Raw genomic sequence first — 240,096 nt, 5'->3', positions numbered from 1 at the left:
CCCCTAACCTCCCCCCACAGACCTCTGTGACCCCCCCAGAAACCTCCCCCCACAGGTCTGTGTGCCCCCCAACCTCCCCCCAGAGACCTCCCCCCACAGGTGTCTGTACCCCCCCGTCCCACTTCCAGAGACCTCCCCCCACAGGTCTGTGTGTCCGCCCCCCACACCTCCGGAGACCTCCCCCCACAGACCTCCGTGCCCCCCCCACCCCTCCAGAGACCTCCCCCACAGATCTGTGTGCCCCCCCCTCCAGAGACCTCCCCCCACAGACCTCTGTGACCCCCCTCCAGAAACCTCCCCCCACAGGTCTGTGTGTCTGCCCCCCACCCCTCCGGAGACCTCCCCCCACAGACCTCCGTGCCTCCCCACCACCCCTCCAGAGACCTCCCCCACAGATCTGTGTGCCAACCCCCCACCCCTCAAGATACCTCCCCCACAGGTCTCTATGCCCCCCTCCACCTCTCCAGAGACCTCCCCACAGGTCTCTGTGCCCCTCTCCACCCCTCCAGAGACCTCCCCACAGGTCTCTGTGCCCCCCGCAACCGATCCAGAGACCTCCCCCCACAGATCTCTGTGCCCCCTCGCCACCTCTCCAGAGACCTCCCTGCACATGTCTCTGTACCCCCCTCCAGACACCTCCCCCTACAGGTCTCTGTGCCACCCCTCCAGAGACCTCCCCACACAGGTCAGTGTGCCCCCCCCAACACCCCTCCAGAGACCTCCCCCACAGATCCATGTGCCTGTCCATCCCTCCAGAGGACCTCCCCACAGGTCTCTGTGCCCGCCCACCACCCCTCCAGAGACCTCCCCACAGGTCTCTGTGCCCCCCGCAACCAATCCAGAGACCTCCCCCCACAGATCTCTGTGCCCCCTCGCCACCTCTCCAGAGACCTCCCCGCACATGTCTCTGTACCCCCCTCCAGACACCTCCCCCTACAGGTCTCTGTGCCACCTCTCCAGAGACCTCCCCGCACAGGTCAGTGTGCCCCCCCCAACACCCCTCCAGAGACCTCCCCCACAGATCCGAGTGCCTGTCAATCCCTCCAGAGGACCTCCCCACAGGTCTCTGTGCCCGCCCACCACCCCTTCAGAGACCCTCCCACAGGTCTGTGTGCCCACCACTCCACCGACCTCCCCCCCCCAGATCTCTGTGCCCCTGCTCCACCCATCCAGAGACCTCCCCCACAGACCTCTGTGCCCCCCGCAACCCCTCCAGAGCCCTGCCCCACAGACCTCTGTGCCCCCCGCCACCCCTCCAGAGACCTCCTCCCACAGGTCTCTGTGCCCCCCTCCGCCACCCCTCCAGAGACCTCCCCCCACAGGTCTCTGTACCCCCCCGCCATCCCTCCAGAGACCTCCCCTGGTGGCCTCCCACCAGAACGGTGCAGCACCCTGCACACCGCACCACTTGCCCCCCACCCAGAGACCTCCTCACTGCCCACCACCCTCCTCACAGTCCCCCCATCACAGCTGCACAGCGCCCCATCGTCTTGGGGGGACTCTGCACCAAAAATTAAACGTTCTGTGCACATTTTAAAATTCTGCCAATTTTATTTGTCAATAAATCGATGTGGAGGCTCCAGCCTGGCAGTGAGGAGCAGAGGCCACTGGTTGCATGGAGGTGGGAGATCACCCTACAGCCTCCCCACCTCGCCCCGGGACAGGGACTGGACAGTGAGGCTGCACCCGACCCTGACACAGCGAAAGGGCCAGGCCTGCCCCAGAAACATCCTGGAGCCCTGCCCCTCTGCGCCAGGCGCACCGGGGTGGGTGAGCAGGCTCAGCCCAGCAGCAGGATCCGAGTGCAGAGGGACTTAGCGGGGGGGGATGGATCCAGGTGGGGGTAAGAGAGTTCACTGTGGGGCAATCTGGGTGCGGGCAGCTCAGTGGGGGATCTGGATGCACAGAAGCTCATTGGGGGTTCCAGATGCAGGGGATCCGGGTGAAGGTGTTTGGGGCTCAGCGGGGGGGGGGGTCTAGGTGCAGGTGTTTGGGGCTCAGTGGGGACAGTGTCTGGGAGGGCACTTCAGGGTGGTACAGATGCAGGGGAGGTGGGCTTGTCAGGGTGAGGGTTCAATGGGCCTGCTTAACAGGGGAGCCCCAGCTTCTGCCAAGGGGATGCCGCAGGCTGGGCTCCAGCTTCCCCTTCTCTTCCCCATCCCATGTCCGTTCCCCACCTTTCCATCTCCTCACCAGCCTTCCCCACTGCCTCTTTCGACTGGCCCCACTTCCCCACCCCCTTCTCTTCCCCGTCTCGTACCCCTTCCCCACCGCTCCATCCTCTCCCCATCCCACCCCCTTCCTTCCCCCCTGCTCCATCCTCTCCCCATCCCACCCCCTTCCTTCCCCCCTACCCTTGCTTCCCCCCACCCCTGCCTCTCCTGCCCCCTTCTCTTCCCCTTCTCGTGCCCCTTCCCTACCTCTCCATCTCCTCCCCAACCATCCCCACCCCCTTCCTCCCCACTGCCTCTTTCTCCCAGCCCTGCCCCCGCTTTCCCTGCCCCCTTTTCTTCCCCATCCCATGCTCCTTCCCCACTGCTCCATCTCCTCCCCATCCCACCCCCTTCCTTCCCCCTGCCTCTTTCCCCCTACCCTTGCTTCCCCCCACCCCCACCTCCCCTGCCCCCTTCTCTTCCCCATCCCATGCCCCTTCCCCACTGTTCCATCTCCTCCCCAGACTTGGGGGGCAGAGGAGACACCGCCCCCCCCAGCACTCACCGGCAGAGCGGAGCTGGTTGGGGCCGGGTTGCTGCCCAGTGATTGCAGAGTGGACCCGACCCCACAATCACGGGGCAGCGGGAAGTGGAGCGACCCAGCCCCAGCCCACTCCACTCTGCCCCCCCCTTTGGGGGAGGGGGAAACCACCCCCCGCCCAGCCGCCACCGAGGGGGCAGACGGGCCCTTGGCCAGAGACCAGCACAGCCGAGCGCCATGAGTTCCTGGAGAGAACCGAGCAGCGGGACAGCTTGCTACTGGCTCCTCTTTCTGGGTTACACCGAGAACTGGGAGCAGGCACTCACCCTCAGGGCAGACTCCCGCCACCACCCTGAGAAGATGGACCCTCCTAGGGAAGAAGCAAGAGGGCTGCCCAGCCAAACCTTAGCCACCTGCTACCAGGGGCCCTGGGCTAGAATCCAGGGTAGAGAGAGGCACTGAGTTCACCTCCATGGGGTTGCCAACTTTCTAATGGCACAAAACGGAACACCATTGCCCCTGCCCTTGTTTGAGGCCCCACCCCTGCTTGCTCCATCCCCCCTCCCTCTGTCCCTCGCTCTCCCCTCACCATCACTCACTTTCACTGGGCAGCAGTGTGGGAGAGGGGTGAGGGCTCTGGGGTGGTCCAGGGTGCAGGATGTTGGAGTGCAGGGGGGGGTGAGGACTGCGGGTGCAGGTTCCGGGTGGGGCCAGAGATGAGGGGTTTGTGATGTAGGAGGGGGCTAGAAGCTGGGGCCAAGGAGTTTGGAGTGCAGGAGGTAACATTAATACCAAAAATTTTACCTCAGATGGGTGTTTACAAGTATCTTTATGATACCCTGCCCTGTGTGCTGGGATATCTGAAGGTGGCAGCTTGGAAGTGCTGCTCGACTCAGTCTGCTGAGCCCAGGGGCATCTAAGGGGTCAGCTTGGGAGTGCTGATTAACCCCGTCCTCTCAGACGCGCTCTGTTAATGTGCGTGTGTGTTCGTCTGACTCTGGGCTGGAGGAACCCAGCCCTGGGGAACCTAGGTCCTGCAGGAAGCTCCATTGGGAGGGGACTTGCAGAAGGGAGAAGCAGAACTCCATATGAGAACACAAGTGACACAAGCAGGACCCCCCCCCCCAGAAGAGTAACCCTAGTAAATGAGCGAACCCCAAAGTAACGGACAAATCTGGTAACACTCCCAGACACTTCTTCTCCACCCACTCTCAGCCTTCCAGCTCTCCAGCCCTCACCTCTCTTGGGCAGAGACGCGCGTCTCTCTCCCTCCTGAGCAGAGTATTTCCAGGCTGCACAGTTCTCGCCCGACACTGTATTTCCCAGCAAGTTAGGCTGCCTAAGCAGGCCTTCTTTGCCCTCTCGAAGGATATAAAGAACGAAATTGGCACAGTTAAACTACCACACAGCTCTTTCTAAGCAAGCACATTTATTCCTAAGGTAAAAATGTCAGAGAGAACATTTATTAACAGCACGCTTACTGGAGAGCACACCCCAACCACAGTAAAGAGTCAGGCAGGCGAACAGTCCTTCAAAACCCACCCAGGGTCCTTCCGTGGTGACGGATTCTTCATAGCACCTTTTCCTCAGAACAAGAACCCCCAGGAATCTGAATGATTCCTTTATACAGGTTTGTGGTCTTTGATCTTGTTCTAAACTTGTTTGCATCTAATAAGCAGCACACATATTTAAGCTTAAGTGCTGGTTTTAAGCAGAGAGAATAGGAGAAATCTTTCAGTGTCACCCAAACAACAAAGAGAAAGTTCTTCAGCCATGGCCCAGAATTCCTTGCTGACTGGGTGAAGACACAGGCAGTGAAGAACCAGTCAGGCTGAAGAGATTTTGTACTGCACCGACTGCCCTTCCGGGCTCTCTCCCCTGCCTCTTTCTGCTCCTTGGGGAGGATGACAGCACGAACCTCACTCTGGAAGCTTTGCTGCTTTAACTAGGCCAGCAGCAAAACCACCCCTAGCAGGGGCGTAGGTTTATCAGTATAAAAGTGCTTATTGTTACTTCTGATTCTGGTGCAGGGAAGTGAAATGAGCTAGAACAGGGGTTCTCACAACAAATTTTTCGGTGGCTGCACCAACACTTTCCTAAAATACTTTTAACAGCTTTAGGAAAAATAAATATGCACATATAGACATCCAAACCGTTGTAATTTAGTTATGAAGGTTTATTTGTTTTTTTTTTTTGCATGCTCAATAATAAAAATAATGCTGTGAAAAGGGATATTTGCTTGTTTGCTAATATAACTTTTCCCAGCAAGCCCCAGGACAAATTAAGCCCTGGATAGTGGGGTTGGAGGGGAAATCAGTGGGGGCCAGGGGCAATGGGGGGCTGGATGCAGGGCTGGGGCAGGTAGCAGGGACGAGAAGCGATGTGGGTGGATAGTGAGTTCTGCGACCAGAGCCAGGGATCGGTAGCTGTGTGGCTGGGAATCAGTGCCCGCACCCAGAGCCCGGGGCAGGTGCTGCTCAGCAGGAGCCGGGAACTGTGGCTTGACATCTAGGGCCAGCACCTACTGCTGCATGGCCAAGGCTGGGGATTGGCACCCGGGGCCAGCACGCCCCGGAGCCTGGGTCAGCACCCACAGCCAGGCCTGGGGTGCTGGCACCTGGTACCAGCAGTCACTGCAGCATGGCTGAAGCTAGGGGTCGGAGCCCACAACCATACAGCAAGGGGTCGGAACCCATCACCAGGGATCTGCACCAGGGGCTGGTGCCCGCTGGAGTCTGGGTTTGGCAGCCAGGGCCAAAGCCTGTAGTCAGCAGCCAGGGCCATAGATCCACAGCTGAGGCCGGTGCCAGGGGTCAGCGGCCACTGCTGGGGATTGGCGCCCAGGACCAGTACCTGCGGAAGCTCAGGGTGGCACCCAATGCCACACAGCCAGGGCAAGGGGTTGGTGTTCAGGGTTAGTGTCTTGGGTCAGTGGCTAGGGTTGGAACTTGTGGCCAGGGGTTAGCATTGCACAGCCAGAGCCAGGGATCAGAGCCTGCTTCCGCGCGGCCACGTGTTGGAGCCTGAAGCCCCAAGGGCCTGGCCGCAGGCTGGGGCTGCCCGGTCAGAGCTGGGGGTCAGTACCTGAAACATCGCAGCTGGAGCCAGGAGTTGGTGCCCGAAGCCCCATAGCTGGAGCCCTGGTCTGCGCAGCCATGCTCCCCAAGTCCTGCCACCTGAGCCCGCTGCCCAGCCACCCCGGCGTGGAAGCCTGAGCCCCACTGTGCACCCTACAGTAGGCCAAGAACTCACCTTGCTCCTTCAGCGCTGTGCCCCACCTGTCTCCAGAGGAGGTGCAGGGTAGCACATGCAGAAGCAAGAGGAAGGAAGGGAGCGGGACTGATACTTCCCCCTCATCCCAGTCACCACCCAGGTGATCTGTGGCCATATGAAAAGCCCCTGGTGGCCGCATTTGAGAAACACTGAGCTAGAGGAGTAAAACTGCATCCGCCCTAGGGCTCTTCCCAGCATAACTGTTGGTTAAAAAAAATAATCACACCCCTAACAGACATAGCTCTGCTGGTAAAACAAGCTCTGCCAGCCTATGGCTCAGTCTTCAGGCCTCAGACACCAAACCTGGGCAGGTAGAGTCAGGCTCACTTGTGTTTGAGGTGGACTGCAGGGCTTCCTCCATCATGTTTGGAATGGCCAGGCAAGCTGGGTTCCCCACCCAGCTGGCTGCTAGGTGGTGTGGGCCCAAGCCAGCTGGCAGTGACTTGCCTCAGAGTTCCTGTGCTAAGAATCCAGCTTTGGACAGGACACTCTGGGCAGTACGAGAAAGGAGAGGATTCCCTGCAGCTCACATCTGGTGTTCCCATTTTTCCTGAGGGAGCCAGATTCAGGTCTGGATCAGGAGAGCCTAGTGGGCCTCCCCCTGCTCTCCCCATGAAGGGGCCAGGGGCTGATCCTGTGCCCCCTTAAAAGCTTCCCAAATGAGTTTTTCCTCCACAGCTTCCCACTTCTCCTCCTTCCCCTTTAGAATCCACCCCTCACAAGGAGTAGAAGCATCTAGTTCAGTCTCTGCTTTTCTTGCCTCATTCAGACAAGTGCTTGTATTGTGGAGACTCCCCATGGTGATTTGCTACTCGCCACAAGAGAAAGAACCTGCAGTGTAGCGTAGACAGTAACATTGCTCCTTCAAGGGTTTTGCAGACAGTTGGGGTTCCTAATGGCTGAGACCATGCAGTCTGTCTCATCCTGCGTGGCTTCTAAGGAGTGATTTATGGCAGAGAGGTGGCAAGTTTGAAGGAATTGATTTTAATTGACTCTAAGATAGCAGTCCCTGAGTAGGCACTCATTACTCATCTAGTCTTTATGCGTGCAGATAAAGCCATTAATTTCAATCAGGACACAGGATCAGCCCCCTAGTAATTCAGTGTGCACTGCTTATTTATATTAGTATACTTTGTTTTAGTAAATCATGTTAGTATTTGGGATTTCAGAGTTGATGGTTAGAATTCTGCCCTTGGATGGGAACTGCACAAGTGCAGAAATTAGCCTTTGGGGAACAGACTAGAGTTTCAGAACTAACTTGCCCTGCTCCTTCCTGTGTTTCACCTGTTCTATGGACAGATGGCTTTAGGTTCCAGGGCTGTCAATCCCATTCCTATCACACCCTTGGCTTCAACACTTCAAGAGAGTCAGAACAGCACAGTATTACACAGGAGGCTTTTTGGTTTAGAACTTATTTTAAAATAGCCATTTAAAAATGCCCAAATCTGTTAAGTTACCGTGACTACAGTTAAGTGTCTGACTCTCAAGAGGGTAGACAGGATCCTCATGGATGTTTTTGCAGCATCAAGAGAAAAGAAAAAGGGGCTAACAAACCGAAAAATGTCCAGACATACTGCTGGAGAACTAGAAGACAGAAGTCTGTGGGGCGAGTGTCAGTACTCCCAGGCTGTATACATAGTGTATAGCACACGCAGCATGAACAGCCAGTGTCCTGCATTCTCATTTGGTTCACTGGAATGTAACAGACGAATTGGTCTGGGAATTTGGCTTCCCTACTTAGTGCACTGACTGCCAGTTCAAACGTGCTGGGACTCATATCATAGGAGAACACGGACTGCCTGATATGCCTTGAGTTGACAACCAACACTTTTCCGAACTATCAGTTTTAGCAAACCTGCTCCACCCCTTGTTTATAGCTTGGGTCTGTATAAATTAACTCTATTTAGCCACAAAAAGTTACATATTCCAGTTTACCAAGAGAAGGAGGCGGGTGGTGGTGGTCACGGACTCTCTCCTCAGGGGGACTGAGTCATCTATCTGCCGCCCCGACCAGGAAAACCGAGAAGTCTGCTGCTTGCCAGGAGCTAAGATTCACGATGTGACGGAGAGACTGCCGAGACTCATCAAGCCATTGGATCACTACCCCTTCCTGCTTCTCCACGTGGGCACCAATGATACTGCCAAGAATGACCTTGAGCGGATCACTGCAGACTACGTGGTTCTGGGAAGAAGGATAAAGGAGTTTGAGGCGCAAGTGGTGTTCTCGTCCATCCTCCCCGTGGAAGGAAAAGGCCGGGGTAGAGACCATCGAATTGTGGAAGTCAACGAATGGCTACGCAGGTGGTGTCGAAGAGAAGGCTTTGGATTCTTTGACCATGGGATGGTGTTCCAAGAAGGAGGAGTGCTAGGAAGAGATGGACTCCACCTAACGAAGAGAGGGAAGAGCATCTTCGCAAGCTGGCTGGCTAACCTAGTGAGGAGGGCTTTAAACTAGGTTCACCAGGGGAAGGAGACCAAAGCCCTGAAGTAAGTGGGGAAGTGGGATACCAGGAGGAAGCACGAGCAGGAGCGCGTGAGAGGGGAGGGCTCCTGCCTCATACTGAGAAAGAGGAGCGATCAGCGGGTTATCTCAAGTGCCTATCCACAAATGCACAAAGCCTGGGAAACAAGCAGGGAGAACTGGAAGTCCTGGCACAGTCAGGGAATTATGATGTGATTGGAATAACAGAGACTTGGTGGGATAACTCACATGACTGGAGTACTGTCATGGATGGATATAAGCTGTTCAGGAAGGACAGGCAGGGCAGAAAAGGTGGGGGAGTTGCACTGTATGTAAGAGAGCAGTATGACTGCTCAGAGCTCAAGTATGAAACTGCAGAAAAACCTGAGAGTCTCGGGATTAAGTTAGGAAGCGTGAGCAACAAGGGTGATGTCGTGGTGGGAGTCTACTATAGACCACCGGACCAGGGGGATGAGGTGGACGAGGCTTTCTTCCGGCAACTCGCAGAAGTTACTAGATCGCAGGCCCTGGTTCTCATGGGAGACTTCAATCACCCTGATATCTGCTGGGAGAGCAATACAGCGGTGCACAGACAATCCAGGAAATTTTTGGAAAATGTAGGGGACAATTTCCTGGTGCAAGTGCTGGAGGAACCAACTAGGGCCAGAGCTCTTCTTGACCTGCTGCTCACAAACCGGGAAGAATTAGTAGGGGAAGCAAAAGTGGATGGGAACCTGGGAGGCAGTGACCATGGGATGGTCGAGTTCAGGATCCTGACACAAGGAAGAAAGGAAAGCAGCAGAATATGGACCCTGGACTTTAGAAAAGCAGACTTTGACTCCCTCAGGGAACTGATGGGCAAGATCCCCTGGGAGAATAACATGAGGGGGAAAGGAGTCCAGGAGAGCTGGCTGTATTTTAAAGAATCCTTATTGAGGTTACAGGGACAAACCATCCTGATGTGTCGAAAGAATAGTAAATATGGCAGGTGACCAGCTTGGCTTAATGGTGAAATCCTTGCTGATCTTAAACACAGAAAAGAAGCTTACAAGAAGTGGAAAATTGGACAGATGACCAGGGATGAGTATAAAAATATTGCTCGGGCATGCAGGAGTGAAATCAGGAAGGCCAAATCACACCTGGAGTTGCAGCTAGCAAGAGAGGTTAAGAGTAACAAGAAGGGTTTCTTCAGGTACGTTAGCAACAAGAAGAAAGTCAAGGAAAGTGTGGGCCCCTTACTGAATGAAGGAGGCAACCCAGTGACAGAGGATGTGGAAAAAGCTAATGTACTCAATGCTTTTTTTGCCTCTGTCTTCAGGAACAAGGTCAGCTCCCAGACTACTGCACTGGGTAGCAAGCATGGGGAGGAGGTGACCAGCCCTCTGTGGAGAAAGAAGTGGTTCGGGACTATTTAGAAAAGCAGGATGTGCACAAGTCCATGGGGCCAGATGCATTGCATCCGAGAGTGCTAAAGGAGTTGGCGGCTGTGATTGCAGAGCCATTGGCCATTATCTTTGAAAACTCATGGCAATCGGGGGTGGTCCTGGAAGACTGGAAAAAGGCTAATGTAGTGCCCATCTTTCAAAAAGGGAAGAAGGCGTTATCTGGGGAACTACAGGCCAGTCAGCCTCACCTCAGTCCCTGGAAAAATCATGGAGCAGTTCCTCAAAGAATCAATTCTGAAGCACTTAAAGGAGAGGAAAGTGATCAGGAACAGTCAGCATGGATTCACCAAGGGCAAGTCATGCCTGACTAATCTAATTGCTTTCTATGACGAGATAACTGGTTCTGTGGATGAAGGGAAAGCGGTGGACGTGTTGTTCCTTGACTTTAGCAAAGCTTTTGACACAGTCTCCCACAGTATTCCTGCCAGCAAGTTAAAGAAGTATGGGCTGGATGAATGGACTATAAGGTGGATAGAAAGTTGGCTAGATTGTCGGGCTCAACGGGTAGTGATCAATGGCTCCATATCTAGTTGGCAGCTGGTATCAAGTGGAATGCCCCAAGGGTCAGTCCTGGGACCGGTTTTGTTCAATATCTTCATAAATGGAGGATGGTGTGGATTGCACTCTCAGCAAGTTTGCAGATGACACTAAAGTGGGAGGAGTGGTAGATACGCTGGAGGGCAGGGATAGGATGCAGAGGGACCTAGACAAATTGGAGGATTGGGCCAAAAGAAATCTGATGAGGTTTAACAAGGACAAGTGCAGAGTCCTGCACTTAGGACGGAAGAATCCAATGCACCGCTACAGACTAGGGACCGAATGGCTCGGCAGCAGTTCTGCAGAAAAGGACCTAGGGGTTACAGTGGACGAGAAGCTGGATATGAGTCAACAGTGTGTTCTTGTTGCCAAGAAGGCCAATGACATTTTGGGATGTATAAGTAGGGGCATTGTCAGCAGATCGAGGGACGTGATCGTTCCCCCTCTATTCAACATTGGTGAGGCCTCATCTGGAGTAGTTTGTCCAGTTTTGGGCCCCACACTACAAGAAGGATGTGGAAAAATTGGAAAGAGTCCAGCGGAGGGCAACAAAAATGATGAGGGGACTGGAACACATGACTTATGAGGAGAGGCTGAGGGAACTGGGGATGTTTAGTCTACTGAAGAGAAGAATGAGGGGGGATTTGATAGCTCCTTTCAACTACCTGAAAGGGGGTTCCATAAAGGACGGCTCTAGACTATTCTCAGTGGTAGCAGATGACAGAACGAGGAATAATGGTCTCAAGTTGCAGTGGGGGAGATTTAGGTTGGATATTAGGAAAAACTTTTTGACCAGGAGGCTGGTGAAACACTGGAATGCATTACCTAGGGAGGTGGGGGAATCTCCTTCCTTAGAAGTTTTTAAGGTCAGGCTTGACAAAGCCCTGGCTGGGATGATTTAATTGGGGATTGGTCCTGCTTTGAGCAGGGGGTTGGACTAGATGACCTCCTGAGGTCCCTTCCCACCCTGATATTCTATGATTGGTTCCATTGAGACATGCTGCACTTGGTGAGGTTCGCATGAGCATAACATCCCCAAACCAAACTCAGCTTAAGTGTGTGCTCACAGCATGTGGCTTTCTATGGCCCTTCAATGCGCAATTAAGTCATCACTTATGGCATTCAGAGCTGTAGCAATTTTTGGATACCAACAGAGGGTAGAGGGTTTGGGGATGATGTGCATAGTCCACTCTTAAACTAACTGAGGAGCTGATTAGTGTTCTTGTAAGCACAGATAGTGGAGTTGAAATAGGAGAATCAAACGGGCATGCATTTGATCTATTGGGAGGAGCACTTTGAAAATATCTGTAAAAAAAAATCAGCAGTCTTTAAAGAGAATCCCCTGAAGTGTAACAGGCAGGAGATTAGTAATGGGCTAGGAAGCCTTTCATCTCTAGGATACCACTTGAAATCTGGCCTAGGGCAGTCCGGTCAGAATTTTTAAAAATAAGTGGCCAAATTCTGTTTGGTCTCTCTTGGTAGTTGTTTGGTATGGAACTCTGTTGGATAGTCAGTAAAACAATTAAAAGAAATCAAACCATCAGGCTCAGCTTCAGAAAGCTCCACTCTGGAAAAGCTGTGGGTGAATCTCTTTTAATTCACAATCAACAAAGATCAAACAAGTAAAAACCTGCAGACTCATTTTTTATTAAATTCTCCCATTTCATCTGTACAGAAAAAAAGCACATTATGTCCAGAATCTCAGTAACATCTCAAAATTACACAGAATGAACATGTAAAAAACAAGAAACTGCCAGGATTTTATACACAGAAAGGAAAACAATTTACAAAGAGTCTTGTTAATGTTACGTTAAAAAAAGGACTAAGTTCGAACAGTTTTTGCTGTACAGTCTATGATTTCTTGCTTGGGTCTGTTTTGTACATTGTACTTGGGGAGGCTCACAATATTATCCCTGCATACTATTTAGAGACCCTTCCCTGTGCCTGTGTTAACATGTCTCCCCTTATACAAACATCCAATCTCTTTGCACTCCGGCATTTCAGTGACCTACCCTAGAACACAGATCTTTTGCTTTCAATCAATTACAAAATCAAAATAAACAGTTTGTTATTGGAAACGGTTGTCACACAGGCTGCTTCAATCCAGTAAAGAAGGCAGAATACTGCTCCCCCGCCCTTACAGACAGGTTCTGCAGGCCCAACAGTGCAAGAGAAAAGCAGCTGTACCAATTTACCAGATTTAGATCTTGGCTGTACCAGTTAGTACTCTCCTCTCCCACTCAGACGAGCCTTTGCTGTGAATTAGAGCACACACTGTGAACGGCACCCAACACAGCGGCTCTTTATTAGGCTGAAAACCTAGGCTGGCCCCTCTCCTTACCCTCAGAAGCTGGAAAGCAACAGTACATGGTTGGGAGCTGCGCTTCTCTCCATGACCCTGTTGTAAAAAACCTCATTGGTTTAGTCAAATCACGAACAGTTTATAGATCTACTCCCAAGTATTTTAATAGGGGGAAAAAGCTAGTTGACCTGCTCTGATCTCACACTGAACTCAAAATTAACTTTGAAAACCAAAAGCTGGCAAAAAAAGAGTCAGACAACTACATTCTTTCTGAACTAAACAGTCTGCATTCACAGAAATTATCCAAGTTAAGCACATTCACCTGAATGTGATAAACCAGAGCTTACCGCCTCTGGCACCGAGTTTGCACATCACATTTTCTTCCAGCTTCTCCCCATTCATCCACTGCAAAGAAAAGCAACTTCTTTGCTAACAGTAACTGCATGTTAACTGCATGCTGCCCTACTCAGCCCTCCCCAGTATATAGTGCATCTTCACAGAGCATGCTCACAAGAGTCTCACTCAGGGCCAAGATCACCATGTTTGCATGGATCACACGTGCCAGACTCTGGAAGGAATCCTCACATGTGGAACTTGCAGAGTATTATTCTAACTTCAGTAGGGTCTTTCAGCCTTTCTGCCCTTTCTGCGGCAGCAGAGGAGGAAGGACACAAGTTTTGCGTGAAGCATGAGAAGGAATGCTGCTCCTGGCCTCATCCTTATTGCAGCCACCTGCATATGAAAAGTGATTTTTCTGGGAGGCATGAAAACTCAGGGACAGAGCTAACCAAAAGGCAACAAAAAAGAAAAAATCGAAAGACTTGGATTTGACCCATTAGTAAACAATGAATAAGGCTATTTTGTTACAAGAACACGCAAGCAACCACCACCTGGCTAGCCAGAGTGAAGTACTGAGATGCACGTGCATGGGACGCACAATCCTTCCCATGTTATTCGGACACATGATCTTGACTGGTGAGAATAAGCTCTGAATGTACCATTAGGCATCTGAGCAGAAGAGGAAGGCAGGGTGTACAGAAGCACCATTCCTTACTAGGAGTTATTTCCCCTCTTGGATATTCCAGTCAAGCCATTCCCAGGAGCATGAGCTCTACAATATCTAGAACAAGCCCCCAAGAAGGAATGCTTAGCCATAGGAAGGACATACATTTTCAGTATACGCCATGAAATAGATAGCAGGCTCCCTGAACTGAGGGGAGACAGTTAAGTCAATGCTGGAGGGGAATGATGAACATTAGGGCTAAGAGTAGGGAAGTGGCAAGGAAGCCTCAGATCTGTCCCCTTTGAAATGGTTGATTCCCAAGTATTTCTAATGTTCTCATTAAATCAAAATAAAAAGTTTCCCTAAATTCAAGAAGGCAGTAGTGCATTTTACAACTATGTATTTCCCTCTCCCTTCCTGCTATAGGGAATGACCACCCGCTATGGGCATTTACTGGCACACAGTGAGCAAGTGTTTGCATTAGAGATCCAAGGGGCAGGTGCTCAGCAATCAGGATATATTTAGAACAATATTGGTTACTTTGTTGTGTTTTTTCTAGAGGCCTTCTCTAGATGCACAGGTCCTTACATGCTATGATGGCTAGGATGGCATTTTTAACACACTGCACTGGAATATTTCTAGTCTCCCTAAAAAGATGCTCCTATGCCAGAATTATTGTGTTTAGCATGCAATATGTTAGGGGGTCCCATCTGGAAGGCGGTGAATTGGGTGTAAATCTTAATGATTATGAAATGGCTAAAACTGTGGCAGCCAGTGACAAAGTTCTCTTTGCCCAGGCCTAACCATGTCAGTTCCCTGCAAGAAATGGGTCTCTCTTGATTTTATTTTATTCCCTTTTGTAATTGCAACAGGACCCCTGGGCCTGTGCGTTATTGCACTTCTGACCACGCCATTACAGAAGGCGACCACACAGAAACATACATCATGTCACACCTTCCTGCTTCATTAAACCCCTTCCCCCGCTCCCCCATTGACAGCAGCTTCATTGTCCACTGACATCTGAAACTACGTCCCAGGATGAAATTTTGAAGGCCACCACCAGGGAGACTGCAGATGCTCAATGCAATACCCAGAAAGTGCGCTTGCTGCTTGGAGTTTGCTTCGTGAAGGCTTCACACCAATGGAACAATCAGGTAGCAATAGACGCACCTGGATAAGAGGAAGGTCTCAGCACTACGCAGGAGCAGGGATGACGACTGCAGCTGGTTAAAGCAATGAGACAATACTGCATTCAAGTTGAACACACACACATACAGAGATTGGCTAGAAGAGGACTCAGGAAGAGACCCTGCATTCCACAGAACAATGTCTTCTTTACCATCTAGGGCTCTGTTCTTACCCTCTACACTACACAGCTGACTAGTCTTTTGCCTTTAGCATTCCTTACGTCTACTGCAATGGAAAATGCAGGAAATCAAGTCTTCCCATGTTCTACCCTACTCCAATACAAAACTTAAGTTGGAAAGCAAAACAGCATTTCCCTTCTTCCCTCACCAAGATACACAGCCAGAACCATGGCTGACAAAACATCTACAGTATTTCACTATAATTAAACTTGGGGTTCACCAGCAGATGCTAGTCAATGCATTTTACACCTCCTCAGTTAGGTTCTTCAAGTTAAACAGGTAGCTAATGCTCCCTCACAAATATGAAGTCTCTGGACACCAATTCAATTTTGCCGTAGCAAAACATAGGCAGCACTAGGATTGCCAAACAAGCAAGACTGCATTGGGGAGAAGGTACAATCGTGTTCCCCCTCCTCCTGCACTTTGAATCCATTCCATCTGTCTGACCTGCAGCCTTGACAGTTAGAAAGTGTTGCAACGACACTTGCTTCGAGTGAGAGGTGAAACCATGTGATTTTGCAACTGCCACGCGCACACTTGTGTGTCACCCACACCCTTTTATGCTTCAAGCAAGTGATGTGATCTGCCATCGCCTTCTTGGCCCTCAGCTCCATTCACTCATGCAGAATCAGGGAAACCACACAAGTAGCATTGGGCAATGAAGGTGGGGGAAGTAATTTAGGCTCCATTTCTGTTCCAAGGATGACTTACATGTTATCCGCTTGGAAACCTACAGCACATCAAGCAAGATGACAGATCTCTTCTATGGAACCTGCTCCACTGCTCAGGTTCTCCCATCATTCCCTGTCCAGTCTTTATAGTCCCTTGGCTCTCATGGTTCGACTCCAGACACCAACAACAATTGTCTTTCACATGAGCTTTTCTAGTATCTCATCACCATACTACTAAGACTGGGTCTCAAAATAGTTTATTTTCTAACTTCAAAGTGGCATGGTGAAGATAACTTTGCACCCCTCTCTAGCATTTTGCAAAAGCAATCACAGTATTTTTAGAGATCAGTGTGTTTACATAGCATAATTAGAATCAGCTGCTCCACATTCAGAAATGCCCCATCTTGTATCAGATCAATACATAACACTGGAAATTTCAGAAATTACTTAGCAATGCAACAACAGGGAGCAGGAAAAGAAAGTTATGGATCAAGCATTAGCCTAGTTGGACAGTGTTAGGCACATGATTTATATTCCAGCACGCATAGGAGAACACATCTAACAGGCTAATAAAATATATATCTATATATATCTTACTGTACATGCTGACTCTTGTGCAGCACTGCCATATTTGAACCACGCACTCAACCTGTGTATCGCAGGTCCCAACCACAGAGAGAGGCCTAGAGGAGGCTCTACTCCCTCCACTCTTTGTGTAACAAAGAAGATGGTAAGCAGTTACCACAGCTAAAGGTGTTTCTACAAAACACCTCCCTTGAGCTGGGCAATGGGGCTGGGAACCAAGTTCTGGAAATGTGACTAGAGCTTATGTGCACACATCAGTGGGTGACAACAAAGCTTCCCCTTAAAGATCAACATGTCTGTCCTTCACCTCACACTATCAGAATTCTCTCCTGCTTGGCATTTAGAGCCAGCACTTCTGACCTACATCACTAGATGCCAAATTCCATCTATATAAACCAGTGTTTTAGAGGTTTGAAAGTTTTACTGTATTTTTAATGCTGTAACTCAAGCAATTAAGACTCAGAGAGGCCAATGATGAATCACTGCACTAACCCATAAATGATCCTTCTATTGAAACAGACATTAGTATCTCAATCCCATTCAATATCACTGGGCAACATGGAGCGTTGTTAATGTATCAACCCGACCATCTTTGAATAGTTCATTCGAGGGGGCAGGGTGTCTTCGCTTGGCAACAGAAGGGAGAAATAAAGGACTGACAAAATTCAACTGCATTGCCTTTGATGAATGAAGGTTAATAGGCTAGTTAATCAGGGTATGTACAGTGCAGCTGTCAATGCATTACACTGACTGGCTCTTCTATGCATAACTTCCACACCCTTTCCCTAGCCTAATCAAATATATGCTATATGGCTCAAATGGCATATCAGACCACTGGAGTTTTTGATCCTGGCCAGTATTTTATTTTATCCTGTGAGTGGCAGAGGAAAACGGGAATTGGAGGGCATCATCTTCCCAAACAAAAAACCCACAGTAACAAAAACAGGACATTCGGAGGATGACTCCACTGACTGACATTCTTAGCACTCTGAAACTATGCCCTGAAGATGCTTGGAATAGGATGAGCAAGATGTCCGAAACAAGGCCAACTGCGGTGAGTGATGCAATTTACCTTCTAATTTCCTACCTCAATTTTACCCAGCTGCCGAGCATGAATACGTCCCAGTAAGAAACTGCCTAACTCATAGGATTGGTACTTATATATTTTTCTTCCTTTAAAAATTTACTTAAAAACTGCTTGAGCTGCAGGTCATATCAGTCTGATTTGGTGACGGCAGGTCCAACAATACAATAAAGAGACTCATCTACAGGCGGGTAACAGGAGTCCGCTAACAAAGGGGTAACAAAAGCTGCTGGCTACGCCGACTCTTTCTTAAGGTGGTGAAGATGCCATGGATGAGATCCAAGATGGGAAAACTGAGCCGACACCTGCTGCTGTTCCAATTCTTTTTTATTCTCCTCTCCCAAGAGGGGGCGGGTGGGCAGACTATACAGAGAAGGGCTGTACAAATTGGGTACTGGGCAGGCATTTCTTCAGCAGGCAACCCAGGCTCTACCTGTCCTTGAGCTCTCGTGTCACCCGCTTGGTGATGCGTCCACACAGGAGGCCAATCAGGAAGAGTACACAGATGCCGACTGTGATAACAGACAGGATATAGTTCTTGGACGGAGAAGTCATCACTTGCATAGCAAGGTCAGAAAAGCCTTCTGCTGGGGCAACCTAGGGGGCAAGGCAAAAAACATAATTAACCGGACTTCAGTTTCCACATCAGTCTTTGCAGAGAAACTAACGACATGTAGAACGATGTTATTTTACGAGCTGGATAAGGACACTTGTAAATTCCCCATTTGCCTCCTGTAAGCATCCAGCATGTTCTCTTTTTATAACTGAACTTTCCCTGGTACACAATTATGTAACACGCATGAGCTGGGACATACAAATAGGCCTGTAGGAGATGGACTTCATCAACTGGGACACAAAGCTCTAAAGCTCCTAAATGCCCAAAAGACATCCCAGCTCCTCCTCTAGCTCTCTCCAGCACCCTGCCTTTCCATTCACATCACCCCTCCCACTGTCATAGCTCTTCCTCTGTTGGCACCTTTTGCCCTGCTTGTGAACTAGTCCCGAGGGGCACTGAGAGCCGTTTGATTTCAGTGTTATTAGGCAAGTAATCCAGATGCTGAGAAAGGGGTTGTATAAATAACTTAAGGGTCCTTGTGATAGGGTGGACTAGGCCCAGAGGCCTCCTGCTGGAGGCCTCAGGGCCCTGCCACTCTCATACCAGATAAGGAGCAATGAAGAAGTCCTCCAAGCAGGCTAGAGTGGTTGCAAGGGAAGCAGCCAATCAGGGCCCAGGAGGGCAGTATAAAAAGGAGCTAGAGAGCCAGACCAGAGAGTGCAGTTCTTCGCTAGAGCTAGAGGAGCATGAATGGTGTGGCTGGCTGAAGGAATTGCAGCACAATGGACAGCCCAGAGCTAGTCAGGACTAGGGAGCATGGAAGAGCTACTGGGTTTGAGCTTAGAGGAGCCTTGAGCTAAGGGCAGGATATCAGTGACAGCTGGGCCCTGAGTAGTGGGTGGGCCCAGATTTCCCCCCAGAGGCCACTGGGGAAGAGCCTACAATTGGACATCAGTAAACCCTCAGAAGGGGACTGAACTTTCAGGAGCCCAGCTGAAGACTGGGGCCAACACAGACTAAGAGGGCAAAACCACTGCCTCCAGGGTAGAAGGCCTGGGGTTAGGGTCTGATGGCAGCGCTGGGACTGGTTTAAAGACTGTGAACACATCCAACCATTACAGTCCTTTCCATTTTACTGAATTAAGGTCAAAACTTTGTTCTTTACTTGGCTTGGTGTGCATGGGACTCTGAATTCAGCCTGACATATACAATACATGCTGCAGTACCTAGGCACAGCAAGATCAGAATGGAACAAAGCAGAAGCCTGAACTCTACATTACTACCTCATTTATTAAGTGAACCCTATTTTGTATTTGTTAAACCATTTGATCTGCAGAAAGACTGTCCTTTCCCACTGTTCTGCTTGACAGAGGCATAACAGTTGATTGCATTCACTCAGTCACTTCACAGGACTGAGGCACATCTGTTCTTTAGCCTTCCCATGGTTGAAAGCACAATCCCCACCTTGCCCTCCTGCCAGTTCCTTCACAAGACACTAACGGTCTGAATCACAAGAACCATGTCTCAGTCTCCGAACATGGGTTCCCAAACTGTGGACTGTGAAACAGCCCCGGGTGGTCCGCCAGCGCGACTGCATTCTCTACTCAAGCTCTTAGTAAATCTTTAACGTCATGTGACTCATGTAATCTAAGTAAAAACTATATGAGTGTAACGTGTTGAGCTGTATATGTTGGAGAGAGAGTATAGGGAAAAACTATTTTTAAAAAAGCAAGCTGCAATATGTCAAGTTTAATTCTCGTGAGTACAACATTGTGTTTCACTGCAACGTACATACAGTCTGCAATTTACAACTGTAAAAAACGGCAAGCAGTATTTCAATCTGACATGGATTGATATATTTTTTGAAAACAAGAAGGGTGCACTGATGGAGAAGATAATGAAAGCTCCAGACCACCTACAACTACGCAAAATGAGCCAGCCAAAAAAATAAATTAAGTGGTAGGAAAATATGATGACACACACGAAGTCTGGATTCTCCTTTACTGGATCAGAGGAGTAGCCATTGCTTCAGCGTGTTATAATATAACTGTTATTTTATATTTTTATTTACAATATTTTATTCTTTTCTAATTAGCAGAGAGGAGAATTGGGTCTTTCACACTGAAAAATTGAAAACACAATATAGTGTTCAAAGTTGCACAATTATTTTGTTTTAAAAACAAACACAATGTGTTTAAGAATTTTGTTAACATTATGGTGTTGCTTCTTGTTCAGTTTTCCACACTGCACGTGTCCAGTGTGTTTCCCTCTTTGAACACAACACTTTGCTCTCAACATTTTTTAATGTGTTTTTAAATTGTAGTTTTACTAAAATGCTTGGTTTCAAAGACCCTGAAGCATTTCTTTGAGTGCATATTGCTAGGAATTTCTATCGTTACAATTAATTTACATTAAAAGAAAACATGTACATTTTTTATTTCCAGTGTTATAGTTTATATGTATGTGTAATAATTAAAATAAATATATTTTCCTCAAAAAGCATTAATAGTGGGTCACAGTGCCTATTGCAGTGGCACAAGTGGGCTTCGGGGAAAAGTTTGGGGGGAACCAAAAGCCAGGTGGCGTTTAGAGCCCATCCTGCATCCTCACCTTCGCAGCATAGCTCCACATTTCAATCCGATCATTAAGGCGTTTCTTACATTCGGGTTGTAACCTCACACGCTTGTCTTCCAAAGCTTCCATTAGGCAAGACATCTCTGCAAAATGGAGAACATAGTATCACAACACACACAAACTGGCCCCAGGGAAAGGTCACAATACAGAGTGCTTGGGAGGTGCATTCCAATTCCTCCGAACATTGGTTGGCTGTTTACAAAGTTGTACAGCCAAGCCATCCATCAAACTTCCTCTGAATCAGTGTTGGGAAATTTAACCCAAGACTGGTTTGGAAGGAAACCTCTGTTTAACCCTCAGAGCTAGCAGCCCAGCTAAGGTCTCACTTCAGATATTTAAGTGGCAAGGAACGCTGACCTATGGAGGGGGATTAAAGGATTAACTTTAGGTATCCAAGGCTTAAGCTCAGCTGAACTGACAGGACATTTAGGATTCACAGAGCAGCTCACTAAAATTATTTTAAGAATGCTAAATTCTGTGTGTCTTCTCCAAGAACTTAGAGGAAGTTCAACACAAAACAAGGATCTGCCTGGGGTCTGTGCAGACTGTGGCCTTGTCTACACTACAGGGGAATGCCATAAGAACGGCCATACTGGGTCAGACCAAAGGTCCATCCAGCCCAGTATCCTGTCTGTCGACAGTGGCCAATGCCAGGTGCCCCAGAGGTAGAGAACCTAACAGGTAATGATCAAGTGATCTCTCTCTCCTGCTATCCATCTCCACCCTCTGACAAACAGAGGCTAGGGACACCATTCCTTACCCATCCTGGCTAACAGCCATTAATGGACTTAGCCTCCATGAATTTATCCAGTTCTCTTTTAAACCCTGTTATAGTCTTAGCCTTCACAACCTCCTCAGGCAAGGAATTCCACAGGTTGACTGTGCGCTGTGTGAAGAAGAACTTCCTTTTATTTGTTTTAAACCTACTTCCCATTAATTTCATTTGGTGGCCCCTCGTTCTTATATTATGGGAACAAGTAAATAACTTTTCCTTATTCACTTTCTCCAGACCACTCATGATTTTATAGACCTCTATCACATCCCCCTTTAGTCTCCTTTTTTCCAAGCTGAAAAGTCCTAGCCTCTCTTTAATCTCTCCTCATATGGGACCCATTCCAAACCCCTAATCATTTTAGTTGCCCTTTTCTGAACCTTTTCCAATGCCAGTATATCTTTTTTGATCTAAGTCAATCTAAGCTACGCAATTTGAATTACATGAATAGCATAACCCAAGTTGACGTAGCTTATATCTACTTACCGCGGGGTACACACTATATGATGTCGATGGGGGATGCTCTCTCGTCGACTCCCCTTACTCTTCTCGTTCTGATGGAGTACAGGAGTCAACGGGAGAGCGATCTGCGGTCGATCTAGCGGGTCTTCACTAGACCCATTAAATCAACTGCCAATGTGTCAATCCCCTGGGTAAGTGTAGACAAGCCCTGTGTCAGGTGTCCCATCTGCACTAGACAGAGTGACATATATTTAGAAAAGTGGTTTACTTCAAGCACTATCAGGTCCATCCTTTGTTGAGGAGAAATGTGAAGGAACATCAAAGATACCTGGTACCAAGGAGGGTATGCGGCAGTACGTTTTTAACCTATTTCTCATTCTGTAGCAGAAATTAACATTATTCCAAGAAAAATAGTATGTTAATTTCAAACTGCATTAGAAAGAACAGAACTAGCTTAACGTTTACCAGGCCATGTAAGGAAAGATTTCCAAGCTAAGAAGCCAAGCACAGAGAGGAAGGACACCCATATACTATACAAGTGGCAGTATTCCTCGTTCACCAGCCATGACAACTGGAAGCAATATCTACTGTTTAAGAGGACCTCAAGTCATTCAAGAAAGATCCCAGTTTTAGGTCACTCCAGGAGCTGGGAGATCTCACACAGTCTGACATGCCAACACTTACGACGTCCTCTTCCGGGTGGGATGGCTGCACAGTGGTGTTTGATGTCTAGGGCACAGGCTGTGTGAAGCACTGGATCAACGAATATGTCTGCTTTGCTCTCCTTCAGCATGTTGAGCACCTCCTGTGGAGGGAAGGTTATTACACTGCTACTCTGAAACCTACACATTACAGGTACACATTAAAAGAGGGAAAAGAAAGCAACACAAACCATACTGGTTAATAGTTCCTAGAGCTACCTAACCTTCTTAAATAGATCACAGAGTACAATGCTGCTGCTGGATAAGTGAACTGAAGCTGTTCCAGGGTGGATCAGCAGTCCTGCTTTATGGATCAGCATAATTCCATTAATTAAATAGATACACACACTATTCTATAACACTAAGTCAAATAATTTGGCATGACTAACAGGTCAGGACTAAGGTGAGGTGATAGATCTATGGGCGTAGTTTACAAAGCTCCTTGCCAGATCCAGTGCCAATCTGTGCCCAAGAGGCCCAGGGTTGAAGTAAGAGTGGGAGGCAGCTCAGCACTGAGGTACCCTGGGAGTGTGTGAGGAGGGAATCCAGGACTGGAATAGTAAGGCATACTTCTTACTGGGATTACTGTTCCCTGGCAGGGAGGGATATCTCAGAGCCAGGACTGAAATGGTCGAGGATGCTGCAGGTCAGGATGAGGTGCACTGGCTCAGCTGTGCACAGAAGTGTACATAGCTCTGGCTTCACACTGTTCCTAGTCTGTGCCTTGTAACGAATCATGTTTGTTCATCTGACACTTGAGGAGTAATTGTCCTTTAAGGCCCATTTGGTTTGGGAGACGCACCATTTCCTTTTTTTTTTTACCTTTTTACACATCTCAGGTTTAATTTTGAGCAGGTTAACTTTCAGGCACTCCTCCACCTGCCCCGTTTGTTCCTGGGCTGCTGCTTCTTCTGCACACAACCTGGAGATCTGTTTGGGGGGAAAATCCCGATTTCAACATGAATGAAATAAAGTAGGAACCAGATTTGTTTTTCAAGGCATTTGCATGCTGCCATGTTAGTGCAGGATTACATACAATGGCTGGGGGGCAAGCCTTGAGCTGTGTTATCATCCATCCCTCACTTGGAGCCCTGAATTTCTGAAGTAAAAAAAGCTGCACACAGACAAATACAGCTACTATTTTAAAACTATTTATTTAGCGATTAACAGATTTACCAATCCTTGCCATGGAAATATCAGAAACAAAACAGTGATCTTTACAACGGAGAGTTTTTGTTTGAAGAGACACACAGGAACACAGTCACCAGCTCTCTCTGTTTAACAGGCGTCCCCCTATTACAGCGTGAGCAGTGTTATAACATCCATACACATTTTTCCTAGGAACTGAGCGAATCTCAGATTACACACATTTAACAGACCAGGTGTGTCAAATGTTCATATTAAAAAAATATTGGACAGGTGTGCTGGTTTGTTTGGCAGGTGAAAGTACTCTGAGTACTGAATATCTAAGTATTTGTCCTCTGTCTACTTTGCTGGGTTTATAATTGGTGTGTTCATTTTTCCATAACAACCACTTCCCTTTTTTTTTTTGGAACCATTTCTCTATAGTTGGGCTATTTTTCTCTCAGTAGCCCAGCATCTACAAGCAGATAAGAAATTAATTCTTCATTTCCTCTTGTGTGACCGTTTCAGCTGGGAAGCCCCAGGAGGATTACCAAAGGATCATTTGGTAATAAATATCCAACCATTTTGTGATATTTGGTTACGAACTGCACCCCAATAATCTCTGACTGGACATGTCCTCTGCATATGGATAAAATCTCCTCTATCACCACAACATTTCCAACATCCATTCCCATGCAATCTCTCTATTTTTTAACCTGACAGGTGTGAAGCACCATCTCAGAAATCTTCTCTATCATGCTACACGCTAATGCTGCTGATCCTTTTCCAGATCAAAGTTCATTCCTCAGGGTAATTTGTCTACCCAGATTCTTTTCTCAGCATGTCATATATGGCCCTTTTTTTGTCGTCTGCAAAAATTGATAATTTAGTAATCCTTTTTTTGTTTCCTAATTCATCAGACACCATCACTTCTATTAAAGTTAGCTTTCTATAGAAAAAGCTTTTCTAGGAAGTTGAGAAACGATGCCTAACTTGAAAGTACTAGTGCCATCGGAGAGTGGACCGATCAAAGTTAGTTTTGATTTCTAAATAAGTTAGAAACATTTCTTCAGTGAATAACTGGCCAACTGTAGGCATTCCACGGTTCTCCCAACTGTTAAAGCCCTTTGGTTTGTAATTTGAATTCAGATCTGGATAATTTGCAATGGGTGTCACTGGTGAGGGGAAAAAACAAAAGAACACTTTATCTGCAGTTTTATCCCAAACCCACAGAGTAGCCTTTGCTAAAGGATGTGTATACGTGATTGGAGAGCATGATATTTCTTAACACCTTATGGTAGCCTAACAGTGTTTACACAGCCACAATTTTCTTGTTTGTTCAAGACCTAGTAATACAGCTGCATTTAAGGGCAAACCCTGTGGTCAGATTTTGCTGGACCTGCTGGAGAAGGCAGAGAGAAATATTTGCAGTGTGCCCTGAAACAGAACTTTTGGTTAATTCATTCTTGTTTAAAGAAACCAACAAAGATGTATCGTCTCAAAAATATGCTTGCTAGGTTTGCAATCCATAAGAGAAATGGACTTTGATTTTGGGGTATACTAAGAAACGAGTGCTGTTGTCCAAATGTATCGTACACAGAAAACTTCACAAAAAACAAAGTTATTCCCCTGTACAGTAATGCTTTGAGATGTGTTATCGTTCTGTGTAATTTCACCATATGCTCCATGTGCTTGAGACCAGAAGATTTTTTGTTAGCAGTATCCATTGGTCTGTGCCCTGCCCCTACTCATGGTCTCAGCCAAGGGCATCAGGGGAGATGCAGACCGACCGTCTCTTCAGTTACTCCTCTACAGTGACTACCCTTAAGATAAGAATCAAAAGCAGAGGGGAAGGAGGCTGGGTGGTGGACTACAGAGAGGGACCACACACCTTGAAGAACTCCAGTTACAGAGCCAGAAGAGTACCCAGAAGTCACATACTACAGGACAGGCCCAACAAAGAAAATAACAGAACGCCACTAGCCATCACCTTCAGCCCCCAACTAAAACCTCTCCAACGCATCATAAAGGATCTACAACCTATCCTGAAGGACGACCCATCACTCATGGGAGACAGGCCAGTCCTTGCTTACAGGTGGCTGTGTTGGTGAGTATCTGAGTGTTTGTTTGTTTGTTGTGAGTATCTGAGTGTTTGTTTGTTGTGAGTATCTGAGTGTTTGTTGTGAGGACAGTTTGACTGTGTGCTTGATTGGTTGTTTGAAAAGGGTGGGAACTGGGAGTGCTTTGTTCCAGGTGAACCTTAAGTGGACCTGACTGTATAAAAAGCCAGTCAGCTGAGAACCAGCTGAGCAGCTAAGAGAAGGAGTTTGCCTGGGAGTTCACCTGGGGAGAGCCCACTGAGGCTTACATCTTGCCGGATTCTCTGAGTAATTCTCTGTAGATCACGAAAGCTTATGCTCAAATAAATTGGTTAGTATCTAAGGTGCCACAAGTACTCCTTTTCTTTTTGAGTAATTACTACAACTCCTAACGAAGCTCACAGAAGGAAGGTAATATGGATGGGGGGTGTTCAGCTGTTGTGACCTGCACTGGATGTGCTATGTTTGTCTTTCTTCCACAGGACAGAAGCGACTTTGTCTGTACAAAGTACAAGCTGGTCTCCATATTGGAAGAGAAGGTTCAAGGTCTGGAGCAACAGGTATCGACCCTGCGTTGCATAAGAGAAACTGAAGATTTCCTGGACAGAAGTCAGGATATGCTTCTACGGGCACAAGGTTCTGAAGAGTCAGAGCAGGCTGCACATCGGGGACAGGAGGATGGTGAAGAAATTTGGCATCATGTGACCTCCAGAAAAAAAAAGGGGAATGTCCATGTATCAGCAACGCAGATACAGGTAAGTAACCGTTTTCATGTTCTCTCCACAGGTACTAATGCGGAGAGTGGACCAGATGATACGTCAGAGGGAAGGGAGCAGAAGGAGGATCCGCTGACTGGAAGGCATGAGATGCACTGTCCTAGGGTTGGGGGTTCCACGACCACCACTCCCAAGAGAAAGAGGCGGGTGGTGGTGGTCGGGGACTCTCTCCTCAGGGGGACTGAGTCATTTATCTGCCGCCCCGACCGGGAAAACCGAGAAGTCTGCTGCTTGCCAGGAGCTAAGATTCGCGATGTGATGGAGAGACTGCCAAGACTCATCAAGCCCCCGATCGCTACCCCTTCCTGCTTCTTCACGTGGGCACCAATGATATTGCCAAGAATGACCTTGAGCGGATCACTGCGGACTACGTGGCTCTGGGAAGAAGGATAAAGGAGTTTGAGGCGCAAGTGATGTTCTCGTCCATCCTCCCCGTGGAAGGAAAAGGCCGGGGTAGAGATCATCGAATCGTGGAAGTCGACGAATGGCTACGCAGGTGGTGTCGGAGAGAAGGCTTTGGATTCTTTGACCATGGGATGGTGTTCCAAGAAGGAGTGCTAGGCAGAGACGGGCTCCACCTAACGAAGAGAGGGAAAAGCATCTTCGCAAGCCGGCTGGCTAACCTAGTGAGGAGGGCTTTAAACTAGGTTCACCGGGGGAAAGGAGACCAAAGCCCTGAGGTAAGTGGGGAAGTGGGATACTGGGAGGAAGCACGAGCAGGAGCGTGTGAGAGGGGAGGGCTCCTGCCTCATATTGAGAAAGAGGGGCGATCAGCGAGTTACCTCAAGTGCCTGTACACAAATGCACGAAGCCTGGGAAACAAGCAGTGAGAACTGGAAGTCCTGGCAAAGTTAAGAAATTATGATGTGATTGGAATAACAGACTTGGTGGGATAACTCACATGACTGGAGTACTGTCATGGATGGATATAAGCTGTTCAGGAAGGACAGGCAGGGCAGAAAAGGTGGGGGAGTTGCACTGTATGTAAGAGAGCAGTATGACTGCTCAGAGCTCAAGTATGAAACTGCAGAAAAACCTGAGAGTCTTGGGATTAAGTGTGAGCAACAAGGGTGATGTCGTGGTGGGAGTCTACTATAAACCATCGGACCAGAGGATGAGGTGGACGAGGCTTTCTTCCGGCAACTCGCAGAAGTTACTAGATCGCAGGCCCTGGTTCTCATGGGAGACTTCAATCACCCTGATATCTACTGGGAGAGCAATACAGCGGAGCACAGACAATCCAGGACGTTTTTTGGAAAATGTAGGGGACAATTTCCTGGTGCAAGTGCTGGAGGAACCAATGAGGGCTAGAGCTCTTCTTGTTCTGCTGCTCACAAACCGGGAAGAATTAGTAGGGGAAGCAGAAATGGATGGGAACCTGGGAGGCAGTGACCATGAGATGGTCGAGTTCAGGATCCTGACACAAGGAAGAAAGGAAAGCAGCAGAATACGGACCCTGGACTTTAGAAAAGCAGACTTTGACTCCCTCAGGGAACTAATGGGCAAGATCCCCTGGGAGAATAACATGAGGGGGAAAGGAGTCCAGGAGAGCTGGCTGTATTTTAAAGAATCCTTATTGAGGTTACAGGGACAAACCATCCTGATGTGTCGAAAGAATAGTAAATATGGCAGGCGACCAGCTTGGCTTAACAGTGAAATCCTTGCTGATCTTAAACACAAAAAAGAAGCTTACAAGAAGTGGAAGATTGGACAGATGACCAGGGATGAGTATGAAAATATTGCTCGGGCATGCAGGAGTGAAATCAGGAAGGCCAAATCACACCTGGAGTTGCAGCTAGCAAGAGAGGTTAAGAGTGACAAAAAGGGTTTCTTCAGGTACGTTAGCAACAAAAAGAAAGTCAAGGAATGTGTGGGCCCCTTACTGAATGAGGGAGGCAAACTAGTGACAGAGGATGTGGAAAAAGCTAATGTACTCAATGCTTTTTTTGCCTCTGTTTTCACTAACAAGGTCAGCTCCCAGACTGCTACGCTGGGCATCACAAAATGGGGAAGAGATGGACAGCCCTCTGTGGAGATAGAGGTGGTTAGGGACTATTTAGAAAAGCTGGACGTGCACAAGTCCATGGGGCCGGACAAGTTGCATCCGAGAGTGCTGAAGGAACTGGCGGCTGTGATTGCAGAGCCATTGGCCATTATCTTTGAAAACTCGTGGCGAACCGGGGAAGTCCCGGATGACTGGAAAAAGGCTAATGTAGTGCCAATCTTTAAAAAAGGGAAGAAGGAGGATCCTGGGAACTACAGGTCAGTCAGCCTCACTTCAGTCCCTGGAAAAATCATGGAGCAGGTCCTCAAAGAATCAATCCTGAAGCACTTGCATGAGAGGAAAGTGATCAGGAACAGCCAGCATGGATTCACCAAGGGAAGGTCATGCCTGACTAATCTAATCGCCTTCTATGATGAGATTACTGGTTCTGTGGATGAAGGGAAAGCAGTGGATGTATTGTTTCTTGACTTTAGCAAAGCTTTTGACACGGTCTCCCACAGTATTCTTGTCAGCAAGTTAAGGAACTCTCGGATGCAACTCGTCCGGCCCCATGGACTTGTGCACGTCCAGCTTTTCTAAATAGTCCCTAACCACCTCTATCTCCACAGAGGGCTGTCCATCTCTTCCCTATTTTGTGATGCCCAGCGTAGCAGTCTGGGAGCTGACCTTGTTAGTGAAAACAGAGGCAAAAAAAGCATTGAGTACATTAGCTTTTTCCACATCCTCTGTCACTAGTTTGCCTCCCTCATTCAGTAAGGGGCCCACACATTCCTTGGCTTTCTTCTTGTTGCCAACATACCTGAAGAAACCCTTCTTGTTACTCTTGACATCTCTGGCTAGCTGCAGCTCCAGGTGCGATTTGGCCCTCCTGATAACATTCCTACATGCCCGAGCAATATTTTTATACTCTTCCCTGGTCATATGTCCAACCTTCCACTTCTTGTAAGCTTCTTTTTTATGTTTAAGATCCGCTAAGATTTCACCATTAAGCCAAGCTGGTCGCCTGCCATATTTACTATTCTTTCGACTCATTGGGATGGTTTGTCCCTGTGACCTCAACAGGGATTCCTTGAAATACAGCCAGCTCTCCTGGACTCCTTTCCCCTTCAAGTTAAGGAAGTATGGGCTGGATGAATGCACTACAAGGTGGGTAGAAAGCTGGCTAGATTGTCGGGCTCAACGGGTAGTTATCAATGGCTCCATGTCTAGTTGGCAGCTGGTATCAAGTGGAGTGCCAAAGGGTCGGTCCTGGGGCCGGTTTTGTTCAATATCTTCATAAATGATCTGGAGGATGGTGTGGATTGCACTCTCAGCAAATTTGCGGATGATACTAAACTGGGAGGAGTGGTAGATACGCTGGAGGGGAGGGATAGGATACAGAAGGACCTAGACAAATTGGAGGATTGGGCCAAAAGAAATCTGATGAGGTTCAATAAGGATAAGTGCAGGGTCCTGCACTTAGGACGGAAGAACCCAATGCACAGCTACAGACTAGGGACCGAATGGCTAGGCAGCAGTTCTGCGGAAAAGGACCTAGGGGTGACAGTGGACGAGAAGCTGGATATGAGTCAGCAGTGTGCCCTTGTTGCCAAGAAGGCCAATGGCATTTTGGGATGTATAAGTAGGGGCATAGCGAGCAGATCGAGGGACGTGATCGTTCCCCTCTATTCGACATTGGTGAGGCCTCATCTGGAGTACTGTGTCCAGTTTTGGGCCCCACACTTCAAGAAGGATGTGGATAAATTGGAGAGAGTCCAGCGAAGGGCAACAAAAATGATTAGGGGTCTGGAACACATGACTTATGAGGAGAGGCTGAGGGAGCTGGGATTGTTTAGCCTGCAGAAGAGAAGAATGAGGGGGGATTTGATAGCTGCTTTCAACTACCTGAAAGGGGGTTCCAAAGAGGATGGCTCTAGACTGTTCTCAACGGTATCAGATGACAGAACGAGGAGTAATGGTCTCAAGCTGCAGTGGGGGAGGTTTAGATTGGATATTAGGAAAAACTTTTTCACTAAGAGGGTGGTGAAACACTGGAATGCGTTACCTAGGGAGGTGGTAGAATCTCCTTCCTTAGAGGTTTTTAAGGTCAGGCTTGACAAAGCCCTGGCTGGGATGATTTAACTGGGAATTGGTCCTGCTTCGAGCAGGGGGTTGGACTAGATGACCTTCTGGGGTCCCTTCCAACCCTTATATTCTATGATTCTAGGGGAGGAGGTGACCAGCCCTCTGTGGAGAAAGAAGTGGTTTGGGACTATTTAGAAAAGCAGGATGTGCACAAGTCCATGGGGCCAGATGCGTTGCATCCGAGAGTGCTAAAGGAGTTGGCAGATGTGATTGCAGAGCCATTGGCCATTATCTTTGAAAACTCATGGCAATCGGGGGTGGTCCTGGAAGACTGGAAAAAGGCTAATGTAGTGCCCATCTTTCAAAAAGGGAAGAAGGCGTTATCTGGGGAACTACAGGCCAGTCAGCCTCACCTCAGTCCCTGGAAAAATCATGGAGCAGTTCCTCAAAGAATCAATTCTGAAGCACTTAGAGGAGAGGAAAGTGATCAGGAACAGTCAGCATGCATTCACCAAGGGCATTCACCTGACTAATCTAATTGCCTTCTATGACGAGGTAACTGGTTCTGTGGATGAAGGGAAAGCGGTGGACGTGTTGTTCCTTGACTTTAGCAAAGCTTTTGACACGGTCTCCCACAGTATTCTTGCCAGAAAGTTAAAGAAGTATGGGCTGGATGAATGGACTATAAGGTGGATAGAAAGTTGGCTAGATTGTCGGGCTCAACGGGTAGTGATCAATGGCTCCATATCTAGTTGGCAGCTGGTATCAAGTGGAATGCCCCAAGGGTCAGTCCTGGGGCCGGTTTTGTTCAATATCTTCATAAATGGAGGATGGTGTGGATTGCACCCTCAGCAAGTTTGCAGATGACACTAAAGTGGGAGGAGTGGTAGATACGCTGGAGGGTAGGGATAGGATACAGAGGGCCCTAGACAAATTGGAGGACTGGGCCAAAAGAAATCTGATGAGGTTCAACAAGGACAAGTGCAGAGTCCTGCACTTAGGACGGAAGAATCCCATGCACCGCTACAGACTAGGGAATCATAGAATCATAGAATATCAGGGTTGGAAGGGACCCCTGAAGGTCATCTAGTCCAACCCCCTGCTCGAAGCAGGACCAATTCCCAGTTAAATCATCCCAGCCAGGGCTTTGTCAAGCCTGACCTGAAAAACCTCTAAGGAAGGAGATTCCACCACCTCCCTAGGTAACGCATTCCAGTGTTTCACCACCCTCTTAGTGAAAAAGTTTTTCCTAATATCCAATCTAAACCTCCCCCACTGCAACTTGAGACCATTACTCCTTGTTCTGACCGAATGGCTCGGCAGCAGTTCTGCAGAAAAGGACCTGGGGTTACAGTGGACGAGAAGCTGGATATGAGTCAACAGTGTGCCCTTGTTGCCAAGAAGGCCAATGGCATTTTGGGATGTATAAGTAGGGGCATTGCCAGCAGATCGAGGGACGTGATCGTTCCCCTCTATTCGACACTGGTGAGGCCTCCCCTGGAGTACTGTGTCCAGTTTTGGGCCCCACACTATAAGAAGGAAGTGGAAAAACTGGAAAGAGTCCAGCGGAGGGCAACAAAAATGATTAGGGGACTGGAACACATGAGTTATGAGGAGAGGCTGAGGGAACTGGGGATATTTAGTTTGCGGAAGAGAAGAATGAGGGGGGACTTGATAGCTGCTTTCAACTACCTGAAAGGGGGTTCCAAAGAGGATGGCTCTAGACTGTTCTCAGTGGTAGCTGATGACAGAACAAGGAGTAATGGTCTCAAGTTGCAGTGGGGGAGATTTAGGTTGGATATTAGGAAAAACTTTTTCACTGGGAGGGTGGTGAAACACTGGAATACGTTACCTAGGGAGGTGGTGGAATCTCCTTCCTTAGAAGTTTTTAAGGTCAGGCTTGACAAAGCCCTGGCTGGGATGATTTAATTGGGGATCGGTCCTGCTTTGAGCAGCGGGTTGGACTAGATGGCCTCCTGTGGTCCCTTCCAACCCTGATATTCTATGATTCTATGATACAGACAGCCCTCGAACCTGAAGCAAATACTCACCAGCAACCACACACCAGAACCACTAACCCAGGAACCTATCCTTGCAACAAAGCCCGTTGCCAGCTGTGTCCACGTATCTGTTCAGGGGACACCATCATTGGGCCTAGTCACATCAGCCACACTATCAGAGGCTCGTTCACCTGCACATCTACCAACGTGATATATGCCATCATGTGCCAGCAATGCCCCTCTGCCATGTACATTGGTCAAACTGGACAGTCTCTACGTAAAAGAATAAATGGACACAAATCAGGCATCAAGAATTATAACATTCAAAAACCAGTTGGAGAACACTTCAATCTCTCTGGTCACTCGATTACAGACCTAAAAGTGTCAATTCTTCAACAAAAAAAACCTTCAAAAACAGACTCCAACGAGAGACTGCTGAATTGGAATTAATTTGCAAACTGGATACAATTAACTTAGGCTTGAATAGAGACTGGGAGTGGATGGGTCATTACAGAAAGTAAAACTATTTCCCCATGTTTATTCCCCCCCTACTGTTCCTCAGACGTTCTTGTCAACTGCCCGAAATGGCCCACCTTGATTATCACTATAAAAGGTTTTTTCCCCCCAAGCTCTCCTGCTGGTAATAGCTCACCTTACCTGATCACTCTCATTACAGTGTGTATGAGAACACCCATTGTTTCATGTTCTCTATGTATATAAATCTTCCCACTGTATTTTCCACTGCATGCATCCGATGAAGTGAGCTGTAGCTTACGAAAGTTTACGCTCAAATAAATTTGCTAGTCTCTAAGGTGCCACAAGTCCTCCTTTTCTTTTTGCGAATACAGACTAACACGGCTGCTACTCTGAAACCAGTTACTGTACGGGATAAGTAAACTTTTTCTTCAAGTGATGATTCCTTTGTGTATTCCACTCGAGGTGAGTCACAAGCAATATGCACAGAGGTGGTGGGTACAAGGACCCCTACCATACGACTGACTGAAGGACACCTTTACTAAAGGAAACATCCATTGTTGAAGTCTGCACCAGGGCATAATCTTGCAAACTTTCAAGAGGGCCTCCATGTTGCTGCCCTACTTATCTAAAGATGACAGAGGTCTTGTCTTGCAGGGAAGCTACAGAGGTTACCTGACCTAGCTGAGTGTATCCTAACCCCTTGCCTGGCATGGGTTTCAATCAATTCATAGCAAAGCAGAATGCAGCCCAAAATCCATTTAGAAAGTCTCTGCGAGGAGACGGCTTTTCCTCTCATTTCTCCAGTGAAGGAGACAAAGTTTAGGGGAATGAAATTATGGCCAAAGTCTCCTTGTGACTGCACCCTATGGAAGACTGTGTAGGGAGAGACTCTGCCATAAGGGCTGCCTGTTCTCCCACTCCTTGCCAAGGTGATGGCAACAAGGGCAACTTGCATGGATAAATGACTGAAGAACATGAGGCTACAGGCTCAATTGGGGATTCAGATAGGACTAAACTGAGGTCTCAGGCCAGGGATGGTTTCAGCACCAGAGAAACACCTCATACTGGGACCGGATGGGCAAAGATGGTATAGTTGTACATCCAGGGGTGTCAGGCACTATCATCGGGGGGGAGGGATAGCTCAGTGGTTTGAGCATTGGCCTGCTAAACCCAGGGTTGTGAGTTCAATTCTTGAGGGGGCCATTTAGGGATCGGGGCAAAAATTGGGGATTGGTCCTGCTTTGAGCAGGGGCTTGGACTAGATGACCTCCAGAGGTCCCTTCCGACCCTGATATTCTATGATTCTATGATCTGCCAGCTGTACCCTTAAGGAGCTGGCGATAATCCTGATATCCTCAGGGAGGGGAAACAGCCCAATAAAAGGGGGATCCGGGAACTTTCCAGGGATACCTGATGACATTGGCACCATCTGGAAAATCTCTTCCATTTTGCTGTGTAGCACTTCCTTGAGAGTCTATCTGAAGTTCCTAGCATGATTTCCGTGAGGACAACCAGCCATCCAAGTAGGGGAACAATGACTTGCCCTGACGACAGATGTGCCACCACAACCAATAATACCTTCATGAACCTCCTTCACACTCCCAAGGGACTGAATGAGAACAGCACTTAGTACCGGTCTAGACCAACAGTAAACCTTAAGAACCTCCTTTGTGCAGGGATGCTACACTTGGAGGGGATAGGAGCATCCCGAGGCAATACAAGCAGGTGTTATGGCTGTTGCTGACTGGGAAGGCCCAGAGACACACCACACATTTCTTAAAACCTGGGGCCCTGGGCATAGTATAAAGGGGGTGGGAGAGAACCCCAAAAGTTCTTTAAAGAGCTTATCTAAAACTAACTTAGTAAAGAAAAACTATTTACAGCTAAGAAAAGGAAATGCTAGGTAACCTGCGGACATTAGAGGGGTTCTGTCTCAGAGCACAGGGTGATAGAACGGAACTGAAAAGCGCTGGGGCGGGCTGCCTTATCTCCTTGGAAGGGAACACAGGAAGGTGTAGGACACAAGAACGGACCTCCGGACCCTGCTAAAAAATATCATCCAGCCTCAAGCAGATGCACATCTCAAGTGGATTACACATAGGGGCCTCACTAGGAGACAATCATCCAAGAAAAACTATTTCTACAGTAAGAGGCTATAGAGAGAAAGAATGACAGATAATCTGAATGTGCACCGCAAAACTTTCAACACAAGGCGGGCCCAAATTTGGAAAACTCATAATCTTATAAAAACATTGTCTTCATTTGAAGACAACTGTGGCAATCACAGCTTACTTGCTTACTCTTTACAGAGAGAAAATACCCTTCTAGTAACTATGTCTCAAAGAGCCTGGCAGTTCCAATAATTCTTTTAATCTCGCTCACTAAGGCAGGCTTACCTTATGAGTTGTTACAAAGGTGGCCTGCTTGGAATGTACTCAACACGTCCTATGCAGCAAGAGAAGGTCAGTGAACGGATTAAGAATGACCTCTACATGTGTGCTATTAGGGTTGCCAACTTCCTAATCGCACAAAACTGAACACCCTAGCCCTGCCCCTTCCCCGAGGCCCTGCCCCCTGCTCACTACATTCCCCCTCCCTTGGTGGCTCGCTCTCCCCCACCCTCACTCACATTCACTGGGCTGGGGGACAGAAGGGGGTTAGGGCTCTGGGGTGGGGCCGGGGATGAGGGGTTCAGGGTGCAAGAGGGGGCTGCGGGTTGAGGCAGAGGGGTTCAGGGTGTGGGAGGTGGCTCTGGGCTGGGATGCAGGAGGAGGTGAGGACTCCGTCTGGAAGTGCAGGCTCTGGGGTGCAGGGTGGGGGGCGCTCAGGGCTGGGGCAGGGGCGCAGGCTTACCTTGGGTGGCTCCTGGTCAGCGGCACAGTGGGGCTAAGGCAGACCTTGCCTGTCCTGACTCTGCGCGGAAGTGGCCAGCAGGTCTGGCTCCAAGGCAGAGGTGTGGAAGGCAGTACTGCACGCTGCTCTCGCCCATAGGCACTGCCCCCGCAACTCCCATTGGCCATGATTCCTGGCCAACAGGAGTTCGAAGCTGGTGCTTGGGCAGCACACGGAGCTCCGTGGGCGCCCCCATGTAAGAGCCGGACCTGCTGGCCGCTTCTGGGGTGCAGTGTGGAGCCATGACAGGTAGGGACTAGCCTGCCTTAGCTCCTCTGACTGGACTTTTAACGGCCCAGTCGACGGTGCTGACTGGAGCCACCAGGGTCCCTTTTCGACCGGGTGCTGTACAATTTAACCCTAAAATCTCCACGGACCCGTATATTCATCCTTTAAGACATCTAAGGACTAGCTCACTCACAGTTCCCGTCTCTCCTCCTCTCCCTCCACCTTGCCAGCAGTGCCACCTCCCAGTTTTAGAGACATTCCTATTTCTCTCCAATGGCGCAAGGGCTCCTCTTATGCTCCTCAGCCAGCCAGCCTGTTCAAAACGACAACCCTACTGACCCCAATGCCTACTACTGCTGCTCTGAGATGCCCATGTCAAAGAGGCATGAGCCGGGGAAGAAAAATGGCACAATCACAGCTCTAGCATGAAACATGTCATTCATGAGCCATTGCTTAAGCTGACATGGAAACTACAAAGCAGATTTCAGCTACTCTGGTTCACTTATGATTGATGGGAAACTCAAAAGGATACATTAACTTGTCTGCTTTGCACAAGTGATGATGATGATTTGTACTTCTAGAGTATATCAGTGTCAATATGCATACCAGAGGCAAAGCTTGACTTAGAAATACTGATTGTGCAGAAGAATACAAATCTTTTGTTCTAGGCACAAGTTGCAGACAGAGAGCCTGGAACTAGCTCTGAGTAGTTAAGCTGCCTTGTCAAAAGGGTTCATTTTGTTAGAAAGGGGTGAAACTGAGTGTGAAGGTGCTGAGGAGAGCTTTCAACTGAACTAAGGGGCACAGTGGTCACATCTCCTACCTCATCAGAACAGTGCATCTGCAGCTGGGGATCTAGCCGGTAATCAAGAGCAGATTCCTGGATTATTACTCGGATCTGATCCTCGCAGTCTGGAGACAGACGCTATCAAGAGGAGAAAGATAGCAATTAGCCAACCAAATACTGAGCTTGAGTTTTGCAAGTCAGATGTCTTGGCACCTTTAATAAGAGGGTTAAATGCATTTAAGATGTTTATTCTATAGTGAAGGCGAAGAGGTAATGAAGGTTAAATTGTGAGTGCAAAGCACTTGGACTCTTCTTCGTAAGTAGCCCAAGATTACACCCATATACACTGCAAGGGAGTCTAATTTACTAGGATGGAGGGTTAATCAGAGTTGCTGAGCATGTTTCTATGCGGATCATATTTACACATTTACCTTCCTCACTCACCTGGTCTGCATATTTCAACTTGAGGCAGGAGACAACCTGCCCCTCCAACTCTGCATCATCCTTAGCTGTACTCAGAATATTTTGGCAAAATTTGGGGATGTCTTGTTTGCAGGCCTTTCTGAGCACTGGATTCAGGCGGTAATCTAACCAAGAGAGGAAAGATGGAAAGGAACTGCATTAGAATTTACACACTACTGGAAAAAAAGATGTGTCAACAAGGTGACAGAGCTCCAAAGAGAATCTGTAGGAGGAATTCCTTCTGGGTGACACTGTCTTCCAGCAGTTTAAAAGAGTTAAATTGTGATTTCTTACTTTGAAGAAATTGACCACATAGTAACAAGCCTGGGGAGTAAGTGAAACCAATAATCACATGACACTCAGTAACTAGGGTGGAGAGACTGTTTGTTCTTAGATTCTGGGTGAAGGGGAATTAAATGAAGGGAAGCTGTCTGCCAGATCACTTCTCAGCCCAGGCAGGGAACTAGCTTCTTCCCCTGGATAAAAAAGTGAAGTGGAGGCCATGGTACCTGTGTTCTGGGTGATCTGTCGCTTGGTGATCATTTGTTTACATTTAGGGTCCATCACCTCACTGTTCTTATTCTGTTTCAGACACTGCAACATGTTCTTCGAATCTGCTTCAGAGCAAAACCTCTGCAAAGGGAAAGCCAGGTTTTATAGCATATGAAACGTCAAGCATTCACAAGGGAGACTAAATATCTGTCTGCCCAAGCCAAAGAGGGACCATGACTGACTCTCCCTCCCAATACCCACCACCAACAGCAATTCCTCTCACCCTCTGCTTTGCCAGGGGAGAGAAAGGAGGGGAACATCATTTTATGCAGCACTGTCTGAATAGCTCCTAGCAACCGAGAATCATAGAAAATCAGGGTTGGAAGGGACCTCAGGAGGTCATCTAGTCCAACGCCCTGCTCAAAGCAGGATCAACCCCCAATTAAATCATCCCAGCCAGGGCTTTGTCAAGCCTGACTTTAAAAATATCTCACGAAGGAGATTCCACCACCTCCCTAGATAACGCATTCCAGTGCTTCACCACCTCCTAGTGAAAAAGTTTTTCCTAATATCCAACCTAAAAAATATGGAGAGCTAGAAGGGACCTTGAAAGGTCATCCAGTCCAGTCCCCTGCCTTCACAGCAGGACCAAGTACCGTCTCTTATTTTTGCCCCAGATCCCTAAATGGCCCCCTCAAGGATTGAACTCACAACCCTGGGTTTAGCAGGTCAATGCTCAAACTACTGAGCTATCCCTCCTCCGAGGTCCCAGGCTGCAGCTTGCTGCTCTATGTCAGTACCACCAAGCAAAGCCAGACGCCCCTTTACTTCCCCATTCACAGTATTCTCATTCCACATTTTGGTGCAAAACTTCCATTATGTTTTTCTGGGTCTCATATACATCTTTTTCCTTTCTCCCTATTTGCTCCAGAAACAGGAATAAATGGAATCTGGTGATCGTACCTACAAGTCACTGCCCTGTGCCACAGGTGTGGTGCAGAACACCAGAACACTGAGGCAGTGCTCAGTGCAATTTATGGAGCACTGGAGAGCTGCATGTAGTGCACAGTGATAAAATTGTCCATCTAGATCAATGGATTGACAAACACTCTGCAGACTAATCACTGCTCTGCTGGATCCTGCTCTTACAGGGAGGGTCTCTAGTTCTAGGAGCTTCTGTGGTGTGGTAACCTTCCGCTAGCCTTGATTATGCTACAGATTTTTTTTAAAAGCCTGGGTCCATTACCAGCTCTACAGTCAGACATTGAGCCTCAGCCATAAATGGAGCCAGGTTACTTTTTTTTATTAACTCTCCATGTTAACTCAGTGCCCTGGGGCTCCTCCAGCTATCCAGCAAAGTGTTTATTAGTGTTTAATGTTGTCTCCTGACTACAAGGTGTCAGCATTCTGATCTTGAGGGTGGTTTAATCTTGCATGCGGCCAGAACAGCTATATGATTTTGCCTTATCTGTCACTTGATAAAAGTCTGTATTAGCGGTGAACTGAAAGAGTTACATCAATCTGTGTTCTTGACAACTTCTTGTCCTTTGACAGAAACGGATCCAGTGCAGAAGCAGGACAGACGAGATCCAAGTTCTATCAAAAACTCCAGCACATCAACCCCCTTTCTCCTCCAACACCAGCTGATACTCCAGGCAAAAGATTTGCTTGTACCCCAGCCTGGCATTTGGAGGCAGGGAGTGCATTTGAAAGAGGAGATCCCTGAAAGAACACTCATGCTGATTCAAGGTGATAAGTAAAAAAAAAGACCCAGTTATGTTGTGTAAAAAAAAAGCAGCACGGTCCGAAGCAGCCATTTTGGAAATAAGTCGTTGTAGAGAATGCGGAACTTGGGTTTTATTTTATTTTAAATAAAACCAACCCTTTCCTCCCCAGCCTTGTGTCAAGTATGAATATGCTGAGAGTTCTAGGTGAATTAACGTTCCTTGTGGTCTCAAATCCATCCTCTCACTGGTCAGCCTGCTACTGTTACCTTGATCATTTGTTTGCAGACCCTCATGAGTGTGTAGTCTAGTTCTGGATCCATCATCTCATTCTCCTGCAGTTTAAACACTTTCTGGTGACAGCGGTTGCTCAGACGCTTCTTGTTTTCCTTCAAACACTCAATAATCTGCAGCAAGACAGTGTGACAACAGTTGAGAAAGGCACACCGCTTGTAAAAATCCTCCCCTCATACTTGGTCAAGAAATACTTTTGGTGTTCCCCTGTGGGCTCATTTTCAAGCATCTGTACTTGTTAAATCCTAGGCATCAGAGGCTGGAATCCTCCCCCCCCCCCCCGACATACACACACAAAAAATCATTAATGTTGTACTGTAGACCAGATTGTATTCAGCTAGCCACTTGTTAGTTTTAGTCAGATGGTCATGACACCTTCCTACTCAACTAGATTTACAAAATCCCTCACTTTGCCACGGTACAAAGGGATAAACCAATTGTCACATTGTGCTCTGATGTTAGGCAGAAAAAGCTGGACACTGAAATGCTCTAATCCTCACAAAAGTTGGAAAATACTCCAAAATGCAAGTCTAATGCTGTGTGTTAGTGAGACAAGGATGTTTTTCAAAAACAGGCTGTGTGCAGTGAAAACTGACATGTAAATAGTTAAAAGAAAAGGAGTACTTGCGGCACCTTAGAGACGAACAAATTTATTTGAGCATAAGCTTTCATGAGCTACAGTTCACTTCATCAGATGCATGCAGTAGAAAATACATTGGGGAGATTTTATATACACAGAGAACATGAAACAATGGGTGTTACCATACACACTGTAACAAGAGTGATCAGGTAAGGTGAGCTATTGCCAGCAGGAGAGCGCCGGGGGGGGGACGGGGACGGACACACCTTTTGTAGTGATAATCAAGATGGGTTATTTCCAGCAGTTGACAAGAACGGAACGATAGGGGGGGAAAATAAACATGGGGAAATAGCTTTACTTTGTGTAATGACACATCCACTCCCAGTCTTTATTCAAGCCTGGGTTAATGGTGTCCAGTTTGCAAATTAATTCCAATTCAGCAGTCTCTCATTGGAGTCTGTTTTTGAAGGTTTTTTTGTTGAAGAATTGCCACTTTTAGGTCTGTAATCGAGTGATCAGAGAGACTGAAGTGTTCTCCGACTGGTTTTTGAATATTATAATTCTCGACGTCTGATTTGTGTCCATTTATTCTTTTACGTAGAGACTGTCCAGTTTGGCCAATGTACATGGCAGAGGGGCATTGCTGGCACATGATGGCATATATCACATTGATAGATGTGCCGGTGAACGAACCTCTGATAGTGTGGGGTCGTCCTTCAGGATAGGTTGTAGATCCTTGATGATGCGTTGGCACCCTGACAGCAGGATTGTTTGGCTATAAAGACTCCCTCCTCAGGCCCTACGCTACCAGCACTCCCAGCTATCTTCGAGACACCTCTGACTTCCTGAGGAAACTACAGTCCATCAGTGATCTTCCTGAAAACACCATCCTGGCCACTACGGATGTAGAAGCCCTCTACACCAACATTCCACACAAAGATGGACTACAAGCCGTCAGGAACAGTATCCCCGATAATGTCACAGCTAACCTGATGGCTGAACTCTGTGACTTTGTCCTCACCCACAACTATTTCACATTTGGGGACAATGTATACCTTCAAATCAGAGGCACTGCTATGGCTACCCACATGGCCCCACAGTATGCCAACATTTTTACGGCTGACTTAGAACAACGCTTCCTCGGCTCTCGTCCCCTAACGCCCCTACTCTACTTGCGCTACATTGATGACATCTTCATCATCTGGACCCATGGAAAAGAAGCCATTGAGGAATTCCACCATGATTTCAACAATTTCCATCCCACCATCAACCTCAGCCTGGACCAGTCCACACAAGAGATCCACTTCCTGGATACTACAATGCTAATAAGCAATGGTCACATAACCACCACCCTATACTGGAAACCTACTGACCACCATCCCTACCTACATGCCTCCAGCTTTCACCCAGACCACACCACTTGATCCATTGTCTACAGCCAAGCTCTACGATACAACCGCATTTGCTCCAACCCCTCAGACAGAGACAAACACCTACAAGATCTCTATGATTCTAAGATCTCTATCAAGGGTTCTTACAACTACAATATCCACCTGCTGAAGTGAAGAAACAGATTGACAGAGCCAGAAGAGTACCCAGAAGTCACCTACTACAGGACAGGCCCAACAAAGAAAATAACAGAACGCCACTAGCCGTCACCTTCAGCCCCAACTAAAACCTCTCCAACACATCATCAAGGATCTACAACCTATCTTGAAGGACGACCCATCACTCTCACAGATCGTGGGAGACAGGCCATTCCTTGCTTACAGACAGCCCCCCAACCTGAAGCAAATACTCACCAGCAACCACACAACACACAACAGAACCACTAACCCAGGAACCTATCCTTGCAACAAAGCCCGTTGCCAACTGTGTCCACATATATATTGAGGGGACACCATCATAGGACCTAATCACATTAGCCACACTATCAGAAGCTCGTTCACCTGCACATTTACCAATGTGATATATGCCATCATGTGCCAGCAATGCCCCTTTGCCATGTACATTGGCCAAACTGGACAGTATCTACGTAAAAGAATAAATGGACACAAATCAGATGTCAAGAATTATAACATTCAAAAACCAGTCGGAGATCACTTCAATGTTTCTGATCACTCGATTACAGACCTAAAAGTGGCAATTCTTCAACAAAAAAACCTTCAAAAACAGACTCCAGTGAGAGACTGCTGAATTGGAATTAATTTGCAAACTGGACACCATTAACTTAGGCTTGAATAAAGACTGGGAGTGGATGTGTCATTACACAAAGTAAAACTATTTCCCCATGTTTATTTCCCCGCTCCCTACTGTTCCTCACATGTTCTTGTCAACTGCTGGAAATGGCCCACCTTGATTATCACTATAAAAGGGTCCCCCCACGCTGGTAATAGCTCACCTTACCTGATCACTCTCGTTACAGTGTGTATGGTAACACCCATTGTTTCATGTTCTCTGTGTATTGTGACAAAGTTCCTGCTCTACCTTGCATCCGATGAAGTGAGCTGTAGCTCACGAAAGCTCATGCTCAAATAAATTGGTTAGTCTCTAAGGTGCCACAAGTTCTCCTTTTCTTTTTGCTCTACCTTGGTGGGTCTTGTGCCTATTGGCAGATTTGCTCGCCTTGGAGCTTCACGGTAGCCCTCAGCTTGGCCGTTTTTCTGAACCCACAGTCCAGGTCGACTCCTCCTGTGTCTGACCAGGAGTTGGGAGGATTTGGGGGGAATCTGGGTTCCAGCCCAGGGCCCTGTGCAATGCAGCTGTCTAGAGTGCCTCCTGGAACAGCTGTGTGACAGCTACAACTCCATGGGCTACTTCCCCCGGCCTCCTCCCAACACCTTCTTTATCCTCACCATAGGAACTTCCTCCTGGTGTCTGATAATGCTTGTTCTCCTCAGTCCACGTTCTCACTCTCAGCTCCTAGTGCCTCTTACTCCCAGCTCCTCACACGCACACCACAAACTGAAGTGAGCTCCTTTTAAAAATCCAGGTGCCCTGATTAGCCTGCCTTAATTGATTCTAGCAGCTTCTTGATTGGCTGCAGGTGTTCTAATCAGCCTGTCTTAATGGTCTCCAGAAGGTTCCTGATTGTTCTGGAACCTTCCCTGTTACCTTACACAGGGAAAAGGGACCTACTTAGCCTGGGGCTAATATATCTACTTTCTATTACTCTCCTATAGCCATCTGGCCCGACCATGTCACTGTATACAAAATCTTCCCACTTAATTTTCCACAGCATGCATCCGATGAAGTGAGCTGTAGCTCACGAAAACTTATGCTCAAATAAAGTTGCTAGTCTTTAAGATGCCACAAGTACTCCTTTTCTTTTTGCGGATACAGACTAACACGGCTGCTACTCTGAAACCTGTAAATAGTTAAGAAGCTCATCACCTGTGCATTGCCATAGGGCACATTCGGGCAATTGTTCTTGATATCACTCTTACAAGCTTCATACAGCTCTGGTTCAAGTCGAATATCCTCAGTCTGTAAGATAAGTAGACCCAGGAAAACAAGCAGTTAGCTAACTCAATCAGAAAGTCAATTTGTGTTTTATCCAGGGACTACAGCATATTCACAACAGCAGACAAAGGAGGCACTGGAGTATCACAAAAGAGAAGTCTTCAGTGCTTAGAAGTTAATGATCTAGTGAGTAAGAATGATCAGTGCTGAAAAAGTCACTGAGTTGTCACATGTCTAGGTACTATCTTGAATGCATATCCCACTCTGGGTACTTTTCACTGGCTACCTTTCCTTGCAGGACTGACAATATCTGGCTCCCTTGTCCCACTCACAGTCGTCTGTCACTTATGTATATTCACCAGCTTCATTTTCCACACTTACCTGATTGTGTGTTTGAATGATCCTGGTCAGGGCAAGTGGTGAAAGCCAGTGAATAATCAGTTTTGCAAATCCATGCAGCAGATCAAGATACGGTCACATCTTACAGCTGGCTGTGGGTTTTAGGGTATGTCTACAACTGCCCACGTGACAGCACGGCCATGGCAACGCTGTGACGTGGGCAGCGTAGTCATGCTTTATTGCCAGGGGAGAGCTCTCTATACCGGTGCTGTCTATACCGGTGCTTTTCAGCGCTAAAACTTCTCCCTTGGGGGGTGGGGCGGTGTTTTTTCACAGCCCTGAACGAATAAAGGTTTAACACTGAAAGTGCCAGTGTAGACACAACCTTAGAGTGAAATTCTATTTTACACCGCTTTACTAAAGCAACTGTTTTGCATTTAATCTGAGGTCACATAGAATACTAACAATGAGTGGGGTTTCCTTTCTTCCTCTAAATGCAGGGTTCCTCTACAGCAGTGAAGATTCCTCCCTTTCCCTCCACACCAGGGTCCAAGACAGCCAACCTCCTTCTGATTGAAGATTAAAGGTCAGAACACTGATGGGAACACATCCTGGTGTGCTCATTAACTGAAGGTGCTGCTCAGTGCTGCAAGGCATTCACTCCCCCCGACCAACAGACTGAGCGTGCTGCCTCTGAGGGTGCTGGGGATGGTCAGACAGAGCTTCACCATTTACACAAAATAATGTAGGGGGAAAAGTCTTGTGGCTCTATTAATGTAAATACTACCAATGCCAGAGAAGGAGTTCGCCTGCTCTAGAGAGGTTTTAATCCTTGCTCAGCCACTGACTCAATGGGTGGCCTTGGACAAGTAACTTCATCTCTGTGCCTCAACTTCCTCATGTGTAAAATACAGTTCACACTTTCCTCATGGGGGCTAGAGGGAGTCAGTGGTTGCGTATTAAGAGCTAGATTCAGGCAGCCGGCATCAGAACACTAAGTCATCACTGTGAGTCTGAAAGGCAACTGGGTTTCATGTGTTGCTTTAAAAGTTGTTCCTTTCAGCTCTCCAAGTACAAAGTGGGTTAGCTGTATCTCATGAGCTTAATTCGTTTTCCAAAGTATGCAAGAGAGGAAACTAATATTGAAAAATAGATGCTCAAGAGCCCCATGCATACTTACCATCTCTAGCTCCTCGACGCGCAGCTGTTTGCGGCACTTCAGAGACACCCTCTGCTCCCTGGCATCCTGCAGTGTGTCATTGCGCACTGTAGTGCTTAGACAGATCACCACATCCACCCTGCAGAAAAGGAAACCCGTCCCTATTTATACATATGCCAACTCATTTCTTGGCCTTGTACACCAGGCCAAAGGTTAGCTTTGCACACCATGTCACCAAGAAGCAAGTAACTTGGTAGCCTAGGACACTCAGGAATGCCATGTCAGCACACAGTGCCTGTGCATTTGATCAGAAGGCAGAACTAGCCCAGGCATGATCGGATGAGAGTGTAACTGACTGCAGATTAAAACAGCCAGTGTGAGGATTTCTAATCCCGAATCCAGACTCGGCAGCTTGGTTCTGTACAGGACACTATAAATGCAAGCACAGGGGGACTTGTGTAAAATCCCACTGAAAACCTGGGACTTGTGCTTCAATCATGTAGCTGCTTTTGAAAAACCCACTCTCAATGTCACGGGAATGGTTCTCAAAGTAAGCATATGCGCGCTAGAGGAAGAGTGACTACGCCAGCTACAATATGTTGCATAAGGCAAGAGTAAGCTTGAGCTTGTGTTCCAATTCACATTTTTATCATCAATTGTTCGTAGATCATATTAGACGATTAAAACTTTTCTCTTCTGAAGAGAACAAGCCTGCTGGAAATTTGTGGAGCTTCTCCCTTCGTCAGCTAATCAACAGAGTCTCCTACCTCTCAGGAGTAGCATAAGACAATGGACAATGGAAGTCCTTTAAAAGTCTGGGGTGTCTGCCTAGTCTTAAGGCCATTGAACAGAACAGCAAGATTAGAAATTTGCAACTAAGGCGGAAGTAGTATTTTCCTAAAGAGGAAGCTCCTCCATCGTAAACGTTCGCCGCATGCAGTCGAGCAAAGCGGAACAGGAACAGCAATTTTCACTGGGACAGGCTAACACTTCTGGCAACAGAGGCAAAGGAATGTTGTTAGAGGACTTCATTACGTGTTTCTAGTCATTCAGCTGCTACGTACTTTTTTTTGATGTTGGGGCAAAGTTTCAGCACATCCTCCTTGCAAGCCATTTTAAATTTGTATGAGAACCTGAAATCCTTCATTTGAACCTAAGAGAACAAGAAGCAGACAATAAAAGGAGTATATCAAAACAAGTTGAGAAAACAGGCTTGCTTAAAACAGCATATTCCATAGCACCTGAATTGCCATGCTCTATTAAGACAGGGTCAATACATTGTGTACCTGATGCAATTCCACTGACCAGAAGCATGGGCCCCCTCTGGCCAATTTCTCCTCTTTACCCTTACCCCCACACCTCAAACAACGTGAACCACAATCTCAAGGCATCCTTACTACAGAAGGAGTCTCAAGGCGTGACAGGTTTGGAAGAGCACCTCATAATTTGCCTAACAAAATCTGCGGCAGCCTCAAGCTTTCCTGGGGCAGCTGCCCCTGCTGACTATTCATTACCAAGGCTAAGGTTTTGTCAGGGATATTTTTAGTAAAAGTCACGGATAGGTCATGGGCAAAAAAGAAAAATTCACGGAAGTCACACACAGGTAACAGCTTCCGTGAATTTTTCTTTTACTAAAAGTATCCCTGACAGAACGGGGATCAGTGGGTCTCCACACTGCCTGAAGCAGAGCAACTGCACGGAGGCTGCGGGGTACCCCCGCTGCCCACAGTTCCAACGGCCTGCCGTGGCCAGGAGCAATAAGGGGTCCCCGCCCCGTCCAGGCCCCCATGGGCAGCGCGGGAGCCTGTAGCTCCCAACCACCGCAGGCTGAAGTCACAGAGGTTGCTGGAAGTCACAGATTCCGTGACTACATTGTAGCCTTACTCATCACCAGCAACATACTGATCATGATCCATAAACGTCAGAATTACACTGATGGAGGGTTAAGAAGGTGGCAAGGAAACTGGAGAGCTGACTTTTAACCACCACGAATGCCCAAGAGATATCAGGGACCCAAGTATTCCGCAATTGCAGAATTCACCCAGAATTTAGCTCCAGTATCTCAACTTTCATTGTTTAAAAGGTAAGTTTCTAGCCCTGACAGTTGGGAAGGTCACCTCAAACATGTACGAAGTGCAAGCCACTGCAAAGAGCCTGAAACAACAGCTCAGAGGTGTGAGCTGCCCGAGTTCTCTCACCTGGGGCACCCCATGGACTCTGCATACCACAGAATTATTTTTGCTACAGACAGGGAACTGTAGCCAGGGAGCCAGATGTGCAAATTGGGCAGCTAGGCTGCCGAGAGAACAGAATCATAAAATATCAGGGTTCGAAGGGACCTCGGGAGGTCATCTAGTCCAACCCCCTGCTCAAAGCAGGACCAATCCCCAATTTTTGCCCCAGATCCCAAATGGCCCCCTCAAGGATTGAACTCTCAACTCTGGGTTAGCAGGCCAATGCTCAAACCACTGAGCTATCCCACCCCCACATAGAATCTCAGGGTTGGAAGGGACCTCAGGAGGTCCCTCATCTAGTCCAACCCCCTGCTCAAAGCAGGACCAATCCCCCAATTTTTTTTTTTTTTAAATGCAGAGTAGCACCCAAAGCCTAGGGAGCTGAAAAGAATCACCATAGAAGCTGACTACAAGCTCCCCACTTCCCTGCCATGCACAGAGCAGGACAAAGACATTCTGAATCAGGCTGCTAAAACAACATTGTAACTGCTGAAGCCCACGGAGCCGAACCGTCTGGAGAACAGAGTGAAAAAATCCATCAATCCATGTTTTCAACCAAGAGCCACAGTTGTGTGGGGATAGGTGTGGGAGGGATGGGAATGCTGGGTATTTCATAGAGACACAATGAATTAATATTGCCATAGAATTTGTTCCTACTGTGCTACAGAATACACCGGGCCCTGCCTCAAAGAGCGACAGGGAAGGGGCATCAATGGAATTAGAACTAACATTCGAAAGTGAAAGTTTATGACTAGATGTACAAATAGTGACATGAAATAAGGGATCAGATTTATGAAGTGAATTCATAACAGCTGGACTGGGTCTTGGATCATGAAGAGGGGCATGATCAGAAGTCTCCTACCCACCTCTCCCTGGACAAAGTGAGATGTTATAAGGTATACGGTGTGGGGAGGCAGGTAATTGCTCACCAGCTGGAAGTGAGTGACTCCAATGGCGCACTTCTCATTCATCTCCTTCTGGTGCTTGTTCTGAATCAAACATTCCATCAAGTCCCCAGAGTCTATCTGGTTATCTGCCATCTCCTGAAGGAAGGAAGCAGGGACAGGCTGTTACCTCCACTTCAGAAATGGGTTACCCTCTTGAAAACATTCCCATTCCACCATGCTTTTTATAAATCAACCAGGCAATCAAATGACCACTAATAAGAATTCAATGCAGTGAAATTAACAGCTCTTCTATACTTTGAACTTGGGCTCATTATGTGACGCTGTGTGGATTAACATTAATCCTTCTGTAGATACTTAGTCACACATCTGAGAGTGGAATGCTCTCAAAGCAGCATGAACACCCCCTTCCCCCCCCCCCCCCGGCCAACACCCATGGTAAGAACTTTGTAACTAACAGATGTGAAGCTACCTGCTTATCATAAAGTGTGATTAATCAATACCACAGAGTGATGCGGTAAAGATGAGAAACAGCAAGAGTGTCAGGAAGGGAGCAGAGCCACTGGGGAGTCTGCTATTGTGGAACTGGGGTTCTGACCCAATATAAAACAGTAATATTTTGAATTACAGGGCAATTTCATCTAGAGGTCCTAGCTCCTGTGACAGGGCTTATGATAATAGCAGAAGCCCTGGGTGGAATTAAGAGCCTTGGGATTCAGCTGGCTATTCGATATATAATTCGTCTGACTAATCTGTTTTTTTTAGTTCTGTGAACAATCTATTACCAGCAGGACAGTGGGGTGGGAGGAGGTATTGTTTCATGATTTCTGTGTGTATATAAAGTCTGCTGCAGTTTCCACGGTAAACATCTGATGAAGTGAGCTGTAGCTCACGAAAGCTCATGCTCAAATAAATTGGTTAGTCTCTAAGGTGCCACAAGTACTCCTTTTCTTTTTGCGAATCTGACTATGGTTCAGTTGTGTGTATTTATGACACCCCTGTACACACACATGGGCTGAAAACAGTTACCTAGTCCTAGATCATTAAATTATTGTAAGGCAGGGGTCGGCAACCTTTCAGAAGTGGTGTGCCAAGTCTTCATTAATTCACTTTAATTTAAGGTTTTGCGTGCCAGTAATACATTTTAATGTTTTTAGAAGATCCCTTTCTATAAGTCTATAATATATAACTAAACTATTGTTGTATGTAAAGTAAATAAGGTTTTTAAAATGTTTAAGACGCTTCATTTAAAATTAAATTAAAATGCAGAGCCCCCCGACTGGTGGCCAGGACCCGGGCAGTGTGAGTGCCACTGAAATCAGCTTGCGGGCCGCCTTTGGCACACAGGCCATTGGTTGCCTACCCCTGTTGTAAGGCAATATAACCCAAGCTGCAGTTCTGGCATCACATACAGGGCTTAGGTGTTCTCTTAGCTTTTATCCTTAGGCAAAACAAACATGCGGCATACATACATCATTAATTGCATCCATTTACATTAGCATTCACTCTGATGCCTGGGTCTGGTACTTCCAATTATGCTTGAACAATGAAAATTCTAACCTTTCCAACATCCTCTCATTTCCCTAGGGGTACCAGACTATCATGAAGAACTTACATGACAGAACGTCTGAATGATGGGCTCACACGCTCTCATCAGCAAGGCTTCAATCTGAATATCCTGCAGAAGAGACATGCAGCATTCAGCTCCCATAACAACTGCACAGCAAACAGCCATAAGGGGAAGGCTCTGTTCATGCATTAAAGGTTCTGAAAATTGTGCTCCAAGTCAAGCTGTCCCCTGAGTTTATGGTATTTTGTTCAGATGAAATCCAGACAGCTTCACCCTTTGGCATTGGTGGTCACGCTGCGTGCTCCAGCCAAGTGTGGGTGAATGCTGGGAGAGCCTTCCAGGTTGTGGGCTTGGAGCAGAACAGCTCTCCACAGAGCTGGAGAAGCCCTTACCACTCAGATAATTAAGCCAGCTCAGTCTCGCTAGGAGGAACTCATTCTAGAGACAATACAGTGATAGGTGCCACACAGCAACCTAGACACCTGGAGATTAGTGGCCATTTTCAGCAAAATGCATTCGAAGCGTGGAAAGGAAACAGCCCCTAGAGCAGAGTGTCTTGGATGTAAAGCAGAGCCAATGATTAGATGGAAAGGCACTCAATGAAAACGTGGGCTGCTGCAAGAAGTGGTGCGGTTGACTCAATGGATGATGCTTTTCCCACCACTCACTGCCTAACATTGCCTCCATCAAAACACTAGGCGGGCGCTGTGTGCTGCTGGAACTGCTTTCAGAGAAGGCCAAAATCTGAGCTCCTGAGCGTATTTTGGTCATTACAGCTCGTGTTCCTTTCTGCAAGAGTACAGGTGTTAGCCCCAGTACCCCGGCCACATTCATTGTGGTGCTTGCACTGAGCGCATCTCAAATCCCAGCTGTTATTTCATTTCCCTACAAACACTTGTGCAGTACTGACACGGGACGACTTGCTTCACCTCAAAGATGGCTGCATTTCTGTGGTGGGTTGATGACGTATCAGAAACCCACCACAGAAATGCTATATATATTTTTCCAGGATTGGTATGAGGGCAGCTGGACATGCTCTGTTACAGACTCTTCCCTTTGTGCCAGGCTGCAAACTGCTTACCTCAGACTCCAACTCAGTAAGGTTTCCAACTATGTCTCTGCAATCAACCACTAAGTCATCAAGATGGTCCTGGAGGCATTCAAGTTCCTACAGAGAGACAAGTCATCTTAATATGTGACAAGATACTGAAAATTCAGAGCTCTGTGCCAGAGAAATTATGATACATACAACATCTTAGCAAGTAAAGGATCCCTAATGTTCACTGTGCCCTCCCTCTGCCTGCTTTCTGAGAACTAAACACTGCTTCGGAGAAGTTCCAGTTGTTCAGATCAACTCAAGATTGCAAGAGCAACAAGGTGTTATGCTAGATGAAGGGCCTCAGCTATAGAGTAGCTTGGAGACCAGTCTTGCAGGACTAGTGGATTAGATTATACTAAAATGAACATGCAAAATCTTTAATGTTTCACGTTTCTTGCTCTTTTGGTGCTTGCACTAACCATCCAGTGGCTTCCCTGCTCATTTCCTTAGTAAATTCGTAAGTGCTGGGGATGCTGGTCTTGATGCTTTACAGATAGGGTAAGATGAGGCACACAAGAGAAGTGATTTGCACAAGAGGAGACACAGCAGCAGAACTCAAACTTCTAACCCCCAACCCTTTACTGTTCTAGATCAAGGTGCCTCCCACAGCCAATGAGCTAAGTGAAAATGATGAAAAATGTTTATTTTGATAGAGGTTTTTTCACCACTCTGAAGACAAGATTTTCATGTTTTCAATGCAGATGGTCTTGAATCCAAGGACAATTCTGAATTTGGGATATGTTGCATTTTTCTGCTTTAGAGAGAAAATATCTCTGGATGAAAATGAACCTCTGTCCACTCAGTCTTATTTTCTAGTGGAAAAATACTTTTTTTTTTTTTTAAAAGCTAATCACATTTTGAACATACAAAGTAAGCACCTCTGAATTTTCAAATTTAGTTTAAATGTTTTGCAAAAATCAAGTTACAGACACTATCAGCAGTGACTGGGAATGACCTTAGGATGGAACACCACATGCTGGAACGTTTTGTCTGATGGTTTGCTCTTAGTTTGATAAGTATAACCTTCATACATGGACAAACATCCCAAACTACCAAACAGGGGTGCTGGAACAATTTGTATAGTGGGGGTGCTGAGAATCATTGAACCAAACTGTAAATCCAGTGTATGAGGAAATCATTTCAAGCCAGGGGGTGGGGCGGCACCCCCAGCACCCTTAATTCCAGAACCTATGATACCAAAACCTATCAGTGAGAAACCCTTCAAAAAACGAGTGAGGTGCTCTCTTTCGCATACACTAATTAACAGCTCTCTCCCCAGAGCTATGCCAGAGCACAATGATTTAATATAAAAGAACTATCTGTTGGAGTCTCATTAAAGAGCAGCAGGTGAATTTCACTCTTTTCAAGCACAGGAAGCATGTTAATATTTGCCAAACGGAAATGGGACAAAGTTTATGGGGAAAATAAATGTCAAGTTTGTAACAGGATATTACAAATATGAGTTGAAAAAAAGATACTTGTTATATCAAAGGAGAGCCCATGGTGTTAACTATCACTTCATATTAAGCATTCAGATCTCTTTTACAAAGCAACTTCCAGAGCTGTGTAGTTTCTTCTTCACAGACATTACTACCCATTGTCTTTTTGCCTATTATATACTTTATTTATTAAAGTGCCTGGGAAATTTACAAATTGTAATAAACTATAAGCTATGAACATAAAGAATCAACACCTGCCAGCAACAAAGGGGTTCCTTCGTCCCCATACAAAAAGGCATTTGCACAGTACCTGTCCTGTCTCTGTTTTTTCACTGCACCATTTCCCCAGGTCGATCATGCACTTGTCCTGGAGGGCTGGATCCAGCTTCACATCCATTGCACGCTGGTGAAGGATTCGCTGTACTTCTGCTCTGCACTCTCGTGACAGCTAAATGGGGAGCAGAGAACGGTTTAAAGGGGACAAATGTGCAGCTCTGACCTGCTACATTGCAAACTGATTTGTTCAGTTACTAATAAATGATGTGCCATGGAAAGTGACAAGAAATTTCTCTTCTTCCTAACCTCCAGTGAGAGAGCATCAGCCCCACGATAAGCTTGGCCTCTACCAGCCAGGTGGTCTGAGCTCCAAAGGTATCCTCAATTCTGGCTTTCCTCATTGCTTGGAGAGCATTTTCCCCTAGGGATGGATACTTTGTTCCGTGGTCTTTATGGCATGTAGTATTCAGCAATGAACATTTTACTGGAAGCTAACATTCACTTGGCTTTGGAACTAAATACTAGAACAGGCCTCTAAGTTGGCAAACAGGACACCGCTGCATTACACATGAAAAGAGGTTTTCTATTTTTTGAGGACTATGTCTGAATCTGGAGACACTCATAACTCAGTGATGGCATCAGTTTATGAAGGACAGCCCTTATCCTTGCACAGTGTGTCCTGTCACTTCCTTTAGGCGAGTCCTATATTAGCATAACAAGGATGATGATGTCAAGACTGAAATAGAGGCACAAACTGTGGAAGGGTTCAGGGCTGCAACAGCAGGAGGTGATGCTGGTGAGGACTGGGGGGCTGCAGTGCTGAAATAGCAAGATATGCTGCAACTCAGATGTGAGATGCATTGGCAGAGTTATATGAGGTCTTAAACCTGGAACAGAATGGAGTATTGAAAGTTACATAGAACACTGTGAGCACCACTTATTGGAAATTAGGTAAATACCAGGTGGTATATTTATATAGGCAAGTATTGTGGGCAAAGTACAGCTCTGATCAGTGGGATCAGTCTTTCATTAACACTGAATTGCTGACACACCTGCTCCCCACATATAAAGAACTTTTCTCCCATAACTGCTACATCATTTGCAGTGGCATGAAATTTCTGTGGTTAGCACTAATGTAAAATGCATTACAACGAAAAGTTCAGCTCACGGCACTAAAAGGCTGAACTGGAAACCACCGAATAAAAAATTCATTCCCTAAAAGGAAGGAACCTTTGATCAATATTTGACCTCCCTATCATAAGACAATTTACATCAGGCTCTAGAGCAGGGGTTCTCAAAATGGGGGTCAGAACCTCACAACCCCATAAGGGGTCATTACATGGGGGGGTCACGAGCTGTCAGTCTCCACCCGAAACCCCGCTTTGCCTCCAGCATTGCTTTTAAATATATAAAAAAGCGTTTTTAATTTATAAGGGGGGTCGCACTCAGAGGCTTGCTGTGTGAAAGGGGTCACTAGGACAAATGTTTGAGAACCACTGCTCCAGAGAATCATTTCGTAAGCAAGAGTGTTGCATAATCCCACCAAAGATCACTGGAACTGCATCCTACAGCGCAACCACCAAAGAAGCAAATGGAACTTTGAGCACCAAAATGTTTCCGAGAGGCTCAGTCCCTCAACAAGGCACTAGAGGGCAGCAAACTCAGCACAAGAACCCACTGAACAGCAGTAAAAGGTTTCTGAAAGCACATATCCAAGGAGGAAAGCAACCGTGCAGTAAGTCAAATCTTTACTGTGCTCTAGTCATAAATTTTACTGGGAAATGCATTATGGTTTCTGCTACCTAGGGTTAAAATAATAGTCTGTCACTACAGAGACCTTCTTAATAGATTATGTAAACCAAAGGAAGTTGCTTTGAACAGACTCAGGTCTTAATCTGAGAATAGATAGCCTGGTCTTTATGACAGTGGGACTTTTTGTATAAAAGCAGTCTGGCAGCTAAGTGGCTGGAGCACATGGCAGTCTAATGATTTGCTAGATGCCTTTACATAGTGTCTATGCACAGATTTAAACACAGGACTCTTAGGTCTCAAGCTTTGCTGCAACTCCTTGGACAAATGCCTCAAGGTGGCAATTCTGCTGGTAAGACACCACATTTCTCCTCTTTCTACTGAAGTTCTAATATAGACATTAGAGGTATGTCCATGGAGGACACAGCTGGTAAAGATCTTTGCATTGACGCAATAAATATCTGCAGCAACTGCCTTTTCAAACTAGTTTTCAGTAGTACTGACTGTCAATGCAGCATGACTGATAGCTGAACATGCATCCGACTGACAGATCACCAATGAAGAGAATGAAAAGTTAATGTTGAGTGCATACCCTCCTTCCCTGCTCCTCCGTGCGGTAGGCATGCCTGTACAAGCAGGAAAAGACAGCTCCTGTAGGCATCAGGTCACTAGTAGTCTCATTCCAGCCATGGGTATGACAGAGTCGAGAAGCATCTCCCTGACACTTGCGATAAAGGACTGGATCCAATCTGTAGTAGAAAAAAAGGAAGCCAACATCATTACCACAGCACCTTCCACACCCCAGCACCTACCAAATGCTTTATACATTTTTGGATACAGAAACCACAGAAATGCTTATGAAGTGGACAGATCCACTATTGACTGAACACAGCAAAGCATGAGAACTCTATAACCAAACCAACAGGCAGACCGTATAACACTCAATCGGGAATCAAGTCCTTACTCTTGCAACAAATGCTCTGGTATCGCTGGTGTCTACAGGTAGTGCGGATCTTGATTTTATATCTTCTCCCAAAGTGGCCACCTCCAGCAGCACAGTCTCCCATAACATGCAAGGGGATTGCTCTAGTACAGACTCATAAGGAAGTCATGAATGAATCACCCACATCACTTCCTGACGCATCCCCGTTTTCCCTTAAGACCTCCCATCCCAACGTTGAGGAGGCCTGGCAATGCTTAGTGCAGGAAATCTGAGAAAATCAGCTCCCTGAGGGAGTACGACAGGTGACACAGCAAAGCAGAGTGCACACAAGATTTGCCTAAAGAGAACCTCCAATGCCAGTACCATTATTTCCATTTTGAAATAAGTCTCAGCTTTACAGGAGACAGATTTAGTTCCAGTTAACCACAGTCAGTCCAGATTCGGGAGACAGGGCGAAGTGAAGCCTCATTGTCCCTGCTTTGCACACATGGAATCTGCTCTTGGGAGGAAATGTTTAATTATATTACACCAAAATGAGAGATTGGTACTATGAGCCTCTGGAATGGAAATGTAGTGGCAGAGAGGGTTAGTGGTGAGGTTTATAAATAGCTTCAGGCCTTCATGGCATTTTCAGAAGGACAGGGAGGAGGAGGAGATTTGTAGAGAAAACAGTTCCGCAAACACTTGCTTTTGAGAAGCAATAAGAAAAATAAATCATGCAAGATTTCCATTCTGCCTGCACTCCTCGGGAATTACACTGCAGCTTCATTAGCCAACTCAAGGGACCGGTGGTTATAAACATGAAAGGCCGGGCACCAGCTGTCCACTTAGGATTTGAGTTAGAATGATCTTTGTTCAAACAGCATGAGGGTTAAATACGCATTAGTCAACAGAAGAAAAAATTCTGCAGTTAATCGAGTGGTTTGGTTCAAACAAGTGATTCCCTGCTGGAAGTGCAGGACAGGCAATAAATGCAGCCATCAAGGGAGGTAGGGGAAGGAGGGAAATTAAATGTGTGAGATACTCATCACTGGAGATACTCTGGCCAAATAAAAAGGCAGTGATGCTCTAAAGGGAATTCCACCTAGTCCACATTGGCTGGAAAGACAGGGCTTACAAGGATTTTGGGAGTGAAACAAGTCAGGAATGGAAGCATTCCACGTTCCATAAAAGAATAGGAAACCTCTTACAGAAAGCGAATCCTCCCTATTCGCTATCCTGAAGAGCAAGATTTTTAAAGGAATACACACCCATCACTACTGAAGATAATGCCCATCCACTGAGCAAGTAAACTTCATCTGAAAGGCAGGCAATGAACTCCTTATAATTATGCACATGCCTACCCTCCTCTCAAGTCTCAAAGCTCTAAATAAGGACATATAGGTTGGAAAGTTGAACCTCTAGTTCTGTATCAACACCAGGCATAGGAGGGTGGCCCCACAGCAGATTTGGCTTCCAAGGCACTGGACAGAGAGATGAGAAGCCAAGTCTCCAGGGCATAAACATGCTGGTCACTAGTATAAAGTACCTACAGCTGAGCAACAGAAAGCAGTGCTGGTGTACAGGGGGTTGCTTATCTGGCACAGCTGATGTTTGCAACAGGAAGAAAAATTAAACCCTCTGTTTAACAATACTCACTTCCAATCACGAGAAATAAAGTACTGGAGCTCCAGGAGCCTGTGTTCACAGTCCTCTACCATTTTCTCAGTGTACAAGTGCTCCATAAGGCAAGACAGAATCCTGGGAATGGAAAGAAAACAGGAGAGAAGAAAATGAGAAAGGAGAGAGGCCATGCTGTGGGCCCCCCACGTACACCAGTCACTGTACTGATTCCACTCTATACTCTATGGATCTGCCTTTCCATAGAAAAATTTTGGCTGGTAAGAGTTGTAGGTCACATCATAGAGGTTTCAAACAAACAAAACCAAACCAAACCAAACCATTCTACCTAAAAAAAGGAATAAATCAAAATAGTTACACTCCCATGTGTGCTGTGTTAAATTCCACTGTCTATATGAACTAGACTCAAATGTGTTCACAGTTAAATCGGGCAAAAGCATCATATTTTTATTTATATATAAAAATAAAAAAATTTGGCTCAGAAGAGGGTATAAATAGGACAGTTGTCTCTGCAACATGGATTTCCTTCTCTCATCTTTCGAAAAACCTTCTGATACTTTTTTACTGCATTTCTCTTTAGAAAAATGACACTAGGAAGCTGTGTGTAACAGAAGATAGCACACCAAATGATACAAGCTCAACCTACAACTAATAAAGCTAGACAACCCTGGCTAACGCCATGACAGTCCTATAACAAAAAAATTCAGCATGATCCACAGCAAGAGCTGCATGCAGATTGCATTCCACTTCCAGCTGCTATATAAATTGCTGGTACATGCTCTTGATTGCTTGGGAGTCTTCATTTTTAGACTGGTTAATATCTCGTTTGGTTACTCAAGTGAGCTCTACTGTTGCTACTGGGCACGTGTAAAGTACAGTGTGACTATGAAAAAGCCACTTACATTGGATCTCCAGATCGTATGTGTTTGCAAGCCGTCTGTATTACTGATTCACAAGCCTCATTCAAAGCTCTGTCAATGCGGTAATCTGCACCAGGGTCAGTCTCTTGAATCAGAGTTTGAAGCTGGAAGAGAGGAATTGGAGACAGAAAAACAGCTTAGCCAGCATGGCAGATCAATGTCAGTGCACTCCTATCTTCTAATTGGCAATTCCACAATGCTAACTGCCTTGTAACAGACACCACACCTACTTGACAGTTGCTCATTTTAGCAACTGACAATGCAGAAAGCTTTAGAGAAGGCAGGTTTTTCACTCACTCCCATTAAAGTTAGATATCCTTTCCCAAGAAAAAGCCCAAATCTGTGCATCTGAGTAAATGGCCTTTAACCGAAACACTTCTCAAAATCAACAGTTTCTAACTGGATAGCAACTGAAGCCTCCGTACAGATTCATAGAATCACAGAATATCAGGGTTGGAAGGGATCTTAGGTCGTCATCTAGTCCAACCCCCTGCTCAAAGCAGGACCAATCCCCAACTAAATCATCCCAGCCAGGGCTTTGTCAAGCCTGACCTTAAAAATATCTAAGGAAGGAGATTCCACCACCTCCCCAGGTTACGCATTCCAGTGTTTCACCACCCTCCTAGTGAAAAAGGTTTTCGTAATATCCAACCTAAACCTCCCCCACTGCAACTTGAGACCATTACTCCTTGTTCTGTCATCAGCTACCACTGAGAACAGTCTAGAGCCATCCTCTTTGGAACCCCTTTCAGGTAGTTGAAAGCAGCTATCAAATCCCCCTCATTCTTCTCTTCTGCAGGCTAAACAATCCCAGCTCCCTCAGCCTCTCCTCATAAGTCATGTGTTCCAGTCCCCTAATCATTTTTGTTGACCTCCGCTGGACTCTTTCCAATTTTTCCGCATCCTTCTTGTAGCGTGGGGCCCAAAACTGGACACAGTACTCCAGATGAGGCCTCACCAATGTCGAATAGAGGGGAACGATCACGTCCCTCGATCTGCTGGCAAAGCTCCTACTTACACAGCCCAAAATGCCATTGGCCTTCTTGGCAACAAGGGCACACTGTTGACTCATATCCAGCTTCTCGTCCACTGTCACCCCTAGGTCCTTTTCTGCAGAGCTGCTGCTGAGCCATTCGGTCCCTAGTCTGTAGTGGTGCATGGGATTCTTCCGTCTTAAGTGCAGGACTTTGCACTTGTCCTTGTTGAACCTCATCAGATTTCTTTTGGCCCAATCCTCCAATTTGTCTAGGGCCCTCTGTATCCTATCCCTATCCTCCAGTGCATCTACCTCTCCTCCCACTTTAGTGTCACCTGCAAACTTGCTGAGGGTGCAATCCACACCATCCTCCAGATCATTTATGAAGATATTGAACAAAACCGGCCCCAGGACCGACCCTGGGGCACTCCGCTTGATACCGGCTGCCAACTAGACATGGAGCCATTGATCACTACCCGTTGAGCCCAACAATCTAGCCAACTTTCTATCCACCTTATAGTCCATTCATCCAGCCCATACCACTTTAACTTGCTGGCAAGAATACTGTGGGAGACAGTGTCAAAAGCTTTGCTAAAGTCAAGGAACACCACATCCACTGCTTTCCTCTCATCCACAGAGCCAGTTATCTCGTCATTCTCAAGTGAACCACAGTAAATAGGAAAAGATCTTACTCCATGGTTCCATGAATTGGGATTTCTCCAGTGCTATTCTGCTTACTGGTTGGAAACAATGAACCACTTGGATGGTGATAGTGGGGTACACCATACACTGTATAAATATTTGACTCAAAGCTCTGTTTATAAAGCAGTGATTTTCCAACTCACTCTAAGAGCTTTTACAGTAAAGATTTGGTTTTCAGCATTTACAAGAGGTCACCCATTAATCTGCTGGGTGATGGATAGGGCCCTACCAAATTCATGGTTCACTTTGGTCAATTTCATAGCCACAGGGTCTTAAAATTGGCCAATTTCACAATTGCAGATGTTTACAGTGTTGTAAGCATGGGGGTCCTGATCCAAAAGGGGATTGTGTGGCGTCCCAAAGCTGTTGTAGAAGGGCTGCAGGATTACTATACTTGCTTCTGTGCTGCCTTCAGAGCCCAACTTGGAGCTCAGGCAAGAGCTGTGGGAAGCGAAAACCCAGAGTATAGGTCCCTGAGCCTGGGCTGTAGCCCTGGGGGGTGGCAGCCCCCAGCCCAGGGTCCAAAGCCCGGGCAGAAGTGTGGGGGGCGGGGGGAAAGAGCCCCAAGCCCCGGCAGGAGCCACTGGCGGGAGGGGGAGGAGGAAGGAGGGGAGCAGCAGCTCCGAGCTCTGGCAGGAGCTGCAGGCAGTGGCAGCAGCCCCCAGCTCAAGTGCCCCAAGCCTAGGCAGGAGCTGCAGGGGGTGGAAGTCCGGATCCCAGCTCTGGGGCTGCTGCAGCACAGAAGTGAGGGTGGTACATGTGGGAGGTGGGTCTGATCTTCCTCTGATAACAGTTGTACAAGGGAAGGACAAGTCCTGTCTGACCCCAGCCAGGCTGATTTCAGGGAGATCAGATTTCATGGGGGAGGGTTTATTTCATGGTCCGTGACATGTTTTTCACTGCCATGAAATTGGTAGGGCCCTAATGATGGAACTTGAAACTCTCCAATTGTAGTATATAAGCCAAGAGACACAATATATATTTGGGGCTTCTAGTCTTAGATATACAAGTTAGAAAGCATTAGTCCACCTGTCTAGTCTTGAAGGGTTAAACCAAATTAACTTACCTGATATTTGGTGAATTTAAACTGGAATAGACAGATAGACTTCAAGTGTAACCATTTCAACATGTATTTAATCAATCTATTTAATGACAGTGGGAGAAATGATCAATTCTGAACCTTTGACCAGACTAGCCTGGCCCCACAAGATGGGGACAAAACATGGTCTAGTGGCTAAAGCACAGCCCTGAGTCAGGAGATATGGGCTCTGTCATCAGCTCTACAACACAGTTCCTCTCCAGATGGCCCTTTGTTATGCTACTGCATAGGTGGTTTAGTTTACGATATATTTACTGATGTACAGCCCTGTAACCTGACCATGACAGGACCTGACAACAAGCATTTGGTTCAAGTCAAGTGCGAAAATAACCTGACCCTCTTAGGGTGGGATCTCTTCCTCCTGTCCCTGGGATCGACAGCGTGCCAAGGAGTTACAGTACCTTTTGCTCTATGGAATGCACACAGTGCAGAAGGGGGCAGCAGCTGGCAGGAATGTGGCACATGCAGCTGCTGCACCAATGATGCCGACTCGGGTTTGGCATGACCCTTTCCAAGCTTAAAAATTAGGCCAGAGCAGACCTCTGTACTGAAGAGCATAAGAGAAAATTTGGGAAACTTCTAATTTCCTGCAAGTGAACGAGCCTCTGATAGTGTGGCTGATGTGATTAGGCCCTATGATGGTGTCCCCTGAATAGATATGTGGACACAGTTGACAACGGGCTTTGTTACAAGGATAGGTTCCTGGGTTGGTGGTTCTGTTGTGTGGTGTGTGGTTGCTGGTGAGTATTTGCTTCAGGTTGGGGGGCTGTCTGTAAGCAAGGACTGGCCTGTCTCCCAAGATCTTTGAGAGTGATGGGTCATCCTTCAGAATAGGTTGTAGATCCTTGATGATGCGTTGGAGAGGTTTTAGTTGGGGGCCTAATCACATCAGCCACACTATCAGAGGCTCGTTCACCTGCACATCTACCAATGTGATATATGCCATCATGTGCCAGCAATGCCTCTCTGCCATGTACATTGGTCAAACTGGACAGTCTCTACATAAAAGAATAAATGGACACAAATCAGACGTCAAGAATTGTAACATTCAAAAACCAGTTGGAGAACACTTCAATCTCTTTGGTCACTCTATTACAGACCTAAAAGTGGTAATTCTTCAACAAAAAATCTTCAAAAACAGACTCCAATGAGAGACTGCTGAATTGGAATTAATTTGCAAACTGGATACAATTAACTTAGGCTTGAATAGAGACTGGGAGTGGATGTGTCATTACACAAAGTAAAACTATTTCCCCATGTTTATTCCACCCCCCACTGTTCCTCAGACGTTCTTGTCAACTGCTGGAAATGGCCCACCTTGATTATCACTATAAAAGGTCCCGTCCCCCTGCTCTCCTGCTGGTAATATCTCACCTTAACTGATCACTCTCGTTACAGTGTGTATGGTAACACCCATTGTTTCATGTTCTCTATGTATATAAATCTCCCCACTGTATTTTCCACTGCATGCATCTGATGAAGTGAGCTGTAGCTCATGAAAGCTTATGCTCAAATAAATGTGTTAGTCTCTAAGGTGCCACAAGTACTCCTTTTCTTTTCACTGTACTAGAGGAATTCCCATGCCCTTCCTCCTCTCCTCCCCCCCAGTGACATTGCATATGTAAGGCATTAAGAATGCTTCAGGCCAGTTATCTATATAAGATTTCAGGATTGTTACTCTGAAGTCTAGAATGTTTGTTGAGTTGGCGTGAAGCAATGGAAACAGCTATGAGCATGGCTGAAAGCTCTTTTTATTCAGAATATCAGCAGGTTCTATCATGACTGGGATAGGGTCTGTTACCATCCAATTTTAAGTTCTCAGCCATTTTCAGTTTTATGAATTACACCCATGCAACAGCAAGGCATGTATCTATGGCACGCCAAGGGTCCTAGACAACTATAATATCAGAGGTAACCCAGCCAATTACCACACTTACTCTACAACTAATTTGCATGCAACCATTTCATTGGTTATATGAAGGATACTACATAGATGGTGGATTACTTGGCTCAACTCCTCTGTGGGGCTTGAAAGCTTGTCTCTCTCACCAATGGAAGTTGTCCAATTAAAGATATTACCTCACCCACCTTGTCTCTCTACAATTCTTCAAAGACACCCACACAACATAACCAGCACCCACAACACCACCAAACACACCCAGTCTCTCACTGCAGCACAGCCCCTTATCCATCATCTGCACAAATCCACACAACTTTCCCAGTACAACACAACCCACATATAAATCAACGCAACTCTTCCAGCTCACCACACAGATTCACCCACCTTCACTCATTTACATGAAGCCACAGCTCATCTCCAAGTTTGATTGTCGCTAGGTTCATGGCCTGTTACCATCCAATTTTTAAATTTTCAGCCAGTTTTGGCTTTAAAAAAACCAAAAACCACGATTTAACGAATTACACTCCTGCAACAGCACAGGATTTCAGCTATTACTTTTCATATTAAAAGGATCATAAAATAGTTTTCTAAATCAAAATGTTTCACTTTTTCATCACTCCAACATATTCACAAGTGAAGATTAAATAGTTGTCTGGGTCAGAGTGTATCAAGTCAGCATACAGACAAGATATTCTTCCTTATGTCTCTGTGTGCAGGATGCTAACTCTGGCTGTTAGCAAGTGGAAGAAGCCAATTTCAACACATATTGGGTGAGGTGGAGCAGAAGAGATGTCTTGAATTACCACACTGCTGTCTGCTTAGGTCTTGTTTCCATATTAGACACTCTAGCTTTTCACTTGCTGTGATACTCAACAGTCCACATGCCCTCCTTAGAAGACTGTACTTTCAAGTTTTAAGATGATCCATATGTTCCTGTTACATGTCATAATTGGAATCAAACTCACTTTGCTCACTCTGAATTGCAAAGGTCACAATTCACTCTGTATGGTTGTTTTCAAGAGCAAAGCTGTAGGGCAGTGACTTAAAGGACACTGGGAACCTCCCATTTATGATGAGAGTCACATGTTCCCATAAAGGAGAAGTTTGTTCTCTCCCCTTTAGCAGTTAAGCTCTATTATAAATTTATCAGAGCACTGAGAATAAAGTCAATTCTCCCACATGTTAAGATACAGGCCTTTAACTACCAGGAAGGCATTGTCAAAAGCACAGTAAAACCAGAACCATAATTATATTTTCTTCATTTATTCAGCTGGCGTGATTTATAATAGCAATGACTTCTGAGCCAGGCATTTCCTGGCAGTTAAATTATAAGGATATTGTCAATTTGAAATTTAGGCATTTAAAGAAACCTGAATTAAAAGCAGTAGTGGGTACTATATCTGTTCCCGAGTCCCTTTTGCCTGTTTGTGGTTACTGCTTTCTCTCTATATTTTTAAAGCTCTGTCCCACATGGTGCTGTGTGAAATATCTGCACAGAGAAGAAGAAACTAATCACACAGGGAAAACCATGAAACTCTGTGCAGCAGAAATTTCTGTAAGTCAGCTGAAAAAAGTTAATACTTCAGTTATAACATTCTATTACACAAAACAAGGGCAGTTAATCAGTTCTTTTGAAAAAGTTTACACTGGTGTGCCTGTGAAATTCCTCAATGCCTCTACCCAGAGGTTATTACAATAGGACTTTCAACACTCCCCAATCTCCTTCGCTAATGAAAGCAATGGTTTAATCTGCCCAGTTGACTTTAAAGCATGCTGACCAGGCTGGGCAAGAGATATGCTGTTTCCATTGACGTTTGTTTGCCTGCAATCCCCAGCGGTGAGACTTCTCAGCAGCACTTCAGAAGGGGCTACATTGCTTTAAAGTTTAACTATTACTTAAAATGTTGTTTTGGGAGCTGTTCCAGGGGCCCCAATTCAGATTTTTAACCAAGTGCAAAACGTCAAAGCAGCCCAGCCAGCTGCCATGGCAACAGGAAAGAGGGGGAGGGAATGATTTGGTGAGAGGTGGTGAACACGAAAAAGCATTCCTAAAACTCTCCTCCACCCCACACTAGACTAGCCCTTGAGTCCATCTGCTCTTCAGCAGCACTTTATAGTTCCTTGGTTCTGCTCAATTTTTATTCTCTGTCATGGCTGAATTAGGAGCTGACTGACTCACAATTAGCTTCGTCAGCATTTGAGAGCAGAATGACGGCTCCGCCCATAACTGTTGCTGGAAGGGATGACATGCTCATGGGGATAATAAGAGAAGAGGGGCCCAAAGAAAAGTTAGGCCAGAAAAGGTGGTGAGAGTAAGAGAAATCATTTGTCAACAGCAGCTCCTGTTCTGACTGAACTGACTCACCAGAGCGATGCTGTACGGGTCACATACTCATCCATTTGGCCCCAGACCCTTTCCAGGACACAGCTAGCTGTTAAGAGGGCATATACATATGTCCCTTGAGATCTACAACCTCCACTCAAACGGAGAAGAAACTTTTAGACATCTTCCCTGCTCTGACTGTGCCTCTCTCCTTTCTGCCCCAAGGGCTTTGTTTGTAGCTCTGAAGCATAAGGGTGGGGGCGGCCTCTCTTCCATGAGATCGCCTCTGCAGCAGGGGTGGGCACTTTCTGGCCCAAGGGCCACATCTGGGTATGGAAATTGTATGGTGGGCCATGAATGCTCATGAAATTGGGGTTGGGGTGTGGGAAGGGGTGAGGGCTCTGTCTACAGGTGCGGGCTCTGGGGTGGGACTGTGGATGAGAGGTTTGGGGGTAGGAGGGTTCTCCGGGCTCAGACTGAAGGGTTCGGAGGGCAGGAGGGGGATCAGGGCTGGGGCAGGGGGTTGAGGCGCTGGGGGATGGCTCAGGGGTAGTCTCTGGGTGGCGCTTACTTCAAGTGACTCCCAGAAGCGGCAGCATGTCCCCACTCTGGCTCCTACACAGAGGCTTGGCCAGTCGGCTCTGTTGCATGCTGCCCCATGCTGCCCTGCACCTGCAGCTCCCATTGGTCGTGATTCCTGGCTAATGGGAGCTGTGGGGGCAATGCTTGGGGTGGGGGCAGCATGCAGAGCAGGGTCCCCGGCTGCCCCTACTCATAGGAGCTGGAGTGGGGACATGCCGCTGCTTCTGGGAGCCGCATGGAGCAGCCCCCGACCCTGATCTCCAGCTGGAGCACCAGAGCAGGGCAAGCCCCAGACCCTGCTCCACAGCAGGAGCTTGAGGATTGGATTAAAATGGCTCACGGTCCAGATGCAGCCCGCAGGCTGTAGTTGCCCATGCCTGCTTTACAGAGACAACAAGAGTAGCTAGCAGTTCTTTCCTTAAGAAGGTGGGGTGAGGAGCCTGTTAAACAGTGACAGAGGTACTGCCCTCCCAAAACCAGTATCTGTCCTTGATATAGGGCTGACTATAGTAATCTGAGACGGGGGAACCACAACTCCATAGCCCTATGGATTTCAGGGAAGGACACACTGCTGCCATATGCCAGTAAAGCTTCCATCCTCCTGGTTGGATGAACTTACAAAATTTTACATAATTTTGGTTAGTAACAGTGTGAAACACTAGGATCTGACAACGCTCACACAAGAAGGCAAAAGTTTATAACACCTTTAAAAACTGTTTCGGAGGCTGGACAAATGCCATGGTTCCTTTTGCAAGGACATGGCTGGCAGAAACATGACCTAAGTCATAGCCAGGGACAGCCTTAACACCAGACTAGAATCCAAGAATGAACACAACCAGGATCTAGACCTTTCTAACTTTAAGCCAACCCTTTAAACTACATCTGTCTGGTAGCATAACACCTCCTAGTGGAAGATTTTCAAGACAAACAGGACTGTCTTTATCTCCTCAAACAAGGAGAAGACAAGATATCCTTCCTGTGAGAGAGTCACTCCCCTTACGCAAGAGCCCGTCAGCTGGGTGTGTCTGCACTGCACCTCTCTGCTTTGCTTGCGGTGACCCCTGCTGGCAGTTAAACTTCTCAGGTGGGTCTTCAGTGACTCAGCCCTCTGGCCAAGTCACACACAGTCTGTATACGCACCAACAAAACAGACCCCTTACAGGGTAGTTCACCAGGGCCTGCCACAGTACCCTCTGTAAAGTCTCTGCCCGTAGCCCTATCTCTGGGCTCAGTCCTCAACCAGTCCAGCAGGGCCTATTGCAGCACCCTGATTCAAACAGTCTCTCAGCCCCTTCTGGGCACTCTCTCAAACTGTCCCTGCTCTGGTTTGGAGCAGTGCTCCCAGGGCTTCCTCCCTGGAGCCTTCGCCTACTGCCCCAGCTCTCCAGATGAGTCACTCGTTACAGTTCAATCCCCTTCTGGGGTGGTATCAAGAGTCCCACAAATACTGACCTCTCTCTCAGGGTCTTCAGCTCCTTCCTGGGCTACTTCCCTTCTCAGGGCTTAAGCCACTTCCGTAGTGGCTGGCTGGGGGGGACCCAGACCTGCCCCCTAATCTGGGTTTCAACTCAGCAACCCTATAAGCAGCCGCCACCTGCTGTGTCCCTTTAATCGCTGTGTTACCACGGGCCACTTCCCCGTGGACCCACTACTTTCATCTTTATCTCAGGGCTGAAGTCTGAGTCCCTGCAGTCAGCAAGGAACATCTTCCTTGATCCCCTGGCTCCAATCAGCAACTGAATCTGCTCACTCCAGCAGCTCTTTTATATGAACCTGCTGGACTCTGATTGGCTGCTCCCTGCAGCATCTTCTGATTTGCTGCTTCCCCAGAGCTCCTCTAGGCAACCTGGAGGACTCGCCTCTTCTGCTCTTTCCTGGGGTGTGGTGTGGTAAGGCCAAGAGGTCTCCAGCAGGGGGCCTCAGGGCCTGGTACACCCCCTTCGTGCTTCCATAGAAGCTTGTTAGCAGTGCTGTCAAATGAAGAAACTTGTAAGGAAACAACCAGCTGTTCTGCTGGGACAATAAATCTGGACTCTGAGGTAAATAGGCAGATGAACTTTGGAAGGGCCAGCTCTGTTAGGACCAGACCAAAGTGACTAAGGTTCTGACTATTCTGTTGATTCTTCCTCAGTATTCTGGGGATGAGAACAAACAGAGATGGCCATTGGAGCCCTTTTCCCCAGTGTGAACGAAGGAGGTCTGATATGCATGGTGGGTCTTTACCTGCACTGAAGCAGATGTTCTGCTTTGTAACAAACTAGTCAATGTATGGATGACCGCAGCCTGACAAATATCAGTCATGACACTGCACAGATGACTGAATGCAAGACGATCCAGATTTTTTCTAATCAAGCTATCGACTGAAAAGTTTAATCCCTGCAAAGTGCATAGCAGACTGATTGCCTCCTAACACAGCAGGGGTGACTAACCCCTGTCCATGTAGATCAGGGATGGGCAAACTTTCTGGCCTGAGGGCCACATCGGGGTGCGGGCCTTCCTCCTTGTATGGAAGGCCGGGTAGGGAATGCTATGTCCCCCAAACAGCCTGGTCCCCGCCCCCTATTCACCCCCTCCCACTTCCCATCCCCTGACTGGGACCCCCTGCCCCAAACTGCCCCCCTCCTGGGATTCCACTCCCTATCCAACCCCCCCCCCGTACCCTGACTGCCCCGACCTATCCACATCCCCACCTCGACAAGCCCCTCAGGACTCCCACGCTCTATCCAACCCCCCCGTTCCCCAACCCCTGACCGCCCCCTGGAACCGCCCCCAACCAACCCCTGGGACCCGCTACCCAACCTCCCCACCTCTGTGTGCGCTGCTGCCGCCCCCTTACCATGCCGCTCAGAGCGGCAGGAGCTTGCAGCCCCGCTGCCTGCGTGGCAGCATGGCTGCAGCGGAGGGGGGATAGAAGGGGAGGGGCCGGGGGCAAGCCTCCCCGGCTGGGAGCTCAAGGGCCGGGCAGGACGGTCCCATGGGCCAGATGTGGCCCACGGGCCATAGTTTGCCCACCTCTGATGTAGGTAATACATTGTGACCATATTGTCTGAAAATCTGCACCAGTTGCCCTCTGGTCTGTGGGAGAAAATGTGTGAGAGGGAGCCTAACGGCTTTCAGCTCTAGCAAGCTTGTAAATCCTCTACTTTCAATGTCCCTAAGGATCATCAATTGTTAAGAGATCCTAGTGTTCTCTGCAACTCAGGACATACACCAGAGACAACACATCAACAAAAGGCCAACCTGGCACTGCATAAAGCCCCTAGAGCTACCAGTGCAGCACCGAAGTTAATGGAGCTGCAGAGAACAATATCCCTGAAGAAAGTGCAGAGGCCATCAATGCATCCCAAAGAGTAAACTCAAACTGAGGGGCCGAAAACCCAGCCTCACAGGCATCAACAGCTCAGCATACAATTCTGCCCTAATAGGGGCAGGGCTCTCCTTCGCTGACTGCTGTCAGTAAGGAACTAAAGGGCAAGGTTCTAGAAGGCACTGAAACATTAATCATTGATCTTTGTGAGAGACATCTACTGGTGCCTCAAAGGGCCATACCTTTGAGAACTAGCAGCTAGTCTACACTATCCCACTAATCTGCACCAATGCAGCTGTGTCTCCGTGGTGTGACTGGTGAAAATGTATTTTGACAACAGGAGAGCATCCTCAGGTCAGCATAATTACCCCACCTCAACGAGAGGCAGAAGCTGTGTTGTGGAAGAGCTGTCATAGCACCGCATGGATGTCTCTCTAAGTCGATGTAACTTACATCTACTTAAGCGGTAGTGTAGACAAGCCCTAGATGACTTCCTATTTTTCTTATACTCAAAGCATACGATCTAGAAGCAGGGATCAAGGTGATGTTCTCTTTTTAGAGACGTGCTTTAACTAACATCCACAGAAGAGCAAAAGCAGCAAGCTCATTGTGGTGTGATACTAGAATGGACCAAAAATAATGATAGCTGAGGCAGTCACTAATCATCAAAATATCCTGCACAGATGAAATATAATGCAGCAATAAAGGAATCCAGATACTTAAGTTTATATGTACCTATGTGGGAACTTAAGTGTTATATAAGTCACACATGATACTTAAGTGCCCACTACTACTTGATAAGATGAACATTCCATTTAGAAAGCTATTTGTGCATCAGTCTATTCTCCCCATCCCTCTACCCTCACCCATCAAAATAAGGGGGAAATTAATAATTCCATTATTAATTAATATTTTGTTTGCTCCTGCTGCTTATTTTCTCCAGAGCACAGGCCACTTGATTTATAGGCAGCCACTGCTACTGAGCCAGCTGGCAACACAAAAATCAATGGTTGAATCAGAGATGATCTGAAAAGTCCCCACAGACAGTCCAGTGAAAAGCATAGATTATTCCCACATTCTTTTCCAAACGTTTGCATTTTCATAGTATCTTATGGAGATTCCCTTCACATTAAGTCATGAGACACTTATCTTAACTGCTACAAAAACGTACGACTTACTCCCCAAGTGAAACCCATCCTCTGACACTTTCCAGAGTAACTAAATTGTGAGGAGACAATCCAATTTCAAAGTATGCAATCACTCCACTGATGCATCTGCTAACTTCAAGAGTCCAAAATAAACTCTCAAAAAAGCTCCATATAACTTAATATACAAAATTTAATCAAGTGCTCACACTCATCTAGATTTCATTATTAATAAAAATAGAAGAAAATGGTTTGGCCACAAGCCACTTTGTTTGCAATGAGTTTATAATGAGGTTCATAGAATCATAAAACATCAGGGTTGGAAGAGACCTCAGGAGGTCATCTAGTCCAACCCCCTGCTCAAAGCAGGACCAATCCCCAACTAAATCATCCCAGCCAGGGCTTTGTCAAGCCTGACCTTAAAAATATCTAAGGAAGGAGATTCCACCACCTCTCCAGGTAACACATTCCAGTGTTTCACCACCCTCCTGGTCAAAAAGTTTTTCCTAATATCTGACCTAAACCTCCCCCACTGCAACTTGAGACCATTACTCCTTGTTCTGTCATCAGCTACCACTGAGAATAGTCTAGAGCCATCCTCTTTGGAACCCCCTTTCAGATAGTTGAAAGCAGCTATCAAATTCCCCCTCATTCTTCTCTTCTGCAGACTAAACAATCCCAGTTCCCTCAGCATCTCCTCATAAGTCATGTATTCCAGTCCCCTAATCATTTTTGTTGCCTTCCGCTGGACGTTTTCCATTTTTTCCACATCCTTCTTGTAGTATGGGGCCCAAAACTGGACAGAGTACTCCAGATGAGGCCTCACCAATGTCCAATAGAGGGGAATGATCACGTCCCTCCATCTGCTGGCAATGCCCCTACATATACATCCCAAAATGCCACTGGCCTTCTTGGCAACAAGGGCACACTGTTGACTCATATCCAGCTTCTCATCCACTGTAACCCCTAGGTCCTTTTCTGCAGAACTGCTGTCGAGCCATTCGGTCCCTAGTCTGTAGCGGTGCATGGGATTCTTCCGTCCTAAGTGCAGGACTCTGCACTTGTCCTTGTTGAACCTCATCAGATTTCTTTTGGCCCAGTCCTCCAATTTGTCTAGGTCCCTCTGTATCCTATCCCTGCCCTCCAGCGTATCCACCACTCCTCCTACTTTAGTGTCACCTGCAAACTTGCTGAGGGTGCAATCCACACCATCTTCCAGGTCATTTATGAAGATATTGAACAAAACCGGCCCCAGGACCGACCCTTGGGGCACTCCACTTGATACCGGCTGCCAACTAGACACGGAGCCATTGAGCCCGACAATCTAGCCGGCTTTCTATCCACCTTATAGTGCATTCATCCAGCCCACACTACTTTAACTTGCTGGCAAGAATACTGTGGGAAACAGTGTCAAAAGCTTTGCTAAAGTCAAGGAACAACACGTCCACTGCTTTCCCCTCATCCACAGAGCCAGTTATCTCGTCATAGAAGGCAATTAGATTAGTCAGGCATGACTTGCCCTTGGTGAATCCATGCTGACTGTTCCTGATCACTTTCCTCTCCTCTAAATGCAGGAGTTGGACTAGATGACCTTCTGGGGTCCCTTCCAACCCTGATATTCTATGATTCTATGAAATGCTTCACAATTGATTCCTTGAGGACCTGCTCCATGATTTTTCCAGGGACTGAGGTGAGGCTGACTGGCCTGTAGTTCCCAGGATCATCCTCCTTCCCTTTTTTAAAGATGGGCACTACATTAGCCTTTTTCCAGTTGTCCGGGACTTTCCCCGATCGCCATGAGTTATGGCTACAGTGACTTCCACACATTGCAGTTAACAGTTTAGCTGCTCACCCAGACTGCCACATCACACTAGAAGTGAAGTCCCTACACCAGTTGTCATCAACTGTCATTGCCCTCCACAGTACCACTTCCAGGATCAACCCACACAAACAAGCAGTATAGTCATTAAAATAGAAATTAGGCACAAACTTAAAATTAAGCAGAACTAATAAGTTTGAAAACAGACATTAATGAATTAGTGAGTTCAATTTATAGGGTTACTGTCAGGTCAAATCTGAACAAAACTTATGTTTAGAAAAGAGTTTTTATAAAACTTAAAGACAAAAGAAAAATTGTTATTTTTTCTCATCTTTTGGAGAAGAGTTAATATTCCCTGAAATGCTTGCAACCCAAACTTTGCAGCACTGTAGCGTATCAGAACTTGAAGTGAAAATGACTAGTCTATTTTCATTGTTCAAGCTGGGAGAAATAAAGACTAAAACAGAATAGTGAAAAGTAAAATTGTGAAGAGCTTTTGCATTTCTGGCAAACAAAAAAGTGGAATATTCTTGTATAAATGGAAGTTTCCCTACACCATGTGTGTAGGAAAGAGCCAGATGATTTCAAAGAACTACAGTATCTGGAGATCAAGTATGCAGCTGGAATTTTTAAAGCGGAGTTAAAGAAACGCAACACTGTAATTGGATCTTTAAAGTAAAATTTTCAACTGCTGCTGGATACTAAGTCAAGCTTCATGGTACCAGGATGTACAGCTACCACCAGCTTTTATTAGTTCCCTGTATGGCTAGATTGCATCCATTAGAATCCTCACAGCAACGTAATCAATTAGAGTAAGCAGTTCTTCTACAGAGCACACAACATGGAACTGAAGTGACATATGCCTCTCCTTACCGCCTGCTGGCAGTTCAGTCCAATGTTTCCCTTCTCCCCACGTATAACTTTCATCAGGCAATGCAAAGTACGCCCTTTCCGATGCAGCCCTGAGCAGTGGTGTTCAATCTCCCCTCGGCAGCTCAAAATGATTTCCGGGCTCAGCGAGAAGTCTTCCATTAGCATGCGCCGGTAATCCAACATTTCACCCTGGCACTCACTGCTCACCTGCCGACCTAGGCCAAGTGAAGGTAGATGTGATTTAGTGTTAATGCTTAGCGGGGTCTTTCTGTAGTGCGAGGAAGGGTATTGTAATTGAGTATTTCACACACTGAAGGAGTAGAGACAATACTGGCATTCTGTACAGCAGTGAGGCAATATAGATAGTTACTGAACACCACCCGATAAACCAGTGAACAAACAATTACGACTGATAGTCACTGTTAATACTTCAAATCAATAGTAACATAACTGCTGGGAATAGGAAGTTCTTTAAATAGAATATTCTATTCGGAAAAAATTTACAGGGAAATTCCAGTTTGAGCATATATGGTTCAAGAGCAGCTTTTGTACCATAAGCAGAAGCCCTCAATGGATTTCTAGCCTCGAACTACAAGGTTATCATCTATTCTTAGCACATTCAAGCTATCAGTTTCACTGCAGAGATCGAAGCCACTTGCAGTAAATTAAGGGACTTTTAGGTAATTGGAAAATATTATTCTGGCCAAATGATGGGTTAAAAGTGCCATTTAGGGAGAGAAAAGTTTCATGGGAGACAACAGAGTCTCGTACTCAGACGGCCATGAAGTTCAGGCACATTACAGAAATGACATGCTGGATTTCTAGCAAATGGACAATAGTTAAACAGAAATTCAGCTTTAAAGAGTTTAAGATATGTTAGAAACCTTTCTAGAATTCCCTTATACAGTTTGACTCCAAAACCTGAAACTGGAAATCTCTCAACTCCAATTTTTGCCAATTCCCAAGTCATGCTTAAATTATACGGCTGGGAGAGTGAAGCAATGTTCCTTCTGAGCTAGAATGCGTGCACCTCTGGACTAGATAGTGCATAACATGTTCCATCAGCAAAGAGGAAATTAAACACACCACAGCAACTGCCTGCAGGGTTGAGGAATTCAGGGAAGCAACCAGTCCACACCTGTCCTATAAAGAAAACGCTACAGTAGGCAGTAAGTAGAACATTTTTTACACAATCCAAATGTAATTACTCATTCAAGGCCATAATTGCGAAGACTTTGATAAAGGCTGCCACGGCACTTTGGCCCTCATTGCGCCATAGGCGTTACAGCATGCAGTCCTACTACAGACCACTGCAGAGTGGTTCAAACATCTCCAAGACACAAGTTAAGAATGTATAACTGTGTGCGCCACTTGTACACAGTATTATAGCAGCTTTGCCAAGTTTATGTAACATGGTCCTGCTTTTTGAGACCCTCTGATAGGCCCTTATGTTCTGCAATGCCTGTGGGACAGTTATGGGTTCCAGGGCAGCCTCAGCACTCATTATCTTTGCTTTCTACATTTACAGAAAAACATTAATTAGCATTGTGTATCACTAGGATGCAGTATGCTCTGCTGATATATATATACACATGTGTATAGTAAGAAAATTAATTTACTTAAACAACTTAGCTGAGGGAGATGGGCTACTTACAACAGGCAAAAGAGTAAGTGAATAGCTTTGGCTTTCATGTTGTGAGTTGATCATAAATTAAGTTAGCGGTTTATATCATATACTAAGTAACATATATTTCACGTTTACTATATAAGCAAAGAGGAAAATCACTTCGATTAGCTGTGGAGGGAAGGATTTAGTACAGCTGTTTCAGGTTTCAGTTCCACAGCAACAATTTAAGTAGACTTAGCCATTTTATTGTCAAGGATTTTAAAATATATAATAGGAATCACTGAGCACACTTCAGAAACTATTCTCCATTTGATAATCTTCACACTGAGATCTCTGCCATGATGTAAGAATTCAAATAAGCAATGGTCTTCCACAAAACACATTAACAGTTACAGGCCAGATTTTATTTTAAACCTTAGCTACAAAACAATCCACCAGATCTCTAACAGCTTAGGCATATGAAAGTTTTATATGAAGTACTGTTGCATGAGGGACACCCCACTGATGGAAGTATCATCAGTAGGCAGTTCCATTTTTCTTTGATGAGCTGGAGCTTGAAAACAGCAGATTCTGCTTAATGAGCAACCTCTTGGTGTCCAGCAAAAGAAGTTGCTGTTATCTGGAAATTGCCAATAAGTGGAAGGCAGGTTTATAGGCCTATAGCCAGGGAAGGAAGCACTGAATCAGGCTCTCTCTGGCTGCAGCCACACAAACCTGCCTGCAGTCAGCACTGAGCATGTCCCATTGCTTCCTTCCCTGGCTGCAGCCCTGCAAACTGTGGCCAGGGCCTTTCTTCCAAAAAAAGTTCTTAGTAAGCAACATGCCTGTTGCCACAATCTGAATGCCATTAACACTATAGCCAATGGGATGGATCAGCCCCTGGCAAAATGTTGCGATTAAGCAAAAGCTGTTAATATTGGGATTGCTATTAAGTGGAATCTATTGTAGTTAAGTTTCCAAATAAGTGAGCAAATCACGCTACCCAACTCTAACCCCTCTCACCTCTGTGCACTGCAGACTCTAGACACATCAGCAGGTAGGAAAGCCTGGCTTCCCGGGACCGGGGAAGGTTCTCCACATTACAGCGGTACTTCTTCAGGTCACTCTTACAGGATTTGGCCAATGAATAACTGACTTTATAGTCTTGAGCAATCAGCTTTTGACGGGTTGTCAGTGCATCCCGACACTGAGGAAGATAAGTGTTAGAACAGTTGAGCTATCAATACAAATATATACCATCATGGGGTGTATTTGTCAGCCCACTCGAATATAGCGTGGCCCTTTAAGGGGTTGAAAGGTCCAACATAAGGACCTAAGGGGGATGTGAAGAGAAAGGAAGTAGTCTCAGGAATGAATGGTGTTTAGAGATAGAGTGATAGGATTTCCTCTAACAGGCCTGGGGCCAGGAGTCTTGCAGAGAGGGCAGGGCAAGACGCCCCTCTCCTCCAACCAACTGGCAACAAGCTGCCTCCTCCCTCACAGCAGACAAGACACCCAGAGATACCATCAAGGAAAGGCTGAAGCCTGATTAAGGAATAACGGCCAGTTGAGGCAGAGACTGGCAAAGGCCTCAGAGCTGGTGAAAACACCCCCTCAGCTCCAGAAAAGAGAACTAAGGACTCCTGCTCAGGAAGGACCAGGAAATCTGACTAACAGAACCCAGCTCTAGAGAGGAAAGCTGGGGATTCCTGCTTAAGGAAGCCGTGAAAAGAGTAACCCAAAGGAGGAACCCGGAAGGTTTCCAAAGACAGACTCAAGAAAGAAGAGAGTCTCCTGCTTATATTTATGGCTCTAGTTAATAAACAAGACCTTTGGAAAAGGGGTGCTCTTTGATTAAAAAGAATTTGTCTGCATTTGTTTATAAGCCAGGTGAAGGGGATGTGAGGCAGGTCTCCACTGCAGCGCCACAGCTGACCAAAAGGGAGCACACAGGGTTGAGCTCCAGGCCATGAGTCTGTTGCCACTCAATACATACATCATGTACTCTTAGAACCAGCACCTCGGGCTGCGAGAGTGCAGGTTGTCAGCTCTGAAGCTTGTAAAAGTTCACTTCTGCTTTGGATATATGCACATGCCGGGAGGGTATGAAAATGCTTTTCTATTTCTCACCGTGCTGAGCTCATAAGCTCCTATCTGCAGCAGTGCTTATCATGCCACAAAAAGCCACTGCCTCTAAAAAGGCCAAATATACTTAGGAAAAAGTGGCAGCCACTTGGAGTCTAAAATACTCGTGAGAAATGAAGCTTAGCTGGAGCCATTCTTAAAAGCAGGCACTACTCCTACAGTTTTGATTTCGGCTCATTTTAACTGAACTGTTAGATAGTTAAAACATCTGAAGAAAATGCAATGAGTACATTGCCTCCAGGTATCTCATCACAGGCTCATTCACTCTGGCAAGCCCCAAAGCAGGTCTGCCCAGATACCTCTCATCTCCATCCCTTCAGACAACAGATATTTTAATTCTTTTTAGCCCCAATCATTAAGATGCTGCTTTGGGAGTCGAAGGGGTTCCTCTCTCTCAAACATGTATGCCACTAAAACTATAAGTAAGAACCTCTAGTATGGATGATAAAGATCCTTTCTCCTTGCTTCCCGCACAGCTCATATTCACAAGCATGAGGCTCCTTTACTGCACTATTCTGGATTGAGTGTCCCAAGGATGCTACTTGATGGCAGCAAACTGCACAGCATCCAGACTGAATTACTCCTGTATTGCTTGCATTTATGTTCCTGTGCCATTAAACAAGGTGAAAATATAGATACAGACGGAAAAGGTTTTGGACTCCAGTCTGGCACATCTGTGAGATATAGTCAATTTGTTACAATTCCTATTAAACTCTATAGAGAAATTTAGAAAACTGCAGTTACCACAGACAATGCATCATTTCCACAAATTTGCTAAAAACAGCCCTTGATGAGTAGCCTGGTGACAAAGCGATAGGTTTAATATGCAATCCCTATATCGAGAGATACATCAAAACAATTTGTTTTACACACAAAAGCAACACCATTTATCTAGGACTTAAGGGATAAATAGCAACATCACCATTCAACGTTTAAAGTAGGAATAGCCACCCAAAGAACAGGAGAGATAGCTTTACTTGTCAAGATCCCTGAATTTCCTGACCTTTGCTTTCCCTGGCTTGGTAGAAGGACTACAGTTGTATATCCTTAGTGCTTTATATACCAAACGTAGCACTCCCATAGCTAAACAAGAGTAACCAATCCATACCATGCTGGAAGCATGAATGTCCCAATTTAAAGGCATCTGTTCAAAGTTATTCAAGGATCCATATCTGTCTGGCCAGCTTAATAGTGAGTTACTGTAAATTTAGTAATACTGGGGATAGGGATGAACAAGACAGAGGGTCAGTTAGCTGGATGGATAATCAATGAGTAAAGGATTTGCCCACCTGAAATAGATACCTACCTTTTCACTCATAGATTCTTCAAACTTGTGGTTAAAAAGGCACTTGTAAACCCGGCCTTCCCCAGCCTGAGTCTGTGAAACAGAATAACAACACTGGTCATTTAGGATAGTTTACAGCTTACCCTCTTGCTAACCAAAATCCAATAGAATTGTGCTATTGTACCAAAGACCTACTTTTAAACTAATTAAGTAGTGTTCATGTACATTATGGGAATAAATCACTAACATTTCTTAAACATAGCACAGAATTGAAGGTGTTTTTTGTAAAGGAAAATATTTCAGCTGAGTTTCCTTACTCTGGCTCCTGGGTTCTGCCATCTTTTCGCTGAGAAAATACCTTTTCAATTAATGCAAGAGAACCAGAACAAAGCAATAGGTCTGCTTTCCTGCTGCATCACTCCATGCCACTTCTCCATTAGCAGAGCCTATGATGTTTCTGCTGCCGTTAATTCAACATCATGACAAGAATTGGAGTAATCCAGAGATTCTCCCCTCCTGTCCACTCTAAAACCACACAATGAGATCAAAATGTACTTTTCATAAGAGCTCATAGGAGTTCCCGGTGTCAAAAGTGCTAAACTAAAGGCTTAGAAAAGCAAGAAAATCTGCTACTCAAATCACAGAGATAAAAAAAAACCTGACAACTTGTTTCCAGCCACTCAAAGGACTGATAAAAATGAGATGCTTAACAGAGATCATATGCTATTGACGGTGGAACAGAGTAGTAACCAAAGGCTGCCTAATGTGGTTGATCTCTCGCACAGTTTTCACCACAGAAGATGGACTTGTGAAGGCTGACTGACAGGTAGTTCCCAGAATACCTTCGGCTGTTATGTGATCTTGCTCTGGTTCCTCTCTGTCCTTTGGTTCTTTTCAGGCATTGATTTGTGGGATAAGACAGAAGGGATGAAAGGACTAATATTTCCAACTACTCACATTTTCACAGAAGCGTTCCCGGTCATCGCGGCATGCGAAGTACAAGTGTCGGTCCAAGTGGAAGTCATCAGAGGAGAGTTCAGCCACACGAAGAATTGCTTTCTTACACACATCAGAAACCTGAATTCTGGGATCACTCTCCTCTGCCTCCTTTACCAGCCCTTTCTCCAGGCAGGCCACCACCTCTCCTTGTGAGTGCGCATCCTACACAACAAAAAGATTGCATCAAGACCTTTACCAACAGGATTTGTGGTCCATTATTTACAAGCAGAAGACAAGAACAAATATTTCATAACACATGGGAATGTGGAAAATGCCTGGTTACTAATTTAATGTATCCAATGTGTAAAAATCCATATTCTGCACCGCAAGCAGCCCATAATGCTGATTTACACATCCCACACTAGGCTTAGCAAGTGGCTAAGAAAGCCCAAGCAATTTTAACCCTTTATAGATACCTACCACCAGAATTAAGTGACGCTCTATTTAAATATAGACTTGAAAATTATGCAGACATGCATTCTGTTCCAGTAGGTCATGGACATTCATACAGTTGGTAGGAGCAACAATTCACAAAGCCTGGAAATAGTTGGCTCCCAAATTCAGACTGAGATGAGAGAGAAGTACCCCACCATCAGGCTCCAAGCCAGGAGTGGCCAAACAAAACTAAACTGTAAAGCGATCTGCTCTGTATTCACAGTCCCCACCTCTCTTTGTAATCCAACAGCCTTGAGTGGCATGATCCACATACCGTATCTGTGACGTTGCACCCCATAATGCTTTATAGAAATATGCTTATGAGTGTAAATATGACATGACTGGAATAGGTTTTATGCTACATATGCCATGTAACATATCTCTGCAAAGCTTATGAACTAATGGATATATTCATCCTATTTACATGCATGTATCATTTTTGTAATCAAAGTTATGAATATTGGCTATGTACTTGCTTGATTTTAAGTAGCCTCAGTGAAGCAGTTGGTCAGCTTCTTGAGAAAAGACTATTCTCAGTAAGTGCCCAATCAAGAAACACTTAAGCTAACAATGAACTTTAAGAGATGCAAATCCACATCTGAGCTTTCCTGGGAATGTGGCATCAGCTGGTAAAGTTCTGAGTCATGGATGGACATGTGACTTGCCCATGAGACTCCAAAACTCCATCTTGCAGCTGGATCTTCACAGGAGAGAAGAGGTTTCCACCCACAAAAGAAAGTCTATTTAAGCCCCTAGAAACCTCTCCATTTTGTCTTCAGCTGGCTCAAGAGGTAGCCTCCCCAACCCCAAAGGATACCTGAAAGAAACTGGAACAAAGGACAGTAACTACAGGGGTGTGAGTGATTACTGGACCCAGACTAGAAGGAGGCTAGTCTGTAAAAGAAGCTTATTGGAACATCTCTGAGGGTGAGGGTAATCACTTTCTTACTGTATTAGGCTTAGCCTTCCGTGTTTTATTTTATTTTGCTTGGTAATTCACTTTGTTCTATCTGTTATTCCTTGGAACCACTTAAATCCCATTTTTTGTATTTAATAAAATCACCTTTTACTTATTAATTAATCCAGAATATGTATTAATACCTGGGGGCGGGGCAAACAGCTGTGCATCTTTATCAGCGTTATAGAGGGCGAACACTTTATGAGTTTACCCTGTATAAGCTTTATACAGGGTAAAATGGATTTATTTGGGGTTTGGACCCCATTGGGAGTTGGGTAACTGAGTGCTGGAGACAGGCGCACTTCTTAAACTGTTTTCAGTTAAGTCTGCGGCTTGTGGGGGATGTGGTTCAGACCTGGGTCTGTGTTTGTAGCAGGCTAGCATGTCCGGCACAACCAGGGAAGGCACTGAAGTCCCAAGCTCGGGGAAAACAGGCTCAGAGGTAGTAGTCCCAAAGGGGGTTTCTGTGATCCAACTCATCACAGTATCATAACAGACTGTTGAAGTGCTGACGGTTCACAGTGGAGTAGCCTCCTTCAATGCTTCTGGGTTTGCTTTAATGTGGTTTAATGAGATTATCACCGTTTAGACACACTGCTTAGAGCAGTTTACCAAAATGGCCAAGTTATCTTTAATCTGACACAGCCTTCTTATCACCATGGCAACAGCAAATAACAGTGTCACATAAAGGAACATATTTGGGGGAGGGGAGGAATTAGAAAGCTGCTCTGTCAATGCAGCCTTCACTCTGGTCACTGATAATTAGTGATGTTAAGCACTCACAAAGGAGCTTTTAGCAATCTAGGATTCTCAGTGCTAATTCCACCAAAGAAAGAAAGTCAAAGCATCCAACACTGCACTGAGTCTCATACGATAAGCAACTCCAGGCTAACGTCCACTGCCAAGTGGGCTCAACAGAGCCCAAATGTAACTTTGGATCATGAGTAACGATAGCAAGCAACCTGAGGAAGCTCACTGGTTTCCATAGGATGGCACTAGGTGAGTCACTTCTGCCCAGCACCCCTGAAGTAGGCAGCAGAATGTTGATCAGTGAGTTTTTCACAGCCACACAGCTGGGCATGCTTAGAAAATTAAAACAAAAAGGTACCCAAGACTCCTGGGGCCTTCAGAAAGTCTGAGCCCTTAAAATATGAATCCATCTCTGGTGGAGCTCTGACCAAGACAGCTGGCTGAGAAGAGTTCTATGACCAGAGGACTTTCAACTATCAGCCCCTTTCCTTCAATGTAGGCTGCTTTGGTGTGATAATCACCTACTCTAAGGGAAACTGTCCAGTAGTGCCCTATCTGACTGCTTGGATAAATCAAGCAGCTCGTGTGTCCTGCACTAACAGGCATTCACGGTGAGCCCTTATCTCCTTCAGTCCCGCTCTGTATGTCAAGCAAGTGTTACCATAACAGCTATGAGCAGACAGCAGCAGGGGTTGGAACAAAACAGGAATCTTTCAAACAGTAACATTGCTATTTAAAGCCACATAATTCTTCCAATAATCATTCCCTCCTGTTCCAACATTTCTCCCGGCTCAGGAAGCCTCTGATACTGGCACACTAGGAACACAAGCAGCATTCAAAAGCCACGAGTTACTTAAACCACCACCAAGCCCAGAACTGCCCCCACTTTTTTTTAAAATGGCCAAAAGGATATTGGGTAAAAACCTGATGGATGTGTCAGCTGAGCTCCAGCCATGAGTCAGCAGCCTTCAGAGGTGCCATTACAGAATACTGCTAGAGTGTGGCATCATGCCAGAATATTATCCCACACTACTGATTTATCTGTAACCATGCTGGACACAAATCTTCTCCCTCAAATCCCCGTGGTGATGCACATACAGCCATTGCAATCGAGCCATTTAGTATTACAAACTTCATAAAATGTGGCTTAAATGCATTTGACAACTCCCTGCTCCAGCCTGCCTTCCAAGCTGCAAGCTCTGCTTCAAAGATCCTCTCATTCATCTGCAAGCTTACAGCCTGGGCACCCTCCTTTTTCGGGCATGAGACAACGAAAACTTTTCCTACCTGGGAAGGGTATGGTTTCTAGCCCTAAGGCAAAAGAACTAGAGAGCACTCTATTCAAGATTTCCTCATACCATGGGATTTTCTTTAATTAAAACTTCAGATAAAGACTTCAGTGCACATTAGGTACATGAATGGGATGGAAGCTATTTTATTTGTGTGTACACAACCTACTAAAAAAAAAAGAGTTAACTTGCATCTATGTAGTAAAATAATATCATGAATACATGATCACATACTAGCTCACAAATGTTCTACAACCTTAGGTAAATATATCTTTCATACTCTGCATTACACTGTATTCCAGTCATTTAAAATACATACTAAACTGCTTTTAAATTTACCACAGATCCAGCACAACAGAACAGTGGAAGTTTGCAGACATACACAGGCCATCTAAGTTTGTAACTAAATTAGCATAATAGTTAATTGTGTGACCTCCTCATAAGTGCATAAGACTGAGCTGCTGTTTGATAAAAAATATAGACCAAGCTTTTCAAAAATTGGTTCTAAAGTTATGCTCCTCTGAATTGCACATTCAGGCACTGAAAGAAGCCTGATTTTCTTAAGTGCCAAGCTCCTGGCTGCTCTGACTTCACATGAAAATCATTAGGAGCTGCAAGAAGCTTGGGAACTTTTGAAAATCAAGCTACTTCTTTCAGTGCCTAAATATGCAATTCAGGAGCTTAACTTTAGCTACCAATTTCTTTAAAATGCTGACTATAGAATATGGTTGCTAAGTCATTAAATCCATACCATAGAGAAGAGTATCTTAATTTATATAGAAATCCAAGCTAACTGCTTCAGTCTGAGAGTGAAAATAGCTTAATATACCAGAAAGAAAAGATTACAAGATTTTCTAATGTTGAATTGTATATACTGCTCTCCAGGAATAGTGCTCATGTAATTATAGTATTAGAAAGAAAATAGACTATGTAGAAGAGTCATTTCTTGACTAGTGTACTTAAATATGCAACCATAATAGTCTTTTAATGCAGTTTGACAGAAGCACACAGAAAGGTGACAAAAAATTATTGGCATGAGTTCAGAATGACTGCATTATTCATTAAGCTCTAGCTGCAGTGCAGAGCCATGTGAATAAATACACCTACACCAACACTCTGCTTGCTAATGTATCTTTGTCAGAACTATTTCCAAAATTATAAAGGATACACAGCAGCTTCCAGCCATTTAAAAAAATATCAACATGCTAGAAAATATGCCTCTTCTCTCCCACTACCCACAAATTGGGAAAAACAGACAGGTAATTCATTCCCGCATAGACAGATTTATAGTCCAATATCTTGAAATCCTGCCAAGTTAGAAATGGAAACTTTAGATCATCGAAAAAAGGGGGCTAACCATCTTCCCCAGGGGGAATAGAACATTTCAACCCAGGGAATGCATTGAGACATTTTAAAATATGGCATTTAAGGCAATTTTTAGAAATGTTTTGAAATGTATTAGTTTTAATTTCCCCCTCTTTTTAAGGCCATCTTGGTTGGACTTGATGCCTAAAACACCTTTTTTCCCCCAGACAGACACAGGATAGTTTTAAAGCTCTAAAGCATTCCTAAAACAGATTTCTATAAAATGTGGCCTATGCAAAATTCAACCTATATGTTCAATTCCTGTTGGTGTTTACTTTTCCCTCATTTTCAAAAAACCCCGAAGGAGTGGGGGACATTGGGTGGTACTAAAGAATAAAATTTGACTTATGCATAAAATTCCTGTTGCTCTAGTTCAAGGGTCAGCAAACTTTTTGGACCTGAGGGCCACATCAGGGTTCCGAAACTGTATGGAGGACTGGAAAGTGAAGATTGTGCCTCCGCAAACTGCCTGGCCCCCACCCCCATCCGCTCCCTCCCATTTCTTTCCCCCTTAGAATCCCCAACCCATCCTGCTCCTTGACCCCTGACTGCCCCCTATCCAACCTCCCCTGCTCCCTGTCCCTTGACTGCCCTGTCGCCTATCCACACCCCGGCCCCCCGACAGCCCCCCCCACCCCCCCAAGACTCCCATGCCTATTCAACCCCTCCTGTTCCCCATCCCCTGACTGCCCCCTCCCCAGAACCTCCACCCCATCCAACCACCTCTTGCTCCCTGTCCACTGACTGCCCCCTGGGACTCCCTGCCCCTTATCCAAACCCGCCGCCCTGCCCCCTTACCATGCAGCTCAGAGCACCGACAGTCGAGCTGCCCAGCCGGAGCCAGCCACGCTGCTGCGCTGCCCGGCAGGAGCTCATTGCCCTGCTGCGGCAGCATGGCGAGCTGAGGCTGCAGGGGATGAGGGGCTGGGGGCAAGCCTACCTGGCCGGGAGCTCAAGGGCTGGGCAGGACGGTCCTGCGGGCCAGATGTGGCCTGCGGGCTGTAGTTTGCCCACCTCTGCTCTAGTTGCAGAAGAATTGGGGTGAGCTAGGAATGAAGAGGAGACAAAAGGAAACCAAGGAGTGGGGGAAGCAGTGCAGATATTGGGAGAAAATAGATAAAGTAAAGATTGGAAGCTGCACCAATGGGAAAGGGGCAGCAAATACTTGTTCTGAGATAACACAGGGACTAGGTCAGAGGTGTGCAAACTACGGCCCACGGGACCCTTCTGCCCGGCCCCATAGCTCCTGGCCCGGGAGGCTAGCCCCCAACCCCTCCCGGGGTCGGATAGGAGGCAGGGGCCGGGCCATGCCTGGCTGTTTGTGGGGAGACAGCCTCCCCTAACCAGCCCTCCATACAATTCTGGAAACCTGATGTGGCCCTCAGACCAAAAAGTTTGCCTGCCCCTGGACTAGGTGCTTCCTATTGCTGTCCAGTAACCCCCTCTAGCTAGCTGGAGCAGAAACGCCTGCATTGTGCTTGTATAGGAAAGCCAGAAAGTAAAACTGACTGCTATCTTTGTTGTTCAAGCCAAGTGCTGTGCAACTAGTCAATAGCTAGCACAAGAAGCCAGACAGATGACCCGACTGAACCAAAATAACTAACCTACCGAAATCCAATCTTCTCCCAGTGGTCTACTACAAGTCCCACTTTAGCAGCTTTAAGTAGCCTGTAGTGGAAACCAAAATTAAAAAGATGCTGTCTATCTGAAATCTAGTCAGTTTAAAAAAAGAGTTAAAAGTAGCGCTAGAAACTATGCAACCCTTCACTCATGTCTTTTTTTAACTATCATATTTTTCTATTTAGCGTCATTTTTCTCTACTCTGCTGCTCTGTAAAGACCTATACAACAGTGACACTGACTAGGCCCAAAGCTCTTTGAAAAACAGAAAAATGAGGAAGATTACATTCCCCTAATCTCTCACAGTAATCTTAAATGTTACCTGTAACCAAAGCAAGTAAACTACCCTGAGATAAGTGAGATTTTTTTTTAAAATGTCACTTTTAATACCCATGGGAAGAAAACCGTGCCTAAACCAGCTCAGCTAGAGGCCTCGTCTAGGTACAGATTTGCACCAGTTTAAACTAAACCGGTTGAATCACACACATTTTGTTAAATTGGTGTACGTGTGTGTGTAGACAAAGGTCAGAGAAATGGCTGGTTTATGCTGACAGTTCTGAAGGAGAAAGGCCCAGCTGCCACCACAATTCTCAGTGAAAAGAGTATCACATTAAGCTTCTATTGTATAAAAGAAAGCAGGGATTAAACACCAGGGAACCAAACTCAGGACACAGCACAACATCCAGGTGAGAGGAAAGGAGACATAAGTATGCTCACTGTCAGCAGAAAGTGGGCCAAGCATACAGCTGTAAGATACAACGGTACTTTTCTGCTTTCCATATACACTCCTTTTTGATACATGCAGCAAAATGAAGTCGGAAATCAGGAAACATGAACTGCACTCTGCTGATCACACAAGAAACAGAACAGCATGAGATACAACCCAGTAGATAGAGGACAAGACAAGCAACAAGCCAGAAGAAATTATACGAGATGGAATAAAATGGACTAGAGAGAGTAGATAAAGGGAAAGAAAGCTACATAAACCAGAGGAGACAGTTTACAGAAAAAGAAAGTGAGACAACAAGGGCTGGAAAAGAGTCTTTGGCCTGGTCTACACTTAAAAATTTAGAGAAACCAGCTACATTGCTGTCATTGAATGACAAATTCTTAACTCTGAGAGCTGCAGTTAAGCCAACCTAACCCTCAGTATACATGCGGCTAGATCAGCAGAAGAATGTGCTGTTGACCTAATTCACCTCTCCGTGCAGGGTAGTTAACCAGAGACTGAAAAAACCCTTCCATCACGAAAGGAAGGGTCCATGCCAGCGTTTCTCAATTGCAGCTGGGGCCTTTTGTGGGGCCATGACAATTTCCTGAGAGGTAATGGGGGAGGAAGAGGGGAATTGGGCGCGGGACCATTGGCCCCACTCCCTCCCTCCCTGTTGCTCCTGCACACGCCACGCTCTGGACACAGGCAGGGCACAGCACTACAAGAGCTAGATGAGTTCTCGACCTACCTTGGTGTGGGGGAAGGGTTTTGGGCGGTGGGCTCCAGCGGCGGAACTTCAGAAGCCTGGCCATGCAGCCCGGGGCTCTGGCAGTGGGGTGACGGATGCTGACTCCCCGGCTCTGGCCACACAGCCCTGGCCTCCAATCATGGAGCTTCAGCCTCTAGACCCTGGTTCCAACCATGTGGCACCAGGTGCTGGCCTCTGGCTCCGGTACCGGGCTCTGGCTGTGCAAGGGCGGGCACTGACCCCCCCAGTCTCGGCTGTATGGCTTTGGGTGCCAACTCCCAGCTCCGGCCGCGCTGCTCTGGTCCCTGGTGCCAAGACCCAAGCTGCACGGCAGCAAGCGCTGATCCCCAGCGCTCGTCCTGGGCTTCAGCTAAGCGGCAGCAGGGGCTGTCCCGGGGTGCTGACCCCTGGCCCTAGCAGCAAGCACTGCCTCCAGTTGCTGCACAGTGACAGTGCTGACCCTCGGCTATGGCCTCGCTCCGGCTGTGTGGCAGCGGGCTCCAACCCCTGGCTCTTAGCATGCAGTTTCTGCCCCAAGTTCTGGCTGCGGGCACTGCTCCCCCGCCACAGCCACCAACCCCTGGTTCCGGCCATGCAGCAGCCGGGCTCACTACCCACTTCCATTGCCCCGGCCCCTGCTGCCTCCCCCAACCCCCTTTCCTCATTGCCCTTGGCCCCCACTGCCTCCCCTTCTGACCTCCCCATCTGGAGCTTAATGGGTCCTGGGGCTTGCTGAGAGAAGCGATATTAACAAACATGCAAGTATCACTTCTCACAGCAGACTTACTAGCTAGCTGTGAGGCTGTGAAAAGTGATACTTTTATGTTTGTTAATATCACTTATTTTCACAGCCTCCCAGGTAGCTCCTAAGTATGCTGTAAAAAGTGCTAACATACAAATATCACTTTTCACAGCATTATTTTTATTATTGAGTCTGCAAAAAACCTCTACATGAAGAGGTTACACTGATTTGGACATGTGTATGTGTATGTGCATATTTATTTGTTTTTCCTAAAGTTAATTAAGTCTTTTAGGAAAAAGTGTCAGTGCAGCCACCGGGCAGAGTTGGTGGCCGCATTGAGACCACCAGAAAAGTTGTTGGAACAAGCCCTGGTCTTCGCTCTGCGTCTACGGCACTGCTGCAGGGTCCGAGCGGCGCGGGGGTAGCACCCGTAGTGTAGATATGGCCTTAGTCCTAGAAGTTCTGCTCTAATGCAAAACAAGTGAAGAAAAGGGAAGCCAGTTTATCCCAATCACTTATAATAAAGTTATGAATGGGCAAATATTTTATTTGGCAGTAGCCTGACGTGAAGAGGCCTAGTGGTCCCATGGCGTTCATCTCCAGAAAAATAAGGGCTAGACAGCTGTTCAGTCTCACAGCTCGGGTGTACAGAGGCTGTGTATTAAACCATAGTCACATCAATTCACTGAGGCATGGTCAGATGAAGAGAGACAAGCGCTAGACTGCAGATATTAAACAGGCAACTCCTAGAATCCTGGGCATTATGAGGTAAAGTGTGAACAAGAATCTATGGAGGCACTAAAGGAGATTAGGTTTCCCCTAAACAGTGCCGGAAGAGGGAATACTCTTCATGTAGCCACTTAAAGCAACTTCCACAGTAGTAGAACAGCTGTCTGTCGCTGCAAGTGTCATGGCAGGTCAGCTGCTGACAACAGAAAAAAGTCATGTGACCCATCTTGTTATGAGCGCTCAGCACACTTCTGCACGTTGGGTCCCAATACATTTCAGGTTATGCACCCAAAAATGAGTGGCCACCTATGGAAAGTTTGGTTTAGTGACTTGCTTTGGCCAACATCACATAAGACCTCTAGCAGAGGCAGGGTTAAGCTATGCCTACTCTACCGCAGTAAGTCGACCCATGCTACGCAACCCTGGCTATGGGAACAACATAGTTGGAGTCGACGTACATTAGGTTGAGTTACTCTGGGGTCTACACCGCCGGGGGCCGATGGGAGAAAATCTCCTGTCGACTTACTTACTCTTCTCGTTTGGGGAAGAGTACACGGGTCGACTAGAGAGCGATCTGCAGTAGATTTGGCGGGTCTTTCGTAGACCCGCTAAATCGACCACCAGTGGATCTATCTCAGACCATCGACTCCCACGGTAGTGTAGACCTTCCCTTAGAATCCAGTTATCCAAGGTGGCTTTTGACTGCTTTATGCACAAGCCCATCTTTTCTCTTCCTGCAACCCTGTCTCATTCATGGTATCTTTCATCTTCTGCAACAAACAAAGCAGAAATCCTACAGACTTAATCACTACACAACCCTGATTTGTTCCCAGAGCACTGTTTATCCGTGCACTGAATGAAAGCAGACGTCTTGGGGAAAAGAATTGTATGTGATCATGTAACTAAAAGTTTATCATAATGCACATGCACAAGTGGGGCGAGTTATGATTGCAGAGGCAGCCTGAATTTTGGTGTTCCCTAAACTCTTGATTTTGTAATCAATGTTCTTTTCATGTATTTTTATATAAAATTTACTGTCTTACTGAAAAAAGGATATGTAAAAACAAATTCCACCATGTGGAATCAGACTGACCTCCACAAAGCTCCCAGACTGCTGTGCTGGGCATCACAACATGGGGAATAGATGGCCAGCCCTCTGTGGAGAAACAGGTGGTTAGGGACTATTTAGAAAAGCTGGACGTGCACAAGTCCATGGGGCCGGATGAGTTGCATCCGAGAGTGCTAAAGGAACTGGCGGCTGTGATTGCAGAGCCATTGGCCATTATCTTTGAAAACTCGTAGTGAACGGGGGAAGTCCCGGATGTCTGGAAAAAGGCTAATGTAGTGCCAATCTTTAAAAAAGGGAAGAAGGAGGATCCTGGGAACTACAGGCCAGTGAGCCTCACTTCAGTCCCCGGAAAAATCATGGAGCAGGTCCTCAAAGAATCAATCCTGAAGCACTTACATGAGAGGAAAGTGATCAGGAACAGTCAGCATTGATTCACCAAGGGAAGGTCATGCCTGACTAATCTAATCGCCTTCTATGATGAGATTACTGGTTCTGTGGATGAAGGGAAAGCAGTGGATGTATTGTTTCTTGACTTTAGCAAAGCTTTTGACACGGTCTCCCACAGTATTCTTGTCAGCAAGTTAAAGAAGTATGGGCTGGATGAATGCACTATAAGGTGGGTAGAAAGTTGGCTAGATTGTCGGGCTCAACGGGTAGTGATCAATGGCTCCATGTCTAGTTGGCAGCCGGTGTCAAGTGGAGTGCCCCAAGGGTCGGTCCTGGGGCCGGTTTTGTTCAATATCTTCATAAATGATCTGGAGGATGGTGTGGATTGCACTCTCAGCAAATTTGTGGATGATACTAAACTGGGAGGAGTGGTAGATACGTTGGAGGGCAGGGATAGGATACAGAGGGACCTAGACAAATTGGAGGATTGGGCCAAAAGAAATCTGATGAGGTTCAATAAGGATAAGTGCAGGGTCCTGCACTTAGGACGGAAGAACCCAATGCACAGCTACAGACTAGGGACCAAATGGCTAGGCAGCAGTTCTGCGGAAAAGGACCTAGGGGTGACAGTGGACGAGAAGCTGGATATGAGTCAGCAGTGTGCCCTTGGTGCCAAGAAGGCCAGTGGCATTTTGGGATGTATAAGTAGGGGCACAGCGAGCAGATTGAGGGACGTGATCGTCCCCCTCTATTCGACATTGGTGAGGCCTCATCTGGAGTACTGTGTCCAGTTTTGGGCCCCACACTACAAGAAGGATGTGGATAAATTGGAGAGAGTCCAGCGAAGGGCAACAAAAATGATTAGGGGTCTAGAACACATGACTTATGAGGAGAGGCTGAGGGAACTGGGATTGTTTAGTCTGCGGAAGAGAAGAATGAGGGGGGATTTGATAGCTGCTTTCAACTACCTGAGAGGTAGTTCCAGAGAGGATGGTTCTAGACTATTCTCAGTGGTGGAAGAGGACAGGACAAGGAGTAATGGTCTCAAGTTGCAGTGGGGGAGGTTTAGGTTGGATATTAGGAAAAACTTTTTCACTAGGAGGGTGGTGAAACACTGGAATGCGTTGCCTAGGGAGGTGGTGGAATCTCCTTCCTTAGAAGTTTTTAAGGTCAGGCTTGACAAAGCTCTGGCTGGGATGATTTAATTGGGGATGGGTCCTGCTTTTGAGCAGGGGGTTGGACTAGATGACCTCCTGAGGTCCCTTCCAACCCTGATATTCTATGATTCTATGAAAGTTTATCAGCAGGGTCAGGACTTTTATGTCCATAGCACACTTCTGCCACTTGAGTTACCAGATTACCTGGTAGCAAAGGCGATTTATGTTTACCAGCCACTAGAGCAGGCCTAGACATGGGTTTCACAGTTAGGTGTGAAATCAGAGGTGACTACCTCAAGCAAGAGATGACTACCTCAAGCAAGAGATATGCCCTAGATATCAGTGATTTCAGCATACCTATTATTCTTCCTTTCAACTAGGTTCTTTCACTGGTTCTATAAATATTTTAATTTGGTCAAGCGACAGTTAAGCGCCCAACTCAGTATAGGGGGACCAATACCATACTTGTGATTTAAGTCTCTGTCCCAAAGACCTTCCAGTTTAAAAGGACAAAGACACGTTTCATTTTACAGAGAAATCAAGGTTGCTGAAAAGTACTCAAAGACAATTACCAATTCAAAGCTCTAGGGGCCTGCCAGTTTCACTCATTTCCCCAGACTAGGAACAGCCACAGAACAAGCTGATCTAAGCAGTACATACTTGCACTTCCTGCTGTTCAGTTAGACAACCTTCCTATCCGCACTTGCATTGCAATTTTAGATGCTGCACAGTAAAGGATCTGCTAAGGCCAGTGAGGTCTCACTGGAGCAGCAAAGCACCACATCTGCATCTCCACCAAGAAATTGCTCTATTTTCTAGGACAGCACCTTTTCACTGTTCCAGGAGTGGTCGATTCAACCTCTAGCAATGTAATCCAAGTTAAGGACTTTGAATTTCAAAGCACTGTAGAAAGTTTAGTTAAGTTTAACTTTATCCCTTGTCATCAACTTACCCACAAAGTAAGAGTCCACTGATACATACAGTACCATAATGCTGATTACATAAGCTCCACTGAAATAGGAAAGGGGAAGTAGTACCTAGAAATCCTTCCTCCAGTATCCTACCACAAACTTCTCTGGCATCTTTAAATGGTTCATTAATGCACAATCAGAGCTGAAATGGATATAGATTGTCTAAACTGGCTATTTCCCCACACTTCCAGTGAAACGTGATGCTGTGCAGTCAGACGGGTTGCTGCAAGAGCTGGAAGATGTGATCAGGACTGAACAACCAATCAGGAACAAACATTAAAACACTCAAACTGATATGCACAGCTCTTTTATCATAACAGAATGAAGGAGGCATTAACAGGGGCAGCACAGTCCATTTTAACAGCCCTGAAATTAACCAATGGAGGATGAAAGGACAAGTGGATTTCTTAATTCATAAAAACAGTACACTGCTAGTGAACATCATCACTTAACAAATACACCAGAGGTTCCAAAGAACCTTTCTACCAAACGTTCTCTTTCTTCTTGCAGCAAATGGCATGTTGCAAAAAAACACTAACGAAGGCCCATGAAGACATCTGCACAGCAAGATCTGAGTTCTGCTTTGTCTTGTATCAAATTTACACTCCCTGAGAAAGGAGGGATAGGTTGGGCAGGCCACAAGAGCAGCCTCCCCTATACTAAAGGCTTTCCCAGGTCAGATTTGACAATATGCATCAAGGCACAGAGAAATTTGTCTAGAGACAGGTCTAGTTAATCGTGACTAAGATTCACCATATAAAGCAAAAGTCACATAAGTGTGATCCACGACATAAATTTGTTTACTATTTTAAATTGTGTTGGGGGTCTGGTGGGAGTGGAGACAAATCAATCACATCCGATTTGGGAGCAAGTACAACAGCGTTTTTCCTAGGATGTCAGTAAAGAACTTCAAGCACTAACAATAATCGAGACAACTTGTTAAAAAGGTAATCACTGCAAGCAGGGACACATCACTTTTTTGATACCTTGTGTCTCTTTTGCTGGTTTTCAGTCATTGTAATTAAGTCTGGTGTACATACAAGTCCCACAATAACATCCAATTTCCCTGAGTGTCATCTTTATAAACCCACTTCCCATCCACCTGTCCTGTGGATACCTTTTCTCCAGGTCGAATGCTGCCACATTTGAGGGCGTTAATATCGTTCTTGCAATCATCCATGAAGCCACAGATCAGACGGTAATCACTGAAGATGATGGCTGTCATTTTGGTGATATACTGGTGACACTGGTATTCAGTGATGTTACCTCTATGGTCCACCAAACAGGACACCAAGTAGCCTTTCCCAGATAACTCATCTGCACATTCTTTAATCTGTTCAGAGAAAGAGTTGTGTTCAATTATTTAGTAGGAGCAGCTACTAAAGGTAGACATTTTTAGATCAGCGGGTGCACATACGCTGTGATGCAAGTTATGTCTACACAACAGTTTGGGCCAAGCAGTAGTGAGACTCCCAACCCAAGGCAATAGACTAGGCTAGTGGGGCTCATGCTAGCACGAAATAACTGTGTATACAGCATTTTGAAGCTATGGCTCAGGCTGAAACTCATGCTCTGAACACTAGTGTGGGAGGTGAGCTTCAGAGCCCAAACCACAAATTCAGAATGCTGTCTATACAGCTATACTTAGAGCACTAGCCCGAATCTGTTGACCTGGGCTGGCAGGCTCACTCCCACTCCAAAATGCTGTGAGATATACCTAGAGAGTTTTAAAAGAGCCAGCCAAACAGCTCTGGACTGCTAATTTGATTTTCAGTAGGCCCTGGAGCACTAGGTAAGTTCCAGAGAACTGCAAGAAAGCTAATCTTGTGCCAGTAAGAAGAAAGGGTAAACAGGACAACTTGAGTAACTATAGGCCAGTCAACCGTAGATCATTCCTAGGCAACATAAACAAAGAGCTGATACGGAACTCAATTAATCAAGAATTAAAGAAGAGTAATATAATAAATGCTAAGTAACATAGGTTTATGTAAGGTAGACCATGTCAAACAACAATATCTTTCTGATAAGTATACAAGTTTGGCTGACTAAGGTAACAGTGTCGATGTAATTTACTTAGGGTTTCTGTACAGCATTTGACTTGATACTGCGCAACATTTTTTTAAGAAACAAAATCAACACAACACATTACATAAATTAAAACCTGACTGAAGTCTCAAAATGCAATTGTATGTGGGAATCATCAAGAGGGTACTGTGACAGGGTCAGGCCAGACGGCTACAGGAGAGTGACAGAAGGCAGATATGTTAGCCCCAGGTTAAGTAGGTCCCTTTTCTCTGGGTAAGGTAACAGGGAAGGTTCCAGAACAATCAGGAACTTTCTGGAAACAATTAAGGTAGACAGGCTGATTAGAACATCTGCAGCCAATCAAGAAGCTGCTAGAATCAATTAAAGCAGGCTAATCAGGGCACCTGGGTTTAAAAAGGAGCTCACTTCAGTTTGTGGTGTGCATGTGAGGAGCTGGGAGCAAGAGGCACTAGGAGCTCAGAGTGAGAATGCGGACTGTTGGAGGACTGAGGTGTACAAGCATTATCAGACACTAGGAGGAAGGTCCTATGGTGAGGATAAAGGTGGTGTTGGGAGGAGGCCATGGGGAAGTAGCCCAAGGAGTTGTAGCTGTTGCACAGCTGTTCCACGAGGCACTCTAGACAGCTGCATTCCACAGAGCCCTGGGCTGGAACCTGGACTAGAGGGCAGGCCCAGATTCCCCCGAAATCCTCCCAACTCCTAGTTAGATACAGGAGAAGTTGACCTGGACTGTGGGTTCACAAAAATGGCCAAGCTGAGGGCTGCCGTGAAGCTCCAAGGCAAGCAAATCCGCCAATAAGCGCAAGACCCACCAAGGTAGAGGACGAACTTTGTCCTAGTACATATCCAGTAGGGTCCCAGGGAGATCATTTCTTGGTTCTATGTTAGTTAACCACCAAAACAAAATCAGCAAGATTAGAGTTCTGCTTTGTCTTGTAATAAAACAAAATCATTATTGATCAAGTTTACAGATGATACAGACTGGAGCAGAATGGTAAATAATGAAGAGGACAGATCAGAGGATAGAGCGATCTGGATTGCCTGTGCCCTGCTTACCAAGCTGTTTCAATTCAATACAGCCAAATCTAAAGTCATACATCTAGAAACAAAGAATACAGGTCACAGTTTCTTCAGGTATGTTAGCAACAAGAAGAAAGTCAAGGAGAGTGTGGGCCCCTTACTGAGTGAGGGAGGCAACCTAGTGACAGAGGATGTGGAAAAAGCTAATGTACTCAATGCTTTTTTTGCCTCTGTCTTCACGAACAAGGTCAGCTCCCAGACTGCTGCACTGGGCAGCACAGCATGGGGAGGAGGTGACCAGCCCTCTGTGGAGAAAGAAGTGGTTTGGGACTATTTAGAAAAGCTGGACAAGCACAAGTCCATGGGCCCGGATGTGCTGCATCCGAGAGCGCTAAACGAGTTGGCGGATGTGACTGCAGAGCCATTGGCCATTATCTTTGAAAACTCATGGCCATCGGGGGAGGTCCCGGACGACTGGAAAAAGGCTAATGTAGTGCCCATCTCTAAAAAAGGGAAGGAGCAGCATCCGGGGAACTACAGGCCAGTCAGCCGCAACTCAGTCCCTGGAAAAAATCATGGAGCAGGTCCTCAAGGAATCAATTCTGAAGCACTTAGAGGATAGGAAAGTGATCGGGAACAGTCAGCATGGATTCACCAAGGGCAAGTCATGCCTGGCTAACCTAACTGCCTTCTATGACGAGATAACTGGCTCTGTGGATGAGGGGAAAGCAGGGGACCTGTTATTCCTTGACTTTAGCAAAGCTTTTGACATGGTCTCGCACAGTATTCTTGCCAGCAAGTTAAAGTAGTATGTCCTGGATGAATGGACTATAAGGTGGATAGAAAGCTGGCTAGATCGTCGGGCTCAATGGGTAGTGATCAATGGCTCCATGTCTAGTTGGCAGCTGCTATCAAGTGGAGTGCCCCAAGAGTCGGTCCTGGGGCCGGTTTTGTTCAATATCTTCACTAATGACCTAGAGGATGGTGTGGATTGCACCCTCAGCAAGTTTGCAGATGACACTAAAGTGGGAGGAGAGGTAGATATGCTGGAGAGTAGGGATAGGATACAGAGGGCCCTAGACAACTTAGAGGATAGGGCCAAAAGAAATCTGATGAGGTTCAACAAGGACAAGTGCAGAGTCCTGCACTTAGGACGGAAGAATCCCATGCACCGCTACAGACTAGGGACCGAATGGCTCGACAGCAGTTCTGCAGAAAAGGACCTAAGGGTGACAGTGGACGAGAAGCTAGATATGAGTCAACAGTGTGCCCTTGTTGCCAAAAAGGCCAATGGCATTTTGGGATGTATAAGTAGGGGCATTGCCAGCAGATCGAGGGACATGATCGCTCCCCTCTATTCGACATTGGTGAGGCCTCATCTGGAGTACAGTGTCCAGTTTTGGGCCCCACACTACAAGAAGGATGTGGAAAAATTGGAAAGGGTCCAGTGGAGCCCAACAAAAATTATCAGGGGACTGGAACATATGACTTATGAGGAGAGGCTGAGGGAACTGGGATAGTTTAGTCTGCAGAAGAGAAGAATGAGGGGGGATTTGATAGCTGCTTTCAACTACCTGAAAGGGAGTTCCAAAGAGGATGGAGCTAGACTGTTCTCAGTGGTAGCGGATGACAGAACGAGGAGTAATGGTATCAATTTGCAGTGGGGGAGATTTAGGTTGGATATTAGGAAAAACTTTTTCACTAGGAGGGTGGTGAAACACTGGAATGCACTACCTAGGAAGGTGGTGGAATCTCCTTCCTTCGAGGTTTTTAAGGTCAGGCTTGACAAAGCTCTGGCTGGCATGATGTAGCTGGTGTTGGTCCTGCTTTGAGCAGGGGGCTGGACTAGATGACCTCCTGAGGTCCCTTCCAACCCTGATATTCTATGATTCTATGAGTTACAGAAAGGAGGTCTCTATCCTGGGAAACAGACTTCGAAAGAGACTTGGGGGTCATGGTTAATAAATCAGCTCAACATAAGCTCCTAGTGTAATACAATGACCAAAAGGGCTAATGTGATCATTGGATGTATAAACAGAGAACTTACTGAGTAGGAGTAGAGAGTTTATATTACCTCTTTCTTCCTGGTGCAACTGCTACTGGAATGGTGCATCCTGTTCTGGTGTCCACAATTTAAGAAGGATGTTGATAAATTGCCATGAGAATGATTAAAGGACTGAAAAATGTATCTTATAATGATAGACTCAGGGAGGTTAATCTATTTAGTTGATCAAAGAGAAGGTTAAGGGGTTACTTGATCACACAAGTGCCTACACAGAGGAACAAATTTGATAATAAAGAGCTCTTCAATCTAGCAGATGGAGGTATAAACAGCAACAAATGGCTTGTAGTTGAAGCTAGACATAAAATATGCTCCAGGTCAAACAGGAATTAACTCAGGGAAGTTCTTTGGACTGTAGTACGTAGGAGGTCAGTCTAGATGATCACAATGATTCCTTCTTGCCTGATAATCTATCAATTATTTTCTATATACCAGCTAACTATAACATGTGGTCATTTAAAAACCTCATTTGTAAGGATAATGGTTTTAATCAAATTATCGAACATTCAAAATATAGTGCAATTTCAACATTTTAACCTATATAATCCCTAGAAAAATTACAGTTATAACAGTTGTTGGGTGAGATCACTAAAGACAAGACAAAGTGCATAATTTCTTTTGAGTTAAATAATTCTGTTTCAAAGATGGGGTCTAGATCAGTCATCTGTGCAGAGAACACAGCAAGTACTAGGTTGCTGGTTCTGGACACTTCTAATGAAACCCCATTTTTGGCTCTAGAGGAAGCCAACTGTTATTGTGGGTTAAGCGCCTGGCCAAATGCTTATACAACCATAATATTGTTTGTTAATTTGACTACCATTTTACACTGGCATTAACCACTTTAATATAAAACTTTTAAGGGTCATTTAAGGGTCATTCAGAAATGACCAAGGGAAGTACCTAACTCCTAGTGACTTCCAATGGAAGTTGGTTGCCTAATTCCCCCAGAGGCTTTTGAAATCAAAACATATATATATATTAAAATCAAAATGTAGCCAATGTGGTCTAGGACTGAACAGGACAATTCACACTGGTATGTAGTGTATTAAATACAAATCTAAAGTCATGTTCCCCCAGTAGGAAGGTGTGGTATGACTTTTCAATTCTTAAACATTTTAAAGGGTGGTCTTTTAAAATTTTTTTTGTCAGTTTGCAAAATTTCAGATTGATAATCTACCTTATCCAATGTAAAACAAAGATTGTTTCATGCATCTACTTTGCTATTAAATATCAATAAGAGGTGTAGCATGTATGATTGTAAAAACAATCAAACTGGAATTTTATAAAACCAGGATGCCACCTGTTTGTATCATTATTCACCAAAAAATTATATAAGAGGAAGACTATGGAAATAAGTGTACAATTAAAATTCTGTGTCTTTCCCCACCACATTTAGGAGCTTTTATCTAAGATTTATAGTGCAATGATTACAACAATGCTAGACAGTCAATGTATAAAAAGGGAAATTAACTGTGCTGTGATAAGGGAGCATTCTCAAACATGCCTGGGTTGTACAAATTCTGCAACAGCTCTATTACAGAAACCAAAGAGCTGAAAATAGAAAGCATTTGGCTTTACTCTGACTGCAAAGTGTCAGCTTGTAGAGATATGTGTGATGTTGCTTCCATTTTGGAGCTATAAACTTCCAAACACAGCACAGTGCCTTGTAATGCAACACAAACTAGATGACTAATTCTTAGGGCAAGCTAAAAATAGAAGAGTTCACCATTCAGGAACCTATGGTTTGAATCACTTCAAATTTCACAGAATATCAGGGTTGGAAGGGACCTCAGAGGGTCATCTAGTCCAACCCCCTGCTCAAAGCAGGACCAATCCCCAATTTTTGCCCCAGATCCCAAATGGCCCCCTCAAGGATTGAACTCACAACCCTGGGTTTAGCAGGCCAATGCTCAAACCACTGAGCTATCCCTCCCCCGCCAAAAATTCTACCTTGGTCCCAGACCTAACTAACCAATTTTGATGCCAATAAGACACATGGATTTTACTGGGGAAGGGAACATGGAAAATGAAGTTTGTAATAGAAACTCAGTTGCAACCTTAAGTATGGCTGTTAGTACTCAGTAAAGAATGGAAGAATCCAACCTGCACAAAACACCTGGTGGAAGGTGTGACAAAGTGGGAATCTTTAATATTTTTATAATTCCTGTGTGTGCCTCACTTTTCCAATGTACTCTGCATTTCTATCGGGGGTGCAAAGGGTCAGATCCGCTCTTGGAGGCAGATTAAGAGACCTGAGGTTTCTCTCACTGAGCTGTACGGGGTGGAATGAATGGGTCATTAAACAACTGGTGGGAACCAACCCATATCAATGGATAATTCAGAAAAGCAATGGGAACCCCAATGGACAGGACAGTTGTAGTTAGCAACCAATGACCAAGAGGAAGTAGATTTCCCCCACTTTTAGACAGGAAAACTGAGCAAAGGCCCCAGGTAGAGAAAAAAGGGGCAAGGTGTCAGGTGGCTGGGACAAGGGCTGGCCTTTGGGGACAGTGGGGAGACAGAAGCTCTCCTTGGGGACTGAAAAGCAGACAGAGAAATGGATTCCATAACAGCTTGGCTGGCTGATTACACCAGTTGAGCCAGCATGGACCATGTCTTAACCTTTGTGTCTCTGTGCTAACTAAAGGACTTTTAGATTCTGTATGCTTGATGACTAATAAATTGTTCCCTTGTTTTGAAAATGCTGCTGTTGTCACTGCAAACAGTGAGAACATTGTGTCCTGAAGGGGCACAGTACAAGCCTCCCACAGGAGATTGTTTTGGCTGGATTTATTGCAGGGAGCCATGGAGAGAGAAAGGGATTGCCAAAGGCCCAATTTCAGAGTCTTGGAGGCCATGGGCCTGCCCCTATGGAACTATGGGTGTCCCTGGGATGCAGCACACTGAAAGGGGTCACTTCCAAAGGACTAGGCCATAGACCAGACCCTGTGGATCTGTGACAGGTCAGGCAGGAACTGAGGGGTTCTTAGTTTATTGTTTCTCTTTATTCTGTTCCCATCATTCCTCCTATCCAACCACTTACCACCACTCAAGTTAAACACATTTTTGCAAATACCAAATGATATCCCCAGGAACCTGCCTCCCCTCTTCTCCCTTCTCCCACCCCCGACCCTACCCCAAATGTGGAAGAGAGGACTTGGTCTATTGTCAGTTCAATCTCCCCGTAGAGAGGGCTTGTCTACACTGGTTCAGCTAACACCTTTTTTAATCTCTCTCTCTATATTAGGTTCTAAGCAGTGTTTAAACTGTGTTAATTACTAATTAGCTAACATTTTAGCATACCACTCATTTTCCGCAATCTAGAAAAGCTCTAAGGGTTCTTTAGATAGATTTGAAGTGTTTTTGCTTTGGTGGCAGAGGGGTAAGAAGAACGCACAAATATAACAAACAGATGAAGCAATCCCCTTTCTTCACCCTCACCTCTGCTATGGTGGACTTACAGACCTCTCTGGCCACGGATTCAAACTTCAGGTCTGTAGTCAGGTTCAACTTGTAGTTCCACAACAGCTAAATAAAAGAGAATGCATTATTTTGTATAGAAAGGGTTGGAAGTTTTGCACCTAGGGATGATACAAACAGATTTTTTTTGGCTTCAGACTAAAACAGAAACTGAGGCAATCTAATCTCCTTCACATACAGTTACTGTGGTTCATTATGCATGAGCTTCATTCTTCGGTCATATCTAAAACTATGCAGAAAAAGCCCATCAATTAAATTTATCACACCATTATATAGTCATCTATCTACCCTCCCACATTTTAAGCAAATGATTCCCAAAGCCAAAATTTCTACATATAATCATTAACCAAGTCATTAAAAGGAAAGGTACCATTGAATCTATTTTCTGAATCACACGATCTTTGTTTATAAGACAATGAAGACTTCCTAAGTTAACACCCGTTGAGCTTTTAGCAAAGTAATGCATTCAATTCGCTAATCTTTCTGTATAAATTGTATGGCTTAGTTGTGCAATATAGTATTCTCTATGCAGACACAGTGATGCCCTCAGCATGAACTGGATTATGCCAGAAACGTTCTAACTCCAGCCTGGCTGGAAAGAGATTCCAGTCAGCTGCTCATTCACTTCCCTCTTCAGAAGGCTATTAAAAAGATAACATCTAGGACAAATTGTGTTGTGATGGCACTCCATGAAAATTTAGGGGTTCTCTCTTCAAAAGGCTAATGGCATTTCGGCAGTACAACAGAGCTAGTTAACACCCAAACTCCTGCATGAGGGTCACTGCCCCTCCTAGGAGGGGGTCCGGGATTAGTTGATTAAATACGATCTAATTGTTTATACTGATCCAAAATGAATTTCAGTTTTAGCACATTGTGCTCTTCATAAACATGGCTGTTCCAGCTGCCCTCTGGCACCTCAGCAGTAGATCAATTTAAAAGGAAGAAATATAAGACAAGGTAACAAGAATTCAATAAATTTGGCAACAGGCCAGAGCTAGCCTGGCCTCATATCCCAGTTGCCACTACTAGCTTATTCTATTGTACTTCTCTCCAGAAGCATAGGAGTTTAAGCCACAAAATGTTTATTTCAAACAAATATTTTGTACTTGTGACAAAATAATCTATTAAGGGGTCAAGCCAATATTGTGTCAGACTTGTATTATACATCAACACTTAATAAAACAAAACCAAAAAACTAAAAAAATAATTAAGCAGCAGACGTGCTGTCATCTAAGTAGGACAACTCTGTTTAAAGTCTTCAGAAGGCAGAGGCAGCAGCATACGAAGCATTACAGATGACACAGGAACAACAGTCCTATGCATTTCTTCCCTCAACTTCAGTACTTGAAAGATCAGACATGGAGATGATGACAAGTCCTCAGGGTATTTTGGAAAAGGTGGGAGACTTGTGCTTAGGTCTTTCGGAAAAATATGAAAAAGCCAAAGGAGCCAACTGTAACGTTGCACCCCATAATGCTTTATGGAAATATGCTTACGAATGTAAATATGACATGACTGGAATATGTTTTATGCTACATATGCCATGTAACATATCTCTGCAAAGATTATGATCTACTGAATACATTCCTATTTGTATGCATGTTTCATTTTTGTATTCAAAGTTATAAGTATTGGTTATGTACTTGTTTAATTTTAAATAGCCTCAGTGAGGCAGTTGGTCAGCTTACTGAGAAAAGACTATTCTCAGTAAGTGCCCAATCAAGAAACATCTAAGCCAACAATGAACTTGGAAATGCCAATCCACATCTGAGCTTTCCAAGGAACGTGGCTTGGCTGGTAAGGAACTCAGTCATGCATGGACATCTGACTTGCCCAAGTGACTCCCAAACTTCATTTTGTAGCTGGATTCTACATTGGGGGAGAGAGAGGTGTCCACCCACAAGAGAAAGTCTATTTAAATCCCTGGGAGACCCCTCCATTTTGTCTTCAGCTTGCTCAAGAGACAGCCTCTTCACCCCAAAGATACCTGAAAGAAACTGGAACAAAGGACAGTAACCATGGGGGTGTGAGTGATTGCTGGACCCAGACCAGAAGGCGGCTAGTCTGTAAAAGAGGCTTATTGGAACACCTCTGAGGGTGAGATTTTATCTGTATTCAGCTTCTTACTGTATTAGGTTTAGACTTGCATGTTTTATTGTATTTTGCTTGGTAATTCACTTTCTTCTGTCTGCTATCACTTGGAACCACTTAAATCCTACTTTTTGTATTTAATAAAATCACTTTTTACTTATTAATTAACCCAGCATATGTATTAATACTTTGGAGGGTGGGGGGGCACTGTGCATCTCTCTCTATCAGTGTTATAGAGGATGAACAATTTATGAAACGGATTTATTTGGGGTTTGGACCCCACTGGGAGTTGGGCATCTGAGTGTTAAACATAGGAACACTACTTAAGCTGCTTTCAGTTAAGCCTGCAGTTTGTGGGATGTGGCTCACACCTGGGTCTGTGTTTGTAGCCGGCAAGTGTGTCTGGCACAACCAGGCAGGGTTCTGGAGTCCCAAGCTGGCGGGGAAGGCAGGGACAGAAGTAGACTTGGCACATCAGTTGGCAGCCCCAAGGGGGTTTCTTTGATTCAACCCATCACACCGCCATCATCTGACACTAATGCATGGGAGAAGCCCAAAGATGGGTGGTGGGAAGGACTTTAGACACATCTCCACCATGAACTGTGAAGTTAACATTAGAGGTGGAAAGAATGTACTGATACTGGAATAATAGACTTAACAGGAGACTCCCAAAAAGACTTTCCCTCAGATGGAAGCTCACAGGTCTGAGTCCCTATAAACTGGATCAAATGCTTTTGAGTGAGAATGCAACCAAAGACTGCAGACCAAGGAAATGGAGGATTGCCCACAGACATGAAGTTTGGATAAAGCCTTAACTTCCCTGGTAGGAGCCAAGGCATAACTCTGATTTGAGGGACTCTCCTGACAGAGCAGGGGGAGAGAGAACACTATCAATTATCAGAAACAAAACACATTTGATATTCAATCCCACATCCTCTGCACGCAGGGATACTTTTATGCATGACCCCTTTGGTATTTTTATCACCTGCTCTATGCAGAGGGCTGCGATGAGGGGGCCTCTTGGCACCATGTCCTCTTTTCATCACCAGTCATAATAGAATGGCTATGGGCTGTTGATCCAGACTGGGCTGTTGGAAGTGTTTTAGTTCTGACATACTAGGAGCTGGTTCCTTTTTATTTATTTATGGTGGGGGTAGGGGATGGGGAATTTGAAGTTGTTGGACCTGAAGCCTTGGTCGTAGCAGCAAGAGCCTGGGCTTTCCACAGCCTATTACATCAGGAAGAAAAAGTGCAAGCTGGAAGACTGTGGGGCAGTTGTCTGGTCTGTGCTGGCAGGGGGGCAGACTAGATGGTCAGCCTGGTCCCTTCTGGCCGTGGAATCTATGAACCTATAAGATCACGACAGGCCTGACGGATGAAGTCAACAAATACCAAGCAGGCCCTTGGAGAATGCCCCTACCATTTCAGGCAGCAAGTACTGGTCCATCATTTTGTTCTTAAAGGATATTTAAAACTCATCCACATCTGGATCTGCTTTGTTAAGAGCTCAGAAATACACTGCACAATTCTAGCCAAGACACTCAGTACTGTATAAAAACTAATCTAATTATTTTATTTAAGAATGAACACTAAACTAGCAAAGTTACCAAATTTTATTAAACTACAACAGTAAATTCAAATGTCAGCTTGGCGATCTGGAATTTTGATAATGATAAGCTGGTCATTGATAAACAAGGTAATCAGAGGAAAACCTGTCCTAGACCCAGCAGCATCTTCCAAGCTCTCTCCAAACACTATACCTTCCCATAGCTTTAGAAACAATAAACCAAACTGATTTGTGTTATTTTTCAAGCTGCCACAGCAGTTTCCATGTGAGTGGCTAAGATTTTTAGTGAATGAAGATAACTGTGTAAGACACATTTTTCTAAGGCTAAGAGCATTAAGTGCAAGAGTACAGTACTCTTCAGAATATTCCTGTGACCCAGTGAACCTCGGGTGTCAACTGGCTGATGGCACAATGAGTGCAAAGGGGCACATGGAATCCTTCAGCTAGCAGGCAATGTGACAGCATGCGTCTCATGAAAGAAGGGCCACAGCCACTCTGGCTGTAAAGCCTGGCAAGGATTTAGGGTGAGCAATACTCTACAAGACATGAATACCTTGTTAATTAAGTTGACGCTCTAGAATGCATGTTATATTATTTTATATGTAACCATTTCCAAATCTTCTACTTGCTACTTCTTGAATCGCTATGCTTTGCTAAATAACCACCACAACACCCTGCCAAACATACCTTGAAGCTTTGTTGTTTTCAATACAAACAAATCTAAGTGCTATGTGTTAAGTAGAGTAGTGATCAGAGGAGGAACTGGTAAGATGGGGATGTACTGTGTCTTTGGAAGCAGCAACTCTGTGAATACTGCGAGCTCAGTGGACGAAGGACCAGAGAGCAATACAGAAGTACACAGACAATCCAGGGAGTGTTGGGGACAACTTCCTGGTACAAGTGCTGGAAGAGCCGACTAGGGGCCGTGCTCTTCTTGATCTGCTGCTTACAAACAGGGAAAAATTGGTAGAGGAAGTAGAAGTCGGTGGCAACTGAGGCAGCAGTGACTATGAGATGGTTGAGTTCAGGATCCTAAAAAAAGGAAGAAAGGAAAGTAGCAAAATACAGACCCCGGACTTCAGAAAAGCAGACAGACTCCCTTAGGGAACTGATGAGCAGGATCCCCCGGGGGGCTAATATGAGGGAGCAAGGAGTCCAGGAGACCTGGCTGTATTTTAAAGAAGCCCTATTGAGGGCACAGGAACAAACCATCCCAAAGTGCAGAAAAGAATAGCAAATATGGCAGGCGACCAGCTTGGCTTAACGGTGAAATCTTTGGTGAGCTTAAACTCAAAAAAGGAAGCTTACAAGAAGTGGAAAGTTGGACAGATGACTAGGGAGGAGTATTCAAATATTGCGAGAGCATGCAGGGGTGTAATCAGGAAGACCAAGTCACAACTGGAGCTGCAGCTAGCAAGGGATGTGAAGGGTAACAAGAAGGGTTTCTACAGGTATGTTGGCAACAAGAAGGTGGTCAGGGAAAGTATGGGACCCTTACTGAATGGGGGAGGCAACGTAGTGAAAGATGACATGGAAAAAGCTGAGGTACACAATGCTTTTTTTTGCCTCCGTCTTCTCAGACAAGGGCAGCTCCCAGACTGCTGCACTGGGCAACACAGCATGGGGAGGAGGTGACCAGCCCTCAATAGTGAAGAACAGCTTAAGGACTATTTAGAAAAGCTGGACATGCACAAGTCCATGGATCCAGATCTAATGCATCCAAAGGTGCTGAGGGAGTTGGCTGATGTGACTGCAGATCCACTGGCCATTATCTCTAAAAATTCGTGGCCATCGGGGGAGGTCCCGGATGATTGGAAAAAGGCAAATATAGTGCCCATATTTTAAAAAGTGAAAAAAGAGAACCCGGGGAACTACAGACCAGCCAGCCTCTCTTCAGTCCTCAGCAAAATCATGGAGCAGGTCCTCAGGAAATCCATTTTGAAATACTTGGAGGAGAGGAAGGTGATTAGGAACAGTCAATATGGATTCACCAAGGGCAAGTCATGTCTGACCACCCTGATTGCCTTCTATGATGAGATATCCGGCTCTGTGGATATGGGGAAAGTGGTGGATGTGATCTATCTTGACTTTAGCAAAGCTTTTGATACGGTCTCCCACAGAATTCTTGCCAGCAAGTTAAAAAAGTATGGGCTGGATGAATGGACTATAAGGTAGATAGAAAGTTGGCTAGATTATCAGGCTCAATGGATAGTGATCAATGGCTTGATTCTAGTTGGCAGCCAGTATCAAGCGGGGTGCCCCAGGGGTCGGTCCTGGGGCCGGTTTTGTTCAACATCTTTATCAATCATCTGGATGATGGGATTAATTGCACCCTCAGCACATTCACAGATCACATTAAGATGGGGGGAGAGGTAGATATGATGGAGGGTAGGGAGAAGGTCCAGAGTGACCTAGACGAATTGGAGGATTGGGCCAAAAGAAATCTGATGAGGTTCAACAAGGACAAGTGCAGAGTCCTGCACTTAGGAAGGAAGAATCCCACGCACCGCTACAGACTAGGGACTGACTGGCTAAGCAGCAGTTCTGCAGAAAAGGACCTGGGGATTACAGTGGACAAGAAGCTGTATATGAGTCAACAGAGCGCCCTTGTTGCCAAGAAGGGCGACGGCATATTGGGCTGTATTAGTAGGAGCATTGCCAGCAGATCAAGGGAAGTGATTATCCCCCTCTATTTGGCACTGGTGAGGCCACACCTGGAGTACTGCATCCAGTTTTGGTTCCCCCACTACTAAAGGGATGTGGGCAAATTGGAAAGAATCCAGTGGAGGGCAATGATGATAATTAGGGGGCTGGGGCACATGACTTACGAGGAGAGGCTGAGGGAACTGGGATTATTTAGTCTGTAGAAGAGAACAATGAGGGGGGATTTGATAGCAGCCTTCAACTACCTGAATGGGGCTTCCAAAGAGGATGGAGCTAGACTGTTCTCAGTGGTAGCAGAAGACAGAACAAGAAGAAATGTTCTCAAGTTGCAATGGGGGAGGTCTAGGTTGGATATTAGGAAACACTACTTCACTAGGAGGGTGGTGAAGCACTGGAATGCGTTACCTAGGGAGGCGGTGAGATCTCCATCCTTAGAGGTTTTAAGGCCCGGCTTGACAAAGCCCTGGCTGGGATGATTTAGTTGGGGATTGGTCCTGCTTTGAGCAGGGGGTTGGACTTGATGACCTCCTGAGGTCTCTTCCAATCCTAATATTCTATGATTCTATGACCCTCCTGGGAGACTCTCGGGCAGCTCAAGAGTTGGAGTGTGCCTGTCGCTAACTTGCGGAGTGACAGCGGGGCCTTTATTGCCTGTGGCCAGTGGAGTTGGAAACCGATCCGCGGCAGGCAGAGACAAGGCTTGCTCACGTTAAAGGCAGAGGTGCCCACAGCCCGGGAACCGTCACAATTACCTTCTGAGCTAATTTGGCAACTCTGTGCTCTTTGTCAAGAGAAATATGTCAGTGTCTTTGATTTCTTTCTACCTTTTATGGTTCGTGAAAATCTCCATGATCCAGCTTACACAGAGGGGACCTGTTATTGAATACACCACACAATTTAAATCAGGGATTTTCAGTCTTTACCCAACTGAGGGCCATCCTAACATTCCCAGGAGTTTAAGGGCCACACTTATGCATAGGACGGAAAAGATTTTAACTACCTACACCGTTAACAAAGGTTTGGTTCATAGACTACAGCTCTCAGCATGCAATACTCCATTTTGAGCCAAAGAACTCACCTCCAGAGAGGACTGAACATTGCATACTGAGACTTGCAACCTCCATGAAAGAGGAGGTCACATTGAGAACTCTGGAAATTTTGGACACTCCTAGCTTAACCCAAGTGATCCACAGCTGAAGACTTAGAGTTAAGCATTCAGCACCTTCCTACTGCAAATCTGAATTTAGAAAGCCTAAATGAGATGGTGTGTAGTGGTAAAGAAACTGGCTCCATGTTCCCTTGCTGGGAGTCAGCCCAGGAACTCATATTGGCACAGAAAACATCACAGCTTGTGGAAAGTGTTGTTTTCTGTCTCTGCAAAATAGCCATGGGTTGCTGCAGGAAATAAGTTTCAAATGCTACAGCTAGCTAGAGAGCAAAGAAAATCAACTGATACTTACATGATTGCAGTCTGAAGAGATTTCATTGTCCGGCTGAAAGAAGAAAGAAAGAAAGAAAGGAGCTTTAGTCCAGATCTAATGTGAACTGGTTAACATATGCTAAAGCATGAGGATGTTAAATCTTCAAAATACCGCAAAAACATTAAGAATACAAATTTGCATTTTCAAAACATTTCCCAGCTTTGTGATAACCTGAAGATTGGACAGTCAGCTTTGTTAAAGGATATAAGAGCCAGTTCACAACTTTCTCATATTGCAGCTCATGTGTTCCAAATTGAAATATTAAAACATGGAAATGTCAAATTTACAGTATTTTAAAGTTACATCTGCCTCTAACCACTAAAGTCTGATTTACAGGTTAAGTTTCCCCCTCTCTAGTCTCATCTTAATTATTCAGCAATGGCTGGAACCAAAATAGATCAGTTTTAGACTGAACTAATTGAAAAGCAAGAGCCAGAATACCCTCAATTAAACCTGCCATCAAATCTTTTAGACAAGGACAGAGTTTCTTCACAGAAGGATGGAGGCTAGCACTGTAATTTCCCTAAGGTGGGCAGGGCTGATCTAATGTGTCTGGTAAGCAAAAGAATTTGCAAGGACGAGAGAGCAAACCCAGAAATCATCTCAGTTGCTTTGGTTATTTGTTTTTATGACTGTACCAAATGATCTTCAATCTCACCAGTTTAGGTTCAAATCTGCATAGGATTAGGGCTCTGTTCCTGTGTGACATTATACCTACAGGTGCTGTAAGGTCTGGACACTCACCTGAGAGATCTAGACAACTTTTTATTAAAAATACTCATCACTTAAAAAATGAAAATTTGGCTTTCCTAATACTTTGTGGTCAGTCTTCTGCTGTGTTAAACAGAATCATGCTTTCACTGGGAAAGACAGGATGGGTCAAGTGGTCTTAGGTGCCACATTATTTACAGTAACATTCTCCTGTAGAAATGTGGGTTGAGGTCCAATTCTGGGCTGCTTGTCCCAATTCTTGAGAGGGGTGAACTAGAAAAATCTAATACATCTTTTCCATCTCTAACTTACAGGATTCTTGTCTCTCTCACCAACAAAAGTTGGTCCAATAAAAGATAATTACCTCACACACCTCGTCTCTCTTAAGGATTCTGCAAGTTTTACCATGAGACCTACCCTAAACTTGTGCTACTGCTTTTGCTGGAATGTCAAAAGCAAAGCCAGAACTTAATCAAATGTTAAGATTTGTTTACTATAAATGCTGTCAACCCTTTCAAGAAAGAATAGTCTACCAATGACCTGGAAAGCTAATCAGGAACCCAAGCAGCAACCACTCGCGAACACCAATTCCCCCACCCATACATAGTAGTTCTCATTATAACCTTGCTATGTAGCTTCTGATTTCCAATCCATTCAATTCCCAGAGGTCATCTACCAGCAGTGATTGTGTTTAAAAGATGTTATTTTCATTGTGTAGGAATATTTAACTACATGCAACCTGACTGAAAGAGCACAACTGCTCCTAAGTGCCCCCAGGCACATTCAAGGCCAATTCACTCATAAGTAGCAATAGCTTAATCTAGGGAAGGTTGTGATGAGCTATAAACCAGGGTTTGAAGGATTCACACACTAATGGTAAGGGGGAAAACATGATGAGTGTGGGGGACTCAGTCATCACTTTCTGCAGAATTTAAATATCAACTAGAAATCTAGTCTTTTAAAAACATGAGTTACTGGTGGGATGAGGTAGCGTCTGATCCCAAATCTCCCTGCCAATTTGTTTACAGTCGCATTTCCCTACCTTCATAAAGGTTCTTCTCTCCCTATTGCTATGTGAGAGATCCATATGGACAGGTAAAATACATAAAGTGATACACTCAAAGCAAGCATACAAAAGGAAAATAACTCTCTAATCTTTTTATATAGTCTTAGGTATCGTAACAGTAAAAGAATTAGCCCTTATGGCTACAAAACAAGCCTTCTAAATGTGACCAATGGCAGTGCTGCCTTCCGAAGTCTGAAGAGAGATCACTTCAGCGGCTCTACATCTACACATGGCTTCCTAAGCAGCAGCCCAGCGAAATAAAAGACTGATTAGTTTCACTACTACACACTGTGCCCTGCATGGATACAAAATTTGTATCTGCATCTGGTCAAAAACAGTCTGTGGATATAAAGCGGATACCCACGGATTTACGGGGCTCTACCTACAGAGAACACTATGGGCAGAAAGCAGCAGCAAGAGAGTCGATCACAACAGTTTCATGGTGCTATTTATGAAAACTCTGAGTGACAGCAGAGGCAGGCATTGGGGCTAACCACATAGAAACTACCCAAATGACTGCGGTTTTGAGATCCCTGGATGAAAAAGGAATAGAGTAGTGAAGACACAGACCATGTGCAGAAATCAAGAAGCTCTAGGGAAAGTAGAAGGGACAGAAAGGAGGAACTTTTAAGTAAAGAGAGAGGGGTGGAGACACAGATTATTCTGACATCGCCTAAACAGACTATTAAAAATATTGAACATTCAATCAAAATTAAGGGATAGCACCTGGTAGGATTTCAACTTCTTAGCAGCTTTAAAGAGCACGGATGGCTGCCTTTTTTCAAATTTATCTAAACATTTCTCCATAGGCCCCTTCGCACTCAGCAACACTTGGTAGCATATGTGATTTCTAGAATAAGGTACTATCCTAATTCTAATTAAAGAAAAGCAATAACTCAGACTGAATACCACCCATAGTAGACAGACACAAAATAAAGTAAATGTTTTGCTTCCATGCTGCATTACAAATAATAAAACCCATGCTGAACTAGATTCATAGATTCTAAGGTCATAAGAAACGAATGTGATCATGTAATCAATTCCTGCTTAACAGGCCACAGAACTTCCCCCAAATAAGCGTGTGTTTGAACTAAAGCATATTTTTTAGAAGAATACCCAGTCTTGATTCAAAAAACAGAACTAAGGAGTCACGGCTCTAATTTCAGATTTAGGACTTAGTGTCACCATGCTGCCTCCCAGCAAAGCCTGTTCAACTAAATTCTGTACTTATTACTCTTGAGGGAATTCTGTGCCAAAAAATTAAAAATTCTGAGCACAATATTTTAAAATTCTACAAATTTTATTTGTCAATAAACAAACATGGAGGCTCCAGAATGGCAATAGGGAGCACAAGCTACTGGCTGCATGGAGGTGAGAGATGACCCAGCAGTTCTTCCCCATCCAACACGGACTGGGCAATGATGCTGCACCTGCCCCTGACCCAGCGCAAGGGCCGGGCCTACCCCAGAAAGACCCCGGGGCACTGCCCCCCCACACCAGGTGCTGGCAGGCAGGCTCAGCCCAGCAGGATTCAAGTGTGGAAGGGCTTAATGTGGGTGTGATCCAGGTGTAGGGTGAGAGGGTCCTGGGTGGGGCAAGCTGAGTGCGAGTGGCTCAGTGGGATGTCCGGGTGATCTGGATGCCCAGGGGCTTGTTGGGGGGTGCTGGGTGGGGGTCCAGGTGATTGTGACTCGGGGGGGGGAGATTTGACTGCAGGGGCTCAGCAGGGGGTGGTTTGGGTACAGGGGTGGGGGTCTGGGTGCAGTTGGCATTCAGTGGGGTGGCAGTCTGAGTGCAGGGGACTCATCAGTGTGGTCCAGGTGCACCCACCTCATCTGAGTGGGTGGGTTTGGGTGTGAGGGGTTCTGGGTGCAGCTGCCTGGTGTGGGTTCAGATGCATGGGGGTTAGGTGGACAGGGGAGCAGGAAGCTGTGGGGGGTGGGCGTGTGGAGCTTCCTGCAGCCAGGGAGGTTTCTGGGGGTGGTTCTGACCTGGACCAGGCCACTCCTTCCAGAGGAAGAGGAAGTCCTGTCTTCCTCCACCTCCAGTCAAGATGGAACTAGCAGCTGAGCCCAGCACAGGGTAGAAGCCACCAGCCAAAGCATCCCCAGCCCCCTCATCCCCTGCCATGGTGATTTACCTCTACGCTGGCTGCTCTGGGCACCCAAAACGACTGCTGTGGAGGGGGATGATTGCTCTTGTGGCTTCCCTTTTCTTCTCTGTCAGAAAGTAATTTTTCTGCAGGGAAGCAAAGAAATCTGCAGGGACCTGAATTCTCCGCACAAGTAGTGGCGCAGAATTCCTTCAGGAGTAATCTATATCATGAATTATCAAATGCCATGCAATTTCTTCTCAAGACAGATCATGAATAGTTTGTTCTATGGTACACAGGCTTGGTTAGGTGTACTGCTACCCCACAATTGGCAAGATACACAGAGCCCTCCCTAAGACATATATACAAAATAAAGCTTTATTTCATCCTTCATTTTTGGGATTCAGCATTATCTGAAAATGATCCACAGTCAGATGTGGGACTAGGAAGATAAGAATGACAACCACCCATTGTGGGTAGAGTCTGAGGACTTGGGGAGATCTAAGATTCTCTTAACCAAAAGCTGGCTGAGCTTCCTCTCCTCCTTTGTTCACTTCCAGTTTTTATGCTATTGGGAGGGGACAGGATCTCAGTCAGTTTCATAAATGCCACTATTCCCACATTCAAGATCCTTTCTTTGAGGAAGAGAAAGAATTGATGGAGCATTAGTATTATCTCTACTGGGGAAGAGTTTGTTGCATTTATCACATTGACACATTCTTTATGAGGTAAGAAAAGGAGGACTTGTGGCACCTTAGCTGTAGCTCACGAAAGCTTATGCGCAAATAAATTGGTTAGTCTCTAAGGTGCCACAAGTCCTCCTTTTCTTTTTGCGGATTCAGACTGACATGGCTGCTACTCTGAAACCTGTCTTTATGAAGTAGTAACTAAAAGTACTGTAGCTGGTACTGATGATGGTTAAATTTCAAGTGCTGGAGCACTTTGTTTTGGACTTAGATTTATATTTAATACTCCCCTTGAACCTCTCCACTGACTCCCTTCTCTCTCTCTCTTTCATCACGTTCAGGTTTGTCATCACCCTTCCAGGCTCTAGAGTAACAGCCGTGTTAGTCTGTATTCGCAAAAAGAAAAGGAGTACTTGTGGCACCTTAGAGACTAACCAATTTATTTGAGCATGAGCTTTCGTGAGCTACAGCTCACTTCATCAGATGCATACCGTGGAAACTGCAGCAGACTTTATACATACACAGAGAATATGAAACAATATTCCCTCCCCGTGGGAGGAGGTATTGTTTCATATTCTCTGTGTATGTATAAAGTCTGCTGCAGTTTCCACGGTATGCATCTGATGAAGTGAGCTGTAGCTCACGAAAGCTCATGCTCAAATAAATTGGTTAGTCTCTAAGGTGCCACAAGTACTCCTTTTCTTCTTCCAGGCTCTGCATCCCTGTTCTCTCACTATTTATCCAGCCTTGTATCTGGCAGAACAGGGACAGGAAGCAACACACTGATATCATCTGTGTTATCCCACTCATTCAGTTCTCCCACATGTGGAATGCACCTTACAAAGGGAATGTCCTTTTCAAGCCAGTAAGCCAGATCTCTCCCATCTTATGCCAGTCCCTCGAGAACCATGTGACATGAAGACTACAAGAAATTCACCAGGGAAAAATGCTAGGTTGAAGGGCAGCTGGGAATAGCGTATGTAAGCAAAGAAAGCTTGGTACTACCAACATGTGCAGATATCGATCCATCAATGCTTATGTGGTATAGCCCCTTCCCTAGATTTCGTCCATTTAGTAACCTGAAAGACAAAAACTCTTCAGGGAAAACATATGTGGAAAGCACGTACCATACTGTGGGTATTACAGCAATCTAAATACATATATAGTAAAATGATACACCAAGCTAACTGACGTCTGCTTTATATGGTCTCTAGCTCCACATTTAGTAAAAAAATAGGAAACAGATTTTACATTGTAATTTACCAGTAGGAAGCCCTTACTTGATAATTAGTGTTTTAAAAGCAAATCTGTTTGGAGGAATCACACTGCATATTATATTTGCTTAAATGCCAATAAAAAAATCACATAAGCCTAAGACAGTCAGCACACCCCCAACTCCCTTGATGCTCTGGCTATTTCATTTTTCTTAGTAAATAAAGGGAGCAACCTAAAAAAAGGAAAGCAATGCTGAAAGTCATTTAAATAAATTGGAACAATTGTTTCTACTTGGTCAGGTGTGCATTGGCCAAGAATGCCTAGCTGATGCAATACAAGTTACGTCCAAATGCCTGAGCATCAACTGCCATCCAAATGTGTATGCAACTTGTATATTGACATTTTAATTCTACATTGTAAAAGAGAACCAGAAGCAATTTTTAGTCTTAGAAACAGGTTTTGTACTATGCGAGACACTGCTTCCAATACAAAGCCATCTTGTAACTCCTGTGCTCTGCAACAAAACAGGTTTCTCTGTGTTACAAAAACCTGGGATTCCACAACCATCTCTGCTGCCCCTGCCAAACCCTTCTCCTGCCTCCTTCTAAGTTACGGATCTTTTCAGACAGGATAGCAGCAGACATATCGTCCAGACAAGACACTAAAATGAGACGCAGAGACATCAAACTGGGAAGCCAAAAGCCAAACAATATTAATACAAGAACATATTAGAGGTCTGCTTTTACAAAAGTCAGAGAAAGTCAGTTAAGGATGAAGATGTCTTGACCTGTGTTGCTGCTCCCAGGAGCTACAGTATATAGAATGAAAGGTGCTCCATGGTTTGAATGACCCACAGTATCTAAGCAGTAAGAGCAAAACTGCACTGAACCCTAGTGCTTGTTCTCCTTGTTTCTGTTACTGTGTGGTTAAGAGCAGAAATTACTTGGTGGGACCTGGTTACATGTATAAAGTAATACCAAACAGCCAGTGGCTTTGAATAAATGCTTAAAGTGCAATTTCAGTCTAAGGATGACGAAGCACAGGGATCCATATTTATTCACTTAATTATTACAAATCAAGCACATTCAGTCAACATGAATCCACCTCCTCTCCACCCCCCCACCAAAAAAACCCCCCTGCCAATTCTGCAAAGTCATGCTGAGATCGGAGTCTCAGGCAGGGTTTTCAGGTCTGTGCCTCACTACCAGTAATAGAGATTCCGCAACCCAAGTGAAAGCAGTAATTTAGTTAATCTTAAAAAGAAAAGGAGTACTTGTGGCACCTTAGAGACTAACCAATTTATTTGAGCATGAGCTTTCGTGAGCTACAGCTCACTTCATCGGATGCATTCCGTGGAAACTGCCAAGTTAATCTTGTTGATACAGAAGCAAGAATACAGCTGCAGAGCCAACAGGAGGACAAATTAGTAACTTTGTCTGTATACAGACTCTGGACTCTAAAACACACAGAAAGATGATTAGCCAGGAGACAGTCATTTCACAGAGTAGAAGCACACTAAAGATTTTTGCAGATGCTCTTTCCATGGGTGTCCAGCAGCTCCTGTATGGAAATGTAATGCTGATAGATGCCATCAACATTCTTTCTAGAGGCTGAAATTCAACAACCCACAACTCGTTAGGCACTCAAATTTTTATAATCTAAATGTATTTGGAAGATTCTGCTGAGGCAAGACGACCAGCAGTCACTAAGCTCTAGGTGTAGAAAACTAGTCCAAGGAAGAGTATGAGGCTTCTACACAAGAGAGAAGTTGGTGCACATCTGCCTCTGAGAAGTCAGAATATGTAAGAAAAATTAAAACAATGCAACTCAGCAGCTGCAGTGGAGAAAACACTGAAAGGCAGAGGCGCAGGCACATGCTTTGGTATGGGGAAGAGCAACATTAGTACCATGCCTGGGACTGCAATCTAGCTCGTCCCCTCAGAAGAGCTGAGGTTATGAGTACACGCTTGTCAGCTACCTCAGATTGAGAGGCTGAGAGTCTGCAGACAAGAAGTTGCATGGTAGAAACTGTAAGAAGCCAGTGGAGCTATAGCTTGCTTTTCATTCAGATCTGACTAACAAGGCAGTGCGTATACACAGGTCTGAAATAACTTTAGCAGCTGAAAAATGTATCAGACTAAGTTTGGATGTTGCTGGATCCAGTCACTGTAAAATACATCCATCCTTCCCTGACTGTGTAGGGCCAGGGGAAAAAAGCAAAAGCTTGGACTAAAAAAATTAGGGTGCAGAAATATTCATTTCATAATTTATCTACATTTACTCTCTCAGAACAATAATAGAAGTTTACAAACCAAGACACAAACTATTCACTGCAATGTTCTACCTAGGTACTTATATGGCCCCACAAACTCCATAGCATCTGAGTGCAGGAGAAGCAGTCAGACTAGTTTACAGGGTTCTCTCTGTTGTGTTTGTGAGATATACAAGTGGGTGTGTAGTGCACGCAAGCCAAGTTAAAAAATGAGTTTAATATTTAGATGTGAAAGTGGCAAGCTACATGGTCACCAGGGGTGAAAGTAACTTAAAGGACTTACTGGTACGCCCGAGTCCTGAGCGGGGGCGTGGCCTCAACTGGAAGGGGCGTGACCTCCACCAGAAGAGGTGGGGTCTTTAAATCAAGATTTAAAGGGCCCGGGACTCCAGCAGTGGCGGAGCTCCAGCAGTGATTTAAAAGGCTGGGGCTCCCCGCAGCGACTGGAGCCCTGACCCCTCCAGGGAAGCGATCCGGTCCGGTACACCGTACCAGCTTACTTTCACCTCTGATGGTCATGCTTTTCTCTTGTGAAAGTATATTCCACTGCCTAGGTCCAGCTCCTATGGAAGTTCTATTTCCTACACTCACAAGTCTCTCCTACTGGTTGACAGTGTAATTTATTCTAATATTCTGGGCAGATGGAAGTGACCTTTTGTTGCGATGGCTTTTTGGGCATCCAATGACAGCAAGAAGACCCCAAAGCTCCAGACAGGCAAGATGGAGTGTGGACGCCCAGGTCAGCTGGGAGTAATAGAAGGGGAATGTTCTTTGAAGTGCAGCCCTTCTGCATGTATTATTCCAATCTTGCCTGCATTCAGTTTTAACTAGCAGATAGCTCAGGAGTGCTAGTTTTGGCTAGGCACTGAGAAAGGTAGGAGACAGAGTTGCATGTTTGACATAAAGGAAATGTCAATCTGGGTATCATCTGCACTCAACTCATTATGCCTCACCATCTCTACCAATGGCTTCATATAGACACTGAATATCATGAGAAGACTGAGCCTCACAGGCTACTGCAAGTAGCCTTTGGAGGTGGAGGAACAGTGCCCAGCCCACAGTGACCCTCTGAGTTAGGTCTATGGGGAAGAACCTAGCCATTTCAGGGCATTTCTGTTTACGCTGCAGATCCCTAGAGTGAGATGAGAGTATTTGGTGATCTATGGTATCAAATGCCACAGAAAAGTTAATAGAAAACTTACGACATTTTAGTCACCTGTCAAGAAAAGTGACTCACTCCATATGAGTGGGCAAGTAGAATTGTGCAGGGCTAACTTAGGCCATGAAAATTGAAAAAATTAGGAACAGAGATTAGCTGCATTTCAGGGCACTCCTACACAGTACATTTCAATGGCCTAAAATGGATCTGCCTCTTGTAACAGTGCTCACAAACTCTACTGGCTGTCTAGGAGGATAATCAGTTCAGAATACCTCCCCTACAAAAAGCAAGCAAGCCACTTTTGTTCTTTAAAGGAAAATTCCAGTTTAATATCAGAGAAACGAATAGGTATTTACACAAAAATTCATAGGTTGATGCAATTGTAGTGAACGTGATCAGATCTTGGACCTCTGTACGTTCAATATGGGACCAGTGACAAAAAGTACTGCTAGACCAAGTGATTTAAAGGTATTTTGAACTCTCAGCATTAGAAGGATGTCTACATCAAGAAAAATTATTCCATGATGATTTAGAGCAATCATTTTAGCTGTAGTCAGTCATGTATCAAACGTACTGCCAGTAAGCAGCCCAGCAGGAAGAAAATTGGAGGGAAGCCCAGCAGTAGGAGTAGCAAGTCACTAATGGCGGACTTGAGTCGAGCTCCCTCTCCTACTTCCAACTTGCGCTAGCATTCTATGCTGTCAAGTTTCTGCTCCTTAAAAACTAGGATTCTGGTTCCCTCTGCATCCCCTCCCAGCCCATGCTTTAATTAGGGTGGATAAAAATATATTTTTAATTAAAAATTGATTTTTTTGCCTTGCCAGTTTTTTTATTTCACACAAATATGTTTATTTTTAAAAAATAAACCTATTTAAAATTAAATTTGAAATTAACAACCTAAGTTAAGGCCTAAACAATCTATTTAAAATCATTTATATCCAAAAACTAAGCAATGTGTGTTTACTGCCAAGTTTTAAGAAAGTTAAACCACTAAATTGATAGACACTGGCTAAGCACCTGGAGTCAAGAGTTTGTTGAAGTGCTAAACCAGCTTTTGACAACACTAGCCTCTTCAACTGGTTTAGTGTAAATATTTCAACATTTCAGTGTAAACTAGTTCCGTTCAATGTTCATTCAAAGTTAAGAAATCAATTGGGAGTTGAAAAAGCAGGAAAGCTCGTTTTCCTCATCCAATCTATGAATAAAAACTAGGTATGAAAGGATGAGATCTACTAGTTTTAAAATCTTGAAAGATGTGGTGACCAGAAACAAATCAATTCAATTTATTAATTACCAATAACACTTCATTTGTTTAATAAATTGGTTTGAAATGCAGAACATGTTTTGATAATTTTTGTATGTATCCAGCACTTAAGATAGTTTAACAAAACATTAAAATGTTGGTTTTGTGCACTTTTATCTGCACTTGAATTTCCATCCAAATAGAGCTCGACATGAATCATAAGTAAAAAAGTTAATCTAGTAAATAAGAAATGCATCTTTCATAGTTTTTCTACATAAAAATGTAAAAACTAATAATCAGAACAAATGTAAATTAAGCTATATAACTGCTTAAATAAATGTGCATAGATCAAAGGTGGGCAAACTACAGCCCGCAGGACCCTCCTGCCCGGCCCCTGAGCTCCTGGCCTGGGAAGCTAGCCCCCGGCCCCTCACCTGTTGTTCCCCCTCGCCCACTGCCTCAGCTCACTGCGCCACCGGCGCAATGCTCTGGACGGCAGGGCAGAGAGTTCCTGGGGCAGTGCAGTTGCAGAGTCTGGCCTGACCCGGTGCTCTGTGCTGCGTGGTGGCATGGCTGGCTCCATCCGGGCGGCTCAGCTGTAGCGCCACCAGTCACCAGCGCTCCAGGCAGCGCAGTAAGGGGGCAGGGAGCCCTGACTGAATAGAGGGCAGCGGAGTTCGGGGTGGTGGTCAGGGGTGTGGATAGGGGTAGGGGCGGTCAGAGGGCGGGGAACAGAGGGGTTGAATGGGGGCAGGGGTTCCGGGGGGGGGCTGGATGGGGTGGCGGGGGGCAGTCAGAACAGGGGTTCTGGAGGTGGTCAGGGGACAGGGGGGGTTGGATGGGGCAGGAGTCCCGGGGGGGGGGCGCGCATCAGGGACGAGAAGTGGGGGGGAGGGATAGTGGGCGGGGGCCGGGCCACGCCTGGCTGTTTGTCATACATACAGCCCTCCATAGAATTTCTGAAACCTGATGTGGCCCTCAGGCCAAAAAATTTGCCTGCTCCTGATATAGATAGAGGCCCAGATCCTCAAAGTCCCATGATTTCAATGCAAGTTTGAACCTTAAATACCTCTGAGGATCTGAGCCAGAGTGTACCCTCCTGGTTAGCAAAAAGAAGCACTACATTTAGTATAAAGGCTATATTTAGATGCAAATCAATATGTTTTAATGTTTACCATCTAATGAGAATCAAACCTTTTGTTTTAGGAAAATAAAGTACAAATGCAAAACATGATTAAAATAAATTATTTAAATCAAGGCTTCCAGCCTGCTGACTTAAATTACAATTAAAACTGATGATTTAAATCAAAGTTTCCAGCTTGCTGACTTAAATCACAATTAAAATTGGTGATTTAAATTGCTTTGATTTAAAATCAAACCTTACCATCCCTAGCTATAAATAAGGCAGGTTTTCCATAGGTCTGACAGCATCCCAGTCTGGCTACTCGAAGAGCCACCTGCCCTCAGTGTCTTCAAGAGGTCAAGTCCAGGCCCTCCGCATTTAAATTTCAGAAAATGCATATGGAGCTGCCAAGCATGACCTGAAAACTTCACCCCCAAATTTGAAAGTCAACTCTATGCAGACTGGGTTTATACTTTCGGAATTTTGGTTTCAAAAGTGGATTCACTGGGGAATATTGGCAATACCCACATTTCACCGTGCATGACTCAGAGCTGAGGACACAGATATAGTAGAATAAGAGGCATCATGGTTAAAACAGCCAAAGTTCCTGGCTCCCCCAACTGCTTGAGACTCTGAAGTTTAGAAGGATAAAAGCTTGTTTATAAAAAGAAACAGTAACAATTGAAGCATTTCCCCCTTAGGGTTTGTTTGTTGGTTTAAACTAAGTTGCCCCCACTTAGTCTTAATACATGCATTCAATGATATTGCAGAACTAGGTAGCCATTGCTTGGCCTTCCCTGGCTGTTGGCATCTCAGTGTGTAAGGAAAGGAAAGGTGAATATGAAGGATTGGACTGACAAATGAAGTCATCACCACAGGAAGCCCTGAATCAATGCCACGCAGAAGCTATGTCCATCCCAAAGGACCAGCTTCAGCAGTCTTCTTCCTTGTGAAATGGACAGGTAAACACCTACGCTTGATTTATTTATTTATTTATTTGGGGTGGCCCTGAAGTCTGTCACAGCCCTCGAATTCGTACTGTATCAATGACATCATTTTGGTTTACTATACCACACAGATTCTGTCTCCTTTGAAACTTTGTGAATAGTTGATCCAGACTGCCTGGCTCATTCCAATATTATGTGCTGGTCTATTGATTTTGCTGCTGAATTCATTACTGCACTACATTTATAAACTTCTATAAGCTGCTGCTCACTAGAATGTTGTAGAATTTCTAGAGCAACTGAGGAAGGACTGGATCCTCAGAGATCTGCATTTCAGCCCAAGCATCCAATTATAAAAACCTACGTTAAAGGAGTGCTTCTCTGAATTCCCTGGAATTAAATTTAAACTTCTCTCTAAAGACAGAAATTAGAAATTCTCTAGCTCCACTTCTCCTACAGCCCTCCCACGCCTGCCCCGAAAAAGTCAACTGATGAGCTACATCACTGCAAAACTTGCAATAAGCATGGAGAATTCATAAACACAATTTAGTTTCATGCTTCTGAACTAGTAATACTTCTGTGCTTAGGGAAGTCTTGATCCCATAGAAAAACAAATCTACCATTGCAGAGCCAACTGTATACTGGCAGCATCAGCTTAAAATACAATACTAGCAATAGCAACCTAAACTGCATTTGCAATTTTATAGTTGCATTCCAGAATACAAAATCAAGTAGAACATGAAGACACGAGAAGGCACTTTATAAGCCCATTCATACATTCCCAGCCCCCATTGGGTTCTGAGGCACAAGGCTGTTGGGAGTTTAATGTACCCAATTTAGATTTTTAAACAGCTAGAACAGTGGTTCTCAACCTATTTACCATTGTAGGCCACACACGCAGCTCTCTGTGTGTTAGGTGGACCACATGCAGGCAATATATATACTACAGGTACATCTACATGGGCCGCAGCTGTGTGCTGATTGGGCCGTGGGTTGAGAATCACTGTGCTAGCACTGTAAAGAGCTGTTGTGCACTGTATGACAAAGTACCAATTTCCAAAAGTAACATGGCATTCTAAACAATCTTCTCTTCCTGTTAACAGGGAATTCCAGGATGGATGAAAGAGTGATGGCATTATTAAAACTTGTTATGTTAACATCAGCTTTTGTATATTAACACTGAAGCAAGCTACTATTTGAAACAAAAGTCAAAATGAAAAATAACCGTCACAGTAAAGCTAGCTCGGCCCCGAATACCACATGATATATAGTCTAGTATGTGCAACATGCTCCAGTTAATATTCCTAGGATAACATTCAGCTTTGGTGCCAGACTTCTGGAATCTAATACATTACATTAAAACACATGTTAAAAGAACATTAAGGTTGCAAAGTCACACACTCACTATGTTTCTCTTTCTCTCTCTCTGCCCCTGCCCTTATTTACCACACTGCATCCAAACCCTACACTGAACACAATACAGAACACAACTCAGCAAAGTTTTAGTCAATAGCATCGTCTCAAAAGAAAACTGGTTTTGGAAAAATAAAACTCCCACACATACTTTAATCTTGGCCTATGCCACCTGCTATTCCAGTCCTTAGCTTGAAGAGCAGAAGACCATCAAGCAAGACTGCAGCCAGGCCTGACCCTGCACTCACCAGCAGCGGTAACTGGAGCGACCTGTCCCCAGCCTGCTCTGCTCCCCTGGCTCCCAGACATGGGAGTGGTGATAACTAATATGCAATGTCCAAATCTTTAATTAATAGTCATAGGGTTCTAGTGGTGAAAAGCTACTGCACAAGGAGTCCCTATAATGGAAGTATTTGGGGAGAAGAAAATTTTACCTCATGCCTTTTAACTCATTAGTGGAAATCGAGATCCTTCACACTGTATGGCTTGTCATTCCTTCCCAATCTCAAATGTAGTGATCTATTCAGTTCTGTCATGTACACAAGATTTAGCATGGTTATATCCTGCAACTGTCCATTGTTTTTTTCCCAGGAATCCCAGTAAGACAGGGACAGAATTTCAGAAGTTGGTTACGTGCAAAGACCAAATACAAAAAAACCAACACAAGCATATAGGGACAAAATTAGAAAGGCCACGGCACAGAATGAGATGACTCTACCGAGAGACAAAGGGTAACAAGAAAACATACTACAAATACATTAGAAGCAAGAGGAAGACCAAGGACAGGATAGGCCCTTTACTCAATCGGAGGGGAAGACAACAGAAAAAGTGGAAATGGCAGAAGTGCTAAAACGTCTTTTTTATTCAGTTTTCACCAAAAATGTTAGTAGTGATCAGATGTCTAACAGTGAACGCCAGTGAAAATGAGGTGGGATCTGAGGCTAAAATAAGGAAAGAAGAAGTTAAAAATTACTTAGAATCATAGAATATCAGGGTTGGAAGGGACCTCAGGAGGTCATCTAGTCCAACCCCCTGCTCAAAGCAGGACCAATCCCCAACTAAATCATCCCAGCCAGGGCTTTGTCAAGCCTGACCCTAAAATCTTCTAAGGAAGGAGATTCTACCACCTCCCTAGGTAACGCATTCCAGTGTTTCACCACCCTCCTAGTGAAAAAGTTTTTCCTAATATCCAACCTAAACCTCCCCCACTGCAACTTGAGACCATTACTCCTTGTCCTGTCCTCTTCTACCACTGAGAATAGTCTAGAACCATCCTCTTTGGAACCACCTTTCAGGTAGTTGAAAGCAGCTATCAAATCCCCCCCTCATTCTTCTCTTCTGCAGACTAAACAATCCCAGTTCCCTCAGACTCTCCTCATAAGTCATGTGTTCCAGACCCCTAATCATTTTTGTTGCCCTTCGCTGGACTCTCTCCAATTTATCCACATCCACATCTTGGGTCATGTCTACACCAGCAAGCTTACAGCGGCACAGCTGTACCAATGCATCTGCTAAGATTGCTCATGTAGCCACTATGCTGACAAGAGAGAGCTCTCCCATTGACATAATAAAACCAACTCATCAAGTGATGGTAGCTATGACAGCGAGAGCAGCTCTCCTGCAAACATAGCATCATGCACATTACCACTTATGCCGGCAAAACGTATGTAGCTCAGTGTGGTATTTTTTCCAAAACACAAGTTTTGCTGACATAAGTGACAGTGTAGACATGGCCTTAGAAAAGTTAGTTGTCTTTATGTTGGCAGGGCCTGATGAAATAGATTCTAGAATACTTAAGGAGCTGATTGAGCCTTTAGCGATTACATTCAAAAACTCATGGAAGATGGGAGAGTCTCCAAAGGACTGGAAGAGGGCAAATATATTGCCAAGCTATTCAAAGGAGAATAAAGACAATCCAGGGAATTACAGACCAGTCAGTTTAACTTTAGTAACTGGAAAGATAAGCAAATAACCAAACATCAATTTGCAAACACCTAGACAATAATAAGGTGATAAGTAACAGCCAACACGGATTTGTCAAGAACAAATCATTTCAAACCACCTAAGCTTTCTTTGACAAGGTAAGAAGCCTTGTGGATCATGGGAGTGGGGGTGAGGGAAGATGTGATATATCGTGACTTTTAGTAAGGCTTTTGATACTGTATTGCACAACCTTCCCAAACAAACTCGGGAAATACAACCTAAATGGAGCTACTAAAAGATGGGTGCATAACTGGTTGGACAACCACTTCCAGAGAGTAATCATCAGTAAGGCTACGTTTTTGTCACAGATATTTTTAGTAAAATTTCCCTGACAAAACGGATAGGTGGGTTCAACACCCACTGCTGCTGGGGCTCCCAGATCCCCCACTGATGCAGTGCGTGGGAGCTCCAGAGTCTCTTCGCCCACCACAGCTGGGCAGCTGCTCCGGGTCCCGCTGGCTGCCTGCCAGGCGGTGGGGCTCGGGCTCAGGCTTCGACCCCGGGCCCCAGCAAGTCTAACGCCAGCCCTGGCGACCCCATTTGGGATCCTGACCCACAGTTTGAGAACCGCTGGTCTAGTGCTAATAACTAGAGGACTGACAGTTCTAGATCTGTCTGGATCTAGACTGTTCTCAGTGGTAGCTGATGACAGAACAAAGAATAATGGTCTCAAGTTGCAGTGGGGGAGGTTTAGGTTGGATATTAGGAAAAACTTTTTCATTAGGAGGGTGGTGAAGCACTGGAATGGGTTACCTAGGGAGGTGGTGGAATCTCCTTCCTTAGATATTTTTAAGGTCAGGCTTGACAAAGCCCTGGCCGGGATGATTTAGTTGGGGATTGGTCCTGCTTTGAGCAGGGGGTTGGACTAGATGACCTCCTGAGGTCCCTTCCAACCCTGATATTCTATGATTCTATGACAGTTGAGTGATCTCTACTCAGAGCTGAACCAATGCCTCCACTGATGTTGTCTCCATAGGACTTCCAGACATTCTTCCCCAGGTGCTCTAACACCAGGGGAGAATTTCAGAAAATCCTCAGCATAGATACAGCCTCCTGAACATAGAATAGTGAAGAAACTTGGCCTTTTAGCTTGGACACTCAAATACACCCACATTAAATGGCAACCTGAAAGAATGTCATGCTAAGTTTAATTCCCATGTTAAAGGAAATGAATCCATGGAACATGAGTGAGCAGAATAAGTGTGCTGACTTTTCTACGTTTCTAAGTATGTTAACTGGCTCATCTGAAAGCAGTCACTTAAAATGGATACTAAAATACAAGATAGCTAGGTGGAGCGTGAGTGGAGGACTGTTTCTAGCATTAGCAAGTCTCTGGGTGGCAGAGGCCCCATGGAAGTCTGATACTGGGATGAACAGGTCTAAGAACAATGGCCTCTTTGCCCAGAAATGCATCAGCATCATTATGGCACTCTCTCTCATTTTTGAATAGTCCTGGGGAGCAGTGGAAAGGCATGTCACAAAGACCTGTTGGCTAGCTTTGAGAGAAATCTGCTGCCAACTTTGATCCCAGGACCTGGCATTTGGAGGGCTGCCAGAATGCTTTATTGTTCTTTCCAGAGGCAACAAAGTCACCACCAATCTGTCCTATGGACTAACATTCTTTGTTACTACATACAGGACACTGCATTTGGCCATATTAAAACATATATTGTTTGCAGCCAGTTTTCTAAGTGATCAGTACATATAAGCAACCTGTACTGAAGGTCTGAGAGAGTCTGTGCGGCTCAAAAGCTTGTCTCTCTCACCAAACAGAAGTTGGTCCAATAAGAGATCTTACCTCACCCATCTTGTCTCTGTTATTCCTGCATAGTTCTTGAGAATTCTCCCTCCATACAGCGTCCAGTACCCTCATTCTGACCAGAGTTGAGAGAAACCATTTGCTCCCAAGCTAAAAAACCTGGCAGCAGAAAGAGCTGAACTGGAGTTATGTGAATTCTTCTAAGCATCCATTGGTGTCTCCTCAGCTCATGCCTTCCCTGAACTTGTTTAGCTACCATTTGCAAAGCAGCATTCTCTGTAGTTAAGATTGCTTCAACTCTCCACAGCATAGGAATAGATAGTCAGTATTCAGCTAACAATGATAGAAACCATTAGGAAAGGGATAGATAGAGTAAATATCCTAATGACACTACATAAATCCATGGTATACCCACACCTTGAATACTGTGTGCAGTTCCAGTCACCCCATCTCAAAAAAGCTATATTAGAATTGGAAAAGGTACAGAGAGGGGCAATAAAAATGATTAAGGGTATGGAAAAGACTGGGACTGTTGAGCTTGGAAAAGTGACAGCTAAAGAGGGATATGAAAGAGGTCTATAGAATCATGAATGGTGTGGAGAAAGCGAAAGTTACCCCTTCATATAACACAAGAACCAGGGGTCATCCACTGAAATTAATAATTAGCAGGTTTAAAAATAAACATAAGGAAGTACTTCTTTACACAATGTACAGTCAATCTGTGGAACTCATTGCCAGGGTATGTTGAGAAGGCCAAAAATATAAGTAGTTTTAAAAAATTAGATAAGTTCATAGTGGATAGGCCCATCAATGGCTATAAGCCAAGATGATCAGGGATGCAACCCCATGCTCTGAGCATCTCTAAGCCTCTGACTGCCAAATGGTGGGACTGGATGACAGGGGATGGATCACTTGATAACTGCCCTGTTCTGTTCACTCCCCAAAAAGTAGATTCAGCCCTGGAACATAGTTGGGGTATAGACAGCTAAATTGCTAAGTCTGAGATTTGGAATAAAAGTTTGAATTTTCTCTTAGAAAAGCTGTGGAGTAGAAGGGTTTGGTTACACCCACCGGCCACTGTGGAGGCAAAAAGAACTCATGGGTACTTCAGGAGGCAGGGCATCCCCCTGCTATCAGTGAAGGACAGGTCTGAGCAGCAAACAGGCTGAAGTACCCATCAAAACAGATCTGTGGGTCTTCGCATAATAAACAGATTACTTATAAAATACTGCTAGAACACATTTCAGCACCAGAAAAGGATTAAAAGTTATCTTCCCCATTTCATCAATATTGGAAAGGCTAGAGAAGAGCATAAGAGAGCCCACAGAGGAACCACCTTGCACATAAAAACCCCTATTTGACAATCAAGTGCCTAAAGTTTATATATAGAGAAAAAAAAAAATCTGCCTTTTCTCCACTGCCCATTCTTGAAATGATGCTAAATACTTCCCTGCGGCATAGCATTCTCGTAGATAAATTTGCTTCGGGGTCATTAAAAATACCACATCCTGTTTGCTATGATGTATAGACAGGATTGTAACCATAAAAAAAACGACTTAAAAACTCAGTTTGAAGTAGAGTGATTGTATCACCCTTCTCCCCACCAGCACATTGTATACAGCTAAAGGAAAAGTAAAGAGCAGTGACTGTGTAAAATTTTCTTCTCCCGCAGCTAATGCAGCAAAAAAAAATATTGTTAGCACTGAAGTAGCCCTTATTTTCTCAAGTAGGACCAGTTACCTCCTATTGTTGGCTGATGCAGTCCTGGGCAAATGCACACTTGATCAAAAATATTGATTCTCTCCCCGTGTTCACATGCAAGACCAGATTCAGTGAACAAGTCAAACCATTCTTGTGCCAAGTCAAGCATCTGCTGAGAATCTGATTTCTACTATGGGCATTAAAGGTTTGCAAGGGCAGCCCAACATGAGGGCTTGCTGGGTAGCACCACATACTGTGACATGAGACCTAGAACAGTATCAACTTCTTCCTCCTAACACATAAGAGACTCCCAGAATGCATTCTCATTTTGAATGAGATATTAATCACTACTCTAGCAACTGAGATGGATAGCAGTGGCCCTGGCATGTGTCCTGCAGTATTCATGCCTTGGAATATAGTCAGCTCTCTTAAATGAGACTGAGTTTGGTCAGCCTATTGGGAAAAAGCTATTGTAAAGACACCCACCCCAAAATTCAGTCTTTGTGCAACAACATTTTATTCTGAGCCTAGGGAAAGCATGAAACAGTCTTTTGACACCTTCGCCACCTCCTCTGAAATGTGTTCATCTGACAGTTTTTCAGCTGCACCATTTGGATTAATTGGGGGGAAGTCTATACATTACTGCTTTTAGATAGTCCTAGGAACTACATATTACCGCTTTGGAATTGCATGCCCATTTATCCTGCCTTCCATTTTTAAGTTGTTGCCAGTGAAAGTTTGAAAGAGCCATGTCTGAGGAGACATGCTACCCTATCCATCCTGAATTTCAGAAGACAAGCCAGGAGGCAAATTGAGAACCTGAATCCCACGTTTGTGAATAAATTAAAAACAGTTTCATTCGTTCTCTGTCCCTCTCCTCCATTATAAAAGAGCATCTACTAAAGGGCATTCAACCCAATAGTAACCCTCAAGCCTTCTTTCTTTAATACATCAGGATAGGCAGTTTTGTAGAGTCACAGTCATGATTTAGCAGACAGCTATGTTACAGTACGATCAGTCTCCATTACCCTTGGAATTAACAAATGGCCTGGGTTAAGACTTTTAAAGCCAGCCATTGGTCTTGTAACCTCTAGCGCTTTGCTGGTAACTGAACAGTTATCAAGTGTTTCTGGGAACAACATTAATTTAAGACAAATTAGCCTCTGTTCTCTTCCATACTCTAGAAACACCTATAAAAAATGATTGATTGGTGTAAAATCCTACAATCTATTCCGATAGGTAGCTCTGCATACTAAACCAAAAAGATTAACTGATAAGGTAACCAGAACTTTATGCTATCAATGTATAAATCTCTTATTGATAGGGCCCTACCAAATTCACAGTCCGTTTTGGTCAATTTCATGGTCATAGGATTTTAAAAACCATAAATGTCATGATTTCAGCTATTTCAGTCTGAACCGTCACGGTGCTGTAACTGTAGGGGTCCTGGCCTAAGAGGGAGTACTGGGGACACTGCACGATTATTACAGCAGGGTCATGGTGTTGCCATCCTTACTTCTGCGCTGCTGCTGGCGGCAGCGCTGCCTTCAGAGCTGGGTGGCTGGAAAGTGGCAGCTGCTGGCCGGGCCCCCAGCTCTGAAGGCAGCGCCGCCGCCAGCAGCAGCGCAGAAGTAAGGGTGGCCTGGTATGATCTTGCTACACTTACTTCTGTGCTGCTGCCTTCAGAGCTGGTCCTTTGGCCAGCAGCCGCCACTCTCTGGCTGCCCATTGCCACCCTTACTTCTGCGCTGCTGCTGACTGCTGCCTTCAGAGCCAGGCGCCTAGCCAGCAGCCACCGCTTTCCAGCCACCCAGGTCTGAAGGAAGTGCAGAAGGGTGGCAATACCACAATCCCCTTGCAAACCTTTCCCCCCACTGCCCCGCAACTCCCTTTTGGATCAGGACCCCCAGTTTGACAAACACTGGTCTCCCCTGTGAAATCTGTATAGTATAGGCTAATACACCTCTACCCTGATATAATGCGGTCCTTGGGAGACAAAAAATCTCAACGTGTTATAGGTGAGACCACGTTATATCTAACTTGCTTTGCCCCCCCCATTCCTTGTTCCCTGACCACCCCCTCCAGAGACTCTCATCCCGAATCACCCCCAGGATCCCACCCCCTACCCAACCCCCCTGCTCCCTGTCCCCTGACTGCTCCAACCCATATCCACACCCCCCACCCCCTGACAGGCACTCACCGGCAGCAGCAGGAAGTGGAGCAACGCAGCCCCAGCCCATTCCACTCTGCCAGCTCCCAGCTGCAGCACTCTGCTTCCCGCCGCCAGTAAGTGCAGGGAGGTTGGGGAAAGGACGCCCCGCGTACTCACATGCGGCGGGAAGCGGAGTGCCGCGGCTGGGAGCTGGTGGAGTGGAGCGGGCTGGAACCGGGCTGCTCCGCTTCCGTCGCTGCCGGTGACTGCGATGGGGGGATCCCTTCTCCCAAACCCCCCTCCCCTGAGCAACACGGCTGGCCCCCTGCTAATCCCCCAGGCCACTCTGGAACTGCAGGGCCCCCAAAAGTGCCCTCCCATAGCTCCTGCCTCCCAGACCCAGGGAGGGGTGTGGATGTGTGTGTGTGTGTCCCCTGACCGCCCCCAAGGCCCCTTATCCAACCCCTCGGCCCCAGCCCGCCCGACACGCTTAAGCAGCATGTCGGAGCTTTACCACATTGTATGCAAACCCGCCTTATATCGGGGTAGAAGCGTAGTTACACAAAAGACCAGATTTCATGGTGGAGACCACATTTTGCTGTCCGTGACACAATTTTCATGGCCGTGAATTTCGTAGGGCACTACTTATTGATTAAGAACAGCTACATTCATGTAAAACTATAAAGGACTTGCTCGTAAACACTATGGCTCGTTTAATTTCAGAAATTAACTACTATTGCAGAAGACTATTGCAGACACTATGCTTCCCGGATTGATTAACTGCCACCTATGTTTTCAAGGGTCTTTTTTTTTTTTAAATAAAAGAAGTTTGAATTAATTATTAACTACTGAATGAAAAATCCAACGTAACGTGAAAATTTATTTAGAGGCCTACCACTAAATCAAAGTTTTCAAAACGACCTTTGCCAGACATGACTAGATAAAATTCTACTCAACTTCATGATACAACTATGTTGATGACATTGAACAGCTGACACTTGGTACAGTACAAAATAAATGAAATTATCCTCATGAGTTTAGTTCACCAGATTGTACACTTTTTATTAGACAGGGCTGCTGGAAGAGCTGAAGGAATTTCACTTTTTTACCATCTCCCTTCTACAACCATAATACAACCCAAAAACCAGCAAGCAAATTCTACAATTGAAAGTAGTAGATATTTTGACCTAGGTTTATTGAGGTACACTTATTTCCCATCATTTGAAGAAGTGGAAGCTACTTACTGTAACTGGAGGTTTTTAGAGTTGTGTGGTCCCGATCTGTAATCCGCTACCCACTCTCTATCCCCTCTGCTTCAGATCCTATTGGATTTCTGGTAAGAGGAGGAATGGAGAGGCATCAATCCACAATGCCTCTTATACCCTTGGTCGAGAGCACAAGGAAAGATACTGCACACATGTGGGCCAACAGACACTGCTTTGAAGAATTTCCAGACTCAAGCGCTTGGCGTACATGCGTCCCCACGTGTGGAATACACATAGGGACCATCACTCAAAGAAGCCACCCAACTTAGCCTTGGTCCCCAGGAGAACACGGGGGTACTAAATTATAGCCTGCTTCTCCGCTGACCTCTGCTTCCGAGGCTCAACATTTGAACCATTTTTAAATTCTTTGTTTGAGAATTCCAGCCTGAAACCCCGTGATAACAAGCTTGACAGTTTCCTATTAAATTAGCAATAAACCTATCAAGCAGAATATTTTGCTTTAAACTACTGGGTATGAGGTTAATTCAGGGAGTTCAGGATGACACTGCTGTAAACAGCCAGCTCACCAGCAGTTGAGCCAAGAATTGTATCTTGATGGTTTTGCAGACAAGTGACAAACAGCCTGGTCCTTGCATGCAAAAATTGATTTTGAACAGAGCTTTCTGCAAGCACTTGAAGGAGAGGAAGGTGATCAACAGTCAACATGGATTCACCAAGGGCAAGTCATGCCTGACCAACCTGATTGACTTCTATGATGAGATAACTGGCTCTGTGGATATGGGGAAAGCGGTGGATGTGATATATCTTGACTTTAGCAAAGCTTTTGATAAGGTCTCCCACAGTATTCTTGCCAGCAAATTAAAAAAGTATGGATTGGATGAATGGACTATAAGGTGGATAGAAAGCTGGCTAGATTGTCAGGCTCAATGTGTAGTGATCAACAGCTCGATGTCTAGTTGGCAACCAGTATCAACGGAGTGTCCTAGGGGTCGGTTCTGGGGCCGGTTTTGTTCAGTGATCTGGATGATGGGATTAACTGCACCCTCAGCAAGTTCGCAGATTCAATTTATTCATGAATGATCTGGAGAAAGGGGTAAACAGTGAGGTGGCAGTTTGCAGATGATACTAAACTGCTCAAGATAGTTAAGACCAAAATAGACTGTGAAGAACTTCAAAAAGATCTCACAAAATTAAGTGATTGGCCAACAAAATGGCAAATGAAATTTAATGTGGATAAATGTAAAGTAATGCACATTGGAAAAAAATAACCCAAACTATACATACAATATGATGGGGGCTAATTTAGCTACAACTAATCAGGAAAGAGATCTTGGTAGTCATTGTGGATAGTTCTCTGAAGACATCCAAGCAGTGTGCACCGACAGTCAAAAAAACAAACAGGATGTTAGGAATCATTAAAAAAGGGATAGAGAATAAGATGGAGAATATCTTATTGCCTTTATATAAATCCATGGTAAGCCCACATCTTGAACACTGCGTACAGATGTGGGCTCCTAGTCTCAAAAAAGATATACTGGCATTAGAAAAGGTTCAGAGAAGGGCAACTAAAATGATTAGGGGTGTGGAACCGGTCCCATATGAGGAGAGATTAAAGAGGCTAGGACTTTTCAGCTTGGAAAAGAGGACACTAAGGGGGGCTATGATAGAGGTCGATAAAATCAGGAGTGGTGTGGAGAAAGTGAAAAAGGAAGATGTTATTTACTTGTTCCCATAATATAAGAACTAGGGGCCACCAGATGAAATTAATGGGCAGCAGGTTTAAAACAAATAAAAGGAAGTTCTTCTTCACACAGCACACAGTCAACCTGTGGAACGCCTTGCCTGAGGAGGTTGTGAAGGCTAGGGCTATAACAGGGCTTAAAAAGAGAACTAGATAAATCCATGGAGGTTAAGGCCATTAATGGCTATTAGCTAGGATAGGTAAGGAATGGTGTCCCTAGCCTCTGTTTGTCAGAGGGTAGAGATAGATGGCAGGAGAGAGATCACTTGATCATTACCTGTTAGGTTCACTCCCTCAAGGGCACCTGACACTGGCCACTCTCGGCAGACAGGACACTGAGCTGGATGACCTTTTGTCTGACCCAGTACGGCCATTCTTATGACACTAAGCTGAGAGAAGAGGTAGATACGATGGAGGGTAGGGATAGGGTCCAGAGTGACCTAGATGAATTGGAGGATTGGGCCAAAAGAAATCTGATGAGGTTCAACAAGGACAAGTGCAGAGTTCTACACTTAGGAAGGAAGAATCCCATGCACTGCTACAGACTAGGGACCGAATGGCTCAGCAGCAGCTCTGCAGAAAAGGACCTAGGGGTGACAGTGGACGAGAAGCTGGATATGAGTCAACAGTGTGCCCTTGTTGCCAAGAAGGCCAATGGCATTTTGGGCTGTGTAAGTAGGAGCTTTGCCAGCTGATCGAGGGAAGCAATTATTCCCCTCTATTTGGCACTGGTGAGGCCTCACCTGGAGTATTGCATCCAGTTTTGGTTCCTCCGCTAAAAAAAGATGTGGACAAATTGGAGAGAGTACAGCGGAGCGCAATGAAAATGATTAGGGGGCTGAGGCACATGACTTACGAGGAAAGGCTGAGGGAACTGGGGTTATACAGTCTGCAGAAGAGTAAGGTGTGGATTTAATAGCAGGCTTCCACTACCTGAAGGGTGGTTCCAAAGAGGATGGAGCTCGTCTGTTCTCAGTGGTGGCAGATGACAGAACAAGAAGCAATGGTCTCAAGTTGCAGTGTGGGAGGTCTAGGTTTGATATTAGGAAACACTTTCACTAGGAGGGTGGTGAAGCACTGGAATGGGTTACCTAGGGAGGTGGTGGAGTCTCCATCCTTAGAGGTTTTTAAGGCCTGGCTTGACAAAGGGCTGGCTGGGATGATTTAGTTGGTGTTGGTCCTGCTTTGAGCAGGGGACTGGACTTGATGACCTCCTGAGGTCTCTTCCTAATATTCTATAGTTCTAAGTGTATATAAGCAGGATGACATGGTCCTGGACTGCATAGAGTTAAACATCTGCACCCCATTTCCTCAGAATGACTATCACTCCCGTATCACATCCATCTACAGTTGGCTGACCCAACTTAAATGATTAACAAAAAAAATTATCCTGTTTCTCAACTCCTATACTGTTATCAAATTAGAGATTGTTTTGAGGAAGCCACCATTAAAACAATCTCATGCTATACTGATTTTGCAGTTCTCTGTACCAGCAATTAACCACTATTCTCAGAGACTTGCTAATATCACTGATGTACAAATGATTTTCACCTTTTGATTAAATTATGGCATCTCAAGAAACCAATTCAGAACTGATTTGTAACTCTGAGCAAGCAGCAGCAGCAAGAATTTTTGTGCCAGCTCAAGGCAATTCCTGATGCATTAATTATTTCTATAGATGAACTTGACTAAACAAAAATTTTAAAAAGAGAACAGACAGCCAATTTGAGAGATCTTAGTACCACCTATATATTTCTCTGTTGGCTAGTAATAATCCAAATAAGTTTATTCATTAACTGATCTTCTGAGGTACACATTAAATCAAGATTTCCCATTTGGCGGACACCAAATATGACTGAAGGGACAAATAGTAAGTTGGAGGGTGCAATTTTCTGTTCTCAGCCCGGGAAAACTCAGAACAAAGATGTAAATACCTATTTTCAGTTACTTCTGCTAGCTGATGTTCTAGTCTTCTGCAGAGTTCAGAGGCGGCCTTTGGCTTCTGAGTTTTGATAATGGCATGAAGGGATGATCTTGCCCTGACATACAGTTTAACTCCTCTTTCTTGGCAAGCACAGCTTTTGAGCACAGGGCTCCAGTGATTTATGATGCTGAAAAGGAATTAGATTTCTGTTCACTCTCTTTCCTCTTACTCTCATTTGTTATGCTTAGTCTAAATCTTTGGGATTTTAGTCAGAGCTACTCTTGTCTGATTCAGAGTAGTCCAGGAGTAGACATTTATCTGGCTGGGATGTCCAAAGCAATAGGATGGCCCTTCTGGGACTGATGAGAGAGAAGAGAAAGGCAGATACAAAGCAATACTCTTGATTCACTGAAGGATCTCTGCCTGAGATGAAGGTTCTTGCTCAAGCCCCTTGCAAATACAGATTGCATCCACTGAGGAGAAAGCAGGAGAATGTTTGGAAACAGACCCAGAAGCTTCCATGAGAATAAGTCTTGGGACCCTTTGCAACAGTTGTGGGTGGCACAGCATATGTCCTAAATCCATGGAAGTTTACCACAGAGGATAAACCAAGAACTCAACAAAGATGAAAAAAGCAAGATCTGGATTTAAATGATGTAAGTAGGGATCCCCTTATGGGTCCCTATGGGACCCAATTCACCCTGTTCCTGAAATGCCTGCCTCCCTTAAAAGGCAGGGACAATCTAATTTTTATAGGGCATTCACAAATCTAAACTAAAGCCAGAGGCACAGTGCTTGTGTTGCTTATTTGCCCTTAAGGGGCTGAAGGGTACTTTGGGCTCAATCATTCAAGAAGCTAGTTGCCATATATCCTCATGCAAGGATGTTTTGAGAAGAGCAGGTATGGGCGATATAGAAAAAACTTACCCCAAGTTTATTTACACACCCACACTAGGAGTGAATGGCAATTCAAGGGACAGAGGAGTAAAACACGTTTTGTACCCTCATTTCTTAACTGGCTCGCATGGAGAAACATGATGCTCTAGAAGGAAGGCTTTAATGGCTTGTGGCTAGGCCCATGGAAGGCCTGATTTCCCAGACCCAAAGAAGAATCATAGAATATCAGGGTTGGAAGGGACCTCAGGAGGTCATCTAGTCCAACCCCCTGCTCAAAGCAGGACCGATCCCCGACTAAATCATCCCAGCCAGGGCTTTGTCAAGCCTGACCTTAAAAATATTTAAGGAAGGAGATTCCACCACCTCACTGATGGAGGGCCGCTGACATGTTACTGTGGTTCTTTGGCAATCCACATTGGTAAATTCTGGCTCTCTTTCAGGTGCAGGTTGGCCAACCCCTGCCCAAAGTGCTTTAAAAATTATATTCATGCCATACTATTGATTAAATGCAACCACTTAGGGTGAAAGACAGCAGCCAAGCAGCGAACTGTGACATTCCACAGTGCAGGAGGGAATTTTTGGTAAATTGATAGGTGATGTGGGAGCAAACCCCTAGTGTTTAGAAGAGTGCATTGGAACCAATAGTGTCCATACAATGGAAACAGGACCTCCTTTATGAGAGACATGAAGATAAACAAACTGCATGGTGATCAGCTTATTTGCCTCAAATACTGGAAGGGCTTGAGTTGACCCTGCTGGGATTTCAGCACATTTGTTTTATCTCCTCTACCTGACCTGTTCCAGTCATTCAAAACAATGGGTTTCCATGCTCCAACGAAATCATGCATAGTAGGTGACAAATAGGCAAAAGCTCTGACCAGTTATAGGTCAAAGCACAAGGCAGCAATGCCAGTGAATGTATTTCAGGTGTGTATATTTAGCAAGCATGTACTCAAATGAATTCCTTAACCAGCTTTGCAAAAAGGGGGAAGGATAGCTCAGTGGTTTGAGCATTAGCCTGCTAAACCCAGGGTTGTGAGTTCAATCCTTGAGGGGGCCATTTAGGGATCTGGGGCAAAAATTGGGGACTGGTCCTGCTTTGAGCAGGGGGTTGGACTAGATGACCTCCTGAGGTCCCTTCCAACCCTGATATTCTATGATTCTATGAATTCTTACCTTCTCACTCAGGACAAGTATTTATTTTAGTGGGTGAGAAAGTTAGCATTTTCAACAATCATAGCAAAGGTCAGACAAAGACTGAGACTGGGCTGGTACATTTCCACGACAATTTTGAACAGCTAATTTAAACAACGTATTGTAACTTAGCCTGGGGCAATTTGACTGGAGAGCTATAGAGATCTTACAATAAAAGTAGATCACAAAGAGATTGAAGAAATGTGGTCACTCAGATCTTTTTATCATAAGGGTATGCAGATCATCAGGGAAAGTTAGGACCCTCCACATCAGGGCTATTAAATGTTTGTTAGGGTATGTCTACACTGGCAGAGTTCCACTGCCAGCAGTTACAGCACTGCTCAGAAAGCACTGAAGGAAAACCACTGTTGTGTGTTCACACTGTCAGCTGCCTGCGCAATAGCGTGTTCACACCTGCAGCGGTATTCGGAGCAGTGCACTCCGGGCAGCTATCCCACAGAGCATCTCTTCCTCTTAGAATCACAGAATATCAGGGTTGGAAGAGACCTCCAGAGGTTATCTAATCTAACGCCTTGCTCAAAGCAGGACCAACTAAATCATCCCAGCCAGGGCTTTGCCAAGCCTGATCTTAAAAACCTTTAAGGAAGGAGGATCCACCACCTCCCTAGGTAACCCATTCCAGTGCTTCACCACGCTCCTAGTGAAAAAGTTTTTCCTAATATCTGACCTAAACCTCCCCCACTGCAACTTGAGACCATTACTTCTCGTTCTGTCAGCTGCTACCACTGAGAACAGTCTAGATCCATCCTCTTTGGAACCCCCTTTCAGGTAGCTGAAAGCAGCAACCAAATCCCCCCTCATTCTTCTCTTCTACAGACTAAACAATCCCAGCTCCCTCAGCCTCTCCTCATAAGTTATTTGTTCCAGTCCCCTAATCATTTTTGTTGCTAAGAGTTGTGAGAAGGCAGAAGGGGTTGTGGGGCATCCTAGGTCCTGTCCCAATGCCCCGTGATGCATTGCTTTCCATCCCAGCAATCCCTGTGGTTCCATCCACATTTGGCACCATCTTCCAATTGTTTATAAACTGCATACTCTGCCTCTTTGGTCTGCAGGAATGGATCCTGCACTGTTTATCAATATGCTGCTTGCTCTCACTAACACATCATGAGTGGCAGTGGAGTTATTCCTTAAACTACAAAGGCAAGAGGAGTTTGACATTGCTCTCGCCACGCATAGTAGATATGACACGAGATTGCTTGTGGCATTCCCGGAGGTGCTGACCACAGTGGAACACTGCTTTTGGGCTCGGAAAACAAGCACTGAGTGGTGGGATCACATCGTCATGCACGTCTGGGATGATGAGCAGTGGCTGCAGAACTTTGGGATAAGGAAAGCCACATGCATGGGACTGTGTGATGAGCTTTCCTCAGCCCTGCGGTGCAAGGACACGAGAATGAGAGCTGCCCTGTCGTTGGAGAAGCATGTGGCAATTGCACTGGGGAAGCTGGCTACTCCAGACTGCAACCGATCGGTCGCCTGTTCAGAGTGGGAAAGTCGACCGTTGGACTCGTGTTGATGGAAGTATGCAGGGCCATTCACTGGATCCTGCTCTGAAAGACCGTGACTCTGGGCAATGTGCATGACATTGTGGATGGCTTTGGAAAAATGGGCTTCCCTAACTGTGGAGGGGCAATAGGTGGCACGCATATTCGAAATCTAGCCCCAGACCACCTAGCACATCAATCAGAAGGGGTATTTCTCTATGGTTCTCCAGGCGCTTGTGGATCACTGTGGGCGTTTCACGGACATTAACACAGGCTGATCTGGAAAGGTGCATGACACACGCATCTTTCGGAACACTGACCTGTTCAGGAAGCTGCAAGAAGAGACTTTCTCCCTGGACCAAAATATCACCGTAGGGGAAGTCGAAATGCCCATTGTGATCCTGGGAGACCCTGTTTACCCCTTAATGCCATACACGGGACACCTTGACAGCAGCAAGGAGCGTTTCAACAAAGGCTGAGCAAGTGCAGAATGACAGTTGAATGTGCTTTTGGCCATTTAAAGGCCCGCTGGCGCTGCCTATATGGGAGGCTGGATCTGGCCGATGACAATATTCCTACGCTTATAGCCATGTACTGTATGCTCCATAATATTTGTGAAGGGTGAAAGCTTCACTCAGGGCTGGACCACTGAGGCTCAGTACCTGGAGGCTGAATTTGAACAGTCAGAGATCAGGGCTATTAGAGGGGTGCAGTGCAGGGCCATAAGGATCAGGGATGCCTTGAGGCAGCAATCTGAAGCTGAAATCCCCTAATATCTGTGATGTGATTGCAGAGCCATTGGCCATTTTCTTTGAAAACTCATGGCGATCCGGGGAAGTCCCGGACAACTGGAAAAAGACTAATGTAGTGCCCATCTTTAAAAAAGGGAAGAGGGAGGATCCTGGGAACTACAGGCCAGTCAGTCTCATCTCAGTCCCTGGAAAAATCATGGAGCAGGTCCTCAAGGAATCAATTCTGAAGCACTTAGAGCAGAGGAAAGTGATCAGGAACAGTCAGCATGGATTCACCAAGGGCAAGTCATGCCTGACTAATCTAATTGCCTTCTATGACAAGATAACTGGCTCTGTGGATGAGAGGAAAGCAGTGGTCGCGTTGTTCCTTGACTTTAGCAAAGCTTTTGACATGGTCTCCCACAGTATTCTTGCCAGCAAGTTCAAGAAGTATGGGCTGGATGAATGGACTATAAGGTGGATAGAAAGCTGGCTAGATTGTCGGGCTAAACGGGTAGTGATCAATGGCTCCATCTCTAGTTGGCAGCCGGTATCAAGTGGAGTGCCCCCAGGGTCGGTCCTGGGGCCGGTTTTGTTCACTATCTTCATAAATGATCTGGAAGATGGTGTGGAATCCCATGCACCACTACAGACTAGGGACCGAATGGCTCGGCAGTAGTTCTGCAGAGAAGGACCTAGGGTTTACAGTGGACGAGAAGCTGGATATGAGTCAGCAGTGTGCCCTTGTTGCCAAGAAGGCCAATGGCATTTTGGGATGTATATGTCAGGGCATTGCCATCAGATCGAGGGATGTGATCGTTCCCCTCTATTCGACATTGGTGAGGCCTCATCTGGAGTACTGTGTCCAGTTTTGGGCCCCACACTACAAGAAGGATGTGGAAAAATTGGAAAACGTCCAGCGGAAGGCAACAAAAATGATGAGGGGACTGGAACACATGAGTTATGAGGAGAGGCTGAGGGAACTGGGATTGTTTAGTCTGCAGAAAAGAAAAATGAGGGGGGATTTGATAGCTGCTTTCAACTACCTGAAAGGGGGTTCCAAAGAGGATGGCTCTAGACTGTTCTCAGCGGTAGCTGATGACAGAACAAAGAGTAATGGTCTCAAGTTGCAGTGGGGGAGGTTTAGCTTGGATATTAGGAAGAACTTTTTCCACTAGGAGGGTGGTGAAACACTGGAATGCGTTACCTAGGAAGGTGGTGGAATCTCCTTCCATAGATATTTTTAAGGTCAGGCTTGACAAAGCCCTGGCTGGGATGATTTAGTTGGGGATTGGTCCTGCTTTGAGCAGGGGGTTGGACTAGATGACCTCCTGAGGTCCCTTCCAACCCTGATATTCTATGATCTGTTGCTGTGCTCGGGAGTGCAGTGCTTGTAATGCTAGGAGGTTGAAGGATTCATGCAGGGTTCATGCACTTGGCAACATTCAGGGCACATCCTGAGTGTTGTGTAGGAGCAGTGCACACACAGCTCCTCTCAAGGGCATGAACCTTGGAAACTCGCCCAGAGGACATGAACTGTGGGAAGCCTCCCAGGACTGGGCTCAAGGCCCGAGAGCAAGGAATGCGGTAGACAGAAATTGGTAAATAAGAATATTAAACAAAGCCAGTGTATTCCTTTTACCTGTTGGATTATGTAATGTGCAGGAGGAGGGAGAGAATAAAAGAGAGGGTGGAAAGCTGACAAGGCAGACCAGCCTGCTTACTTGCTTAAAGCCTTGTTCTGTCTTGTATTTGGACCGCAACAGGAGGTGATTGTTGCAGATGATGCACTATGAAAGTTTAAGGAAACTGCATGTTGCTTTGCAGAGCTCTGTTTGCTTTCAATTAATGGAATAAATTGCTTTCGAACCAAAACAATTATTTTATTTAAAAAACAACAACCAGAGGAGAGAAGGAAACAAAAAACCCCATATCAGCACTGTGGGGGATGAAGGAAGGGAGGGTCGCAGGTGGAGGTGGGGTCCCAATATAGTTAAAGATTTATGTATGTCCAGGTATCATATGCAGCCTTGCCCTTTGCAGTACAGTGCAGCAGGTACTGAACTTCAGCAAGGCTAAACTGCAAAAGGACGGGTGTTGAGTGCAGTGGGTACTGTGAGGTGGCAGGGCTGGACTGACTGGGCAGGATTGGAGTGCAGTGGCTAGAGACTGGAGCCAGGAGGTTGATAAGTATGTTGGCGATGTCTGGGGACACATGGGAAAGAGTTTTGCAACAGCAGCTGCAGGGGAGGGCGGGCGTGGACCTTCTCAGTTTCTAGTGCTATTAGTGCCTGGAGCGTGTCTGCTTGACACTCCATAATGTTTAAGAGCTGCTCTGTGGCTTCATTCTGGTGTGCCGCATTCTCCTTTCAGTCCCTATTCTCGCTGTCCCGCCACGCCTTTGATTCTTGTTTTTTGGCCGCGGAGTGCATCTGACATCACGCAGAAAGTCCTCTTTAGTTCTTCGTGGCCGCTTTTTAATTCTGCGCAGCCGTTCAGCTGGTGATAACAAAGAGGGAGGGGACTTTCAAAATTCCAAAGGAATTTAAGGGGTAGGGATGACAGTAGGTCACCTGAGGGCAAGGCAGTAGAGTTCAAACTGATGACCAGAGAGGCAAGAACAGGCATTGTGGGACACCTCCCAGCGGCCAAATCACAGCGCTGTAATTGACCAGGGTGTCTACACTGGCACCGCGGCACTGTAGCCCCGGCACAGAAAGCTTGACGCCTCTCATCGGGGTGGGTTTTTTACAGCTCTGCAACTGCACAGTTTCTGTGCACTCAGTGGCGTGGCCATGTGTGCACCTTGGGAGTTAGAGCGCAGAACGCTGCTTTACTGCGCAGAAACTTGCCAGTGTAGACAAGGCCTGAGAGTGAGATCTCCAGACACACACCTAATATTTCCAAGGAGTATGGCGCTCTCTCCTGGTAAAAGAGGAATCCTGTCATGGGTTATTGCTTTAATTTCTACACACTATTTGATAGAGGAATGCCCAGCCTAAGAATGTCTGCAGCTATCTCAGCTATGAAATTACATATTAAAATGATAAAAGAAAAACTCAGAAAAAATATACTGGAATTGAGCATTCCCAATTCCCATCCATATAATCTGACGAACAGCCCAATGATGCACCAACAACACTTAGAAATGAGATAGATGTAAACAAGCTAGCAGATGGAGGATAAACTCAGTAGAATTTTCTGATGCTTTTTTTTTTTTAAAGACTTCAAATGTGACATTTAAAAATTTGATTATAAATGGGAAGTTATGGGTATAAACGGCTTACGTACTACAAAGTAACATCTGAAAGCAAAGGAAGTGCAACAAGTAGGAGAGGACTGCACCCTAACGGTTTTTAGGGTACAGTGTTTTCACCCACAACCTAGCTCCTCTCAAAAACAAGGTCTGAGATTATAACAGCTTTAGAACAAACTGAAAGCAGCCCAAGCACACACTGAACAATCACAACCCAGTTTATGCTGGGTATGGAAACTCAGTCAAGGATTAGAATAATAGAATAGAATCATAGAATATCAGGGTTGGAAGGGACCTCAGGAGGTCATCTAGTCCAACCCCCTGCTCAAAGGAGGACCAATCCCCAACTAAATCATCCCAGCCAGGGCTTTGTCAAGCCTGACCTTAAAAACCTCTAAGGAAGGAGATTCCACTACCTCACTAGGTAATCCATTCCAGTGCTTAACCACGCTCCTAGTGAAAAAGTTTTTCCTAATATCCAACGTAAACCTCCCCTACTGCAACTTGAGACCATTACTCCTTGTTCTATCATCTGGTACCACTGAGAACAGTCTAGATCCATCCTCTTTGGAACCCCCTTTCAGATAGTTGAAAGCAGCTATCAAATCCCTCCTCATTCTTCTCTTCTGCAGACTAAACAATCCCAGTTCCCTCAGCCTCTCGCTCATAAGTCATGTGTTGCAGTCCCCGAATCATTTTTGTTGCCTTCCGCTGGACGTTTTCCAATTTTTCCACATCCTTCTTGCAGTGTGGGGCCCAAAACAGGACACAGTACTCCAGATGAGGCCTCACCAATGTCAAATAGAGGGAAACGATCATGTCCCTCCTTATACATCCCAAAATGCTGTTAGCCTTCTTGGCAACAAGGGCACACTGTTGACTCGTATCCAGCTTCTCGTCCACTGTCACCCCTAGGTCCTTTGCTACAGAACTGCTGCCTAGCCACTCGGTCCCTAGTCTGTAGCGGTGCATGGGATTCTTCCTTCCTAAGTGCAGGACTCTGCACTTGTTGAACCTCATCAGATCTCTTTTGGCCCAATCCTCCAATTTGTCTAGGTCCCTCTGTATCCTATCCCTATCCTCCAGCGTATCTACCACTCCTCCCACTTTAGTGTCATCTGCAGACTTGCTGAGGGTGCAATCCACACCATCCTCCAGATCATTTATGAAGATAGTGAACACAACCGGCCCCAGGACCGACCCTTGGGGCACTCCACTTGATACCGTCTGCCAGCTAGACATGGAGCCATTGATCACTACCCGTTTAGCCCGACGATCTACCCAACTTTCTATCCACCATATAGTCCATTCATCCAGCCCATACTTCTTGAACTTGCTGGCAAGAATACTGTGGGAGACCGTGTCAAAAGCTTTGCTAAAGTCAAGGAACAACACATCCACCGCTTTCCCTTCATCCACAGAGCCAGTTATCTCGTCATAGAAGGCAATTAGATTAGTCAGGCATGACTTGCCCTTGGTGAATCCATGCTGACTGTTCCTGATCACTTTCCTCTGCTCTAAGTGCTTCAGAATTGATTCCTTGAGGACCTGCTCCATGATTTTTCCAGGGACTGAGGTGAGGCTGACTGGCCTGTAGTTCCCCAGATCCTCCTCCTTCCCTTTTTTTAAACATGGGCACTACATTAGCCTTTTTCCAGTCGTCCAGGACTTCCCCCAATCGCCATGAGTTTTCAAAGAGAACGGCCAACGGCTCTGCAATGACATCCGCCCATTCCTTTAGCACCCTCAGATGCAGTGCATCTGGCCCCATGGACTTGTGCTCGTCCAGCTTTCCTGAATAGTCCGAACCATTTCTTTCTCCACAGAGGGCTGGTCACCTCCTCCCCATATTACGCTGCCCAGTGCAGTAGTCTGGGAGCTGACCTTGTTTGTGAAGACAGAGGCAAAAAAGCATAGAGTACATTGGCTTTTTCCACATCCTCTGTCACTAGGTTGCCTCCCTCATTCAGTAAGGGGCCCACACTTTCCTTGACTTTCTTCTTGTTGCTAACACACCTGAAGAAACCCTTCTTGTTACTCTTAACATCTCTTGCTAGTTACAACTCCAAGTGTGATTTGGCCTTCCTGATTTCACTCCTGTATGCCCGAGCAATATTTTTATGCTCCTCCCTGGACATCTGTCCAATATTCCACTTCTTGTCAGCTTCTTTTTTGTGTTTAAGATCAGCAAGGATTTCACTGTTAAGCCAAGTCCCTGCCATATTTACTGTTCTTTCTACACATCGAGATGGTTTGTTCCTTGAACCTCAATAAGGATTCTTTAAAACACAGCCAGCTCTCCTGGACTCCTTTCCCCCTCATGTTATTCTCCCAGGGGATCTTGCCCATCAGTTCCCTGAGGGAGTTAAAGTCTGCTTTTCTGAAGTCCAGGGTCCGTATTCTGCTGCTCTCCTTTCTTCCTTGTGTCAGCATCCTGTACTTGACCATCTCATGATCACGCCTTCGAGGTTCCCATCCACTTTTGCTTCCCCTACTAATTCTTCCCTGTTTGTGAGCGGCAGGTCAAGAAGAGCTCTGGCCCTGATTGATTCCTCCAGGACTTGCACCAGGAAATTGTCCCCTACACTTTCTAAAAGCTTCCTGGATTGTCTGTGCACTGCTGTATTGCTCTTCCAGCAGATATCAGTGTGATTGAAGTCCCCCATGAGAACTAGGGCCTGTAATCTAGATTCTGATTCTAACAATGTTTTCAGACTGCTTAGAGGCAGATGAAATTCAGTTTCACCAGTGTTATGTTTACTTTTGTAGTTGCAGTAAGAAATGGCAAGTTTCCCAACATATTGTTTTACCATGATATCTATATTAATTAGGCTAATAAATGTAACCTTGTATCTAGATGATCTAGCACAGTGGTGGACACACGTTTTGGCCTGAGGGCCACATCGGGGTATGAAAATTGTATGGCGAGCCATGAATGCTCACACAATTGAGGTCTGGGGTGTGGGGTCTGGGGTGGGGCCAGAAATGAGGAGTTCAGGCTGCAGAAGGGGGCTCAGGGTTGGGGGGAGGGGGCCTCTGGCTGAGGGTGCAGGCACTGGGGTAGGGCTGACGATGAGGGGTTGGGGTGCAGGAGGCTGGGATGGAGGGGGATCAGGGCTGGCGCAGGGGGTTGGGGCACAGTAGGGGGGCAGGGTCTGGGCAGCACCTACCTCAAGCAGCTCCCAGAAGCAGCGGCACGTTCCTCCTCTGGCTCCTACGTGGAGGCGCAGCCATGCCGCTATGCACACTGCCCTGTCTGCAGGTGCCACGGTTCCCGGCCAATGGAAGCTGCTGGGGCAGCATTTGGGGCGGGGGCAGCATGCAGAGTCCCTTGTCTGCCCCTACATGTAGGAGACAAAGGGGAGACATGCTGCTGCTCCTGGGAGCCGCGTGGAGCAGAGCAAGCCCTGCACCCTGTTCCCTGGCAGGAGCTCAAGAGCTGGATTAAAATGTCTGGAGGGCTGGATGCTGCCCCCGAGGCCATAGTTTGCCCACCCTTGATCTAGCAAGTCTTAAGCACTCCTTGAGAATGCTAAGCAATACTTCAGAAGGCTGCAATGTTATAGTCAAATCCAGGTTAAAACAAGTTCAATTACCTCAAGGTTGTCTCTTTTTAAAGGCTTGTCTACAGAGGGAACACTCACCAGTATAATTACACCACTACAGTTATACCACTATTCTGGAATAAGAGTGTTCACATGGGGAGTAATAAAAGTGCCTCTTTCCAGTCTAGCTTATACTGTTTCCAAAGCGACAAACTCATTCTGGAATAAGACTGGCTACATAAGGAATTACACTGGTATGACTGCAGCAGTGTAACAGTTCTAATTTGGAGGAGCTGTGGACTTATTTGTACTACAAACCTGTCTGCCTCTAAGCACAGTTTCATACTAGGGAGCAACTGTTAGAACATGGTCTGCGCTTCACTGTGTAGATGGAATCTGTTAAAACCTGGGACCCAATCTTTGAGTCCCGCTGAGCTGTGCCCAGTGCAGGATCCAAGGGAGACACAGGTGACTTATCAAAACTCCATAGGCCAAATCAGCTCCAGAAAGTTAGATCAGCCTCAAGATTGCCTTAATTTTTGCTTTGCTCAGAGGCCATTCCACCAGCAGGGAATAACCAGAATGTACAGACACTCCAGCCATACCTTCTTTCCCCCCAAATCACACTCCTCCATACCAGAGTGCATAGGGCCACATGGATAGGACCCTACCAAATTCACCATCCATTTTGATCAATTTCACAGCCAGAGGGATTTAAAATTAGTCAATTTCATGTTTTCAGATGTTTACATCTGAAATTTCAGGGTGTTATAACTGTGAGGGTCCCAACCCAGAAGTGAGTTTGATCTCTCCCCCCACTCACCTCCCCCAGCAGCCCTGTAAGGGAAGGACAAGTCCTGCCGCTCCCCCAACCTGGCAGGGACTTGCAGCTCGGAGCCCACCCAGCTGGGGTGCTCCCAGACACAGGGGGAGATCGGATCCATCTCCACAAGCCTCCTCCAGCTGCAGGAACCTCCGAGGCTGCTGCCCAGCACTGGAGCTTCCTACAGCAGGGGGAGGCCCTCGGAGGTGGGTCTGATTTCCCCCTCCCGTCTGAGCAGCCAGGGGAAGGACAAGTCCTGTCCCTCCCCAGCCTGGCAGGGACTTGCAGCTAGGAGGCTTCCAGCAGCAAAGAGGAGATCAGATTTCATGGGGAAGGGCTAATTTCACAGTCCCTGAAATTGGTAAGGCCCTACACATGGAGATTCCCCTTACACAAGAATTATCAGCTGACCTGATCTGCTGGGTTTCAGCCCCCTGTGCACCATGTAGCTGAAAAGGGGGCTTTAGCAGGAGGAGAGTCAGGCCCCATGTTTTAAGCCACTTTTAAGGCTAAAGTATATTTTTTCTTAACTTGGTTATGACATACATGGTTTGGGTCTTCTCCACATACACAGGACCATAACAAGTACAGGATGAACACTCAGCAGCATGTTCCTTTTAAAAAAATCCCAAAAGCAAAACCCTACTAAACACTACACTACACACACAATTCGCTCTCTGGGCAGAGGATAAGAACATACCCACGCATGACAGACATTAGTCATGTCTACTTAATGCACAAATGGGAAGTCCTTCGGTTGTTTTAAGGCCAGTAATTTAACACTGTATTCTACTCCATATAAAGAACAGGAGTACTTGTGGCACCTTAGAGACTAACAAATTTATTAGAGCATAAGCTTTCGTGGGCTCCATATAGGTTCTTATACTGCACTCATCACTGTAGTGTGTTTTATACTGCAGATGGGCATGAACACAGCAGTGAAAGCTCTAAGTAAAAGTTTTGGTGGAACTCGGTGCAGCAAGACCCTATGAGTATTTTTAACAATTATTTTGTAAAGAATCTTTGCATGTAAGCAGTACAATACACAGAACAGAAGAAGCCACTGAATGAGGCAGCCTGCAAATGCCTTTACATTTTTCCTTGTTTACAAAACAAGAAAGAAACTGTTCAAAACAGAGTAGCAAAGTGTCAGTTGGCAGATTCCCTGTGTCTTCTAAGCATAATTGCCAAGGGCTTCAAATTAGATCAAGCTAGTATCCTCGCATCCATTGTGCGCCAATTGGTGGAAAACTACAATAGAAGACATTTCAAAAAATGCTTGCTTGTCTGCCTAAACTCCATGTAACCACACAGCATGTAAATATTTCACTCCATATGCTTCGTACACAAATGTTATTGAGATGTTGGTTGAGGTGGAAATTCAGGACAGAAAGAACTAACAGACCTGGGAAACAATGCAGGAATTATGCCCTATGCACCTTAGCAAGAGTTTTCTGACAAGGCATATTTTTCACACTATTCCTTGCCCTAAAAGCAAGCTGTGAAGAGTATAAGTTCACAGACACAGTTGAGGGTCTGCTCTTAATCGATGCATAAATATCACCTATGATATGAAAATGGCCATATGAACATCCTTCCCCCAAGAAACGCACAAATATGCACATAAAACAAGGTAATTTCATCTTTCATCAAGAAATGCAAACAAAGACAAGCAAATAAAGGCATGGATCTGTTTGCACTGTGATAATGCAGTAGTGTGTGTTAGCTACTGACTTCCACTCACAGGAGGCAGACTTCCATCACTTTTGCTCAAGCAGGAGGGGCTGGGAAAATAGTACAAAATGAAGTTGGACAAATGTAGACTGCATAGTTCAAAATCTGTGCATTTTCATCTACAGTCCTATTACCGCACAAAAAGAAAGTCACTAATTATAGCTCATTTAGCTATTAAGTAAACAGATTTGCACTATGCAAAAACTATGAGTCATCCCAAGATTCATAAAATGTGTTCCAGAAATCCACAAGTTAATCAGCAGATGGAACAGGCCATATGGGCACTTTAAATGGACTCACACACAGATCATAGTCCATGTGCTCGTGTACAAATAATTATGCTTTTAGTACTCTTAGGGAGCCATTTGTGCATCTCTTCATCCCCCCCGCCCTCCCCCCCTTTGCAAACAAATACCAAAAAAGGTCTCAGAACTTTCCTTTCGGTTAGATAAAAGCATTCATAGATCAACTTAAAAAATCATCCCAACTAATGCTTTGGACTCACCTACTCAACTCCCTGATTTATACTATTTTCCAGCCACAACACAGTACACAGCAATCTGCAATTCCACACAAACATCAGGAAGAAAGGACAGTCAGTTGTAAGAAGTACACTTGCTACTTGAAGAGCAAAACGGTCACTAACACAATGCCTTGAAAATTTGTTTTGTTTTTTTTTAAAAGTTCCTAATAATTGGATCAGTTGCAGAACACGAGGGGGGGGGGGGGGGCTAATAACAGAATTCCAGAGCTCAGAAGAGTAAGGGTCAATTCCAAGGAACTTGTTATGCTTCAAATCATTATTTCCATGGTGACGCCATTAGAAGCAAGTGGGAGAGCGGGTCTTCATTTTTCTGGAAGCCACCACACAGAGAATACCTCAATAAATGCTGATAGTTCACAAGCAAGCAAAATACACTTTCTGCTCACTATAGGGCCAAACTATCAATTCAAACCTATCACTGAAGTGCTGGGAGCAGCTCTGTTATCGCAAGAGAACAAAGAGGGGGAAGCTTGCTGGGAAATTATAGTTACAGACTGACAGAGCAGCTTGGTTGACTCACAAAACAAGTTTTTACTTATAAAAATTTCCTCCCTTGCCAGGGCTGCTGCCAATTGTTCAGACAATTTGTATTCAAGAAGCCCTAGTGAATTATGGATTAGTACAGGGGTCGGCAACCGACGGCACGCGAGCCAATTTTTAATGGCATGCTGCTGTCTGCCGGGCCGGCAGACAGCAGCGTGCAATTAAAAATCCTGCCCGCCCTGGCCCGCTCTTCTCCGCCCCCCACCCACCGCTCTCTCCTTGCAGGGCAGGCAAGTTTCCCCTTTCCCCCGCCTCTTTCCCCTGCATGCTGGGTTCCTGCCCCACCTTTTCTCCCTCCCTGCGGCTGATCAGCTGACGGCCGGGGAGAGGGAAAAGCGGAGTCGCAGTGCACTCGTGCTCTCTGCTCCGGGGACCTTGGGGAAGGCGGTGGAATCAGCATAACCCCTCCAGCCCCTTGCTGTGTGCCACTCAGGGCAGGGGGCTGGGAGCACTCCCACGACCCCAGCCCACACCCTCTGCCCTCACCCCTGAACCCCCCCACACACATCCTAGCCCCATGCCCTGACCCCTGCACCCCCCCACAACCCCAGCCCTGACTCCGGCACCCCCACAAATACCCAGCCCTGACTCCTACACCCTACTCAGACCCCCAGCCCCCTGATCTGACTCCTGCACACCCCCCACATACCCAGCCCCCCACACCCCATGCCCTGACTATTGCACCCCCACATCCCTACCCCCACCCTGAGAACCAAACGGAAGCTCCTGCGCGTGCACACACACACACATTCCCACCTGCACCCCTCGCACCAAATGGGAGCTGCCCAGGTAAGCGCTCCACACCCAAACCTCCTGCCCCAACCCTGAGCCCCCTCCCTCATTCTAACTCCTGGCCAGACCCTGCACCCCAACCCCCAGCCTGCTCCTTCACCCCCAGCCCTGTACTCAGCGCACTCCCACCCTCATCTCAGTGCAGAGAGAGGAAGAGAATGGCTAGAACCAGGGAGAAGGTAGGTACCTACTCTATGTGGACAGGGCCGGGACCCCAGACCAGCAGTGGGGCTGAGCGGACAGACCCCCAGCCCGCCGCCGGCCCCACTCAGCCCGCCGCCGGCCCCACTCAGCCCGCCGCCGGCCCCACTCAGCCCGCCGCCGGCCCCACTCAGCCCGCCGCCGGCCCCACTCAGCCCGCCGCCGGCCCCACTCAGCCCGCCGCCGGCCCCACTCAGCCCGCCGCCGGCCCCACTCAGCCCGCCGCCGGCCCCACTCAGCCCGCCGCCGGCCCCACTCAGCCCGCCGCCGGCCCCACTCAGCCCGCCGCCGGCCCCACTCAGCCCGCCGCCGGCCCCACTCAGCCCGCCGCCGGCCCCACTCAGCCCGCCGCCGGCCCCACTCAGCCCGCCGCCGGCCCCACTCAGCCCGCCGCCGGCCCCACTCAGCCCGCCGCCGGCCCCACTCAGCCCGCCGCCGGCCCCACTCAGCCCGCCGCCGGCCCCACTCAGCCCGCCGCCGGCCCCTTGCCAGCCGGGGTCCCGTCCGCAGGCCCCACTCAGCCTGCTGCCGGCCTAGGTGAATAGAACCCCGGGCCAGCAGTGTAAGATCAGCATTTTAATTTAATTTTAAATGAAGCTTCTTAAACATTTTGAAAACCTTGTTTACATATAATAGTTTAGTTATATAATATATAGACTTATAGCGAGAGACCTTCTAAAAACGTTAAAATGTATGACTGGCACGCGAAACCTTCAATTAAAGTGAATAAATGAAGCCTCGGCACACCACTTCTGAAAGGTTGCCGACCCCTGGATTAGCATGTCAGGAAAATCTCAGTAACCGTCTTGAAGTCTTCACCAGGCTACAACATCCAGCATAGAAAAAAAAAGTCTGGTCTACAGATCACTGGCCTCTGAAGAAAAAAAAGAAAAAAGCTAATTTGTTCCGTATCTGTTAGCTCCGTAGCTGATTATATTTTACAGGCTAAGTCTGGCAAGTCTATCATCTTGCAGGCAAGCCAGTATATTGCTGCAGACGTCTGTGACAACTGCCCAAGCTAAACTAGAACTGCAGCAGAAAAGCCTAGATTATGATCTGACTGGGCTACCAGACTCATGGTGTCATAAATGTGTTACTTTAATTTCCTGTGGGTCACACTGTGAAGTACATAAGCTTCCAGTTACAAAAGTCAGAACTTAATACAAATGGCAAGAAAGGCTTCTGAACACATGAATTGCAAGGCTGCTTCACAGATAATTAGTAATACTTTATTCCCAGAGCTCTTCTTACTCTGGCTTTCCAATGTAACCCATTTCTGGGAATTTTGCCACCACTGGTTAGACAGCACTTCCAAAAAACAGGTTGTTTTCACTGTTTGAGGAAAAGTTTTTGCCCAAAATTAATACTTCTAGTTTCAAAACCTCTTACTCCTCTCTGAATAATTTCTTTATTCCTTTAAAACTCTGACATTCTGAACTCTCTTTGAACAAACCAAGTCCCTCCCTTCCTAAACTAACAGGACTGATCTTAAAAAGGTTAATTTATTATGGGGCCTAGAAGCATATTGGTTTCAAGGATTAAAATGCCATTTCTGTTGTGGTGGTCATTGAAAGTATTAGTACTCTGAGGTCAACCTTGCCTTTTTTACTTTTAGTGCACATACTCAGCTTTCTCCAGTCCACTCATTTAATCCTAATCATCATCTTCTTCATATGGCTGATGTAAATGTAGAGCAACAACTACAATTTTACATTTAGATGTTTAAGCCAGATACTGTAATTGCGTCTGGAGCAGCATTGCTGTGATGCCTTCTTTGTATTTGTGAATCGGGCATTGAGTTGGTCTGTTCTGGGTGACCACAGTCGCACACTGGCGAGTCTTCCATTTTCCATTTGTGTATCCACATCTGCCATGGTTTGTGTGGATGTGGTTTAGGGTTGCCCAAGAGGTTTGTGGGAGATCAAAGTCAGGGATCTTCTGTGTCGGGTCTTTCACAGGGTGTTTATTTGTGACTTCTTGTGAACTCCATTCAGCTTTCCAGGCTTCAGCAGGGTTGAAGTTGCGTTGAAGGTTAAATGCGTGAGTCCAAAAGGTCCTACGCAACTTCAAGGAGTGGTGAAGGATGTTTCATCCTAGGGAAATACCTATATTTAACAAACATGTCCTGTGGTCAGCTCAGCAACCCCTCGTTGATAAAAGCAACCATGGATCATTTGTTGTATACAATATGTGCAACAGTAGCTGAATGATTACTTATTAAAAACGTCTTCTACAAACTTGGGAGTTTAGTGACCAGCAATCAAAAGTCTTATGTACAGTGTGGGGAAAAAAGCCTGAATTATAGCTGTGTAAACACACATCAATGCACCAATTTCTGAGATTTCAAGAGGGATTTCTTCTGAGGTCTCCCTTTTTTCTTCTGGTCTCCAAAGAGCGGGTTAGATATTGAGCTCACCAGAACCGTCAATTTCCATCTAAGCACCAGCAGCAATGGGGGTGGTTTGCTTTGGGGGAAAGGAGAGAGGGAGGGAAATGTGATTTGCTCATTCAACTCCTAGGGCTGAATGGACTGCCTTCACTACTGCTCTACTCATCCAATTTAGCTTAGGACAGGGATACTGAAATTCTATTATAATGTGCCAATAATATTCAACTAGGGATGAGTTTCTGGAGGGAAGTTATGACACAGCTACTCCCCAACTCACTTTTAAAAAAAACAAAGGGCACAGTAAAGTTTATCCCTTGTCAGGAATCTAAAGTTTGCAGATCCTGTGAATAAAGATGCCCTCTAAGAAATGCCTAGATCACTTGGCGCAGCTTCTGGAAGACTGTTTCATTAAACAGTTCTGCTATGCAGAGGGATATCTCATCAGTACAAACCAGACCTCACTAATGAAAGCAGGGCTCAGGTGGCTATTCTGCAGCCAGAAACCAGTTCTTGATTTGCTTATCATCTATAAAGGGCTGCAAATTAATCTATTAATTATTTAAATTGAGGACTTGATTCATCTTCCCTAATTCCTATTAAGTTTAAAGTTTCACTGGAAGTAGGATTACTACACCACCACTTTATACTGTATGAAGAGATAAGGAACAGGGACAAGAAACATTCTGGTCATTCTGTCCTCTCAATACAGCTATTTGAAGGTTTTACATAACAGTATCATGTACGGTAAGGATATGTAGATTGCTGAAATGGGGAAGAAGATGCTCTAATTTCTTTGGTAAAAGAGAATTAAACCTCTGCTTGAAAAATGATTAAATGTACTCTATGAAAAATGCACGTCTAAGTTTAAATGCCATTCTAGATGGCTTCTTCTCAAAGGAATTATTTTCCTACTTGACTAGTGCAGAATCATTTTCTCTACTCTGAAATACAGTTTTACCAAATATATTGTGCTAACCTACAGTTCCCCCTCTATTTCAACTGGGTATATATCCAACCTTAATTTCTTGTCCTAAACTGGTTGTGATGTGCTGCTTTCACCTTGGGCCTTTCACCTCAAAGATGCCCACATTTCAATGGTAGGTGAAGTGAAAAGTGGTATATCAGGTGTTTTGGAATCCTTGCCCAAGTAGGTAAACACAATTCACCTTAATATGCCACCACCTGCACAAGAGGATGTTATTCACAAGATCATTACAAAAATTTTAAAAAATGCAGATTAGCTATACTAATTACCACAGAAAGCTTCATCAGAAGCCAGAGTTTACCAGAATTCTGCTGTCAAAAATAGGACAAATCCTCCTGCTCATTTTTTCCTTCAGGTTTTTAAAGGCAATTTGCTACAGAACAGTTTGAAGTTCATTATTAGGTTCAAGTGTGGTTCTATTCTGAAGAATTACTAAAAGGCCAGCATGGAGCTCCACATGCATCTTGATTATCTAATTCCAAGTTTGTGCAGTCTGCAGGGGTGAGACCTGTTTTCTAACCAGCAGTACCAGAGACTCAATCTGGGATTGGAAAATCAAGCTGGGTTCTCTCTCTCATCTGATATTGGCACTAAGGCTTCTTTGCACCAAAACTTGAACAAATCTGTCCACAGCTATGTTAGCACTGCATGGCTAAAAGGAGTAGTACTAAATTATTTGTGTTACCAGAACAAGCTAATGACTAAACACACATGGGTTTCTTGATTAAGAAGGTACCATTGTTGTGTAGTTATTCTTCCAACCAGGATCTCACTAACAGTGAAGATGTGTTACAGACGTGGGAAATCTGTACAGATAGAATTATCTTTTGGATCAAAATTCCATTAATATTCATTCCCTTAATGGCAAGTTCAGCTACATCATTGTTTGCTTTAATTTTGGCCTTTAGTTAATGACAATGATCAGTGAATATACTAATGAATGCCAACTAAGTGAAAATACAATGCTAATGTAAAGTGAGGCAATAATCTTTGTCAGGTTATAGAATCTTTGGGGGAAATTATAAACCACATATGCCCATTAATTCTCATTACAACCAGTGTTGTGTGAGCCAGTCAGGAAAATCACCCTAATCAAATGCCTTACCATAGAAACTGATAAGCATCAAAATACAAGATTATGTTCAGTTTATAAACTAGGCAAAAACAAAAGAATAGGTTGCCTGATAAAAGGTTATAGCAATGTATATGCTCCCCTTCCCAACATGTTCTCTGCCAACCACCCCGAGAGTAGTACTACGTTGATTCCCTTCTCACACACAAAAGGTTTTGCTATATTCCCCTAAATAACCTCTCATTCTTAAGATCTTAAATATAATTCACCCGGAGTTCCACTACATTTATTGTAAATCAGCAAAATGTTCATTCTGTCAAGAATGAAAATTTCATTTTTATACATGTAGATCAGACTATTAAAAAAATATCCAAGAGCAGGGGTCTTTGGGAGGTAAAGATGGGAAGAGAAAAGCAATCTGAGCATGTTTGAGTATCTGCAAGGAAAATATTAAATGATCCTCAGAGCTTCAACAAGGCCTAACTGGAGAAAATCCGTATATTCTGCACATCAATAAACTTTGCTTCTGTGAAGCATGTTTAAGGCAAATTTAATCTGCGAACACAAAAATCAGAAATCAACCATTGTGCAGTTCCTTCAGCATTAAGAACTCACTCACATGGTCAGACTTAGGATCACACTGCCAGAATCAGTTGCCTTCCACAGTTAAATATTTAGTTTTTTCCATCAGATATGCTGCTATCTGCTTTAGAGATTGAGCTAGTTTTTCCTGGCTTCCCAATTGCTGGGTCAGATTAAAAGAAAAGGAGTACTTGTGGCACCTTAGAGACTAACCAATTTATTTGAGCATAAGCTTCCGTGAGCTACAGCTCACTTCATCGGATGCTTATGCTCAAATAAATTGGTTAGTCTCTAAGGTGCCACAAGTACTCCTTTTCTTTTTATGAATACAGACTAACACAGCTGTTACTCTGAAATGGGTCAAATTATAAATTCATTGGCACTGGGCTGTCACTCTTGCACTGCACTTCAGAATCAGAAATTTGGAGGAGCTACTGCAACCAAACTACAAAGGGCATGCAACCAGCATTTAAATTTGGTGCAGGAATTTTTTCTCCCCCTAAAACTTGCACTTTAAATTCTTCTACAAGAAATTCCCTTAGGAGAAGATTGTTCCTATTCTCCTGCTTCTGCTCGATTGCCCAAATACACAGCCAAGAGAGACAACAGATTGAAATTCATGCTGTCCTAGTCAGCTACCTTTTATACATCTACAGTACTGGGTCAGAAGAGGAGTGTTATATGTAATAAACAGCCCAGATGAAGTTTAATTGGCTAACACGCATCTACTTCCTTTTATGTCCTGAAGTACTGAAATGAAGGAAGGTACCATGTCATTCCTGCTTTCATAGCAGTGAAAGTTTAAGCTTTGTCTATCTTAAATCTATAACAAAAGTGTAGTAAACAAGATGAGAAAAGGAAAACTAAGTTTGGGATAAACTTGTTTTATTATTGCAGCAAGCAAATCTGTTTGTTTTTTCAATTCTATTCCCATCCTCAGTGGCGGGGACATTTTTAAAGGGTCAAAAACAGGGAAACCCAGATTTTAATTTACAGGAAATCCAGTATCTTAACATGTTCCCTCTCAGCACCCACAGGCACCTATGGTATTTGTGGTCTGAACCAGATGCTCCTTACACCCGTAGTCCAAAGTTCAAAGATCCTGCAATGCCCAGTCAGCCATTCCTCCAGAAGGGGTAACTCATCTGTACCCTCCCAGCCACTGAACTTGTCATTCCTGGCTTAGTCACATATCTTCAAGAACCGCAATGTTTATCTTAGTAATTTAATCTAGATGTTCCAGTGTCAGTTAAACTGATCAGGTGGGTCGGTTAAAAGTACAGTTCAGTTGTTCAATTGTAACAGCATTTCTACCAGTTTGACAGATCAGACAGGCAACCTTCAGAAAGCTGACTCCCGTGGCCCTTATTAGTATTCAATGCCTCCAGATACTGAACTGCACACAAATCTTCCTCTAGCTTGTAAAGAGCACACTCTGTTATATAGTCTAGTCTAGCTGTATTAATTGAAACTTTTTAAAAGTGAGAGATTTCATAAATAGATCTACTGTTGCACAAAAGGGGAGCATGAGCATATACCATCATGCATTCACTTACAGAGACTTATGTTTGTAACATGAAATCCCTTCTCAGAGGGAGAGTTCCTTGTTCCCCAACCATATTTACAATTACTCCTATGACAATGATTCACGGTGTTTTGCATGCCAGTTTGAAGACCAGTCTGCATTTGGAACACAGCAGCTCAAAAAGCAGATGGCAAGCTCCTAACTCGCTTCCCAGAGTTAAATTCCTATTAGCCAGCTTAAGGACACAGCTGCAGCATGATCAAATAGACCACATATCCTGATCTCCTATGTCAGGACTGGTCAATTGGAAATTTTACACAGATTTAAAAATATAGGATGCAAGCCTCTGCCAATTTAACAGAGGCAGCTCAACTAGCTGGTAGTTATTGGGTAACTACTTATCAGAAACTGCGAAGTTATTATTGGGTAACTACTTTCAAAACTGCTGGAGAGTTTATATCCACTCATGCCTCTATACATCTAAATAATAAAAAAAAAGGATTAACAGAGTCCTTAACAAAACTAATGATATGCCAAAAGCTGTGGAACACCAGCTTTTATAGCTCCAGTCTTGAATGGTTATGCTTAAGTTAATAATTTTTCTGCCGGTGGTTTGCCCTTTAAAGAAAAGGCAGAATTCTTTTTAATTCCTGAAAGACAGAGGAAAGCTCAGTTTTCAATTATGTGGAAATGTTTAAGCATCACACGCACAGATTGGCGATACTCATCTGCATGTATGTCCATACCAAGAAAGCCTCTGAAAATGAACCAGTGCTGGTGGAGATAGGTTGCGGGCTTCAGCTTCAAATATCCTCATTTGTCCTGCCACTTAATATGGAGCAGCTGACACAGATGACTGAAATGCCTATCTCATGTTCTTCCGCTTTCAACTGTGCCCACATGTCATTTCTGTAAAATATAATTAGTGTAACCAAGGTTCTGTAGATTTGCAGCTTCCTGGTAGGCTTGATGTCATGATGCTATAGAAGTGTCCACATCTGTCAAACCTATTATAACAGGTTCCAACAATTTCCAAAGCAGGTTTACCAGGGAATGCTGCTACATAATTGGCAATCACGTTGGCACCAAAAGCTTCAGTAGCACAATAATATTGCTAGTGATATACATAAGTTGAATATCCTGCCTGATCACTTTAAAGACAAAGCCAGAGATAAATCCCAGTGGCACTTGATATTATTGTCATCCTCATCTTGGCCTAACTTCATAAAGTCCAAAGACTCTCTCTATAACAAAATCCTACACATTTTACTATGAACCCTTCCACCTTTGTTTATATGAAATATTAAGGACTAAGCCTTAGGCCTGGCCTACTCTTAGAAGTTTTACTGGGGCAGATCATAGAATATCAGGGTTGGAAGGGACCTCAAGAGGTCATCTAGTCCAACCCCCTGCTCAAAGCAGGGCCATCCCCAACTAAAATCATCCCAGCCAGGGCTTTGACCTTAAAAATCATTTTTGTTGCTCTCCGCTGGACTCTTTCCAATTTTTCCACATCCTTCTTGTAGTGTGGGGCCCAAAACTGGACACAGTACTCCAGATGAGGCCTCACCAATGCCGAAAGGAGGAGAACGATCACGTCCCTCGATCTGCTGGCAATGCTCCTCCTTATACACCCCAAAATGCCATTGGCCTTCTTGGCAACAAGGGCACACTGTTGACTCAGATCCCTTGGTCAGGGGTATTTTTTGCCAACATAGCTATGCCACCAAAAGCCCTAGTGTAGATTTAGTTATACTGGCAAAAAGACTAGCTTATTTTGCCGAGGAATCTTTGTACAAGCTATACAGGCAATATGACTTTTTTTCAGGTATAAACTCCATCCACACTAGGAAGCTATACCAGCAAGCCTTTTAACTGTAGGCAAAGACACAGTGTTGTCAAAATCTGACATTTCCCACAATGGGCTGGACACATTGTTAAATAGCTTTTGTGCTTGCATCCATCTCTTTTCCTTTAAGTGTGAAGTGGAAGACCCAGCTGGAGAGGGGTCATAGGGAACATCAATAAACACCAGCTGTTAAGCACCCAATCCAACTCTCAGATTACATTTGCTCTCCTGTTCTCCTGCTGCAGCCCATGTTCAGTCTTGGAAACCATTTAAGATTATGTAACCAGGCCCCAAGCCCAGTTAGTTACATCTGGTGTGTCTCAGTATGACAGTCACCATTTCCAGAGCAACTGCTTACTGGAATTTACATATATAGATCATATGTAAAGCCAGGGAGAGCCAGTCTCCTAAGGACTACTGCTATGACAAAATTAATTTAACTAGTGCAAAGCATGGGAATCACACACAAGACACTGCTCCAACTGAACCACCACAAGGGGTGCCTTTTTGTAAAAGTAAAAAACAGTGAAAAGTAAAAAACAGTGAAACACTGTCTACTTCCATTCTGTGCTTGCTGGCCATCACTGAATGCCACTTCCCAGAGAATACAACATTATGTGACTCAGCTAAACCCCTGGCGCCCATTCTTACCTCTATCCATGCTGAAACTCCATGTTTTCCATAACATATTATACAACAGGATTTTCAGCAAGTAACAGCTATACGAACACTTATTGAAGCTCAAATAGGCACACAAGTCCAGAAAAAGTGTTACCACATACCTACCAGCTGGAAACCAATGGGACAGAAGTGGTGTGCTAACCAATGAAGGCTGGATGTAATATGCTGGTGAGAATCCCAAACTTTCCTGCCATCCCCAGATGCTGAGATAGGGGTGCAGAGAGAATACCAGATCATTTTAAAACTCGGGTGCTATCCTCCTAGGCTCAGTTTGGAAGCACCTTCTTTCTCACCTGCCTCTAGCTATTAGGGGTCTGAAATCTGACAAACTTCAGGGCATATCAAAAAACTTGTGATTGACATTTTTTATTCCCAAGTTTAGTGCTTTTAATTAGGTACCTTCTGCATGTCCATTCTGCATGAGGGAAAGGGTATGGGGGTCTGTGCAGCGAATTGTGACTCTCCGCCACCGTGAGGCAGGCCAGGAGTCTTGTTATCCTTTGTTACCCCCGCCCCTACGGGCTGCGATCTAGGGCCTAGGGGCGCCAGTTTAATAATACTGCGTCGGGACCCATAAATCCTAAGGACGGCCCTGATTACCAGGACATTCAGACTGTACCACTTAAGAATGAGTCCCCTCAAAACTGTGATGCACACCTTTGTAACGTCAAGGCTGATTGCTGTAATATTATGATGATTCTCTTGAAAGACACCTGGACGTTTCAGCTAGGGCATAAGGCAGGGGATTTCACTCTTAAATTAGGCAAACCTGCATAGTCTCAGTGCTTCAAGCTGATCACCGGCTACACTCCATCCAATGAAGTGAGCTGTAGCTCACGAAAGCTTATGCTCAAATAAATTTGTTAGTCTCTAAGGTGCCACAAGTCCTCCTTTTCTTTTTACACTCCAAGGGTTAATTATAACCTATAAAGCACTAACTTGGTTTGAAACTGATCTACAAGACAGTTTCCCTCCCTATAAGCCCCCTCTGTGTTCCGTCATGGAGGGTGCAGGTAACAGTCCCTTTTGTGATCTACCCCCTGAGGAAAACTCTGCAGGCCCAGTGGCTAGAAACTGTAAGTGGATTGCTCATGCCTCTGTAACCTGCTCCCTCTGACAGCCTGCCAGTCCTCATTTTGGCAGGCTCCAAGGTACAGCGTAAGGTATCTGTTCAATCATTAACTGCTAGACCATTTTAACAGCAGTTGATGGGGATTTATATCGATTCTCTTTTAGAGAGACCTACTTTTTTGTAAGGATTGTATTCTCTCAATTAGTGCAATCTGCCCGGGTCATTTGCATTTAAGTATACAGGCAACATTTCTACCTGGAGGCTTCCAGTTATGGCCCTCGTGCTGCTATTCAAATACCACATGTTTCTTCTCACAAAGCACGTCACCTTCCAATGTCCCCTAGCAAGTTTGTATGTCATACCACCCAGAGCATAGGAAAAGGGCAAGCCTTGAAATGGCACAACATATTAAGCTGCTTTTAACCCCTCAAACTGACTTCTCCTGTGGTCACAGCAGAAGCCACATCAGCTGGTACTGATACTACTTTACTGATACTATTATACTGATGCTGCTACCAAAGGAGGAGACCATATGATGCAGTGGGTTGAATGTACACCGGGGGGGGGGGGGGGGGGGGGAGAGAGAGGCAGTTCGGACAGCTTCAGCCTTAGAATTTCCAGTTAATTCTGCAGTGAGTTCAGTGTAGCTGAAGCTCGCCATAAAGGGAGGATGCTGCAGGCTATTAACGAACAATCAGACATTAAGGTATGACTCCTCCATTCAGTTTGGGTTACACTGTATTCATGCTAGGCATCTGCATTAGGAATGATAGCACAACAGCTTATGCCAATGTTTAGCATGCTAGTACTTAACTACAAATAGTTATGCTTTTTACCATGGTAATTGGCAAACAGAACTCAAACATATTTCAAAATCCTGAATAAAATCTAGTTTAAACACATCAGGAAGTGGGAAGCTTTTATCCTTAATGTCATGATTATTACAGAGACTAAAAAAGCCATATTAGATTTTTAATATAAAATTTAACCTTTGGTCCATAGAAGTTCACAATAAACAAAAATCGGCCAAGAACTAAGTTTCTATGATTATGACAGTTTGAGATGCTCCTTAAACTGGTCAGCTTGGTAATTAATCTTTGCAGCAGCTAGTTATTTTAGCTCCATTTACTCCTTGGAGAAAACTGCATATATGTTTTGGTCTATGTGATAGGTATGGAACACACGGGTAGGCTTTAATACAAAAGCCGTAAACAGCAGATAAGGCTACCTGTTTAATAGTCCAACAGACCTCAACTAACAGGTTAAACAGTGTATAATGACAGATAACTGCAACTACTCTTATGGACTCCCCTTCCTGCAGTCTCCAGGAACCATCTGCTCACCTGAATTTCATGTAAGGAATCCCATTTAAGTTGTCATGACTGCTATTTCTGAAAGCAGAGCCTGGAAAGTCTCAATTTAAATCTTTTACGTTAAGTTGCCTCCAATTACATGAAAATAAAACCATTTTCAACAGAAAACTGTAAGGTAAGTATCTCTAGGTGTCAGTTATGTGCAGAAGTGTAAAATACATTGGAATCGTGGTTATCTGAATTTTTTATGATCTTCAAGTAATTTGTGGTATCTCCCATGTACTAAGCAAAGATTTAACAGGAAAGTAATTAGCCAGAGCTCAATAAGTATCTCACCATTAACCCCTATGGACACACAATCCTGAATTCACCCTAATGAGCATTTAGTGTGTGGCAGGAACAGAATGTAATGTTTTCTGCAGTTTCCCACTGTTCAGGTACTCTCTACATCCAAGTCATGACGACATTTGGTCACTTTTTCCTCTAAAAGACTTTAAAAACCCATCCTTTACATTCTGCCCCAACTGTTAAAATGCTTGTCCACATTCTAATCACCTCTCACCCTGACTACTGAGAACGTCTCCTCTTTTTCTATCGGCCTCTATACCAAGGGTGGCCAAACTATGGTTTGCGAGCCACATGCGGTCTTGCAGCGGGGTGGTGGGGTAGGGGCTTCTGCCCAGCAGGGCGGGTGATCTCAAGACTTCAGCCCCCCAGGGCGCATAATCTGCTACTGTGGAAATATAAAATGCTCTGCTAAAGGATATCCATAATAGTTTACTTTTATGAGAAGAAATATTACTGGCTGAAGTGTCTGTTATTTTAAAGGTTTCAGAGTAACAGCCGTGTTAGTCTGTATTCGCAAAAAGAAAAGGAGTACTTGTGGCACCTTAGAGACTAACCAATTTATTTGAGCATAAGCTTTCATGAGCTACATCCGATGAAGTGAGCTGTAGCTCATGAAAGCTTATGCTCAAATAAATTGGTTAGTCTAAGGTGCCACAAGTACTCCTTTTCTTTGTTATTTTAAAAATTTTCCCATTAGTGGACAGGCAATCTCACTATCTCAGATTCATTTTGGTACAGATTTACTGTGGTTTAATTGGTTAAAACATAACACCAACTTTTAGACAGTTAAATATAGTACACTTCGGGAAGGGCAAGAAATATGTAACCATGTGGCTTTTCATACTATTCTAGTACCTGATAATTCTGTCTCTCTTTCTGGTCAAGAAGAGATGCTTTCATCTACAGATAATACATTTATGTAATGTTATACACTGACATAGTCAAAAGGTTCTCAGTTCACTACTAATATACAAAAGTTTCAAAGAGGGAGCGGACTGATCTGGGGTAACACCTTAGTGAAAAGATCAATGAAGAATTCTGCTTGCAGAAAACATATGGATACTAGGGGAGCAGAGCACATCAATTTTTGAGTAACCAAGGAGGTAAGGATATAATTGCTAAAGATGGCAGCACACTGCAATTGCAGCATTACAAAGAGTCCAAAGGAGTTGTTTAAAGCTTAAGAAGTGCTACCCCTCCATCTTTCAGCAGTGACGTGTGCTCACTAAAAAGCTCCACTTTGGGGAAGGGGTTAAAAAAACATAAGGAGAGGCAGCTACAGAACTGCAATTCAAGTCAGATACCCTGACTACAGAAAGGGTTCTAGTCAAAGTGTTTGCAGTGCCTTCCAGCTGCACGACCAGGTCGGAACTCAAAAGTCAAGTCAACCCAGCTGCATCACGCTGGGATATGAAAAATCTAGACCAGTGAGTGATATAGTTACGCCGACCTAGTCCAAGTGTAGACACACTAGGTCAGCTGAAGAATTCTTCCATCGACCTAGCAACCACCTCTTAGTGAAGTGGCAAACCCCTCCCATCACTGTAATGAATGGCTACACTTGAGCATTATAGTACTGCAGCTATTCCACTGTAGTGTTTCTAGTGCAGATTATTAGCCCTAAGAGTACATCCTCTCGAGCAGGGGACGGCAACCTTTCAGAAGTGGGGTGCCAAGCCATCATTTATTCACTCTAATTTAAGGTTTCGCGTGCCAGTAATACATGTTAACATTTTTCGAAGGTCTTTCTATAGGTCTATAATATATAACTAAACTATTGTATGTAAAGTAAATAAGGTTTTTAAAATGTTTAAGAAGCTTCATTTAAAATTAAATTAAAATGCAGATCTTATCAGTTTAGTGTGATCCTTGCCCTTGCTTTTCCTTGCTGAGTTTCCCAATGTCTGGCACATAATTGGATACTTTAAGCTGCACACAGGCTTTTGAGTGACCAGTTGTTAACCAGCTCTGAGAGGGACTGAGAACAGATTTCATGTGTGAAAATACCGTTCACACAGGTATGTGGATCCAAATGCTGAAAGCATTGCAAATACAATTTTCTTCAGTTAAATTTCACTGTCAGGGATGTCCAGCAGGTCAGAATACAGGCCCCGTGATCTCTCTTGGTAGCTTCAAATGCACTCCGCAGATCTCCAAACTTTGATGCCCACAATTCTGAGCTTTTTAACTGAATGAGCTGCATTTTGAAATCTTCAGTACCCATCCACTGAAATACAGATAAATCCAAGTCGCTTTCATTGAATTTTTCAGGTTTAATTAGAAAAGAAAGCATTGGGCCAAATCGCTGGAAATCTTGAAATCTGTCAGAAATTCCGATTCCAGTTCTTGCATGTACATTTCATCTCAACATCAAACGCAGTGCACGGTTCCACATGGCGTGACAGTGATGTAAGCAGCAAATCAGGACTTAATATTCCTATACAGTGGCACTGGAACAATTTTTAAGGCGGAGGTGCACCCCTCATGGCCACAGCTGGGTGCCGCTGGCGGCCAGAACCCTGGCTGGCAGCAGAGCCCCTGGGACCAATGGCCAGGACCCACGCAGTGAGTGTGCCACTGAAAATCAGCTCACGTGCCCCGCCTTTGACACACATGCCATAGGTTGCCTACCTCTGCTCTAGAGAGCAAAGCAAAGGTGAAGCATATGTCACCAGTATACAAAGAAATCATACAACAGAGGGAGCATCTGACCACCAGCTCCTCTAGGAGCACAGAGTTAACATATGACAGGGAGGAAATAATTTCAGAAGAATGGTCAGATTTTTTTACTCCATAGCCAGAAGAGAAGGAACATGCCACTAATTTGATAGGATTGGGGTGACCTTTTTTGGGGGGAAGGAAGGGTTGAAGGCTAAGGTTCTCTTGCACTGCTGCTTAGCTATAAATGCTTAGCATTTATGTAGCTTTGTATATATTTAAAGCATTTTAACATTAAACCTCCACACTCCACTAGAAATAGTTATCACCCTCAATTTACAGATGAGGAAAAGGAGAGGTTAGATGACTGCCCAAGGTCACAAAGTAAATCAGTGGCACACCCAGACAGGATTAGAGCTCAGCATCTCCTAGGCTCCAATACTCAGGATCACATGCACATTTCTCCAGACCACGTTTGCTAGGAAACCTATAGAAAAAGCCACTAATCAGATGTTGCACATTTAAATGTTATTCTAGTAACATTACCTGTAATTCATTAACCCTTTTCCACTTTCACTAGGTGAAAGTTTGCTAATTTGGGTTCTGTAAAGTTAGGATCCTAAATCCATATTTAAGCACCTACTGCAAATAGATATAGTGAGTTTAAATGCATCCACATTTACAATGCTTGCTGAATTTAATTAAATTAGTTTAGTTAAACTGGTACAACTTTTGCACAGACATCTCATATCTAAAACTACAGAATAGAGAAGGAGGAACCCTCGTTACTTTTCCTGAAGAATGGGAGACAATGTTTTCTTGGAGAGCACTTACCTGACTGTAAAGCCTAAGAACAGACAAGCTATTCAAGCCAGCAATGTCCTATTCCAGACCACAGCCCTGTCATATAGGAGTCTCACTAGGCATTTTGTAAAAAACAGAATATTGCCATTCTTGGATACGTGACTACTAGGCCAAAGGAATTCTAGGGCTCAAGTAAGTTGCAGTTTTGCTCCAAAATAAAGTCAAAACAATGCTTTAAATTCAGGAACACACAGTCTAAGACAGCCAGTCTTTTTCAGGAGGCTAGAGACTAAAAGGAGCTCTTCAAGATTACTAGCGGAGCATTTTCTGGGTTTGCAAAATGGCTCAGAGCTAGTGACAGGCTGAAAGGGCAACACCTGAAGATAATATAATTCAGAGGTACAGTACAAGATTATGCATAGCATATGAAAGTCTGACTAGCAAATACATTATAAAGCATATGTTCATTTAAACTGATAGGAAGCATGTAAGCATAATTTATGCCTCATTTGTTCACCAAATTAATTTAGGCTATTTTTAACAATATTACAGCTTTAACAATTTGAAAGAAAGACACTACTGGTTTTCAAGGTTATTCATGCAGAGCTCTATTTTTATGGAACATTTATAATGCTGTGATACTGATGAATCTAGTGTCTCTCTCACAAGACCAAGAAGAGGACAGATTCTAAAAGGAACTTAAAAAGCAACATTAAAGGTCAATGTTCAAGTTTGTCATCCACCCATTCTGGTGACATGGAATTAATCAAGATTGTCCCTCCAGAGAAGGATCTTAAAGGGCAGTGGTTCACTAGACTGTTCCATAGAATCATAGAATATCTGGGTTGGAAGAGACCTCAGGAGGTCATCTAGTCCAACCCCCTGCTCAAAGCAGGACCAGTCCCCAATTTTTGCCCCAGATCCCTAAATGGCCCCCTCAAGGATTGAACTCAACCCTGGGTTTAGCAGGCCAATGCTCAAACCACTGAGCTATCCCTCCCCCCCGGGATGAGACATCTAAATCAGCATCGTCATTGCTACAGTGTTACAAGTTTGCAAGGGATTTCTTTTTTGTTTTTGTACAACGGGTTCTAACTTTTTGGTTTTGTTGTTTGTCCAAACAAATATATTTAATGAAAAAGAATTACATTGTGAGTTTATTTAGAGATGATTTTTTATTTTTAATATCCATTGAAAACATTTGTCCGGGGACGGAAAAATATCCAATATTTCCTTTCCTTCCATGATTTGGATGTCTTCTCCACATTCGTATATTGGGCTGTTCTTCATTTTCCATTTGTGTAGCAGGTAACTGCAACACCCACGGGAGGTTCTAAAGCCATTTGCTGTGATCCATATTTTACATGGCATGGGGAAACCAGGTTATTTGGTATATAGGATCTGTGTTTATTTCTTGATTCTTGACCTCGCTGTTTTCCCACAGCCTGATAAAGTATCTTACAACCCATGGTTACCCAATCTTTTATTTAAGATTTGTACATGTGACCAGACATAAGCAAATGGGTGTACCGTAAAAACTCTAAAATTAGAAAATACATACTAGTGACAGGCACATGCTGTATCTGCTATAATTAACACGTTACACTACTGGTTCATGTCTGCAGATAGTCGCCAATCCCCTGTGAATATGAAAAATCTATAATGTACCTGACTAATACCAGAATTCTAAATACTATGTAGTTTTTATTAAGCAAGACTTAGTGATCAAGCTTCAGCTCCAAACCAACAAACATTGTAACTGATAGTAATTATTACTGCTCCTTAGTGCCCTGGAACTGAGAACAAGCAGGCAGTTCTTAGGGCTGGCTTAGTGAGCTTGCCCTGAAATAACAAACTCCATTGTTTGATGTAAGCTTGTGTGTATGAACACATTCTTAGTTCAGAAAAGCTATACATCAAAGAGACACAGGAGTGTGAGGTAATATCTTTTATTGGACCAACTTCTGAAGATATTACCTCACACCACCTTGTCTCTCTAATGTCCTGGGACTGACATGGCTACAATTAAAATGCATAGTTCAGAACAGCTATTTATTTTGATGTAAGAATGTTCACACACACAAGCTTATATCAAAACACCAAAAAATATGAATTCAAACACATTTAGTTATTTCAGGACAAGCTTATGTGTAGGCCAGCTCGGATACTAAAACAGCCGTTTAAGAAGGGATTCTTCCTCATTTGCATATCAAAGGACCTAAGGGGAAAAGTTAATTACCGTTGAACTGAGTTAGTAGTTTCCAGCTGAGATGCGTACAATTATGAGATTTCAAGTTAGGCTGTGTTTCAGATAACATGTTAATACTGAAATCAATCACTATAACCTGCAAAGCATGGGGATATGAATACAAACTAAAAGCCTCCAGAATGATACTGACAAATAAAAATGTTTAATTAACAATGACTGCAATCCAGAGTCTAGCAGTTTTAAGAGTACAGGATTTTTTACATTTGGGGCACCCAACTTCCTCAAATCTGAACAGTAAACTTTGTCCAAGTTGTATATTTGCCCTGATCTTCATGCTTCCAATTGTCTATTTCACATCACACGCAATGGACTACTTCATGAGTGCATAATCAAAAGAGGGACTCTTCAAGCCCTCTCTGCAGATTTGATCTGTTGGTCCCATGAAGGTGGAAACTAAGTCTACCATAGAGTCAGGACCCCTCTCTATCTGCTGGCCTTCCTCTGGTCTGTCAGACTGAAGTGACAACATCAGGAAGCCACTCAGCTGCAACATCTCTTCAAATGATAAAACCGGAGCTTCTGGAAGCACGATGCAGGAAACAAAGAGGATACCCAAATATCCGGTAGCTGACTAGTTCCGATGCACAGCCTTGAGAAGCACCACCACCAAAAAGTAATTATGAACGTGTCACCTTGGTATTTCTTCAGAGGATTCAGATAACACCACTACGAAGTTCTCTAGTACCATCTAATTCTTCATACAAATATCTTGAAGATGCCTAGGCAGTGCAGCACTTCATTTACAACTGCTTGCTAATTCCTACACTTTATCTCAAATTTGTTTTAAGATTAACTTCTGTTTTACTGTTGCGACATATGACTCCATGCAGTTAATTCACTAGAGCTGAGTCTCTTCCGGAGAGACAACAGGATTGGAGGTTCAGGAAACTTTGAGCTACCCTTTAAACATAATTTGAGGGATGACCTTTTGATCTACTGTTTAATGGGGTGCTTCAGGATAAGGTACCAACCTCTCATTATGTTGCTTAAGTTTTGGGTTAGCTGGAGAGGGAAATACACTTTCAGCACTTAGACATCTGATCTTAACTGCTTTGCTTGAGAAGAAATATTGTTGCAAGTCATTATGGAGAGTTCCTATTTTTAAAATACAGCTGTTAAATACTAAATCCTCAGCCTCTTGAAAAGGGATTAAACCAAAACTGAAGATAATTCCTATAAAAAGTGGGTTACTGTACAACACATGAGCTAAGCACTTCAAAAAAGAAAACCATCTCAAGCCTAAAGACCTGATGACACTATGATCCCAGGACACTAAAACATGGTATATCAGATAATTTCCATGAGTTCACTACAAGGACCACCAGTGAGAAAAAGTTCAAATAGGTAGGATTCTTCTGACCTGGTTTGACCACTTTGATTAAAAGACACTTGAGACCACTCAGGTTTAAATTTCAAACATTCAAGTTTTTCCCGTTACAAATAGGTTTCAAACATGTTTTTAAAATCCTATAAACTGTGAACTAGCTTCCCATTAACCTTGATTATATTCTCACCCTTTTTAAAATTCTACTTGGAGCCTGGTCATTGTGACCTGATAAGAGTTAGTAAAGAGGGGTTCTCCACATCGGACTTTTTAGAAAGGTAACACTTTGATCTTCTGCATAAAATTTCAGCCCAAAGTTAATTCTCACCCACCTCCAAGTTACTGAGAGAAAAATGGAACTCCACCTCAACAGCAGCAACCATATAATTAATGGTGATTACTGTAACATAGCAACAGGCTGCCACTATTAGTTTAACTTGTTCATATTCCACTGCCTGCTGGAGTGTGATCTGATAGTTATGTACTCTTACCACTTCTTTTCATCCTAATCCAATACAGACCTCACACTTGCAGCCAACATACATCTGTACATTGTTGGCATTCCTTTATTAACTGACCAAGACTGGCAGACTAATAACTCATTATTTATGGCAAGAATTCCACTTATTTATAGAGTGGAGAATTCTGAATACTCATTCCAATTATGGGTAAAAGTTACATTTAGCCCACCTGAGCTTTCTGGTGTTCTTAATACTATAATGGAGTATCTGTTTATGCCGCTATTCCAAATCATTTTCTACAGAAAATGTGAATGCTGCTCTGCAAAGGGTATCCAAAACCACCTCCTATTTGTCATCCCTATTTAACCTATGCATGTTGTGAAGAGATTCTTGGTATTACAATGCAGTTTCATTAAGGAAGCAGCTAAAAAAGATTGTGGATAATCAGCTGAACATAAGCTTCCAGTGTGTCACTGTGGCCAAAAGAGCTAATGTGATCCTTGGACACAAAAACAGGGGAATCTCAAGTAGAAGTAGAGAGGTTATTTTGCCTCTGTATTTGGCAATGGCACAACAGCTGCAAAACACTGTGTTCAGTTCTGGTGTCTACAATTCAAGAAGGATACTGATAAATTGGAGAGGGTTCAAAGAAGAGTATGAGAATGATTAAATAATTAGAAAACATGCCTTATAGTGAGAAGCAAGGAGCTCAATCTATTTAGCTCAACGAAGAGAAGGTTAAGGGTGACTTGTTTACAGTCTAAGTAATTACTTGGAACAAATAATTTATAATTAGCTCTTCAATCTAGCAGAGAAACTTCCACTGGCTGGAAGTTAAAACTAGACAAATTGAGACTGGAAATAATTACTCTCAATATTAAAAATTTACACCTTAACCATTGGAACAATTTACCAGTTCATGGTGGACTCTCCATGACTGACTATTTTAAAATCAAGATTGGATGTTTTTCTAAAAGATCTACTCTAGGAATTATTTTGGAGCTATTCTCTGGCCTGTATTATACAGGAGGTAAGACTAGCTGACCACAATGGTCCCTTCTGGCCTTGGAATCTATGAAAATTGTAAGTGTAATTCTATTCTTGAGAGTGAATGTGTAAATAGGCCATCTTGCTCAGCAGAGCTGTTACTTGTGTGTGCAGACTCAGATCTTCCACATTAGTGACAGCAGTATTAACTACTTTTTACTGCAGTTCACAATGCAGGGCCAATATAGGTCTGAGAAAGAACTGTATTCTATTCTATCTTGAACATTAACAGAATTGTTAACTATGTTCCAATTCTGTCTTAATTTACACCTAGAAAACAGCAGAATAGTAAGACAGTTGCCCAATTGCAACTGTGGCAAAATGTGGCTTATAGATTTTACTAATCATGATGTACAAGTAGTGTAGAACATAATTCACTGTGACCTCAGAGGGAAGTTTTCTGTTAGAAAATTATCTTATTTGTAAACTGAGCACATTTGTTCTGGAGTCAGACCATATACAAGGGATCCCCCAATGCATTGGTATTTTAATAACAGAAACACAATGGATGACCCAGTCCTGCCCTTCCACTCATATCAAATATTAAAACATTGAAAAATTGTTCAATACCATGAATAAAAGGGTACCCATTTTCACTGGGCCCTTTGGATGCTACAATAACAATATCACTCTGTTTCAGTTAGCATGAACAAGTTTAATGATTTGTAGTCTCACATTCAAACACACATTTGGTACATTTTCTAAACTGCAATAAAATTAATTTTTTGGATTTATCATATACTGCATTATTTTCTCTCCAAAGGCCAGGGAAATGATAAATTAAACTTGTTAATGAAAAAAATTACCATAAACTACTACCTTGAGATGTTGCTCCAATTTACCCAGAGAACATTACAACAAGTTTTGTTCTCACATTCTACTGACCCACTATCAACATAACTAGAATAAACTTTGGACTGCTGCAGGAAAAGAGTTTACATCTCAGCTAATTTATATTTTGCCTGTTTGGTATTAAGAACATTCTACTACGTGCCACCCAAAAAAGTTTTTGTATAACATAATTTTACTACTCTGATGGTAAAATGAAAGCTGGACTGAGTGTGCTCTGCAGTTCATCTGATGAGAAGTGTCTCATCAATGTACCAACCGGGCAAAATTTAAAAACAAGTTTGACAGCTTAGAAAATTCAGTTTTAACTATCTTGTAAATGGTTTCTGATAGCAAGAGTGTGGACAAAACCAAAGCACTTTCCATCCTGATCCAAGAGATCTCTGGAACAAGCTGTCAGAGGATAATGGTCTCCCACAGCTATGCGGCATAAAGGCAAAACTAAAGCTGCCAAAGCAAATTTTTAAAATGATCTACAATTAGGTTTGTCAACTGCTATGGAAAAAGAGTTGGATTCTCTGACTGGTACAGTTGGCAGAAACAGAAAAACTGAGGGATGGTTAGCAGAGACAGGATATTTATTCCCAGCGTATAGAACCCTGGGCTTAAGGAACACGCATTAACACCTTAACTGTCAACTACTGCTTCAAATGGTTCTGTGGTTAGAAATGCAATTCCTACAGTGGGGCTCTGTGGAGTTCCATAATGGAAAACGGGACTTCCAAAGTGGGATACCATGAAATTGTGACAACATTCTATTTCACACTTACAGCACTTTTCAGATTTAATAATTTTATTAAGATATGTTAAAATAAAAAAAGGGTACAGAGTTTAAGAGTAGAAGTTTCTGGTTATCAGTGAATAACATACAGATTACACTACTTCACAAAACAGATAATAGTAATTAGCCACCCAAGCAACCTAACTGGCTAACATGAAGTTTCATTTGGCATAACGCTTCTTAAATAATGACTTTATTGTAAACTGTAAATGATCTTTAAATATTGGCAATAATGTTCCTCTGATTGTAAATGATAAAGAGTGCTTTACCATGTAAGTTTCTATGCTCGGCAAGATGGTGCAGCCTTTATTTTATTAGGCTGCAGCAACCAAGCTGTACCCAGCCCTTCGCCCTGCCTAACTATACCCTCATTCCAATAATGAACGAGACTCTGGCATGCAAACTAGTTATGCGACCCCCTCAGCGATCGGCGTCCGACTTCTTAGAGGGACAAGTGGCGTTCAACCACCCGAGATTGAGCAACAACAGGTCTGTGATGCCCTTAGATGTCTGCGGCTGCACGCGCGCTACACTGATTGGCTCAGCATGTGTCTACCCTACGCCAACAGGTGCGGGTAACCTGTCAAACCCCATTCGTGATGGGGAACGGGGATTGCAATTAATCCCCGTTGAACGAGGAATTCCCAGTAAGTGTGGATCATCAGCTCACGTTGATTAAGTCCCTGCCCTTTGTACACACCGCGTGTCGTGACTACCGATTGGATGGTTTAGTGACTTAACCCACCCAGCAATATTGTTAATCTTTCCAGCTATACTCTTAGCCCAGCAGAAGAATCTGTCCTATCTCGGGGCCTCTCCTTCTGCCCCTCCACCCCCATGAACATGATTCAGTTCTGTGGTGACCCAGAATCCTATTTTTGACGTCTCCGACTCAAGGAATATTTCCAACACACCTCTGAACAGCATATTAACCCACAGAGACCTTCCTACCAAGACTACAAAAAGAAAGATTCTGGGTGGACTCCTCCTGAAGGTCGAAACAACAGACTGGACTTCTACATAGATTGCTTCTGCCAACGTGCATGGACTGAAATTGTGAAAAAGCAGCATCACTTGCCCCATTACCTCAGCCGTGCAGAACACAATGCCATCCACAGCCTCAGAAACAACTGTGACATCATAATCAAAAAGTCTGACAAAGGAGGTGCCGTCATCATCAAGAATAGGTTGGAACATGAACAAGAGGCTGCTAGGCAGCTCTCCAACACCACATTCTACAAGCCATTACCCTCTGATCCCACTGAGAGTTACCAAAAGAAACTACAGCATTTGCTCAAGAAACTCCCTGAAAAAGCACAAGATCAAATCCACACAGACACATCCCTAAAACCCCGAGCAGGGGTATTCTGTTATCCAAGATCCTGGAAATCCTGGACACCCCATCGTCTCAGGCATTGGCACCCTGACAGCAGGACTGTCTGGCTATGTAGACTCCCTTCTCAGGCCCTTCGCTACCAGCACTCCCAGCTATCTTCAAGACACCACTGACTTCCTGAGGAAACTACAATCCATCGGTGATCTTCCTGAAAACACCATCCTGGCCACTATGGATGTAGAAGCCCTCTACACCAACATTCCACACAAAGATGGACTAAAATCCATCAGGAACAGTATCCCCGATAATGTCACAGCAAACCTGGTGGCTGAACATTGTGACTTTGTCCTCACCCGTAACTATTTCACATTTGGGGACAATGTATACCTTCAAATCAGCGGCACTGCTATGCGTACCCGCATGGCCCCACAGTATGCCAACATTTTTATGGCTGACTTAGAACAACGCTTTCTCAGCTCTTGTCCCCTAATGCCCCTACTCTACTTGCGCTATATTGCTGACATCTTCATCATCTGGACCCATGGAAAAGAAGCCCTTGAGGAATTCCACCATGATTTCAACAATTTCCATCCCACGATCAACCTCAGCCTGGACCAGTCCACACAAGAGATCTACTTCCTGGACACTACAGTGCTAATAAGCAATGGACACAAACACTATACTTACCTACATGCCTCCACCTTTCATCCAGACCACACTACACGATCCATTGTCTACAGTTAAGCTCTACAATACAACCGCATTTGCTCCAACCCCTCAGACAGAGACAAACACCTATAAGATCTCTATCAAGCGTTCTTACAACCAATACCCACCTGCTGAAGTGAAGAAACAGACTGACAGAGCCAGAAGAATACCCAGAAGTTACCTACTACAGGACAGGCCCAACAAAGAAAATAACAGAATGTCACTAGCCATCACCTTCAGCCCCCAACTAAAACCTCTCCAACGAATCATCAAGGATCTACAACCTATCCTGAAGGACAACCCATCACTCTCACAGATCGTGGGAGACAGGCCAGTCCTTGCTTACAGACAGCCCCCCAACCTGAAGCAAATACTCACCAGCAACCACACATCACACAACAGACCCACTAACCCAGGAACCTATCCCTGCAACAAAGCCCGCTGCCAACTGTGTACACATATATATTCAGGGGACACCATCATAGGGCCTAATCACATCAGCCACACGATCAGAGGCTCATTCAGAGGCTGCGCATCTACCAATGTGAAATATGCCATCATGTGCCAGCAATGCCCCTCTGCCATGTACTCCAGACTCCAATGAGACTGCTGAATTGGAATTAATTTGCAAACTGGACACCATTAACTTAGGCTTGAATAAAGACTGGGAGTGGATGTGTCATTACACAAAGTAAAACTATTTCTTCTTGTTTATTTTCCCCCCCTACTGTTCCTCACACGATCTTCTCAACTGCTGGAAATGGCCCACCTTGATTATCACTACAAAAGGTCCCATCCCCCCTCCTGCTGGTAATAGCTCACCTTATCTGATCACTCTCGTTACAATGTGTATGGTAACACCCATTGTTTCATGTTTTCTGTGTATATAAAATCTCCCTACTGTATTTTCCACTGTATGTATCCGATGAAGTGAGCTGTAGCTCACGAAAGCTTATGCTCAAATAAATTTGTTAGTCTCTACAGTGCCACAAGCACTCCTTTTCTTTATACCCTCAATGAAATTTAAATGAAGAATGGCTGGTCACAAGCGTGCAACAAAGAAGGAAGCATAACTCAGTTTGAAGGTCTTCTTAAATAAGGCAAACATGGCATAATATAAGGCTTAGTTTTTCAACATATGCTGGGTGCTGTACCCTTACAGTAATTTGTCAATAAAAGGTCAATATTTAAGGAATGTCTCCACTGCAACAGAACACCTGAAGCTGGCCTGTGTCAACTGACTTGTGTTCGCAAGGCTCGGGCTACGGGACTACACAACTGCAATGCAGATGTTCAGACTTGGGATGGAGCATGGGCTCTGGGACCCCACAAGATAAGATACTTTTTTGAGGGAAAGGTGTAAAATAAAAAAGGTAATTAGCGAATACCTAATCTTTCCAATTATTCAGGTTAAAAACATTTCCAGTTATAAAAGAAGAGTGCTTGCCAAAGTGTCTGTAAAGCCTTTTAACCGTAAGAGCACATTCTCCAAAGACCAAAGGGTAGGCAAAGTTGAGCCACAGTACACATATGTAGGGAAATCATACTACTGAAGGAACATCCAGTTGTCATCTCCTGCAGAAACAAAACATCAAGGCACACAAGAAAAGTAATGCACCACCTGGGAACAATGAGGGCTTTGGAGAGGCCACTACTACCCCAGTGTGAGCATCTGCAGCAGTGCAAAAAAACACCACACCTCACAAGTGCACACCTGCACAGTTTCTTTGCCTTTGCAGCTGATGTCACTCAGACCTCATTCGTCTAAATCCAAAACTCAGTTTTCTTGCTAACCTATTGTCCCCTATACTTGACTCTCTCTGCTTAACTACTCTGTTCCATAACCAATTATCTGCTTGCTGATTTATTCCTCAAATTTTTTTTTCTAACTCACTGATTCATCCAGAATTGTGGGTCTGTAGAATTTGCTGTCTTCCTGATTCATATAAAAAACCAACTCCCTGCAGGGCCACCCATTCGTACAGCTCTTCTCTCGCCATACCCTTCCCTGCATTGCAGCCTCTCCCTTTTTCTCCAGCAGCTCAATTTCCCATTCCTGTTACTCTCCCTGTGATAGGTCCCACCAGCTCTGTCTATGCCTCTCTCCCACGCCCATAATATCTGCCTCCAGTGGGATCTATCCCAAACTAGGCCTTCCTCCCATTCCAATCTTCATCTCCTGCAACTGATTCCATCCCCGGCTCCTTCTTTCCCTCCGCTCCATCTGACCACCCCCTGTCCCCTAAATGCCCCCCAGGACCTCCTGCTCCCCCTTCCCCCACCCCCTTACCATGCTGCTCAGAGCGGCAGGACAGACTTGATGGAAAGCCTAGGAGGTGGGCGGGCGCAAGCTGCACTGCTCGTGCGGCGGCATAGCTGTGGGGCGGAGGGAAGCGGGGGAGGGGCCGGGGCGAGCTTCCCTGGCCTGGAGCTCAGGGGCCAGGCACGACTGGCCCGCAGGCCATAGTTTGCCCACCTCTGGTCTAGAAGTACCTACATGGGGAAGAGATTCTGGTAATGGGCATCCCTTTAATGCAGCTGAAAAAGACATGAGATCTAATATTTGGAATTCAAGAGATGTGAACCCACAGTGTTCCTTGGTGAAGGCTTTACATAAAGACTGGATATCTTTAAGATATTCTGTAGCTCAAACAGAAGTTATGGTCTTAACAGCCAGTGTTTCAGACTACCACCATCCAGTTCCTGGTCAAATTTCAAATTATCCAATCAATTTACCAGGAAAGGCTGAGCTCCAGGAGAACGCACATTCATGCAGGATAAGAAAGCAAGATCTTTTTCTTGCCATTGCAATGTGTAAACATCCCATAACTTAAACGGTCAAGGATAATGAAGGATCTTCAATTACGTATTAAAAAAAACAAAACCTTAGTTTCAAAATCCAGTTAAGACTGCTAAGTGTCAACAATGTAGTTATCTCACCCTTTACAAAACCCAAGCACTTAAAAGTAAAAATAGTTATGGATATTGTTTCATATCCAAAGAAATGCACATATCATAACTGACAGATTTTAATGCACTTGTTACAGATTTCAGTATCTAAATATTTTCTTCCAAGAGATACTCAATGACTGCTTCTCCATAACGGAGCACCTCTGGCTAGACCCAAGAAACAGCATTTCAGCGGACTTCCACTGCACAAATGATTAAGGAACTTTTAGACATGAGTAAGAGGTCTCTCCACCCCATGCACTTTCAGAGCTTCTTGAAAGAGAAGGGTGCTGATTCAGCTTTTTTAAAAACTGAATCTGCAAAAATGGACTCAAAAACAGGAAATAACTGTAGAGCAGGGGTTCCCAAACTTGGCTCATGGCTTATTCAGGGTAAGCCCCTGGCGGGCCACGAGACACTTTGTTTACCTAAGCATCCGCAGGTAGGGCCGCTCACAGCTGCCAGTCGCCACGGTTCGCCGTCCCCAGCCAATGGTAGCTACAGGAAGCGGAGGCCCTGCTATATAGCTTATTTAAGTCCTATGAATTAGCTACTAAAATGCCATTTACAAATGTTTAACTACTTAAGTCACAAAAGAGGGAAAAATTGGCTGTGCAATTACTCTTGCAAGCAGACAGAGGTCAAGCGAGGACCCACTAGCATCAAGGGCTACTTATGTCCTTGATTTTGGGCTCAAGAGCACAATCCCATCCTACCAAAAGCAGTTCTGTGGCTAAGCACACAGCTTCTACAGTGGACCTCTGTGGGATAGGGAAGTCATATCCTAAAGGAGACCTGGCTGATACCCGACAGACGTTCTAGGTACCTAATTTGACTAACAGTTTATCAAGCAAATCTGAGTTGTAAAAACAGGAAGTCTGATTAATTTGAGGAAAGTGACTTCTAAGGAACAGAGAGAAGCTAAAGCAGCAAACTGCTTTACCTGGCCGTTTTAAAGTTAAATGCCAGAGCAATAGACGATTCTAGCCTCACTATATCAACAGTAATCATTCTGAAATTATGTATTATTTTTAAAAAAGGAAATCAGATGAAGCTATAATATTGAGAGCCTCAACTACAATTATAAAGCAATAGATATCTCAGTTTCAAAGCAGCTGCAATAGGATTTTTCGCTTAGGGCACCTTTCAGAGACTCTCAAAATGCTTCATAGACGGGCATAAGTATCATCTCCATTTTACAGATGAAGACACTGACGTACAGAAAGGTTAGATGATTTTATCTGCTTCCTGCAGCAAGTCAGGAATACAGCCCAGATGATCTTCCATCAACTATTGTATGCTAACTGCCCTGTAAGGAAAGACCTATACTGTTTCTAGGTTCTTGTATAGCTTCCACCATTATCATGCTATCTGAAGTGCCAGGCCCATTTCAAAGTCTAAAAATAAGATGGTGAAATTAATTCTATTGTTCTCAATTGAACATATCACGTTTGCAACTTTGAACCAAATTCTCAATGGTTTAAGGAGGAGCTGATGTTTATTTAGGTGGAAACAAACACTTATGCAAGGTCAATACTGCCCTGCACTTTGGACTACATGGGTGTGAACTGCAGCACAGCAGAAGGGAACTAAAAGGTTCCTAGTTCATGTTACCATTCCTCTTTAAAGAGGTGCCTTTTAGTTCCTGCCCCAGGCCTCCACACAGGGCAGTTACAGCATAAGCACATTAGTGCACACAGCAATTCGCACTCTGCAGTGCAAAGTGCAGGCTGTACAGACAAGTCCTTAGACCTGATTATACTGTTTCCCTTTTACAGCCAGCTGCTTCACCCACCTTGGGAGGCAGTGTATCTATACAGTAATGACCATGGGCTGGGAGGGTCAGTTCTCAAATTCTAATCTTTGCTCAGCCACTGACTTGCTGTCTGGACTTGAGCAAATCGCATTATTTCTTTGCCTCAGAGTAGCCATCTATAAATGGGAACACTTATCACCTACCCCATAGGGTTGCTGTGAGAATTAGTTAATGTTTCAATGCTCTGTACATTTTAAAGCACAATACGATGACCATTATATCAAGTTAGTTCAATGAGCAGGTAATACACACATAACCCATCCTTTTAACAGTAAGACTATTAAGCGCCTCTAACAATTCAGGAGGATGTCTAAGATGGTACAGGAAACACTGACAGTTATGAAGAGAGCCCAATAACTTGTGTTTGGCTAAAGCATAGCTTCCAGAAAGGCCTCCAGTCTGAAACTAAAAAACATCAAGAAATGGAGAATCCATCACTTCCTTTGTAGTTTATTCCAATAATCAATCATCCTCAGTCTTCAAAATGTGTTCCTTGTTTCCAGTTTGAGCCTGGCTACAGTTTCCAGCCACTGATTCCGGTTATGCCTTTCTAACCTTGATTAAACAGCCTTTTACCATCCTGAATTTTCTCCCCAGGAAGGTACTTATACTTTAAAACATCAGAAATGTTTTTGCTGATGCCCCTGGAAAAGGACTCGGGGCGAGGGGGGGAGTGAGGGGAAGAAAGTTACTGTTGTACTGAGTATTGTTTTTGTTAACCCCTGTTTAACACATTCATGATAGCTTTTCTTCCAAATGTCTATGTTTGTAGGAGACTGATACCCCCAATTTTTCAACTGAGGGTTCTAAGAGACTGGACACAACCAATCCATCAACTGTGGGCTGAGAAAACACGCATTCTAGTTCTCTAGTCTCCATGAAATTATACAGAAAAACCAGGAAACATGTGTTACTTTCCTTTGATATATCCAGAGTAACAAGTAGATATTAAAATAAAGGATGTTCAGGCTTTCGTTAGACATCATAAAAAAAACAAGGTCATATGGGGGCTAGTTCAATCTGCTGGGGTTAGCATACTGATGTATGAGCCAGCAACTCCCCCATTATTAACTTGCTGGTATGGGAAAGAAACCTAGCTGTCCAGGCAGAAGAGGACATTAGAAGCACTGGGTAACTCAAGCAGGTTATCATAGAATCATAGAATATCAGGGTTGGAAGGGACCTCAGGAGGTCATCTAGTCCAACGCCCTGCTCAAAGCAGGACCGATCCCCAATTAAATCATCCCAGCCAGGGCTTTGTCAAGCCTGACCTTAAAAACTTCTAAGGAAGGAGATTCCACCACCTCCCTAGGTAACGCATTCCAGTGTATTCTCCACTTCAGGAGAATATTTAAGATATAGGATTAAGACAATCAGATCATGCTCAAGTTACCACAACCTACTTGGTGCTCAGCAGCCAGATTGCTTTTACAATCTTATTCATTACTTGTACTGCAAGACTGCTTAGAGGCCCTGTCAGGAACTGGGACCCTGTTGTGCTATTCATTGTACACACAATAAAAAGATAGTATCTCCTAAAACACTTTGCAATCTATTTTACTGGGCTCAGGATTCTTAACTTCCTCACCTTAAAATTTTGGTTTTAGAAAGAGTTATTGTATGGCCACCACTTTGCATGTTTGCTTTACAAACACTGTAGGACCTCTTAAATAAAGCCATAACTTTACAGAAGATGACTAGTTTTAGACAGCATTTGTTCCCGCAAACTCTTCCCTCCATTTCCAACCTGAAGGCAGGGTGTCTTGGATGACATATTGAACAGAATAAAGAGCATAGAGCACACCTTCCCACATGCTACTCAATGCTGGTTAGTAACTGGTTAACACTGTTGAGACTCAAAATACTGACGGGGTAAACTGCAGAAACTCTCAGTATGCAAAAAGTCAAGATACTGTAGGCCTTTCAAATAACCATTTTAATTTACTTCTCGGTAGTGAACCTTTGAGAGGTAAAAACAGATACTGATATATCACGACATTGCTCATCAGAACTATTACACTGCAGATTAATCATTGTGCTGTACCTGACAGTATCCTTTATCAGTCAAAAATCAAACAAACACATGGGATTCCGTTCAGACTGCAGAACTGTACCCTGGGAGTGAAATCAAAATCACATTGGATTGGATGATGCCCTGTCACAAAGTGGGGTGTAAACTAAAAGATTTATTTGTAGTGCTACTAGCCCCAGATGTCAGACACTACTAGAGCTTACGGAAGAATACCAGTGGACGGGTAAGATAAAGAGATGTATTGCAAGGGGAACAGAGAAAAGCAGAAGTGGTAGTAACAGAAAAACTGAAGAAAATGAAAGGGAGGGGCAAGAAGTGTCTACCCCAAAAACAGTATGGCTTCTCTAAAACGTGCTACCTCCCAAAAATCCCATTCAGGCATCAATTGAGTGGTATAAAACAACAGGAAGGGGTTAGTAACCCATGGTAAAACACAAAAATGGGCTATATCTGTAAAAAGTTATTTTATACCATTTTGAGACATGTCATGTTTTTTAATTAACCCTGAAAGACAGCTTAACTAAATAGCAAAAACTTCTAATTTAAGGTCAGAAAGAATCTTAGTTTGTTTGGGTGTTTTGTTTTTTTAATTTAGGAAGTGATCACTGTCATTCCTAAGCCAATGGTACAAGCCCACCCCAATGAGGCTAACCATAAGTCACTGATATCTGCTAGCTCTGATAACAAAAGAGAAATGAGGACAGTTCTTAGCACATATTTCCACTTCACAAAATACCATTACTTATCAGAGGCACCAAGTACTGAACAGATCATAAGGACTGACCTCGAGTGTTCCCTCTAATATTTCTTACCCATGTGCAGAATGAATTTTGTTATGTGTACCAATACGGAGGTGATGTGTGACACACCTTCATATTGGTGCACGTAACAAAATTTATGTGGTGGGGCTGGGGCCGAGGGGTTTGGAGCATGGGTAGGAGTTCAGGGCTGGGGCAGAAGGTTGAGATGCAGGGATGTGAGGGCTCTGGCTAGGGGTACAGGATCTGGTGTGGGGCCAGGGATGAGGGGTTTGGGATGCAGGAAGATGGTCTGGTTCTACAGCGGGGAGAGAGGGCTCCTCCCAGCTCTCTCTCTCCCCATAGCACCTGGGCTGGGATGGGGAGGGTGGGAAATAGGAGAGGCACCTCTCCCCACCACGGCAGCTCCAGGGCTAGGCTCACAGGTTCAGAGCTAGGTTCGGGCTGCCCAAGCCACGGCAGGTTGAGGGCCAGGCTAAGCTGGAGCCTGGGTAAGGACGCCCCTGCTGTGCCAGGTCCCCGGGCGGGTTCCCCGAGCACCTGCACCCCGCTAAAACCTGCTGTGCAGCCATGTGGCTTACAGGGAACTTAGCTAACCTCACCCCTCCTCCCCCAGCACTCCCTGAAGGTGCTTCCTAGAGCTTCAGATCTGATATTACCAGGCCGATATGGGGAAACTGGCACCACTGACTCCTATTGCAGCTACATGGTGGATAGAAATATATTGTGTTTATTTAACAACTTTCACTTCAAAGTGCTTCAAGCTACACAGATGTACAGACCTACATATGCAAAGAACCACTGAAGTCCTTCTGGGGCTGAGAACATCATACAGCGAAAACACAACAATGGAGTTAGGAGGTAAACCTCCGGAACACAAGGACACTGGAACAAGCCCCCTTAGTCTCCAGAGCTAGCAAAGCAGTACTTTCCATAGGCACTGGGAGATACTGATTGATTTTTAAAAGTCAAAATGCCCCAACACTTCCCCTCAAAAATATTTTTTTAAAAAAAATTGTAAACAAAACACCAAAGCCAGTCCAAGCAGGAATTTTACTCCAAAAAGTCAAAACCAGAAACTCCATGAAGTCTGTCTGCTAGGGACTTTGCTAATAATGCTACTGATTTTTTGTAGAAGGCAATGAGATGCTATGGGGTGATTGGCAGCAGTATAAAATCTGAAGACAGATAAAAAGGATCCACTGGAGAAAGGCCATTTAACAACAGTAAAAGATAAAGCATGCAGGACATGGCTAAACACACTGCATGTAAAAAGGCAGAGCCGGTGCCACAAGTACTAGCTCTTTTACACGGACACATTACAACTCATTAGTCAAATCTGAAGAAATGTCATGGTGCGCGACACCCCTTCTAATTAGCAGGACAAGGTGGTTGAGGTGATATCTTTCATTGGACCAACTTCTGTTGGTGAAAAAGACACTCTTTTTTGAGCTACACAGAGCTCTTCTTCAGGTCCAGAAAAGGTAATCCGAATGTCACAGCTAAACAGAAGGTGGAACAGACAGTTTAGCACAAGTAGTAAATGCATACTGTAAGAGACAATTCAAGGTGAAGTGTCCAGGTAACACCTCTGCAGTCACAGAACAAAAAAGGGCGATGACTGGATTACAGATTGTTGTAATAAGCCATAAATCCAGTGTTTATTAAATCCATGATTTTTAGTTTCAGCAAAATTATGAATTTAAGATCCCAGGGTCATCATTTGAAGGAGTTGTGCAGGTTTCCTCTGAGGCTGAGGACTGAGAGGTCAGATATGGAGTGATTGCTTTGTGAAAAGTGTTTGCCCACAGATGATATGGTGCTTGTGTCTTATTTTTTGAGAGTTCATTTAAGTAACCTTTGGTTTCAGAGTAGCAGCTGTGTTAGTCTGTATTCGCAAAAAGGAGTACTTGGGGCAGCTTAGAGACTAACAAATTTAGTTGAGCATAAGCTTTCGTGAGCTACAGCTCACTTCATCGGATGCATTCAGTGGAAAACACAGTGGGGAGATTTATAGATGTAGAGAACATGAAACAATGGGTGTTACCATACACACTGTAAGGAGAGTGATCACTTAAGGTGAGCTATTACCAGCAGGAGTGGAGACGGGACCTTTTGTAGTGATAATCAAGGTGGGCCGTTTCCAGCAGTTGACAAGAACGTCTGAGGAACGCTGGGGGGTGGAAACATGGGGAAATAGTAACTTTGTTTCACAACGTGTAACTGTCAATCACAGAAGACAAAAAGCTTTTTGTTAAATTGAGAACTCAATGCAACCAGTCTCTTCTCTCACTCAAACAGGAATCTATCACACAGCTGGATTTTGCTGCCAATATGCTTTGAGCATATAGCTTTTGATTGCTCTTACAGACTTCTTACTAGTACCGCAGCTTCATATGTACCATTTATATGAGCACTTATAGAAAAATAAGAGGCAGATGTAAAACCAACACACATGTTCACCAAGTTGTTTTACTACAGCAGTAAAAATCACAACTCAACAAAAGAAAGGGCCCCACTTATAGGGTTATCAGAATCCCAGACCATGCTTTGATTCCTCTGCTCAGCTTACCATCCATCAAAAACATATATTAGATAAACTTAAGGGAGGAAATAAAATTCTTTCAATGTTAAAAGCCCAGTTGTTGTTTGAAGGGAGTAAGAAAAAATGAAACAAATGGACAAGCCACTCTTCTGAATAGATTGTAGGTTCATGCAATCCATCTGGTATCCTCCTTCCTGAAGTAGATGTTACCTGGTGCTTCAGAGGAAAGCAAAACCTTCAGTGCACCCAGGCCAGTTGTGCAGTACTGTATATCGAGAAGCAGGAGAAATGACTACCCTTCTCTTACCATAGAAAGCTTCTAATAAAAATTAAGTTCAGTGACAGTTTTTAATCCCAATCTCAATAGCTACATTAGGAAGTAATAATTTCTTCTTTCTAAATTTACTGGCCATTAATTTAAGCTAGTGAAACAGACCTAATGTGTTTTTTTCATAATATACAGTATGATGCACATTCAACAGGAACTGACATATGAGTCAGAAAACAGATCCTGCAATCCCAGTACCTTGTCTCCAAACAGCAGTCTAATACCCAGTGTTTCAAAGAAAAGAGACCCACTATAATGCACCTAACCGATTACTGCTGTACATTGGATAGAGGAAGGGGATTCCTTCCCAGCCCGTAGGCTAAAGACCTGAAAGAGGATATGAGACACTCCTTTTTTCAATTAAATTTACTAGACAGCAGTTCAAATACATTTAACACACACCTAATCCTTCCCCAATCCTAGTAACTGTACTAACAAATAAGGACCAAACTGAACGAATGATAGCTTGACATGACTTAGTTTAATAAAGGCATCAATCCAGAATTCTGTGACCAAGAAAAATATGGCCATACTCTGGATACTCTATCAAAACACATGCAACCCCATTTGTGGTATGAGCAGCACAATTCTGAATACACAGTGTAATAATTACCATCAAGCTATCAAAAGATAAAAGCTCTAAACAGAGGTCAAGTACAGAATTAAGTTAACTGACAAAAGGGGGATCAAGTCCGGCTACCTCTACACAAAACAATACATACAATTGTACTGCCCTTCACCAGTGGCTCTCAACCTTTTCAGACAAATGTACCTCTTTTCAGGAATCTGATTGGTCTTGTGTACCCTCAAGTTACACCTCACTTAAAAACTATTTGCTTACAAAACCAGACATAAAAATACAAGTGTTGCAGCACACTACTACTGAAAAAGTTGCCTATTTTCTCATTTATGCCATACAGTTATAAAATAAATCTACTGAAATATAAATATTGTACTTACATTTCAATGAATAGTGTATAAAAGCAGTATAAACAAGTCATTGTATGTATGACATTTTAGTTTGCACTCACTTTGCTAGTGCTTTTTATGTAGCCTGTTGTAAAACCAGGCAAATATCTAGATGAGTTGATGTAGCCCCTGGAAGACCTCTGTGTACCCCCAGGGATACATGTACCCCTGGTGAGAATCACTGCCCTACACGCTGTCATCATTCAGCAGCATTTGCAATTTAAACACCGAAGAAGTAATCGTGGTGCCGCCAGGGCCTCAGCTCTAAAGCAGAGGGGAGGGTGCCCCCCCACGAACCACACTCCCCTCCCCGCCAGCAGCACCACGGCCAGTGCTCCCACCCCAGCAGGCGCAGAGGCACGGCCAGGGTCCGCTGCCCTCCGCGGCGCGCTCCCTCTGCAGGCTCTCACCCGGCCCGCAGGCGCCCCGCGCCCCGCGCCCGCCGCGCCCTCCTCCCGACGCACGCCGCGAGCAGACCCTGCCTCTGTCCCTCTCGCCCCCCCCGGCGCCCTCAGCTCCTGCCAAGCCGCCGGGCAGCGGCCGGGCCAGCATCTCCCCGCGCCCGCCCCCCGGCCGCCCACCTCTCTCACGTCCTGCAGGCACTCCAGCACGGCCAGGTTGTTGGCCCAGCTGTGCTTGGGGCAGACCCGGCTCACGTCCTCGCGGCAGGCGGGCTCGTCCGCCAGCTTCCACCCGCCGCTGGAGCCGCCGCGGGGCCCCCGGCCCCCGGGGCCCGGCCCGCCCGCCGGGACCTGCTGCGGGGCGCCCGGGCCAGCTGGCCCCAGGCCGGGCCCCCCTGCCGCCGGCTCCGGGGCCGCGAGCGAGAGCGAGAGCAGCAGCAGCGCCAGCGGGCCTGGCCAGCGGCTCCGGACACGTCCGCACGGCGCCATCTTGGATCCGACACCCTCCAGCCCGCCTGCCGCCCCACCGCACGCAGCGCGTATGCAAATCAGCGCGCCGCCACGGCATGACGCCACCGCGCAGCCGGGGGGGCCGCCAGGGCCTGGACAGATCCGCCCCCAGCACAGAGCCACGCCCCTTTCTCTGGCGCGGGCGGCCCAGCCGTGTCAGGATCCGCGCGCCGCGCATGCGCTCGCCCCTCCCGCGCCTGTCCGTGGCTGGCGCCGGCCGCGCCCAGCGCCTGAGCTCCGCCTCCTCCCGCCGCGGGGCTCTGAGGCTCCGGGCCCCGCCAGCGCCCCGGCCTAGCGCCCTCTGCTGGCGAGCCCCGAGCTCTCGCCTTCGGGTCGGCCGAGTCCCGTAGCGGCAGGCCCGGCTGCAGGCCGGGGGGCGGAGCGGCCGGGCCGCGGAGAGGCCTGTGCGTGGGGACGGCAGGTGGGGACGGCGTGGGCCGCTGCCTCCGCTGCCCCGTGCTCTGTCCACAGTCACGCGGGGCGGGACCGGTGGCCAGCCGGGCCCAAAAGGTCGTTAATCCAGATCGTGTGGTCACCTGGTACTGCGGGGGGGCGCCTGTGAGCGTGTGACTTAAAGCGGCGTTAGCGGCCCGTGCGGTGGGCAGCGTACTGCTGAACCCCACTGTGCCGGCCTCCAGAGCAGCAGCCTGTGGGGCCCTATCCGCAGAGAGAACGGGCGGCCTTGCGGCACCTCAGAGACGGGCACGTTTATCCCAGCATGAGCGTCCGTGAGCTGCAGCTCACTTCATCGGAGGCAGCTCAGGAAAGCTCATGCTCAGATAAATGTGTTAGTCTCTGAGGTGCCGCAAGGCCTCCTTTTCTTTCTGTTCTACTGCTCAGTCACGCCGTGACCCATGGCCAGAAAGGGGTAAGCAGCTCCCAGGCTAAATGACCCAGATTCAACCTTTAGGGCACCTTAGAGAGTAACCAATTTATTTGAGCATAAGCTTTCGTGAGCTACAGCTCACTTCATCGGATGCATACTGTGGAAACTGCAGAAGACATTATATACACACAGAGACCATGAAACAATACCTCCTCCCACCCCACTCTCCTGCTGGTAATAGCTTATCTAAAGTGATCACTCTCCTTACAATGTGTATGATAACCAAGGTGGGCCATTTCCAGCATAAATCCAAGTTTAACCAGAACGTCTGGGGGGAGGGAGGGGTATGAAAAAGCAAGGGGAAATAGGCTACCCTGCATAATGACTTAGCCACTCCCAGTCTCTATTTAAGCCTAAATTAATAGTGTCCAATTTGCAAATGAATTCCAATTCAGCAGTTTCTCGCTGGAGTCTGGATTTGAAGTTTTTTTGTTTTAAGATAGCGACCTTCATGTCTGTAATTGCATGACCAGAGAGATTGAAGTGTTCTCCGACTGGTTTATGAATGTTATAATTCTTGACATCTGATTTGTGTCCATTTATTCTTTTACGTAGAGACTGTCCAGTTTGACCAATGTACATGGCAGAGGGGCATCGCTGGCACATGATGGCATATATCACATTGGTGGATGTGCAGGTGAACGAGCCTCTGATCGTGTGGCTGATGTTATTAGGCCCTGTGATGGTGTCCCCTGAATATATATGTGTACACAGTTGGCAACGGGCTTTGTTGCAAGGATAGGTTCCTGGGTTAGTGGTTCTGTTGTGTGGTATGTGGTTGTTGGTGAGTATTTGCTTCAGGTTGGGGGGCTGTCTGTAGGCAAGGACTGGCCTGTCTCCCAAGATTTGTGAGACAAACACCTACAAGATCTCTATCAAGCATTCTTACAACTACAATACCCACCTGCGGAAGTGAAGAAACAGATTGATAGAGCCAGAAGAGTTCCCAGAAGTCACCTACTACAGGACAGGCCTAACAAAGAAAATAACAGAACGCCACTAGCCGTCACCTTCAGCCCCCAACTAAAACCTCTCCAACGCATTATTAAGGATCTACAACCTATCCTGAAGGATGACCCAACACTCTCACAAATCTTGGGAGACAGGCCAGTCCTTGCCTACAGACAGTCCCCCAACCTGAAGCAAATACTCACCAACAACCACATACCACACAACAGAACCACTAACCCAGGAACCTATCCTTGCAACAAAGCCCGTTGCCAACTGTGCCCACATATGTATTCAGGGGACACCATCAAAGGGCCTAATAACATCAGCCACACTATCAGAGGCTCGTTCACCTGCACATCCACCAATGTGATATATGCCATCATGTGCCAGCAATGCCCCTCTGCCATGTACCTTGGTCAAACTGGACAGTCTCTACGTAAAAGAATAAATGGACACAAATCAGATGTCAAGAATTATAACATTCATAAACCAGTCGGAGAACACTTCAATCTCTCTGGTCACGCAATCACAGACATGAAGGTCACTATCTTACAACAAAAAAACTTCAAATCCAGACTCCAGCGAGAAACTGCTGAATTGGAATTCATTTGCAAATTGGACACTATTAATTTAGGCTTAAATAGAGACTGGGAGTGGCTAAGTCATTATGCAGGGTAGCCTATTTCCCCTTGCTTTTTCCTACCCGCCCCCCCAGACGTTCTGGTTAAACTTGGATTTATGCTGGAAATGGCCCACCTTGATTATCATGCACATTGTAGGGAGGGTGGTCACTTTGGATGAACTATTACCAGCAGGAGAGTGAGTTTGTGTGTGTATGGGGGTGGGGGGTGAGAAAACCTGGATTTGTGCTGGAAATGGCCCACCTTGATTATCATACACATTGTAAAGAGAGTGGTCACTTTGGATGGGCTATTACCAGCAGGAGAGTGAGTTTGTTGAGGGGGGGGCAGGGCAGGGAGGGGGGAGAAAACCTGGATTTGTGCTGGAAATGGCCCAACTTGATTATCGTACACATTGTAAGGAGAGTGATCACTTTAGATAAGCTATTACCAGCAGGAGAGTGGGGTGGGAGGAGGTATTGTTTCATGGTCTCTGTGTATATAATGTCTTCTGCAGTTTCCACAGTATGCATCCGATGAAGTGAGCTGTAGCTCACAAAAGCTTATGCTCAAATAAATTGGTTAGTCTCTAAGGTGCCACAAGTACTCCTTTTCTTTTTGCGAATACAGACTAACACAGCTGTTACTCTGAAACCTGTAAAAATAGTGATATCACTGTATTCATATCTCTTTGAAATGAATATCAAATCACCTGCGAATTGTGGAAAACAGGCAATTGCTTTTTGTTTATCCCTGTAGCTAATTACTGGTGAAGCTTAGGAAATAGGTCTACTTCAAAGTCTCCATGATTGCCCATTGTTCGCCTAAGGACTCTGAGCTGTCAAAAGAAGGCCTGGAACTGTATAAAGATATCTTGGGTCCTGATCCTTTTTATATCATTTCTGCTTGATGCTTCATGCGGGGAAAGGTTGAGTCGTAAGACTGAGATCTCCAGTCCCATCTGGATCACCCTGATTGTGAACATTGGACTATAACTTATGGACTAATTTTAAAATAACTCTTTGCAACTATGAAGCTCACCGTCTCCACTATGAATCTGATCTCAGAACTGTACTCATGTCTGTACGTAAACTGATCTTTTAACCAGTACTCTCTCTCTTCTTTAATAAATTTTAGTTTAGTTAATAAGGATTAGCTGTAAGTGTGTATTTGGGTAAGATCTGAAATATTCATTAACCTGGGAGGCAATGTGTCCGATCCTTTGGGATTGGTAGAACCTTCTTATATGATGAATAAGATTGTCAGTAGTCCTCATCATATTTGACTTGGGGGTGTGGGTGGAGGCTTAAGGCTGGGATGCTTTAAGGGCACTGTGTTGTCAGCTAAAGCTGGGTACCAGTAAGGTATTATAGAAGCTATTTTGTGCTTGCTTGGTAAATCTAAGTATTGGAATATCCACCAGCTTTGGGGATAGTCTGATCCATTCTTTGCAGTTTACCCTAATTGAGTGACCACAGTATGGCTCCCCTGGGATTCTGGTCACAGTGGCAGTATGAGAAAATATCTTATTTGAGCTTACTTCAGCCATACCTGGCAGTACATTAAAGATCTTATGATGAACACATCTGTTGTGTAGGTCACTCAGAAGCAAGCTTCATAGTCAGCCATATCTGGTACAGGAACATGACATGGAGTCAGAAGTAAGCTACAACCAAAGGAGAACAGAAACAGAAGGAAAAAAGCAACAAAGGTTGCAAAAAGAAGGAACAAAGCAACAAAGTTTGCAGGATCTCATCAGCATGCCACTCTTCAATGCCCAGAGAACTTCTGCTTTGACAAATGGATAGACTGGACCCCGTATTTTGCAAGATTTGTAATTGCAAATAAGTTCCACACAAAAATCCTAGAGATATATAGGTATCATCATTAATTTTTGCTATGAGGAAGCATGCAGAGCATCTCTTTAAATCCTTTGACTTTAACTGATGACACAAAGATGACTGTGAAAGGGTTCTAGCTGGGTTTGATGCATACTTTATACCTTAGAGAAATGTGGTTTATGAAAGAGCACATTTTCACCAGAGAATTCATGAGCCAGGGGAAAATGTTGAATGTTTTATAAGAGGCCTGCATACTGTGGCGTTGCACTTTATATGATTTTATGAAAATATGCTAATGAGTGTGAATATAATGTAACTGGAATATGCTTCATGCAAAAGGTCTCTTGTAAGGTGTCATTACAAAGCTTATAATCTACTAAGTGTGGTCATCGTATTGGTACGTATGTATCATTCTTGTATCTGAAAAAGAAATGGGAAATATAACTCTGAGGGCCTATTGTAATTATGCAAAGTGTGGGCCATTAATGGTGGTTTGGAATCTTGATGGCTCCCGGCAACCAGGACAATTGACTGTGGATGGCTCTGTTTGCAGGCTGGCCTTCCTGTGAGTCAGGCTGGGAGGAATGAAGGCTTGGGGTCTCACAGGACATGTGCCATGTCACCTGGTCCTGGAATCCATCTTAAACCTGGTGCTTTTCCATTTAGAAGGAGGGGTGGGGATGCAGAGAAACAAAAAATTCCCGCATTGTGCCAAAGCTATATAAGGGGGTGGAACAGAACAAAGGGGGCTACAATCATGAGAAATCCCCTTGCTACCACCTGAGCTGGAACAAGGGCTGTACCAAGGGAAAGGATTGTGCCCAGACTAGGAAGGCCTCCAGTCTGTGATAGAAGTTTACTGAAACATCTGAGGGTGAGGCTTTATCTATATTCAGTTTTTTTACTGTACTAGGTTTAAACTTGCGGGTTTTATTTTATTTTGCTTGGTAATTCACTTTGTTCTGTCTGTTATTACTTGGAACCACTTAAATCCTACTTTTGGTATTTAATAAAATCACTTTTTACTTATTAATTAACCTAGAGTAAGTATTAATACCTGGGGGGCAAACAGCTGTGCATCTCTCTCTATCAGTGTTATAGAGGGTGAACAATTTATGAGTTTACCCTGTATAAGCTTTATACATGGTAAAATGGATTTATTTGGGGTTTGGGCCCCATTGGGAGCTGGGCATCTGAGTGTTGGAGACAGAAACACTTCTTAAGCTGTTTTCCAGTTAAGCCTGCAGCTGTTAGGGGACATGGTTCAGACCTGGGTCTGGGTTTGTAGCAGACTAGCTTGTCTGGCTCAAGCAGGCAAGGTTCTGAAGTCCCAAGCTGGCAGGGAAACGGCTTAGAGGTAGTCCCAGCATATCAGTTGGCAGTTCCCAAAGGGCTTTCTGTGATCCAACCTGTCACATATACATTGGTTGAAAACTGATTTGGGGAATGCAAAAAACATGACAGTATCAGAGACAGGATGGTTATTGGGTTAACAGATAAAAATCTTTCACAGCAGCTACAATTGAAGACAGACTTGATCCTAGCCATAGCTATACAGAAGCAAAGCAGTTTGAACAACAGACCAAAAGGTAGGGGGAAACCTGAAACACCTGAAACTACCTTAGAAGCTATAAAGATACTTGAGTGTTAAAACTCATCATCATAAAACCTATGTGGCAAGGAGAGAGAACTCCCAGAACCAGAGGGACAAATTCCAGCCTGCATGCTCAAGGTATGGAAAAGTCATATTCCAAGAGATGTCTGTCCAGACAGAGGTGCACGGTGTAATAAATGCAGAAAATGGGGAAGTTACTCACCTTGCAGTAACTGAAGTTCTTCGAGATGTGTGTCCCTGTGGGTGCTCCACTCTAGGTGTCGGTGCGTCCTGGCACCATTGATCGGAGATTTTTGGTAGCAGTGCCTGGTCGGGACGCAGACACTCAGTTGGTATCTCCCATCTCGTTGGAATCTTCGTGAGCACCTGCATCCCGCACCCCCCTCAGTTCCTTCTCTACTGTGGCGCGATTATACTAGTACTCCAAAGTAGAGGGGAGGAGGGTGGGGAGTGGAGCACCCACAGGGACACACATCTCGAAGAACTTCAATTACTGCAAGGTGAGTAACTTCCCCTTCTTCTTCGAGTGCTGTCCCTGTGGGTGCTCCACTCTAGGTGAATGTGTAGCAGTACCCACTATCGTCAGTGGGACTTTGGAGATAAGGCAGTGAGTAGTGTAGAGAGTACTGTATGGCCTACTATGGTGTCTGCTGTGGTATCTTGCGTGATAGAATAGTGTTTGGCAATCGTGTGTTCAGATGACCATGTAGCCACTCAACAGAAGTCAGAAATGGGTACGTTATGTAGGAAGGCAACGGATGTCGACACAGCTCGAGTGGAATGAGTTCTAATGCCTTCAGGCGGTTGAATATTTTGAATATTGTAAGAGGATCTGATGCAGTCAGAGAACCACTTGGACAGACATTGTTTAGAGATAGCCGTACCTTTCGATCTTTCGGTGATGGAGACAAAGAGTCATGGAGATTTACGAAATGGCTTAGTCCTGTCTAACTAAAAGGCAATTGCTTGCCTGACATTGAGAGTATGTAGGGATGCCTCGTGTGGAGTCTTGTGAGGTTTGGGATAAAAAATAGGCAAGTATATTGGTTGGTTAAGGTGGATACTACCTTAGGGAGAAATTCAGGATGTGGTCTCAGAGTGACTTTGTCTTTGGAGAAGATTGTGTAGGGAGGATGGGCCATCAGGGCACTTATTTCACCTACTCTCCTTGCTGATGTTATTGCAACTAAGAAAGCCACCTTCATGGACATATGGAGAAGAGAGGAGGTAGCCAAAGGCTCGAATGGAGGTTTCATGAGAGCGTGAAGAACGAGGTTAAGATTCCATATAGCTGCCGTTGGGTAAATTTCAGGGTAGCAATTTTGCAGGCCCGTGAGAAATCGTTTTATGGTGGGGTGGGTAAAGCGTGAATAACCTTCTAACAGGTCATGTAAGGTGGTAAGTGCCGCCAGGTGTACTTTGATGGAGCTGAGCGAAAGTCCGTCCTGTTTTAGTTTCAGGAGGTAGTCTAGAATGTTAGGGAGGGTCACCATATTGGGCATTAAGTGATTAACTTACTTTTGCAGGTAAGTTTTACGAGTGGAGTTTTTTCTACTGTGCAGGAGGATGTATCGGACTTGCTCGGAACAGGCTAGTTCATGGGTTTAGAACCATGAAGGAACCAGGCTGTCAGGTGGAGCTTTTGGAGCTGCGGGTGAAGAACCCATCCATTGTCCTGGGAAAGGAGATCTGGTTTTTTGGGGAGAGCCCGTGGATGACAGGAGGACATGCGGAGTAGGTAAGGATACCACGTCTGTCTCTGCCAAGCCGGGGCAATAAGGGTGACCCAGGCCTTGTCGTCTACGATCTTCCAAAGAGCCCTGTGTAGCAGAGGGATTGGTGGGAAGGTGTAGAGGAGAGAGTTGTTCCACGGGATGAGGAACGTGTCTCCTACAGATGCAGTCCCGAGTCTCGCTCTGGAGCAAAACAGCCGATATTTTTGATTCTGGGTTGTGGCAAAGAGGTCTACTGATGGGATACCCCAGAGGGAGAAGATCTGTTGAAGTACTGCGGGATGCAGTTCCCATTCGTGTTCTGTTGAGAAGTGTCTGCTGAGTGTGTCGGCAGTAGTGTTGTGGCAGTCTGGTAGGTAGGAAGTGATGATTTGTATTTGATGTTGTATGCACCAATTCCACAGTTGGATGGCTTCCATCCATAGGGAATGTGATCGGGCTCCCCCTTGTCTGTTGATGTAGTACATACATGCTATGTTGTCTGTTAAGACCCGAATAGATTTGTTCTTTATGAGGGGAAGAAAGTGAAGGCATGCTCGCCTCACAGCTCTGAGCTCTAAGATTTATGTGTAGGTGCGTCTCTGATGCAGACCATCGGCCTTGTGCCCTGTGTCCCCCTAGATGCGCTCCCCAGCCGATTAGGGAAGCGTCCGTGGTGAGCATGAGTGTTGGGGATCGTTGCTGGAAGTGAACCTCCATGCAGAGGTTTTCTGGTCTTGTCCACCAATGTAGGGAAGCTAGAACATTGGGAGGAGGAGTTAGCAGCGTCCCTAAGGTGTGTCTTTTGGGTTTGAAATTGGAGTTGAGCCAGCCCGGAAGACATCTCATGTGTAGCCTGGCAAACTGGACCACAAAGGCGGTGGCTGCCATGTGACCAAGGAGCTGTAGACAGATTCTTGCTTGTGTCCTGGGACGCATAGAGAGCGTACATGTGAGCTGTGTGATAGCAAGGAATCTCTGATATGGGAGCGAGACTCTGCTCTGGCTTGAGTTGAAATGAGTTCTGATGAACTCGATCTGTTGTGTAGGTGTCAGGGTGGATTTTTGGATGTTTATTTGGAGGCCTAGGCTGGGAAAGAAGGAGATAGCGAAATGGGTAGCTTGAAGTGTCTCGCCATAGGAGTTGCCCTTGATGAGGCAATCATCCAGATAGGGGAAAAGTGTGATCCCATGTTTGTGGAGGTGAGCCACGACCATGGCTAGAGTTTTGGAAAAGACTCTTGGCGCTGTGGAGAGGCCAAAAGGAAGAAAGAACTCTTTATTGAAAATGGTCATGACCGATTGTGAATTGTAGGAAGTGTCTTTCAGCTGAATGAATTGATATATGAAAATAAGCGTCCTGTAGGTCGAGGGCTGTGAACCAGTCCCCTTGATCCAGTGCAGGAATTATTATGCCCAGTATGACCATCTTGAATTTTTGTATCCTCACTAATTTGTTCAGTCAGCGTAGATCTAGTATAGGCCTCCATCCCCCGGTCTCTTTGTGGGTCAGAAAGTGATGGGAGTAAAACCCTTTCCCTCGATGTTGTGTTGGCACAGGTTCCGCTGTGCCTAGCTGGAGAAGGTGAGCCACTTCTGTGCAAAGTAGGTGCTCATGAGAGGGGTCCCTGAAGAGGGACGGGGAAGGGTAGGAGGATAGGATATGAATGGGATAGAGTAACCGGACTGAACTATTTCGAGGACCCAGTGATCCTGTGTAATACGCTGCCAGGCATGTTGGAAACTCTGGAGCCGGTGACCAAATGGGCAAGTAGGCTGTGGAATCAAGGGGTGGTCACGCAGACCCTCAACCAACGTTTCAAAATTGTTGTTTATTCCCAGATGGGTGGGAGGTGGTTGCTTGAACTTGATTTTGTTTGCGTTTAGGGGGTCTAGAGCGATTCCTATTCACGTCATATGGTTTGGGTTGAGGCCGATAATATTGTTGTGTGCATGGTCTTTGGTAAGGTTGGTATCGTTGTCTCCTGGGAAGAGATGGGTGAATACCCACGGTGTGCAGTGTCACTCTAGAATCTTTCATAGTGTGAAGTAGTTCATCAGTTTTTTTGGAAAACAGTTTGTCTTTATGAAAGGGGAGGTCCTCCACTTTGGTCTGCAGATCTTTACGGATGCCAGATGCAGAAAGCCATGAAGATCTGCACATCACCACAGCAGTTGCAGTAGTACGGGCTGCTGTGTCCGCCGTGTCTAAAGAGGCTTGTAGGGCCGTTCTGGAAATCAATTGGCCTTTGCTCAGAATTGATTTAAAGTCCGCTCTCCTATCCTCTGGAATGTAGGAGGCAAATTCAAAAAGTTTATTGTAGTTATCAAAGTCATAGCTGGCGAGGCGTCCAGAGTAGTTTGCAATCCTGAATTGTAGAGTGGAGGACGTATAAACCTTGCGACCCAAGTCCTTGTCTTGCAGGGTGGGCCGATATTGTGGCTGTTTCGTCCTTTGTGCGACTGCATCCATGACGAGAGAGTTCAGCTGTGGGTGAGAAAATAAGAAGTCAGCATCCTTAGCAGGAACATAGTATTTACGTTCGGCCTTTCTGCAGGTAGGTAATAAAGAAGCTGGAGTTTGCCAGCTGGTTCCACTAGTGCTTCATTTATAGGGAGCGCGATCTTTGAGGGTGCAGAGGGTTGAAGGATTCTGAGGAGTTTGTGTTGTGTCTCCTGAACCTCTTCTAGGGGGATGTCTTGACTGAGTACCACCCTCTTGAAAAGCTCTTGAAATTGTTTACAGTTGTCCATGTTCTGTGGAGGTGGGGGTGGGGAGAGGGCTCCGTCTGGAGCAGATGAAGAATTAGGGTTCGGTGAGTCAGGATATGGTTTGTAGCTCACATTCTCAGGAGGGGGTTCAGGTACTCTAGAAGTGGACGGAGCTGGAGTTCGAGGCACAGAAGCAGGTAGTGGTTTCGTGGAAGAGGTCTGAGGATGAGTGGTAGGAGGATGTGGCCAAGGGTACCACTGGGGCCAAGGCACAGAGTAGGAGAACCCAGGTGCAGTCCATGGGGGGCGGGACGGGAGGGAAAGTAGGGAAACTGAGGCTGGTGGCTGTGGACCGTAGCCTGAGGTGGAAGAGGGTCCGGTGGAGGAGGAGAGGCAGGTGGGGAGAACTCTGCCTGCTGCTGTATATCGGGTTCACTGTCAGTGAAGGTAGTCAGTGCAGGTGGTGAGAGCGGCTGTTCGAAGAGTGAGCCCTGTGTATCCAGGAGAGGAGAGTTAGGCTCAGGTGGCACTGTGAGGTCACATTGAGTGAGGAACTGCTGCTCCTGCTCCCTGGGCTGCACCCAGCCTGGACTGTGCTCTCGCGCATTAGCGAGTGAACATGAAAGTGTCAGCGGTGCCGCGGTCTGTTGGAGGTGCCCTGCAGGGGGTCGGCTGCTGGTGCCGGGGCAGGCTTAGGGACAACATTCTCCCCGGCACCGGGGCAGAGCGCGCAGTTGGTGCTGCGGCTATTTTTCACGCAGGGGGGTCAGTGCTGGTGTCCTTGCCGGCACCGGGGCAGAGTGCACAGTCGGCCCCGCAGCTATTTTTAGTGCTGAGGCGCTTGGTGCTGCAGAAACCTTCCCGGTATGGGAGGTCGGGTTCCTGCCTCCGCGGTCTGTGGGAGCCGCGGCTGAGGCTTTAGAAAGAGCTGAGGCGCTTGCCTGTGGCACGGTCAGCACAGAGGATAAGGATCTCGCGGGAGACCCTTTACCCTTGTCGGAGTCTCTCCTATGAGACTGCTGTGCTTCTTGCCTCTGTTCCAGAGAGGGTGAAGCAACGCTCCCCACTGGTTCAGATCTGCCCGGGGAGCGTGTAGGAGCAGGTTTAACTTTCCCCTTCTCTGAAAGCCGCAGGTCCCTGTCGCGCTGAGCCCTTGACTTGAGGCTCGTAGAGCGGACGCACTTTGCAGGGATGTGGGTTTCCCCAAGGCAGTTCACACAATGTGAGTCCCATCGGACCGTGGCATGGAGTCCTGACAGGAAACACACTTTTTGAATCCTGAAGCCCCTGGCATTATGATCTAGAAATGGCAGGGGAGAGTGTCTCAGCAGGAGACAAGCCTGAAGTGAAAAGGTTTTTTTGTTGTTTGTTTGTTGTTTGTTTTTTAACTAAGTAACTATGTAACTACACTAAAGGAAGGGAAACAACTGGGATGTAACTAATAACTATTTCTATATTCTTTGTTACTTTTTTGCTACAGAGATCAGGGAAGGGAAGTAGCACTGCCCCGAGACCCGTCTTCAGCCAGGGATGGTTGAGAAGGAACTGAGGAGGGTGCGGGATGCAGGCGCTCAGGAAGATTACAACGAGATGGGAGATACCAACTGAGCACCTGCATCCCGACCAGGCGCTGCTACCGAAAATCTCCGATCAACGGCACTGGGTCACACCGACACCTAGAGTGGAGCACCAACAGGGACAGCACTCGAAGAAGAAATTGACAATTTACAGCTGTTTGCTGCACCAAAGCAGTCAGGGAGTTGACTTGTTACAGACAGACAGGTTTCAGAGGAACAGCCGTGTTAGTCTGTATTCGCAAAAAGAAAAGGAGTACTTGTGGCACCTTAGAGACTAACCAATTTATTTGAGCATGAGCTTTCGTGAGCTACAGCTCACTTCATCGGATGCATACTGTGGAAAGTGTAGAAGATCTTTTTATACACACAAAGCATGAAAAAATACCTCCCCGCAACAGGAGAGTGGGTTTGGGGGGGGAGGGGGGAGAGAAAACCTGGATTTGTGCTGGAAATGGCCCAACTTGATTATCATACACATTGTAAGGAGAGTGATCACTTTAGATAAGCTATTACCAGCAGGAGAGTGGGGTGGGGGGAGGTATTTTTTCATGCTTTGTGTGTATAAAAAGATCTTCTACAAAAGAACAAATCCCAGAATATCGTGTCCTGTGAAAGCAGCTTTTGTCCCATAGGGATGTGGCTGGGAAATTGATAGAACTTTGGCATTACAATTTCATTCCCAATGCCAATTCTCCAGTTTCCCTAATATACCTGCCCTCCCAGTGATTATTACAGACACTTGCCAGCAGATGGAAATAGGAAATTGTTACCATATTATTTATTTAGTATCCGCATTAGTGAGCTTGTCCCTGAATAATAAAACAAAGACAACCGTTGCACTAAGGACTTTAGAGTCTTGTGATAAAGGGCCAAATACAGCCCTGCTATAAGTAGGAGTAACTGATGTCCGTGGGAATTGCTCCCACTTACTCCAAGGCTGAATTTGGTCCTTGCTGTCCCTACAACAGAGGGTTGTGGTAGCTGAATCATGGAATATTAGGGTTGGAAGAGACCTCAGGAGGTCATCTAGTCCAATCCCCTGCTCAAAGCAGGACCAACACCATCCTGCCTGACCTAATCAGCTATCTTTCACATTTTATTCTACCTGATTTGGATCATGGCTTATTTTCTTGCTTTCTTATTGAGCTACTTCTGCTTTTCTTGGTCTTTTCAGAGCTCAGTATCTTCCCTGATTCTCTAAAAGCAAGGTTGGCTTTGGAGGCAAACCGCCCTCGGCTCTAGTATCCTTGTGCTGTCTCACACTGACCCAGAAGTCAGAGCTTCAGGTTGGGAAAGAGAGGCAGTTCAGAGGTATCCCCTCAGACTCAGTGGATCTGCCACAGCATGTTTGGTTAATTAGTTCTCAGTTGGCACTTCCCTTGCCTCATTTTATTAGCCATGTCCCCCTAAAATCCATCAAGTTTGTTATTCCTGCTGTGGGCAAAACAGTGTGGAAATAGTATCCAAATTCTGACAGTGGCCAGCGCCAGAGGAAGATGTAAGCAATTCTGCACTGGGCAATTATGTATAACCTGCCCTTAGGGCGAATGTGTCTTCCTAACCCCTATCAATTAGTGGCTGTCTCATGCTCTGAACCAGGACGGTTTATAGCCCTTTGATTTTTGTTTTCTTCCATCAAATGTAACTGCAGACATTCTCATGATACATTTAAATTACATACCAAAAACTACCTTAAAAGAACATTTTTTAAGTTGCAAAGTCAAGCACTAGAAAGTTAGGGAAAGCTAGAGTTACAGTTGGCCTGCACATCCTTAATTCTGCTTCCTTGTACATAACTCCTGGGGAGTCAGGCAGGGGTCGTGCGGAAAAAAACAGAATGTGATCATGTACTTAAAGTACATGCATATGCACAAGGGGGCCTGAATTAAGGTTTCATGGGCAATCCAACAGCTGGCATTTTGTAACTTTTTGACTGCTTGACTTGGCAGCCTCAGAAGGCTGTTTATTCTGTGGAAGGGATGGGCTGCTGGGACCAGGAAATGGTTGGAGGACTCTGGTCTGGCACAGCTCATCCTGGGAGGAGGCAGGATCTCCCACCCCATATGGTGTGTTAGGATATAGATATTTCAGCCTGTCTGCAAAGGCGTATACTTCAAGAATTTAGGTATATGTTTATCACTTGGCTAGTTATAGAGATATAAACGAAAGAATCAAAATCATTGTCTGCCGGTGTAAGGGCCTTCTCTTACTGTGACAATCTGAGGCCCTGTTCTTAGGCTAAGGCCTCTGGCTGAGCAGCTGAGGCAGCCATAAGCTGGGAAGTGTGTGGTCACATCCTTACATTCCAAAGTGCATTGAAATAAGGTGCTATTGGGCTGTTAGGAATACAGTCCTGTCCTGATAATGCCTATCGCCTCCAGAGAAAGGGAAGTGCCTAGAAGATGTAAAAGGAGACTTAGTTTCCTGTCTGGCAAGAACTCACTTATCAATAGCTGGGATGTGAAATCCTCATTTCTTTGTTGTTCTGTCACTGTAGTCTCCATCTCCGTATTGTCTGTCTGTATAATCTCTGTCTGGTTCTGTGATTGTTTCTGTCTGCTGTATAAATAATTTTGTTCGGTGTAAACCAATTGAGGTGGTAGGATATAATTGGTTAGATAATCATGTTACAATATGTTAGGATTGGTTAATTAAATTTCAGTAAAATGATTGGTTAAGGTATAGCTAAGCAGAACTCAAGTTTTACTATACAGTCTGCAGTCAATCAGGAAGGAAGGGCGGGAATGGGAAGAGGGAATGGGGGTGGGGGAATTGGAATCATGTTTTGCTAAAGGGGGGAATGGGAACACAGACACAGGCAAGGTTCTGTGGCGTCAGAGCTGGGAAGGGGGACACTAAGGAAGGAAATTGGGATCATTGCTTGCTGGAAGTTCACCCCAATAAACATCGAATTGTCTGCACCTTTGGACTTCGGGTATTGTTGCTCTCTGTTCAAGCAAGAAGGACCAGGGAAGTGAGTGGGTGAAGGAATAAGCCCCTAACACGGTGCTCCCAGAGTAGGGGATGGGCTGATGAGGCCATGTGTGGTGTCCAGGGGGGTGGGGGAGAAAGGGAGTCCAGCCTGGCCTTCTCCCCAACACCTGCTGCTGCAGCTGCTCTGACAGCTCCCAGGCTTTCTTGGTGCAATGTGCTGCTGCTTTGGTGGTGACAAATGGTGGGTAAGGTCCCTATCAATGGTCCTTTATCAGCTCACTGAGGACTGACGATGTGTTAGTAGCCAGAGCTTTTCCTTCTGTCCTTACTGGACTGATAAGGTCCAGCCAACTACTTCTTTATCAATTATATATTTCTCAGTATTATGCCCTTTTCTTACAGCTTATTTGACCTGGTAACTAGCTTCCTACTTACTGGTCATCCTTGTCATCTTAACCCTAGCCCTGTTATATCTGCTGCATAAAACACTGATGCCTGTTAATGTACAGAACCTCAGTAGAACCTTACAAACGCCTCAGGAATGGAGGCTGTTCGTAACTCAAATGTTTGCAACTCTGAACAAAACATTATGGTTTTTCTTTCAAAATTTTACAACTGAACGTTGACTTATTTGAAACTTCACTATGTAGAAGAAAAATACTGCTTTTAACCATCTTAGTTTAAATGAAACAAGCACAGAAACAGTTTCCTTACCTTGTCAAATCTTTTTAGTTTTTAAACTTTCCCTTCTTTTTCTTTTTTATTATTATTTGTAGTAGTTTACATTTAGCACAGCACTATTTTGGCTTTCTCCCCTCTAGCCCCTAGTTTTTGCTGCCGCCTGATTGCGTACTTCTAATTCCAAATGAGGTGTGTGGTTGACTGATCAGTTCATAACCCTGAGGATCTGCTGCATTTGTATTCCCTTAGTTTTACTCAGCAGAATACACTCATATGAAACACGTGTTTATGATGGTGCATGAGAGTTCCATCTCTGGATACTAAGTGTATAAAATTACAAAAAGAAACCAAATCAAGTATGTGGGCTGGCTTTTTTCTCCCTGAAGGATAGTCTTGAGCCAACCATGTTGAATAGAATTTACAGGTTCTGAGGTACAGATGTTTTCACGGAGTCATTAAACAGTAACATTTTATTGTGTGTAGCATCTTTAATGCAAATTGTATCCCGAAAACTTTCCACTGATAATAAATACAGTTACAGAGCTAAATAGTATGTATTAGTAAATGGTAAGAAAGACATTAAAGGAGAAAAGATGCTTTGAGGGAAGACTTAGAATGAGAGAGAATGGATGAGGCAGGGAGAGAAAGGGGAAGGGGTTTCCAGGTGGCACCCTTCTTTTCCTACCTTTATGTTGACGCTGTGTGAAGAGGCCACTCCTAGAGCAGACCGGGACAGAGACAAGGGAAGGAGGAGGATCCGAGGAACTACAGGCCAGTCAGCCTCAACTCAGGCCCTGGAAAAACCATGGAGCTGATCCTCAAGGAATCAATTTTGAAGCACTTAGAGGAGAGGAAAGTGATCAGGAACAGTCAACATGGATTCACCAAGGGCAAGTCATGCCTGACTAAACTAATTGCCTTCCATGATGAGGTAACTGGCTGTGTGGATGAGGGGAAAGCAGTGGATGTGTTATTCCTTGACTTTAGTAAAGCTTTTGATACAGTCTCCCACAGTATTCTTGCCAGCAAGTTAAAGAAGTATGGGCTGGATGAATGGACTATAAGGGGGATAGAAAGCTGGCTAGATCGTCGGGCTCAATGGGTAGTGATCAATGGCTCCATGTCTAGTTGGCAGCTGGTATCAAACGGAGTGCCCCAAGGATTGGTCCTGGGGCCGGTTTTGTTCAATATCTTCATTAATGATCTGGAGGATGGCGTGGATTGCACCCTCAGCAAGTTTGCAGATGACACTAAACTGGGAGGAGTGGTAGATATGCTGGAGGGTAGGGATAGGATACAGAGGGACATAGACAACTTAGAGGATTGGGCCAAAAGAAATCTGATGAGGCTCAACAAGGACAAGTGCAGAGTCCTGCACTTAGGAAGGAAGAACCCCATGCACCGCTACAGACTAGGGATCAAGTGGCTAAGCAGCAGTTCTGCAGAAAAGGACCTAGGGGTTACAGTGGACGAGAAGCTGGATATGAGTCAACAGTGTGCCCTTGTTGCCAAGAAGGCTAATGGCATTTTGGGATATATAAGGAGGAGCATTGCCAGCAGATCAAGGGACATGATCGTTCCCCTCTATTCGACATTGGTGAGGCCTCATCTGGCTTACTGTGTCCAGTTTGGGTCCCCACACTGCAAGAAGGCTGTAGAAAAATTGGAAGGAGTCTAGCGGAGGGCAACAAAAATTATTAGGGGGCTGAAGCACTTGACTTATGAGGAGAGGCTGAGGGAACTGGGGTTATTTAGTCTGCAGAAGAGAAGAGTGAGGGGGGATTTGATAGCTGCTTTCAACTACCTGAAAGGGGGTTCCAAAGAGGATGGATCTGGACCATTCTCAGTGGTACCAGATGATAGAACAAGGAGCAATGGTCTCAAGTTGCAGTGGGGGAGGTTTAGGTTGGATATTAGGAAAAACTTTTTCACTATGGGGGTGGTGAAGCACTGGAATGGGTTACCTAGTGAGGTGGTGGAATCTCCATCCTTAGAGGTTTTTAAGGTCAGGCTTGACAAAGCCCTGGCTGGGATGATTTTAGTTGGGGATTGGTCCTGCTTTGAGCAGGGGGTTGGACTAGATGACCTCCTGAGGTCCCTTCCAACCCTGATGTTCTATGATTGATTCTATGAAGGGGCCAGATTCTAGAAAAGATGCATGTATCCGATGAAATGGGCTGTAGCTCATGAAAGCTTATGCTCACATAAATGTGTTAGTCTCTAAGGTGCCACAAGTACTCCTTTTCTTTTTGCGGATACAGATTGACACAGCTGCTGCTCTGGAACCTCTCAGATGTAAGTGTCTCATCCTCAAGTCCATTTAGCCAAAGGAAGTTGGGGTGAATCCACATGTTTTTTTGGTCAAGGGAAGTAGAAAGGATGGACAGAGAGGAGTTAAGATGTCAGTGTATGTTGTAATAGTTCAGGGCAACTGCACCTGTATTCCCCCTTTGTGATCCCTTGAGGGCACCCACTCTAGGCTTCCAGTCATCACCTTTCTTGGGCAGAGACCCACATCTCTTTCCATCCTGACCAGGGCTTTTCCAAGCTGCACCGTTCCCTGCCTACACTGTGATATCCCCAGCAAGCCAGACTGCCTAAACAGGCCTGTGTCTGCACTTTGCTTTCTCTCTGATGGCTTATGTAATGGCCACTGGTTATAATTTACAACACAGCTCTTTCTAAGTTAGCACATTTATTCTTAAGGCAGTAAGCATCAAGGAGAATACATATAAAAACAATAAAAGTTCCTATATGCATGTTAAATACTTACCAGAGGTCACCCATCAGTCTTATGGGGTCCTTCCAACCTATCCAGGAAGCATGGGGGCCCCTCGGAGAGCAAGTGCCATCAGTTTGTTGGAACAGAAAGAAGGCCTGAATCAGTTTAAACTCAGGCTATATATCCAAAAGTCCTTTCTTTGTCTGTTGGTCTCTAGAGATTTCAGTGGTGAACCAGTATATGTGATCCTCCTCAGGTGGTAGTACTGCTCTGAGTGAATCTGCCTAGTCCTCCCCCACTGTTCTAGTTCCAGGAGGAGCTGTAGTCCTCCTCCCGCATGGAATTAGATACAGTCCCCGGCCCACAGTGATACAGGAACTTAATACATAAGATCTCCCAAAGATCCATCTGTCTCCAAAGGGCAGATAGAGAGGGGTCACTAAAGGTGTCAGGGTATGTAGTATAGGCAGGGCTAGGAGCACCCAACACTTTGCATTACAAGACCTTTTTTTCCTGGTTTGCCCAGCTTTAGCCATGGGGGCTGAAATTTTCCATGCTGACTGTGACACTCTGTATCTCGGGGGAACACCCTGCACCCCCAGGTTCATCCTTATAATATGATTGTGTGGTATCCAATGCAAAGTTTGTCATGTCGGGTGTCTTCGGAAGGCTCATGATGCACTGAGCATTGTTGTTATAGTGATGTTATGGGTTGTAATTTCACGTATATAGTTATGAGGCTTAAATATGTCCTCATGGCTTAAAAACAAGCCCAGGCAAAACTCTCCAGGAACAGAGGGGCAGTTCACACCTCATCAGGGCATGTATGGGACAAACCGCGCCCAGCCTCACAGGAACAAAGGACAGTGGCCTAGGCAGCAACAAAGGATCTGTTGGACTCTCATGTGAGTCACCCCCCCTTCTCTTGGTCAGTCAGGGACTACAATGAGGTAATGCTCACCTGACCCTGAAGTGCGGGGACAAAGCCAAGAGGGAAGAAAGAACATGATAAAAGGGAGAGATGTTTGCTATGCTCTCTCTCTCTTACACCTACAAATACAGACAGCACACTAAGCAACTGAAGCGCTGATCAAAGGGGAGAGCCTGGCTGAAGGGCAACCAGCCAGCCTGTGGTGAGAAGCATCTAAGTTTGTAAGGGCACTGAAAGTGTTAAGATCAGCTTAGAATGCATTTTGCTTTTATTTCATTTGACCAAATCTGACTTTTTGTGCTTTGACTTATAATCACTTAAAATCTATCTTTGTAGTGAATAAATCTGTTTGTTTATTCTACCTGAAGCAGTGCGTTTGGTTTGAAGCGAGTCAGAGACTCCCCTTGGGATAACAAGCCTGGTAAATATAAATGACTTTGTTAAATTGACAAACTCATATAAGCTTGCAGCGTTCAGCGTGCATAACTGCAAGGTGGAGGTTCCCAGGGTTGTGTCTGGGACCAGAGATATTGGCTAGTGTCATTCGGTTGCACAATCCAAACAGTGGTTGGCCAAAAGTGCTCACTCACATGCTTGGAGCAGTTTACATGTCAGAGGCTGTGTGTGGACCTCCCAGGAGTGCGGGTTCTCACAGCAGAGCAGGCTATGGCTGGCTCCCAGAGTCAAGGATTGGAGTGACCTAGCAGATCAGCGGTCCAGATAACACCATAAGGGAACGTCACACCGGTTGTCTGCCTTAATCCACATTTTATATAGACTTTTCACTACATTTTGTGCTTCCTTTTGCTAACCAGTAGCACATACTATAGCTATACATATTTATTTAAACAATTTTATACCATAACCTTAAAGTCTTATTTTTTACATTTAATAGAAATTCAGGTTTAAAATACACAAAACCAGTATGTCCATTTTTGTGTTAAATAAAGCTGCCTTGAATGTGCAGGATACATAAGAAAATGTCCCCACCAGTGATATATACACAACTGAATAGCATTATCAAGATGGTCATTAAGATTAAAGGCTAAAGCTGGAATTTTCAAAGGTATGTACAAGAGTTAGACTTCCAGCGCTTACTGCCGGTCAATGAGATTGGGTACCTAACTCCCTCAAGCACCCTTGAATAGCCCAGCCAGAGGTAACATGAGCAAGGGCAGAGGCTTGAGAGTCAAACTTTGTGGGATGCGACGCAGGTAAAGATCTGCGCACACAGACATGTAGCACGTCCAGTAAGCAGCTTCCAGAGGAGGAGCCCTGTCAAAGTTTCTGTGTGTAGTCCCTTTGTGATGGGCCAACTTTTGCAAACAGGCTCTGCTCTTTTCAGCTCAAATTAGCCCAGTCCATCAACTTACCATAAAACTAATCAATCAGCCCTTAGGCTCCAGGGCTTACAGTCTTCCTTTACCTTCCTGTTTGTTTCCTGGAGGCAGCCTGGCAAGGGGTTGTTAACGTTTCTCTGGTGTGGTGTGTAGTTGCTGGTGAGTATTTGCTTCAGGTTGGCGGGCCTCCCAAGACCTGTGAGAGTGGGGGTTCGTTTTCCAGGATAGGTTGTAGATCGTTGATGGTGTGCTGGAGAGGTTTTAGCTGGGGGCTGTACGTGATGGCCAGTGGTGTTCTGTTATTTTCCTTGTTGGGCCTGTCATGTAGTAGATGACTTCTGGGTACCTGTCTCGCTGTGTTAATCTGTTTCCTCACTTCCCCCAGTGGGTATTGTAGTTTTAAGAATGTTTGATAAAGATCTTGTAGGTATTTGTCTCTGTCTGAGGGATTGGAGCAAATGCGGTTGTATCTTAGGGCTTGGCTGTAGACATGGATCGTGTGATGTGTCCTGGATGGAAGCTGGAGGCATGTAGGTAAGTATTGCGGTCAGTAGGTTTCTGGTATAGGGTGGTGTTTATGTGACCATCACTTATTTGCACTGTAGTGTCCAGGAAGTGGATCTCTTGTGTGGACTGGTCCAGGCTGAGGTTGATGGTGGGGTGGAAACACAGAAACACTAACCCAGGAACCAATCCCTGTAACAAACCTCGTTGCCTTCTCTGTCCTATAAAAGCATTCTTCAACAACAACAAAAAAAACAACAACTTCAAAAGAGACTTCAATGAGAAACTGCTGAGCTACAATTCATTTGCAAACTTAACACCATCAATTTGGGCTTGAATAGCGACTGGGAGTGGCTGGCTCACTACAAAAGCAATTTTCCATCTCTTGGTATTGACACCACCTCATCAATTATTGGGAGTGGACCACATCCACCCTGACTGAATTGGCCTTGTCCGTACTGGTTCTCCACTTGTAAGGTAACTCCCTTCTCTTCATGTGCCAATATATATTTATGCCTGTATCTGTAATTTTCACTCCATGCATCTGAACAAGTGGCTTTTTTACCCATGAAATTTACCAAATAAATCTGCTTTGAGCAGGGGGTTGGACTAGATGACCTCCTGAGGTCCCTTCCAACCCTGATATTCTATGATTCTATGAACAGCCCCACAAGAGAGATAGTAACTTCATATTACTGACTGAAAAACTAAAGCACAGGGAGATATGATGACTTGCCCACAGACATCCAGATGAGCATTTGCCATCCGCTTCTTGTTCACGCACTAATGCTTTGCAAAAATCTAGAACTAAAATGTTTACTCACACTTAGCTGACACAATGCTCCTGTGATCTGCCCTGCTCCCACATTGGGTACATCTACACTTCATTGTAAACCTGGATCTGTGGGACTTGGGCTTGTGGACTCAGTGTCTTCAAGCCTGCACTTGAGCATCCACTCTGTATTGCAAACCTGTGTTAACAATTGCTGGACCTGTGTGTCTCAGCTGTACTAATGTGTCCATCCTGTGCTACGCAGATCTTCTGACTTGGGTCTGTGGCTTGACCTGCATCCATACTGCAGAAGGATGGCTTGGAACCAAGTCATAGCGCGACTCAGGCTCCGATCCACCTCTCTAGCTGGGTTTTAGGACTCAGGCCCTGACTGCTTGCTGACCTGAGTCAGACTGATGTGTACGTGGACAGAAGGGGTGCTTAGGCTCAACCTTGAGTCAGAACCTGGGCTTGGTGTACAGTGTAGACAGATGCATTGAGGACTAAAATGTTTTCAGCATCATGTCAGCTAAAATGACTGTTCACAGCCACATTCAGGCATGGGCAAGCTTTGTAGCACTGCCCAGGTCTCGGCTTTTAGTCTCTTGCCTCTTGTGATGTCACCATTTCACTTGTTCTCCAGTGACTATCTTCAATGCGAGAGGAAATATGAATGTAATATTTTTTAAAATGTAGCAAACTCCACTTCTTAAAGAAAACAAAGAAGACCTGTAAACAGCCACTCCTCACCGACAATATAAAGAAGGGATTAAAACCAGGAGGCGATGCAAATCCATTTCCTTCCCCAGGTCACTTTTAAGGCCATTATACTTCTCCCATTAGGCAAGACCTTTGCTTAGATTTGTTTTACATCAGCTCAGGCCAGGTATGCACTACAAAGTTTTGTCAGCGTAACCATGTCTGGGGTGTGAAAAAAATCTCAACCCCTCCTGTGGAGCTCTAGCTATACCGGGAAAAGAGTCCTTTTGCTGATACAGTTTATCTTGTCTGGGGAGGTGGTTTACCTATACCAGTGATTCCCAAACTGTGGGTCATGACCCAAGTGGGGACACTCCATCAGCAATTGGGTCACGGCCTTCCCGAGTGTATGGAGGACACCATTTTACAAACTGGTGTCCTCCCGTCTGTTCAGGGTCACAGGAAGCACTGTATCTGAAAATTGGGTCATGCAGGAAAAAAGTTTGGGAACCCCTGTCCTACCACATCTCACACTGGAAAAGCAGGGTATACACTGGGGGGGCGGGATAGCTTCGTGGTTTGAGCATTGGCCTGCTAAACCCAGGGTTGTGAGCTCAATCCTTGAGGGGGCCATATAGGGATCTGGGGCAAAAATTGGGGATTGGCCCTGCTTTGAGCAGGGGGCTAGACTAGATGACCTCCTGACCCTGTTATTCTCTGAAGCTGGGTCTCCATTGAGGGCCTCAGCAGGTATAGCTATACTGCTATAGCTGTGTTGACAAAGCCTTCCTAGTGTATCCTAGCCCTAAGATGATCCACCACTAACTTTTGGGATGATTATCACCATCTGTAGTATGGTTGTGCCTAGGAGCCGCAGGCATGGAGCAGGCCCCCAGGGTGCTAGGCACTGTTCAAACACAGAACAAAGAGATGACCCCCTGCCCCAAAGAGTTCGCCTCTTTGCCAGCAGCTCTTGTTTCCCTTCACATCCCTGCAAACAGGCTCTTATCTCCTCCTTGGGCACTATGCAAACACTTGTGAGCAAAGTCATTGGTTTGGTTTCTGGGCTGGGTCTGTACAACCCTGAAGTCATAGGGCTAGGTCCTCAGCTGGCATGGGCGGGAGCATGAGGGGTATTGACAGAGCCCTGTGAAAGTCATCTTAGAATTGTTTTATTTTGGGGGAATTTTTTGTGGGGGGTGCTGCCCTGGGCAGTGTGTGTGTTTGGTGGGGGGGGGTGCGAAGGGCCAAGGGAGTTGGCTAGCAAGCCCACCCCAGTGAGGAAGGGAAGCCTGGGGAGGGCTGGAGGGTAAGCCTGGCCTGCACTCACCCCACAGCAGCGGTTGCTTCCCCATGGGGCTGTACCTGGCTGCCCATTCTGGCTGTTGCAACCTGGCACATGGGATCACAACACAATTCACTTGGAGCTGGCTCTACTGCCCCTTCATTATCATGATAGTGGGGGGGGCCAGGCCAAGCCTGAGCAGCTCTGCAATCCCATGCACCGGTCACAGCACCTGGAGGGGAGAGCCGGGCCCAGCCCTATGGGACAGGAGCCACTGCTGTGGGGTGAATGTATTTTATTTTGTATTATTTGTTGTTTTTTGTTTTATTTCACATTTGCAAAAAACACAGGCCTTTATGTACTGAGGACTGTGTTGAAATTGCAAGCTAATGCTTTAAGAGCGGGGCTGGGGAGGTGTTCCCCGATCCTGCTTGACGCCTATGGGGCTCTCCTGGGAAGCCTGCGGTCTAGCAGCAGCCAGTTTGGAACCAGCCAGCTTACAGTAAGGTGGGGTGAGTTGTGCCTCTCTGTTTTACGGAGCAGGCTGCTTTGTTCTCTCTGTTTTGGGGGGTTTGTGTGTTCTGAATTCTTAGAAATAAAGAAGTGTTACACTGCAACCTTCCAGCAAGATTAGTGATGATGTTTATCTAATTTCTCTGTTTGTATGTCATGAAACATAATGATTTAATTGGAGAAGCATTGATTCACGCCAGCTGAGGATCTGGCTTATAAATTAAAAGCATTAATCATATGTATCAACTAAAGCTAAAGGAAAACAATAAGTGAATCATAAGAGTGGGATTGTCTCTTTTCTGTGCTTGCACCAACATCTACTACCATAGGGCACCAGGCCTTTGGATGCTATTGTAATACAAATATTTATCACTACTGATGTTTAGCAACGCCTATGCCCTGTTTGCACTAGCAGATCTGCCATTGCTACCACCGTGGAGTTGCTTGGGTGGGGATTTCTGAAGACATGTCTGCATGAAAACCTGGGCAGAGCTTTGGAGGAGCATAGGAATGACCAATCAGGTGCTTTCTTGTGCCTCAGCATTTCCTCCTGGTGTGCTGAAGACAATGGTTAAATAAAACTACATGGTAGCTTCATTCTATCTGCCTCACACCCAGCTTGAGAAATGCAACCTTCACTCCTAATTCCCTGGCTTCCTAAAGTTTTTAAATTTCACTCCAATTTTTTTAAACGGACCCCCATTGTGCAGGGCACTGGCCAGATGCAGAGAAGGACACACTTACAGTCTCGGATTTTTATTCTTCATTTCAGGAGAACTAGTGTTTTAAAGAGAGAAAGGTGTACTCCTGCTCACTCTGGCTGCAGGGAAGGTGGGATTGGGTGGGCTTCCATCCATCCTGAAATCTTGTTTCTGGCTTTGCACTGTCACTGTGTGATGACATTGCAGTGATAGATGGTAAAGCAGTGCCCCATGCATCGAAGCCATGTAATGATGTGGAGATTGCAATGCAATCCAAGGGCCAGACTTGCTTTGCTAAGAGCTCCTAAAACCAGCCTGTAAAAAACACAAGGGAATCGTCAATAAGTGCAAGAGGGCATTTTGTCTGAGAGACAGTTTGCCACCCCTGACTGCATGCTCGTGCACTGGATCAGCAGAACTGGAACTGGGGCACACTAGCACCAAATGAATAAGGCTACGTTTTAGTCACGGGTATTTTTAGTAAAATTCATGGACAGCTCACGGGCAGCAAACAAAAATTCACGGCCTGTGTCCTGTCCATGGCTTTTACTATATACCCCTGCCTAAAACTTGGGAGGGTGACAGCTCGGAGGGGTGCAGCCTGGGGGTGCCATGGGTGCTTGGAGGGGTGCACAGCCTGGGGGTGCCGCTGGTGCTCGGGGGGTGTCACGGCCCAGGGGGAGGCGCAGGTGCTCAGGTGCTGCCAGGTTGGGTCTGAGGCAGGTTCCGTACCCAGCTCCTGGGAAGCGGTGACCTCCAGCTCCACGTTCTGCCTCCGCTCCGCCCCAAGCCCCGTTTCTGCAGGTCCTATTGGCTGGGAACTGCGGCCAATGAGAGTTGCAGGGGCAGTGCCTGCGGGCAGAGGCAGCACCTGGAGCTAGGAGCTGAGGGAGGGGAGTTCCTGTCACGGGTAGTGATCAATGGCTCCATGTCTAGTTGGCAGCCGGTATCAAGTGGAGTGCCCCAAGGGTCGGTCCTGGGGCCGGTTTTGTTCAATATCTTCATAAATGATCTGGAGGATGGTGTGGATTGCACTCTCAGCAAATTTGCGGATGATACTAAACTGGGAGGAGTGGTAGATACGCTGGAGGGGAGGGATAGGATACAGAGGGACCTAGACAAATTGGAGGATTGGGCCAAAAGAAATCTGATGAGGTTCAATAAGGATAAGTGCAGGGTCCTACACTTAGGACGGAAGAACCCAATGCACCGCTACAGACTAGGGACCGAATGGCTAGGCAGCAGTTCTGCGGAAAAGGACCTAGGGGTGACAGTGGACAAGAAGCTGGATATGAGTCAGCAGTGTGCCCTTGTTGCCAAGAAGGCCAATGGCATTTTGGGATGTATAAGTAGGGGCATAGCGAGCAGATCGAGGGACGTGATCGTTCCCCTCTATTCGACATTGGTGAGGCCTCATCTGGAGTACTGTGTCCAGTTTTGGGCCCCACACTACAAGAAGGATGTGGATAAATTGGAGAGAGTCCAGCGAAGGGCAACAAAAATGATTAGGGGTCTGGAACACATGACTTATGAGGAGAGGCTGAGGGAGCTGGGATTGTTTAGCCTGCAGAAGAGAAGAATGAGGGGGGATTTGATAGCTGCTTTCAACTACCTGAAAGGGGGTTCCAAAGAGGATGGCTCTAGACTGTTCTCAATGGTAGCAGATGACAGAACGAGGAGTAATGGTCTCAAGCTGCAGTGGGGGAGGTTTAGATTGGATATTAGGAAAAACTTTTTCACTAAGAGGGTGGTGAAACACTGGAATGCGTTACCTAGGGAGGTGGTAGAATCTCCTTCCTTAGAGGTTTTTAAGGTCAGGCTTGACAAAGCCCTGGCTGGGATGATTTAACTGGGAATTGGTCCTGCTTCAAGCAGGGGGTTGGACTAGATGACCTTCTGGGGTCCCTTCCAACCCTGATATTCTATGATTCTATGATCCTTCTGGGGAGCACCCCCCTACGTAAGCACTGCCCTGTACCAACCCCCAGCCCTGAGGCCCCCCGCAGACTCCTGCTGCTGGAGGGTGGGGAGGCCTGAGACTGACACAGGCAGCCCCTGGGCCAGCCACACAGGTCACTGCAGAAGTCACAGAAAGTCACAGAATCAGTGACCTCCGTGACCAACACGGAGCCTTACTCATGAATAACTGATGTAACTTTTCACAACTTCTGTGTTTGCCCTAGAGGCAGAGATTCCATTGGGCCTGCTCACAACAACCTGACAAGCCAGCATTTTTCCTGGTGGCTTCATCCATAATCTTAGCGCCGATGTCGTGAGTGACAGAAAAGGAGATTACCATCCCTATCTGACTCCTGGCTGGAGGTTTGCCTGGCCTCAGAAATCCAAGAAGATCACATCATATGCTCACAGGCCATAAAGAATCTGATAGTCATGCTATCATCCATCCCTGATTCTCAAATGAGTTGTGTGGGACCCTTTGTATCCAAGATCATTTCTGTGGAATTGGCCTACTTATTCCACTCCATCCTTTGGAATTGTTCGAGTCAGCTGGGCCAGTTCCTATAGTAAGGGCTCTAGCCCAGCTCCTAGCCAGCCCTTCTCCTCTCCTTTCTGAGAAGTCCTAACACATGCTTTGCAGGTGCTTTTCTAAGTGAAATTACTTGTGAGGTTTGTGTTTTTATGACACTCAAGGGCACTGATTCAGAGACAAAACAGATTACACCATTTCATTGTAACAAACATTCTGAAACACTGACTTTTCTAGAGAGGCCAATAGGCTGGGAAGGGAGGGTTTTGCTGGGTGGAACAGCACAGACCTGGAGCCAGAGCTCCTGGGTTCCCTTGCCAGCTGGCACTGGTTCACTGTTGCTGTGCAGAAAAGCACTTCCTGCCCACACAGTCCTACCCTCTTCTTTGGCACGGCTCCCACAGATAGCGTGCAATAGCTGAGAGCCAGAAAAGCATCCTGGAGCTTATTAAAAAACACAGCCTGAGCCAGGAACCCACTTTATTTCCTAAAATTCTCATCCCTACATGAGAGAACGCACAAGGAGACGGTCCCCTGCTGGGGAGAGACAGGGACTTGGAGAACACCAGCATTTGCCTCTTTCTTGGCAGGGTCGGGGAGGATAACGTAGGGGTGTTAGCTACTCTTGGTGATTGTTCTTGGTATCTAATCTGTGTATGAAACAATTTGCTGGCTCCTTATTTTCACCGTGTGCTCTCTTGAGCAGAAATTTATCCTTTGTTGCTATCAGGTTTGTCTCACCACGTGATCCCACCCGAGTCTTTGGAAGACAGACATCAATCTCACCCCCTCCATCCTTGGGCATGCCCAGACCCAGGTCTTGTGTCCTTTTGCCAGAGTTTACCAGCTCTTTTGTTCTTGCTGCTCTCTTCCAGACCAATATAGACACTGTAGCACCCAGTGTCTGCTTAGCTAAACATACTCTAACAAAACCTTTCTAGACAACACATTTCCTGAGCTTTCCTTTCCTGAGCTGACATTTCCAAGGGTCCACGTCTCACCCTTGGAAATAACATGTCCACTGCTTTCCCCTAATCCACAGAGCCAGTTATCTCATCATAGAAGCAATTAGATTAGTCAGGCATGACTTGCCCTTGGTGAATCCATGCTGACTGTTCCTGATCACTTTCCTCTCCTCTAAGTGCTTCAGAATTGATTCCTTGAGGACCTGCTTCATTTTTCCAGGGACTGAGTTGAGGCTGACTGGCCTGTAGTTCCCCGGATCCTCCTCCTTCCCTTTTTTAAAGATGGGGCCTACATTAGCCTTTTCCCAGTCATCTGGAACCTCCCCCGGTCGCCATGAGTTTTCAAAGATAATGGCCAATGGCTCTGCAATCACATCTGCCAACTCCTTTAGCACTCTTGGATGCAGCGCATCCGGCCCCATGGACTTGTGCTCATCCAGTTTTTCTAAATAGTCCCAAACCACTTCTTTCTCCACAGAGAGCTGGTCACCTCCTCCCCATACTGTGCTGCCCAGTGCAGTAGTCTGGGAGCTGACCTTGTTCGTGAAGACAGAGGCAAAAAAAGCATTGACTACATTAGCTTTTTCCACATCCTCTGTCACTCGGTTGCCTCCCTCATTCAGTAAGGGGCCCACACTTTCCTTGACTTTTTTCTTGTTGCTATCATACCTGTAGAAACCCTTCTTGTTACTCTTAACATTCCTTGCTAGTTGCAACTCCAAGTGTGATTTGGCCTTCCTGATTTCACACCTGCATGCCTGAGCAATATTTTTAGATTCCTCCCTGGTCATCTGTCCAATCTTCCACTTCTTGTAAGCTTCTTCTTTGTGTTTAAGATCAGCAAGGATTTCACTGTGAAGCCAAGCTGGTCGCCTGCCATATTTACTATTCTTTCTACACATTGGGATGGTTTGTCCCTGTAACCTCAATAAGGATTCTTTAAAATACAGCCAGCTCTCCTGGACTCCTTTCCCCCTCATGTTATTCTCCCAGGGGATCCTGCCCATCAGTTCCCTGAGGGAGTCAAAGTCTGCTTTTCTGAAGTCCAGGGTCCGTATTCTGCTGCTCTCCTTTCTTCCTTGTGTCAGGATCCTGAACTCAACTGTCTCATGGTCACTGCCTCCCAGGTTCCCATTTATATTTTAGTGATTAAGTATTTAAATTTTGTTTGAAAATTTTATTTTTGAGGTTCAGGATATCCCATATAAACGCACAATTGAGTGGAAAACAGACTGGTTAGTGGAGATAAAAGTATATGATATCACTACAAATGAGCCTCAGGAATTTGAAATTAAGATTAGTGGGTTTTATGAAGGGGTTGACATGATGGCCATTCTAGGGGTTTGTAGTGTATTAGGAGAAAGGGGCCCTTATTGTTATTTAGTTACCCAATTAGTAAATAATCAGACTCACACTCAAATTTCTGCCACTGGAAATTTTATTTGTACTGAGATGGTCCCAGTAATTAATAATCTAAACTGTACCACATTACAATATACCTCTCCTATGCTATTAATGTTAATGCCTCTTGAAAGTACCTGACAATAGTTGAACAACAGATGTGGTATGGTACTGTCCCAAAGAGCGATGCACTAGGATATTGAATAATCATAATTAATGCCACATTAGGGACAGTGAAATTTACCATGCCCCATCCAGCTTTCAAATTACTTTTATATATCCAAATGGTTCCAAGGGAGCTGCTATTCGGTTAGCACAGCAGGGGATTCCCCTAGGCAGAAAAGAGATTTCGCCGGACACTTATGGGATGGTGCCAATAGCGCAGCAGCAATTTGGAATATTCTTAAGGGCCAACGACATGATGGAAAATTAGGGGAACTAGAAAAAGCCACTGGTCTTATTTCTGGAGCACAGCTGACTCAGGTGCAAGCTGGAGTTGGTGTATTACATGTTATTTCCACCCTTAGTTCAATGACCCAGAAGCTGTTGACAGAGATGGTATTAAATATCACTGAGGCAGGAAAGGAAGTGTAGTGGGATCTGGCATGTTCAGAGATTCAGGATTTCCTGAATGACTAGCTGATGACCATTTGGAGTGATTTTGAGCATCAGGCTTGGCCCACTGCCATTACTAGAGCTTCAGGGAGTACCATCTGATTTGTAGCTATTGAGACATACTTGGGAGATTTTCAGGACAGATGTGCAAGTACTCACAGTGCTCCTTCCAAGCCAATGGGCCGGTAGGAGGGGTGTGGGCTCCCACATACCGAATCCTGCCGGGTCCTTGGGGAAAACGCCTGTGGGATTGGATTATTCACTGTGTCATTTGGGAGATTAGACCACCTGGTACGCCTAGCCGATTTAGTGTTAATGCTTAACACTCAATTTAGTGTTAGTGTTAATGATTTAGTGCTCCTAGAATAACACCTGATATCTGGATTGGAATAGGGAATTAGTGGACATTATGGCCCTTGGAACTCCCGCAGCTTCAGTGTGTAAGGAAATTGAAGCAAAGGGAAGTTGTCACTGTTAATGACAACGTTTGTTGGGAAGGTATGAGATAAGGAACTACCCTGACAGGACAGTTACCTTTCCACGCTTATGATAGCTGTGTGTATGTTAAGGCCACCATTTTGCTAGACATGCATTTTAATCTCACCACGGCCACAGGAAATTACATTATTTATTGGCCTGCAGACAGAGTCCTACAATTAGACATCAAATGTTAAATACCTTTTAATTGGATTACCTTAATACCCGACCAATTTCAAAACTTATTTTCACTCCTACCTGAGGTTTAGAAAATTTCTGACTTACAGAGTCAAATTCCTGTGCTTTAAAATATATATCAAGTTGAAAAGCATGTATTCCACACAGTTTACAGAGTGTCTATTTTATATACTAATTATGATGTAATGTGCTATGTAATTAAGGTTATGAATCAATCCCAGCATATTACAATGGGGATATTAATGCTTGTATTGTTTTGTTTAGTATAGGAATATGTTGTTGTTGTTGTAAAAGGTGTAATAACAGAAATGCCTTTCATGTTCATACTAATTATGCATTATCATTAAATGCAGTTAAGATGTATAGGGCTGATCCTGACCCTATGGAGCTAGAAACAGAAATACAAGGCTTGATGCAACTGGAGCTTTAAGAATGTTAGTTGTGTTCAGAAGCACAAAAGGGGGGAGTGTGGAGGTAGGAAAAGAAAGAGGGTTCAAGTGTAGCCATTTTAAGTTGTCAGAGACAGAGCAACCATTGAGCTAAGTCTTAGCCTAATATTGCGAGACCTGTAGAAGCAGGGTGCACGTCAGAAGTGAGTGGGAAAACAGCAGAACAGGCAGTGTGACAGTGTTATAGGCACTTAAGATAACGCACCGATCGCCCTGCTTTCTCAATATGAGGCAGGAGCACTCCCCTCTTGCGCTCTCCTGCTCATGCTTCCTCCTGGTATCCCACTTCCCTCAGGGCTTTGGTCTCCTTCCCCTGGTGAACCTAGTTTAAAGTCCTCCTCACTAGGTTAGCCAGCCTGCTTGCAAAGATGCTCTTTCCTCTCTTTGTTAGGTGGAGTCCGTCTCTGCCTAGCACTCCTCCTTCTTGGAACACCATCCCATGGTCAAAGAATCCAAAGTCTTCTCTCCGACGCCACCTGCATAGCCATTCATTTATCCTTCTTCTCAGAGCCACGTAGTCTGCAGTGATCCACTCAGGTCATTCTTGGCAGTATCACTGGTGCCCACGTGGAGAAGCAGGAAGGGGTAGCGATCCGAGGCTTGATGAGCCTTGGCAGTCTCTCCGTCACATCGTGAATCCTAGCTCCTGGCAAGCAGCAGACTTCTTGGCTTTCCTGGTCTGGACGGCAGACAGATGACTCAGTCCCTCTTAGGAGGGAGACCCCATCCACCACCACCGGCCTCCTTCTCTTGGGAGCGGCGGTCGTGGAACCCCCATCCCTAGGACAGTGCATCTCATGCCTTCCAATTGGTGGAGTCTCCTTCTGTTCCCTTCCCTCAGATGTATCATCTAGTCCACTCTCCACATTAGTGCCTGTGGAGAGACCGTGAAAATGGTTGCTCACCTGTATCTGCATTTCTGATACATGGGTGCGCCTCTTTCTTCTTCTGGAGGTCACATGCTGCCAATTTTCCTCACCGTCCTTATGTCCCTGCTGCGCAGCATGCTCTGAATCTTCAGAATGTTGTGCATGTAGAAGCATATCCTGACATATGTCCAGGAAATCTTATGCAACACAGGGTTGATACTTGTTTATCCAGAGCTTGAACCTTCTCTTCCAGTATGGAGACCAGCTTGCACTTTGTACAGACAAAGTCGCTTCTGTCCTGTGGAAGAAAGACAAACATGGCACATCCTGTGCAGGTCACAACAGCTGATCGCTCACCATCCATATTACCTTCCTTCAAAGAGCTTCCTCAGCTGTTGCAGTAACTAATCAGAGAAGCCTGCCAGACCAAAGCCTCAGTGGGCTCTCCCCAAGTGAACTCCTAGTCAAACTTCCTCTGTTAGCCTCTCTGCTGTTCACAGCTGACTGCCTTTTTATTGCAGTCAGGCCCACTCAAGGCCCACCTGGAACAAAGCACTCCCAATTCAAACAATCAAGCACATGGTCAAACTGACAAACTGTTAGGGTGTGTTGTTGGGACGTGTTGACCTGAATTTGATGGGTTAGTTATGGCTTGCCACTGATTGCATCTGACCAGAAGATTTATAGGTTCTTATCCAATTCAGACTACAGAGTTCAAGAACTCAGAGTTCTATATACTGAACAAGCTGAGCTGATAGAATAGACAGATAGATGAAAAGATGTAAGAAGTAGAACTTTGTTTAAGAGCTTAAGACCCTAAGAAGTCTAAGAAGAAGTTAAGAAGAAACCTAGCAGCGCTTAAGACCTCTCTCTTACAAGGTATTTTATAGGATCCTGACCTATGTAATTCAGGCCCAACCTACTATACCCAAAATCTTATTTCCGTACCCTAAGAAATTTATGGGTACTGTGACAAAGCTCTGTCCTTGCCTCCGTGGGTCCCGCGTTTCCTGGCGGATTTTGCTAGCCTCAGAGGCTCACTGTGACCCTCCACATAACCCTTTTTTCTCTAGAGACAAGGGTCACAGTCTACTGAGCCATCTTCATCATAAGCCAGCGAGGGAGGTGAGGAGAAGTTATCCTTCCTTGCACAGTCTCTGTTGTCTCCCAGTCTCAGTGATTAATCAGGGGGCAAAGGTGGGGGGGAGCCCGGGCCCACCCCCTACTCCGGGCTCCAGCCCAGGGACCCTAATAGTATCAGCTATGGTAGCTGACCTTTTAGAAACATGACATGTACAATTCCCTGGGCTACTTCCCCCACAGCAGCCCTCACTTCCTCAAGCTCTACTTCACCCTTACCTCAGGGCCTCCTTCCTTGTGCCTGATATGGTGTGTACTACTCAGCCTTTCCAACAGCGCAACTTCCTCCCACAGCTCCTGACATGCACACCCACCTGACTAACTGGGAGGCTTTTAACTAGTTTCAGCCAGCCCCTGATTGGCTTCAGGTGTCCCAATCAACCTAGCGTTCTCCCTGCCTTCTGGAAAGTTCTTAATTGGCCCCAGGTGTCTTAATTGACCTGGAGCAGGTTCCATTTCACTTAACCTGGTACCAGGGATTTGTTTAGCTTGGAGCTAATATATCTGTCTCCCACTACTTTTCTATAGCCATCTGGCCTTGCCCCGTCACATATCCCCCCTTCTGCTCAACACCATAGAGTTGGGCATTTTGGGACACCAGGCAGTATGCTCATGACAGACCAACAGCGTTGCCATGGTGGCATCCAGCCCTGTGCCGTATGCGGAACTGGAATGGTTGGAGGGATAAGAACCACCTGGTGACCCTTGCATTCTTTTCCTTATTCCTCTGCATCCACTGGAGGGGTGCATGGTCCATCACAAGAGTAAATCGCTGGCCTAAGAGGTAATAACGCAGTATCTCCATAGCCCATTTGACAGTAAGGCATTCTCTCTTGACTACTGCGTATTTCTGTGCTCTTGGAAGAAGCTTTCTGCTCAGGTAGAGGATCGGGTGTTCCTCTTCTCCCGCCATTTGCGACAGAACTGCTCCCAACCCCACCTCGGAAGTGTTTGTTTGTAAAATAAATTCCCTGTTAAAGCCCGGGGCTATGAGTACAGGGTCATTATAGAGGGTCATCTGAAGGTCTGTAAATGCCCCCTCTGCTGTGTCGGTCCACTTTACCATGTCTGGACCTCGGGCCTTCACCAGGTCCGTTAGGGGACTTGCCCTAGTGGCGAAGTGGGGAATAAACCGTCGGTAGTAGCCTACCATGCCTAGGAACGCACAGACCTGCCTCTTTCGGGTCAGCGGGGGCCAGTTTTGAATTCCCTCTAGCTTATTGGTTTGGGGCTTCACTATGCCCCTTCTCACAATATATCTCAGGTACCTAGCCTCTGCTAGCCCTATGGCGCATTTAGCGGGATTAGCAGTGAGGCCAGCCTGCCTTAAGGTGCGCAGTACTGCCTCAACTTTCTCCAAGTAGGTTCTCAAGGCCTCCGCAGCCTTCCTCTCTTTTTTTGTCTTTTGGGTCTTTCGGAGGGCTGAAAGCAGATCCTGAGAAATCTCAGCGAACATTGGGGGTAGACATTCCCCCGGTGACGAGTTGCTGTTCTCAGGGTCCCCACCTCCCTCCAGCCTCTCCGGGGGGAGTAAAATTATCAAACCCTGGATAATCCCTCCCACTGACTACAGGATATGGAAGTTTAGGAACTACGCCCATGGTCACCTCAAGGGGCTTTCCCTGAACCTCTATCTTCACTGGGATGGTGGGGTAATGGCTCACAGCCCCATGCACGCATGTCACTGCTACGCGTTTGGCTTGTAGCAGCTGACTACTTTTTACCAGCTTACCCGATATGAGGGTGATAGCACTCCCAGAGTCCACAAGCGCTGTATTCTCTGCTCCATTTATCCTCACTGGCCTGGTGTAATTATGCGGGGCTAATGCAACCCCCATGAGGTGGATAAGGGAGCATGGGATCTCCCAATTCCCCAAGTTACATTGCATAGGCTCCTCGGTGCTGGGACACTGTGCTGCTATGTGTCCCCACTCCCCACATGCATGATATCTATAATTGCTTTTAATCACTCCCCTATACTGGGGGCTATGGGGTTTAGTCCCGGGGTTCCCCCCACTCAGGCCAATCCCTTCCTTCTGGGGTCACTGCTGGTTTTCAGCCCCTCAGCCCCTTCTTCCACCTAGAACGCCCCAGGGGTTTGGCTGCCCAACCTTCCAGGGTCGGGGTCAGGTGCTTGCTTCGAAAGGGGCCTTCCTTGGGTAGTTGGGTCAGTTCCCTGGCTGTCATCCATCTTTCTACCAGAATGATCATCTCATCGTACGTGGACGGATCGTTCTGGCCTACCCATTTGCGGAGATCTGGCGGCAGTCCCCGCATGTAATGGTCGATGACCAGGGTCTCCAAAATCTCCTTCGGCCTGCACACCTCGGGCTGTAACCACTTCTGTGCGAGGTGTATGAGGTCGAATAGCTGGGACCTCGGGGGTTTGTTCTCCTGGTATTTCCACTCATGGAACCTCTGGGCCCTTACCGCTGCCGTTACCCCTGATCGTGCTAGGATCTCTGCCTTCAGACAGGTATAGTCAGTGGCATCCATGGCAGGCAAGGAAAAGTAGGCCTTCTGGGCCCCTCCACGCAAAAAAGGGGCGAGAATGCTGGTCCACTGCTCCTGGGGCCACGCCTCACGCTGAGCAGTCCTTTCGAATGAGAGGAGATATGCCTCTACGTCATCTCCTGCCGTCATCTTTGGCAGACAACCAGTGGCCCTCAGGGTTTGCGTCCCGTTGGACCCCGGGCCTGGGTGGTGAGGATCTTCAGCTCGTCCACCTACCTCTCTCAAGAGGGCACGATCTTGGGTCGCCTGGCTCATCAATAATTGATTGGTTTCCTGCTGTAGCCGCATAGACTCCTGTTGTGCCATTGCCTGAACCCGGGTGGCCTCTTGCTGGGCTGCCGTGGCTTGCACCAGAGCTCTGACCACCTCCTCCATTGTGGTACAAAGCAAACAAACAAAAACCAAAAACAAACAAAAAAAAAATCCAAAACCCCAGTGCACTTTTTTTTTTAAAACCTCTTTCTTCCGCCATGCTGTGAACGAAATCCCACTGCTGACACCAGTTGTGACAAAGCTCTGTCCTTGCCTCCGTGGGTCCTGCGTTTCCTGGCGGATTTTGCTAGCCTCAGAGGCTCACTGTGACCCTCCATGTAACCCTTCTTTCTCTAGAGACAAGGGTCACAGTCTACTGAGCCATTTTCATCATAGGCCAGCGAGGGAGGTGAGGAGAAGTTATCCTTCCTTGCACAGTCTCTGTTGTCTCCCAGTCTCAGTGATTAATCAGGAGGCAAAGGTGTGGGGGAGAGCCCGGGCCCACCCTCTACTCCGGGCTCCAGCCCAGGGTCCCTAATGGTATCAGCTATGGTAGCTGACCTTTTAGAAACATGACATGTACAATTCCCTGGGCTACTTCCCCCACAGCAGCCCTCACTTCCTCAAGCTCCACTTCACCCTTACCTCAGGGCCTCCTTCCTTGTGCCTGATATGGTGTGTACTACTCAGCCTTTCCAACAGCACAACTTCCTCCCACAGCTCCTGACATGCACACCCACCTGACTAACTGGGAGGCTTTTAACTAGTTTCAGCCAGCCCCTGATTGGCTTCAGGTGTCCCAATCAACCTAGCATTCTCCCTGCCTTCTGGAAAGTTCTTACTTGGCCCCAGGTGTCTTAATTGACCTGGAGCAGCTTCCATTTCACTTAACCTGGTACCAGGGATTTGTTTAGCCTGGAGCTAATATATCTGTCTCCCACTACTTTTCTATAGCCATCTGGCCTTGCCCTGTCACAGTACCCTTCTCTTATAGGTTAGCGGAATATGACATCTAATCGCCTTCTATGATGAGATTACTGGTTCTGTGGATGAAGGGAAAGCAGTGGATGTATTGTTTCTTGACTTTAGCAAAGCTTTTGACACGGTCTCCCACAGTATTCTTGTCAGCAAGTTAAGGAAGTATGGGCTGGATGAATGCACTACAAGGTGGGTAGAAAGCTGGCTAGATTGTCGGGCTCAACGGGTAGTGATCAATGGCTCCATGTCTAGTTGGCAGCCGGTATCAAGTGGAGTGCCCCAAGGGTCGGTCCTGGGGCCGGTTTTGTTCAATATCTTCATAAATGATCTGGAGGATGGTGTGGATTGCACTCTCAGCAAATTTGCGGATGATACTAAACTGGGAGGAGTGGTAGATACGCTGGAGGGGAGGGATAGGATACAGAAGGACCTAGACAAATTGGAGGATTGGGCCAAAAGAAATCTGATGAGGTTCAATAAGGATAAGTGCAGGGTCCTGCACTTAGGACGGAAGAACCCAATGCACAGCTACAGACTAGGGACCGAATGGCTAGGCAGCAGTTCTGCGGAAAAGGACCTAGGGGTGACAGTGGACGAGAAGCTGGATATGAGTCAGCAGTGTGCCCTTGTTGCCAAGAAGGCCAATGGCATTTTGGGATGTATAAGTAGGGGCATAGCGAGCAGATCGAGGGACGTGATCGTTCCCCTCTATTCGACATTGGTGAGGCCTCATCTGGAGTACTGTGTCCAGTTTTGGGCCCCACACTTCAAAAAGGATGTGGATAAATTGGAGAGAGTCCAGCGAAGGGCAACAAAAATGATTAGGGGTCTGGAACACATGAGTTATGAGGAGAGGCTGAGGGAGCTGGGATTGTTTAGCCTGCAGAAGAGAAGAATGAGGGGGGATTTGATAGCTGTTTTCAACTACCTGAAAGGGGGTTCCAAAGAGGATGGCTCTAGACTGTTCTCAATGGTATCAGATGACAGAACGAGGAGTAATGGTCTCAAGCTGCAGTGGGGGAGGTTTAGATTGGATATTAGGAAAAACTTTTTCACTATGAGGGTGGTGAAACACTGGAATGCGTTACCTAGGGAGGTGGTAGAATCTCCTTCCTTAGAGGTTTTTAAGGTCAGGCTTGACAAAGCCCTGGCTGGGATGATTTAACTGGGAATTGGTCCTGCTTTGAGCAGGGGGTTGGACTAGATGACCTTCTGGGGTCCCTTCCAACCCTTATATTCTATGATTCTATGACACTTACTTTCTAAATATATTAATAAGGATTATCTCACTCAAAAACTGCCAACCTAGACTCTCTTGATGACCTCGAGTTGTGGTGTACCCTGCGGTTACCAACTGGTTGTAGAAACCGGATAAACCTGTGATGTGATGTGGATAGTTCCTCCCTTTGGTTCTCCAAAGTTCAGGGACCATTCTTATCTGTGCCAAAAAGATTGCCAACTTTTATGCTGACATATTTATAACTGATTATACTTTTTGCTATATAGAGGATCTTACCGGATCTTACAGGCCAGTAGGCTTCTTGCATTTCAGCAAAACTTATTATTAGGAAACACATACCTCAACACATCCTAAATTCAAAGGAATTAATATTTATTAAATATAAGAATAAAATGGATTAATTTCAGAAAAAGAAACATTTATTGATACTGCTGGCTGGATTAGTAGGATATAATAGCTAGCAAAATAATCCAATGGACTACAAATCCCCCCTTTGATGGGGGTGATTACTAAAGAACCCCATTACACTGACCAAGGAACAGGTAGTTCAGTGTGGGAACAGGTTCCATTTCTTGATATATGTCCAACGTGGGCATTATAGAGGCATAATTAGTTGGTTGTATTCGTGGTGTTTGTCTTTATAATTTATTGATTTTACATTGCATACATCCTGAAGTGATGAAAACAATCCAAGCTGCAATATTTTGGATTATAATCCATCCTTTCAATCCAATTTCCTCCCAGGGAGGATCTACTTCTTGGCCTTCCCCATCTAATAACTGGACAATTGCTTGTTCAGTCTTATCCATGTCATTTGTTATTTGGATAAGGTGGGTTTCCTTTTGGGATACCAGTTGTTTTAATTGTAATGCCAGAGGGGGAATATGTACTAAAAATGTTGGGGTATATAGAATAGTTAAATCCTGATAGGAGGGATCAGATTCAACAACAGTTGTGTTTTCAAAGGCAGGAATAAGGGAAATCACTTGATTTCCAATTGAAGTAAACTGCTCAGGAGTAAAACAGAAGTTTGGATCTGTGACCTGACACTCCAAGGAGCCATATAGGAAACTTTCCTGGTTGGTTACTATGCAAAATTGGCCATTTCCAGCATAGGTCACCCTCTCCTGTAGGAGTTTTCCATTTGGTTAGTTGGACCATACACTCTAACGCTGATTGATTCTGGAGCTCTCCCGGCAGTCCACACAAGATAGTATTTACCTCAAACACTTTACATCTGCAGATATACTGAGGCCCTTTTTTAGGGCAACAGGCCATCTGCAAAACTTTCCATGTTTGGGTTGCAGTGTGATAGACCACCAAGGGAGGCACATTGACATGTTCCTTGTAGATGCCGTCTTCGAGATGACCTATGGACTGTACTACAGCCAACCATGTATACACATCCTTGTCTGAGTCAAACACGGCTAAAGAGACTGTGAATGAAACAAGGCTTGTGCTACAACACAATTCTGAGAAGACAAACAACTGTCTCAGTTGGGATGTGGTGTCACAGACCCCATTTGTCTCAGTTCCAATGGATACATGCAGACATGCATTTAAACATACAGATCTTTCCCCTTCAGGCCTTTCAAAACATTTAGGGCAATACCAATTTAATAAATTGCCCATCTTTGATTAGATTGGGGATCCTTCCTAATTCTAGAGATTGTAATGCTTCAATGATAGTGTTAATAACATAGTCCCCATATGCAGAGCAAATAATTTCCTTTCCTAAATGATTGGTCCTTTTGCCGATTATTATGAGCAATTAGCTGGTTAATTTTGGATTGAGTGTCATTGAATAGTCGTGCTATGTCATGCATGTTTTATAAATGATAAAACGTTCCTCTTGTGATAGCCCTTTTATGCCTTGCAACATTGGATTCATCACTTGATTAGCTTCCTCTTGTAACACATAATTTATATGCTTACGGATTTTCCAAACATCTATATGGTTCCACATTGACATCCCTGAACCAAATAGTCCTGATATAGATTCCAGAACTCCCAGCAGGTTTAAGCTATGTTTTTGCCTGGAGGTATATGATTTTGTTTTGTTATCTACCTCCAACATTGATACATCTCGTACTTGTTGCTGATAAGTTACAATCTTATCCACAAGGAGTACTGAGGAAAAGGAAGCTACTTTGGTATGTTTGCAGTATTCAAACGCCCCTAGATGCCAGTTTGACAAGTTTAAACAGCACAGGAATATGCATAAATTGAACTTAATTAATTAACACCAAACATGGGTGTTGTAGTGAGACCACTGGCTGGTCTTGGGTTTGTTGATGGACAAATCAATACATCACCAATGGTGTTGTCATAGTCAGAGTCAATTATTGGGCTGCAAACCTTAAGTTGAAAAGTCATATTCAATATATATTTCTTATCTCCCAATTTAGTTTGAAAGGTGGCTATGAGACAGACTTCATATAGCCCTTCATCTTCATATTCTACTTTATATACATATAATACTTCATATTCTACATATCCCGGAAGTCACCTACTACAGGACAGGCCTAACAAAGAAAATAACAGAACGCCACTAGCCGTCACCTTCAGCCCCCAACTAAAACCCCTCCAACGCATTATTAAGGATCTACAACCTATCCTGAAGGATGACCCAACACCCTCACAAATCTTGGGAGACAGGCCAGTCCTTGCCTACAGACAGCCCCCCAACCTGAAGCAAATACTCACCAACAACCACACACCACACAACAGAACCACTAACCCAGGAACCTATCCTTGCAACAAAGCCCGTTGCCAACTGTGCCCACATATGTATTCAGGGGACACCATCAAAGGGCCTAATAACATCAGCCACACTATCAGAGGCTCGTTCACCTGCACATCCACCAATGTGATATATGCCATCATGTGCCAGCAATGCCCCTCTGCCATGTACATTGGTCAAACTGGACAATCTCTACATAAAAAAATAAATGGACACAAATCAGATGTCAAGAATTGTAACATTCATAAACCAGTCGGAGAACACTTCAATCTCTCTGGTCACGCAATCACAGACATGAAGGTCGCTATCTTACAACAAAAAAAACTTCAAATCCAGACAATACCTCCTCCCACCCCACTGTCCTGCTGGTAATAGCTTATCTAAAGTGATCATCAGGTGGGCCATTTCCAGCACAAATCCAGGTTTTCTCACCCTCCACCCCCCCACACAAATTCACTCTCCTGCTGGTGCTAGCCCATCCAAAGTGACAACTCTTTACATAATCAAGTCGGGCTATTTCCTGCATAAATCCAGGTTTTCTCACATCCCCCCCACCCCCATACACACACAAACTCACTCTCCTGCTGGTAATAGCTCATCTAAACTGATTATAAAACTATTATTATATTATTATTATATATTATTATAAACTATTATTATTAATAGCTCATCCCGACTTGATTATGTAAAGAGTTGTCACTTTGGATGGGCTAGCACCAGCAGGAGAGTGAATTTGTGTGGGGGGGTGGAGGGTGAGAAAATCTGGATTTGTGCTGGAAATGGCCCACCTGATGATCACTTTAGATAAGCTATTACCAGCAGGACAGTGGGGTGGGAGGAGGTATTGTTTCATGATCTCTGTGTGTATATAAAGTCTGCTGCAGTTTCCACGGTATACATCTGATGAAGTGAGCTGTAGCTCACGAAAGCTCATGCTCAAATAAATTGGTTAGTCTCTAAGGTGCTACAAGTACTCCTTTTCTTTTTGCGAATACAGACTAACACGGCTGTTACTCTGAAACCTGCTGAACTGAGTTTATCGATGATTCAGAAAGGTCCGATCCACCAATTACACAGCCTTGCTCTGGTGCTTTGTAGGATAACAGCATTACTCCCAAGTACTCTCTCTTTGGGTGTTATTGAAGTAGGCCCTAGCCTTGCGTTTTGATTTCCCTAATTTTGCTGCTACCTGCAGATGGATCTGATTTAAATGTTCCTGTAGATTTTGCAGGTAGGTATCCATTTTGATTCCCTCCAATTGAGTGCCACTGGTGTGCCAAATTAGGTGTGCTGGCAACCTCATACTTTGGCCTGTCATTACTTCAAAGGGTGTCTTATCGGTAGACACAGCAGGAGTTGCCCTTAGTGCCATGAGAATTAGAGGCATGAAGGAATCCCAGTTGCGTCCAATGGCATCCACCAGTTTCCGCAACATTACTTTTATGGTCCGATTTGTATGTTCCACCATCCCAGATGACTGTGGTCTGTATGGGATGTGTAGTCTCTGTGGGACTCCCATTAGTTTAAGACAGGTTTTGAAGAACTTCCCTGTGAAATGTGATCCCTGGTCTGTTTCCACTTTCGCAGGGATCCCCCAACAAGAGAAGACTTATTCTACCAGGACCTTGGCTGGGGCCTTTGCAGTATTGGTCTTCAAAGGAAAAGCCTCTACCCATTTTGAGAAAGGATCGACAACCACCAAGAGGCACTGGTTGCCTCTTTGGGTACGCGGTAGAGGGCCTATTAAATCAATCTGCAAAGTCATCCATGGACCTTCATACACTTGAGATTGTAATGGTGCATTATGCTTGGAATGAGTTGGGTTGACTTGAGCACAAGTCAAACAGTTGTTACAGTACTGTTGTACATCTAATTTAAGAAGAGGTCACCATCCCATGGTTAAGAGATGTTGAACTGTTTTGTCTATTCCCTGATGTCCCCCTGTTGGAGTATCATGGACCATGTATATCATTTCCCTTCTTAGGGAGGTCGGAACCACCCACACTGGAAAAAGGCCTCTTGTGTATATGAGGATTTTATCCACCACCTGTAGATGTTGTCTATACCTCCCATAAACAGGGTTCAACATAGATGACCATTCTTCTGTCTTGGAGAGTTCTCGAATTATCTCCACTATATCTTTGTCTGATGCTTGCATTTCCTTTAAGTCTGGAATATTAGTTTCTATCGTCTTGGTGGCAGCAATTGAACATTTCGAACCAAGGGTTATGATGGAATGTTCTAAGTTATTTTCTTTCCAAAGTTCCCCTGAACGACCTCCCTCTCTGGCTAGTTTATCAGCCTTTCCGTTTTCAATCGCATAGGGTTTTGATTTGGAATGGGCTTTGACCTTCTTCACCATGACTGGCCATTCTGAGATAGTGATTTTTAATGCCAGGTCATGGATGTACTTTAACAGTGATGCATACTTGATTGGGGACCCATCAGAGGACATGAACCCATTTGTTTCCCAACAGGGCAGGAACTCAGTGAGAGAATTGCACAACCAAGCAGAGTCTGAAAACAGACCAATACTCTGGTATGATGTTTTAAAGGAGGCCTGTACACAGTACTCCAATACACAAGCCACCGCTGATAGCTCAGCATATTGGGCCGAATGAGGGGTACATGAGTATGCTTTTTTCCAAGGCTCTCCTTTGGAAGGAATGACATAAATCCCAAAGCCGGTGCACGAATTCCCTTGAGGATCATGATAGCTTGATCCGTCCACAAAGAAGTGGTGCCCTTTAAAGGAACCCTTTTCCTGCATTAGAGGCAGGAAGACGACTCTTTCTACCTTTCCCTCTGGACTCTGTTCATTTGTGGCTGGACAGTCATGGGGCTCTCTTTGATAATAGTAAGGCTGTGGGCAGCAAAGATGGCATCCTAACAGGTTTTACTGCAATATCTTCCCCTGTAACAACAAAGCCCAATGGGCTATACGGGCATTGGAAACTTGCCCATCTTTAACCCAATTAGATAGCAGAAACTGAAGGGTGTGCGCAATGAGTGTAATACGATCGGGCTGAGGCCAATTAGGAAAGCAAAATGCTGTATGGCCCAACTAGTGGCCAGTAAGTACTTCTCACAGTTGTCATATTTAAGTTCCCCTGGAGACATTAAACGTGAGGCATAGGCCACGGGTCTGAATTTCCCATGCCTCTCTTGGGAAGCAACCAGCTGCTAATGCATTAACACTGACTGCAACCTCCACGTGGTAAGGTATCTCAGGATTTGGAGTGATCAACACTGGAGCCTTGACAAGGGCTTGTTTCAGCTGCACACTGCTTCAGTGTGTTGTTCAGTCCATTCCCATTGAACATCCTTCTTTAGCAGTTGGTACAAAGGACCTGCAATGGAAGCAAAATTAGGAATGAAATCCCAGTTAAACCTAAAAAGGATCTTAACGCTGCTAGGTCCTCTGGTATCGGCAACTTTTGGACTGCCTCCACTTTTTTGCTATGAGGGAGTTCGACCCCATTTTGTCACAGTAAGACCTAAGAAAGAGACAAGGGTTTTCATTAGTTGCGCCTTGACAGGGTTGCATTTTAATCCCCTTTCCTTAAGGATTTGTAGGCGCTTGTCCAGCTTTGCCAAATGCTCCTCCTTGGTGCGAGTTGCTAAGCATAGATTGTCTACATACTGGAATAAAACAGATGGTTTAGAAAATCATGTTAGGACTTGCTGCATTTGAGCGTGGAACAATGCCGGGCTATTTTTATATCCTTGAGGTAATCGGGTCCAGGAATATTGGACCCCCTGGAAGCTAAATGCAAACCTGTTTTGCGACTCTCGGGCCACTGGTAAAGTCCAAAAGCTGTTACCTATATCTAGCACAGAAAACCACTTAGCCTCCAGGTCAAAGGACTTTATGAGGTCTGGCATTTTTGCCACAGTAGGGGCACAAGTAGGGGTGACCTGATTTAACTGTCGGTAATCGATGGTGAAACGCCAAGAACCATCTGGTTTCTTAATGGGCCAAAGTGGGGAATTGGCTGTAGAAGTGCATCTACGCAGGACACCCTGTGCCAGTAATGATTTGATCCCCTTGGATATGTAAGGTGTGGCCTGGTCTGGATAGGAATGTTGTTTTGGGGCAGGCACATCTCCCCCATCCACATCAACAGTGACCGACATGCATCCGCAATCATATTTGTGATTAGCAAAGGCATCAACATGTTTGTGAAGTATTGCCTGTAACTCTGGATAGAGTGCATATTTGGCTATTAATGTGTCCAGGTGGTATTCGTCTGGTTCTGGTCCGTCTTGTCCTACAGTAAGACACAACGACTGACTAGCCAAATCAATAACGCATTCCTGCCTACCTAGGAAATCAGACCCCAACAGATTACTTTTCGGGTCTGACAATGTGAGCAACGCGAAGACATGGGTCTTGCGCAGCTGACCAATTTGTACTTCGTTAGGTTTAGATAGCATGGCCATAACTTGGTAGTTTACAAATGTTGATAGCATCTTTGTTTTTCCCCGATGCCAAAACAGAGGATCTAGGATCCTTCACATGAACGATACTGATTGCTGCTCCAGTATCTACAACAAAATGTAGGTGGCGGTTCACTACAACTAAATACACTGTGGGTCTTCCACTTGCGTCTCTTCCCAAAGGGGTTGTGATGCTCCTTGGGGCCGACTGGCATCATGCAGAGTAATCTATGGGATAGACAGGCGGGTAGCCTTCAGGCTCTTCCATCTCCAACTCTCAGGGTAGCCGACCTTGCTTGAGAATAGGTCACCCAATCAGGAGGAAGGGTTGAGTCCACAGAGGCCACTGGTTGGTTGAAAGGATTTGGACGTTGATCTCCCAACACCAACTCGTTCAGACGTGTCTGGAGTTCTCGGATATTCTGGTGTTGGGTCTCCAGTGTTTGCTGCACTGCCTTGAACATCAACACCACTGAGAGGTCCTCCTCCTGACGAGGCAGTGGTGATCTACAACCCTGAGGATAAGACTAGTTCTGTGCAGCATCTGTAAGAAAAGGAACAGGATCTCGAGGCCTCCTTCGGGGTCCAAATGTATACCCTTGTCGATTGTTTTGTGAATTGAAATTATTGGCCCAGCGCTGAGATCGAGGGGACCTGGGATTTGTTCAGTTCTGCCCTTGAGGTGCCTGGTCGGACCCTCAACCCTTACTATAGGAGCATCCTGTGGCTCTTGTAAGGTTGCAATGGGGGCTCCACATCGACCTGGTTCAGGGTTTCCCTGGATATGGCCTTTGGCCAGCACATCCAGAGCCTCCTCCAGAGAGGTCTCATCATGGATAAGCAAGTTAACCTTTTCCCTGAAGTAGGGAAGAGAATTAACCAACAAGCTAACATACTGTGTATTCTCTGTGTCTTCTTTCATGTGACTGCATCAGGCTGCACTTAACCGTCGATGAAATTGGTGGGGAGACTCATTTGGCTTTTGCTTCAAGTTAGACAAGATAGCCACTCCAGCTTGTCCAGGATGCTGATTATGCTGAAGCATGGCCACTGTTTCTGAAAAAGACTTTTTACCCTTCCTGAACTCTGGTGACAAAGTGCTCCATTAGGCTCGATTTACTGTAAGTTGTAAGATTTTAACCCAATCGTCACTTGGCAAACCAAATATTTGTGCTGTTTCCCGAATCCACTGTGCCTGTACTGCAACTGAAGAATCTGTCATCATTCCTACTTGTTTAGCTACCAAATCCAGACTTTTAAAATCTGTAACCACTACTGTGGGACAGTCAGGAGTTACTGAAGAGTTTGGTCGACTCCCACTGTAATCAGTATCTGAAGTGTCTCCCACAAAACCTGGACGCCGTCTCCTACTCAAGTCAGTATTTCCTTCATCAGAACTATCAGATATTTCCCGTGAGTGGAACCTGGGAAATATATGGTTAGTGTAGTGTTCTGGATAACTCCTATGGAAGGTACTTATATACCGTACTGACACTTCCCCTGGTACACGTAGTGACGTTAACACATACCATGGAGTCGGAGTTCCCAGGTATTCCATAAGCCTTGGTGGTGCCGGTGACTGGCCTGGTTGCCAGGGCAAAAGACCACCCCTGTCAGGTAATCCTGAAAAACCTCCTGAACTGGATGGTGCCACCACATTAGGTGGGGGAACGACATCCCTAGGCTGCTCTCTCTCTCCTGAATCTTGGTGATGATTGTATCAAACACATTAGATACCTGAACCACTTCTGTTACAGCACACTCCATTTCCTGAGCAATTTGAACCTCCGAAAGGTGCTTCTTCTGCTCCACTAAGAGCTGAGACAGTCTTTTCAGAATCATCTTCTCTCTCTCCCTCTGCAACATCTACTTGCTTTTCTAAGATGACAGTGTCTGGTTCACTTAACTCCTCCTCTTCGGGCACTATAGCTGGAGGACTTCCCTTTTCTGCTGGCAAACTGGCTCCTGTACCTTCACTATCAACTTCCTCTTCTAACTCACCAGGTTGTTCCACTGCGTTCTCTGCTTCAGAAGCCATCTCCGCACTAGCTAGTTCTCTCGCTCTCCTTCTTGTCACTGGCCGCATGGGCCAATCAGTTTCTGTTGGTTCCCTTAACCCTATAGGGATAGGAACCACTGCTGACTCAACTCCTGTCTCTCCTAGCTCCTTGGCCATAATCCATGGGGACTCTTCCTTATCTACAATCTGTCTGGACCCAGGTGCTTACGGTTACAGGAGCTCCTGTGGTCTCTCCCATACACCTTGCCTTATCCTTTCTTAGTGAATCACAGATGCCTTCTAACTTTCTGATCCAATCCAATAACCGGCCACGCTCTAGTTTATAACCTTTCAGTGACTTTAAACTGGCAGCTGCTCGTTTCTGACATCCGTACCCTTCCTCACGCAACTCATGGTTGTGATGCTGACTCCGTTCTAACTTTCTTTCCAACTCTTTTCCTTTACAGAAAAGAGAAAACCGCTCTTCAGAAGCAGTGTATAAACTGTGTATAAGCAGTGTATAAACTGCTCCTTTAACTCCTGAATTTTCTTATCCTTCTTCTCTACAACTTTGTGTCTTATTGAGCAGCTCCACTTTTGCATTTAATTTCTGTTCTAGAAGACCACACGCTGTCAACAAACACTCCATTGCAATCCCTCTCATTTCACTATATTTTCTTTTCCTCTCAGTTTCAATTTCAAATACCCGACTCATGAGACTCCACGGGTTACTATGCTTGGAGAGAACTTCTCCATCTTTCAATTGCTCCAGTCCTCCTCCATATTCCCTAATGTAACTTTTGACAAAAAGTTTAAGGCTATATCGCAGGCAGTCCCTACAGGCTCTGCTGCCTTTCTCTCACTCATTTTTGCTTTTATTACACTGAATATACTTAACCTTTAAAATAACAAAGGAAGGAAACTTAACACTATAACTTAACTTAATCTTAAATCTAAATTAAGAAATCTAAAGGCACCTTACAAAACTAATAGTAATAAAAAATATACCCCAGACCGGTCCAACAATACTTTAAACAAGTCCCTAAAGAAAGGATGGGGGTAGGATCCTTCTCTTCCCTCGATGGCCAACGTGTATTAGCAAAATCGAGAGGTAAAACCCGTGGCGGGACCTACTGAACAGAGGGGCAAATACTGCTCAGGAACAGCTCAAGGGGGGCAATCCAGGGGAGCTGAGGGGACTTCCAAGGGGCAACTGGAACCGTACAAGTTCTGAGCTAACCACGTTAATCAACTCCACAGCCACCACGAGTGTGGGTCATTGGGCCCAATGCAATTGCCTGATCAATACTCAATACTAAAACAAACAAAAAACCACCCCTTATCTCACGTGTACTACTATTACTCCTAATATTTGGCCACATAAAAACAAACAGACATAAAACAGTTAAACCATTTAACCCAAAAGCTGCAAGGAGAGAGAGAGAGAAAGAAAAAAGGAAGTATTATAAAGTTCTCTGGGATCGATGCCCAGAAGTTGTCTGTTACAAAGGAAACTTACCACACTATGCCCAGTGACTAGGTCACAGAGTTTTGATTTTTAAGCTCTTAAGTAAGTGCTTGCCACGCACACCTCGAGACTCCTGTCGGCTCGCCAATCTGTTGACCTGAATTTGATGGGTTAGTTATTATGGCTCGCCACTGATCGCATCTGACCAAAAGATTTATAGGTTCTTATCCAATTCAGACTACGGAGTTCAAGAACTCAGAGTTCTATATCGGGAGAGGATTCTTGGGGTGGTTGGCAAGAACATGTACACTGAGGACAATATCAAATTGATAAAACCTTTATTGAAATTAACAAAAATAAGAAATGCAATGATGCTTATAACAGCAAAACAGTAAAAGAATTCCAAAACTCCTGGTGGTACCATTTCTATTGTTAGGTTAAGGTTAACATACTCACACCCTTCCTTGAGGACCCGGTAATGGGAGGTGAAGGACCAGCCTCACTCCTGGCATGCCCGATTACGTGATGGTGCTGGCTTCCCCAATGGTTAGGAATGTTAAGTAGTTATACTATACGGAACAAGCTGAGCTGATAGCGTGATAGAAGATAGAATAGATAGATGAAAAGATCTAAGAAGTAGAACTTTGTTTAAGAGCTTAAGACCCTAAGAAGTCTAAGAAGAAGAAGTTAAGTAGAAGAAACCTAGCAGAGCTTAAGAGCTCTCTCTTACAAGGTATTTTATACGATCCTGACCTATGTAATTCAGGCCCAACCTACTATACCCAAAATCTTATTTCCGTACCCTAAGAAATTTATGGGTACCCTTCTCCCATAGAAAAGGAGTACTTGTGGCACCTTAGAGACTAACCAATTTATTTGAGCATAAGCTTTCGTGAGCGATAGCTCACTTCATCGGATGCATAAAGTGGAAAATGCAGTGAGGATGTTTTATACACACAGACCATGAAAAAATGGGTGTTTATCACTTCAAAAGGTTTTCTCTCCCTCCACCCCACTCTCCTGCTGGTAATAGCTTATCTAAAGTGATCACTCTCCTTACAATGTGTATGATAATCAAGGTGGGCCATTTCCAGCACAAATCCAGGGTTTAACAAGAACGTCTGAGGAACAGTGGGGGGGGGGGGGGGGGGAAAGGGGTTAAAAAAACAAGGGGAAATAGGTTGCCTTGCATAATGACTTAGCCACTTCCAGTCTCTATTCAAGCATAAGTTAATTGTATCCAATTTGCAAATGAATTCCAATTCAGCAGTCTCTCGCTGGAGTCTGGTTTTGAAGTTTTTCTTTTGTAATATCGCAACTTTCAGGTCTGTAATCGCGTGACCAGAGAGATTGAAGTATTCTCCGACTGGTTATGAATGTTATAATTCTTGACATCTGATTTGTGTTCATTTATTCTTTTACGTAAAGACTGTCCAGTTTGACCAATGTACATGGCAGAGAGGCATTGCTGGCACATGATGGCACATATCACATTGGTAGATGTGCAGGTGAACGAGCCTCTGATAGTGTGGCTGATGTGATTACGCCCTGTGATGGTGTCACCTAAATAGAGATATGTGGGCACAATTGGCAACGGGCTTTGTTGCATGGATAGGTTCTGGGTTAGTGGGTCTGTTGTGTGGTATGTAGTTGCTGGTGAGTATTTGCTTCAGGTTGGGGGGCTGTCTGTAGGCAAGGACTGGCCTGTCTCCCAAGATTTGTGAGAGTGATGGGTCGTCCTTCAGGATAGGTTGTAGATCCTTGATAATGCGTTGGAGAGGTTTTAGTTGGGGGCTGAAGGTGACGGCTAGTGGCGTTCTGTTATTTTCTTCCTTAGGCCTGTCCTGTAGTAGGTGACTTCTGGGTATTCTTCTGGCTCTCTCAATCTGTTTCTTCACTTCAAGCAGGTGGGTATTGTAGTTGTAAGAATGCTTGATAGAGATCTTGTAGGTGTTTGTCTCTGTCTGAGGGGTTGGAGCAAATGCGGTTGTATCGTAGAGCTTGGCTGTAGACAATGGACCGTGTGGTGTGGTCTGGGTGAAAGCTGGAGGCATGTAGGTAGGAATAGCGGTCAGTAGGTTTCCAGTATAGGGTGATGGTTATGTGACCATTGCTTATGGTCATGTGTTATTGGTTATGTGACCGGAAACCTACTGACCGCTATTCCTACCTACACATAACCAATTCCGGTCACATAACCAATAACACATGACCATAAGCAATGGTCACATAACCATCACCCTATATCGGAAACCTACTGACCGCTATTCCTACCTACATGCCTCCAGCTTTCACCCAGACCACACCACACGGTCCATTGTCTACAGCCAAGCTCTACGATACAACCGCATTTGCTCCAACCCCTCAGACAGAGACAAACACCTACAAGATCTCTATCAAGCATTCTTACAACTACAATACCCACCTGCTTGAAGTGAAGAAACAGATTGACAGAGCCAGAAGAATACCCAGAAGTCACCTACTACAGGACAGGCCTAAGGAAGAAAATAACAGAACGCCACTAGCCGTCACCTTCAGCCCCCAACTAAAACCTCTCCAACGCATTATCAAGGATCTACAACCTATCCTGAAGGACTACCCATCACTCTCACAAATCTTGGGAGACAGGCCAGTCCTTGCCTACAGACAGCCCCCCAACCTGAAGCAAATACTCACCAGCAACTACATACCACACAACAGACCCACTAACCCAGGAACCTATCCATGCAACAAAGCCCGTTGCCAATTGTGCCCACATATCTCTATTCAGGGGATATCATCACAGGGCGTAATCACATCAGCCACACTATCAGAGGCTCTTTCACCTGCACATCCACCAATGTGATATATGCCATCATGTGCCAGCAATGCCCCTCTGCCATGTACATTGGTCAAACTGGACAGTCTCTACGTAAAAGAATAAATGGACACAAATCAGATGTCAAGAATTATAACATTCATAAACCAGTCGGAGAACACTTCAATCTCTCTGGTCACGCGATTATAGACATGAAAGTTGCGATATTACAACAGAAAAACTTCAAAACCAGACTCCAGCGAGAGACTGCTGAATTGGAATTCATTTGCAAATTGGATAAAATTAACTTAGGCTTGAATAGAGACTGGGAGTGGCTAAGTCATTATGCAAGGCAACCTATTTCCCCTTGTTTTTTCCTATTTCCCCCCCCCCGTTCCTCAGACATTCTTGTTAAACCCTGGATTTGTGCTGGAAATGGCCCACCTTGATTATCATACACATTGTAAGGAGAGTGATCACTTTAGATAAGCTATTACCAGCAGGAGAGTGGGGTGGAGGGAGAGAAAACCTTTTGAAGTGATAAACACCCATTTTTTCATGGTCTGTGTGTATAAAACATCCTCACTGCATTTTCCACTTTATGCATCCGATGAAGTGAGCGGTCGCTCACAAAAGCTTATGCTCAAATAAATTGGTTAGTCTCTAAGGTGCCACAAGGACTCCTTTTCTTTCTGAGAGAGTAGTTGTTGTTACAAAGTATTGCTTTGAGAACAGACTGTCTTAGGATGTACTAACACAATTAGCAGCCAAAAACTAAGAGACCTCCCTCTTAATTAGTAATACCCTGGAATTTAAACTATGGGGAATCAAACTCATGTGATTTTAATACAGAACTTCTTTAATATGATCCAACATAATCCCCCTTTTGACACTAAGATTTATAATGGTCAGTGTCACTTTCTATGTAGCCTATTCAAAAGAAGGTACTATGAGGCAATTTGAGTTTGTGATTCCAATTCATCCCACATACATGATCCTAGTGATGTATCTTTACTACAAAGTTCTGGGGAAACAGGCAAGGTGAGGCACACCCACTTTTGAGGAGTCCATTCGATACAACCTCTAGTGTCCAATAGCTTCCCTCCCTCCCCAGCCCACTGGCTCGAGGTCCGGGGTAGCCAGAAGGATCCCATGTGTAAT

At 45.3% G+C, this 240,096-nt stretch overlaps 1 protein-coding gene across 1 annotated transcript; it reads right to left on the bottom strand.

Annotated features, from left to right (window-relative positions):
• Positions 1 to 12,037: 12,037 nt before the first annotated feature.
• Positions 12,038 to 186,909, bottom strand: GLG1 (golgi glycoprotein 1). Its single transcript, XM_048870553.2, has 26 exons — positions 186,577 to 186,909; positions 108,350 to 108,382; positions 100,529 to 100,615; positions 93,077 to 93,292; positions 78,987 to 79,190; positions 78,051 to 78,122; positions 75,623 to 75,806; positions 72,994 to 73,208; positions 58,250 to 58,371; positions 57,366 to 57,467; positions 55,377 to 55,533; positions 53,070 to 53,207; positions 51,303 to 51,389; positions 50,267 to 50,329; positions 48,676 to 48,789; positions 46,577 to 46,665; positions 45,534 to 45,651; positions 43,946 to 44,038; positions 39,948 to 40,085; positions 37,972 to 38,095; positions 37,445 to 37,587; positions 37,037 to 37,138; positions 23,370 to 23,477; positions 22,531 to 22,651; positions 20,589 to 20,695; positions 12,038 to 18,019 (listed from the first exon to the last, which is right to left on the bottom strand). Exons 1-26 carry the CDS (start codon positions 186,883 to 186,885, stop codon positions 17,852 to 17,854), a joined length of 3,414 nt encoding a protein of 1,137 aa, XP_048726510.1. The 5' UTR covers positions 186,886 to 186,909; the 3' UTR covers positions 12,038 to 17,851.
• Positions 186,910 to 240,096: the final 53,187 nt, after the last annotated feature.

This window comes from Caretta caretta, chromosome 12, assembly GCF_965140235.1.
Source record: "Caretta caretta isolate rCarCar2 chromosome 12, rCarCar1.hap1, whole genome shotgun sequence".
NCBI classification, from domain to species: Eukaryota; Metazoa; Chordata; order Testudines; family Cheloniidae; genus Caretta; species Caretta caretta.
The sequence above is the reverse complement of the archived record's forward strand: the minus strand, read 5'-3'. Positions and strand labels throughout refer to the sequence as shown.

Coding starts and splice junctions, on each gene's coding strand:
- GLG1 (XM_048870553.2), bottom strand. CDS start 186,885: ATGGCGCCGTGCGGACGTGTCCGGAGCCGCTGGCCAGGCCCGCTGGCG. Junction 78,123..78,986: donor GGGAACGCTTCTGTGAAAAT/GTGAGTAGTTGG, acceptor TCTGTTTCACAG/ACTCAGGCTGGGGAAGGCCG. Junction 20,696..22,530: donor CCCACCCGGAAGAGGACGTC/GTAAGTGTTGGC, acceptor TCCATTTTGCAG/AGATGTCTTGCCTAATGGAA.